We start from the raw sequence: 254,871 nt of genomic DNA, 5'->3' as shown, positions 1-254,871 counted from the left end.
ACGCGAAGCAGCCACAACTGTCAGTAAGAGTGTTCATGATTGAGTCTTTGAATGAAGAGATTGAGATAAAACTGTCCAGTTTGAGTGTTTGTTGCAGCTCGTTCCAGTCGCTAGCTGCAGCAACCGGAAAAGATGAGCAACCCACAGTTACACATAGTAATTGCATGGAATATATACTGAACAACAATATAAACGCAACATGCAATAATGTCAATGAGTTCACTGAGTTATAGTTTATATAAGAAAATCAGTCAATTGAAATAAATTCATTAGGCCCTAATCTATGGATTTCACATGACTGGGCCCAACCACTGGGGAGCTAGGCCCAGCCAATCAGATGAAGTTTTCCCCCACAAAAGTGCTTTATCACATACAGAAATACTCCTCAGGTTCATCATCTGTCCGGGTGGCTGGTCTCGGACGATCCCGCAAAGGAAGAAGCTGGTTGTGGAGGTCCTGGGCTGGCGAGGTTACACGTGGTTTGCGGTTGTGAGGCTGGTTGGATGTACTACCAAATTTTCTAAAACAACATTGGAGGTGGCTTATGGTCGAGAAATTAACATTAAATTCTCTGGCAAAAACTCTGGTGGACATTCCTGCAGTCAGCACGCCAATTACATGCTTTCTCAAAACTTGACACATCTGTGGCATTGTATTGTGTGACAAAACTGCACATTATAGAGTGGCCTTTTATTGTCCCCAGCACAAGGTGCACCTGTTTAATGATCATGCTGTTTAATCAACTTCTTTATACACTATACCTGTCAGTTGGATGGATTATCTTGGCAAAGGAGAAATGCTCACTTACATGAATATAAACATTTGGGCACAAAAAGTATGGAACATTTCTGGGATCTTTTATTTCAGCCCATGAAACATTGGACCAACACTTTTTGTGTTGTTTTTATATTTTGTTCAGTAAAGAAAATACTGTATAACTGTGTTCTTGTACATAGAGGAAACGAAACAGAGTGAACTCCCAGCGTATGTCAGTTAAGACCCTGTACCCATTTTCAGGTTCATGAGAAACACTTGCATGTGGGCTCACAGGAACTTTTCAACGCACAGGACGAGAGTTTCTCAAGAGGAGACTTTCCCCAGTGTGTAAAAGACAGTGTAAAGAAAGGGTCAGAGTCACCAAAGTGGGCCAGGAAACAACAGCACCACACCCTGTAGTGTCTCTCTGTCCCCAACACCAAACCAAGACACACCTCAAAGCTCTTGAAACTCACAAAAGTTGATTTTCTCAGGAAACTCCTGTTTGGTACATCTGTGTTTCAGAGAAGCCCACTTTCAGAATATGATGACGGCCCAACTATGATGTTGTTTATAACTAATAAACCGGCTACTCCATTTTTGATTGAACCAACCATGACCAAAACAATGATAAATGATCAGTGATGACATGTGTGAAATTAATTACCAAGGTGGAGCCAAATCAAATCAAATGGTATTTGTCACATGCTTCGCAAACAACAAGTATAGACTAAAAGTGAAATACTTACTTACGGGGGGCCATTCCCGACAATGCAGAATAAAATGAAATAAGATAATAATATAAAAATAGTAAAAACAGTAAAAAGAAAAATTAATAGAAAAATAATAACACAAGGAATAAATACTCAATGAGTAACGATAACTTAGCTATATACACAGGGTACCAGTATCGAGTCTATGTGCAGGTATACGAGGTAATTGAGGTAAATATGTACAGTTGAAGTCAGAAGTTTACATACACCTAAGCCAAATAAATTTAAACTAAGTTTTCAGTTTTCTCAGTTTTTTTAATCCTAGTAAAAATTCCCTGTTTCAGCTCAGTTAGGATCACCACTTTATTTTAAGAATGTGAAATGTCAGAATAATAGTAGAGAGAATAATTTATTTCAGCTTTTATTTCTTTCATCACATTCCCAGTGGGTCAGAAGTTTACATACACTCACTTAGTATTTGGTAGCATTGCCTTTAAACTGTTTAACTTGGCTCAAACGTTTCGGGTAGCCTTCCACAAGCTTCATACAATAAGTTGGGGGAATTTTGGCCCTTTCCTCCTGACAGAGCTGGTGTAACAGAGTCAGGTTTGTAAGCCTCCTTGCTCGCACACGCTTTTTCAGTTCGGCCTACACATTTTCTTTGGAATTGAGGCCAGGGCTTTGTGATGGCCACTCCAAAACCTTGACTTTGTTGTCCTTCAGCCATTTTGCCACAACTTTGGAAGTATGCTTGGCGTCATTGTCCATTTGGAAGACCCATTTGCGACCAAGCTTTAACTTCCTGTCTGATGTCTTGAGATGTTGCTTCAATATATCCACATCATTTTCCTCCCTCATGATGCCATCTATTTTGTGAAGTGCACCAGTCCCTCCTGCAGCAAAGCATCCCCACAACATGATGCTGCCACCCCCGTGCTTCACGGTTGGGATGGTGTTCTTCGGCTTGCAAGTGTCCCACTTTTTCCTCCAAACATAATGATGGTCATTATGGCCAATCAGTTCTATTTTTGTTTCATCAGACCATAGGACATTTCTCCAAACAGTTCGATCTTTGTCCCCATGTGCAGTCGCAAACTGTAGTCTGGCTTTTTTTATGGCGGTTATGAGGCAGTGGCTTCTTCCTTGCTGTGCTGCCTTTCAGGTTATGTCGATATAGGACTAGTTTTACTGTGGATATACAGTGCCTTGCGAAAGTATTCGCCCCCCTTGAACTTTGCGACCTTTTGCCACATTTCAGGCTTCAAACATAAAGATATAAAACTGTATTTTTTTGTGAAGAATCAACAACAAGTGGGACACAATCATGAAGTGGAACGACATTTATTGGATATTTCAAACTTTTTTAACAAATCAAAAACTGAAAAATTGGGCGTGCAAAATTATTCAGCCCCTTTACTTTCAGTGCAGCAAACTCTCTCCAGAAGTTCAGTGAGGATCTCTGAATTATCCAATGTTGACCAAAATGACTAATGATGATAAATACAATCCACCTGTGTGTAATCAAGTCTAATCACTCCAGGCCCTTGAGATGCTTCTTACGGAGCCACTCCTTAGTTGCCCTGGCTGTGTGTTTTGGGTCGTTGTCATGCTGGAAGACCCAGCCACAACCCATCTTCAATGCTCTTACTGAGGGAATGAGGTTGTTGGCCAAGATCTCGCGATACATGGCCCCATCCATCCTCCCCTCAATATGCTGCAGTAGTCCTGTCCCCTTTGCAGAAAAACATCCCCAAAGAATGATGTTAACACCTCCATGCTTCACGGTTGGGATAGTGTTCTTGGGGTTGTACTCATCCTTCTTCTTCCTCCAAACACGGCGAGTGGAGTTTAGACAAAAAAGCTCTATTTTTGTCTCATCAGACCACATGACCTTCTCTGCTACTAATACTTTTCTTTGAGACTGTGGTCCCAGGTCTCTTCAGGTCATTGACCAGGTCCTGCCATGTAGTTCTGGGCTGATCCCTCACCTTCCTCATCATCATTGATGCCCCACGAGGTGAGATCTTGCATGGAGCCCCAGACCGAGGGTGATTGACCGTCATCTTGAACTTCTTCCATTTTCTAATAATTGCGCCAACAGATAAATAATAAACATATCCAGGTGTTAGAATGGCCAAGTCAAAGTCCAGACCTGAATCCAATCGAGAATCTGTGGAAAGAACTGAAAACTGCTGTTCACAAATGCTCTCCATCCAACCTCACTGAGCTTGAGCTGTTTTGCAAGGAGGAATGGGAAAAAATGTCAGTCTCTCGATGTGCAAAACTGATAGAGACATACCCCAAGCGACTTACAGCTGTAATCGCAGCAAAAGGTGGCGCTACAAAGTATTAACTTAAGGGGGCTGAATAATTTTGCACGCCCAATTTTTCAGTTTTTGATTTGTTAAAAAAGTTTGAAATATCCAATAAATGTCGTTCCACTTCATGATTGTGTCCCACTTGTTGTTGATTCTTCACAAAAAAATACAGTTTTATATCTTTATGTTTGAAGCCTGAAATGTGGCAAAAGGTCGCAAAGTTCAAGGGGGCCGAATACTTTCGCAAGGCACTGTAGGTACTTTTGTACCTGTTTCCCCCAGTATCTTCACAGGGTCCTTTGCTGTTGTTCTGTGATTGAGTTGCACTTTTTGCACCAAGGTATGTTCATCTCTAGGAGACAGAACTTGTCTCCTTCCTGATCGGTATGACAGCTGCGTGGTCCCATGGTGTTTATACTTGCGTACTATTGTTTGTACAAATGAACGTGGTACCTTCAGGCATTTGGAAATTGCTCCCAAGGATGAACCAGACTTGTGGAGGTCTACAATTTTTTTCTGAGCTCTTGGCTGATTTCTTTTGATTTTCCCATGATGTCAAGCAAAGAGGCATTGAGTTTTAAGGTAAGCCTTGACATACATCCACAGGTACACCTCCAATTGACTCAAATGATGTCAATTAGCCTATTAGAAGCTTCTAAAGCCATGACATAATTTTCTGGAATTTTCCAAGCTGTTTAAAGGCACAGTCAACTTAGTATATGTAAACGTCTGATCCACTGGAATTGTGATACTATGAATTAGAAGTGAAATAATCTGTCTGTTAACAATTGTTGGAAAATACAAATATATACAAAGTAGATGTCCTGACTGACTTGCCAAAAATATAGTTTGTTAACAAGAAATTTGTGGAGTGGTTGAAAAACTAGTTTTAATGACTCCAACCTACGTGTATGTAAACTTCCGACTTCAACTGTACATATACAGTAGGTAGAGATAAAGTGACTAGGCAAAAGGATAGATAAACAGTAGCAGCAGTGTATGTGATGAGTGTGTAAGTGTGTGTGTGTTGGAGTGTCAGGGTAAGTATGTGTGAGTGTGTGGGTAGAGTCCAGTGTGTGTGCATGGAGTCAAAAAGAGTTAGTGCAAAAAGGGTCATTGCAGATAGTCCATGGCGCTATTTGGTTAACCATTTAGCAGTCTTATGGCTTGGGGGTAGAAGCTGTTCAGAGTCCTGCTGGTGCCAGACGTCGGTGCCGCTTGTTAGCAGAGAGAACAGTCAATGACTTGGGTGGCTGGAGTCTTTGACAATTTTTAGGGCCTGCCTCTGACACCGCCTGGTATGGAGGTCCTGGATGGCAGAGAGCTCAGCCCCAGTGATGTACTGGGCAGTACGGACTGGGCACCCTCGTAGCGGGCCCCGGACTGGAGACCGTCTCTGGAGGCTCCGGACTGAAGGACGTCTCTGGAGGCTCCGGACTGAAGGACGTCTCTGGAGGCTCCGGACTGAAGGACGTCTCTGGAGGCTCCGGACTGAAGGACGTCTCTGGAGGCTCCGGACTGAAGGACGTCTCTGGAGGCTCCGGACTGAAGGACGTCTCTGGAGGCTCCAGACTGGAGACCATCTCTGAAGGCTCCGGGCTGAAGGACATCTCTGGAGGCTCCGGGCTGAAGGACATCTCTGGAGGCTCCGGGCTGAAGGACATCTCTGGGGGCTCCGGGCTGAAGGACATCTCTGGAGGCTCCGGGCTGAAGGACGTCTCTGGAGGCTCCGGACTGAAGGACGTCACTGGAGGCTCCAGACTGGAGACCATCTCTGAAGGCTCTGGGCTGAAGGACATCTCTGGAGGCTCCGGGCTGAAGGACGTCTCTGGAGGCTCCGGGCTGAAGGATGTCTCTGGAGGCTCCGGGCTGAAGGACGTCTCTGGAGGCTCCGGGCTGAAGGACGTCTCTGGAGGCTCCGGGCTGAAGGACGTCTCTGGACGCTCCAGGCTGGACACCGTTTCTGGAGGCTCCGGGCTGGACACCGTTTCTGGGCTGGGGACCGTCGCTGGAGGCTTCGTGCCATGGATCACCACTGTAGGCTTCGTGCCATGGATCATCACTGGAGGCTTCTTGCCATGGATCATCACTGGAGGATTCTTGCCATGGATCATCACTGGAGGAAGGAGACGTATGGGCAGTCTGGTACGTTGAGCTGCCACAGGGCTCACCAGGCTGGGGAGACATACAGGAGGCCCTGTCCTTCTGGGGACAGGCACAGGATACACTGGACCGTGGAGGCGCACTGGAGGTCTTGAGCATAGAGCCTGCACAACCCGTCCTGGCTGGATGGTTATTTTCACCCTGCAGATCCAGGGAGCAGGCACAGGACGCACAGCCGGGGTAGGATATCCCGGGCTATAGAGACGTACTGGCGGCCAGATGCGCTGAGCCGGCATCCTCCGACCTGGCTGGATGCCCACTCTAGCCCGGCCGATTCGGGGAGCTGGAAGATAGCGCACCTGGCTGTGCACGCGCACTGGAGACACCGTGCACTCCACTGCATAACACGGTGCCTGACCAGTCACACTCCCCGTGTTCCCCCCAAAAATATGTTTTGGGAGCTGCCTCTCGGGTTTCCTTGCTAGCCGAGTCCCTTCGTAGCGCTGCCGCTCTGCTCTTCCCGTGGACGGCGATACTCCCCAGCCTGCCTCCAGGGTCCCTTACAGTCCAGGATCTCCTCCCAAGTCCATGAATCCTGGACACGCTGCTCCTCCTTACCACGCTGCTTGGTCCGTTGTTGGTGGGAAGTTCTGTCACGGCTGTTGAAGGAGGACCAAGGTGCAGCTTGGTGAGCGTACTTATTCTTTATTTAAGATGACGCCGAGCGAAACAATAAACACTACAAACTGTGAAGCTAAAGGCTATGTGCCCTAAACAAAGTCAACTTCCCACACAGGTGGGAGAAAGGGCAGCCTAAGTATGGTTCTCAATCAGAGACAACGATAGACAGCTGTCCCTGATTGAGAACCCTACCCGGCCAAAACATAGAACTACACAACATAGAACATAGAATACCCACCCCAACTCATGCCCTGACCAAACCAAAATAAAGACATAAAAATGATCTCTAAGGTCAGGGCATGACAGAAAGAGCTTTTCTGTCTTAAAGAGGCAGTGTTGTATTTTGAGACAGGCTTGAATAAGCTAAATTGACAATCGGCGGAGGGTAGCATAATTTGTTTAATTCTCTGTAATAATGGTATGGGAATAATAATGCATTTTATTTTGTGAAGTGGTTTCTTACATCAAACAACACAAAAACATTTTCAGTCACCTCCTTGTCTGAAGGACATGTGGTTAATGTCAAGCCCTGCATGTTTTTTTCAAAAGTCTCATGGAATGTAGGCCAACATTGAACACCACACATTCGCTGCTACTGGCTGAATGATAAAACAGCTATTTCCATGTTAAAATGTTATGGGATGCATTTTCCCCATTGTTTTTTATGTTTGGCCACTCTGGTAGGCCTAAATTATGATCAAATAGCCACAGTAGCCTACTTGACCACTGTCTGAAACTGTAACTTCAAGCGGGTACAGCCTCAGTGTTCACAGTAAACGCAAGCTGGAAGTTGAACAGACTTTTCACATCGTTGAAATTTGCGCTCATCAGACCCAAAAATGTCTTAGTGCTGAATTTTTAGGAAACTTAGGCGGTATGAGAATTGGAGTGGGTCCAGAATGTCTGGGATAATGGTGTTGATGTGAGCCATGATGAGCCATGATGAGCCATGATGAGCCTTTCAAAGCATTTCAGACATTTCAGACATTTTAGACAGGTTACCTTGGCATTCTTCGGTACAGGGACTATGGTGGTCTGCTTGAAACATGTAGGTATTACAGACTGGGTCAGGGAGAGGTTAAAAATTTCAGTCAAGACACTTGCCAGCTGGTTAGAGCATTCTCTCTGTACGTGTCCTGGTAATCTGTCTGGCACCGTGGCCTTGTGAATGTTAACCACATGAGGTTGGTGCCACCTTAATTGTGGAGAACGGGCTCGTGGTAATTACTGGAGCGGAATCAGTGGAATGGTATCAAATACATCAAACACATGGTTTCCTGGTGTTTGATGCCATTCCAATTGCGCCGTTCCAGCCATTATCATGAGCCGTTCTCTCCTCACCAGCCTCCACCGATGTTAACCGGTTTAAGGTCTTACATCACCTACGGAGAGTGAGATCACACAGTCGTCCGGAACAGCCAATACTGAAAAAAGTTATTTTTAACAGAAACATCTTGCCAACCTAAGACGTGATGTATAATTATGTATGTTGGTCCATTTCTGCTTGTCTCGGACTTTGATGTGTGGACTTACTCCCTTGACCTCCCTGTAGGTGTCATAATCACCTACACATCATTGCTTTACTCAATATGAATAACATGAATCCTGGTTAGGTTCCTGCCTAGTCATTGTGCTCTGTGATAATACAAGCACGTATATATAAAGAGTACACTCATTTCACTTTACATGATTATGACCCACATTTCCTCCTTTCAACTCAGAAGTGTTTCATGTCAGGGGGAACTCACTCGACCACATCCCTGTCAGCACAACTCAGGTGAGGGTAGACCACTCTTGCCACAACCCCTCTACCATATGAGAATGTCCTTACCCAACAGCCAGATCAAACAGATACACAGTCTGCATTGTAAGATGGTAGACCACAGGGCATCGAGGAAACAGGAAGCACTGCAGGGGTAACTTCCCTCACCACCGGTTCACACACACAGCACTGTGGGGAATATGGACTGTCACTTCTAGTGAATCTAATATGCTGTAACTATTTGTGTATTTCTTACATAATTGTCAGGGGGTATACTTTACGTAAGGCATGTATGGTAATAATACAGGAAATAAGAAAATAATTGCACATTCATTCATGGGAGCACTGACATTGGATGCAGGATGTTGATGCAGACCTCTTGTTTCAAGAGAATCTCTTTTATTTCATCTCTGTACCACACAGGAAACGCTGTGTGGCTTAGTTTAGGGAAGTCCCCTTTCTTGATAACATAAGTCCACATAAACAAGTTTGGTTCATAACAGGTTTGAACCAGTCTCAAGTTAAACCAACCCAAAGAAAATAGCATATGGATCTACACCATTCGTCAAGAAAACGCACATTCTCCAAAACCTTCCAACCTCAAAATATGCCCCATTCCATGGAGTCATTTACACCAAATAATTCCCAAACTGAAGACTACTGTATAACTTTGGCACTTGATGTCATGCCACAAGTCATGAGTCTGGAGGTATCAATAATGCCATACTTGGTTTCTTACATTGAAAGTATTAGTTGTTTATTGATGTATTTCGAAGTTCATAGTTTTGTTGCATTTATGTGTCAGATATTTTAACATTCTTAATCTCACTTGCCCAGCCCACCAACTAGGAAGAGCGTGATTTCCATCACTTAAATGATATCAATGTGTGAGGAACCGGACTAGGGAGTGGGTTTGGAGGCAACTGTCAAAATATCAGTGTTGCATTAAAGATCTCAACTTAAAACAATCTTTCAAAACTGTTAAACCTGGACATGTTGAAATAGTTGTAACATCCATAGACAGGCATTCAATCCGGTATTCTGTCTGTGTCAAAGGCTGATGGTGATATTAGAAATCAAGCACCAAACAATTTCCTTCCCAGTCACTGTAATGGACACATTTTGCAACCGTATGTGCAATAACAACAATGAACATTGCAAAACATTGTACATCTGGTTACTAAACAGCTACGACTTGAATGCAACCCAGAACAAAGCAACCACCCGCCTGGTTAACTATTACCAGACAGCTTTTTTTTTTTTTTATCGATGCATTTACAGTAATTCTGTGATACCATTTAACTGTGTTTTTTTTTATACAATCTGATAAAAGTCTTCAGTGATTTGAGTTTTCAGTATGTTTGACCTACCGCATTACCAAGGAAAAAAACATATTTCTAAGTATAATGTGAAGTTCCGTCATTAGTAATCGACCAATGCTTCTGTATCTCCTATTTATGTCCTCAAATACAAATATTTATATCAAAAGTTATACAGCACAATTCTCACCATTATCCTTGACAAGACCTTTGATTGGTGAACGTTAAATGATTCCCAAATTTGGATGGAACAATCAATGGTATTGGCCGTGCTAAACAAACATGAAAGAACAACAACGACAAATCAAAACCGCTTCATAGGCACAACTTAAATAAAGGCATTTGTGACATTTTCATATCAAATATGGCGCTTGTCAATGGGGATTAAAACAAAAAATGCAATGACCACTTTTATTTACAAACGGCTAAAATCTCTGGACAGAGTCATGCATCACTTCACAACCTGAATGTGTCTTTAAAGTGCATGCAATAATAACCAGTTTGACGGAGTTGAATCATTCTGATAAAATACACAGCTTGATCAAACTGATGCCAATAAATCCTAAATACTGAACAACAACAAATAAAGTACCGGAGTTGTTTAAAAAGTGAAGGACCATATGCTTTAGCACAATATGGAATGAAGTAAAATCTCTCTTTAAAACTAATTTACATATAAGATCTGACACTGTCCCAATACCTTCTTTAAGCTTACAGTATTCACATACAGTATCGTTCACATTCTGTGAGAAAAAAAAGAAAGAAGAAGCAGCTAAACACCATGGTGTAGTCCGCAGCTCACATTCCACAATCGCAATGCCCCTCCATGTGACATACGCATTAAGCATCATATGAACATGATGGGTTAATACTTAAACATATCAAAGTGCTAATTTTTACTAAAATTTCCTGAATTTCCTGAATTCATACCAAAAGGAGGATGATGGCATGGAGGAAAGAGTCAGTTCTTATTTTTTTATATAAGTATTCTATTCTTGTAATCTCCAACGCAAGACTTTTGAGTTACACACACTTGGTTTAACTTGTGTTGTGAATTAATCTTGTTTAATTTTCCCCTTTTTCTAAAGTTTAACAAAAGTAGTTCCCATGGCAAATGACCGCTCTATGCTGTGATGTGGTATCTAAAAGACTCTAGAGAGGAAGAGAGAAAGAGGGTTATCCAGTGTTATCACTGTAGAGATGGCCATGGTGAAGTTGACCGTGAGAATGCAGGCACATGCCTACACCATACACCAGAAGGAAAGAGTCTAGTCCTCCACAACCACATCCAATTTCATCTGTCGTCCTCCTTGGGGAAGTCCAGCGATCCTAAGCTCCCAAACCCCAGCCTAGCGCTTTCTGCATTGAAAGCGTCCATCTCCCTCTCCTGCCGTTCAAAAAGCTGCTTGATCCTTTCAGTGCGTTCCTTCTGAAGTGAGGCCAGCTCCTCTTCAATCTGAAACCACAATAGTGATAATCAAATAAGGGACGTGGTCAGTTTAAAGAGGTGAGACTGTGTTACCACATAACCAAAACATACCTTCTGTTCCAGGTGGGCCCTGCGTAAGGAGACCTTCTGCTCCAGCATCTGCAGCTCCCTCTCGTGTTGGGCTTCTGTCTGGGCCTTGGTCTTGCTCTGGTAGGCATCCAGGAGCTCCATCTCCTGCTGAAGCTGCTGCTTCAACGCCTGGCCCTCCCTTTCCTGCTCCTCCTCCAGACGCATCTGGGGGACCACAGAGACAAGCGAAAGAGAGAGAGGGTTAAAAAAGACATGTAGCAGTAAGCATTGTGTGCCTGTTTGGAGGTTAAGGGTGAGTAGTGCCCTTACCGCTTGTGAGGCCATCATCTCGTTGATGCTCTGCTCGTACTGCTCGGCCAGCACAGCGAGCTTTCGTGTCTGCTCCTCCTTCAGTGACTTTAGGATGGCCTTGTGCTCGCTCTTAGGAGAGACCTCAAGCTGATGGTTTCTCAGGGCTTTGTACTGCTTGTTCTGCACCTTACACGTGTCCTGGAACTGTTTCTTGATCTGCATCTCCAACATCTCCAAATAGAAAGAAAGAAACAATCGTAAGAAACATACAGTAAGAAACAATCATTTTGCCGGTTATTACTACCGGCTGAGCTTCAGTCTGATCAGGGGTGCGACTTTAATTCAAGGGTCTTTGCCTTGATGTGCAGACACACAATGATTTATCATTGGCTCTTACTAAACCAAATGTACAGTGCAACAGCTGTAGTATAGATTCTATGCACCTTGAGGTTCCGGGGCTGCTGCCGCTGCTCCAGGGCGTGCTTCCTGTGCAGCTCTCTCTGCCGCCGGCCATTGTACTCCTCCTGGTTCTCCAACTCGGTCTGGTGCTGCAGGAAGATCAGCTCAACACGGAGCCTCTGCAGTGTCTGCAGCTGCCTGCGCTCCAGCTCCTGAGTGGACTCGTCCTGTCGGATCATCAGGGCCTGCTCCATCTCCTTCTGGGTCTTCTTCTTATTCAGCTCCTGGGATGGGACATATTCCACATCTCCTCATTTCATTTTGAATATACAGTACTTCAGATTTCTACAATGCAAATTAGGACATTTAACAAAAGAGGTTGGGGTGACAATTCTAGAGGCAATTCTATCAGCATCATTGGCAAGCTAAATATCAGAGAGGAACTGTACCTCTCTCATTTGCTCCTGTTCGAACTCGTGCCTCTTGACCAGTGTCCTGCGTTTCAGAGCACGGCAGCTCCTGTCATAGACCAGCCTCTGCTGGTCCAGAAGGTGGGCCTCATCCTCAGCCTGTGAGCGCTGCACCGTCTCCTTGTGCCTGGAAAGACGCTCCTGCTTCTCCTCCTTGGGCGTACTGGGCTCCTCATTCATCTCCTGCAACATCCAGATAAGAACCAGGGCGTAATGGATATTGCATGGAATCCATGGAAAAATTAAACAGTGTAATCACAGACCAAGGGGAAAAAAAATTGCAAATGATTTATGCCTTTACCTCTTTGATCTTGTCTTTACAGAGCCTGTACTCTTTTTTCTGGTTGTCTACGAAGGTGGTCAGCTCCTTCTTTTGCTGGGCAATGATCTGTTGCTGGATCCTCTTCTCCTCTGCTGTAGCTGCCTTTATCTGTACGGGAACATTCGAAATGTCCAACATTTATTTTGTTGATTTCCTCCCTTCGATGTGCTTTTTAAAAGTCTTACATTATGCTGAAAGGACAAAATGCTACGGATGCAATCTAATCAAGGGGCTGGAACATCTTCAGTTTACATTTTCATTCACAGCAACCAAGACCTACTGTCCTACCATGCAACAACATTATTCACCTCTTTGTCTGTGTGAACGGTGTGCCGTTTAGCCAGTCTCTCCAGTTCAATGTAAGTGTTGTTGGCGTGGGTCTCTACTTCCTTCTGCAACCGGAGCCTATGCTCGTCCATCTCCGCCTTCAGCCTGTTCTCCAGGGCGATCAGCTGCTTCTGGTGCTGCCGCCGCATGCGCTTATACCCAGACATCTGCTCCCGCAGCTCAGAGTCCTGCTCATGCTCCTGGATCTACCTGGTGACCTGGACACAGGGTTCAGGGGGTCAGAGGGCACAGAGAGAACAGTCAGGTGTGAAAAGCAAGAGGGCCTGAGATACCTACTGTACAATTAAAATGTACTGAACTATATCGTTAAATATGGACTTACAAAGGGAGAAACACGAGTACCCTAGTCGCACTGAGTAATAGACTGTAAAATACAGTAGAACAATATCCTTCGTGAATCTGACACATAACTTGACATATTTTATTATCTTTGCAAGAATACCTTCAGTGAAATAGAGAAGAGAGACCTCACAAAGACTATATACTGTACACCTAAGGGTAACTGCAGTATTCATTTGGTTCTATGTAGTTGCGCGTACTCTAGATCACTGTCTCTGAATATCACCCTTGATGTAGTATAACTACAGTAAATTAATTCCAGAATTTACTAAATATATTCTCATTAGCCTTTTAGTCCAATGTGTAAAGTCCAATCAATTATAACTAAAGATGGCCTCTATGGCCACCTGTCACAAATTCTTTCATAACTTTCACACATACAAACATGCACACATACACACACACACAAACACACAAACACGCGCAGTTGTTAATTGGTGTACATTCTTGAGGATTATTAGGTACAGTATCTGTGGATAGTATTAGCCAGGGCAGGAAATAATGCACACTGCTCCTCTTCACTAAATTATCATGGCTGCTCAGCTCAGATTTCATGCTAGTAGCATAGCACATGCATCATCAATTATAAGAGCTACATACATGAACATAAGAAGGGTGTCTTGAATGTCAATGTGGTGTTCTTCATGCTAATACATCTGTCACGTCCATAGTGTATGTAGCCACAAATGGAGAGCTCAATAGGTATGAGCCTGTTTTGCAGGCCTACTATTCTGGGATGAAAATGCTAAAGGTACGTCCACACATAGCCTGTAAATCAATAACCAAAAACACATCACGATAAACGGATATAGAAAGAGATTTGATATCAATCCAAACAATTACACACACATGAAAGCAGAGGGGGGAACCTGAGGATGGAAAAAAACGACACTTATTAACGGGATCTGGTTGCCATGGCTACAGATGTGCTGCTGAGAGGATGGAGAGAGAGACCCTCCCAGCGGGAGAGGGAGCCTGCCTACCAAAGATGCTGATTTGATGGTGGCAAAGCGTTCACAGATCTTGCAGTCGAGGGCCCGGCTCTTGTGAGAAGAAGTAGGCCGCAGCTCTGGCCTGGCGTCCCTGTGCACAGCCTCATCCCTCACGCAAGCATGGTCCTGCAGGGGGGGAGGAAAAGGAGGAGAGAGAGGGGGTGGGCGCTTCCCAGGCCCTCCGTGCTCGCTGCTGCTGCTGCTATCGCTGCCGTGTCTCCCAGCATCCAGCACACATCCTGCTTTAAATGCATCCTTCCCCTGCGTGGTCTCTCGCTACTGCCTGCAGCTCCTCGCTAGAAATGAACAGGGCATCGCAGAGCGATCGCAGGCACCGTCAGAAAGGCAGCAGCTGAAGGCAGTCCTTGTCTCTGGCGTCTCCACTTCCTGAGGAGGAGGAACCAAATGGATCCGGTGGGAAGGGTGAATTATGCCATGCCTATCACAGACAATCAAGACAAGAAGAAGAGGAGGAAAATGTCAAAGATAGATGGTTGCACTCCTTCTCTCCTACCTCCAAATAAAATAAAATGATTAGGAGCGGTGTTCATTTTCCTATATTCCCATGAGGACATTACGAAAATATGCAAATCAATCACTGATCCATCCAAGGCATTGTTCTCCTATGACGATACTAATCAGCTAGATAATTTGTGTATATTCCAATTAATAGTTTCTGGTGTCTTCCATTAATCTCTCACACATTACAACGTTTCAAATACTGGATGGATGCTATACAATGATACCAATCCTGAACATTACATTCATTATCTGGTGTGGCCTCCTTAAATTAATCAATTTGCTCGAATCTTGTTGATTCTAGATACAGATTTGTAAAAATGTCTGAATAAACAACAAGGTCATTATAAAAGAGTCATAGAATAGTAGTATTGTAAAAACGATTCAAAATGAATACTGGTTCAGAAGACTGGCTAATAGGTAAACTACTGTAAAGATTACCTGATTACCCTTTACTATCATGTTCATGAATAAGCTTATACATGTTTTATAAATTATTACATGTGCCATAATTGCTTATGAATTGGGATTCTTATAATGTTTCTAAATTATTATGCATGTTTACAAATAATGACATTTTAGATACACAAAACAATTTATATGTATAATATGTATGAATGCTTTTTCATTAAACGATTATACAGTGTTACCAATTACTCTACATACTGCAATTTCATATTGTGTTTCTCACTGACTCCGTTTGTCTTATAAATGGCCAATTAAATTACTACCGGGAGCATGTAAAGGCCCCAAGTAACAAAACTTGTCTCAACAAACCACTGGATGGGTCAAAAGTGTAGGATAACAGTTTCGAAAAGGGGGTTTCAGTGACCCACAATCATGGCACTGATCAAAGAGAATACATTTCAAGTCAACATCCTCAGTCAACTGCAGTAGAGCTACGAACCAAGCAAACAGTCCTCTAATTCTCTATCTAAATGGGTAACCTATTACTATGTCAGAATAAGGTATGCTCCTGAAAAAGCCCATGATGGGAACTGCAGGGAGAACAGTATGCGGTCACCTAGCTATCGTAAGGTGAATGCACTAGTTAAATGTAAGTCACTCTGGAAAAGAGCATCTGCTAAATGACTGAAATGTCGAATGTCATCCTTACCTCAAACACTATTTATTTTTACTGTCATGTTCATGTTTGTGTTCCCTTACCAGATCATTAGATCTTCTTTAAGTCAGTAATTTCCTCTTCCATGCCAATAACTTGTTACCTGACATCAGGCTTGAGCTTATTCAACCACCTCTGATGAAGCTGCCACACTGCTGGTATTACTTTCTATGACCTATATTTTTAACAGAGTCCAATACTTTAATATTGTGAAACATTCTGTATATAACATTTGCATGAATAGGCTGAGCAAGCTTAGTCAAAAATGTAGTTTTTCTTCATTTTTACTATTTTCTACATTGTGGAATAGTAGTGAAGACATCAAAACTATGAAATAACACATATGGAATCATGTAGTAACCAAAAAAGTGTTAAACAAATCAAAATATATTTAATAGTTGAGATTCTTCAATGTAGCCACCATTTGCCTTGATGACAGCTTTGCACACTCTTTAGTGTTGTTTAAATGGTTCCAAACGGTCAGAAAATGTATATTGTAATCTGACAGCACCTGTTTGGCACACATAATGTGCACGCAGTGCTTGCTCCATAACTTATTTTTCTTGATCTCCAGTATTTTCCACAACTAGTCAAATGTATTCCACATATCTGACTTCCCCTTTACCTCCTAAGGAACCAGTAAACATTCCCCATTTGGTTTATTTGTCACGTCCTCTGCATCCATTTTGCTGTCACATGTGTTGTGGTGTTCAGAGTTTGTTATAACCAATTTGTTGATGTGATAATGATAGGCTATAGGTCAGGCCCTATTGGTCACGTGCATGTGATGCATACATGTTTCACCTAAAGAGAGCAAGGGTTGAGGGAATTGGGAATGTTTTTCCTAAACAGGGATAAGCAGGGATTTCGGTAAGAGAACTTTTCAGTCATAAATGGCTGTAATTATGTTGCATCTTCAGCAACACGAATCGCGCGATAAATACTGTTGATGTTCTGTGGTGGTCGCTGCAACAAAGAGAGGTGCTAGTCACACCGTCACTCGCTGTCAATTTTTTCAGCAAGTCGAACTCCCTCTAGTCATTTGTGTGTCTTAATTATTTAATCAAACAGTTGGCTTAAAGCATCAGACAAGCTCAGTGCATATAGTTTATTTGATTAAAACACATTTGAAAACACGTTTTCAAATTTCGACCAATCGATTGGTCGAAAGAACAGACGACTCTCAGTTGACCAATCATTTTTTGGGGGGGGGGGACAGCCCTAATACAAAGTATATGTTATGGCATGGGGTGCATTTTCTTGGGCATGGTGTAGGTCCACTTGTAGAATCTATGCCAAGGCGCATTGAAGCTGTTCTGGCAGGTTGTAGTGACCTTTCACCCTTTAATGACACTTTATGTTGGTGTTTCCTTTATTTGGCAGTTAACCTGTATGTGCTTGTGATAAAACTTAATCCACAGTTATTTTTTAGAAAATAACTGGATTAGCAGCTGGAGTAACAAAAGTTTATTACTAGCACAGGGGCAGGCAAAACGACAGGTCAAGGGCAGGCAGAGATCAGTAATCCAGATAGAAGGGCAGGGGTCAATAATCAAGTGTGGTGTGGCAAGGTACAGAACGGCAGAGAGGCTCAGGGTCAGGGCAGGCAGAATTGTCAAAACCGGGAAAAACTAGAAAACAGTAACGAGAACAGACAGGACTAAAGGGAAAACGCTGGTAGGTTTCTCAAAAAGAAAACGAACTGGCAACAGACAAACAGAGAACAGGTATAAATGCACTGGGGATAATGGGGAAGATTGGTGACACCTGGAGGGAGGTGGAGGCAAGCACAAAGACAGGTGAAACAGATCAGGGTGTGACATATATAATATATACTGTATATATTTCCTTAACATATGAAGTCAGAAGTTTACATACACTTAGGTTGGAGTCATTAAAACTTGTTTTTCAACCACTCCACAAATTTCTTGTTAACAAACTATAGTTTGGGCAAGTCTACAAACTATAGTTTAGGACATCTACTTTATGCATGACTGTAACGGTTTTCTTGAGTTGAAGGAGAGGCGGACCAAAATGCAGCATGGTTTCTATTCATGGTTCTTTAATAAAGACTCTACACATGAACAAACTAACAAAACAAGAACCGTGCAAACCCAAAACAGCCATATCTGGTGCAAACACAGAGACAGGAAAAATCACCCACAAAACACTCAAAGAATATGGCTGCCTAAATATGGTTCCCAATCAGAGACAACGATAAACACCTGCCTCTGATTGAGAACCACTCCAGACAGCCATAGACTATTCTAGATAACCCTACTAATTCACAATCCCAATACCTACAAAAAAAAAACAAGACAAAACACACCACATAATAAACCCATGTCACACCCTGGCCTGACCAAAATAATAAAGAAAACACAAAATACTAAGACCAGGGCGTGACAATGACACAAGTCATTTTTCCAACAGTTGTTTACAGACAGACTATTTCACTTATAATTCACTGCATCAGAATTCCAGTGGGTCAGAAGTTTACATACACTAAGTTGACTGTGCCTTTAAACAGCTTGGAAAATTCCAGAAAATGAAGCTTCTGATAGGCTATTTGACATAATTTGAGTCAATTGGAGGTGTACCTGTGTATGTATTTCAAGGCCTACCTTCAAACTCTGTGACTCTTTGCTTGACATCATGGGGAAATCAATAGAAATCAGCCAAGAACTCAGAAGAAAATTGTAGACCTCCACAAGTCTGATTCATCCATCGGAGCAATTTCCAAATTCTTGAAGGTACCATATTCATCTGTACAAACAATAGTACGCAAGTAAGTATAAACACCATGGGACCACGCAGTCGTCATACCGCTCAGGAAGGAGACGCATTCTGTCTCCTTGAGATGAACTTACTTTGGTGTGAAAAGTGCAAATCAATACCAGAACAACAGCAAATAACCTTCTGAAGATGCTGGAAGAAACAGGTACAAAATTATCCATATCCATAGTAAAACGAGTCCTATATCGACATAACCTGAAAGGCCGCTCAGCAAGGAAGAAGCCACTGCTCCAAAACCTCCATAAAAAAGCCAGACTACGGTTTGCAACTGCACATGGGGACAAAGATTCTACTTTTTGGAGAAATGTCCTCTGGTCTGATGAAACACAAATATAACTTTTTGGCCATACTGACCATCGTTATGTTTGGAGGAAAAAGAGGGATGCTTGCAAGCCAAAGAACACCATCCCAACCGTGAAGCAAGGGGTTGGCAGCATCATGTTGTGTGGGTGCTTACCTGCAGGAGGGACTGGTGCATTTCACAAAGTAGATGGCATCATGAAGATGGAAAAGTATTTGGATATATTGAAGCAACATCTCAAGACATCAGTCAAGTTAAAGCTTGGTCGCAAATGGGTCTTCCAAATGGACAATGATCCCAACGATACTTTCAAAGTTGTGGCAAAATAGCTTTAAGGACAACAAAGTCAAGGTATTGGAGTGGCCATCAAAAAGCCCTGACCTCAATCCTATAGAAGATTTGTGGGCAGAACTGAAAAGGCGTGTGTGAGCAAGGAGGCCTACAAACCTGACTCAGTTACACCAGCTCTGTCAGGAGGAATCGGCCAAAATTCACCCAACTTATTGTGGGAAGCTTGTGGAAGGCTACCCGAAACGTTTGACCCAAGTTAAACAATGTAAAGGCAATGCTACTACTAATTGAGTGTATGTAATCTTCTGACCCACTGGGAATGTGATACAATAAATCAAAGCTGAAATAAATCATTCTCTCTACTATTATCCTGACATTTCAAATTCTTAAAATAAAGTGGTGATCCTAACTGACCTAAGACAGGGATTTTTTACTAGGATTAAATGTCAGGAATTGTGGAGAACTGAGTTACATGTATTTGGCTAAGGTGTATGTAAACTTCTGACTTCACCTGTATATACTGTATATTTGTTTTACTTTGTTTTTTTGCTGCCTCTTGGGCCCCCCACGGGCCTGGCCCCAGGGCCTTCAGCCCCGGTAAGCCCCTGCATTAATCCGACCCTGACAATACTGATACAAGAAGCATAACTTCTTCATTTTTTTATATGATTGGCCCACCTAACATGTATTTGTAATAACTCTCACTTTATGAATGCATCCACATCGCCAATTCTCTTCATTTGGGGTGCATTTGTTTCGCTAATCTCATGCTATTTTACACCTTTTGCCATGAGGCTGAGAGAATTGTTGCTGTTTTAGAGTGTTGCTGTTTTAGAGGGAAATATTTAATTTTTATTTGTTTACTATTTCTTATTTAATTTGGAAATAGATTAGACCTGAGACATTTCAAATAATTGTAACTAGCATAAGTGTGTATTAGCATCAGTGTATACTTTAGTCTAATCATACAGCTATCAACATAAAATTATAGCCTAAAATCTAATCAAATCAAAGTTTATTTGTCAAATGCGCCGAATACAACAGGTGTAGGTAGACCTTACAGTGCAATGCTTACTTACAGGCTCTAACCAATAGTGCAAAAAATGTGTTAGGTTAACAATAGGTAAGTAAAGAAATAAAACAACAGCAAACAGAAAGGCTATATACAGTAGCGAGGCTTTAAAAGTAGCGAGGCTACATACTGACACCGGTTAGTCAGGCTGATTGAGGTAGTATGTACATGTAGATATGGTTAAAGTGACTATGCATATATGATGAACAGAGAGTAGCATTAACGTAAAAGAGGGGTTGGCGGGTGGTGGGTGGCGGGTGGCGGGACACAATGCAGATTGCCCGGTTAGCACTGGTTGGTCGGCCCAATTGAGGTAGAATGTACATGAATGTAAAGTTAAATTGACTATGCATATATGATAAACAGAGAGTAGCAGCAGCGTAAAAAGAGGGTTTTGGGGGGGGCACACAATGCAAATAGTCAGGGTAGCCATTTGATTACCTGTTCAGGAGTTTTATGGCTTGGGGGTAAAAACTGTTGAGAAGCCCTTTTGTTATGGTTGGGGTTATGTTTATGAGTTAGGTTAAATGGTTAAGGTTAGGGGAATGTTTAGCTAAAAGAGTTAGGGTTAGGGGAAGGGTTAGCCAAAAGGGTTAAGGTTAGGGTTAGGAGAAGGGTTAGCTAACATGCTAAGTAGTTGCAAAGTAGATCAAAAGTACTAAGTAGTTGAAATCTTTGGATTGCTAAACGTTCACTACGCTCATCCACCGTGACCAACCACCCTACTTCAGTTTTTGCCTAAGGTTACCATCTGTCTCATGTAACCATATGTTTACTATGTTACATCTAGTGTATGAGACCAGCCTGTATTTGCAGGTGACAATGTTGGATCTCTGTTGCCGTGTTCTTTGCCTTAAAAAAAAGCCATATAATAAGATGTAAATGCCTTTCAAATATAACTTTACTAAATAATTAATGGTTGTAGTAGTTCTTAGGTCTACGTAAGCTATGTAAAATATTGTAACCTGTAATATTGTCAATTTAACTAGAACTAATTCCGTAAGAAAAACAGTTTATTCTGCCTGGTCAAAGTGTGCTGTTAAATTAGTTGTCAACCCTTCCTTGCTTGCTGAGCTTTATCCTTATTATATACCCAACATCACTCATCTGCCACATTAGTCCTTTGTTTTTGGCAGCCCTCATTGTCCATGATGAAAATCCCTGTCAGGAACACTGGCCTGGGTATTTAAATTGTATAACTTCTCATTAAACAGTAATCAGCAAGCTTCTCTCATTTCAAATCCCAAACCAAGGAACACTATAACTCCCAGACCAGGAAAATAGGTCAAGGTCCATCTAATTTAAAAAATGTATGATACTGTATATCAAGCCTTGTGGCATTACATAAGTCATGTTAAAAAAATCAAGGAGTGACTGGAAATCTTACAGATTGTGGCTCGTACAGATGTATCCATTCAATTGAGGAAAGCATGCCTCACTGTCAACCATATTTGGCCTTTCCCATTTGAATATCATGCCACCACTTTTTGTCACATACTATGGATAGAAACGTATGATGGGTGGGGTAAATGACTAGCTTATTTAGTTCTATAACTAATAAGATCTTGACATTTCTACTGCAAGGGATCAGTTATATATCTGTGAGACATGAGGGTTAGAATTTAGAGCGGGTATGTCACGGTTTTCTGTATGTGAAGGAGAGTCGGACCAAAATGCGGCGTGTAGATTGCGATCCATGTTTATTTAAACTAACGTAAAACACGAATCGATACAAACACTACAAAACAATAAACGGAACGAAAACCGAAACAGCCTAATACTGGTGCACATACACACAGAACAAGGACATCAAGACACTAAGGACAATCACCCACAAACACACAGTGAAACCCAGGCTATCTAAATATGGTTCCCAATCAGAGACAATAACTAACACCTGCCTCTGATTGAGAACCATATCAGGCCAGACATAAACAAACAAGACATCCAACATAGAATGCCCACCCAGCTCACGTCCTGACCAACACTAAAACAAGGAAAACACACACGAACGATGGTCAGAACGTGACAGTACTCCCCCCCCCCCCCCCCCCCCCCCCCGTCCAAGGTGCGGACTCCGGACGCACAACCTAAACCTATAGGGGAGGGTGTGGGTGGGCATCTCTCCGCGGTGGCAGCTCTGGCGCTGGACGTGGACCCCACTCCATAATAGTCTTAGTCCACCTCCTTAGCGTCCCTAGATAGGTTACCCTCCTTAATGACAGCTCGGGACAGAGGGGCAGCTCGGGACAGAGGGGCAGCTCAGCACTGAGAGGAAGCTCAGCACTGAGAGGAAGCTCAGCACTGAGAGGAAGCCCAGGCAGGTAGTTGGATCCAGCAGATCCTGGCTGGCTGGCGGTTCTGGCAGATCCTGGCTGACTAGCGGATCTGGAAGAGTCTGGTTGACTGGCAGATCTGGAAGAGTCTGGTTGACTGGCAGATCTGGAAGAGTCTGGTTGACTGGCAGATCTGGAAGAGTCTGGTTGACTGGCAGATCTGGAAGAGTCTGGTTGACTGGCAGATCTGGAAGAGTCTGGTTGACTGGCAGATCTGGAAGAGTCTGGTTGACTGGCAGATCTGGAAGAGTCTGGTTGACTGGCAGATCTGGAAGAGTCTGGTTGACTGGCAGATCTGGAAGAGTCTGGCTGACTGGCAGATCTGGAAGAGTCTGGCTGACTGGCAGATCTGGAAGAGTCTGGCTGACTGGCAGATCTGGAAGAGTCTGGCTGACTGGCAGATCTGGAAGAGTCTGGCTGACTGGCAGATGTGGAAGAGTCTGGCTGACTGGCAGATGTGGAAGAGTCTGGCTGACTGGCAGATGTGGAAGAGTCTGGCTGACTGGCAGATGTGGAAGAGTCTGGCTGACTGGCAGATGTGGAAGAGTCTGGCTGACTGGCAGATGTGGAAGAGTCTGGCTGACTGGCAGATGTGGAAGAGTCTGGCTGACTGGCAGATGTGGAAGAGTCTGGCTGACTGGCAGATGTGGAAGAGTCTGGCTGACTGGCAGATGTGGAAGAGTCTGGCTGACTGGCAGATGTGGAAGAGTCTGGCTGACTGGCAGATGTGGAAGAGTCTGGCTGACTGGCAGTTCTGGCTGCTCCATGCTGACTGGCTGCTCTGGCTGCTCCATGCTGACTGGCTGCTCTGGCTGTGCCATGCAGACTGGCTGCTCCATGGCTGCTCCATACCGCACCGGGCTATGCACCCGCACTGGAGACACCGTGCGCACCACAGCATAACACGGTGCCTGCCCGGTCTCTCTAGCCCCCCGGTAAGCACAGGGAGTTTGCCCAGGTCTCCTACCTGGCGTAGCCATACTCCCTGTTAGCCCCCCCCCCCCCAATAAATTTTTGGGGCTGACTCTCGGGCTTCCATCCGCTTCGCCGTGCTGCCTCCTCATACCTGCGCCTCTCAGCTTTCGCCGCCTCCAGTTCTTCTTTGGGGCGACGATATTCTCCAGGCTGAGCCCAGGGTCCTTCACCGTCCAGTTCGTCCTCCCATGTCCATTCCCTCTCTTGCTGCACCTTGGGGGCGGCTACACTCCCCTGGTTTAGCCCAGGGTCCTCTCCAATTGAGGATTTCCTCCCAAGTCCAGAAATTCTTGTCACGCTGCTCCTGCTGCTGTTGTTGCCTGTTACCACGCCGCTTGGTCCTGTTGTGGTGGGTGATTCTGTCACGGTTTTCTGTATGTGAAGGAGAGTCAGACCAAAATGCGGCGAGTAGATTGCGATCCATGTTTATTTAAACTAACGTAAAACACGAATCAATACAAACACTACAAAACAATAAACGTAACGAAAACCGAAACAGCCTAATACTGGTGCACATACACACAGAACAAGGACACTAAGGACAATCACCCACAAACACACAGTGAACCCAGGCTATCTAAACATGGTTCCCAATCAGAGACAATGACTAACACCTGCCTCTGATTGAGAACCATATCAGGCCAGACATAGAAATAGACAAACAAGACATCCAACATAGAATGCCCACCCAGCTCACGTCCTGACCAACACTAAAACAAGGAAAACACACACGAACGATGGTCAGAACGTGACAGGGTAACACAAGGCAACCCATGCCTCTGATAATTACTGCTTTGCCAGTAATGCCGCACCAAATGCCAACACCATCAGCCCCACTTAAAACATCTCTCACACCACAACTCCAAAAGGATGCATGGACATTTAAACATTTGATATTAGTTTTATTGACTGGGATCACAGTAAGTAAAGTAATTGAAAGTTGGGTTACCCTGGCTTTAGGCCATTAAAAGAGGCCTGCATTTTTCTACTTACAGTAACTTGACACTGGGGAAATCATCTGGAAAATCAGCTGTCGAACATGTCCAAAAGGATATGTATTTTTCGTTAATAAAACATGTGCTTGCATATATATGTTTATAACAAATGTAGTAAGCCTAGTCTTGTCGAGCAGAGAGAATGTACGTATTTATTTTTCATTCATAATATAGGCCTAATGCAAGTGTTTTAAGATCTCTTTTAAAAATGTCATCAGTTTTGCTTTGGGATAGTTAAAGGCCAATGCCAGAATACCTGAGGGACCTACTGGGCACATAACTTTAAAAGCATGTCTGGCATCTATTGGGGTGCACAATCATGGATTGATTTACAACCAATAGAATCATCTGAAAATGAATTCTAAAACTCACAGGCAGAGATCTTAAAACTGGTGTAATGTGTGCTCTCCGTCTAGTCTTGGTCAGTACCCGTGCTGCACCATTCTGTATGTTTTGTAGTTGACCAATGGCTTTCTTAGGTAGACCAGACAGGAGAGCATTACAGTAGTCAAGCTTGCTTGTAATAAAAGCATGGATGAGTCTCTCTGTATCAGCCTGAGAGAGAAACGGCCACACCGTGGCAATGTTCCAAAGATCTTATGGATTCTTACACTGACAGAAATAGTCAGTCATATTTGGAAAGGATAACTAATGCGAACATGATATTCAGCTGACACAGACTGCACTCCTGGTGCTTCCAGTGGTTTATGGGTGTTAATCCCTATTTGTTGATTTCACTGCACATTCTATCAGTAGCAGAACACCTATGGAGCTGAAGGCACTATGAAGAGTTTCCTTTGATACAAACATAAGATTGTCTGGGTCAAGCCTCACTCCTCTTCTGCTCTTCTGGACACAAGTCTTGTAGCCATACATCATTTTCTTTCTTCCAGTACCTGAGGTAAATCGTCACATTTACATTAGGCCTAATGTATAGAACCACAATTAACATGTGACTTAACAGTGGGCCAGTGTCTATGATAACTGACATCAAAAGGCAGAAAAAGTATCTGTGTCACCTTGCTTTGGGTGAAGTCGTCACATTGCCTCAGTGTAAGTACTAAACCATTCATCTGCACTTCAGGTTCTTCTGAATTGCAGTGATATCAGACAACAGAACATTACCTGACAGGCCAATGACAGGTTGTGGCACCTAGTACAAGTACAGGACAGATTACATTGAAATATTTTGGCTTGCAGACCACTGTAAAACTGTCATGTCAAAATTCTGAGAGTAGATGACTTGCATTGTCTTTAACATGAATATATTAATACAATAGAAAAAAATAAAATGGTGTCATAATCAACACATTTAACGGCCTCAGCCGAAATCGGAGGTTTTACAGTACCATTAGATGTTTTCAGGCTGGAGGTATCCATCGATGTTGCTCACTGTCTCTACTGACCAAATGCTTTGTATGTGATTTGTCACAGTGTACCAGCTGAGAGAGTTTCAACTCCTGTTCGTGGACGACTGGACATTGTAGCCTCTGACATGGGTCAACACGCCCACACCAATGAATATAAGATTTTGGAGCACACATCAAGTATATCTCTAATGTATTTAAACAGGGTTCTTAGCATAAACCTGTCAAACTTCAAGACTTAAGGCAAATGCAGGGGAACAGTGCCACCATCAGGATCATTTGCCAAGTCCTTTAGGGTCAATTTGGGTCAAGTAGGCAAGAGTTTGAGGGAAATGAGAGAAGAGAATGGGGGGGGGGACCCACACCCTAGCATACTTACCTTTCTTGCACTAACACTTGTCTGCTTTATTGAGGAAGTTTGCTTACTTTGACTGATGTGGTTGTTGTACCTAGTGCATTCAGTTAGTGAATGCTATAACAGTAAGTTACTCTGGATAAGAGTGTCTGATAAATAACTCAAATGGAAATTACTTCACTTTATACTGTATTTACACAGTAGTTATTTTGGTTTGGACTCATTTAAAACGTTCTACTACTTCCAGGTCTAATTTAGAGTAAGTAATGTGTGTACACAGGCAGCAGTTCTAATACAAAGACAGACACCGCATACATAAGAGGCCCCCAGCCCTCCTCAATATGTGTCATTTTGCCATGGATTGTTTATTGCTTTGATTCAAAGGAGATTCAATTCATAGAAATAGATCACGTTGAAATGTATGCCTTGCAAAACTGTTTTATTAACAGTTATGAACATCTTTATTAAGAACTGCTTTATTAAGCATGGTCATGTTGACTCCCAGATGATCTATCATTTGACAAATGAGAAAGTACATTTCAACAGTCTTGATTTTTCACTTTATCTTGGTTTTGCTAGTCTTTGCGGGAAATGATTTAACATAATACATAGAAAAACATGCCACACGTGTAGTTAGAGTGAGAGTAAATAAAGTGATGGAGTTTCAATAGCAATAGAAGCCGCTATGTTTGTCATCATAAATGACCAAGGCTTAATTCAAAAGAATGTTGTCAAAAGTTGTCAACGCCGACATCAGCTTTAAAGCTCTACCCTGAGCTTTACATCTAGTTGTAATGGATCACTGGATTCACTCTTTCCCCTCACACTCGTGCTTGATCTGAATGGGGATGACCATGTCACTGGGGAGGATGGTGGTGGTTAAGCCTGGGAGGGGTGCTTCTACCAAGAGAATCCCTTCACCAGACAGAGATGAGCTGACGTGCTGCAAGTCCACACCAGGGGGCAGCCTTCAACAAACCCACAACAACAATCCGCTTACAACACAGACAGACAAGGACTTGTTTACTGTGATTCAATAGACTGCTTGTCATCTGTTTTTACAAATGTAATTAAACCGAGGGAAACCATTTAGAATGACTTCCTATAGCAATCAACAGCAAAGATGTTCAATTCTTTTGAATTCTTACTTTCATTACCGGTATGTCTTTGTCACAGCATTGTGAGGGACTTTATTTTCTATTAGAACTTACTTGTATTTTCTTGTAAAGCACCTTGAGACTGATCCATGTTCGTCCTCCCTTTCTTCGTGTTGACCTGAAAATATAAGTTGAGACAATAATTGAAGGAGCATGTGGACGTGAGACCTCTATAACAATTTTCATCAGTTAATTGTCCAACATTTTTAGTAACAATGAATGTTCAAACTGCCACCATATTCTGGTTTCTCAGATCAGAGAAATAATGTTAGTACCTGTAATCTCCAGGAAGCCCCCCTTGGTTTTGATTGATATCTCCTCTGGTGAAAAGTGATTGACATCCAGTGTGATCCTCCAGCTGTCCTGTCCTGTCCTGATCTCTGACACTCCTCCAGACAGTTGTCTCTGAAGTCTGGCTGCGGTCTGGGGTGCCACTGCAGCAGGGAGAGCAGTGCTGGGGGTGAAGAGGGGATGGCGTGTGTACCCTGGCCAGGAGGATGATGCCAGTCTCCTCCTAGCCCAGTCTATCCAGCTCACATCGCCTGGATCCAGGAAAGGAGGGAGGCCAAAGTCCTGCTCCATGATCATGCGGCTAGGCTGTGTCCACTCACGGAAAGGATCCCAGTTTACATCTCGGCGGAAAAGAGGACGCGGTAATACCTTGTTGTGGTCAGCCATGACTTCGGAATTGCCTGAGAGTGGTACTAGGAGGAAAAAACTGTTTCCTCTCTTGGTTTTCCCCTGGCTAGCTAATGTAATTTAATCTTTGACTAATTGCAATGACTAAGTCAGGTTTAATGACTTACTCAACACACAAAAGGGCAGCAATATTTTCCCCCAAACAGTTCAGGAAGGCTGGCTCATAGTGGGAAGGACTGCCCTGGACAATCAGACTTTGTTCAGCTGTGGAGCATCACTCACACCCTTTATATACCCAGTTGATCCATTCTAGAACGTATCAAAGAGTAAGTCTTATCCATGGCATGACGATGAGTTGATTGGCATGGTTGGGGCAGTGGTGTTGCTCCTCTGTTGCCCTGGGACCTGGAGAGAATAAATCTTAAGTATGTGTATTTATAGCTACAAGGCGTAAATGGCAAGTAGTTGGTGGATGACTCAGGTTGCAGCAACGATGGGGTTTCTTCAGCACTTGGCCTCTGCAGTCTTGTCACATACTGGTGCTCTTTGTCTTCTCCATAGTAATCACACCGTTCAGCTATGTACAGGGACAGCATGTCCATTCAGCGCAGAAGCTGCTAAGCAACTCGTCAGCTACTGTAGGAACGAGGGGCGAAACTGTTAGTTCCAGCCCCAAACTCCTAAACATGACTTCTCTGGTTAACCCACTGTCGGAACCATGGTTTACTGACACCTAATAGGTTATTTTGCAGTGACTTCAACTTCTACATCTATGGGCATGTAACATTCACTTACATGTTGACACTGTTGCTCCTGCATCTGAGGGGAGTGATGGAGTTCTAATGGAAAGACTGACGCAATAGAGAGGTAGTGAGGAATTTTGATATGAAGAGCCTGTAGGCCTTTCCTCTGGTTTGCCCTGCTTTACCCCTGGGTGCGACTCTCTGTCCCCTCACTCACTGTCAGAGGGGAATGGACCTAATAAGCCTGCACCAGTGTGTTTTAGGAGGGTCATGAAAGGGATTATCTACATAATGTCAACAACTCAGGCTCCCTCCATTCAACAACTCCCTTGGGTGAAGTCCCACTTAGTGTTCTCTCTCTCTCCCATACATAATTGATAACTCTCCTTGGTTAGCTTTAGAGTCCACAAACCAAGTTTTCAAGGCCACAATATGTCTATCAGGCAAGGATGGAAACTAGAATTGGTGTACCCTCTATTGCAACAACTGGGCCAGTTGCTGTTTGTAAGGGGTGCGTAACTGGTGGCAGGGAAGTCAAACGCAGGAGAGCAGAACTTGGTGAATAGCCGGAGCAGTTTAATATATAAAACTAACGGCATATAAAACAACAAACACATGGGGTACAAAACCCGTAGTGCACCAGTAACACATAGCACACGTACTTACAATAAACATTTCCTGACATGGAGGAAACAGAGGGAAAATATACAACATGTAATTATGGAATTGAAACCAGGTGAGTGTGAAAACAAGACGAGACAAATGGAACATGAAAAATGGATCGGCGATGGCTAGAAGACAGTTGACGTCGACCGCCGAACACCACCCGAACAAGGAGAGGAACCGACTTCGGTAGAAGTCGTGACACTGTTGGATAATTATTTTGTTGCTGCAGTTTCGTAGTGTTTATATATTTGTGTATTGTCTTTCAGATATTAGTAATACAACATAACAACAATTGTATTCTACACGTGGGGGATTAGAGGGGGTGGTGGTGTGACATAAATTCTCAAATAAAGGTGCTTTCAAACTGCAATATGCTATACACACGTTGGCCCTGTCCAAAATCTGTTTTGCCTACTACTTACTAAAACTACACACTGTGTACTAATCTTACTACATGCTATTTTGAATGTACTGTTCCGTAAAAACGAATGCAGTAAGCAACAGATCAACATACTAGACTCACCCATCCTAAAAATGAATAATCTAATGCGCAATTGCATTGATTCCCGCAATTCGTTCATTATCAGCGGTTGTGAAAAACACGTGAGCCTGGAATTCTTCAAAAGTGTGCAGTAAATTCTACTAAATGAAAAGGCGAAATTAGTATGACGTCCTGGCATTTAAAGCATACATGATTTTCGAAATTTCACATACTGTATAACGTTCTATTTTCGCAAACCTAAAATGCCTACTATTTAGAATGCAGGTATGAGTATTTGGACATTGATTGTACATTGGTTTTCAAAAACGAAATAATAGGAAATACAATAAATGAAACACAAATAAATTATGTATGTGTGGTCAAATACAAAGACATCCACACATATTCATCTCATACGTCAATATTGATCGCACTGGTCTCTCAAGAGGCCCCTCGGCTCTTCCCCCGGAGACACACTCCCACGGGCGCGCCCCCACCACCGCTCCCAACCCAGATGGTGAAGACGTCAATAAATATATTTTTGTTGTCAGTTGCACTAGGTGAAGGCTGGAAAGAGAGCCGCATAATGATACTTATTTTCCACCATAGAAGAAATTCAAAGAAATTCATTAAAAATCCTACAATGTGATTTTCTGGATTTTTTTTCCTCATTTTGTCCATCATAGTTGAAGTGTACCTATGATGAAAATTACAGGCCTCTCTCATCTTTTTAAGTGGTAGAACTTGCACAATTGGTGGGTGACTAAATACTTTTTTGCCCCACTGTACATCCACAGGTACACCTCCAATTGACTCAAATTACGTCAATTAGCCTATCAGAATCTTCTAAAGCTATGATGACATTTTGTGGAATTTTCCAAGCTGTTTAAAGGCACAGTCAACTTAGTGTATGTAAACTTCTGACCCACTGGAATTGTGAGACAGTGAATTATAAGTGAAATAATCTGTCTGCAAACAATTGTTTGAAAAATCACTTGTGTCATGCACAAAGTAGATATCCTAACCGACTTGCCAAAACTATAGTTTGTGAACCGGTAATTTGTGGAGTGGTTGAAAAACAAGTTTTAATGACTCCAACCTAAGTGTACGTATACTACCGACTTCCACTGTAGTATAAAATGTGTATTTTTCAGAGGAAGTGTGTAAAGGAAAAGGAACTGCATGAAGATCACTTTACCATACCTTTTTTTTCCCTGCTGTTGACTGAGTGTTACTATCATTAAGTTTAATAATATTGCTCCAATAACTGAACACATCACAATTTCCACGAGATTATCTGAAAAACAAAGGGCATGTACTGTAATGTCAGTGTGGTTTAAGAGGGGAAGATAAATCATTTTGTTCAAGGGAGTTGTGAATGCTTTGAAATCCTTCCCTTTTTGATTGAAGGACCCATTTGGCACACACTGGCTGAATCGTTGAATTGATGTCTGTGCCCAGTGGGATGAAACCATGGTGTAGTAACGCATTTGAAAGATTTGGGAAAATTAAGAGAAGACAGGACAGCCAGTACATAGTAAAGCAACTAATTTCAAACATAAGCAGGATAAAGTTGAAGTGACCCCACTGGCAATATGCCCATGATATCAATCCTCAGAGTTCATTTTGCAGTAACAACTGTCTGTCTCAAGGCTTAAATATCCTTCTTTAACCTGTCTCCTCTCCTTCATCTACACTGATGAAAGTGGATTTATTAACAATAAGGGATCATAGCTTTCACCTGAATTCACCTGTAAAGTCTATGTCATGAAAAGAGCGGTGTATACTCTGTATATACAGTACCAGTCAAAAGTTTGGACACACCTACTAATTCCATGATTTTTTAAAAATGTGTACTATTTTCTACATTGTAGAATAATATTGAAGGCATCAAAACTACGAAATAACACATATGGAATCATGTAGTAACCAAAAAAGAGTTAAACAAATCAAAATATATTTTTTATGATGACAGCTTTGCACACTCTTGGCATTCTCTCAACCAGATTCATGAGGTAGTCACCTGGAATGCATTTCAATTAACAGGTGTGCCTTGTTAAAAGTTCATTTGTGGAATTTCTTTCCTTCTTAATGCGTTTGAGCCAATCAGTTGTGTTGTGACAAGGTAGGGTATACAGAAGATAGCCCTATTTGGTAAAAGACCAAGCCATATTATGGCAAGAATAGCTCAAATAAGCAAAGAGAAACAACAGTCCATCCTTACTTTAAGAGATGAAGGTCAGTCAATACAGAGCATTTCAAGAACTTTGAAAGTTTCTTCAAGTGCAGTCGCAACAACCATCAAGCGTTATAATGAATCACCACAGGAAAAGAAGACCCAGGTACCTCTGCTGCAGAGGATAAGTTCATTTGAGTTACCAGCCTCAGAAATTGCAACCCAAATGCTTCACGGAGTTCAAGTAACAGCCACATCTCAACATCACAACTGTTCAGAGGAGACTTCATGGTCGAATTGCTTCAAAGAAGCCACTACTAAAGGACACCAATAAGAAGAAGAGACTTGCTTGGGCCAAGAAACATGAGCAATGGACATGAAAACCGGTGGAAATCTGTCCTTTGGTCTGATGAGTCCAAATTTGAGATTTTTAGATCCAACTGCCGTGTCTTTATGAGACGCAGAGTAGTTGAACGGATTATCTCCGCATGTGTGGTACCCACCATGAAGCATGGAGGAGGAGTTGTGATGGTGTGGGGGTACTTTGCTGGTGACACTGTCTGTGATTTATTTTGAATTCAAAGCACACTTAACCAGCATGGCTACCACAGCATTTAAGGAAAAGCAGCCAACAAGTGCTCAGCATATGTGGGAACTCCTTCAAGACTGTTGGAAAAGCATTCCAGGTGAAACTGGTTGAGAGAATGCCAAGAGTGTACAAAGCTGTCATCAAGGTAAAGGGTGGCTACTTTGAAGAATCTCAAAAATAAAATATATTTTGATTTGTTTAACACTTTTTTGGTTACTACATGATTACATATGTGTTACTTCATAGTTTGATGTCTTCACTAGTATTCTACAATGTAGAAAATTGTAAAAATAAAGGAAAAACCCTGAAATGAGTAATGTGTCCTAACTTTTGACAGGTAGTATAACTATAAGGGCAAATGTAATGTTTCATCACATATTTTTTTTTGGTGCTCAACAGTCCAATGTCCCATAACTTTTCGTTCACTAACATTACAGGCATCTCTGTTGAGTAATGGTAGCAAAAGTCATTGCGTTAACACATTTCTTTAAGCTTGTCCTCTGCTGACTAATTCACTCATCAGTGCTTGTTTATTTATTTGGACCCTATTTTTACCATTGAGGAATAAGACTGTAGTGTGAAAGCTTTGCCTGCAGATGGCTCTAACTGCCATACAGTGCCTTGCGAAAGTATTCGGCCCCCTTGAACTTTGTGACCTTTTGCCACATTTCAGGCTTCAAACATAAAGATATAAAACTGTGTTTTTTTGTGAAGAATCAACAACAAGTGGGACACAATCATGAAGTGGAACGACATTTATTGGATATTTCAAACTTTTTTAACAAATCAAAAACTGAAAAATTGGGCGTGCAAAATTATTCAGCCCCTTTACTTTCAGTGCAGCAAACTCTCTCCAGAAGTTCAGTGAGGATCTCTGAATGATCCAATGTTGACCTAAATGACTAATGATGATAAATACAATCCACCTGTGTGTAATCAAGTCTCCGTATAAATGCACCTGCACTGTGATAGTCTCAGAGGTCCGTTAAAAGCACAGAGAGCATCATGAAGAACAAGGAACACACCAGGTAGGTCCGAGATACTGTTGTGAAGAAGTTTAAAGACGGATTTGGATACAAAAAGATTTCCCAAGCTTTAAACATCCCAAGGAGCACTGTGCAAGCGATAATATTGAAATGGAAGGAGTATCAGACCACTGCAAATCTACCAAGACCTGGCCGTCCCTCTAAACTTTCAGCTCATACAAGGAGAAGACTGATCAGAGATGCAGCCAAGAGGCCCATGATCACTCTGGATGAACTGCAGAGATCTACAGCTGAGGTGGGAGACTCTGTCCATAGGACAACAATCAGTCGTATATTGCACAAATCTGGCCTTTATGGAAGAGTGGCAAGAAGAAAGCCATTTCTTAAAGATATCCATAAAAAGTGTCATTTAAAGTTTGCCACAAGCCACCTGGGAGACACACCAAACATGTGGAAGAAGGTGCTCTGGTCAGATGAAACCAAAATTGAACTTTTTGGCAACAATGCAAAACGTTATGTTTGGCGTAAAAGCAACACAGCTCATCACCCTGAACACACCATACCCACTGTCAAACATGGTGGTGGCAGCATCGTGGTTTTGGCCTGCTTTTCTTCAGCAGGGACAGGGAAGATGGTTAAAATTGATGGGAAGATGGATGGAGCCAAATACAGGACCATTCTGGAAGAAAACCTGATGGAGTCTGCAAAAGACCTGAGACTGGGACGGAGATTTGTCTTCCAACAAGACAATGATCCAAAACATAAAGCAAAATCTACAATGGAATGGTTCAAAAATAAACATATCCAGGTGTTAGAATGGCCAAGTCAAAGTCCAGACCTGAATCCAATCGAGAATCTGTGGAAAGAACTGAAAACTGCTGTTCACAAATGCTCTCCATCCAACCTCACTGAGCTCGAGCTGTTTTGCAAGGAGGAATGGGAAAAAATGTCAGTCTCTCGATATGCAAAACTGATAGAGACATACCCCAAGCGACTTACAGCTGTAATCGCAGCAAAAGGTGGCGCTACAAAGTATTAACTTAAGGGGGCTGAATAACTTTGCACGCCCAATTTTTCAGTTTTTGATTTGTTAAAAAAGTTTGAAATATCCAATAAATGTCGTTCCACTTCATGATTGTGTCCCACTTGTTGTTGATTCTTCACAAAAAAAAACAGTTTTATATCTTTATGTTTGAAGCCTGAAATGTGACAAAAGGTCGCAAAGTTCAAGGGGGCCGAATACTTTCGCAAGGCACTGTACATATGAAATACCTCACAAAACACTAGACCCTTCATCAACACCCTGAACTGTGAGTGAGCTGATAAGTAATATCATTACATTACGAGCCGTGTGTGATGCATTAACTACACACAACAGTGAGAATATAATACATTATTCTGTTGGCCTGTGCTACAACCCGTAAAATGTAACTCACGTTATTCAAATATTCTCATTTTAAATCCCTATGTTGTTGAGTCCTAACTGCTGTGCTATTAAGCCATCTGTCTCCTTTGTGATTGAAGGTTCCTCAATGAACCCCACCTCCTCTGGGGTTCTTGGAAGATCCTTTTGGGGGCCATTTTTAGTGCCATGAACCCTAAGGTTCTTCAAAGAACCCCATAGAAGGTGGGGTTCATCGAGGAACCTCCTTAGTTGGTGGGGGTTCTTGCAGGAACATAACTGCCCAACTGAAATATTTGATTTTGAAAGGGCAGCAGGTGCAGGCACTTAACTGACAAATGTAAAGATCTCCTTCATTTAAGGTAAGGTTGGTCCCTTGTGATGATCGAATTGATATAATTTTTTCATATGATTACACATCTTTCTAAAATGGACACAATTCAATGGATATCAATCAACAAAGAGGTAAGAATATATAGGCTATAAGAATATGTTGAAGGCTAGCTGTATTGGGTGCAGATGACTGAACTGCTCACTTTTGTGTCTGTGTCTGCAGGTATACAGACGAGGAGGCATACAAAGGTATGTCAATTGGTATTGGTATGTTATACAGATCACATTTACCATCCTCCTCTCTTACCTCTTCAATGAATATCCCATAGGCCTCTACATTATGGACAAGGTATGTGTATGAAAACCATTATCAAAACAGTTTTTTTCATTCACATTCACCTCAAATACCAAGGTATGAATTCTGTCATTTGCATTTGTTTAATTACTATTTTTGGGATTCACAGATTTCACCCTCCCTACAGCTCTGATGAATATAGCAGGAAACCTGTTAGATCACCATGCACTGCAAAATCATTCTAGCTATGGATACGGAGAACATTAACATTAACATCAACACAACCCACTATACTTGCGTCTCTGTTTTGAGTTGACATCATATTTGGACTTTTCTTTTCTGCTTTGACACTAAAATCATGATAAGCACTGAGAACTAAAATATTGTGTTACTGTTATGCCTATTATTATTCATAATAATAATAATGGTAGGACATGAGGGGTAGTTCAAAAACGTACCCCAAAAGGTTATTCAAAAGGTTCTTTGAGGATGCATTAAAAGGGGTTCTTTGAAGAACCATTTTAAAGGGTTCTTCAAAGAACTTATAGGGGTTCCCCCACACTTTCAATTTGAACAACCCCTAAAGGATACTCCAGGAACCTTTTCTTTTTAGAGTGTAGGTTACACACAAAATTGAATTATGCAGTGGTCTGTCTGATACGCGATCATGCCTCACATAAAACAAATCCTCCAACTCAAATATTTTGTAAACAGAAATAAGGAAAGCCTCATAATATGCACCATCAAACTATAGGGATGCCATTATATAAATACTAAGCTGTAGATCACAAATCCATTATTTTAGATACAACAGAAAATGCGCTTGTGAAACTTCACTGCCAGACTACATATTTCTGGCTTGCGCGGCAATGAAGCTGCATTTAAAATGTTGCGGATCCATTTGGGTCCAATACAGACCCGACCCAACTTGGATCCGGGTCTCTCTCATTTTGGACATGTTCCGGGAGGATCTGGTCCACCTAGGATCCAATTTGGGTCAGGTATTATTTTCAAAAATGACCAGGTCGGGTCAGTTGTGCATTTCGCAGGTACAGTTCGGTTCGGGTCTTATTTCCGGGACCCGAGAAGACCTCTAGTCCATAGCTGTATCTTTAAAAAAAATCTGAGTTAGCAAAGATGATCTATTCTGACCAGGGAAGGCCTCATTCTTTTATAGACAGAAGCCTGTGACATGACTGACCAATCAGGACTCATCTCTTGGCACATCCAGTCCCTTCATTATCTCAGCCAATCGTGGCAAACCAGAAAGGATCCTGTCTTTCTCCTTATATAGCGCAGTGCTCTCTCCTTGGCTAAACTAGGCTCATAATTAAATATTTTTATTCATATTTAGGCCTACAGATAACACACCCACTTGTTGTTTAAAACAAAAATTCAAACAGCCCTACTAAGTAGGAACTAGCATCAATTGCCCACCTTCCTGAATCCAGTCACATTTATTCTCTCAGCCCCTAGATTTATGTACAATATCCATTCTGATCATAACAATGCCAACTGGGAGTCAGTTAGTTGCCTTGGTAACCTCCGGAGGCAGAGAGCCCCCTTGAGACAGACCTGGTGCGAAGAATTGTTCTCAGACTCAAAAACCTGACTCTGAATTAAGACACAATGATGATATATGTAATTACCATTGAATAGCTAATGAACACCCACTTAGAAAATCTGAGAGACTTGAAGATATTTTTGCGTGATAATTATTGCTTGTATTAATCACTTTGAAAGTCTGATTTGAAAGATGCATGGCTGAAGATGCACAACAGCCAACTCCGTAAGTACGACCCTCCACTGCTCTAGTAAAGAGGGATTCAAAGTACAAAACACTTATGCCAAACTGCTCTGCACACTTACACAAATGAAAGAAGATGCAGTTACACCCCACTGGCAAATCACATTGAGTCATTGTGAGCTTTCCAAATGCAGCTGAAAATATTATGATATATTCAATCAGGTTTTGACGATTTAGACAAGATTTGCATGTGAATATGTCATTTATTCAATATCTTATCTAAGGAAATACAGAAAGATCATTGAGCACAGCTAATGCAATCAACTCTGCTACATTCCATTTTTTCCCGCAGACTTTATTATCAGATACCTCCACATTCGTAGAAACATGGCAACATTGCAGTGACACTAACAGTGACAGCCCATCCTTCAGATTATGAATTCCATCTATTCAAGGGGAACTGTTGCCTTCAGCAAGGAAATCTCATTAATACTGATCATGTGGAAATAAACATTATTTTGATATTGTAATGGAATAAGCACATTCACCAAGTGCAAGCTGTTTTGACAAGCTTGTCATTCAAATGAGTAAACACTATTCATAGCCTCCAGCAGTAATATAGAGCCGAGGCCATTCAATTTGATGAACAGCCCGAACCATAATACTGTGATTTACCATAGATGTAGGTACTCACTAACAGGGTGGAATAGGAGAAGATTTTCTCTCAAGAGCATAAGATGTGCTGAAACGCTTCAGAAATTGAACAGGTAACACACACCATCATAAAGATGGGAGCATCATTCCATCATAAAGATGGGAGCATCACTTCATCAGGGTAATGTGTGACATAGCTCCAGCCTAGTGTGTAAACCCATATATGATGCTATCCTAACATCAATCCAGCCCAGTAAGTGGCTGGCTGTCTTCTGTTGACTCATGCAGGAGCTGTGATGCTACTGGGTGACTGGCTGGAGGCTGATAAATGCCATGTTGAATCACACATACTGCAGTAGCCATGAAGTGTAATGCACAGCTCACTGCTCTGGAGAATGGGGATACATTTTTACATTTTAGTAATTTAGCAGATGCTTTTATCCAGAGCAACTGAGTTTGTGCATTCATCTTAAGGTAACAAAGTAAGACAACCACATGACAGGTTTAGGCAGTAGTTGTCATCTCCCGTCTGGACTACTGCAACTCTCTGTTGGCTGTGGAGGGAATCTTATCCAGAACGCTGCAACCCGCTTAGTGTTCAACCTTCCCAAGTTCTCCTATGTCACCGCACACTCCACTGCCTTCCTGGCTTCAAAGCATCCACTTCAACACCCTGGTGCTTGCCTATGAAGCAGCAAGGGGAACTGCCCCTCCCGACCTTCAGGCTTAAATCCTACACCCCAACCCACCTCTGGTCGCTTGGCCCTCCCACCTCTATGGTGGGTCAGCTCCCGCTCAGCTCAGTCAAACTCTTCTCTGTCCTACCACCCTAAACTGTGGAACGAGCTTTCCCCTGATGTTAGGACAGCAGGGTCCCTGCCCATCTTCCGAAAACTTCTGAAACCCTACCTCTTCAAAGAGTATCTTAAATAATCCCACCCTTGCCTTTCGTGAACTAACACTTGCACTTGACGTTTTCCCACTGGCACTGACTTTGCTGATAGCTGCTTTGAGGAAAAATGTACTTACTATGAGATATGTGTTGTCTCACCTGGGTATCTTAAGATGAACTCACTACTGTCAGTCGCTCTGGATAATAGCGTCTGCTAAATTACTAAAATGCATGTGTTATTTTTGGTAGCTCTACAGCTCACATGAATCTCTAAGGATGGCATGGCATTCTCCCTAAAAGACCTGGGAGAGACACCCTCCTTAGCCTTCAGCATTTCTATACTAGAGGCATTGTACATGTAAAAAGTGTTCTATTTACAATGTTATTTGCTGTGTTATGTTACTAGAGTCAGCTTTCCTGCAAGAGGATGATATTAAAGCCGATATCTCCACATATAGGGTACTAAACTTTCACCCTCTTGTATTGCACATACTGTGGCAACCTACTCAACAACGTAATTGCATTTGCATTGACGTAAATGTAAAATCCTTTGACACTGCCCATGTTTTATTGATGACGGGTGAGGTACACATGAAACAGGAATTGCATTGTATCTCAGGGAAGGTGTGCCATATTCAACTGAAATGGATGGATGAGTGCTTTGATGGTCGCTCCCTCCCTCTGCTCATGCCTTCAACCAAGATAATTATCAGACACTACAAAGAAAAAAGGAACAAACCAAACATCAAAAGAAGCTGAGCATGACATCTGTATTATTGTGAGACATAATTTCAAAGCATTTACAGTTTGACAAAGAGGCATTGATGTTTTAGGTAAGGTACATTCTTCAGCCTTCAGATATGTGGTAGTAGATACTATGTGGTCGTAGAATAGGGGCCTGAGGGCACACACTTAATATGCTGGGAAATCTGTTGTGAACGATTTGTAATGTTTTTAAAATTGTATAGCTGCCTTAATTTTGCTGGATCCCAGGAAGAGTAGCTGCTGTTTTGGCAATAGCTAACGGGGATCCATAATAAATACTAATAGAAATACTGTACTTAATGGGATTATTTTCAAGGAGACACCTATTTTGATTTATTCCCTACATTGTTGATTGCTTTTTTCATCCGATAGAGAACAAACAAGCATCAATCTTAGAGGATGGGAAATGCAATTTTAGGCAACGAGCATTTCTACCAAATATCTTTTGACAAAAACAATACTGTTGTGCTTTGTGAGTTTTGTTGCGCTCTTGATTTACACTGAACAAAAATATAAACTCAACATGTAAAGTGTTGGTCGCATGTTTCATGAGCTGAAATAAAAGATCCCAGAAATGTTCCATAAGCACGAAAAGATTATTCTCTCAAATTTTGAGCACAAATTTGTTTACATCCCTGTTTGTGAGCATTTCTCCTTTGCCAAGATAATCCATCACGTGTGGCATATCAAGAAGCTGATTAAACAGCATGATCCTTACACAGGTGCACCTTGTGCTGGGGGCAATAAAAGGCCAATAAATTGCGCAGTTTTGTCACACAACATGCAATTGGCATGTTGACTGCAGGAATGTTCACCAGAGCTGTTGCCAGATAATTTAATGTTAATTTATCTACCATATCTCCAATGGTTGTTTAAGAGAATTTGTACATCCAACCGGCCTCACAACCGCAGACCACGTATATGGCGTCATGTGGGCTAGAGGTTTGCTGATGTCAACGTTGTGAACAGAATGCCCCATGGTGGTGGTGGGGCTATGGTATGGGCAGGCATAAATTAAGGACAGCAAACGCAATTTCATTTTATCAATGGCAATTTTAATGCACAAAATTACCGTAACAGGATCCTGAGGCTCTTTGTGAGGCCCATTGTCTTTAAGGTATCTGTGACCAACAGATCTGTATTCCCAGTCGTGTGAAATCAATAGATTAGGTCCTAATGAATTCATTTCAATTGACTAATTTCATCATATGAACTGTAACTCAGTAAAATCAATGAAATTGTTGCATGTTGCGTTTATATTTTTGTTCAGTATAGATATGCTGTTGTATTAGATCTCCAGTAAATTCATACACTGTCACAGAAAAATACTGTATGTAATTGTTTTAAAAATTATTAAATTATTAAAACGGTATCAGACGTAATTTATGGAGATGCCAATTCTCTCTCTCTCACACACACACACACACACACACACACACACACACACACACACACACACACACACAGGCAGATTGGGCTCAGATGGCTGGAGTTTTTTTTAATGTGGCTCCAGGCTGTGCTGGCAGGCTGTAGCCAAGTGGAAGTGTGTCACAGTACTCTGAGTACTGTAACACTGTCTGCTGGGCTCTGATTAGCCTTCTCCAGCCTCCCAGCTGTTTCACCCAAGCTATGTCCCATGGAGAATGATTCTAGGGTTTGGACATCAATAACTCAGATCAGTGTGGGACTTACCTCAGAGGTGAAGAACTTTCCCAGGGTTATCTCCAACTGCTCCAACCAAACCACTTGTATCATTTATCACTTTTAACATTTCAGATAACATTTATCTCTTGTAGACTTTGGAGATCTAGAATTATTTCAAGTTCAAATCATATCTGGCATTTATGATGGGCACCTTAAGAAATTGAATATTTTTCCAAAGCTTTTAATACACATATTATATGCATGGGTCTACAACTTGACTATGAACATATCAATATTCATCCATTATGTTTCTGAATGAAATATATCGTTTCTGGGAAAAACCTGTCACAGCAGCAAAGCTTTAATAACAGTTATTGTCACGTTTAAAGCCTAGCAGGGAACTGTGCTGGCTTTCATCATAGTGTAAAGATATCCACCACCAATTTAATTAGACATTTTATATTCCAGCGGTCTCCTCCTGGAAGGGATATTGAGGTCCCTTCTGCATTCTGCCACCTACTTATCCTCTCTCCCCCTGAGCCAAAACTACTAATTTATTACGGAGGAGAAGTGGAGTTAGGCCCGTATCTTCTGGTGTAGCATGATGAGGGAACAAGCGATTCAGTCTGAGGTAGTCTCTACGCAAGATTAAAACAAGCACAACTATCACCCTCTGCATCTCATGATACTCATGCATTTTTCATCAACATATCATCTTCGCTCTACTTGTCTTGACCTTGAATTTAAATTGTTTTGCACAGGTTGCACATGCTCTATTTCAGTATCTCAAATATTGCAATGGTAGTGGATACCAAACAGCAAAAACTTGTCATAACTAGGTTCTACATAGGGAGGTACAGATACAGGAGACGCAGGTCCGGGTGCCTTGTTAGAATTCGTAGGCGAGTGAGTAACCCACCTCTACCATCCGTCCTATTGGCCAATGTGCAATCATTGGAGAATAAACTGGATGAGCTCCGTTCAAGACTAACCTTCCAAAGGGACATTAAAAACTGTAATATCTTATGTTTCACCGAGTTGTGGCTGACCGACGACATGGATAATATACAGTTGGCTGGTTTTTCCGTGCATCGGCAAGACAGAACAGCAGCCTCCGACAAGACAAGGGGTGGCGGTCTGTGTCTATTTGTCAATAACAGCTGGTGCGCGAAATCAAAACTAAGTCTCAAGGTTATGCTCTCCTGAGGTGGAGTATCTCATGATAAACCGTAGACCACACTATTTACCGAGAGTTTTCATCTTTTTTTTTTTTTTTGTAGCTGTCTATTTACCACCAAAAACCGATGCTGGCACTAAGACCATACTCATTGAGCTGTATAAAGCTATAAGCAAACAATAAAATGCTCATCCGTAGTCGGCGCTCCTAGTGGCCGAGGACTTTAATGCAGGGAAACTTAAATCCATTTTAACTCATTTCTACCAGCATTTTACATGTGCAACCAGAGCCAAAAAAAACTCAAGACCACCTTTACTCCACACACAGAGACGCGTGAAAAGCTCTATTTCGCCCTCCATTTGGTAAATCTGACGATAATTCTATCCCCCTGATTCCTGCTTACAAGCAAAAACTAAAGCAGGAAGTACCAGTGACTCGCTCAATACGGAAGTGGTCAGATGACGCAGATGCTAAGCTACAGGACTGTTTTGCTAGCACAGACTGGAATATGTTCCAGGACTCATCCGATGGCATTGAGGAGTATACCATATCCGTCCACGGCTTCATCAATAAGTGCATCGATGACGTTATCCCCACAGTGACCATACTCACATACTCCAACGAGAAGCCATGGATTACATCCGCATCCGCGCTGCTTTCAATGAGCAGGACTCTAACCGGGACGCAAGCAACACTGAAGCATGCATGAGAGCACCAGCTGTTCCGGACGACTGTGTGATCACGCTCGCCTTAGCCGATGTGAGTAAGACATTTAAACAGGTCAACATTCACAGACAAACTGGCAAGTTTCTTCAATGACATTTTCAACCTGTCCCTGGCCGAGTCTGCAATACATACATGTTTCAAGCAGACCACCATAGTCTAATCTGTCACCCTGATCCTCAACACTGATCCTCAACCCTCAAGGGTGCGTGCTTAGTCCTCTCCTGTACTCCGTGTTCACCCATGACTGTGTGGCCAAGCACGACTCCAACACCATCATTAAGTTCGCAGACGACACAACGGTGGTAGGCCTGATCACCGACAACAATGAGACAGCCTATAGGGAGGAGGTCAGAGACCTGGCAGTGTGATGCAAGGACAACAACCTCTCCCTCAACGTGATCAAGACAAAGGAGATGATCGTGGACTACAGGAAATGGAGGGCTGAAAACACCCCCATTCTAATCGATGGGACTGTAGTGGAGCAAGTTGAGGGCTTCAAGTTCCTTTGTGTCCACATCACCAACAAACTATCATGGTCCAAACACACCAGGACAGTCGTGATGAGGGCACAACAATGCCTACTCCCCCTCAGGAGACTGAAAAGATTTGGCATGGGTCCTCAGATCCTCAAAAAGTTATACAGTTGCACCATCGAGAGCATCCTGACAGGTTCCATCACCGCCTGGTATGGCAACAGCTTGGCCTCCGATTGCAAGGTGCTACAGAGGGTAGTGCGTATGGCCCAGTACATCACTGGGGCCAAGCTTCCTGCCATCCAGGACCTCTGTACCAGGCAGTGTCAGAGGAAGGCCTTACAAATTGCCAAAGACTCCAGGCACCCTAGTCACAGACTGTTCTCTCTGCTACCCCACAGCAAGCGGTACCAGAGGGCCAAGTCTAGGTCCAAAAGGCTTATTAACAGCTTCTACCAACAAGCCATAAGACTGTTGAAAAGCTAATCAAATGGCTACCTGGATGCCTCCCCTGTGCTTGATCACAGAGATTACAGTTCACATGTTGTCTGAGTGAAACACTTACATATAATTAGAGAGCCTGGATACTCAAGGTCAGCCCTTTGCATAAATGTATGTGGAACCAGCTGTAGAGGTGAGAAAACAATACTTTTCATGATTAAGAATAGTAAAAAATTCCGCTCTCATACAAAATCACTCGTCAAGAAGGAACACATATGTCATAATGTTTAATGTCATATTATCATTCGATTCAAGTTGTTGTGTACAATTTGTGTTGTTCTGTCCTATTGTCCATGAACGTGAGATAATGTAGCCCTCCAGATGACAGACATATGATTGAAGGAACATAATTGTGTTCAGGGATTATGGCGTGAAATCTGAAATCAGAAACAAAACACACTCAAAATGAACTGGTTCGTCAACATGTGCCAATTCGCTTGTATTACCTCCTTAAGTATCGCAGACTGCAACTATCATTGTCATAGACAACCTCTGTATGGTACATCCTCTGGTTCTTTGTAGGGATATGTATCCTCCATACTTTTTGATGACTTGTTGTTAAGATGCTTGAGTTGTGGAAGGTTGGTGTTGAGATGCTTTGAAATCCCTTGACCTTTCCAGGAGCAGACAAAGGAGTCTATAGCCTCAATCCAAAGGAACACAATATTTGTAAAGAGGAAGTCCAAGTGCTACAAGGTAAGAGTTCCATGTCTTTTTTGTAGACATCAGCTGGCCTGTATATTGTGCCCTCAGTGTCGTGGTGGTTTGATCCAGTTCCTGATAGTCCACCTCTGACCAGAGCACCTCTGGACCACCAGCCGTAGGCCGAAGCTGGCCTCTCTAGACATCTCCACCTCCAAACAACGACCAGTGCCTCTGCTGATTATTGGGCCGTTCTACAGAGGGAAGAGGAACAATCTGTGGTTATAATTGCAGTATTAAAAAGCAATACAGTTTTGGCAGGAGTCCTTTTTCCCCCACAAGTCATGACATTTTGAAGTTTTACCTGACTGAAGTCCCAAAGCCTTTGTGATGAGTGTGACGCTCCATCAAATTTTTTGAGACTTGGAGTCCGCCCTCGTCCCTCGTCCACCAGACACTTGGTGTTGGGCAAGAACGTAGTGGAACCCAGAGGACCAAGCTGCAAAAGCCCTTCTGAGGTGTAACGGGCCAGCTAAAAAAAACACGTCAATGCCAAGTAAACGTCAACTTCTGAAAAAATATGAACTGTTATACACAAATACTATCTTTACAGACACCTACATACAGTAGTCTTAGGACAATACAAAACGTTTTAAATACTCTGTACACATAGGAATGGTACATGTTATTGTGTAATCCTTGAGCTGTCTCATGAGAAAGATCTTTCTTGATACCTTGAGTACAAAAGGTCATAGTGCCTCTTGAGCTGAACAAGAGCTGTCAACCCAGTGCCTGCTCTTTCAACAGCTGAACCACAACTACCCAGTGGAAAGGCCATCTTGAAACGAAAGATCAATCAAATCCAATGCAAGGCCTGTCCTTAGTTACTGTTGAGATGTCCAACAAACATTTGCTGTGTAATTGACTGAAATACTAATGACAATGTAGACTTGATAGATACCACAGGGATACGTGCATTTATGTATGTTCCATGCTGATGAAAGCCAAATTGTTTATGAGCGTAATGGACCATACAGATCCCTTAGGTGAGTACATGTTGTTATAAATGAGACCCAGTGATCCTATCTGTTCATTATCATTTGACATTGTGAGCTTGATCTCTATTCCATTTCACACGCCAAACGCAGCTTCAAACCAGTGAATGTCACAAGTAAGGGCACAGACGATTACAAAATCCAGGGTTGAATTATTCCCGGTGAACAACACTCAGGAAACTAGATGCCAGAGAGGATGTTGGAGCCCATCACAGGTGCTGCTGCACTGTTCTGAGTAGAGGTAACCTTGTCAAATTGCCCTGTGCCAAGCAAATTCATTTGGAATTCACTGAATTACCATGCTAAAGCAAGCTAAATGAAAGCACAAACAACCACTGTAAAGATGAACAATGGAAGGGCTTCAACGCAAATGGGTGGGGATGCATAATATATTGTGGACGTCTGCAGGGGCCAGAGTGTATGGGATAGTTATACATGTCTTCCTGAACTAACATAAGAGCTTGTGTAAGAGGATTACATTTCTATGCATTCAAGCATATAAGGTTTTAAGAACTTTTCCTGACCTGTGATGTCATGCCATGACACGGGTAGAGAGTCACGCTGTTGTCCTCATTAGGTCCTTGGTCTAAGCAATAGCCACTGGCCTTGCTGTTTCGCACCTCACCATAGGTGATGGTGTCATTGTACACTCGCATCTCTGGATACACATTCTGCAAATACCACTGGAAACTATGACATTGCAATTTTTTCCTCAAGGCGATTCTCTCAGAAACATCTCCAAAATCAACTCCGGGGTTCTGTTGAGTTAGAAAACAATTCACAGCACCAAAATCAATGACCAGTTAACACGCAATTGAGCTGTAGAATATTGGGGAACTACACTCGACTCACGTTGATGGGGATATTCCAGGCCATGTAGACGTGCGATTTGTAGTCATCCATCCACACCTCGGCTGCCCTCAAGGCATTGCGCTTTGCATAGTAATCAATGTCGTTGTTGTAGGGTTTCTTGGTGCGTTCAATGTGTGCCACCCGAGCACACGGTAAAACCTCCATACTCCCCCCGCACTGCCATACCTGAGACATAACATAGACAGTTCAAGAAAGAGAAAGAGAGAAAGAAAGAAGCCTGACCACAATAGTAATAGTAACATTGTACTCTAAAAATACATCTTGTTGAGAGAGGTGCTGCCGAGGCAATTGCCCACAGACACATGGAAAGCTGTTAACACCTTGCAATTGCCCAGTTGCTAGGGCATTTTTCAGGCAAAGGGCCACCTCATTGTGTGTATGATTATACTGTACTGGTGGTGTTGCCAGAATTTTGTTTTAGAGTACCTCTTCATACTCCCGTGCATTGAGCACAGCACAGAGAGGTGTGGTAGGGTTAACAAAAATATCATTTGGCTTAGATCTCTTTTGATACAATCAGCTGTCTCTCATTGGGTTTCTGTTGTTGTGCTGTCTCCCTTTCCCACTGTCTCCATTACCTGGACCAAATGTTTTGTACTTTATTCCCCTCTCAGCGTAATAGGTGCAAACCTGGCCTCTTCTTCTCTTCCTGTCCCCACCCCTCTCTCTCTCTCTCTCCCTCCCCTTCCGTCTCTGTCCTGCTGTCCCCTGTCGCTTCCTGCACACTGCTGCTCACGTCATAACGATCATGTCGGAAGTGTGAAATAAGTCTGTGTGTCAGTGGGACGCTAGTAGGTGACTGCAGAGTTCTGGAACACATTCAGTTCTCATACTGGGACACAACTTCCACACCAACATCACTACAGACTTTTTTACAGTCAACTACGGTGGGGCAAAAAAGTATTTAGTCAGCCACCAATTGTGCAAGTTCTCCCACTTAAAAAGATGAGAGAGGCCTGTAATTTTCATCATAGGTACACTTCAACTATGACAGACAAAATGATGAAAAATCACATTGTAGCATTTTTAATGAATTTATTTGCAAATGGTGGAAAATAAGTATTTGGTCAATAACAAAAGTTTCTCAATACTTTGTTATATACCCTTTGTTGACAATGACAGAGGTCAAACGTTTTCTGTAAGTCTTCACAAGGTTTTCACACACTGTTGCTGGTATTTTGGCCCATTCCTCCATGCAGATCTCCTCTAGAGCAGTGACGTTTTGGGGCTGTTGCTGGGCAACACGGACTGTCAACTCCCTCCAAAGATTTTCTATGGGGTTGAGATCTGGAGACTGGCTAGGCCACTCCAGGACCTTGAAATGCTTCTTACGAAGCCACTCCTTCGTTGACCGGGCGGTGTGTTTGGGATCATTGTCATGCTGAAAGACCCAGCCACGATTCATCTTCAATGCCCTTGCTGATGGAAGGAGGTTTTCACTCAAAAACTCACGATGCATGGCCCCATTCATTCTTTCCTTTACACGGATCAGTCGTCCTGGTCCCTTTGCAGAAAAACAGCCCCAAAGCATGATGTTTCCACCCCCATGCTTCACAGTAGGTATGGTGTTCTTTGGATGGCACTCAGCATTCTTTGTCCTCCAAATATGACGAGTTGAGTTTTTACCAAAAAGTTCTGTTTTGGTTTCATCTGACCATATGACATTCTCCCAATCTTCTTCTGGATCATTCAAATGCTCTCTAGCAAACTTCAGACGGGCCTGGACATGTACTGGCTTAAACAGGGGGACACGTCTGGCACTGCAGGATTTGAGTCCCTGGCGGCGTAGTGTGTTACTGATGGTAGGCTTTGTTACTTTGGTCCCAGCTCTCTGCAGATCATTCACTAGGTCCCCCCGTGTGGTTCTGGGATTTTTGCTCACCGTTCTTGTAATCATTTTGACCCCACGGGGTGAGATCTTGCGTGGAGCCCCAGATCGAGGGAGATTATCAGTGGTCTTGTATGTCTTCCATTTCCTAATAATTGCTCCCACAGTTGATTTCTTCAAACCAAGCTGCTTGCCTATTGCAGATTCAGTCTTCCCAGCCTGGTGCAGGTCTACAATTTTGTTTCTTGTGTCCTTTGACAGCTCTTTGGTCTTGGCCATAGTGGAGTTTGGAGTGTGACTGTTTGAGATTGTGGACAGGTGTATTTTATACTGATAACAAGTTCAAACAGGTGCCATTAATACAGGTAACGAGTGGAGGACAGAGGAGCCTCTTAAAGAAGAAGTTACAGGTCTGTGAGAGCCAGAATTTTTTTTTCTCATTTTGTCTGTCATAGTTGAAGTCTACCTATGATGAAAATTACAGGCCTCTCTCATCTTTTTAAGTGGGAGAACTTGCACAATTGGTGGCTGACTAAATACTTTTTTGCCCCACTGTATCTCAGTTATAGTGTTAGAAAGAAACGGAATTCAAATGGGTCCAGGCTTTTGGGAAATAACTTACAATTTTTTGGTGCACTATAAAGGCATGGGTTTGTTATTCAGCAGTATACCAGGTGGTGTGGTGCAGGATAACTTCCATCCATATTCATGCAAACTGGTCTCCCTATATGCTTAGAGCCTAATGATTCCTTAATGATCTCAGCAGAGCCAAACAAAACATGCAGGGAATTTAGTCAGAACAGACCCATATGTTTTAATAACAAGCCATTGATGCCAAGTCACACATTTTTTTAGGACCTAAGTTAAATGATCGGATTGAATATTCCATTCTGTTTGATAGTAAAACTGACCCTGTATATAGTGTGCTTACTTTGTTGTGTTCTTCTTATTTCTTATTTGTATTACTTGTGTGTTTTTGTTCTGCCTTTTGTTATGTTTAGTACTACATTTATATAGATTACTGAATTGTTGGGTTTAAAGCTGGCAAGAAAGGCATTTCACTGTACTTGTGCACGAGACTTAAAACTTAAAACTAAACTTGTTTTGAATCATACTTCAGATAATGGCAGCCTATCCCTTTTTAAAAGATATTGAAATCTATTTGGATCAGGGCCAAAATATATAGACAGATTTGCTGCCGTTACATTCATATTAAATCCCACCCACATCCTTTTTACTGTGACAGAGCTTAATTGAACTTCATGCATCTCTTACAGCACACAAACACTTGAACTCTCCAGTCACAATTACATAATGATTTTCTTGCTTTATAATCACATTGTCACGCCCTGACCTTAGAGAGCTTTTTATGTCTCTATTTTGGTTTGGTCAGGGTGTGATTTGGGTGGGCATTCTATGTTCATTTTTCTATGTTTTGGTATTTCTTTGTTTTGGCCAGGTATGGTTCTCAATAAGGGACAGCTGTCTATCGTTGTCTCTGATTGGGATCCATACTTAGGTAGCATTTTCCCACCTGTGTTTTGTGGGTAGTTGCTTTCTGTTTAGTGTTCTGCACCTGACAGGACTGTTTCGGTTTCCTTTCTCACTTTGTTATTTTGTTCAGTGTTAATAAATATCATGAACACTTACCATGCTGCGCTTTGGTCCGATCCTTCATGCACCGACGACCGTTACACACATTGTAATGGCTAACACATAATGGACCACAGAACATACTGTATTGATTAGTTCTTAGAATAGGAGTGGTGCTGGGGGCTGCATGGCCTGGGTTAACCTCTACATCGCCAGAGGAACAGAGGAGGAGTAGGATAAGGGTACGGCTAAAGGCTATAAGAACTTGTCGTCTAGTGCGTTCAGAAAGGAGCATATTTCTGGGTGTGGAAGAATAGATTACAGGTATAATGTACAGACAAGGGTATGGTAGGATGTGAGTACAGTGGAGGTAAACTAAAGGCATTGACTGACGAAGAGAGAGGTTTTGTCTCTAGAGGCACCAGTTAAGCCAGGTGAGGTCACCGCATGTGTGGGGGGTGGGAAAAAAGGGCTATCTAAAGCATATTGGGCAGGGCTGGGGGCTCTACAGTGAAATAAGACAATAATCACTAATCAAAACAGCAATAGACAAAGGCATATTGACATTAGGGAGAGGCATGTGTAGCCAAGTGATCATACCGTCCAATGAGTAACATTAGGTGAATCAGGGAGCCGATTCAGTGGTCGCTACTATGCTAGGCGAGCTGGAGACTGCGATTCAGACAGGTAGTGGGCCGGGGCTAGCAGATGGGCCTTTGGCGATGTCAGAACGGAAGGGTCCAGTCCAATTGGCAAAAGAGGTCTTGTAGCCCAAGAATTAGCTGGTGGACCTCTTCGGCAAGCCGCGTAATGGGCCTAGCTCGAGGCTAGCTCAAGGCTAACTGGTGCTTGCTTCGGGACAGAGACGTTTGCCAGGGGTAGCCACTCGGATTGAAGCTAGCTAGCTGTGATGATCTGGTGTAAAGGTTCAGAGCATGCGGTAGGAATCCTGGTAGAGAAAAAGCAGTCCAATATGCTCTGGGTTGATATCGCACTGTGCAGACTGGCAGGTATTGACCGAGCTGAGGCTGGCTGGTGTCCGAGTTAACGGTGAAGAACGCTAGCAGTGGCTAACTGACTACTAGCTAGTAGCTAGTTAGCTGGCTAGCTTCTGATGGGGGTTCCGGTTCTAAAGTATAAAAATAGCAGATCCGTACCACATTGGGTGAGGCGGGTTGCAGGAGAGTATATTCAGTCCGTAGATGGAAAGTGAGATTAAAATGTATACGAATAAAAACAAGAAAAACAATATATAAAACGATATTTACACGGGACAAGACACAACACACGTCCGACTGCTACTCCATCCGTTACACACATTGTAATGGCTAACACATAATTGACCACAGAACATACTGTATTGATTAGTTCTTAGTTTAAGCATGTACCACTTAGAAACTTACCCTCATGCCAAATTCAATGTTCTCTCCTCCATACACCTCCATGCCTGGGTCTAGAAGGCCAATCTCTTCAAAGTATTCTCTGTTCACCACAAAGGAGCAGCCAATCATGGCAGGGGTTCTGAACGGAGAAAGAACAGATTAAGGCCTAGCGGCCTACCCTGTAGAAGCGAGTTGGAACATCTTGTATATTTTAAGAACATGTTTTTCAAGCCCACGTTTTCTGTTTATAGAAAACAATTTCTTCACTGTTTATTCTGTTGCAAAGTGGGATTCAAATGGATTTCATTGTAATTTCTTTGTCAACGATCAACACAAAATACTCTAATGTCAAAGTTGAAGATAAATTCTAACATTTTTTTTGAGTAATGAAAAATAAAACACTAATATACACTATTATATAAAACACTAACATGTTGGAAACACCTTTGGTAGTGATTGCAGCTTGAGTCTTCTTGGGTAAGTCTCATAAGAGCTTTGCACACCTGGATTGTGTCTGACCAAGTGGTATGTCGACACCTGCTCGTCGAACATCTCTTTCCAAAATCCCCCCTTTGCTGCTATAACAGCCATCACTCTTCTGGGAAGGATTTCCACTAGATGTTGGAACATTGCTGCGGGGATTTGGTTCCATTCATTTGGTTCCATTCAGCCACAAAAGCCTTATTGGGGTCGGTCACTGATGTTGGGTGATTAGGCCTGGCTCTTAGGTGGCGTTCCAATTCATCCCAAAGGTGTTTGATAGGGTTGAGGTCAGGACTCTGTGCAGGCCAGTCAAGTTATTCCACACCGATCTCGACAAACCAGTTCTGTATGGACCTCACTTTGTGCACGGGGGCATTGTAATGCTGAAACTATCATGACACAAGGCGAGACCCAGATGCAGACACAGGAGCCAGATGGTTGCAGTCTTACAGTATTTATTAATCCAATAGGTTAAGTCAAGAGAATGGTTGTGGACAGGCAAAAGGGTCAAAACCAGTTCAGAGTCCGAAAGGTACCGAAGGGCAGGCAGAGTCAAGGTCAGGGCAGGCAGGATGATCAGGCAGGCAGGAAAGTAGTCCAGAGACAGGCAGGGCTCAAAACCGGGCAGACTATCAAAAAGAGAATAGCAAAAGGAGTACGGGAAAAATCATGCTGGTTGACTTGAGCTTCAAGTTCCTTGGTGTCCACATCAACAACAAACTAGAATGGTCCAAACACACCAAGACAGTCGTGAAGAGGGCACGACCAAGCCTATTCCCCCTCAGGAAACTAAAAAGATTTGGCATGGGTCCTGAGATCCTCAAAAGCTTCTACAGCTGCAACATCGAGAGCACTGCCTGGTACAGCAATTGCTCGGTCTCTGAACGCAAGGCACTACAGAGGGTAGTGCGTACGGCCCAGTGCATCACTGGGGCTAAGCTGCCTGCCATCCAAAAACAACACAGAGGTACACATAAACAAACGTACAGTCAATAACACAATAGAAAAATCTATGTACAGTGTGTGCAAATGTAGAAGATTAGGGAGGTAAGGCAATAAATAAAATATATAATATTTAATAAAATAATTACAATTTAGCATTAACACTGTAGTGATAGATGTGCAGATGATGATGTGCAAGTAGAGATACTGGGGTGCAAAAGAACAAGAAGATAAATAACAATATGGGGATGAGGTAGTTGGGTGTGCTATTTACAGATTGGCTGTGTACAGGTAGAGTGATCGGATGTTGTAGTTGGGGATTGAAATGTCAGGATTTTTGGTGGCCTTCATAAGCCAGAATTCAGACATGGCTGGGACATCAGGGTTGGCGGAGTGTGCTAAAGCAGTGAATAAAACAAACTTAGATAGGAGGCTTCTGATGTTAACATGCATGAAACCAAGGCTTTTACGGTTACATAAGTCAACAAATGAGAGGGCCCGGGGAATAGGAGTGGTGCTGGGGGCTGCATGGCCTGGGTTAACCTCTACATCGCCAGAGGAACAGAGGAGGAGTAGGATAAGGGTACGGCTAAAGGCTATAAGAACTTGTCGTCTAGTGCGTTCAGAAAGGAGCATATTTCTGGGTGTGGAAGAATAGATTACAGGTATAATGTACAGACAAGGGTATGGTAGGATGTGAGTACAGTGGAGGTAAACTAAAGGCATTGACTGACGAAGAGAGAGGTTTTGTCTCTAGAGGCACCAGTTAAGCCAGGTGAGGTCACCGCATGTGTGGGGGGTGGGAAAAAAGGGCTATCTAAAGCATATTGGGCAGGGCTGGGGGCTCTACAGTGAAATAAGACAATAATCACTAATCAAAACAGCAATAGACAAAGGCATATTGACATTAGGGAGAGGCATGTGTAGCCAAGTGATCATACCGTCCAATGAGTAACATTAGGTGAATCAGGGAGCCGATTCAGTGGTCGCTACTATGCTAGGCGAGCTGGAGACACTGCGATTCAGACAGGTAGCGGGCCGGGGCTAGCAGATGGGCCTTTGGCGATGTCAGAACGGAAGGGCCTGTTGAAACCACCTCGGACGATTACGTCAGCAGACCAGTCATGATGGATTGGCGGGGCTCTGTGTCGGCAATAAAGGGTCCAGTCCAATTGGCAAAAGAGGTCTTGTAGCCCAAGAATTAGCTGGTGGACCTCTTCGGCAAGCCGCGTAATGGGCCTAGCTCGAGGCTAGCTCAAGGCTAACTGGTGCTTGCTTCGGGACAGAGACGTTTGCCAGGGGTAGCCACTCGGATTGAAGCTAGCTAGCTGTGATGATCTGGTGTAAAGGTTCAGAGCTTGCGGTAGGAATCCTGGTAGAAAAAAAGCAGTCCAATATGCTCTGGGTTGATATCGCACTGTGCAGACTGGCAGGTATTGACCGAGCTGAGGCTGGCTGGTGTCCGAGTTAACGGTGACGAACGCTAGCAGTGGCTAACTGACTACTAGCTAGTAGCTAGTTAGCTGGCTAGCTTCTGATGGGGGTTCCGGTTCTAAAGTATAAAAATAGCAGATCCGTACCACATTGGGTGAGGCGGGTTGCAGGAGAGTATATTCAGTCCGTAGATGGAAAGTGAGATTAAAATGTATACGAATAAAAAAAAAGGAAAACAATATATAAAACGATATTTACACGGGACAAGACAAAACACACGTCCGACTGCTACTCCATCTTGTAACTAGTACAATGGCGGCGAGCTTTACACCACTCCAGCCGACATTGTATATCATATCATATCGACAATATCGCAATATAATTTTGCGCTAGTTGGCTGTACCTGCACCAAAACTCCAGTATTTTTCCTTCATTGCTTGATCATCTTATTTTTAAATGGGGAGCCAATTTGTTTTCAGCACTTTTATTTCAGCAAACTCATTTTCTCATGGCTCTCTCTTGTGCTGTACCTTTACAGCAGACATATGGTGAGCAGAATAAAATCAAAGCAATAAAATCATAGTATGAAATCGCAATACATATAGAACCCTGAGAATCTCAACACATCATATCAGCACATAAGTTTCGTAGTATTATTGTGAGGTCCCTGGCTATTCCCAGCCTTAATCCCTAAGTATACCTTCCTGTGATAGAGCTCAATTCAGAAGGACGACTACATCTTTGTGTCTGGGTGCTTTAATACATCATCCAGAGCATAATTATTAACTTGGCCATGCTTAAAGAGATATTCAGTGTCTGATTTGTTATTGTTATCCATCTACTAATCATTGCCCTTCTTTATGTAGCTTTCGAAAAGCTTGTTGGTCTTTGTAGTTGAATCTGTGCTTGAAATGCAATACTTGACTGAGGGACGGACCTTACAGTTGTTGATGTATGGGGGACAGAGGAAGGGGTAGACATTCAAAAATCACATCAGCCCCTATTATTTCACACAGAGTGAGTCCATATAACTTATTATGTGATTTGTTGAGCCAAATTTGACTTCTGAATTCATTTAGGCTTGCCTAAAAAAATGGAGGGCGAATACTTATTTAATTTGTATTAATTTCAAAGAATGTGTTGAATTTTCTTTTCACTTTGATATTATGGAAGATTTTGTGCAGATCAATGACAAAAATTACAATTAAATCTATTTCAATCCAACTTTGTAATGCAAGAAAATGTGAATAGAAGTGGTGTAGATTATCGATAGGCAATGTATTGCAGAATATTACATCAGACAACTGCCCCAATAATGTCCTAGAAACATACTGTACTTTTCCCATACCTGATGGGGGCCGTCTCATCTCCTCTGTCCTGCCAGGCCTGGGGGGGTGTGATGTACATACACCAAAGGCCCCAGTTGTAGCCATGGGCCGCGTTGGCATACCGCTGCACCTCAAACGTGTTGTACTTGATGTTGTCGATCGACGGTAGAATAATACGTGTTCGATCCTCCCTGATTCTGGTTAGGATTGGCTCTGCCCTGTCAAAGGAGGAAGGGAAACGCATTTTAGTCAAATATTTTCTCTATAAATATTCTAAAGGTGCTTGAGATGTTTACTGGTAACTTCATGCTGTTCATGCTGACATGATAGGAAAAGCATGACAGTAAATCATGTTTCTGTCATCTCATCTGTTCCCAGGGGGAAAATGGGGCCACCACAGTCTGTTCAAGTGTTTAATCATCTTCATCAAAACATCCTGAATCCTCACTGCTAGCAGAGGAAGGTACTGTACAGTTCTCATCTTCCCTTACACTTGACAGCTTATTTTCCATTTCACATCCGTTCCAGAGAACAAAACCAAATAAATAGTCATTTATGTACGGTAGCTAGCAGTTCTATGTGTTACAACTGTAGTGAAACACTGATGGCCTCACATGTGAGTCGTTCCATCTCAAAAAGCACAAGAAAGAGGATTTCGAGACCCACCATCTCAAAATGCTCTGAAATTGTTTCTGTTTTTAGAAACAGATAAGATTAGCATTTCTGAAACATTATTTTGTTGAAATATAATTTGATCTCTGAGAAATTAAGCTAATTGATTGCATCCAAATTGTCCATTTTATACTTGTTTTTGGATTGGGATTGGCATGGGGTGTACAGGGGTGCGTGGGGGGCTTTTGCTCATGTCTTTGGATTCTTCATGTCTTACTCATTGTTTGAAAAAAGTTTGGACCAAATTGGATGTTAAGTACTATACTTAGATAATATTATATGAATCCTACAAATTAAAATGGACAATTTGTGTGCAATCAATTAGCTTAATTTCTCAGAGATCAGATTATATTTCAACAAAAGAATGTTGCAGGAATGCTAATCTTATCTGTTTCTAACTACAGAAACAATTTCAGATGGTGGGTGTCATGGCTTACTGAAATGACATGGAACGACCCATGGGCTGCGTGGTGTGTTCAATAGTTTTTCCGTGTAAAACTTGACTGATGCAATCAGATATCATTTCCATTGTGGATATAGCTTTTGCAATATGAGTGCAGTTAAGGAGTCGACCTTTCACCGCTGCAATATCATTTTTAGAACAAATAGGGTTCACTTCTGAGAGAGTGTCACCTTGCCTGAATGAATTCCTCTTAAAGTGGTGTGGTGAAGATGGATTGTGGTGACTACTGTACCTCCTTGTCTTTCCATCACTGAGAGAAAGGAATACCTCTGATTTGCAAATAAAAATGCTCTTCTTGTCAGATGCACAAACACTGTCAGCAGATCACAGTGTAATGCATTCCAGGTTTAAAATAGTACAGTATATAGCTAGATATTGGAGGACAAATGGCACCTCAGTGTTGGGAGGAATCTGCATCTGATTGATGATAATGCATGAGACTATTTTAAACTCCTTTTCAAGTGTCAATCTGAGGGGAAATAAGAAGCTGTTCCTCACCATGCTGTGTTGAACTCAACATGTGCGTCAAAGAAGCCAACAACTGGTGCAGTGGCAGCTTTCCAGCCAAGGATTCTGGCCCGTATAAGTCCCTCCCGTCTGCTATTTCTCACCATCTTCACTAGGCCTGGGTACTGCTTATTCACATACTGATCCAGATTCAGCTTTAGCTCCACTACAACAACAAGAATAATCAGGTGTTGCAGCTCAAACTAGAAAACCATAATTTCAAGTCTCTCTCTCTCTCTCTCTCTCTCACACACACACACACACACACACACACACACACACACACACTGTAAAAGCCCTTGTCTTACCACTGTCACTGTTGTCATCCACCAGGATGATCTCCTTGAGGATGTGTGCAGGTGTGTGATTGACCAGGCTGTGGACTGACCGTAGGATCACTGACAAAGCCTCGTTTACAAAGATGAACACCACCGTCATCTGAGGGAGGTCATCTGGGTAAGTCATCAGCTTGCACCTGTCAACACAACTTAGTGAGAAGCTGTCACATCAGTACCCTAAACTCATAATGCTTTATTATGTTACCTTCTGGTTTTCAAGCTGTGAGGGCAGGGTTTAGGACCTACTTTTTCGGCCTGTAGTCAGGAATGGATCTATCCAGTGGGATTTGATTGCTCAGCTGTGCGTTGTAGCCGTACTCTTCGTACTTTCCCCCATCTGGGTCGCGGACAGGGTTTCTCAGAGTTGCAGGGGTCCTGGCCTGCCCCTGTCCCTGGCCCACTCGTCCCTCCAGTACCCCCACCGTCTTTCCCAGACCTGTGGAAAGTCCGAGGAAAATGTCAGACTCATTTTGCAAACTGTCTGAGGTGCCTCTGGATCACAAAAGCAAGCAAGCTGTTACACTTTTCATCTCAATGTGTGTCATTTGAGCTGTCTCTTTTCCCTCGAGAACGTAAACAACAGTGAGCATCTAGATTCATTAGAGAGTTGGCAATTGAAGTTTAGACAAGATAAATAATTGACACGTCTACTGTCTGCAGCACCTTGTCTGTGAAGTTATAATAGGTCATCTTAATAAACTCCCAGTCTGACTGACAAACAGGATAGCCAGGGAGAAAGGAAACTGAAGGCTATTATTATTCACCTAGACTTTACTGGTGGGAAGTAATAGACAGGGGGACAGGGGACAGGATGATTGACTTGTAATGTGAGAAGAACGTCTTATGCTGTCAGTATTACAGCAGGACCTGGCATCTTGCTAATCCAACTTCTGAACTGATTATGCATTTAAACACTGAATTATGAGTGTCTTAGTCAAAACATTGGGAATGAGTTCAAACAATTATTGGTTGAATAAATTGATTGAATTAGCTTGTCCCTTGGGGGGGGGGGGGGGGGGGATTTTATAAAGCAAATGCATCAGACAACACCACATTGGATAAGGAAGAGGAATTAGTAAATGTGATATAACCATCAAACCTGCTGCAAAAATGTCCCCAACTGGCTTTTATTATATTACTGACCTCCTGATATATACAGTGCCTTGCGAAAGTATTCGGCCCCCTTGAACTTTGCGACCTTTTGCCACATTTCAGGCTTCAAACATAAAGATATAAAACTGTATTTTTTTGTGAAGAATCAACAACAAGTGGGACACAATCATGAAGTGGAACGACATTTATTGGATATTTCAAACTTTTTTAACAAATCAAAAACTGAAAAATTGGGCGTGCAAAATTATTCAGCCCCCTTAAGTTAATACTTTGTAGCGCCACCTTTTGCTGCGATTACAGCTGTAAGTCGCTTGGGGTATGTCTCTATCAGTTTTGCACATGGAGAGACTGACATTTTTTGCCATTCCTCCTTGCAAAACAGATCGAGCTCAGTGAGGTTGGATGGAGAGCATTTGTGAACAGCAGTTTTCAGTTCTTTCCACAGATTCTCGATTGGATTCAGGTCTGGACTTTGACTTGGCCATTCTAACACCTGGATATGTTTATTTTTGAACCATTCCATTGTAGATTTTGCTTTATGTTTTGGATCATTGTCTTGTTGGAAGACAAATCTCCGTCCCAGTCTCAGGTCTTTTGCAGACTCCATCAGGTTTTCTTCCAGAATGGTCCTGTATTTGGCTCCATCCATCTTCCCATCAATTTTAACCATCTTCCCTGTCCCTGCTGAAGAAAAGCAGGCCCAAGCCATGATGCTGCCACCACCATGTTTGACAGTGGTGATGGTGTGTTCAGGGTGATGAGCTGTGTTGCTTTTACGCCAAACATAACGTTTTGCATTGTTGCCAAAAAGTTCAATTTTTGTTTCATCTGACCAGAGCACCTTCTTCCATATGTTTGGTGTGTCTCCCAGGTGGCTTGTGGCAAACTTTAAACAACACTTTTTATGGATATCTTTAAGAAATGGCTTTCTTCTTGCCACTCTTCCATAAAGGCCAGATTTGTGCAATATACGACTGATTGTTGTCCTATGGACAGAGTCTCCCACCTCAGCTGTAGATCTCTGCAGTTCATCCAGAGTGATCATGGGCCTCTTGGCTGCATCTCTGATCAGTCTTCTCCTTGTATGAGCTGAAAGTTTAGAGGGACGGCCAGGTCTTGGTAGATTTGCAGTGGTCTGATACTCCTTCCATTTCAATATTATCGCTTGCACAGTGATCCTTGGGATGTTTAAAGCTTGGGAAATCTTTTTGTATCCAAATCCGGCTTTAAACTTCTTCACAACAGTATCTCGGACCCGCCTGGTGTGTTCCTTGTTCTTCATGATGCTCTCTGCGCTTTTAACGGACCTCTGAGACTATCACAGTGCAGGTGCATTTATACGGAGACTTGATTACACACAGGTGGATTGTATGTATCATCATTAGTCATTTAGGTCAACATTGGATCATTCAGAGATCCTCACTGAACTTCTGGAGAGAGTTTGCTGCACTGAAAGTAAAGGGGCTGAATAATTTTGCACGCCCAATTTTTCAGTTTTTGATTTGTTAAAAAAGTTTGAAATATCCAATAAATGTCGTTCCACTTCATGATTGTGTCCCACTTATTGTTGATTCTTCACAAAAAAATACAGTTTTATATCTTTATGTTTGAAGCCTGAAATGTGGCAAAAGTTCGCAAAGTTCAAGGGGGCCGAATACTTTCGCAAGGCACTGTAACCTGAGGATCATGGGGTATAGAGATTTCTTCTTGGGACTGCTTGTTTTGTGCAGCAAAAAAAAAAGAGGTGATATTTCAGGATAACTAGTTTGTCCTCTACACTTTTTTGCAGCAAATCAAATCAAATCAAATCAAATTTTATTTGTCACATACACATGGTTAGCAGATGTTAATGCGAGTGTAGCGAAATGCTTGTGCTTCTAGTTCCGACAATGCAGTAATAACAAGTAATCTAACTAACAATTCCAAAACTACTGTCTTGTACACAGTGTAAGGGGATAAAGAATATGTACATAAGGATATATGAATGAGTGATGGTACAGAGCAGCATAGGCAAGATACAGTAGATGGTATCGGGTACAGTATGTACAAATGAGATGAGTATGTAAACAAAGTGGCATAGTATAGTATAAAGTGGCTAGTGATACATGTATTACATAAGGATACCGTCGATGCTATAGAGTACAGTATATCCGTATGCGTATGAGATGAATAATGTAGGGTAAGTAACATTTATATAAGGTAGCATTGTTTAAAGTGGCTAGTGATATATTTACATCATTTCCCATCAATTCCCATTATTAAAGTGGCTGGAGTTGAGTCAGTGTCAGTGTGTTGGCAGCAGCCACTCAGTGTTAGTGGTGGCTGTTTAACAGTCTGATGGCCTTGAGATAGAAGCTGTTTTTCAGTCTCTCGGTCCCAGCTTTGATGCACCTGTACTGACCTCGCCTTCTGGATGATAGCGGGGTGAACAGGCAGTGGCTCGGGTGGTTGATGTCCTTGATGATCTTTATGGCCTTCCTGTGACATCGGGTGGTGTAGGTGTCCTGGAGGGCAGGTAGTTTGCCCCCGGTGATGCGTTGTGCAGACCTCACTACCCTCTGGAGAGCCTTACGGTTGAGGGCGGTGCAGTTGCCATACCAGGCGGTGATACAGCCCGCCAGGATGCTCTCGATTGTGCATCTGTAGAAGTTTGTGAGTGCTTTTGGTGACAAGCCGAATTTCTTCAGCCTCCTGAGGTTGAAGAGGCGCTGCTGCGCCTTCTTCACGATGCTGTCTGTGTGAGTGGACCAATTCAGTTTGTCTGTGATGTGTATGCCGAGGAACTTAAAACTTGCTACCCTCTCCACTACTGTTCCATCGATGTGGATAGGGGGGTGTTCCCTCTGCTGTTTCCTGAAGTCCACAATCATCTCCTTAGTTTTGTTGACGTTGAGTGTGAGGTTGTTTTCCTGACACCACACTCCGAGGGCCCTCACCTCCTCCCTGTAGGCCGTCTCATCGTTGTTGGTAATCAAGCCTACCACTGTTGTGTCGTCCGCAAACTTGATGATTGAGTTGGAGGCGTGCGTGGCCACGCAGTCGTGGGTGAACAGGGAGTACAGGAGAGGGCTCAGAACGCAACCTTGTGGGGCCCCAGTGTTGAGGATCAGCGGGGAGGAGATGTTGTTGCCTACCCTCACCACCTGGGGGCGGCCCGTCAGGAAGTCCAGTACCCAGTTGCACAGGGCGGGGTCGAGACCCAGGGTCTCGAGCTTGATGACGAGCTTGGAGGGTACTATGGTGTTGAATGCCGAGCTGTAGTCGATGAACAGCATTCTCACATAGGTATTCCTCTTGTCCAGATGGGTTAGGGCAGTGTGCAGTGTGGTTGAGATTGCATCGTCTGTGGACCTATTTGGGCGGTAAGCAAATTGGAGTGGGTCTAGGGTGTCAGGTAGGGTGGAGGTGATATGGTCCTTGACTAGTCTCTCAAAGCACTTCATGATGACGGATGTGAGTGCTACGGGGCGGTAGTCATTTAGCTCAGTTACCTTAGCTTTCTTGGGAACAGGAACAATGAGACCCATTAATTTGGCTGACAGCATCCATCCTCCTAAACTGCTTTGTGGTGGAGTCCAATTAAGCTCCTCAAAGAGAATGTTGTTAACTATTTTAGGTGCTAAAAAGATGGGCCATGGACCCTTCTCTTTAACCCTTCTCATGGAGAGCTGGATGTGCAGGCTTTTGTTCCATACAGTCCTCTAAAACAAATCTGATTCAGCACCTTATTAGTGTCTCTCCAGTAAGAGTGTTGGCCACCTCTATGTGAGAATGATGTTCATTGACTACAGCTTAGCGTTCGACACCATAGTGCGCTCCAAGCTCATCACTAAGCTAAGGACCCTGGGACTGAACACCTCCATCTGCAACTAGATCCTGGACTTCCTGATGGGCTGCCCACAGGTGATGAGGGTAGGCAACAACATATCCACAATGCTGACCCTCAACATGGGGGCCCTTCAGGGGTGCGTGCTTAGTCCCCTCCTGTACTCCCTGTTCACCCATGACAGTGTGGCCACACACGACTCCAACACCATCAAAAATTTGGCATGGGACCTCAGATCCTCAAGAAGTTCTACAGCTGCACCATCGGTTGGTTACATCACTGTTTGGTATGGCAACTGCTTCACATCCGATTGCAAGGCGCTATAGAGGGTAGTGTGTATGGCCCAGTACATCACTGGGGCCCGAGCTTCCTGCCACCTAGGACCTCTATGCCAGGCGGTGTCAGAGGAAGGCCTTAAAAATGTTCAAAGACTCCAGCCACCCAAGTCATAGACTGTTCTCTCTGCTACCGCAAGGCAAGCGGTACGGGACTGCCAAGTCTGGGACCAAAAGGTTCCTTAACAGCTTTAACCCCCAAGTCATGAGACTGCTGAAAAGTTAATTAAATGACTAACCTGACTATTTGAATTGACCCCCTTATTTTATTTGTCTTTTTTTTTCTTTTTTTTTTTTTTGCACTGACTCCCTTGCACTGGCTCTATGCACACTCACTGGACTCTAAACACACACTCACAAATACTACACTGACACTCAAGCACACAAAACAGACACACACATGCGTATTGATGTCACACACACACACATACGTTCACATTCCTTCACACTCTTCACATACTCTGCTGCTACTCTCTGTTTATTATCTATTCATTGTCACTTTATCCCTACCTGCATGCATATATTACCTAAATTACTTTGACTAACCCGTACCCCTGCACATTGACTTGGTACCGGTACCCCTTGCATATAGCCCCATTATTGTTATTCTATTGTGTTACTATTTTATCCTTTAGTTTATTTAGCAAATTTGCATTGTTGGCAAATAAGTATTTCACCGTAAGGTCTACTACACATGTTGTATTCGGATCATGTGACAAATAATATTTTATTTTATTTGATCTAGTAACAAACAAACAAATGTCTGGCCAATCACATATTGTATATACAGTAATAGTGTTAATTATCTGGAATGCAATTTTATATAAAACATAAAGTATAACTCTCCATATGGATTCGACTAGGGATCATCAACTCAATTTTTTTCTTGAGTGAATGGTCTGGGGGCCAGAAAATAATTACAAATCATTTATAGACTGCACATTGACCGCAAGAAGCCCAAACAAATGTCATATTTGACTAAAACAGAATCATTTCAGACCTTGCTTACGATCACATATCTCTCTCTGTATTATGCGTGGGAATTAGGGTTGCAATGGGTCGGAAACGTTCCGGTAAATTTCCATCGTTTTTCTGGACATTTTCCAAGGGAAGTTAAGCCCTGGAATTTGATGAATTTTGCTTAAATTCATCAAAAAAAGTTAGCTTATAACAGTGAACCTTTTTATGGGATACACATAAGGCAATTCTAGGTCTTTTGGCATATTTTGGTGAAACTATCCCCAACTCAATTGAATAGCGACCCTCTGCATGCACAGTACATTCTTCCGTCACATGTACAGCTGATTCTCAAGATCTTGCACACTAATGAGATGCTATTGAGCCCACACTACTACACTGTCTGAGCCAAGGACTACATGCTTTCTGGTAAGTTTTGATTACAATACTGGGTGGGGTGAATACAGTGCCTTGCGAAAGTATTCGGCCCCCTTGAACTTTTGCCACATTTCAGGCTTCAAACATAAAGATATAAAACTGTATTTTTTTGTGAAGAATCAACAATAAGTGGGACACAATCATGTAGTGGAACGACATTTATTGGATATTTCAAACTTTTTTAACAAATCAAAAACTGAAAAATTGGGCGTGCAAAATTATTCAGCCCCTTTACTTTCAGTGCAGCAAACTCTCTCCAGAAGTTCAGTGAGGATCTCTGAATGATCCAATGTTGACCTAAATGACTAATGATGATAAATACAATCCACCTGTGTGTAATCAAGTCTCCGTATAAATGCACCTGCACTGTGATAGTCTCAGAGGTCCGTTAAAAGCGCAGAGAGCATCATGAAGAACAAGGAACACACCAGGCAGGTCCGAGATACTGTTGTGAAGAAGTTTAAAGACGGATTTGGATACAAAAAGATTTCCCAAGCTTTAAACATCCCAAGGATCACTGTGCAAGCGATAATATTGAAATGGAAGGAGTATCAGACCACTGCAAATCTACCAAGACCTGGCCGTCCCTCTAAACTTTCAGCTCATACAAGGAGAAGACTGATCAGAGATGCAGCCAAGAGGCCCATGATCACTCTGGATGAACTGCAGAGATCTACAGCTGAGGTGGGAGACTCTGTCCATAGGACAACAATCAGTCGTATATTGCACAAATCTGGCCTTTATGGAAGAGTGGCAAGAAGAAAGCCATTTCTTAAAGATATCCATAAAAAGTGTTGTTTAAAGTTTGCCACAAGCCACCTGGGAGACACACCAAACATATGGAAGAAGGTGCTCTGGTCAGATGAAACAAAAATTGAAATTTTTGGCAACAATGCAAAACGTTATGTTTGGCGTAAAAGCAACACAGCTCATCACCCTGAACACACCATCCCCACTGTCAAACATGGTGGTGGCAGCATCATGGCTTGGGCCTGCTTTTCTTCAGCAGGGACAGGGAAGATGGTTAAAATTGATGGGAAGATGGATGGAGCCAAATACAGGACCATTCTGGAAGAAAACCTGATGGAGTCTGCAAAAGACCTGAGACTGGGACGGAGATTTGTCTTCCAACAAGACAATGATCCAAAACATAAAGCAAAATCTACAATGGAATGGTTCAAAAATAAACATATCCAGGTGTTAGAATGGCCAAGTCAAAGTCCAGACCTGAATCCAATCGAGAATCTGTGGAAAGAACTGAAAACTGCTGTTCACAAATGCTCTCCATCCAACCTCACTGAGCTCGATCTGTTTTGCAAGGATGAATGGGAAAACATTTCAGTCTCTCGATGTGCAAAACTGATAGAGACATACCCCAAGCGACTTACAGCTGTAATCGCAGCAAAAAGGGGCGCTACAAAGTATTAACTTAAGGGGGCTGAATAATTTTGCACGCCCAATTTTTCAGTTTTTGATTTGTTAAAAAAGTTTGAAATATCCAATAAATGTCGTTCCACTTCATGATTGTGTCCCACTTGTTGTTGATTCTTCACAAAAAAATACAGTTTTATATCTTTATGTTTGAAGCCTGAAATGTGGCAAAAGGTCGCAAAGTTCAAGGGGGCCGAATACTTTCGCAAGGCACTGTATATTTGATATGACATTCATTATTTTTTTGTTAACTAGTAAATAGTAGCCTACAGCAAAGTGTGTTTTTAAATAATTTCTAACTTGTTAACAATTTCTACTAATTAGTTTTTGCTACCATGTGGGTTTTAGATTGCTTGAGCCTGCTAACTGAGCCTGCTAACTGTGTTAAATCACCCTGTTTCCATACATGTTTCATTTTAAAACATTTATCTTACAAATGAGTTGTTTAATCTAACTGCTTAACTCTTATTTTATCTGTACATGAAATTATACTTGGATTTTTTTACTCATCTTTTTCCACGGGCACTTGGGAACATATTTCCAAAATGAAAATCACTTGGAGCTGATTTGCTGGTGTTTTTACAGTCGTTTATGTCAAACAATAAAACATTTGACAAATAAAATCACCCAAGGGCCAAGTTCGGCCTGAGGGCCGCCAGTTGGGGAACCCTGAATTAGACTTTTATAATGCTGTTCTTTTGGAGAAAAACAGAGCCCTTTGTCTGGGTTATTTTTTAATTATGTAAAAGCAGATTAGACATTTAAGCTGAAAGCGATGCTAGGAGTGGATCTATAATGGATGAGGTGGATGTGGGCCAGGTTGATCGGTTATTCCAATTTAAGAGAATGACAATACCCATGGGTTGTACAACAGCTGAGATGTGGCAAATCAAATAAATACTGTAACATGCATGATTTACTCAGTCGCGGCACTATAAAAGTAATTCATAAAGCACTGATGTGGAGTGAAATAAAGTTGCACCAAGCTGACTTGGTGTTCATGATCACATGGATCAATCATTTACCGTTCAATTTATGGTAGACCATGTCCTCAAGATGCTCAAGCCTCTGAAGAATAGCTTGCTTCTCCACAAAGTTATTAACTTTCCCATTTCTGCGGTTAGATCTTTGCATAGTGGTCCTGCCGTTCTTCAGGAGTTCATCTGAGCGATCCTGAATTCTGCAGTAAACCGAGAACAGTATAATACCCACAAACATGCAGATGTTTAAAGTCAACAAAGTTTTTATCTGCCGTGCGCCAGCCATGAAACCGAAGGGAAACCGACAACACCTACCCGTGATAGAAAAACATGCCCAATCCAAGTTTGGTGACCGATCTTTGCTTATGTGTATAAAGCACGTATCGTCATCATAGCCACCTCAGTGCTCCCGCGCAGAAAATTAGATATCCTGTCATCAGCACCAGTTTCGCCGCAAAGATTATAGTAGGCAAGAAGACTGTATATAATCAACCCAAATTGAATCTCATTGCCATTCCATTGCACAGGTTATCCTCTCCAAAGTGGTCCCCCCCTCCAACCAACTGCTTACACTTACACCCCCAACCAACTGCCAAATCGTTAGAAGACAGAATCTCTCCCTCAATTGAGCGAACGTGGGCTTGTTTTCCACTTGCCAGTAGTAGGCTAAAATTGATGACAAAAGAAGCGAGAGTAGGTATTATCCCTTCTGGTTTCACTCAGTCACCCTTCTTGACGATTTAAAAAAATTCACGAAACAAAAAAAATACCAAGGAGTTACTGATGAGACATGAATGTAATCCTTACTCGCAGTTTCTCATGGTCGCTTGATGAAGACTGTTTAGAAGCTATAGATAAAAGGGCCAAGGTATGTCCGATATCGCGCGGATGCTCTCTGCGTCTGTACAGAGAGATAAAAGCATTCCTGTTACTGGTCTCTCTCTCATATCGAATTGTATTAGTCACATGCGCCGAATACAACAGTTGTAGGTAGACTTTAGCGTGAAATGCTTACTTACAAGCCCCTAACCAACAATGTAGTTTCAAAAATACGAATAAGAATGTCCCTCTCTCTCTCTCTCTCTTTCTCTCTCTCATGGAGAGCCCTGTTACAGTCAGTGTTGAAAGCTGATCAATAGTTGTTTTAATCGTTTTAATCAGTTGAGGTAACAATTGGTTTAATAGTTTTAACCAGTTGAGGTAAAAAATAAATAATAATCTGGTACCAAATACTTTCAGCAGCTCTGACTTTATATAAAATTCCAATTGTATTTAAATGTTCATTAGTTTGTCATCTATTGTGAACTCTTGTGATCTAAACCTATTTCCCTTATTGATTAAGCAAGGTAACATGACTTGGCCTTCTTCCATCATCAAGAAACTAAGCCACCAAGGTCAGTCAAGGATGTTTGGTGTGCTTTCTAGGAAACACCATGAATAATGCCAGGAAGGTACACAATGTCATTCTGTGGAGTTTTGCTGATGTGGTTTTTCGCTGTACAGTTATTTCCCAGGGCACCCCACATAAAGCAGGCGGGTGCTGAATGTGCGTTGCTATAATTACACAATCCACCCCGGAGGCCCAAACTGTTCCTCAGGGCAACGGTCAACAGTCTAGACCAGGTGGGAGGGTTTGTGGGGCCTCAAATCATATAGAATAAATAAAGCTTGTCCCAGAACATCCAACGATAATAAACACCAATGGAGAGAGAATAATTATCCCCACCCACACATAATCATTATCACATGATGTGTACAATTGCATAATTCCTTGAATAATAAAATACATATCATCAAGACCTAAAGTATATTGCAGTAATAAAGGACTGACGCCAGCTGTTAAATAATGCTACAGTAGCATTATGCATTGAAGAAGCTGCAAAAGAAAATCAAGAATGAAGACATGCATGTTTTCCAGGGCCCAATACTTGCAACACTTCTATTTACTTGGTCAAAGTGATCCATGAACTGTCATGGTCTGAGCACATTCATTTCATCTTTTCAATCTGATATGTGGATCTGACAAATCCCTTATTTGCATCTAACAACATGAGCAAAACTGTTATTTGCTTGGTGAAATTGATTATGCAGACAAACCAAATCATCCATAGAGAATGTTAATGTACAGCTTTACATCCATCAGCATAAACCTGACTTCGTAAGATGTTTTATATTCGGGGTAAAAAGTGCTGAGGGCAGGTTAATGTTTCTAACAAAAGTTGATTTGTGACCAAAACAGTATTTCTTTTCAGCAAAGTGACAGGAATGAAAATGTCTGCACAGAACAGAATTGCCAACTGATAATATTTTCTTACTTGATCATGCGTTAAAGGGCACAGGACAATAGGTCAAATCAGGGATCATCAACTAGATTCAGCCATAATTATAAATGATTTGTAGACTGCAAATTAACCACAAGAAGCCCCAACAGATTGTTTTCCTGCCAGTTGGAGTACCCTTGGCTAAGGCCACTAATCTTCCATTAAACTTGTTATTGATTGAAAAACCCACTGACCTTTAGCCACATAAAGTGTTTGTTAAGATATATTTGACACTAGCAAAAGCCAGCCTGTCTGCACATTTTAAAGTTGGTTTTCCATTTCTACCTTAAACCATTCGAGAGCAATAGCCCAGCCCTTCCATCTAGTAGCTATTCTGTGAACCAACACCACATCATTGCTGAAGAATAACCCCATTGAAATCCACAACACCCAGAATATATTGCTTAAAAAGATACAGCAGAGGTGGCACTGGGGATGACTGCCTGATTCTCTCTCTCGCTCTATCTAATTGGCCTTCCCAGTGAATCAATCCAAACACATTTCCCAGGCAATCCTGCGTCTGTATTAGCAACTGTCTAAAGCCATCTCATCCAACTGAGAGCCTGAGGCTGCCTCCGTGTCAGACACCCTCTCTTAGCCAGATTAACCTCACAACTTCATGAGCGCCTGTGGTCACTGCTTCAGTAAACGGATTACACAGCACATCACAAGCAGAAGAAAGATGGTGAGAATAACAATAATAAAGATTCTTGCCTCATTGCAATATGTAGTCTACCTAACATGTTTCAATGGCATTTGTTTCTTTGAAATCTGAGATGGAGGGGAGAGACAAGACACCATAGAGATCCTACTAAATTACTGTTCTAATTTCTAATTCTATGCAAGAACCTTGATCAGAGTTTTGTAATTTTGTATTGTAAGTTTGCTTAGCTATTATGTCTACCATACTGTGACATTGAAAAGATTCAATATCATCATTAGCTAAAGATGACAAAATTATTTTACTGAGATTGTTTCTGTTAGGTATTTCTGTTAGATGATGTGCAATGTGCACACAGAGATTTTTTTTTACAAGTGAATGTAGAAGCTGTGGATAAACCATGCATCCGTTAGTAGAAGGTACAATGTAAATGTTGGAGAACTGGATCCAACAGCACAGTGAGTGACCTGGGATCCTAGAGATAGATAGAGGACTCATCTTTATATGTGTGCCATTATAGGATATGTGACAGCATGGGTAGAGCCATTGAGGCTACAACCTATAGGAATACCCACCCAGTTGACAACTTTGACAACTTTAAAATGGGGGAAGCATGGTGGAGGCCCTCAATGGCGCTGCCCATGCTAAAATAGCATTTTGTCAACTAGAGGCCTCTATCATTCTCTGTGCTTGAATAGACCTGTGCTGCCCTCTACTGACAGGCATGTTTCTGATTTCTCAAGGGGTTTTCAAAGAGCCAGGCATTACACCAGCAGAGGGCAGTGTAACACAAAATTAAATGGCTATGGTGACTGCCTGGGCCTATCTAGTATTGAATAACATTGAACAATTGCATTACACAATACTGATTAGTCTTGCAAATTTGCCCTGTGATCTCTCAGATCTGTGCGTGACTGAAATAATAGTGTATATTTAGTATTTTTGGTATTTTATTCAGATCCCCATTAGCTGTTGCTGAAGCAGCAGCTACTCTTCCTGGGGTCCACACAAAACATGAAACATGACATAATACAAAAGAACATCAATACACAAGAAGTGCTCAAGGACTAAACAACACACATTTAAAATAAGAACAATAGGACACATTGCTGACAGTTACCCACATGACTGACAGTTACCCACATGACTGACAGTTACCCACATTACTGACAGTTAAATGAGGGTTTCAGTGAGGATTTCCTACACTTGACAACTTGTTACAGCTGTTGATGTCGTTGATAACAATCTGCAATTTTCTTTCATGTCATTACATTGAGATAAAAGGGGGGGATCATAGCTATAATTCAATAAAAGTCACAAGTTGATTTAAACCTATGTTTAACCCTTTATTGTGGTGGGTGTCTTGATGGATTTGTCCAAAAAAGTGTGGCATAAAACCTTACTTTTCTGTCCTTGCATTTATGGCAGTGTAAGTTGTCATTATATACAGTGGGGCAAAAAAGTATTTAGTCAGCCACCAATTGTGCAAGTTCTCCCACTTAAAAAGATGAGAGAGGCCTGTAATTTTCATCATAGGTAGACTTCAACTATGACAGACAAAATTAGAAAAAAAATCCAGAAAATCACATTGTAGGATTTTTAATGAATTTACATGCAAATTATGGTGGAAAATAAGTATTTGGTCACCTACAAACAAATAAGATTTCTAGCTCTCACAGACCTGTAACTTCTTCTTTAAGAGGCTCCACTTTCATCCACTCGTTACCTGTATTAATGGCACCTGTTTGAACTTGTTATCAGTAAAACCTGTCCACAACCTCAAACAGTCACACTCCAAACTCCACTATGGCCAAGACCAAAGAGCTGTCAAAGGACACCAGAAACAAAATTGTAGACCTGCACCAGGCTGGGAAGACTGAATCTGCAATAAGTAAGCAGCTTGGTTTGAAGAAATCAACTGTGGGAGCAATTATTAGGAAATGGAAGACATACAAGACCACTGATAATCTCCCTCGATCTGGGACTCCAAGCAAGATCTCACCCCGTGGGGTCAAAATGATCACAAGAACGGTGAGCAAAAATCCCAGAACCACACACCTAGTGAATGGCCTGCAGAGAGCTGGGACCAAAGTAACAAAGCCTACCATCAGTAACACACTACGCCGCCAGGGACTCAAATCCTGCTGTGCCAGACGTGTCCCACTGCTTAAGCCAGTACATGTCCAGACCCGTCTGAAGTTTGCTAGAGAGCATTTGGATGATCCAGAAGAAGATTGGGAGAATGTCATATGGTCAGATGAAACCAAAATAGAACATTTTGGTAAAAACTCAACTCGTCGTGTTTGGAGGACAAAGAATGCTGAGTTGCATCCAAAGAACACCATACCTACTGTGAAGCATGGGGGTGGAAACATCACGCTTTGGGGCTGTTTTTCTGCAAAGGGACCAGGACGACTGATCCGTGTAAAGGAAAGAATGAATGGGGCCATGTATCGTGAGATTTTGAGTGAAAACCTACTTCCATCAGCAAGGGCATTGAAGATGAAACATGGCTGGGTCTTTCAGCATGACAATGATCCCAAACACACCGCCCGGGCAACGAAGGAGTGGCTTCTTAAGAAGCATTTCAAGGTCCTGGAGTGGCCTAGCCAGTCTCCAGATCTCACCCCCATAGAAAATCTTTGTAGGGAGTTGAAAGTCCGTGTTGCCCAGCAACAGCCCCAAAACATCACTGCTCTGGAGGAGATCTGTATGGAGGAAGGGGCCAAAATACCAGCAACAGTGTGTGAAAACCTTGTGAAGACCTACAGAAAAAGTTTGACCTCTGTCATTGCCAACAAAGGGTATATAACAAAGTATTGAGATAAACTTTTGTTATTGAACAAATACTTATTTTCCACCATAATTTGCAAATAAATTCATTAAAAATCCTACAATGTGATTTTCTGGATTTTTTTTCTCAATTTGTCTATCATAGTTGAAGTGTACCTATGATGTAAATTATAGTCCTCTCTCATCTTTTTAAGTGGGAGAACTTGCACAATTGGTGGCTGACTGAATGCTTTTTTGCCCCACTGTATATTAAGCATAAATCAGTTAAATTAGACATTGAACTTGAACCCTGTAAGAATCCTGGATCTAGCTGTCGGATAGTTTTTGGTTTAGAGATCTCAAAACTGCAGTGTATTTATGTAACATTTTGTGTCTTCTTCTGTCACGGGGTGAAAGCACATTTCATGGGCATACAAATCCCAAATGATGTATGCATTCCAAAATGTAATGCTTCTAACCGAAAGAGTCACCTTACCTTGATACTGAAAACCTAAATCGATACTGACATTAACGTGTTTTTTCAACAATTATGCATAATACTTGTTGGATGCGCATTTGGTGTCCAGCTGATTAGTTTCACCTTGATATTTTCATCGGATCCAGGAAGGTATTTTCCAAATGACGGTCAAGTTACGAACAACTGTCACGCCCTGACCTTAGAGAGCCTTTTATTCTCTTTTTATCCCTACAAAGCTGGACGTTTCGTTTGTTACTCTTTCTTGTTTTGTGCCGGTTATCATCAATAAAAATGATTAACCTACCCCACGCTGCATCTTGGTCCAACCATCCTTCCAACAACGATCGTTACAACAACTGTGGCGATAGAGCATGCCATGCAACAACAGCCCAAGTGCTGGAAAAAAGGTGTTCAAGAGGAATGTCCACAATATTTTGGTGTCTCATTCCTTACGCCGGTGAAGACAGCTGTGACTGGATCCATGGTGGATATAATATTGATCATCTGTTGTTGTCTGCTTGATTTACAGCAGGTCTCCTTAGATCTAACAGACAAAGCATCAAGTTAATAAGTTCCTTTTTTCATGTTTTTGTGCCTCGAATTGGATACCGAGTCTACTGTGCTCAACTGTTAGGATAGACTATTGTGCAACATCCAACGTTATTCCTATGAATTATTCTGGATATAATGACAACAGATTACATAATCTAGTGGGTTTATTCACAAAATGTTCAGGTAATGAAATAACATGACAAATATATATTCCCCCCCCATGTTACTGTTACGCAGAGTGGAACCCAAGAGCAGACTCAGACGAGGAGACTGGGATGAAATAACCAAGGTATTTTTATTAAAACACAGGGGAGAGATGGAGTGCAGGTCAGGGGAAGCTCAGGCGGATTGCTGGAAATCAGGTGCGGAGGCTGATGCTAGAGCAAGAGGGGGTAAGCAGGTCCGGAGGGGAATCCAAGGGAGTAGTAGAGTGGGGAATCCAGGACAGAGTACCAGGAATGCGATACGTGGGACTGGAGACAGGGACCAGAGTCAGAGTGGGCAGAACTGTAGCGGAGAGGAAAACAGTGTCAGGTAAGGAAAACAGTGGCAACAGGATCTGAATAGTAACAAACGGCTAGAAACGTAGACTGACAGAGCAGAGATTACAATCTGGCAGCGTGGAAGTGGCAGGGCTGAGTATTTGTAGAGGTCTTGTGCAACATGTTGCAGCTGATGGGGATCTGCTCTGACTCCAGCACACCTGTCTCCGCCCACACAATCACGCCCACACAGAGAGAGGGAGAGAGTACTGGGGGAGTGGCGGCAGGTCAAGGAGACACAGGATGAGCAGTAGAGGGCGTTGCAGGAGCAGATGTGACAGTTACACCTGCAATTAAAAGATATATAAGGGACTTGAAGTAGCCTACTTAAACTTGAATTTGGAGCTCAGAAATGCAAGTACTGGAATAGGCCTACCTTGAAGATCAGACATTTCCTCGATTTGGTGCTTGAAAATGTATTATTATTATTGGAACCAATTTATAAGTTCTACCTGCTCTTATAATTATCAGTGATTTAATTTGTATCCGTTTTGGGGGAGATGTGGCCACTTGTTTGTTTCCCACCGCCTCAATTGAAGGGACTGTGGTGAAAAAAATGCTGAGCATCTCTTTAGCACAGACAGACCCCTGCTCATCTTTACAATAATCAAATCAATATGCCTTGACCATGACAATTTAGAGTCTAAGGTGACACCAGCCAGTTTAGTATCCTCAACTTGCTCAACAGGCACATCATTCATTACCAGATTTAGCTGAGGTCTAGAACTTAGGGAATGATTAGTACCAAATGTACAGTGCCTTGCGAAAGTATTCGGCCCCCTTGAACTTTGCGACCTTTTGCCACATTTCAGGCTTCAAACATAGAGATATAAAACTGTATTTTTTTGTGAAGAATCAACAACAAGTGGGACACAATCATGAACATCATGACATTTATTGGATATTTCAAACTTTTTTAACAATTAAAAAACTGAAAAATTGGGCGTGCAAAATTATTCAGCCCCTTTACTTTCAGTGCAGCAAACTCTCTCCAGAAGTTCAGTGATGATCTCTGAATGATCCAATGTTGACCTAAATGACTAATGATGATAAATACAATCCACCTGTGTGTAATCAAGTCTCCGTATAAATGCACCTGCACTGTGATAGTCTCAGAGGTCCATTAAAAGCGCAGAGAGCATCATGAAGAACAAGGAACACACCAGGTAGGTCCGAGATACTGTTGTGAAGAAGTTTAAAGCCGGATTTGGATACAAAAAGATTTCCCAAGCTTTAAACATCCCAAGGAGCACTGTGCAAGCGATAATATTGAAATGGAAGGAGTATCAGACCACTGCAAATCTACCAAGACCTGGCCGTCCCTCTAAACTTTCAGCTCATACAAGGAGAAGACTGATCAGAGATGCAGCCAAGAGGCCCATGATCACTCTGGATGAACTGCAGAGATCTACAGCTGAGGTGGGAGACTCTGTCCATAGGACAACAATCAGTCGTATAATGCACAAATCTGGCCTTTATGGAAGAGTGGCAAGAAGAAAGCCATTTCTTAAAGATATCCATAAAAAGTGTTGTTTAAAGTTTGCCACAAGCCACCTGGGAGACACACCAAACATATGGAAGAAGGTGCTCTGGTCAGATGAAACCAAAATTGAACTTTTTGGCAACAATGCAAAACGTTATGTTTGGCGTAAAAGCAACACAGCTCATCACCCTGAACACACCATCCCCACTGTCAAACATGGTGGTGGCAGCATCATGGTTTGGGCCTGCTTTTCTTCAGCAGGGACAGGGAAGATGGTTAAAATTGATGGGAAGATGGATGGAGCCAAATACAGGACCATTCTGGAAGAAAACCTGATGGAGTCTGCAAAAGACCTGAGACTGGGATGGAGATTTGTCTTCCAACAAGACAATGATCCAAAACATAAAGCAAAATCTACAATGGAATGGTTCAAAAATAAACATATCCAGGTGTTAGAATGGCCAAGTCAAAGTCCAGACCTGAATCCAATCGAGAATCTGTGGAAAGAACTGAAAACTGCTGTTCACAAATGCTCTCCATCCAACCTCACTGAGCTCGAGCTGTTTTGCAAGGAGGAATGGGAAAAAATGTCAGTCTCTCGATGTGCAAAACTGATAGAGACATACCCCAAGCGACTTACAGCTGTAATCGCAGCAAAAGGTGGCACTACAAAGTATTAACTTAAGGGGGCTGAATAATTTTGCACGCCCAATTTTTCAGTTTTTGATTTGTTAAAAAAGTTTGAAATATCCAATAAATGTCATTCCACTTCATGATTGTGTCCCACTTGTTGTTGATTCTTCACAAAAAAATACAGTTTTATATCTTTATGTTTGAAGCCTGAAATGTGGCAAAAGGTCGCAAAGTTCAAGGGGGCCGAATACTTTCGCAAGGCACTGTAATGCTTTAACTTTTAGATATGTTCAGGACTAGTTTATTACAAGCCACCTATTCCAAAACTGCGATAAGTATGACATATGTTCCTGTTTCTCACAAAAGATGCGTTCAGTTCTGTCCCTCTGTTCTGTGTTTCATATAATTTCACTGCAACTCATCAGTCAGAATTAATTACAAAGTAAACCATTGCACTCATAACAAAGGTTCGTCTGAATGCTTTGGCATCTGGGAATGGCAACAAGAATAGAAGACACAGTCATAACCTTACTTTAAGTCAAGATTAATATTTGTTCTGCCAGCAAGCATCACCATTTGATCCAATGTAATAGGAGAGAAGTGGAAGCACAATGAAGCAAATGAACATGAATGAGTATTGAATGTTTCAGAGCATACATGTCCCATTTTTAAATGGTCCCCAGCAGCCTAGTGGAGCAATTCTGTACAAATTCAACCTACAGGACCTTTCTAAATGGAGCACTTAATTAGGGTAAACCCACAGTCTGTCAGTGCACCTCTAGAGACCTGAGGCACATGGGGAATGTGGTAACTACTGCAGCACAGCTCTCACTATGCAAGGATTCTAAATCAAAGAAGTTTAAAATCAACAGAGTTTGGAGACTGTTAAATGATAATAGAGCAAAATGTAGAACTGCAGTGATAAAGTCGTTATCAGATCAACTTTGTTCAGAAACCCAGAGGACAACAGAGAGGATGATATGAGCATCTTCATGCTTCATGCATATTTTAACATTCTACTAAGGTTCCTCTGGGAGAGACTCAAATCATGGGCAGGCTCAATAAAGGCTGGATGTTACTGGTAATGGCAACCTGTGCATTAAGGAAGCTTTTCTACTATTTCCTGTTCCTGAGGCAATTGTAGCAGGACACTTTGAGCATTAACGTGAATAAATGTAGGTCCTACAGTTATGGAGGTTTATTTGTTTTCTCGGCACAGGAATGCCGATGCCGAGCATGCCTGTGTATCAGGATTAGACCTACAACTTGAATAATTTTCTGGCCTAGGCGGCACCGGACCCTCCTTCCCGACAGCCAAAGGTCCCAAAGCTACTGTGCATGTGCCTGATTCCCTACTTTACGCACAGTCTTTGCTCTGCTCGTTCGGCTGCACAGAGAACACGACAGGCCTACACTGGCGAATGCTGCTAGTTTAATAAAGTTAGATCAAAGCTGAATCAATGTCTGCAAGATCACATTATGATCTGCATTATGTACACATTTCTGTGGCCTCCCTTCACATTTATCACTGCCAGTTTTTAATGGACAAAAATGAGCGTTTCTTTCAAAAACACGGGCATTTCTAAATGGTCCCAAACTGTTGAGCGGTAGTGTACCTGTGTTTTGTTTCAATCAAAGCACATATTTTGCCTTGTGCAACGCACTGTTGAGTTTTGGCCACATAAGAGAGAAAGATGTGACCATTCGCACAATCGTCCTAAAATCTCGTAAGAAATGATGTGGTGTTTTTTGTATTACAGTAACGTTGCTATGCTATTTTATTCCGTTCTGTTATTTAGAATACTATCATTATGTGATCTTGCAGACATTGACTCGGCTTTGATCTAACCATATAATGACAGCCATTTGCCAGAGTAGCCTGTTCTCTGAGTAGCCGAACGAGTAGAGCAGAGAATGTTGCGAAGAAGGGTCCGGAAAAGTCGGATCTGTGGCCACTCCGATTAATTTAACACTGCCTTAGTGTAACACATATATATCCAAAACACATCTTAGGCAACATTTTCCCATTAGTAATAGGTTATTATGCAAAAGAGAGAATCCATGTAGAAAAACTGTTTTGCTTGTAATTTATTCATGACTAATGGTGAAATAAATGAATCACATTCCCTCAAAACCCTTTATTTCACCATCACTAACTCTTTTTTGTTGTTGTTTGTTTAAAGGGTCAATAAGATCTGCCTATTCTCAGCCTAGGCTACTCAGTGTTGTAATAACTTCAAACCTATAATAATGCAGTATAAAGAACAGAACTAAAACCAACCCTTTCAAGCAGTACATAGGGTCATGAAAGGGTACATCTTTCACCTCCTCCCCTCAGCGTTAAATCGCTGATCATTTCAGGCACTTCCGTGCAGAAGTGGCGGAAATACGTCAGTTGTTCGCGGTACTGGGATTTACTGTACAACCAAAAATGCAATGTAGGGCGAAGTGGGGAAGTGGGCTTTAAATCTAACGTGTTTTTTTTTTTTTTTTACACAATTTACCCAACGTTTTACTCAAGATCAACCTGCCATTCGAACCAACCATATCAACCAAGGAAAGAAGAATTCGAGGCTGGATTTATTTAGAAACAATACCGACTCAGGAAAGGCAAATCGTTTTCTGGCTGGGGTTTGCTTACTTTGTCGTGAAGATTGACAAGCTTTGAACAAATAGCCTGAGAATGGATGATTCTACAAATCACGGAATTTGTTGAGTTGAGTGGATTATTCATGTGTCTCGCTTTTGCATATCTAAGGCCAGAGTAACAATCAATCAATCGGCCAAACACCATCAAAGTGAAGTGTTGTTTAGGCTATTTTACTTAAATAAACGGGTTCCCTCTAGCCAAGCACAATCGTTCATGACTATAGATTTGGCCGGGCGGTGATGGAAGAAGAACAGTCCGACATGATACAGCGTTGTAGCTTCGTCTGACAGCTCGCTCTGTCGCAGCCAGACAACAATTGCAAGCAAAAAAAAAGTTGCAAAGCAAGTTAATATTATTGTAAGAGTTACAATTTAGAGTTCTCCCACTCTCTAGGCGCAACAAAGTAACAATCTGCTGTTGTGGTGGTCCAACTAGAAAGGCAGCCACGGTTCGCATTCAAGTCGAAACCAACCTTCGAAAATGTTCTTGTCTTTTATTGTTGGATCAAGGATTCTCTCAGATTGTTTATTTAATTTGTAAAACAAAGCAAGTGCTGTTCTGCACACTTCTACTTCACATGGACAAAGAACGAATTGCGCTCTGTCGTGTGGCGATCGCTTCGACTCTGAGTTCTAAAATGGACGGGAAAATAAAGCGCAGCCGGAGGTCAAGATCTCAACGAGACCGCGTGCGAAGAAGGGATGCGATTGACAGGAATGACCAAAACCGGAGTCCATCATCTGGCTCCGACCTAGGGCAAAGCCCGGTCAGGAATAAGGCCCTTTGTAATTATGGAAAAATTACCAACTTGCATTATGTCCGGCCCCCGCGTCCCTCTCGGAAAAAGAGACGAGGGTCAGTGTCACAGGAGGAGGACATTATTGATGGATTTGCCATAGCCAGCTTTCTCAGTCTGGAATCTTTAGAGGTAAGAACGTTGGCCTATGTTGTTGTTGTTTTTGACAGATGATTGTATGTTTAGACATGATACACATAAGTCGACTACATCTTCCTGCGTGGCCCACATCGCTCAAGATCTCTGCCAGGGTCATGTGCAGTTGACGCAGTTATCTCTTGTGAGTGAATTAGCACATTTATTGTAAAAGTTATATAACAGCCTATACAGTGTTACATAAAATGGTTATCTACACTGTAATTACACTGTACCTGCCTTGTGACAAGGTTTTCAGGACCCAGGATATTGCTGTAAACACACACTGGTTGGTTTGCAGGGTCAATATGCCAAGAGGCTGATGGCTGAACATATGCTGTTAGGTTACTATTGATTTATCCCAACAACAACCATTATGATGCTTTGAGGTGTCACTCAGTCCATATGTTTCTATAGATCAGATTTACTTCCATTCCAGAATATGTGTTTCTGGAATACAGATTATTACTGATGCACTACTGCACACTGGCTGGTTTGGCCAATGTCATGATAATTCCTGGGGTTTGGCAGAGAGAACTGGTAGATGTCACACATTTTGAATATGTTCTGATTTGCTGATGGTCCAGAAATGGAAAATCAAAAGTTGTAAACTGTAGGCCTAGGCTTGAACCATTTTATAGAAAGCTCCTCTCTTGCGCTTAAATGCTTCCAGGTGCAGGGTTCATCAGCTGGAGTATTAGTGTATGTGATTTTTCCACCTTGCCGGCTCGGGGATTCAAACCAGCGACCTTTCGGGTTACTGACCCAGCGCTCTTAACCCGCAAGGTCACCACAGGGACATGTGTCAAAAGAGATACCAAATAGACAATAATAAAGGCATTGGAGACTTCTATGTGCCTGAAATGCTTGAAGAGGACATTTTTCTCTTAATGCTTCCCGCCAGATGGTGACTAACAGTAAACTTGATAAATGGTATCTAAGTGACACTATGTGAAAGACAACCCGGCAGTAAAAAGCCAGAGCCTACTCAGTGATTGGTGCATATGGCCCTGACAGAATACTCATCATCATTCTGATTCATTCTCTGTCTAGGAAGAGAAACTTATTGTTATACCAAATGTCAGGGGTGAAAAACAAGACAGGACTCAACACGATCTTCGGTCATCGATAATGACGGTCCTTCTCTATTCCTGTCAAACCTTGCTTCTCAGAGGTGTAGCTCATGGAATTGCTTTGCTATATGACTACGCACTATGTACCGGCTAACTGTACAGGAATCACTGTAGAAACAGCTGCTGCATACAGCTGTTGCATATTGTCAACATGATTTCCACTATATTCCGGACGAGGATGACTGTAGACTGATGAAGGCTCCAGCTCAAAATGACCCTGACCTGGATTCTAATACGAGGCCTCTGTAGTTGTGTAATGATTGTTGTAGTGAGTGCTGTAACCTAGACGGTGTAACTCACCAGGGCGTGACTCTGGGATGTTCTGGCCCACTGTATGTTTGTTTACACAGGGTTAGTTTCATGAGCTCTGTAACCAGCTAGTCTGGCTTTGGGACTAGTCTAGATGTGGATGTTTGGGTGACGCCTGCAGCAGCTCGACCCTTTAAACGGCAAAACGCTTCTCTGTCATACGGCCTGTTCTCTTCTCTAGCTCTGCTCTGGCAGAAGGGAGAATCTCTCCCTGCTCTCCCTCTTTTATGATGACTGAGCTCCTAGGATTTCACCAGATAGAATTTCATAAATACTAAATCTAGGATTAGTCATTTGTAAAGCGAGCTGTCAGACTGTTACAAGTGTTTAATATCCTACTGAAAGTAGGGCCCCCAAGCAGACATTTCAACACCCTATTTGCAGAAATAAATTGATATGTTTGATGTATTCTCGGAGTCCGTCCTCCCGGTCAGGTGTGTACTGTACTGTACACCCCAGAGGTGATGCCATGTAAGTAACTGGTTGATAAACACTACCAGTGTGTCAAAAGCGAAATGTTAATTTAATAGGCTGCTCTCGGTTTATTTTTGTGTTGCTATATTCAAGATAATTTCTGTGGTGGAACTTGTACAGGTAGTGGGTACAGTGGTCTTATTTGATCAAGAAGCATATCATTGAATTATTCCAGCTATTGATTGGTAAATCTTTCTAGAGGTTCTTTATTACAGCCAAGGCCCTGGTGCATAGTTAACGTGCACCAGCCCTCCGGACCTCTGGCCCATCTGTCCAGCTGAAAGCTCTCCAGGCAGTCAAGAGGGGGAAAGGCTGCTGCTCCACAGCTCCTTGTCTCTTTGTGGTGTTTGTCTGCCTGTTCGGATGACGCTCTTTACAAACCCCTTGTGTGGACAAGATTGAGGAAGTGCTTGGCTTTCAGGGGACCTGCAAGGGTTTTTAAACAAGCAGGTGTCACTTGTCTGTGTATGTAACAGTGTTCACTGACAGCTGATTATACGGTGTGCTTACAGGAAAGCCGTGCTTTTGCTTTCAGCCCCTTTTTTCAGTAGAATCAATCTTCTAGTTCTAGGAACACTGAAAATACCTCTCTGTGGCCTGTTCAGTGTGACTGAATGTAGTCCCACAACCAGGTTAGTGTGTTACTCCCTCAGGCACTCATCGATTTACCCTCCTCTATGTTATCTGTCCTTGCCATCCCCCTTAGTCTCCAGCTAGACTGCCATGTCCAAGGATTACATTCCCCTCTCTTCAGCATTGTGGAAGCACAATGACTTCACTCAGCCAAATAATGCTGAACGTTTCATGTTTTACCCTTGTTCGTCGCAGTTCCACATAATGGACAACTTGCAGGGCCGTAGGCCGCAGTTGTAAAAGTGTGTGTGTGTGTCCATCTCTCCCTGGGCCCACTGCCCAGCCAGGCTGTGAGACAGGAAACAGGCTGACTCTCCCTGCCATAAACCCCCTCTGTGATTTCCTATCCTTTGTTCTGCTGCTTGTCGGCTCATGCTGTAAATAAACCATCAGTCGTCCTGAACGGCCTGGAACTGACACGGAACACCATTATGTCTGTCTGTTGCAGTGACAGACTGACAGACAGAGAGAGACAGCGAGTTTTATTTAGAAAATTAATATGTAGAATGTGCTGCTACTGCATGACCTCAATCCACTGGCTTAATAATGACTGTTGGCCCCATTTAGCGGATAGGTACTATTTAGCCCTGATAAGTAGGGCTATCTGCCGAATATGGTACAGTTCCAAATTTAGAGTTCCAGGGCGCAGTGCAACCACTCTCTTGTTTAAAACTCGCTCTCTCGCTCTCATTAATGGTCTGCCTGTGTTGGGTTTTCAGTTAGGTCAGGGTTCCACTACAATGTCACTGTGAATAGGTTCTCTGAGGAAAAGTCCTCGTTAGGTACTGATGGTGTCATCTAATTGTCTCAGTACCTGGCAGAAGAGGAGAGGCATTCATCAAGCCACTATAAACAGCCGTCAAGGAGAGCACAGTCATGTTTTACTCTAGCCTATGTCTGTATTGCCTAAACATACACTGAGTGTACAAAACATTAAGAATACCTTCCTAATATTGAGTTGCAACCCCCCTTTTTTTTGCCCTCGGAACAGCCTCAGTTTGTCAGGGCATGGACTCCACACGGTGTTGAAAGCGTTCCACAGCAATGCTGGCCTTTGTTGACTCCAATACTTCCCACAGTTGTGTCAAGTTGGCTGGATGTCCTTTGGGTGGTGGACCATTCTTGATACACACGGGAAAATGTTGAGCATGAAAAACAGTTCATGAAACAAACTTGTGCGCCTGGCACCTACTTCCAAACCCCGTTCAAGGCACTGAAATAATTTGTCTTGCCCATTCACCCTCTGAATGGCACATATACACAATCCATGTCTCAATTGTATCAAGGCTTAAAACTCATTCTTTAACCTGTCTCCTCCCCTTCATCTACACTGATTGAAGTGGATTTAACAAGTGACATCAATAAGGGATCATATCTTTCATCTGGATTCACCTTGTCAGTCTACAGTTGAAGTCGGAAGTTTACATACACTTAGGTTGGATTCATTGAAACTTGTTTTTCAACCACTCCACAAATTTCCTGTTAACAAACTATAGTTTTGGCAAGTCGGTTAGGACATCTACTTTGTGCATGACACAAGTGATTTTTCCAACAATTGTTTACAGACAGATTATTTCACTTATAATTCACTGTATCACAATTCTAGTGGGTCAGAAGTTTACATACACTAAGTTGACTGTGCCTTTAAACAGCTTGGAAAATTCCAGGAAATGATGTCATGGCTTAAGAACCTTTAGAAGCTTCTGATAGGCTAATTGACATAATTTGAGTCAATTGGAGGTGTACATGTGGATGTATTTCAAGGCCTACCTTCAAAATCAGTGCCTCTTTGCTTGACATCATGGGAAAATCAAAAGAACCTCCACAGGTCTGGTTCATCCTTGGGAGCAATTTCCAAACGCCTGAAAGTACCACGTTCATCTGTACAAACAATAGTACACAAGTATAAACATCATGGGAACACCCAAGCAGCCGTCATACCGCTCAGTAAGGAGATGCGTTCTGTCTCCTAGAGATGAACGTACTTTGGTGCGAAAAGTGCAAATCAATCCCAGAACAACAGCAAAGGACCTTGTGAAGATGCAATGGGGGAAAAGGTACAAAAGTATCTATATTCACAGTAAAATGAGTCGTATATCGACCTATTCAGAAAGGCGGCTCAGCAAGGAAGAAGCCACTACTCAAAATTGCCATAAAAAAGCCAGACTACATTTTGCAACTGCACATGAGGACAAAGATTGTACTTTTTGGAGAAATGTCCTCTGGTCTGATGAAACAAAAATAGAACTGTTTGGCCATAATGACCATCGTTATGTTTGGAGGATAAAGGGGGGAGGATACCTTCCCAACCGTGAGGGCATGGGAGTGGCAGCATCATGTTGTGGGGGTGCTTTGTTGCATGATGGACTGGTGCACTTGAGGGAGGAAAATTATGTGGATATATTGAAGCAACATTTCAAGACATCAGTCAGGAAGTTAAAGCTTGGTCGCAAATGGGTCTTCCAAATGGACAATGACCCCAAGCATACTTCCAAAGTTGTGGCAAAATGGCTTAAGGACAACAAAGTCAAGGTATTGGAGTGGCCATCACAAAGCCCTGATCTCAATCCTATAGAAAATTTGTGGGCAGAACTGAAAAAGCGTGTGCAAGCAAGGAGGCCTCCAAACCTGACTCTGTTACACCAGCTCTGTCAGGAGGAATGAGCCAAAATTCGCCCAACTTATTGTGGGAAGCTTGTGGAAGGCTACCTGAAACGTTTGACCCAAGTTAAACAATTTAAAAGCAATGCTACCAAATACTAATTGGTGTGTATGTAAACTTCTGAGGAATGTGATGAAAGAAATAAATGCTGAAATAAATCCTTTTTCTCTACTATTATTCTGAGATTTCACATTCTTAAAATAAAGTGGTGATCTAACTGACCTAAGACAGGGAATTTTTACTCAGAGTAAATGTCAGGAATTGTGAAAAACTGAGTTTAACCTCTCAGGGGTATGTGGGACGCTGGCCAACATCCAGTGAGATTGCAGAGCGCCAAAATCAAACACAGAAATACTCTTTATAAAATTTCAGAAAAGATACAACTATTTTACATAGGTTTAAAGATTAACTTCTTGTGAATCCAACCACGGTGTAAAAAATACTTTACTGCGAAAGCATACCTTACAAATATTTGAGAACGTAGCCCAGCAGACAAATCATTACAAACAGTAACCAGCCAAGTAGAAGAGTTACACAAGTCAGAAATAGAGATAAAATTAATCACTTACCTTTTGATGATCTTCATATGTTTGCACTCGGAAGACATTCATTTATTCAATAAATGTTCCTTTTGTTCGATAAAGTCTCTCTTTATATCCGAAAACCTTCGTTTTGTTTGCGCCTTTTCTTCAGTAATCCACAGGCTCAAACACAAGTCACAACAGGCAGACAAATCAATCCAAATTGTATCCGTAAAGTTTATAGAAACATGTCAAACGATGTTTATATTCAATCCTCAGGTTGTTTTTAGCCTAAATAATCGATATTATTTCAACCGGACAATAACGTCGTCAATATAAAAGGTAAACAAGAAAGGCACTCTCTCAGTCACGCGCATGAAAAAGCTCTGTGACACGGCAGGGTCCACTCATTCAGACTGCTCTTACTCCCTCATTTTTCAGAATACAAGCCTGAAACAATTTCTAAAGACCTTTGACATCTAGTGGAAGGCATAGGAACTGCAATTTGAGTCCTAAGTCAATGGATACTGTAATGGCATTGAATAGAAAACTACAACAACAACAAATAAATCCTACTTCCAGGATGGATTTTTCTCAGGTTTTCGCCTGCCAAATCAGTTATGTTATAGTCACAGACATTATTTTAACAGTTTGGAAACTTGAGTGTGTTTTCTATCCAAATCTACCAATTATATGCATATCCTATCTTCTGGGCCTGAGTATAAGGCAGTTTAATTTGGGCATGCTTTTCATCCAAAATTCCAAATGCTGCCCCCTACCCTAGAGAAGTTAAATGTATTTGGCTAAGGTGTATGTAAACTTCTGACTTCAACTGTATGTCATGTGTGTTTTGCACACTCAGTGTATATTGTGGGGTCATGATCTAACCTTTTACACAGTAACTTGTGATCACTACTTAAGCAATAAGGCCAGAGGGGGTGTGGTAAATGGCCAGTATACCACGGCTAAGCGCTGTTCTTATGAATGACGCAACGCGGAGTGCCTCGATACAGCCCTTAGCCGTGGTATATTGGTCATATACCACAAACCCCCAATGGTGCCTTATTGCTATTATAAACTGGTTACCAACGTAATTAGAGCAGTAAAAATAAATGTTTTGTCATACCCGTGGTATATGGTCTGATATTCCACAGCTGTCAGCCAATCAGCATTCAGGGCTTGAACCATCCCATCATAATTTGAGATAAATTCCTCTAAATAATCTCGATGTAAAAAGAGTGAGTGTAGTAATGTGGGTCTTGAGGAGTGAACATGTTTGTTGTCTGTATGCTTTTGTCAGCAGTTCAAAGTTCTGATTAGGATCACTTGTCAGTGTCTGTATTTTATCTGATTCACCTGAGCTGACAGTGCAGATAATGTATTGAGTCGATGAACCGTAAATCAGACAGGATTCTGTATGATACTGACATCGCTCTTATGCATGACAAGATCTGTCTATAAAAGCACGGAATGTCCTTGATCGGATCTGTACTGGGCAGAAGAAACAATCACTCATTGTTTCACACAGTTATGATAAAAAATGTATTTTATTTAACCTTTATTTAACTAGGCAAGTCAGTTAAGAACAAATTATTATTTACAATGACGGCCTAGCCCGGCCAAACCCTAACGACACTGGGCCAATTGTGTGCTGCCCTATGGGGCTCCAATCACGGCCGGTTGTGGTACAGCCTGGAATCAAACCAGGGTCTGCAGCCTCTAGCACTGAGATGCAGTGCCTTAGACCACTGAGCCACTCGGGTTTCTCCACCTTCCTGGACTGTTACCAAGCACTTCTGATCAAAACAATCACTGCTAGCTTGGCTCTGAATAGCATCAGGCACACACATCTGTTGAGAGGCAGAGGGAGAGAAACTACTCCAACCCAAAGACCAAACAAGGGCTGAATGAGAGAGAGTGGGTGAAAATAATCTGGGGTAGATTTCCAGCTACACTGAATACAATAGGCATGTAACCTCTAAGAATGAAGACAACAGGGACTGTAGATAGTCTATATTCTGTGATATATGGACAGAATATACAGTCGTGGTTGCATATGGATCTAGGTGATAATAAACTGGCTTCATTTTCCGCCCTCGTGTTTATCATTACTGTAGGTTTTGACACAAGAAAGTGACATTATGTTCTATTGCAATTTCATAATGTTTCTTTTTTGGCCACCATTACCTCCTTTAAATATGTTTGACAGTTATGTGACAAAGTAGCCTACACATTTAGACTTGTAAGGCAAAGCCATGGCAGTGTCAGAATATTTATGACTCGTCTTCAGTCCATTACTGGTGCATAAATTGCTCGACTGATTGCCCAGTCAGTGCAGGTCCAGTAATTCAGTGGCAGGACCCGTGACCTCAGGCTGCTGGACGTGTCATGGGAAATAGAGAGTGTTATGCTGACCACACAGCTCGCGTTGCAAAATAAATTTACACATGCATGTTATTAAATCTTGTGAGTAAACGAGCATCTGCGTTGGCAGGCGTTAAAATAGAACTTGGTTCTATTTGTGATGCTTGACACACTGCAAGTCCCGCCTCTCCCATCTCCTTGTTGGTTTTTAGGAGCAAATACCCACATGGGTGATTGAAAGATGACCTGAGGTCCACGCTCCAGTCCAGTTGGTGGTGGTAATGCACCTTAAAGTTGGTTGCCAACTGGCATATAAAGTCCAAAGAAGAAGAAGCCTGAAGGAGGAGAGATTACGAGAAATTAACTCTGTTTACCCATTTTTCTGTGGATGAATTGTCGGAGTAGAGGACCTTGTGCATTTCAGATAAAATAACAACCCAATGTTTATTTCCCAGGACAAATTAGCTAGCAACAGCAAGCTAGCTAGCTAAATTGCCATAAATGTTCAATGGTTTTTGACCTGTCCCCAAATTAAAATAGTTGGTTCAGAGTTGGTTTTGATATTTCAACCTGTGTGTCCTGATCGCGTCTGGTGTGGGTGGACAAAATCAACATGTCTGGTCAGCATGTTAAGTGTCTAATTACCACTTATTTATGTGTCACAAGTACTGTGGGAAATGACACACAAACTCCATTTCAGCATTCAAATAAAGTGATTATTAACCTAGTATATCTATAGCCACTCTCAGTGGTGTAAAGTACTTAAGTAAAAATACTTTTAAGTACTACTTAAGTTGTTTTTGGGGGAATCTGTACTTTGCTATTTATTTTTTTGACTACTTTTACTTTTACTTCATCACTACATTCCTAAAGAAAATAATGTACTTTTGACTCCATACATTTTCTCTGACACCCAAAAGTACTCGTTACATTTTGAAAGCTTAGCAGGACAGGGCATTGTCTAATTCACACACTTATCAAGAGAACATCCCTGGTCATCCCTACTGCCTCTGACCTGGTGAACTCATGAAACACATGCTTCATTAGTAAATGATGTCTGAGCGTTAGCTCATGGCCCTGGCTATCCGTACATTTAAAAAACAAGAAAATGGTTCCATCTTGTTTGCTTTATATAAGGAATTTGAAAAGATTTATACATTTAAGTGTATTTAAAACCAAATACTTATCAAGTAGGATTTTACTGGGCAACTTTTTACTCAAGTCATTTTCTATTAAGGTATCTTTACTTTTATTCAATAATGACAATTGGGTACTTTTTCCACCACTTGCCACTCTACAGATGGCATCTGTAAAAGTCAGGGGCATTTAAAGTGAACCTTGTACCAGAAGATGTTGGCCTATAGTGCCATGTGATTGAACAGTTCCTAATGACAGAAAGCGGTCTAACTGGGGATGTATGGATAAATGGAGTGCTTGACCTATGGACAGGCTGTTGCCAGTATTATCTCTGTCGTGGTCAGGAGGATAAAGACAAATCATCTGTAGACCTGTAGCTTTACACACAGTTTAGGAATCCATCATGAATCGAATGCCCAGGAACATCAAGATCTGCTGGGTCTTCTCTCCTACAGTGCAGTGCTTGAATCAATGAACATAGGAAGGCACAACTGTAGGCATATATTTCACTGTAACAGATCTCTCTGGATCTCTAGAAGGAACTGTGCGCCACTGTCTTGTACGATATCTTGTCATGGGAAAATAGCTCTCTGAAATTAGCCATCTATTACTCTGATAAAAAGGCATGTTAGCGGATGCTATTAGCTTTATACAATTAACTGACCGACTCTCTGTTGTACCCCTGCTTGCGTTGCGTCTTTGAAATCTATGTCACATCAATAGAGTTAATGATTTACAGAGCAGTTAATGGAGGCTGAAGCAGCGCTTCCTGTGCCATTGGATGCAAATTGGATTTGAACAGCCTACTGTAACAAGCCACCTTGTTTCCCTGGCCTCTTGTATCCCATGTCCTTTGTGGAACATTTGCAGGCCAGGTTATGTTCAGCTACCTGGTGAGAGCTGATATGTGAGGTCTGATTGCAGAAGCTGTGGCACATGAGCTGTTAATAGCTTGATGTCCATGTCTTCTGTCCACCGGGGAGAGACCATGTTAGAACATGGATGTTACTGCCATTCACTTTTGGCTTCATGGGTGGTGAGAGTGACTGGATAGAGGTACGAATGTGATAGTGGAACTTGATGAGAGCCCATCCACTGAATCCTTTGTAAGCCGCTGGGCTTTACCTGGGATTTAGGGCCAATGTTCATTTTCAAAGCCATTCTCACTGCAAACCCTAACCTGGATTTAGCTGGTTTCACCCTATTGTATTCAGTGTAGCTGGCAAAACGGATCTACTACCCAAGGTTATTTTCACCCACTCTCTCTCACTCAGCCCTTGTTTGGTTTTTGGGTTAGTTTAGTTACTCCCCCCTGCGTCTCCACAGCTGTGTGTGCCTGATGCTATTCAGAGCCAAGCTCAGTGATTGTTTTTATCAGACATGCTTGGTAACTGTCCAGGGAGGTGGAGAAACACAGTGACACATCATTTACCACACGCCGCTAGTCTTTTAGCAGTGCCATGAATATTCATATCACTATGGCAATGGTTCTGGAGATTACACTTGTGCCATTAGGTCACTTGTTTTCGTGGATAGCTGAAGCTGTAGGCAGGGGGGACGCTGAGCTGGGAATGCTCACAGTTCACACTCGTTGGCTAAGTGAGATTAGTTGTGCTTGCATTGAACAATACCCCAAAAGCCATCGGGGGAGGGGAGCATGTATTAAATTGCTCCTTTCCAAGTTCTCACAGACTTCTGTGTTTTAGATGACCTGTAACTGATTCTTGTTCATGTCCATTGCTCCACTGTGCTTGGTAGTATGTATATCAACACCACTGACAACCCACTCACAGGCCACTGGCATGGTTAGTCCAGGCGCATTTAGCTCAGACTGCCAAACGCCACAGCCTGACAATGGGTAGCAGCTGGCCGCCAATATTCTAGTCTCACAGGCCTGCCTCATAGGATATGACCTCAATACACAACCATGCCCAGAAGCATCATGAGCTTTGGCTCTTCTTCAATTCCCTATTTCTTTATGATGGGTTTTTATTTATGTACTAGAGGTTTTGGAAGGATTTCCTTGCCGCCTTGTCATATTGACTCAGTGTAAGCATTATCATCATTCATACTGAGGTGGCTCTCCTGTGCTGTACATATTAAGCCTCTTTTGTGTTTGCTCTTTCGTAGGTGGCTCTGAGGAAGAGCACAAAGAGCCTGAGGTCGCAGGGGGGCAAGGAGAAGTGGGAGAGCCAGGTGCTGAAGAAACGGAAGACTGAACAGACTGCTGAGGGGGATGTGATTCCTGTGAATGGATTCACTGACAATCGAGCTGACTTTGATCATGAGCAGGATGGAGAGAAGGAGCAAGGGAAGGTGAAAAACAGATCGAAGAAGACCAAGCAGGTAGTCTATGGATCAATTAACCTTCCTTCTATTTGAATGACTATGCTCTCCTACAAACTAAAAACCTGTCTACCTCGTAATGTGTGTGGGCATTTTGCCCAGTGAGGTAAAAGAGATCGTACAGTTTGTTTTCGTTTTTGGTTGTTTACCTAGCTAAGCGGCTATATGTTTATCTGGAGTTCTTCCTTAGCTGTTTTCAAGCCATCCACTTTAAATCCCACAGTTTTCTTTCTCTAATGGTGATACGGCTTTGGTCCTGTAAAAAAAAAAATGGCTCCATCGTGAGGTGTTAATTGTCAGCACCAGCCAGTCAATGAACTGTGTTATCAGGTTCATTTCCGAATCTTCCCATCCTGATCTAGTAATTGCTTCACACAAGCGTGTCTGCTTTGCAGGAAGTTAGGAGAGTGCCACACAGGAAACAAGGGCCAGTAAAGAGACGAGATAAGGTGCTTTGTGAAGAGCTTCCTCCTCAGCGCAGGATGTGTCTGGGTTTGTAGCAGAGAGCACACCAGGCACTCACAAACTTATGCCCACTTCCATATCAGTCCCTGACCTAGCCAATTCCCTCACGCTAATCTGTATGTGTCAACCAGATACTACTTGTTTTAAGGTATCGCCTAGATTACCCCTTGTGGATCTCTCTTGTTCTGAACAGTATGCAAAACAGTACGTTGGGTGGTAGCCTCCTATGCAAAACAGGACAGAGCTATTATCAGGTTTCTTTTGGTGTATTTTGTTCCTTGAATTTACTGTTTATCTTAGCACACTGTAGGTAAATGGGATCTACTCTACGAAATGGATGACACCTACTCACACTTGATCAATCGAGCAGTTTAATTGTGTCACTGAGGCAACATCCGGAGTGCTGTAGGAAGTAGAAGGACCTCAGATAACATCCTTTCTCAGATAACATGTACTTTGCTAAAGCGCATTGCCACAGGACATTCACCTTGTCAAATCAAGTCATGAGACTAGCTGGAAGATGGCTGGATGACATGTTCACTGCCACTGTTAAATCCCACCTATACTATTTAAGTAAATCATTTTTACACGAACACACACACTCACTCACGCTCACACACAGAAATAGACATACAGTGTTCTGGGCCTGCCTGTCAAAGCAGTGAAGTGTAGCAGCCAAATGAACACTGCAGCATGGGCTGAACATTATGGAATGGTAGCTTTAAACCATGAAACCCCAGATCAACACCACATTATTGTACTGTTCCTGTTGAATGCTGAGTTTCCAGTCAATATGATTTCTCTGTTTTGTCCTGAAACAACTTGTGATCTCCTGAATCAATATCTGTATAAAATCTGCATTATGCTGCATGGATCATTCAAGGTCTCCATTCCAACCCAATGTTGGTATGTGTGTGTGCCCATTTATGCATGCACTGCATTCATCTTGCCTTTAAAGAAAAGCCAGCTCTGGCTCGGAGTTGAGCCAGGGCCAGGGCTAATTGCCCATCACGGTCAGTGAATGAGTCTGGACATGAACTCTGCTTATTTTAAATCGGGTTAACTGTGTCATTGAAATGGATGTCCTCACTGATGTGTAATCACTCATTCCTGTAATACACCAGTGCCCTCTGGTGGGCCAGATTCTCATCTGGGCAGAGGGGCTATGGGCTGGCAAATTCACTGTCTACCAACTCAATGTTATGTAGATAACCCTGGACTCAAAGACATGGTGATACTTAGTTACATTGGAAGCCTTTGAGTGTGTGATTGATCTGTCCTCTGGATCTGTCCTGTCCCTCAGGTGAAGCGGCTTCTGGGAAGGCAAAGCGGAGCTGAGGTCACCAGAACGCAGGGCACACCTCAGAGAAGCAACTCTAAAGAACACCACAGTGGGGTATGAACAGTATTGTCTGGATAAAGGGATTTTTTTGTGTGTGCCAACAACAACCTATTGACTGATTACAGAAGGCATTTATCAGAATATGTTATAAGCCTTTGCTCATGAACATTATAATATCTTTCCACAGAGTTCATTCTCTGGTCGGGGCTATTCGGTGAGTGACTTCAATCCTTTCTGACAGAATGAATGTCGCCTATGTTACCTATGGTACTGCTCAGAGTATGAGGACAAAAGTGGGTCAGTGATTAGCTCATGCATACTGAGAAGAACAGTCCGTAACTAAAATGTCCTCAGAAGCTGGAACAAAATGTCCTCAGAAGCTAACAGGCTGATATTTAGTAACGTAGCTAAACAGGTGTCATGTCAACACGGATTAGTGATTTGTATATCTGAGTGACACTTTGACAGTGAGCAGGACTTGAGGGAGGGACTGACACATGATTTATCAGTGGTTTCAGTAGAAATTGACCGGCTGATATAGTAGCTCACAACTGTGTTGCTCCGTCGCCTGGCATGATGATTCCTTTAGAGCAAACTGTTCAGTACACACAGCAGTTAAACACACGTCGATGACTTGGAACGAGGTAACAGACCTAATGCATAATAATGTCCCCTTTCTCCCGCTCGGTTTCACTCCCGCTCGCACACTCTCTCTCTCTCTGACTTGATATGTAAACAGACTCTTACTTCTAGGCATAAACACATTTCTTACTAATCTAACAATAATACGTTTCTCAATGGATCTCCATGTTTTTTTTTTATATGCATTATTTACAGTTACATTTCTAGAGTTTCAGTTTGAGTGTTGGTGATGGATGAAGCCGTTCTCGTGAATTAATGCAGCGCTTCGCATCCTTTCTCCCGCAGTGTGACAGTGAGAGTGACATCGATGACAAGGTCAGATAAACATTCCCACTTCTCAGAACTATTAACTTATCAGTCCTCTACATGTTATGTATTGGTGTATTCCCATCGGGGCTGTCAGCTGGCCAGGCTGTATTGTAGAGGGGGGGGGGGGGGGGGGGGGTCCTCCAAATGGCAGACAGGGTTGTGATGGGGTCAGGTTTTCTGGCGGACCTTTTTATTTAATAGGTCAGGGCAGCGTAAACAGTGTGTGGGGTGTCTTTGGTCTCAGTGGTGGTCCTCCTCCATCCTGAGCAGACTATTTTTGGGACATAGTTGACGTCAAGGAGGGTAAATGGCCACAAACTCTAACTTGTGTTTTGGTACTGGTTTGTGAGTGTGAGGTTCAGTCTGTGTACCTTACGGACATTATACTCATTTAACTCTTTAAAAAAAAAATGTCTACATGTTAATAATGCCAGCTCTCTTTGATTGCATTATTGGATTTTGATCTAAGGAATGCGCTGAAGCTAACTTGATTACACTGTGAATATCATTAGGGCTACTTATGAAAGTAAGGACTTTCTGATTATCATAACAAGTCTCTGTTATTTCCTCTATATGATCTATTTATTTTTGTCAGCAACCTCCTATTAAATATGGAGGCTCCAAAACTGAAATTAAACTCATGACAGAGGTCATATGAACCAGATTACGGTAATGTAGCATTTTGCAAGGTTGTTAATCAACTGATGGATTCCAGGAATATCTGGAAATAAGGTACTTACATTTGCAACACGAAAGGAACCTCATGATAGTTTACCACAGCTGAATTTCCGCCGAGTTCAACAATTTGATTTAGCAATTGAATCTGGTCAGTTTGATGTCTTTTTGATGTCATTAGTGTATAACCATGCGCTTTCCCAGCATCTGTATGATTGACACTTTACAAAGGACAGAATGCTTAAAGATGAGGAATACACAGGAGCACATCAAATATAATATCACTACATAGCTTATTTAAGTGAAAATGGTTGAGTGCTTTAGGCTGTGTGCGTGCGTGTGTGCGTGTGTGCGTGTGTGTGTGTGGACTCTGCTGCCTGGTATGACAATCTGGCCAATATTCAGCAATGTAATTAGAAACATACTGTTTTAAATGTAATTTATGGATTAGAATAAGATACTTAGCTACTAAGTTAATTTGTGTCATCCACTTTCTAATTTGTTTTTCACAAGGTAAATGTCATGGGCATTTACGTAGTGCTCTTACATGAAAGAAATGACTGATTACATTAATTGCCTCTTAATGTGTAATCTATGTTGTGATGCTTTTTATTATACTGTCAAAAAGATGCATTCATTGAGCTGTCACATACTACATGAAGTTAGAATGGTTTCGATTTAATCTCATTCAGTTTCATTTAGAAAACGTTCCCTCTCATGTCATTGGACAAGGTTAAGAGTTATGTCTCACCTTTTGTTCCTCTGATCTCATTTTCATTCATTTTACATTTCCATTTTTAGTCATTTAGCAAACGCTCTCATCCAGAGCGATTTACACTGGTAGTGAGTGGATACTTTTTCACACTGGTCCCCCATGGGAATAGAATCCACAAATCTGGCATTGCAAGTGCCATGCTCTACCAACTGAGCCCCACGGGACCATACATTCATTGGGAACTTGAACACACCCCCCTGAGTGTGGCGCTGACGTCGAGTCTGGGAGTGGAGCAAGAGCCAGCATACCGGATGGTCCTGTTGATCGAGTGCTGTTAAAGATTACCGTGGAAAAGCAATCACTTTTGGCGACAGTTCCAGCACCAGACTCAAAATCCTAACCTTTTTATTTTCTCATCTTTACTCAGGTTTCAGGGATTGAGTCTGAAAAGCTCTTCACACTAAGGACAACTAATGGTAAGAATATTTTCACTCTCAATTTTTTTTGCACTTGACTCTCTGTCCTTGCTTAGCTGTTGCTAAACAGAATAGATATATTTGTCTCAGTGACATGCTCTTATATGCTTTTTCTGACATTCCATTTCTGTTCACTTGAATAAGGGCAACACCCTTATTCAAACCACACAATTATCAAGAATGACCTAATTGTTGTCAAGGTGTTGTGGCCATTGTAGTTTAAGGATACCCACACACTCTTAATTGCACAACGTGGTTTGACACTGAATGTCACTCTACCCTGTGGAAAGTCTCTGAGCTAGAGGGATTTATGTTGAAGTAAAACAGAATAATGACGCAAGTGTTTTGACAGAGATGTGTGTGCATTTGAATGTGTTGAGTTGTGTGAAATAGTTGATAAATGCCTTCTACACAATCTTTTAGCTATGAATTGGATTGAACCTCCACTTTCAGTGGCTTAGCTGCTTCATTGGGGCTAGGAAGAAGTGATGTTTGGAGTCACACGTCATTCTCAATGAGACTACTGGCTCAAGCAAGTTTGTAATCCACTGCAATATTCCCTATTATCATCCTTAGCATCTCTTAGCAATTCCATATTGTGATCTAACTATAGCTTAAATTCAACAATTAAGTGCAATTTTCACCCAAGAGAATGCCTCTCAAAGCAACATCACTGAATGGTATTTTTCCCATTCAGTATTCTTTACCTGACTGAGTTGTTGTTGCCTTATATGGGCAGCTTGATTGATTGTGTTCTTTTCACAACCCACGATTTCTCAAACTCAAAGCTCATTAGAACTAACGTGGTCACATTTCGCCTCATTTGGCCTGAAAGAGCCAAGCGGAGACTCGCACCCAGGGCCAGGCAGCATAAAGCATGCTCTAATCCCACTGGCTGGCTGGCGGTGAGAACCTTTTAGAGCTGAGCCCAGGGGTTTTATATGCCTTGTGAAAGCGATTAGAAGGTCTCTATTTAACTCTCCCTACCTCCAAGCTGCTTGTGGTGGGCTTTGGAGAGGGCATTTGTTGTTAGCTTTGGAGGTCTCTCATTGAGTCTTCCAATGAGCTGTCTGGACTTCAGCCTATTGAATGTTATGATTACAAAGAATGCTTAACACACCACTAGTCTCTCCCCAGGGCCCTCGGTTTTTGTCAGAGCTCAAAGACTGCAGGGAGTAGAGACTAGTGTTGTTTGGTGCTGGGAAAATAGGCTTTGTTGAATTATTTAATGATCATTACACTGTCTGTCTGGCTGTGAATGGAAAATATAATGGTGCAACTAACAAATTGTGAGCACTTTGTAATATGAACATGCTCATTTGCCCAAGACATGAACCCACTGGCTGTTATGAAGCTGCTCGTTAGTAGCCTCATTGTTGTTTCTAGATGTAGGCCTAGTATTCAGTAATGGAGGCCACAGGACTAAGGCTTTTATCACCAGACAACAGCGATTAGGAGCTATTCACCACAATGAATGAAGGTTGTTTTAGCTAAGCATGAACACATACACCACATGACCAAAAGTATGTGGACACCTGCTCATCGAACATCTCATTCCAAAATCATGGGCATTATGGAGTTGGTTCCCTCTTTGCTACTATAACAGCCTCCACACTTCTGGGAAGGCGTTTCACTAGATGTTGGAACATTGCTGCAGGGACTTGCCTCCATTCAGCCACAAGAGAATTAGTGAGGACGGGGGCATTGTCATGCTGAAACAGGAAAGGGCCTTCCCCAAACTGTTGCCACAAAGTTGGAAGCACAGAAAAGTCTAGAATGCCTTTGTATGCTGTAGCGTTAAGATTTCCCATCACTGGAACTAAGGGATTTAGCCCAAACCATGAAAAATCTAATGTTATTTGTCACATGCACCAAATACAACAGGTGTAGACCTTAGAGTGAAATGCTTACTTACAAGCCCTAACCGACAATGCAGTTTAAAAAAAATAATTATATATATATATATAAGAAATAAAAATAACAAATAATTAAAGAGCAGCAGTAAAATAACCATATCGAGGCTATATACAGGGGGTACCAGTACAGAGTCAATGTGCGGGGGCACTGGTTAGTCAATGTAATTAAGGTAATATTTACATGTAGGTAGAGTTATTAAGGTGACTATGCATAGATAATAACAGAGTAGCAGCAGTGTAAAAGTGGGGGGCAGGCAATGCAAATAGTCTGGGTAGCCATTTGATTAGATGTTCAGGAGTCTTATGGCTTTGGGGTAGAAGCTGTTTAGAAGCCTCTTAGACCTAGACTTGGCGCTCCTGTACCACTTGCCATGCGGTAACAGAGAGAACAGTCTATGACTAGGGTGGCTGGAGTCTTAGACAATTTTTAGGGCCTTCTTCTGACACCGCCTGGTATAGAGGCCCTAGATGGCAGGAAGCTTGGCCCCAGTGATGTACTGGGCCGTACGCACTACCATCTGTAGTGCCCTGCGGTCGAAGGCCGAGCAGTTGCCATACCAGGCAGGGATGCAACCCGGATGTTGAACCTTCTGAGGACCCATGCCAAATATTTTCAGTCTCCTGAGGGGGAATAGGTTTTGTCGTGCCCTCTTCACGACTGTCTTGGTGTGCTTGGACCATGTTAGTTTGTTGGTAATGTGGACATCAAGGAACTTGACGCTCTCAACCTAGCCCACTACAGCCCCGTCGATGAGAATGGGGGCATGCTCTGTCATCCTTTTCCTGTAGTCCACAATCATCTCCTTTGTCTTGATCACGTTGTCGTGGAACCACATGGCCAGGTCACTGACCTCCTCCCTATAGGCTGTGTCGTCGTTGTCAGTGATCAGGCCTACCACTGTTGTGTCATCGGCAAACTTAATGATGGCCTTATTGATGAAGCCAGTGACTGATGTGGTGTACTCCTCAATGCCATCGGAAGAATCCCGGAACATATTCCAGTCTGTGCTAGCAAAACAGTCCTGTAGCTTAGCATCTGCTACATCTGACCACTTTTATATTGACCGAGTCACTGGGGCTTCCTGCTTGACTTTTTGCTGGATGAGCAATTTCATGTTTGCTTGTACAGCTCATTGAGTGTGGTATTAGTGCCAGCGTCGGTCTGTGGTGGTATGTAGACAGCTATGAAAAATACAGATGAAAACTCTCTAGGTAAATAGTGTAGTGTTGCTATCTACAGCCCCAGATCATTATTCCACCTCCACCAAACTTTACAGTTGGCACTATGCATTGGGGCAGGTAGCGTTCTCCTGGCATCTGCCAAACCCAGATTTGTCCGTCGGACTGCCAGATGGTGAAGCGTGATTCATCACTCCTGAGAACGCGTTTCCACTGCTCCAGAGTCCAATGACGGCAAGCTTTACGCCACTCCAGCCGACGCTTGGCATTGCACATGGTGATCTCAGGCTTGTGTGCGGCTGCTCGGCCATGAAAACCCATTTCATGAAGCTGCCGACGAACAGTTCTTGTGATGACAATGCTTCAAGAGGCCGTTTGGAACTTGGTAGTCAGTGTTGCAACCGAGGACAGAAGATTTTTACGCACTTCAGCATTTGGCGGTCCCGTTCTGTGAGCTTGTGTGACCTACCACTTTGCGGCGGAGCCATTGTTGCTTCTAGACGTTTCCACTTAACAGTTGACTGGGACAGCAACAGGTCAGCAACAGGTGTGGCTGAAATAGCCAAATCCACTAAGCTGAAGGGGTGTCCACATACTTTTGTAAATATAGTGTATAATAAGTTTCAGTATTTATCTGATGTGGGAAAGAATATTAAAGTCAGTCTGCCAAATCAGTCTGCCATTTCCTGGTTTCTAACATTTTTATAGTTTGCCTAATTTCAGTTTATGTGACAAAACAAACAAGCAAGTATATAACCAAAAATATTGTATTTTCAGCTGTTTGAAGAAGAAAAAACTACTACCAGAGTACAAAACCGAATGTAAAAGACACAAAAAATGAAACTTAAGAACCGGAAGCATAGAAATAGCGCACATAGACTTTCTTTCGATGAGAATGACAGATCTATAACAACATTTCTATGTGAATTTGGTCGTTTCGCCCCAAAAAGTTACATATTGCAGCTTTAAATGATTCCGTCAGCTCTGTCAAACTGTGGTTGGTAACAAAGGTTCTCTGGTTGCTCATAGACATAGGCGTTGATGAGAGGGACGAGACGAAGGTGTGCAGCTCTGCCACAGTGTCAGGTCTACAACGCAGCCAGGAGCAGAGCAGCGACACACCCCTCGATCTGCCTGCTGCCAGTCCCGCCCCTGGCTCTCAGCCTGCTGGCAGCCCTGCCCCTGCAGCCCCTCTCACCAGCACCCGTACCACCAGCCCACTTCCTGCTGTGTGTGTGAAGAAGGAGAGGACGTCCCCTCGCAACACGACCACCCCAACTCTGCCAGGGTCAGGCCTATCCCAGGTCAAGAGAGAACCATTGTCACATCACCAGGGTCATCCCCTGTACATTGGTCTCCACAACAGGTAGGACATGGCATTGACTGTACTTGTTCAAACCATTTCATAATACTGATATCCTAGATGAGGTGATATTTATTTACAACCTTGCCTTTCTCCTCCCTACAGCAGCAGCATAGAGAGATCCCGTAAGCGAACCCTCCCGCCATCCCCCCACCTCGGGCGCCATTCTTCTCCCTTGCCGGTCCTCCCCCTGTCCGTCTCGGAGTTGCCCGCACCCCACTTCTTCCTGCCAGTTCACGGGCATCGCCGCCCGGCCATGTTCACAAGCCCTCTGGGATTACCAACCAATGGCATCGTAGGACACTCCACTGAAGCAGGCTACTCAGGTAAGAGGCTTGAACAGTAAAGGAGATGGATATTGAAGGAGCCGTATAGGAGATAGATTGGTGTTTAGTGTACAACAGGTGTTGCTGGGGATACGGATTGTGGGTGAGAAAGAGCAGTTTTTGTCATAGAGTATGACCTTTAACCTCTCACCCACAACAGAGCACGACCTGCTTCGCCAAGAACTGAACAACCGTTTCCTGGCGCAGACTGCAGAGAGAGGGACTGCCTCGGGGCCACCTCTGCTGAGGACAGAGTTTCACCAGCACACACACCAGCACCAACATCAACACCAGCACCAACTCACCTTCTTATCCTACCCGAATGGTTTGCCTCCTCCACCAGGCATCCTCTCTACAACCCCAAATATGGGTCGCACAGCTGACCTAAATGTAAGTCCAGTACATGGCCACCACAAACGGCTTCATGTGAGGTTAAAGGGTAACTCTCAACCCCAATTTCAGCTTTTGCCCAAACCCTTCAAATAAAAAAATATGCATTCAGGTGAGAAGTTGTGGGTGGGGGGAATTGCTCATAATTATTCATTTTGGGGGTGGGTGAACATAGTTGTACCTGATCCCAACACTTTTTCACTAAAGCATACTTACCAGAAGTCCGCTGGCACGCTCTGATAATAAAATGATGTGCATCATGAGCAAATACGACTCTGGACAGTTGGCTCACAGTGGTAAGGCGCCAAGCTCCTGACATCTATTGCCACTTTCCGTGTAAATTCTAATCCCCCATGGGGCGCAAAAAAATATAGTTGAAATGTAGACTGACATTTATTGCGTTATTCTGTTGGGAAGAATTGTTCAATCATCACCTTGAAATTGAAGATTAGGTGCTCAATTCAAACCAACCTGCATTGCGGTGTTTACGCAGTAGCTCTTTTTCCAATGGTCAAATTAACTCAGATTGGTCTTGGGTACTGTATAAAAACCTACAACTACTACCAGGGGGACCCCTCTCACAGGTATGCTTTCACTTTTTGGAATTAGAAGTGTGTGGGCACGGGATGAAAATAGTAAATACAAAATTTGATTCTTGTGGGATAAGAAATCGCAGTAATTGAGTCTACTGTCTTAGTGGACTGCGCCACCAATCATTCATAGCAGCTGGGGAAAAACACAACGAGTTGACATGACCACCATTGTCATCTATTTCTTGTTATAATGGATGTAGCTATGAATATAAACATATAATACTCATAGCCTACTTGTGTTTTTTTCCTTTGTAAAAGGAGGAATGGAACTGTGAAGCACAAAACTTTGAATTTGGTCAAATGCGGAAAAGTGCCTTACTGCCTTTTGAATTTTGTATAACGTCAGTAGTCCTAGCATCTTGCTTTTACAGTAAACCTTGAGGTGGTACCACCCAACACATCTAGAAGGGAGTGTATTTCATACCGAACCCCTCCCTTGAGATGACGTAGAGGAACCTTCTCGAGGTGCTTCTACATCACCGTTTGAATGGTGGAGTTGAACCTCTAGTGGAAAAAAATTGCTATATTTACTACAACGAACTGTCAAAATGAAGACCAGAATTGACGTGTTTCACTATAACTAAGCCTAAAACATCTGGTATGTTTTTCACCAACAGTTTTACTCTTTAATGTTATCAAAACCCACATTCATTGTGAGGAACATTTTAGGTCACCCAGAAATGAGAGAGAGATAACGCTGTGCTTTGTTTTTGCTGTTTTCTGAACTCAATCTCCTTAATAGTGTAGCCTCAGGCTCAGCAGCCGCCTCCTTTACTCTGGGGAAAACCTTGTGTTAGTTTCACATCTCAAATATCAAACTCTTTATTACAGTATCTCAACATAACAGAAATATCAGATACAGTCCCTGAGAGACACATTTTAGCTTTCAGCCGTTTAAAACTTTTTTCCGCCCACCAGGGAACATTTTGAAATATTTCATCATACTGGAAAAAAATGTATGAGCCCTGAAATGGCTGGCTGTTCCACTGACAGCTCAGTAAAGCCAGTGGAAATGGATCTCATGGCTGTTTTGACACACTCAAAGCCCTGCTGTCAGGATAAATGACTGTGCCGCAGAAGAAGGAATGAGGTCATTAGAGTGCTTTTGATCGTGGGTAATTGCTCATGGACGCTTTTGCCAGCATTGGCAGGGCTTCAGTTGGGTTTAAGCAGCCGAGATATGGAAACTCCGAACATAGCCATCCGAAGTGTGTACATGCATATGTTAAACAGTCAATGATCTGGTTTAGCTGCGTAGATGTCAGCACTAGATCAGGACTTGAAGATGAAAAAATGCTCAAAAACAATCATTTGTAGCGTTTTTCCATTGATGTTTCTTCTTTGTCTAATATTGTCTAATATTGTTAATGTTACTTACAACATTTTTTTGTCTTTCAGTTGGAAAAGTACCCAGCTAAACTGGAAAACCCCTACATAAGACATAAAAATGTAAGTGAAAGTACTGCTTTCAGAAAGATGGGGATATGTTCCTTTGGATTACTTTTCAAATTAATTATTTTTTATTATAATATGATTCTCAATGATTCTCAGTTATTTGATGATTTACTCCATACTACCTCAGCAGTACAGTCACAGATCTTCTCTGAGCGTACAAAGTTATTTTGTTTACCCTAAAGTCATACTTCATTTATTCTTACCTTAACCTATGTGTGGTCTTGCCCAGTTCTTCCCCCCCTACCCCCCAGCGATGCCTGGCATGCCAGCCCTGCACCCCCACTCAGGACCCCCAGGGCCCTTCAGCTCTCTGCAAGGAGCCTTCCAGCCCAAGGTCCATAACACATCACTGACTCCCTCAGTCTGTCTGTCTCTCTTTCATTACCCAGTGTTAACCCCCCCCCCCCCCCCCCCCACACATGCTGTTCTCAGTCTAAACACGTGACTTCCCATCTCTCCCTAGTCTAATCCTATGGATGTGGCGACACGGCCAGGAGAAGTTCCTCACAATCTCCTACCAAAGGGCCTACGGGTATATGCCATTCGCCAGCCTTATGTAAGCTTGTTGACAGAATTCTAGCCCTCAGGTTTAAGACTAATCAAATTAATTTCCTTCTATTTATTCTAGCAGAAGGCTGGCAAATGGTGTGCAATGCATGCCCAGATCGCCTGGCAGATTCAACACCACCAGCAGAGGATGAAGGTACTTCAGATGTGTTCCTTTATTTCACTCAATGTAGCGAAAGTTTCAAATAGCGGTAAAAATCAAATCCAAATCAGATCAAACTTTATTTGTGACATGCACCGGAGGCAACAAGTGGAGACCTTGCCGTGAAATTCTAACTTACAATAATCTGTGAAGTTATGCTTTCTGTATCCTCCTCGGTCTCCACAACTCACTTCTCAATCTCTATTGAGATTTTAATCTTCTCTCTCTCACCTCCTCTGTCAATCTCTCTCCTCCCCATTTTATCTGTCTATCTTTAACAGCACATGCGCTTTGATCCACATAAGCTGAATATGAGCGGGGTGAAGCTGGACCTGTTTAGTCGGCCAGCTGCTCCGGGTCTTCCTCCTGGACTGTCCTATGGCCATGACCTGGCCCGACCTCTCCTGTCCTCCTCAGGTTAGCCAGCCCATTCCATTTTCATATTCATTATTGTGGGTGTTAAATGAGGATCTATGTGCAGTTATGATGATTTTGTACGGCCTTGGGAGCAACTGTGTTGGTTGCTTGCTGTAGAGATGACATGTTTACTTTATATCCCTTTATGTCAATGTGAGTGTGGTTGATTCGTAGAAAAACAAATTGCATTGCAACTCAAGTCTATAGACTAACAGAAAGTCTTCGGTGCTGAGTAAAAAAAATGCATAGTGAAAAGAAGGAAAACAGCTATTTTTTTTTGCAGTTTTACTGTATTTTAGCAGCAGCAGAGGTCAACAAAAAGACACGTTTTGGCAACAGCCTTCGTCAGTGTGGTTGATTCACTCACTACTGTACCTTCACCCCCTACAGGTCATTTGTCTGCATCACCATTCAGCGCCGCCACTCATCACGTCCACTATTTACCTGCTAGCCACCTCACTGGTAAGTGCCATAGGCTGCTGGTGCAACGTCTAAATAATGATGTTTAAAGTCCAAGACATTTAAGCAATAAGGCACAAGAGGCAGTGCTGTATTATGAATATAGTCACAGGTAAACGGCATTGTTCGGCCCGACGTGATAGCATCAGCATCCAGGATCCAAACAACCAGTTTAAGAATAGACATTAAGAGGTGCCATTCTTGTGATGTTCCTCAGATCCATTTGGACGAGCCAGTCACTATGGAAACCTTGGACAACTGGCAACTAATGCATTTGGCGGCCTGGGTGCCTCTTCTATTGGTAAGTTTTCGCTCTCAAATAATTGACCTCAACCAAAGACAACCTACTGTTTTAACTAAATTAGTAAATTGATTGATTTGATTGAAAATACATCAACCCTTCCTCTCACAGGCCCAGGCAGCCTGTTTGGTGGAAGGCAGAGCCATGGGTTATCAGGTTTTGTCAGCCCCCCTCAGGAAGCCTGTAACCGCCTGCACCGAACGCCCCCCTCCTTCCCCACACCTCCAGCACTGTCCAGGCCTGCTGATGTGGACCGCAAGCCCACGGTCCATAGCAGCGAGAGGGAAAGGGAAGCTAAGAAAAGGGATCACTCTGCTACCAAGGAGGAGTCGGAGAGAGACGGGTCAGTGACAGCCTTACTGTGGAAATGGCATTTCCAATCCATAAAGGCCTTGTTGTGATATAATAATATTCTGTCCTCTCTATAGGAATACTCTGGAAAGAAGCCATCAGTCCACCCACACATCCTCAGGCTTTCAGATTAGTAACCTGATTGGCAGCAGCAGCCCAGGGAGGAAGAGGAGCAGCCCAGATCAGGGACCCCAGGCTGAGAGGGAGGGCAGCTCTCTTGGGAGAGTCCAGGTGAAACAGAGCTCCTCTCCAGCGCTGGAGGTGCAGGATAGGGGATCTTCAACCCCATACACCACAGTGAAGAACCACCAATCCAACGAGAACACACAAACTCTGAAGGGACCTTTAAAGATAAAGCAGGAGCGCAGAGATGAGCCAGAGGTTATGGCTGGGCCACCGGAGTGTACCCTCTTACTCCCACCAGGCCATTCTCAGGCTCCATACCCGTCAAGGCACAACCACTTCCCCACCGCAGGCATGCTTCAGAGCAGTCATCTACCTCACTCTCTACCCCTCTCCATGAGCCCCGTGCACCCAGTGAGTAGCCTCAGTGCAATGGAGCGAGCCCGTATCCAGCCCTTCATGGGGGTCAGTACACTAGCCGCAGGTCGAAACCACCATGTGTCCCCTCACCTTTCAGGCCACTGGGACCCACTTCGAGACCCCTACAGAGGGCTGTACCTGCAGAGCCAGCAGGTACATTTGACCTATGACCCTGAGAGAGGCCACAGACAGCGGGAGCAACACCCCCACCCACAGCAGTACTTACAGGACAGGCACCGGCAGGCAGAGGAGAGGGCAAGGCTGCACCAGCTCCAGGGCTCTCCCATGGAGGGCCACCTAGCCCACACACCCACCTTTGTGTCCTCTCTGGGTGGGGTGATGTACCCTAGGCTCAGCCCCTCAGCTCCACACAGTGGCCATCTGAACAGGACTCCACAGACTGTCACTCTTAGTGCCCCACCCCCTCTGGTGCCCACCTCCACCACCACCACAACCCCTGGCAGACCTGCCACTCCTCGAAAGACCACGCCCACTAGTGTCCCACCCTCTGGGGACCCCACCCCATCCTGCAAAGCCAAAGAGGTAGAGGTGGAGGCACAGTAGCATGGAAGTCTCTTAGAAAAAAGCGACAAGACTGGCATCCTTTTAAATACACATTACACACTCAACTTGATGAAATGTCTCGCTTTTTAAAATGAAAAAGCGATAAGTCAAAATTGTGTATTGTAGATTATTTGTTAATAAATCAGAAGTTTAAGTAGTGAGTCTGCACAGAAACTGTTGAAGAAGTTGAATAACTGATGTTGGATAATGTTATTTGATAGTAATATATTATGTTTTTTCATGTTTGTAAGATTTCCGTGTACAGACGTAGATTTTATGAATTTGTATATTTTTTATGTTGTGTAATGCATTACATTGTTCTTTATTACACATTTATCAACAGGTAAAACAGAAAATAGATGTTCTCCTTTTGATAGTTCGTCTTAGATGTAACCATGTTTCCTACCTGAAAATGTTATTGACTTTTACCTTCTGTAAATATTCACCTAACCTGTCATTTGTTTCTATAAAGAATGTCTATTTAAACAAAAAACGTAATTACTTGATAATTCATTCTTATTTTCACTTGCATCAGCAGTGCTCCCTCTTGTGGCAGACTTGGTACAAAATACAGAATGCTGTCCACTTGGAATTGATGGCACAGGGTTCAATAGTTCAACTAAATGCTGAATCTAAACACGGATTTGATTTAATTCCTTTTAGATTATCAAGTGTCTTAGGTCACCAGATGTGTGTAGCTTTCAGTAAACAAATAGCCTACATGACCATAAAGCTACCTTTTATGAAATCCTCATGTTGTATCAGACAAGCACATACAACCGGTGCACCAAAGAGGAGAGTATATTTATCAAATTCCATTGTCTGAGGAAAAGACAGCAGCATGTTCATGTTTATTTTTGTGTTGTGGATATTTTTGGGCTCATTTGCTCCAAGCCTTACAGTGTGCTTTTCGACTAATCTATTTGTGTTTAAAAGTAATAAATAGTCATTGAAAGTATGTGTACAGTATATGTTGCCGGATGTAACATGTTTATGTATTTTACATTTTCAAATCAAATCTAAGTAAAACGGGTTAGGGTTAAAAGTAAAATGTTCCTCAATAAAGCAGAAATTATTAGCCTACAAATAAGTATTCACCCTCTTGGATTTAAAAAATAAATAAATAATTCCCCTCGGACCATCGGGGTGGCACGAGTAATAATGGCACGGAACCCGAATTTAGAATAATCTTCAATCACATCCACGTTCATGTTTTATTTTAGAAATTAAAAAAGAGCATTTCATGAATGAGGTAGCGCGTACCTCATTCTTTTCCATGGACGTCATCTGCTAAACCGGAAGTCTTTGTGCATAACAAAATCTAGCTTGTGGTTTGGTGCCATAGACATAGATAGAGGACTCACAGACGTGCCATTTCCACGTTTGTGACAGCATGGGCAGCGCCATTGAGCTATCTCCATTTTGAAGTAGAGCATGTTCTTCTTCACGATTGGCTGATCTCTCCTGATGACCCGATTGGACATGACTCTAACAGGGTCACCAGGAGAGATCCGCCAATTAAGTTGGAAGTCCACCAAATGGTCGAAGCTGGCCATGCTTATTCAGCCTTTTGGCCACTAGAGGCCTCTATCATTCTCTATGTTGGTGCTAACTTTGTTCTTCAAGGCTGACTGAACAAGGATTCTATGGTAAAAAAATAAATATATATATGTTATCTAGCTAGGAACTAATCCAGTAGACAATGTAGCTAATGTTATAGTACACATACTACTAGATATGTAACGTTATATCGACAGGATGCCAGCTAGCGGAATGCATGCCAACCTGTAACTATGGTTCTTATAGTGCCACAATAACGACGTAGCTAGCTAGCTAGTATCTCTCTTAAACAATGGCTTTGCTAACGGTAGCTGAGGTTCTTTAGCATGTTAGCGTTTGTGGCTACAGTAGCATTCATATGAAGCCCGTTAGCTAGCCAGATCAGAGTTAGAAAGTTCCATAACTACGGTAACGTTAAATTGCTATTAAGTAGCTACTACAGCTAGAAAGTTACCATTATTATAGCTAAGAAATGATTTAATTGCAGGATCGACATATTTTAAGGTGGTAGCGTTACGCATACGATTTTTTTGCACTGTTTCAGAAAATGTCCACAATATATCTGGCACTAATAGTGGAATGATAGTGTTTCACAGTATTACCAAAGTTGTGGTATACTAGCTACTGTGATATTCGACTATTGGTTTCTCCCGACGTAGCGGCATCTGATGTCAGAATATGAAAGCTTTTCTGACTTTGTGTCGGTGTTGTCTAGTGGAAATCTCTCTGTCATTTCCTGGTTGCTAAAATTCTACACTATCATTCATCCTTGTGGAACGATTCGACACCTTGCGGAGTCTATGCCCCCGAAGAATTGAGGCTGTTCTGAGGGCAAAAGGGGGTGCGACTCAATATTAGGAAGGTTCTCCTAATGTTTTGCACAGTCTATATGTGATTAGCTAGCTAATGAAATGTTGATGACTAACGTTAGCTAGTACAGACTTGTGACATTGGCCCCATTCTGAGAACCCAGTATAGCGAACTATTTAGCATAGTTTAAGAACAGGTTCTGTTCTATGTGCTTTTCTGCTAGTTATAAACAATGATATAAACAACAAACTAGCTCGATAGTTATTATGCTATTTATTTGGGGTGCCTGATTGATATCAGCTGTGAACACCATTGCATTGTCACGACTTCCATATGGACTGTTTGGACCCACAGGAAGAGATGTCAGGAATAAGTGCGGTGAGCTCGGCGTTGCCAGCGGCTACAACCCGTACCACCTCCTTCAAGGGCTCCTGCCCCAGCTCGAAGTATGTGAAGCTGAATGTGGGCGGGGTGCTCTACTACACCACCATGCAGACCCTTACCAAGCAGGACACCATGCTCAAGGCCATGTTCAGTGGCAGGATGGAGGTCCTCACAGACAGTGAAGGCAAAGATATTTATAACTAAACCAAGATAGTTTCTGTGTCCTTTTCAATGGGAGCAAATTAAGCATAATGGGCAAAACAAGCAAGCAGGTGGGCACAGCCAAGCGTGAGATCATAGTGGCACATTCTAGCATGTATTTGCATATTTCCATTAGGGAACACCTTCTCTAAAGTGCGCATGTGCAGTAATTAAATTCGGCCTTGCACTTCTTGTAAACAACGCAATTTGAAAATGTAAGCTTTGGCAAAGGGTCACTCCTAAAACACTAAGTGCACTCTGTTTGTAACAGATTCTAGTTTTGGGAACTGAAAACTGTATTGAGATCAGGCTTTTTTTAGATGAGAAAATAAGCAGAATGTCGGCCCAGTTCCATCTCGCTCCATACTCTCCCACTGCTGGCCACTGGGCTTCCTCCTTGCCATATTTGATGGGTAGTGGAAATTCCAACTGGATGCTTCAGATTTATACAGTTCCTTGTTCTATCTGTGGAGAAGGCATTGGTGATGACATGGGTTGACTGCAGCCAGGGTTTCCCAAACCTTATGTCCACTGCAAAGTCTTTAGTCCTGCAAAGTACATGCTCCTTGATGCTGCATAGTATATGATTCTATTTTACAGAATAGCTCTTTGCATGCCTTCCATCTGATATGGCTCTAAATGAAGATACACACACACACACACACACACACACAGTCAACTATCTCCACTATGTTGTCTCTGCCACTTCTCAATGTAATGAGTCCTGTCCTCTCCTGCAGGCTGGATCCTTATTGACAGGTGTGGGAAGCACTTTGGGACCATTCTGAACTACCTGCGTGATGGTGCTGTACCTCTGCCTGAGATCCGGAGAGAGGTCGAAGAGCTCCTGGCAGAGGCCAAGTACTACCTGGTGCAGGGGCTAGCTGATGAGTGCCACGCTGCCTTGGAGGTATTGTATCAGTGGAGGTTGGTGGGAAGAGCTATAGGAGGACAGGCTCATTGTAATGGCTGGAATGGAATAAATGGACGGCATCAAACAAATGGAAACCGCATGTTTGACTCCGTTCCATTTATTCAATTCCATCCATTACAATGAGCCTGTCCTATAGCTCCTCCCACCAGTCTCCAGTGTATTGTGTACTACCTTAACATACTGTAAACACTTACCTGTAATCAGTCTCTATATTGGTATCTCTCTTTCTCTGCATGCTGGTGTAGCCACAGTCCCCATTTAATTATTTGGGTCCTGTTTCCTCCATGCTTTCAGAACAAAGATATGTATGAGCCCTTCTGTAAAGTGCCTTTGGTCACATCCTCAAAGGAAGAACAGAGACTCATCTCTACCTCCAAGGTAAAAAATATTTAAAAAATCACAATTGACATGTATGATTAGACAGACGGCATGGAGTTGTATTCTATTTGTTTCTCAACACTGACTACCTATGTTCCTTTTAATTTTGGATTACAGCCCACAGTCAAGCTGTTATACAACAGGAGCAACAACAAGTACTCTTACACCAGGTAGGCTAAACATTACATATGATTGTGGTAAAATACTTAATGAGCTTATACTGTATTTCTTACATGTACGTGTGAAGTGGATTGCATCATGGATAAGGCTGTGGCGGTCACGAAATTTCGTCAGCCAGTGATTGTCAAGCAAATAACTGCCGGTCTCGCTGTAATTGACCGTTGATTAACATAAACACATTTAGCATCTCCTGGCTCCCACACATAGCCTAGAAGGCACTGGTGCAGACCTTTGGAACCTCTACATTTTAAAAAGTATAGTAAATCCATGTAATATAGCCTACACCTTCACAATAAATCCATTATTTATTTTAGACAGGTCTAAGAAGCATGATACAGTGGGGCAAAAAAGTATTTAGTCAGCCACCAATTGTGCAAGTTCTCCCACTTAAAAAGATGAGGCCTGTAATTTTCATCATAGGTACACTTCAACTATGACAGACAAAATGAGAAAGAAACATCCAGAAAATCACATTGTAGGATTTTTAATGAATTTATTTGCATATTATGGTGGAAAATAAGTATTTGGTCACCTACAAACAAACAAAGAGGACAGAGCACGTCTCTATTCTCATCGGCGGGGGTGCAGTGGAGTAGGTTGAGAGCTTCAAGTTCCTTGGTGTCCACATCACCAACAAACTAACATGGTCCAAGCACACCAAGACAGTTGTGAAGAGGGCACGACAAAACCTATTCCCCCTCAGGAGACTGAAAAAATTTGGCATGGGTCCTCAGACCCTCAAAAGGTTCTACAGCTGCACTATCGAGAGCATCCTGACTAGTTGCATCACTGCCTGGTATGGCAACTGCTCTGCCTCCGACCACAAGGCACTACAGAGGGTAGTGCAAATGGCCCAGTACATCACTGGAGCCAAGCTCCCTGCCATCCAGAAACTCTATACCAGGCAGTGTGTCAAATGGCTACCCAGACAATTTGCATTTCCTTAACCCCCCACCCCCACCCTTTACACCGCTGCTACTCTCTGTTGTTATTATCTATGCACAGTCACTTTAATAACTCTACCCACATGTACATATTACCTCAACTAACCAGTGCAGCACATTGACTCTGTACCAGTACCCCCGGTATATAATCTCGCTATTGTTATTTTACTGCTGCTCTATAATTACTTTTTACTTTTATTTATCTTTTTCCTGTAGTCCACAATCATCACCACACGGTCAGGTCTCTGACCTCCTCCCTATAGGCTGTCTCGCTGTTGTCGTTGATCAGGCCTACCACTGTTGTGTCATCGGCAAACTTAACGATGGTGTTGGAGTCGTGCCTAGCCGTGCAGTCATGAGTGAACAGGGAGTACAGGAGGGGACTGAGCACGCACCCCTGAGGGGCCCCTGTGTTGAGGATCAGTGTGACGGATGTGTTGTTACCTACCCTTACCACCTGGGGGCAGCCTGTCAGGAAGTCCAGGATCCAGTTGCAGAGGGTGGTGTTTACTCCCAGGGTCCTTAGCTTACTGATGAGCTTTGAGGGCACTATGGTGTTGAAGGCAGAGCTTTAGTCAATGAATAGCATTCTCACGTAGGTGTTCCTTTTGTCCAGGTGGGAAAGGGCAGTGTGAAGTGCAATAGAGATTTCATGATCTGTTGGGGTGGTATGCAAATTGGAGTCAGTCTAGGGTTTCTGGGATAATGGTGTTAATGTGAACCATGACCATTCTTTCAAAGCGCTTCATGGCTACAGATGTGAGTGCTGCGGGTCGGTAGTCATTTAGGCAGGTTACCTTAGTGTTCTTGGGCACAGGCACTATGTTGGTATTACAGACTCGGACAGGGAGAAGTTGAAAATGTCAGTGAATACACTTGCCAGTTTGTCAGCGCATGCTCGGAGTACACGTCCTGAAACTCCGTCTGGCCCTGCGGCCTTGTGAATGTTGACCTGTTTTAAAGGTTTTACTCACATTGGCAGAGGAGAGCGTGATCGCACAGTCTTCCGGAACAGCGTGTGCTCTCATGCATGTTTCAGTGCCATTTGCCTCGAAGCGGGCATAGAAGTAGTTTAGCTCGACTGGTAGGCTCGTGTCACTGGGCAGCTCTCGGCTGTGCTTCCCTTTGTAGTCTGTAATGGTTTGCAAACCCTGCCACATCCGACGAGCGTCAGAGCCGGTGTAGTACGATTCTATCTTAGTCCTGTATTGACGCTTTGCCTGTTTGATGGTTCGTTGGAGGGCATAGCAGGATTTCTTATGAGCTTCCGGGTTAGAGTCCTGCTTCTAGAAAGCGGCAGCTCTAGCCTTTAGCTCTGTGCGGATGTTGCCTGTAATCCATGGCTTCTGGTTGGGGTATGTATGTACAGTCACTGTGGGACGACGTTATCGATGCACTTATTGATGAAGCCAATGACTGATGTGGTGTGCTCCTCAATGCCATCGGAGGAATCCCGGAACAGATTCCAGTCTGTGCTAGCAAAACACTACCAGAGTGCTGCGCGCTCCATCACATGATCAGGTCTTTCTCACAGGCTACAAGTGAAGACAGACATATCGGGGATGCAACTGCTCACGTCCTTATCCAATTCTGAGGTGCATATTGAAGAACTGTCCATATTTACTTTTCGTCAGCCAACAAGATGAGTTGGCCTAACAAACAGCAAAAGCACTAGCCTATGTCAATCTACTGTCACCCATAGTACAAAGATCAACCTATTCTGTGTGAGAAATAAGTATTCCAAACATAGTCTGGGACAGTTGTGAGATGGGATAGATCTCAAAGTAATACAACCACTATCATCAAAAAAACATTTTATGCAATATGACTGACGCAACAGATCAGAGCGTTTAGCTTAAAATGTTGATAAACTATTAGGCTATTTCTTCACATTGTAAGTGCATCAATGCGCACATGGTAGTACGCTATAAGTGCAATTGTTCCATTTGCAAAAAACATGTAGGTCTATGGGCTAGGCTACATGAGGTGTGCGACTATGATTCTAAAACGTTGCACAAAAAAAGGCGTTGTTTCTTATGCTGGGCATCATTCACAAGTGAAAGGCTAATATTGTCACCTATCAGACTATTCTTGATTTAATCTTGTCTTTACATATACTAAATAATATATGTGTGAAATTTGTTTTGATTTAGTATGGACCATTATCATGCACCTATATTGAAACTGGTTTATTTTCATGCCAGCCAGGTAGGCTGTTGTAATTAATGTCAGAGTGATTAGGGGGACAATAGAGTGCTGAGTACCAGGCAGTTATCAAGTTTGCTAGGCTAATGACCATCAGCAGCATCAGAGCTTGGAGAAGCCTAATTACCTTGACTGGTCACGTGGAATTTGACTGCCTTCATGACTTGTGACCTCTGTGTGGCGGTAATACTGTCACCGCAACAGCCCTAATCATGGGTAGACTGATGTACATGTGTATGGCGATTTGAACAGATTGACAACTAGACATTAACATCTGGTGCCTTTTCACAGCAACTCCGATGACAACATGCTGAAGAACATTGAGCTGTTTGACAAGCTCTCTCTGCGGTTCAACGGCCGTGTGCTCTTCATCAAGGACGTGATCGGGGATGAGATCTGCTGCTGGTCGTTCTATGGGCAGGGCCGTAAGATCGCTGAGGTGTGCTGCACCTCCATAGTCTACGCCACAGAGAAGAAACAAACCAAGGTATGCAGTTTCCCACAGCACGACCACAGAAAAGGAAGGTATGAATGTTTCTTGCTTTGACCAAATCATAGACTAGCCTGGTTGTCAGTGAGTAGTCTTGTCTTTGTACCTAGGGGCAGTGGTCTAAGTAGCAGTATTCTCTTTCCTCAGGTGGAGTTCCCAGAGGCTCGTATCTATGAGGAGACCCTTAACATCCTGCTTTATGAGTCTCAGGATGGGCGTGGTCCAGACAACGCTCTACTGGAGGCTACAGGAGGCGCTGCAGGCCGATCCCATCATCTCGACGAGGACGAGGAACGGGAACGCATCGAGAGGGTGCGCCGCATCCACATCAAACGTCCCGATGACCGCACCCACCACCACCAGTAACTATACCAGCCAACCAGCATTATCAGGATCCGCAGACCTCACCAGTGACCATTACCTATCACTGAGATCACACTACCGGTATACCCACAGGTAATCTCACATCCTTGACCACAAGCGACTTCTGTGCTTCTGCACCACAGCCACTAATGAACTGTTGCTTGTCTGATATCATTCTAAGTAGAACATGATTTTAATGTTCTGTCCCAAATGGCCATTTCAGTATTTTCTAAACCGTCATCTTTTTTTCAGTGGTCAGAATGTATTTTACCGCCTTTATTTCCATATATTTTGTCTTTGTATGTAGACATATTACTTGTGCCCAGTAGAGATATTGTGCCTTAAGTCTGTGGGTGTACGTGCTGCTTACAATCTTTATCATGATTTACTTTATCACGTCACTACAACATTGCTTTGAAGTTCAGGTATGTGTCACAGTATAGCTAGTTCAGGTCAATTGCATTTAAAGGATTCTATACATTATGTACAATGTGGAACAATACATTTTCCTACCACAGCAGTTTTAGATTAAAAAAAAAAATATATATATATATATTCATTAGTTTGAATAAGTGATATGTAAACTGTATAACAGCATTTTATCTTGTGTTTAGAAATTGGGTGCTTCTATTTTCTGTATGTACTCGTTTCGTCCAGCAGAGGGTGTTGTGTACAAAAACACTGAAAGGTGTGATATATTAATTAGGTTGACTTTACCTCTAGATGGTGATCTTCGGTCAGTTTTGTAGTTCCCCCACTAATGATTAAGGATTTTTGGAGGGGAAGCTGATCCTAGATGTTTGCCTACGGGAACTTAACCCTGAAGCGAGAAGTTACAACCCACCTCTTAATTGTAAGTGGTATGAATAAAGCCGTTTCTACCGTAGTCAAGGATTAATGATCTTTTGACATCATGTATGAAATCTGGTTTTCTTCTGTGTGATAAAATGGATGTCATTGCTGCCTGTTACAAAAATTATTGGAGGGTGACATGGTTACAAGACGCAACTTGTTTGGAAGATGGATCAAAGCTGAAGAGACAAAGCAACTCCAGACATTGCGTAAAATTGTGACATTCTTTGCGGTCATTTCACATGTATAAGTGTCTTTTGCACTGTATTTAACACATTTTTCTTACAATAAAGATGTTTATGAATACTTAGTTGGTTTTAATGTAAATATGGTACAGCATCTTTGTGAGAAAGTATAAAAAGTATGGCTTCAAAATCACAATGTTTGAATGATTTAACCATGTGTCTTATATCTCTATAAAATGGGACATCTAGGGAAAATATACCTAAAGCAAAACCATATTTTACAAGTGAGCCCTATTATAATGACCGCTTTGCTTGATAAGTCACAACTGAGCCCATGCATGTGATGTATAGCTTAATAACCGGTGAAGTTTTCATCAGAGTAGAGCATCAGTAGTCATTCCTTTGGAGTTTCCTCCACAGTACAAACCGTTTGTAGAGATTTCAATTCATTTCATTATGTCCAACCCTTATTGAGAAGATGCAGGTTCTCATTCATGATTTAAGTCCCAAGATGCCTAAAATCTTGTAGAATCTGATTATTGGATCCAGTTCAATTTTGTATCATTGCCCGGGACTTTGTTCGAGTTGATTCCTGGGTAAATATAAGAGAAGTGTTTATGGCCTAGCCTACTGTTTAATAATAGTTTAGAAAATGTATTTGTTCATTTTGAGAATTGAATGGCCACACAGTCTTTAGTTTCATACTCACCACCATCAGATGGCCATTCTTTGCTCTGTAAATCATGGTCTCCTGGCCACTCTTGAAGTCAACAAACCCCTCTCTGCCAGGCTGGATGTCAAACTTTACACTGCAAATGAGCACAGACATAATATATAACATTACGTTAATACTTTTGGTGACAGTTGTTTTTTTTTTAAGACAAGTTGAACACAGGTCTTACCTGCCCTGGACTACTTTGATAAAATTGTGCTTGTTGGCCACCAGACACAACTTGGTCAAGGCCTCAAACAGGTAGTCACACTGCAGCACCAGGTCCCCCTGAGCAAATAGAAAATGCAACAATGGAAATGCACATTTTATAGTTCTATATACCATTCAGAAAATAACTGGTGCAAAGCATAATAAAACATTTTAAAAATACATTTGTGCACATCAATGAAAATACTTTTGGGCAGCCAACCTTTTGCTTGATATCCTCACATTGGACATGGAGGATCAGGAAGTTGTCACTCAGGGTGCTGACTGACACACCTAGAAGAACACACACCACCCAGATACTTTAGAACAGTTGTTGAATTAACACAGTATACACACGTGGACTATTCCATTGAGAGAGAAAAAACTTGACACTTGCACACACATCTAGTCAGCTTTATTCCACTCCGTGGTGCTAACCTTTGAGGTTGTTGAACTCCACCCGCTGTTTGATCTTGGCCTCCTCCACCAGGTAGGCTGCACTTCCAGTGTAGATCAGCTGTCTGAAACGTGGCCTGAAGCCATTCCTGTCGTACTTCACCACAGGAACACTGTACTGTGGGAAGGTATGGGGCTTACTTTCATTTGAACATTAAAGTTGATTTTAACTCTGACGTAGCTTATTTCGCTCCGTGTGTTTACCTTGATGCGTTCTTGCCTAATCATCTGGTAGACTTTAATGTGGATGTCTTCCTCACCTGACCAGATAACAATGCAACTGGTCAAATGACATAAATCATTTTCATTATCACTGTTGCTTTGTAAGAGGTGCACAATTGGGGCACATAATTCACCAGCACAAGGCCTATGCCTTACTTATCCTGGTGTCCACGAATGGTATTCCCACACTGTGAGGGTAGTTCTCTTTTGTTCCTTTGAATATGGAACTGGTCAATCCTTTGATTTGCAACTGTACATGGGGTAAGCAAACACAGTAGAGATATATTAAGTGATCAGTGAGGCTATCCCTATAGTCAAATGCAGTTCAAATATGCATTAAAGCACCCTGGCTTGTAGGGTAGGCCTACCTGTGCTTTCCGCTCTGTCATGATTCCTTGTACATACCTCCGTACCATGTGCCGGGTGTAAAGTTTCCTCAACATCTGTGAGGCCTACAAGTACAAATGTATGTAATAAGTGTACCGCATACTCATACCATGACACGCAGGCGTGCAGAACGAGGTTAGCGCAAGTATTCAAGTAAAGTCAATTCCCTACTGCGACTCACCTCCTGCATAATGGGAGGTGGGGTTAGCCAGGTGTTCTTGTCCACAACTGTTTTGGGTAGATTCTCCTTGAGCCGTGTGAGGTAGTTTTGCCTGACAAATGCCAGGTACTCTGTGTTGTCAACACAGGCTGGCTGATTTCTAGTCATGAAGCCCTTGATGAACCTACAAAATATTTTACAAGAGATTTGATTAGTGAGCGTTATGTCGTTTCATTGTGCGTGGTAGATGTTGGACCTTTGTCTTTGGAGATATCTTCAGATGTTTGTCTCTTACCTCTTAATGACCTTAACAGCCCAGGCTCTCTTCTCCCTCTCTCTCCTGGCCTTCATGCCTCTCCAGCATGTCTCAATCTTTGTAGCTAACAAGACAACACAAGCTGAAAGACTTATCGGCTTATACGTCATATTTGTTATACGAGTTCCAAGGAAGTCAAAATTAGAGGCCTGTTGTGTCTCGTTCAGCAGTTACCTGCTTGTCTCTGTCTCATGTAGTCTCCCTTCACTCTGTAGCCTTTGTACTTTGCTTGGATCCTTGTAGCTGTAACATAAAGAGACACACGTAGAACCTAACTTCATAGGCAAATAGGTTCATTTTCTTTGAAATAATCCCAACACCATATAACAATCCAATTCCTGAATTTTTTTAGTGGTCTGTGATCCGTTGTTTGAAAGACTTAAGCTAGAGCCAGGACCCACCCAGCTCATGCTTGCAGACCTCAAAGGCGTCTTCGGTGGCAAACAGAGTCCTGGGATGGCGGATGAAGATCTTGGTCCTTTTTTGTATCATGAAAGACAAGCTAGTGAGAAACAGCCAGACTGTGTGTCGTCAGGTGAACCCAAATGTATAATCCTGGAGAGCACCTCACCTTCCCATCTTGTACTCATCAGGCTTGTAGCCCAGGTGCTTGACCAGGCACTCCACCCCCTCTGCGGCTGTACCTTTCCAGTTAGGCCAGGTGTCTGGACACAGGGGCTTGTACCTGGCAGGGACAACAGGAAACACCCGTGTTAAATATATTGTTTAGAGAGCATCAGATCTACATACTGTAAGGCAGCCATGTATCAGAGCAGGGTGTGCTGGACAGAGCAATTGCACACTATCTACAGAACTTTGAAGTGCAGGTTGTATTTACCTCTGCAGGAAGATCTCATATCTCCGGCGGTAAGCGAAGCCGGCCCGTCTGACCCTCAGGTGCTCCATCAGCCCCAGGTACTTCACCTGGTGTCTCACCAACACATCGTCAAAGAGCCCTGCGCGAGATCACAAGGCTACAGGCATCAGGTCATGCACTGTGAATGAATGCGCCAAGTAATACTTTGTAGGGCATGCATAGGTCAAGTCCATTAGGGAAGGTTCCTTTTGGCGTAATGGCTATACTGAGTATACAGGTGTGTGGTGCTTAGTCAAATAGACTACCATAGATGTACGTTACGGTTTATAGACGAGGCCTCACCTGGCTGCTTGCCTTCATTAGGCTTCATACAGCGGACGTACCAGGGCTCTTTAGACATGAGGATCTCAGTCAGGCCTACCAGACTGCTCTTAAACTGAGTGGCCACCTGAGAAGACAGGGGATTAACATGCAAGCTTATGGCAAGGTCAGAACACCATGCACACAACAGTAAAGGATGGGTATGTTTCTAATTCACTTTGGTGGATCACGTGTCAACAGAAAGTCTCTTTACTGTTTCAGGTCTCTTCTTGCTGTCCGGCTCAGTGCTGGGAAAGCAGTGTTTAACAATGGCATTCTTAGACTGGCGCATAACCTGAAGGTGGAAAATCTCTCCGTTAAATCTCTCAGGATGAAAGATAAAGAACCGGCTTCTTTTCAAAACCAAGAGGCAGTCAAACAAACACTCCCACAGTTCTCCCTCTTAACAGTCCTGTCAGTCTATCCCAAAGCAATGCTTAACAATCATCTCCTCTATAATTCACAGGTGTGCTTAACAATGAATAATACAGCACTTGGCAGGATGTAAATTCCGGACCACAACAGTGCCAGCGAGAGCCCTGGGCACACTTACCTCTTTAATGTTCCTGTACAGGAGATCATTATTTTTGTCCAGGAATCCTGGAAAACAGAAAGGTATAGTTGAGAGTAAATAACAGATAAAGACTGGTAACACTTTCTGTCAGTGAGACAGAAAGTGAGGAGAACTGGGGGGCGACTCTTGGAGCATATTCGGCTTACTGAAACCATATCAAAGAGACACATTAGAGAGACAAATATGGAGAGCGGTGTACAGAAACAGTGAGAGGAAGGGCAGAGTGCTTGGGTATATTACGTTGTGGAACTCATCTCTCACCGACCACACTGTATGTGACTTCCCCTGCGTAGTGTAAGAGGCGGAAGTCTCCTCGTTCCAGAGTCTTCCGGGTCTTCTGGTCAGCCAGCTTGTGTCTGCAGGATGTGGACAGAGAGAGAAGAGGATGTTCTAGTCAGGTGTTACAGAGGCAGACCATGACCCCTCCATCCTCAGCTGTCAGTTGGGGGAGCTCAGCTTTATCTAATAGTTCTTGTTAGAAATGTATTACTGTGCTGCAGTATCCCAACGCTGCCTCACTCACGTGACGAAATGGGCGTGACCTCCCATCTTCTCCTCCAGCTTCTCCAGGAAGGTCATGTCTGTGGCCTCTCCCGGACGTAGACACTCCTCGTCCTAGTGGAAAGGAGACAGAACATGAGCACAAAACCAATCCAAAGCTATCGTGTCTGTCTGACGACATTTCAGTTTGACTGCGAGTCGGTCAGTCAGCCAGTCAAGTCTACAGTATCTACATACTAGCACTGAAATGATGCCTTTGAATTTCGCCTCCACCAGGTCACAGATGATCTTGTTGTTGAAGTATGGCACTGACTCCCACTGAAAAACAACAATACAAAACATGAAGCTGTGTAGCCCATTACATCAATTTTGTAGCTAAGTCCAAACATAGATTTGAGTAGAGGAGGAGCGTTTACTTCAATCCCCTCCATCTCATACTCCTCCTGCTCTGACTTCAGGGTCAGCTGGATGAATAGCTGCTGCAGTTTCTCATTACAGTAGTTGATGCAGAACTGCTCAAAGCTTAAACATATAGAGAGACAAGTCATTAGGCTCATCCTTTCACACTCAAATTCACTGTCGGGTCAAATTGCTTTTGTCACATGCGCCGAATACAACAGGTGCTGACCGACTGTGTCTTCCCTCACCTGTTCACACTGAAGACCTCAAACCCATAGATGTCAAGCAGACCAATCACGGTCTTCCTGGAGGAATCCTACATGGATGCACAATACCAGTCAGCCTTCTATATTACTGTCTTACTACTTACTGTATATCCTATACTTGTTAGCAGTGTCATGATTGGTTAGATGTCGTTTTGGACTGGGACGACATCACTCTTATTGGTGGACCACTGAAAAAGGTCACTCACCTTGTTTGCTAAAGACTCATTGAGCTCGTTGACCAGCCAGGTGAAGGTGCGGCCATAGATGGCTTTGGCTAGAGCGTCCTTGGCATATACTGCCTGGTCAACGGTGAAGGGACTGAGCACCTGACCAGCACAACAGACAAACCACAGAGATTGATTATCAAGAGACACGTTGCACATTTACTGTGATGGCATGAAGTTCTATGAATGAGCCCAAAACAGTAGCATCCTCCTCACCTCTTCTGATCGGGCCTCAATCTTCCTGTGTGTCAAACCCACCTGTATCACCTGTGCAGGAATGCCCAGCAACTACACAGCAGAGAAACAACCAATCACACATCACCAAATGCTCTAATTGAAAAGGGATTTCAATTCATCTGAAAAGTTGCAATAATGTCTGAAAAGGGAGAGTACTTCGATAGTTTTCTGTGGTATGAGTACTGCTAAATAGAGTGACTGTCCATTAGTTTGTAGTTTGCCGTCAGACGTGTCTCACCTTGGACAGCCAATGTATCTCCGGACTGTTGTTGAGAGTGGCATATCCCTGTGAGTCAGCCACAAACGTAACATTTCCCAGGTGAAGTACGCTAGCAATGATTGCAAACAGGCTCTACATCATGGGCAAGAGAAGACACTGGTCATAAGTGATATGTTTTTTTTATGACAAATGATATGTTCTGTTCACTTTTCAGTATCTGATGGTAGTGTTTTGGTAATGTAGAGAGATTAGGACTCACCTCTATATTGCTCTCACTGAACTCTATGACACTGAGGGCTTTCCGTACCGTCTTCCAGTCACTCTTGTCGTTGACTGAGCTGACTTTGGCACATTCCCCCTGGGTGAGACAGGAGATAATATCCAGATGATGATAGACCACTCCATGGAATCACTGATTCTTTGTCTCTTTAATACCTGTAGTGTTGATAGGTTACCTCTCCCACCTGTACCAGGTAACTGTAGTGTTGATAGGTTACCTCTCCCACCTGTACCAGGTAACTGTAGTGTTGATAGGTTACCTCTCCCACCTGTACCAGGTAACTGTAGCGCTGACAGTTCCTCTCCAGACCCAGCCAGCGTAGCAGGTCCTCCTCTCCTCCCTCCACCAGCTGGTAGAAGATGTGGAAGCTTCTCTCTCCATGGTTCTGATGCACCACCCGGGACTTCTCCAGTAGATAACTGAGGATGTGGCCACCAACAGCTCCCCCCTAGATTATTAAAGATATAACAGTGATTGACGTGCTGATGTTTGATGTTCCTCTGATGTTTTAATATGGGAATACTGTGCTCAACGTCTTGACTCTTACCATGTGATCAAACTGAATATCCATGTACTTCCCAAAGCGGCTTGAGTTGTCATTCTTCAGGGTTTTGGCATTTCCGAAAGCCTTAGAGAGGTATAGACTGTATTATCAGTCATTGTATTTGTAAATGGCAGTGTGCAAACAATGTTAATTTCTCATGTCATATTTGCTTCACTGTGGTATTCACCTCGAGCACAGGGTTGGACAGCAGCAGTCGGTCTCGGACGTTGTCCAGCAGTTTGGTACTGGGGCAGCTCACAGCGTAGAACTGCAGGATCTTCTTGGAGGCCTCCGTCTTTCCTGCTCCACTCTCCCCTGAGATCAAGATGAAGTGGTTGTTGGTCTCTGTTAACATGGTGCGGTAGACATTGTCTGCCAGGGCGTAGCTGAAAGGGAGGGCAATGTAGAGGTTCAGTAATACTGCTGAAGGATATAGATGGGCAGCACTCTATTTCATATCGTGTGGTTCACACATGCAAGCACACAGTTACACACGTACACAAATGCAACTTACATGTGGGGTGGAAGCTCAAAAAAGTTGACGCCCATGTAAATATCCATCTGCTTCTTGGTGTAGATTCCCAGCTCTTTGTAGGGGTTCACTGACACTAAGAGCGTACCAATGTAGGTCTGTGGGAAATGTATTAGAATTGAAAGAGAGATGGATGCCTCACTGCATGGTTGCAACGAGAATGTGCTGTGCTTGTTATCCGCAGTATGAGTAATTATCAGACCTGACCTTACAGAAAGTAAGGTAGCTCACCCTGTGGCTGTAGTTACAGCACGGTAGCTGCTGTTTCAGCAGAGCAAAGTGACAGTTCAATTAGAGGAGGAACACTGTGTTCTCCCTGGCATCTTGAGGTAGGGTGGCTTTCTGGCTGAAAGGAAGGCTATGTGATACCTCTGGACTGTGTAGGTGATAGACTCACGTAAATGAGGTTCTCGTTGAAGCGTTTCCTCAAGTTGTCCAGGACGGCACTCTCACTTGTGTAGGCGTCCAGCAAAACGAAATCCTGGATGCCCACCCGATCCCGGGCCGTAAGGGAGCCCTCCATGTCCCGGAGGATCCGGTTACAGCGCTCCTCCAGGCTCTGACCAATCAGAGAAAGGGTCCAGGATGGTTACATTGATATCTTATAGCTGTGCAAATGCCCGGAAGCACAACCCAACAACACTGTCACAAATCTCATCAAGACATGACAGCTGTAAATGTTTATTTACGACAAACCAGTTGAGATGTTCCACATCTTACAACATAATGTATCGGCTGTATTATTTTCAGATATACATCACATGTTTAAGGGTTTTCATGTGTCCTGTTCCACTGTGTCCTGTTTTCCTTGTAGTTATCTGCATCCGTCAGGTATGACGCCGTGCCATGCGGTGCTCACTGTCACACACAGACAATCTCGCCCTACACCAGTTATTTTACTGTCAATCTGTCCTCATCTCTGGCCCTCCATCCACTTCCACTCAGTGTGTGGTGGCCTTGACCACATCCTCTCAGCACAGATAGCAGGTCAGTTTAGGGATCCCTATCTAATCTACTTCCATGTTCCTCAAGGAGCAATCAGTCTCTTGTCACTGTTTAAGAGGATACACACGTCCCCCTCCCCACACAACTATAGGGCAGACTCCGCCCTGTAATTTACCCCAACAGCAGGATCCAAACACACATACCAACTCCAATAATGTTGCACTGTAATAGCAAATAATGCTATCCCAATGCCAGCTTAGAACATGAGTGTGTCATGTACAATGCTATTGTGCTTCCATAATGTATATACTAAACAGAAGGCAAAGGTTTACCGGCATGGAATGCAATTGTTGCTGAAGTTTTGTATCCCAAACAAATGAGCTCTAGGGCCGCAATATGCATCAGGTAACATTATCAGTCAGATCTGTGCTCCTTAATTACAGCGCTATGAAAGTACTGTCCAGAATATTTCAACGCTCCACCGGTTTGGCATACAACAGTGCCAAGTTAACCTGGTCCCATGGTATCGTAAGTGATACCCACAACAATCCACCCTCATGGTGACGCCAATTTTTAAATGTACAACTCAAACACTGCCATACACAAAATGTAGCTTAATATATATTTTTCTTTGCAAAGATTTTCAAAGTAAGTCCCTACCTTGAGTGAAAGAAAGTCTTCTGTATCAGACTGCTGTGAGCTTCAATCCCTTTTTATACTGAACATCTGGGTTTATTTAGGGAAAGAACAGTATGGCAGGAAACATTGACATATTGCCCCCTCCATTTCCACCAATAGGAAGCCATCAATAATGGCTAAAAGTGAGCGAGAAAGGAAGCAGAAGTGTGTGTGTGTGTGTGTGTGTGTGTGTGTGTGTGTGTGTGTGTGTGTGTGTGTGTGGGGGTGTGTGTGTGTGTGTGTGGAGTCACATGTATACCTTTATTACTTACTAAGTCTTGAATAAAACTGTTAACTTACTTATTTATGACATAAAGGTGGGAAAGACAGCTATATGTACAGTGATGCCTGAACTGTTCTAAAGCTACTCTCTCTCTCCAAATCCCTTTCCACCAAATGACCCCCTTGTCCTGCTCAGCAAAGCAATCTCCCCCCGGACTCTTATTTATAGGGGAAACAGGGCTATTTTCAGCCCGTCTTACAGGAAAGCAACACTACCAATCCCAGTTACAAGGTGGAAGATGGGCCAAGGGCACCAACACATAAGGCGATTCATCACTTTTTTAATTGTTTTCATTGTGGTTTCCTGATGCCATTTCCCTAGGGAAGGCCTTCTCAGTCTACGGAATGGAACCCCATTGAAAACCTGTGGTGTGAATTGAAAAGGGCAGTCCATAAGCACAGACGAAGGATATCAAGGATCTGATATGAAGGAATGGTCTAAGATCACTCCCAATGTGTTTTCCAATCTCATAAAATAATTTAGAAAAAGGCTCAGTGCCGTTATCCTCACAAGGGGAAGGTGCAGGAGTATTGAAAACACGGGTGCCAATCATTCTGACCCCTATCTTTTTGAGAGAAACAAATATTACTAGTTAAACACAATCTCTTTGAGCAATTGTATTAGTATAAAATAGTATAATTTTCTCTTTTTTTAGCATACAACATAGCTCAGTGTTTGTATGATTTCCTTTATACCGTGTTTTTTTTTGCTCATCTTTATCAAGAGTGCCAATCATTTCGGAGGTGTCTGTACTTCATGCCTATCTTCTAATCTTCAGTGAGCTACAGTGAATCGTTTACTAGGAGCCGTTTGGTAAATGTCCGGGCATGAGTTAAAAGTTCATTTGAGATCCAGAGGCTCACACCCAGGCCCATACCATGCTACCTGAAGACATATCCCACCGTCTAGTTTTGATTTACATTTGGTTGACAACAACGAACGTGAATTCAACGTGAAATCAACCAAAAATGTCACCATGCCATTGGATTTAGGTTAAAAGGTGGGTGAAGAAAAGACGAAATTCCCTTTACACTGATTACTTTTTGAAAATCCAGTCAGTTTTCCACATTTATTCAACATCATCACATTTATTTATTTTGTTGAAATGACGTGGAAACAACGTTGATTCAACCAGTTTATGCCCAGTGGGATATCGCTAAAGCTGCCTAAAACTAGGCACAGGAGTGCTAAAAACATCTTCAATCCACTCCTCTGAATACCCTCCTCTTCCAACCCCCATTCTCCCACCCTGTCCCAGCCTGGCAGAGCAATCCGGCACAGCAAGCGGCCACAGCTTACATGGTTGCCAGCCCTGCAACACTGAAAACCTATAGTACTTTTTCCCTGAACTGCAAAAAAAAAAAGGCTTTTTCAATTTTCTGTGAAGTTGAGAAAACATCCATAAAAAGATAAGAATTTGTATAAAATTATCACACAATGCCCCTCCTCTCTCTTGCATGTGAAAAGCATTTTTGGTCGTGTGAATAAAAAGTTGGTGGAAAATGTTTTAAAGAGCAGCCCATTACAATCCATTACACACATTCAGCCAGTATATCTACTCAGTAATTATTCATTAGAACACATTCAACGTCATAGTCAATTTCACACTCGGCAGTCAAAACACAAAAGGGATTTGGCCTATTTAATGCAAAGGGGGGCAATGCTGGGGGCAACGATTGAGCAATAGAGAGAGCAACAGGGGACGTGGGTGAGGGTTGGTGGAGGGGGAGGTGTATTTGTCTAATCTGTGAACCCCAAAAACAAGTCCTTCATAAGACAAGGAACAGACTTTAAGGAGAAGTAAGGTCTCAGACTTGTGTTGGACTATGACACCTATAGTTATCATGAGGGGGGAAAAAACATGGAAACTCATTTTAAGTCTGATTTCATTACTATTGAATTGTTATTCAGATCCTCAAGGAAAGAGGATAACTGGGTAATGGATGTGGACAGGGTGGGGGCTTGATTTCTCCCACCTCCACTCTCTTCCACTCCACCATCCCTCCCTCCAATCTCCTCCCAGCCCATCATCAAGTTAAACCAATGAGACAAGTGAACAATATCATTGAAGGCGCCCTATTTGAGATGTCAGAATCAATCTGACAATACAGAAGGGGGCGATGAGGATCAACCCTCCCTTTCTCCCCTTCTTAGCACCAACATGGGAACTGGAGCCTTCTTATCCACACTGAAAGGGAAAATGTCTTGACATTCCATTCTGTGCGTGAGCGAGAAAGAGTTTCTCTAGGCATTTGTGTTTGACACACTCTAAATCACTGACAACGGAAAAAACATCAAATTATAAGCATTAAATTCACTATTTCGTATTATTTCCTCTAATGCCAAGGTTCCTTCCAATGTGACATCAAGGTTGCACATTGCCTGCTACACCTGACCACCCTGTACCAGGCCTAAAATACTGAACAGAGACAATGGCTCAGAGTGGTCAGGTTGCATGCCAGGCCTGATTCTGGCACTCTGCCCATTGTTGATGCTCTGTTGGCATCAGGCTGGGCAGGCCGGTGGTACGCCTCAGAGAGCAAGGCAGAGATTACAGCCATTCAGGGGGAATCTGAGCTGAAAAACAGAGAACACTCGGCAGATGAGAAGATAACACCAGGTTGTCATGAGATGGCCAACCAGCATGGCCCAAGGACACAATCCATGTAAATTCATACATAAGAATACACACACACACACACACACACACACACACACACACACACACACACACAGATAGATACACTTGCACAACACAGTTCTACTGTAATCTAGGAAATAGTGGCATCTCGTGGTAATGGTACATAGGACTCTTTTTAAAGGAGAGGTTGATGGGAGTAGAAAGGAGACTGAAACAGGTGATAATACACACAAAGAATGCAAAAGGATGTGGAGAGAAAAGGATGACACTTGCAAAAGCGGAAAATGAGCAACAAGATACCTAAATTTGATGGCAGGCTAAAACGGAACAGGAAAGCCTATCTGACCCAGCGGCCATCACCCGAGAGGCCGGCCCATTGTCCCAGGCTCTCCACTATGGCACAGGATCCTGTTACTCTGTCACAAAGTGGCCGTTAGGCTCCTGAAACAGATAGCACTGCTCGTGCGTGGGCCACTGACTGACACCACACATCACATCACTCAGGGAAACAAACACACGTTTAGGGGGCTCCAGGTGTCTAGAGAAACCCGAGTGTCACGGTTCTGTATCTCTTCATACAATGCTGCCTTTATATAGCTTCAATTATAGATATTGGATAAAACAATATGAATACTGTATATGTATTGCTATTATAAATCTCTTTCAAAGTCTGGCAAAGGTAGAAGCTTTAGGTGTTGGTCTTCATAGCATTGGGGAAAAATCTATTTTGCATATAAGACCTTATCAATATGTTGTTCTAAACAGAGGATAAACAAAAGCCTCGTTTATACCTTGTGCTAACATGGGTCCTTTTTCCTGATCTTGTCTACATTCCGACTGTGCCACATTTCCAGAAATGTGTCTACACTATGTTTGCATTGATACCAGAATTCCTGGTCCCTTTCCTTTATACAAATTATTTCACAGCTATTCTTTCAAAATAATACTTCTTTGTTTATTGTCGATGATTTTCGAAGGTGGAAAAATTATGATTTAAATGGTTTCTCTGTCCAGATCTGTCTACACTTATAAGATATCCAGTGTGTCTGACTACCTCTGGAGGTGGGCAGGATGATCTGATCACAATGTGTCTTTAGATTGTCTACACCTGCCAAGCAAATGTGGGCACAATCAGAATGTGGACAAGATCAGGACAAAGGACGCAAGTTAGAACCAGGGCTCCACAGACACACAAAGAAAAACACACCGCAGTATTACCTCACTCATCTCCAAAGCCATGTGAGTCATGGTTGAATCGGTCTTGTAATGGATCAGATAGAATCCAAATCAAGTACGCAGTAGAGGTGGACTCTCGTCCTGGGGCTAGCAACCGAGAAGCACTCACATTCTAGAGTCACTTTTAGCCTCTGACGACTCAGATGCAGGTATGTCCCTTTGACTGTATCACTTCACCGTCACACTGATCTACCTCCGCTTTCCACTGTCCCTCTGACAGAACTAGCCAGGTTCTGGGGACCAAGGGAGGGGTTCAGTTGGGAGTGCTTCTGTGTGGACTAGTACTTTCTGCTAAAGCGTCATTCCTGTCCGGTCCATAATGATCTAGTTGGCTCTGAGAGCTCTAAGATAGTTAATCATTCATTAAGCCTAGGGAGGTCTCATTCAGCACTTCACCTGAGTGTCCAAAGACCCAGTGTGTGTGTGTGTGTGTGTGTGTGTGTGTGTGTGTGTGTGTGTGTGTGTGTGTGTGTGTGTGTGTGTGTGTGTGTGTGTGTGTGTGTGTGTGTGTGTGTGTGTGTGTGTGTGTGTGTGTGTGTGTGTGTGTGTGTGCGTGCCTGCACGTGTAACACAATGATGCGGAAACTATCTGCTTCAAGCTCCTCATCCTCCTCCTCGCGCAAAATTACAGCACAGGTATTGTGTTACTGATCTTTGATTAGGCAGATACAATTCTGACTAATTACAAACCACTCATCACTGCCATGGTGAAGCAACAGTATCGGGCCTGTTGGGATGAGACTATTGTCCTTTCAGTGCATCTTACTGCTGCTGTCAACACCAGCCTGTGCTGCAGTAAGAGGGACATACCATACTATGATGGCTTTCCTGCTTAACCTTCATGTGTCAGAGAGACTCCTATTATGTATTCTAGTGGCTCTTATGTCATCTAAAAATATATATTTAAAGTTATGTTTGAATGAAAAAGAGAACAATCATACATGATTGACCTTACCATAAATGAGTCATTGATCGACATTGCTATCCAGAATGATTATTTAAGAAAAAACAAAGTAGAGATGTATGTCCCACCTTCTCTATTGGCTCAGTACTAAGTGATGTGTTGGATTGTGACAGATTTGTAGGAAGCGTAACATTGCCCTCTCATTCCAACTGTTTAAAATTTAAAGTCGAGCATCCTGTAAACACTAACGAAGGCATCTTGCATTACAGCCACACTGATTAAACAGAGAGGAGACATTCACAGCAAAGAAGTTATATTTTAAAGCCACATAGCTTTTTAAAAGCAACCACTGCTACAAATCAGAACAGAAGGGATTATTACCTTTCCAGTCAACGTTACAGACGCTTACATTCCCAGAGACTACTGAACAGTTTATTTTCTCTTTGTTGCAGCCCCCTACCAAACACACCCACCCATATACTTGCAATCACACCACATGTCCTATCACCACACATCCTGCCCTTTTAGCCTGCGGTATGGCTTGTCTAGCCCAAGCAAGCTTTGTGCTACCTACCCACAGCTCTCTGAATTAGCACGAGTCCCTGTAAAATCCAATTACACCAGAGTCAGCAGGTTGATTTTCCCATTACAGATTTCATGCTGAGTTTGAGGACTACGATTTTTAAACCCACACATCAGTCCCTGTGCCCCTCTCTCACACATAAACACTCCTTTTCTCTTCCCCCTGACACTTCATGTCTCTGTAATGCGAGGAACAAGAGGTATCCCTTAGTCATCAAAGTCCACTCCAGTCATGCGGTAAGGTCATCATCCTCATCCAACCTCTCTGACCTTACTCTCATTCTATCATTCAATGAAATGGGATATCCGATCCCATACACAGCAATTTCACTGTTCTACCTTAACACCATCAATAGTGGTGGCAGTAGTCTCAAGGTTAGAGAAGCTGGCCTATAACCAAAGGGTTGCCAGTTTAATTACCAGGGCTGTATGGCATTGTTCCCTTGAGCAAGGCACTTAACCACCAACTTTCTCCAAACAATACAAACACACAAAACCAGCTAGACCAGCCTATTAGGTAACATGTGCCTGGGATGAAAACAGTGACCCCTTAACCTCCCAGAACATCATGGGTAAACAATCTGACCAATTACAGCACAACTCTGCCTCCAGAGGGCATCACAGGATAGACAAATAAATACGCACAGGCTCAATTTGTCTTACACAACTCAACATTCAATGAATGCTTTATTTATAGGAGCAAATAGATAACTGAGGACGGAGCTGGACACTGAAGGTCAACACTAGCCAGGTTGCTGTAGTAGCCTTCTGTATCTCTGCCATGTTCTTTGAGCGAGAGACGTTCTGCTAGGACACCATGACCAAATGCATGCGATAGCAATAAAATAAAAGTATTCTAAAACGCAATCCCTTAGGTTAACAGAAATTTGACTGACCTACCATATGATAATGCTGATAGAGCTGGTAACACTTAAATGTACAGATAGTGGAGGTTATTTTTGTAGATATGGAAAAATAGTTTAGCATGCTCTACTGAAAATCTAATGACCAATCAAATGACAAAAATCTTACCTTTGAGAACATGTACATGGTGTAATGTGCATAAAAAGGAGGATTCTTCTGGTCGGGCCGTTCTGACAAGTCCAGTCCAGGTCAATAGACGCTGAATCTGATCTGGATAGGACAGAGAAGGAGGAACCCAGCTCATCTGTGTGTTGAGGAATGCTTGCTGAGAAGTGGGACATTGATACAAGGGTAAGAGCAGCTCTATAAACATGATCTATAGCACCTGGATTTATGGACAACCCACAATGCAACAGCCCCTGCAAACTTGCTGTCATGGTGTCCTAATTTCCTTCTTCTGTTTTTTAGGTTGGCCTCATTCCCTGTTCAGTTCAACAGAGACCACTAGACACAATGCCACTAGACCTAGACAAATGCCAATGTGAGAAAATATTATTGCAATATACAGAGAATCATACTCTGTGTCGTAAAATGGCACAGATCACTGTAATGTCAACACTTTTCTGTCTGGAACTCTTGATAGCAACTAGCTGACTAAACTCAATGCAACAATTCTAACTAATTACAAACCACTCATCACTGCCATGGTGAATCTACAGTATCGGGCATGTTGGGATGAAACTATTGTCCTTTCAGTGCATCTTACTGCTGCTGTCAACACCAGCCTGTGCTGCAGTAAGAGGGACATACCATACAAAGATGGCTTTCCTGCTTAACCTTCATGTGTCAGAGAGACTCCTATTATGTATTCTAGTGGCTCTTATGTCATCTACAAATATATATTTAAAGTTATGTTTGAATGAAAATGAGAACAATCATACATGATTTACCTAACCATAAATTAGTCATTGATCGACATTGCTATCCAGAATGATTATTTAAGAAACAACTAAGTAGAGATGTTTGTCCCACTTTCTCTGTTTCTTGCGGCTCAGTGTTGGATTGTGACAGATTTGCGGGAAGTGTAACATTGCCCTCTCATTCCGACTGTTTAACATGAACTCAACTCAGAAACGTCCTTCACCACGGCGTTAAGTTTAGTCAGCTAGATATAAACTAGTATAGCCTACAACATACTGATTATGATCCAAACAATATATAGTAATAATTTTCTGCTTGCTGCTGTTGATAACATACCATACCTTCCAACTCTATAGGCAGAGTGTGTTCGGATGATTCAATTCTGGGAACGAGGCTATGTGTAACAGTTCTGATGATTGCGGGGGAAATACATTTCAAGAGCAACTAGGACGATAAATTTGCGCACTCCATTGGGACGGCTAAAAACTATTCAAAAAGTATACATTAATTTGGGAGGTTGGCCTAGCCCTGGGCTACCCAAGTCATTGTTTAGCAGGGTCATTAGTCCTATTTGAGCAAAATATACGCTAACCATGTTTTATACAAGCAATATCAATATTTGCACACTTTTGAATTCCCTCCCCTTTCAAATAGCATCACCCCAACCTGTCAATGTTGTTTGCTACTTTCACTGGTGTTTATTCCACTGCTGTTATTGAGCCTGAAAACAGACGCTACTGCCCCTCCTCTCCGCGCCTCATTGACCACCTCCCCCCGCCGCAGCCCAAACGGCGCGGGCAAGCGAGCGGGGTCGGAATTCGAACCAGACCAGTGGTGCTGATGAACAGCTCCTCGACAGAGAGGAGTCGACACAGGACAGTCGGTGACAGAAGAGGGAGTTTTAAAAACAGTTTGAAAGGTGAATGAATGGACTCAAACTTAAAAGTTGAAAAGAACACCTATGGATTCGTTCAGAAACAGGTTAGCAAGGTGTTGTTTACACAGTTGTTTGCATTTCATGTAACGCAGCTAGCTATCTCTGATATCTAGCTAGCAGTGACGTAACGTTAACTACATGTCCCACACTAGTGTTGTTGTGGCGTTGGGAGCTAGCTTGCAACGTTAACTTATCGAACTAACTAGACAGTCAGGTATGGGTCAGGTAACTACCCGGGATAGCTAAATGTAAAGCTAGCTGTGTCTCTGTAGTTAGCTAGCTAGCTGTAAGTATGCCATGTTTATCAACTAACCACAAATAGAACAATGAAAATCTTTGAACTAACGTTAGCTAGCTACAGTAACGGTGCCTATTTATCTTTCAGGAGATGATACCACCCCCAGAATGACAGCGATTCTCAGAAATTCTGGGAGTAACGTTAACGTTAATCATCACACCTCATCACATGATTTCAGGTACAGACAGCTAATCACATCATCGGGCTGTCACTTGTCTGAACTAGCTAACTCTGAAAAGCTTGGCAGGCAAACCTGATGGTTCATGTTAACGTTATGGTTTGCTAAGAGCCCCCTCTCTCTCTCTCTCTCTCTCTCTCTCTCGCACACCCCGTGTGTGTGACAATATGCACACAAAAAAAACATTACAATGAATACATCAGCTCTGTTTTCAGTCCTGCTGTTTGGGGCAATGGAGGAGAGGGGGAGATATATCCCTGGGTGTCTGGTTGTGGGGACTTTAAAGGGCTGGCATCAAAAATAGAAAACAAGGGGACACTGCTTGTAGTTACCCCTGGGGGGGACTTGCTTCACTGCCTTTCTAATTTGTACTGGTAATCGAAGGGGGTAGACACATCGAACACCCCGTTTTACAAGTTCGAGTACAAGCTTTTTTCCTGGTCAATCAGAGCTCACTTCAACTAGGTTATTGTTCAGTGCACTGGACCTGCTTGTCTCTAGCCTTCACATTGTGTTTGTTTGGAGTTCCCCTAGCGACATTGTTGTTGAGTGAAGGGAGTTTAACCTCAGAAGGAATCATTATTTTGTGCTAAGCTAAATTGAGCGGTATTATTTGTGGCACATGGATGTTTCCCTCAAAAAGGTTGGTGTTTTTTCTGATTTTATGTTTAGTGACTTTTCAAGCAATCAAGTTTGGAGATTGTTTGCAGTCAAATTGTCATTGAATGAACTACAGTCACTTTTATCATGCTGGATATTCTGTTCCCACATTAATGTGACTTTATTGTAATGTTCTCACTGTAGTCTAATTTCTTATGCTTATTACCTAGTTTCTTAACTCATAGCCTATGGCCCATTGATTGAAACCCAGATCAGCTCTTTTATAATTAGCCTACTTTCAATGGAGTTAATTCAACACATTGACCAAACCCTAACTGTCAAATTAACCACAATCAAACTTCAATGGCCAGTTTGTAGACAGGGTTTTCACATTATATTACTTACAGTTATTAACCATTCCCTAATTGGCTTGTTGGTATGAAACGACCCACACAGTCTCCAAGCAACAGGTTGTTTTTATCATGTGACTAAAAATAAGTTTACCTACTGATAGCAGTATGTGGGTGGAGCTTTAAAGCCAGACTGATGTCATTTTGTATGCAACATGCATGTTATTGTAATGTCTGTTTAGAAGAGTCAACAGCATTAAGCCTGCCTTCCAGGCTATTGCTCCCCTCAGGGAGTCCCCTTCACTAGAGAGTGGTTGGTTGTAGTGCAGAGGGTCTGGTGGTGACAGAGAGGCAGATGGCTCTCCTTTAACTCGCTTGTCAATTAGCTGTCACTCAACCAGATGAATGCAGGCTTTGGTCATCATGGGGGTGGAGTGGGTTGGGACAATCCGGGAACAGCCCTCTGGAAACAATAGAGGCACGTGCCGCTGGGCTGGGGACTGTCGTCCAATCATTATTCAATGGCCAGACCAACTGTTGCAGACCATGTGCACACAGTGTACCCGACCCTACTCCACATTTTCAATACCGTGGGTGTGCCCCTGTGTATTGTGATTCAGCCAATGGACCACTAGGATCAGTGGTCATCAGATGTTACATCACCTTGTTTTTCAGTGTCAGGAAATGGAAAGTAACATGCTCATTAAAATAAAGAAAATGTACTTTATGCAAATTAGTTTACAAAAATTATTCTGAACAAAAATATAAATGCAACATGTGAAGTGTTGGTCCAATGTTTCATAAGGTGAAATACAATATCCCAGAAATGTTCCATATGCACAAAATGCTTATTCCTGTTAGTGAGCATTTCTCCTTTGCCAAGATAATCCATCCACCTGACAGATGTGGCATATCAAGAAGCTGATGATCATTACACAGGTGCACATTTTGCTGGGGGCAATAAAAGGCCACTCTAAAATGTGCAGTTTTATCATATGACACAGATGTCTCAACTTTTTAAGGAGCCTGCAATTGGCATGCTGACTGCAGGAATGCCCACCAGAGCTGTTCCCAGAGAATTGAATGTTCATTTCTCTACCATAATTTGCCTCCGTCATTTTAGAGAATTTGGGAGTACGTCCAGCCAGCCTCACAACCGCAGACCACGTGTATTGCATTGTTTGGGCGAGCGGGTTACTGGTGTCAACGTTGTGAACAGAGTAGAAGTCGACCGATTGTGATTTTTCAACGCCGATACCGATTATTGGAGGACCAAAAAAGCCGATACCGATTAATCGGCCAATTTTTTTTCTATTTATTTGTAATAATGACAATTACAACAATACTGAATGAACACTTATTTTAACTTATTATAATACATCAATAAAAATCTATTTAGCCTCAAATGAATAATGAAACATGTTCAATTTGGTTTAAATAATGCAAAAACAAAGTGTTGGAGAAGAAAGTAAAAGTGCAATATGTGCTATGTAAGAAAGCTAACGTTTAAGTTCCTTGCTCAGAACATGAGAACATATGAAAGCTGGTGGTTCCTTTGAACATGAGTCTTCAATATTCCCAGGTAAGAAGTTTTAGGTTGTAGTTATTATAGGAATTATAGGACTATTTCTCTCTATACCATTTGTATTTCATTAACCTTTGACTATTGGATGTTCTTATAGGCACTTTAGTATTGCCAGTGTAACAGTATAGCTTCCATCCCTTTCCTCGCTCCTACCTGGGCTCGAAGCAGCGTTACCCATGCAGAGCAAGGGGAACAACCACTCCAAGTCTCAGAGCGAGTGACGTTTGAAACGCTATTAGCGCGCAACCTGCTAACTAGCTAGCCATTTCACATCGGTTACACCAACCTAATCTCAGGAGTTGATAGGCTTGAAGTCATAAACAGGTGCTGGCAAACGCACGAAAGTGCTGTTTGAATGAATGCTTACGAGCCTGCTGGTGCCTACCATCGCTCAGTCAGACTACTCTATCAAATCATAGACTTAGTTATAACATGATAACACACAGAAATACGAGCCATAGGTCATTAATATGGTCGGATCCGGAAACTATCATCTCGAAAACAAGACATTTATTCTTTCAGTGAAATACGGAACCATTCCGTATTTTATCTAACGGGTGGCATCCATAAGTCTAAATATTGCTGTTACATTGCACAACCTTCAATGTTATGTCATAATTACGTAAAATTCTGGCAAATTAGGCAGCCCAAACTGTTGCATATACACTGACTCTGTGTGCAATGAACGCAAGAGAAGTGACACAATTTCACCTGGTTAATATTGCCTGCTAACCTGGATTTATTTTAGCTAAATATGCCGGTTTAAAAATATATACTTCTGTGTATTGATTTTAAGAAAGGCATTGATGTTTATGGTTAGGTACACATTGGAGCAACAATACGCACCGCATCGATTATATGCAACACAGGACACGCTAGATAAACTAGTAATATCATTAACCATGTGTAGTTAACTAGTGATTATGATTGATTGATTGTTTTTCATAAGTTTAATGCTAGCTAGCAACTTACCTTGGCTTACTGCATTTGCGTAACAGGCAGGCTCCTCGTGGAGTGCAATGAGAGGCAGGTGGTTAGAGCGTTGGAATAGTTAACTGGTTACAAGATTGAATCCCTGTGCTGACAAGGTAAAAATCTGTCGTTCTGCCCCTGAACAAGGCAGTTAACCCACCGTTCCTAGGCCGTCATTGAAAATAAGACTGCGTTCTTTACCGACTTGCCTAGTTAAATAAAGGTTAAATAAAGGTGTAACAAAACAATAAATAACAAAAAATTGGCCAAATGGGTGTCCACAAATACCGATTTCTGATTGTTATGAAAACTTGAAATCGGCCCTAATTAATCGGCCATTCCGATTAATCGGTCGACCTCTAGAACAGAGTGCCCCGTGATGGCGGTGGGGTTACTTTATGGGCAGGCATAATGAAGAGATATACCGTTGTTGTGCCATATGCAGGCCCATTGTCGTGCCATTCATCCGCCGCCATCACCTCATATGCATGGCACCATGATCTTTAAACAATTCCTGGAAGCTTGAAAAATGTCCCAGTTCTTCAATGGCCTGCATACTCACCAGGCATGTCACCCATTGAGCATGTTTGGGATGCTCTGGATCAACGTGTACGACAGCGTGTCCAGTTCCCGCCAATGTCCAGCAACTTTGCACAACCATTGAAGAGGTGTGGGACAACATTCCAAAGGACACAGTCAACAGCCTGATCAACTCTATGCGAAGGAGATGTGTCCCGCTGCATGAGGCAAATGGTGGTCATATCAGATACTGACTGGTTTTCTGATCCACGCCCCTACTTTGTTTTTAATGTATCTGTGACCAACAGATCCATATCTGTATTCCCAGTCATGTGAAATCAATAGATTAGGGCCTAATGAATTTATTTTAAATGACTGATTCCCTTAAATGAACTGTAACTCGGTCAAATCTTTCAAATTGTTGCATGTTTCGTTTATAGTTTTGTTCAGTTTATTTTACATTTCAACTCAATACAAGCGAAAAAAAAGAAGAATAGCACGTTAGCAAAAGTTTCAGTGACCTCTTGTCTCGATAAGCTGAGGGCAGTGGCAATATACATTATAAGGAATATGTTTATCCTGTAGCTCCCTTACAGTAGATGTAACCAGCTCATTGTGTGTGTCTGTCAGGCTACTGACCACTGAGCCGCCCCAACAGAGTGAGGAGCTGGGGGACCTGCAGTCTCTGTCCTGGCTAACCACCGTGGATGTACCCAGGCTGCAGCAGATGGCCACAGGCAGACTGGCCTTCAACAACGCAGGACCCCAGAGCAGCATACTGGAACTACACACAGGTGAGACACAATACAGACACACACACACACACAAGCCAAAAAACACGTATACACACCTGGCCTGAAACAAACTCTTTTTTTCAGACCAGCAAAGCAACATGAGTTCAGCACTAGGACATAACACCATGGCCCCTCCACATAGCAATATGCTCAACACTTATATTGGAATGAACTACCTCAACAATCAAAATGGAAATGTAAGTATTTCTTGGGGTCTTATTATTGTAGTTCTTTTTTAAATCAACACTGTTCTTCCCCTCCTACTGTGTGTCTTTGTCTTTCAGATGGCAGGATTGCCAGGAAGTGCTGTGCCTGCCTCAGAATACCAGTCCTCCCCAGCCCACTACTTCCACTCCCCCCAGCAGGCCTACAGCCCAGCTCAGACTGTGCAACAGGTAACACATCCACTGACTGTTTCAGAAGTGTTTCTGAACTCTTATGAACGTAAGACTGTATGTCAGAGAGATGCAGAGGATTTCTAGCACTTGTAATTGATTCAAAGACAGCCTAATAGGTCTCTTGTTTGGCTTTTTCCCAGCGTTCCCCCAGCAGCCTGTACAACAGCACCTCCTACCATAACCAGAACCTGTATGATCAGCAAGCAGCAGTCACGAGCATCACCAACCCCCACAGCAACCAGGATCTGCTACAACAACCCAAGGCCTTCCCTAAACCTATCTACTCCTACAGGTAGGATACACTAACACACTGACCCCTCCTTTTTCCATTGACATTTAATCGGTGCAGTTTTAATACAGTGTGTAAAGCAGACTAGTGGTCAGAACAATTGGAAGTGAGCGAAAATGCATAATATTTGACGTTTTTTGCCAGCTGCCTGATTGCTATGGCCTTGAAGAACAGCCGGACAGGCAGCCTTCCTGTCAGTGAGATCTACGGCTTCATGAAGGAGCACTTCCCTTACTTCAAGGTGAGGAGCGGGGAGATACTGCTTTACACACCTGAGATTTTCAGGGCTCGTGGAAGTTTAGGAACATCAGCAACATTGTATATGATCAGTATAATGTGTCTTACTGATGTATGGTTCTCCACCCTACAGACGGCGCCTGATGGCTGGAAGAACTCTGTGAGACACAACCTGTCTCTGAACAAGTGCTTTGAGAAGGAGGAGAACAAGCAGGAAGGCTCCACCTCTACCTCTCGTAAGGGCTGTCTGTGGGCCCTCAACCCAGCCAAGATCAACAAGATGGAGGAGGAGATGCAGAAGTGGAAACGCAAGGACCTGACTGCCATCCGCCACAGCATGGCCAACCCAGGTGAGACCTGGCAGGGGATGATGGGAGTGGAAACATGACAATAATTGCAACATTCTGATTCATTATATAATATTGCTTGATGAGTGTTTATAGCTAATGCTCTTGTATTGGCTCTCAGATGAGCTGGATAGGCTGATCACAGACCGACCGGACGGCTGCCGGAGAAAGGCCTGTGATCCCAGGAAGACATGTGTCCTGTCCATGCCCTGTGGTCCCCCGCTGTCTGGACATCTGCAGTCCTCCCTCCCCTTCCACCTCCAGGCCCAGAATCACACCCTCCTAGGAGAACCCAGCTCCCCTGTACACGCCCGGACCCCTCCCCTCCATGCTGTCCCAGACTACTCCCACAGCCCCTTCCCCCAGCAGCAGCCCTACAGACACCCCTTTAGCCACAGCTTGTACAGCCTCCACCCAGATGTCACAGCCGAGGTGGACGCTCTGGACTCCAGTGTCATGGAGTTTGCCGGTGGGTTCTGATGAGGATAGGAGGGATGTTACCGTATGTTTAAAATCAAAATGCCATATTTGTTGATCACGTTTATCAAAACAGATAGTTTAAAACAGACAGTTATGGTGAAGACTATGGTGATAATGTGTTTGTTTCTGTCTTTCAGGGAGCCTATGGGAGGAGATGAGGGAGGAGGGCTTAAGCCTGGAGTCTCTGGGTACCTTTAACCACTCTGACTGTGAGCTGACTGGCCCCAGCACTGGACAGACCCTGGTGGACCGACAGATGTCCCCTCCCAGTACATCACAACCACAGAGGCCATCACCCAGCTCTGACTTTGACTATGAAACACTGATATACAGTGTATTAAACACTGAAATACACCAGGACAGACTATGGGAAGATCATTACTGTTGAATCTGAAAGTCCCCGCACCAACTGTATGAGAATCCTGAACTTTTCTGCACCTGACAGGATGTCTCGCCCCTTTTATGTCTGTTTTTTTTGTGTGTTCTTTTCCTGATTCCTGTTTAAACACCAAAGCACGTAAGAAGCAGCCAAAATCAACAAGCATGGGCATGTTTGATTGCGTCTGTCAGCTTTTTGGAGTGATGAGGATGAAGTGTTTTTGTGTGTGTGGATCTTCGGCGGTAAAATGCAATGCCACTTTATTTCTACAAGAGCCGGAGTCAATGTTTGTTTCTGTGAAGATATGTAGACGTTGTCGGGGAAACTAATCTGTTATCTAGGCTATTCCTTATGGAGGAAAAGTCTTACTGATTTACTAGCTTGTGCAAACAATACTTTTTATTTTACGGGATTTCACTGTGGTACTGTAGCTTGATAGGTTATGTTTGTAGTACTATAGTACTACTAGGTAGGCATTATCTCTGCATTTTCTGTGTATTTATTTAGGTTCATTTGTATTTACTTACTATGCTCTGAGTAAATGCTCCAAATGACTCTTGATGCCATGCCTTACAATTATTTTATATTGTAATATAGAGGACTTTTACATGTTATTTCAGAAATACTAAAAACATTTAACTAAAGATTGTTAACGTAACGATATTAAAGCCTTAGCATATTCACCGGCTTTAACCTGACAATAGACTCCTGTGCCTACTATGGATTTGCCTAAACGTAAATATTTACCGATGCCATTTGCTATTGTTACTAAAGACTTCAATCTTGAGATGAATCTGACAGACCGCTATACCCCTCTGATGTCCGTGACCCCGCTCCGATGGTGTCTCAGGGAAAGTGGGATATGCACACAAAAAAAATCGTACCTCACACTTGTACATGTTACACAGTTGTGTGAAGCTGGACAAATATAAGCGCCCCCTAATTGACCTTTGACCTTGGTTTTTCAGCTGGTTCACTTGAATGTCAATCGTGCACTTTGGTAGGCACTAGTGTGATGCAAGAGCACCGTCTACTGTCAGTCTAGAGTATTGCGACAAAGTGGTTATTTTCATATCCATACTGTATATATCCCAAGTACCATTTGTAAAAGTGGTTGTATAACCCTTATGTATACGTAATACATAGTAGTGACAATGGTACAATTAGGCAGTATGAGGCCAATGGTTTAAAGTTCATTGTCTTTTACATTCTTCTTCCTTCCTCTCCCAAAAGGTTGTTTACAGTAGATTCAACTCCTCCCTCTCCCTTCCCTGAGGGCTTAATTCCTATTGGATGACTGACTGTAATTTGAGATAGAAGATGCCCCAGCAGGTTTAACCAACTCAACAACACCTGAAACCAGGTGGTCTCAGTCCCTGTCCTTCAGCATAATCGACATGAGCAACTGGGGGGAAACATCCAACATAAGTTACCAGCAATGGAGGGATCCTGAAATCAGGTACAGTAAATATCTAAATCTCATAAATTCTAGCTTACCGGAGTTTTGTATTGATGGAATCACACTTAACGATAAGTTGAAGTGCAAGGTGACTGACCTAGTGTTCCGTAAGATAATACCTGTAGGGGAATCATAGGGGGAAGAAAACTGGATACTTTGCATAGCTGGGTCGTTCCATAAAATGAGTGCCCTGTTATATTGTAAGTAGAAATTGTGCACCAATATTGAATTTTAAAATCCTGTTATACACTGGACAAAAGCGTAAACGCAACATGTAAAGTGCTGGTCCCATGTTTCATGAGCTGAAATAAAAGATCCCAGAAATGTTCCATATAAACAAAAGGCTTATTTCTCTAAAATGTTGTGCACAAATTTGTTTCCATCCCTGTTAGTGAGTATTTATCATTTGCCAAGATAATCTATGCACCTGAAAGCCATATCAAGAGGCGTATTAAAGAGCATGATCATTACAAAGGTGCACCTTGTGCTGGGCACAAAAAAGGCCACTAAAATGTGCACTTTTGTCACACATCACAGTGCCACAGGTGTCTCAAGTTTTGAGGGTGCGTGCAATTGGCAAGCTGACTGCAGGAATGTCCACCAGAGCAGTTGCCAGAGAATTGTTAATTTCATTTAATTTTAATTTCTTTTAATTTTAATTTACCAATGTCGTTTTAGAGAATTTGGCAGTACGTCCAACCGACCTCACAACCGCAGACCATGTGTATGGCTTTGTGTGGGCAAGTGGTTTGCTGATGTCAACATTGTGAACAGCGTGCCCAATGGTGGCATTGGCGTTATGGTATGGACAGGCATAAATTATGGACAACAAACACAATTGCATTTTATCGATTGGCAATTGGAATGCACAAACATACTGCGACGAGTTCTTAAAGGCCCACTGTGAGGCCCATTTGTTAAAAAGGTATCTGTAACCAACAGATGCATATCTGTATTTGGAGTCAGGACAGGCGGGGGTCAAAACCAGGAGGGTGAGAAAAGCGAGACTGGGGAAAAGCAGGCGCTGAGACACAAAGCACTGGTAGGCTTGAACAAACCAGACAAACTGGCACAGACAGACAGAAAACACAGGTATAAATACCATGGGATAAGTGGTGAAGGTGTGTGACACCTGGAGAGGGGTGGAGACAAGGACAAGTCCAGGTGAAGCAGATCAAGGCGTGACAGCTAACTTCACCAAATTCTGCGTTAAGATTTAACCCACTTAAACCCGAAATGTCTCCCAAGTTTTCACCACTATTGTAAAGCCCTATTTATTAAGTTGGTTTGACAAAGTCATTTCTAAATAAGTATTATTTATTTCATGTGTGATTCATTAGTGATTCATGTACATCTGTCCCACATTGTAAGGTCAACCCTGTTACTTGAACTCTTGTTTTAATGTGGTGAAACTAGTCCTTTAAAAAAAAAGAATACATTTAAATATCTATTTTAATCAAACCACAGTGTAAAAGCAGGTGAGCTGGTTCTACTGTTTTTGGCCATGTTCTGCTATTTTGTGGTGGAAAAGTGAGTGGGTCGGAGATAACATGTCAACCGTGTTACCAATAGATAGGCTAGAAATGTTGAATTATTTATTTATTTAAATTGTGAAGCTTACTTTCAATTGCGCTTCCGTGTTGCACACAATAAACGTCTCGTCACATGGGGATTTGTGGCTGTTGTCAGATGAAATATTCAACCTGTTATAGTCAACCCTGTTACTTTATTTGGCACTTAATAGGCACTTACCTCATGAGATGGGAAAACATTTTTTTCTATTTCGTTGAACATGTGCTCTTTATGACAGAATGTTAAAATGAGGTGAAATCAAATGGTTTTTTTTAACCAAATTACACTACTCAAAAGGCACCCAATTGCTGGAATGACCCAGGTACTCTGAGCTTGCCATGTTATCAGTAGATTGGTTCCAGTTGCTGTTGTGGAATAGAGTTCCATGTAGCCATGGTTTTACGTAGTACTGTGCGCCTCCCATAGTCTGTTCTTGACTTGGGGATTGCGAAGAGCCCTCTGGTGTCATGTCTTGTGGGGTATGCATGGGTGTCTGAGCTGTGTGCTAGTAGTTTAAACAGACACCTCGGTCCATTCAACAATTCTTACAAAAACAAGTAGTGAAGAAGTCAATCTCTCCTCCACTTTGAGCCATGAGACATTTACATGCATATTATTAATGTTAGCTCTCCATGTACATTTAAGTGCCAGCCGTGCTGCCCTGTTCAGAGCCAATTGTAATTTTCAGAGGTCCCTCTGTGGTACCTGACCACACGACTGGTACGAACAAACTAGAACCTGTAGGATCTGCCCTGTTGATAGTGTTGTTAAAAAGGCAGAGCAGCGCTTTATTATGGACATACTTCTCCCCATCTTAGCTACTGTTGTATCAATATGTTTTGACCATGACAGTTTACAATCCAGAGTTAGTCCAAGCAGTTTAGTAACCTCAGCTTGCTCAATTTCCACATTATTTATTACAAGATTTAGTTGAGGTTTAGAGTATAGTGAATGATTTGTCCCAAATCATAGTTTTTGAAATATGTAGGACTAACTTATTCCTTGCCACCCATTCTGAAACTAACCGCAGCTCTTTGTTAAGTCTTGCAGTGATTTGACTCTCTGTCGTAGCTGACGTGTATAGTGTTGAGTCATTCGTATACATAGACACGGGCTTTACTCAAAGCCAGTGGCATGTCATTAGTAAAGATTGAAAAACGTAATGGGCCTAGACAGCTGCCCTGGGGAATTCCTAGTTCTACCTGGATCATGTTGGAGAGACTTCCATTAAAGAACACCCTCTGTGTTCTGTTATAGCAGGGGTGTAAAGCCATAACACATACGTTTTTCCAGCAGCAGACTGTGATCAATAATGTCAAAAGCTGCACTAAAGTCTAACAAAACCGCTCCCACAATCTTTTTATCATCAATTTCTCTCAGCCAATGATCAGTCATTTACAGTGGTGTAAAGTACTTAAGTAAAAATACTTTTTGAGTACTTTTAAGTAGTTTTTGGGGGTATCTCTACTTTACTATTTATATTTTTGACAACTTTTACTTTTACTCCACTACATTCCTAAAGAAAATAATGTAATCCTTACATTTTCGATGACACCCAAAGCACTCGTTGCATTTTGAATGCTTAGCAGGACAGGAAAATTGTCTAATTCACACACTTATCAAGAGAACATCTGGTGGACTCACTCAACACAAATGCTTCATTTGTAAATTATGTCTGTGTGTTGAGCTGTGCCCCTGGCTAACCGTAAATTTAAAAAACAAGAAAATCATGTTGTCTGGTAAGACATTTTAAATGATTTATACTTTTACTTTGATACTTAAGTACATTTAAAACCCAATACTTTTAGACTTTTACTCAAATAGTATTTTACTTGGGTGACTTTCACTTTTACTCAAGTATGAAGATTGGGTACTTTTTCCACCACTGGTAATTTGTGTAAGTGCCGTGCTTGTTGAATGTCCTTCCCTATAAGCGTGCTGAGAGTATGTTGTCAATTTGTTTACAGTAAAATGGCATTGTATCTGGTCAAACACCATTATTTCCAAAAGTTTACTAAGGGTTGGCAACAGGCTGATTGATTGGCTGTTTGAGCCAGTAAAGTTGGCTTTACTATTCTTGTGTAGTGTAATTACTTTTGCTTCCCTCGGGCCTGAGGGCACAAACGTTCTAGTAGGCTTAGATTGAAGATGTGGCAATGTCGTCCGCTATTATTCTCAGTAATTTTCTATCAAAGTGGTCAGACCCCGGTGGCTTGTCACTTCTTCCACACTCACTTTACAGAATTCAAAATTGCAATGCTTGTCTTTCATAATTTGATCAGTTATACTTGGATGTGTAGTGTCAGTGTTTGTTGCTGGCATGTCATGCCTAAGTTTGCTTATCTTGCCAATGAAAAGAATCATCAAAGTATTTGCCAATATCAGTGGGTTCTGTGATGAATGAGCCATCTAATTCAATGAATGATGGAGCTGAGTTGACCTTTTTGCCCAACATTTCATTTAAGGTGCACCAAATCTTTTTATTTTCAGTCTTTATTTGTTTCATAGTAGTGTTTCGTCTTCTTTTTATTCAGTTTAGTCACATCTTTTCTCAATTTGCAGTAGTTTGAGTAGCCTATTGAATAGTCATCACGGACAATACAGTAGATTCAGTATGAAATAAACCAATGGCATTCAGGAAGTCACATCAGGATGTTGTCATTCTTTAGATCTATTGCTTTCTCTGTATTGTTTAAGATTTGGTTTGGTTTCAGTGTGGTGACGTTTCGAGGCACAGCGGGAGACAGTCTGCGTCACAATGAGGAGGAGCAGTGTGGAGACTATGAGGTGTACACCACGGGGATGCAGACTGTGGACCTCGGGGAGCGCAGGACAGGACAGGACCCTACTGAAGGTTTCACATACTGATTTATATTTTGTTTCCACATCTATTTGCGGCTCATTTGTCGTTTAGAATTACCCAATGCTCTTGAACCCATGGATTTATGAAAATATGCTATTCAAACTAAATACTGAACCATACAAAGTCTCCCAAAGCTTGAGCTTGACTAAACCACTGTCCACTCAATTCATCAACACTATTTCTCAGTTTACCATTACTGATGTAGAAAAAGCAGCATGTATGGGAAAGTTTGTGAACGATAGAACATGTAATATGTTGTTTTGGGATTTTATTATAACTTGACCACATCTTTCTCTCTGCCCTGTCAGATACCTTTACAGTGGAGGATGCAGTGGAGGCCATTGGCTTTGGAAAGTTTCAGTGGAAGCTTTCTATCCTCACTGGACTGTCGTGGGTGAGAGAGTGGGATTGATTCCAAATGACCGACATGACCTTAAATCTTTTTCATTTGTGGAACAACAACCCCTTCTAATCATGAGCTGCTCTCACTGACCCTCATGTTGTGTTTACTGTAGATGGCGGACGCCATGGAGATGATGATCCTGAGCGTCATATCCCCTCAGTTGCACTGTGAGTGGATGCTGCCCAGCTGGAAGGTGGCTATGCTAACATCGGTCAGTCTCATTCTGTCACCAAAACATTATCTCTCAGGCATCGAGACTGGGGTTATTCTCTCATAAACTTTATCGCATGGGTTTGATTACGCCATGTAGTCATCATCACATTAGACCTAATCATATAGGCTTGTGAGGGTAGCCACCAGCTAGAGAGGAAATGCTGAAGGCATACAGCCAACATTTTAATAGGATAGTATTTGTAGTAATCATTCATTGGGTGTCAATGTTCCAGTGATGTCATCAGGTCACTTCTTCTCTCTCAGGTGGTGTTCATTGGGATGATGTTCAGCTCGACTCTATGGGGAAATATATCTGACAAGTACGGCAGAAAAGTAGTAAGTTTCAGTCTGCAATTGTTTAACATGTATACAAGGTTGAGATCTTACGGCTATGATTTGGTCATGTTGATGGTGAAATACACTGAGTGTATAAAACATTAGGAACACCTGCTCTTTCCATGACATAGACTGACCAGGTGAAAGCTATGATCCCACCTGTTAAATACACTTCAATTTTATTTAACTAGGCAAGTCAGTTAAGAACAAATTTGTATTTTCAATGACGGCCTAGGAACAGTGGGTTAACTGCCTTGTTCAGGGGCAGAACAACAGATTTGTACCTTGTCATCTCGAGGATTCGATCTTGCAACCTTTCAGTTACTAGTCCAACACTCTAACCACTAGGCTACCTGCTGCCCTTGTTGAGTGTGAAAAACCCAGCAGTGTTGCAGTCCTTGACCCAAACTGGTGCGCCAGGCACCTACTACCATACCCTGTTCAAAGACAATTAAAATATTTTGCCTTGCCCATTCACCTTCTGAATGGCACACCTATGCAATTCATATCTTCTTCTTCTGAGTTTAATGACAGACTGTAAGTATAGATGGAAGGGAGGAGTCAGGTTAAATAAGGATTTTTAAGTCTTGAAACAATTGAGACATGGCTTGTGAGTGTAGGGTTAGTTTGAAGGATGTTATTTTATTTTGTATTACGAAGTATAATGGATTTATTTTTATGGTTCAGTTGGGGGCAGTAATGCAACGTATTGGATGCCAACTGCCATTAAACTCAGAAGAAGAAGAAGATATGAATTGCATAGGTGTGCCATTCAGAGGGTGAATGGGCAAGACAAAAGATTTTAAGTGCATTTGAACAGGGTATGGTAGTAGGTGCCTGGCACACAAGTTTGGGTCAAGGACTGCAACACTGCTGGGTTTTTCACGCTCAACAGTTTTCCATGGGTATCAAGAATGGTCCACCACCCAAAGGACATCCAGCCAACTTGACACAACTGTGGGAAGCATTGGAGTCAACATGAGCCAGCATCCCTGTGGAACGCGTTTAACACCTTGTAGAGTCCATGCCCCTAGGAATTGAGGCTGTTCTGAGGACAAAATGTCAGTATTAGGAAGGTGTTTCTAATGTCTTGTACACTGTGTATTTGTGTGGTGAACAGGGCCTGACGATGTGCATGATGTGGGTCCTATACTACGGCTTCCTTAGTGCCTTTTCCCCGGCGTATGGCTGGGTCATGGTGCTGCGCGGCCTGGTGGGCTTTGGCATTGGAGGAGCCCCACAGTCGTGAGTGATGTACTCCATAAGGCACATACAGCACACCTGGCTTCCTCAGTGCCGCACTCTGTTGCAATAAAGTGGAATAGAACACATCAGACTTTGTTGTACAACAACGTCACTGTCCAGATTTCCAAGATGATAACAGTCGTACATGAAAGACGATCATCATAAATTCACCCGAAATGCCACTTTAACAGTATCATGGAGATGCACTGTAAAGTACTGTTGAAATGACTGATGTCTTTGAAATGACTGCGTTAGTCTCTCAATCCGAGTTGAACCTTTCCTAAATGTGGTTTATCTGCAGTGGAGCTGATCAGGCTGAATTAACAGAACACTGTTATTGTAGCACACTGACATTCTCTCTTGGGACAGTTAGACCTGTGAAGATGGCAGAGCAACAATAACGCTCCAACCAGGAACAAAACAAATGTATTTTTAGCCCTGAGTCTGATTGATAGAACTGGTTCCAGACTCAATGATTCAGGACCAGAAAATATTGCCTTTTGTTAATAAAATGCTGACTGTTAGTAGTTTATTTTGTACTGAATGTAACTGATGCTGTGGAACCTTCTATTTTATAGCCAAGGTAACGGTTTAATTTTCTGACCAATACCGGGCTAACCTATTACCTGTAGAAGTTAATGTTGTGTGCCGTGCTTATTTGAATTCCCCATAGTTGTGTTCTGCATCAGGTAGAAAAGTCATTTTTAGATTAATTAATGGACATCTTCTTTCAGGGTGACGTTGTACTCCGAGTTCCTCCCAAGGAAGTCAAGGGCCACCTGCATTATGCTGATTCAGGTACTTTCTATCCACTGGCCTTTAATCATATTTGTTCTATTGCATTAGTTTTTATCTCATAAGAAAATAAACAATTTCTGGAGTGGTGTTCCATCCTACAGTGCTTAATCCTCTTGTCTTGGCGGCCATCAGATATTCTGGGCCCTAGGCGCTGTGTTTGAGGTCCTTCTGGCCATCTGGATCATGCCTACCATGGGCTGGCGGTGGCTGCTTGGCCTGTCTACTGCACCCCTGGTGGTCTTTGTTATCTTCTGTTTTGTAAGTATTACGACTGAACTGAGCCCTGCAATATCTATGGTTCTGAGACAATGGTTGACATGCAGCACAAAGGTGGTTGATACTGAACACATAGGTAGTGGATGAAGTGTGTCATATGCACGTGTCTGCGTCTGATACAGTGGCTGCCTGAGAGTCCCCGCTTTGATGTGCTTTCGGGAAACAGGGAAAATGCTATGAAAACGTTAAGACTCATCGCTGCTGACAATGGGAAGACCATGCCTCTTGGGAGGCTTATTGCCAATAAACAGGTGAAACCGTATAATTGGTGTGGTGTGTGCATTCATGTGGTATATGTTTATCTGAGACCATCTTAGCTGACAACTTTTTGTGTATTCACGACAATCGCTCGGGTGTGCTTTTTATGTATTTGTAAAGCAGGAGGAGCGTGGTAGGATCCGAGCTCTCTTAACTCCTCAATATCGCAGAACCACCCTTCTCCTGTGGTTTATATGGTAGGTTGATTTTGCTCTCATTATACTGGCATCTCATTAGCTCAACCAGTGCACCCCATCCTCCAAGTTCATAGAACCTCAGAAACCCAGAGTTGGGCCCTTTGTGTGATCTGTGTTTGTATGGTTTCTGTCTCAGGTTTGCCAATGCCTTCTCCTACTATGGCCTGGTCCTCCTGACCACTGAGTTATTCCAGGCAGGAGATGCATGTGGTGGTGAGTGACAGCTGGTCTGCATGTTACTCTGAAAGGTCGAAACTTCCCTTTTTGATAGTCTTAAGGAGAAACTCCTGCACCGCCCAAACGATCAAACATGGTAAACAGTCCTGCAAGCCTGCCCTTCTAGTTGCTCTTTTAGAACCTTTGACTTACAAAATATGTACCTCCAGTCATCACCCAAGGTGCAAAGACTGAGCCAAAGTGCAACCTGGAATGCAAATACTTGACGTTAGATGACTACAAAGACCTACTCTGGACCACCTTAGCTGAATTTCCAGGTGAATGATATTTAAGGCATTTATATACCATAGATACTGTTCAGCAGTAATTTAACAGAACTGAATCTTGTGTTTTGTTGATGTGCTGAGTGGGACATTCGGTATGTCCATTTCTTTTTTCTCCTGTCTCTGCAGGTCTTTTTGTGACATTGTTTTTGATCGATCGGATTGGCAGGAAGAAAAGCATGGCAATGTGTTTCCTGATGTTCTCTGTGTGCATTCTGCCCCTGTACGCTTGTGTTGGAAGGTAAGTGCACTCTTCACCTTGACCAGGTCCAAGATTGGCGAACCTTGGTAATCAAGGGCCTTCAATCTGAACTGGCGCAGTTAGTCACTGATTTGGCTTCACCCATTCTCTTAACGCTGTGTGGGGGTGACAGCTGTGTTCATGCTCTGCTGATGTCTCATACACTTGGTCTACAGGGTAGCTCTGACAGTCTTCATCTTCATCGCCAGAGCATTCATCACTGGGGGGTTCCAAGTTGCTTATGTCTACACGCCTGAGGTAAGCATTTTTTTCTCCATCAGTAGGTACTTGACATCCAAAACCACAGCTTCTGCTGTTGAGGACTTTTTGTATAAATGTTTTTTTCTGTAGGTATATCCCACAGCCACCAGAGCTCTGGGCATTGGGACCTGCAGTGGGATGGCCAGGGGGGGTGCCCTTCTAACTCCCTTTGTGTCACAGGTAATCATGACCTTGTTTTACTTCATTCGAATCGAAGACACGCTGCCCTCTCAGAGGACTCCCGGCCCTCTGGCTCCCCAGCACTGCTAACCTCCAGCTATTTTGGCCCATACAGGTGCTGCTCAAGAAGTCTGTGTACCTCACACTGTCTGTGTACTGCATATTTTGCCTGCTGGCCACAGGAGCGTCCATGCTGTTGCCCATTGAGACCACAGGCCTGGGCCTGCAGGAGTCTAGTCGAATCACAGCCGGTCAGGAGGAGATGAAAACAGGCCAGATGTCAAATGGCTCTGAGGCTTCACCAACGCACACCAGCTATGGATCATCCTATAACAGCTGATGAGGACAATAGGGAGTAAGGCGTTGAGAGAAATAAAGGGCACTTGATTATTCCCACGTTAGTCTTATCAAGTTATTTCTCACGGATGCCACACAAAAGGATATTAAAGATGGGACAGTTTACAAGCTGGAACCCCATGCAGACATTATTGGATGGGGAGAGAACTCAAGTTACAGCACATTAGCAAGACTACACTTCAGTTTGCACACCAGCATTTTTAACAGGACTTTGATGACTAAGTATTTATGGATATTGTGTAACCTGAGAGGCTCAGATCATTTTTCTATGAATTTTGCTAAAACTATTTTGATAATTTAAGAGTGTTCATATTCATTATTGCAATACATGGGTGCATATCTGTGCATGAGTTCTGAAATGTGTGTACTATTGTTCCTTGCTTGAATTTCCCACTTAAAATGTGCAAATATGGAAACCTGGCGTGGCGTATAAGGCACCACATCGCAGTGCTAGAGGAGTTACTACAGACCCAGGTTTGGCCGTTGGGGCTTTACCTGGCTCATCGTACTCTAGCGACTGCTTGTGGCGGGCCGGGTGCCTGCAAACTGACTCCGATCACCAGCTGAACAGCGTTTCCTCTGACACATTGATGCGGCTTGCGGGTGTTAAAGAGCACAGTTAGGCGGGTTATATTTCGGAGGATGCATGACTCGATCTTCGTCTCTCCCGAGCTCGTTGGGGAGTTTCAGCAATGAGACAAGATCGAACAGGGGGGTAAAATACAGAAAAGAAATACGTTTGCAAATATTCAAATCAAGACATTTCATGATAAATAGCATTTTGTTTCTGGGTGGGGAGTATGATAGTCTGTAGTTACCTAACGTAGCAGGCGTAAAAGAAACGCCTGAAACTAGGTCCCTTATGTAACAGTATAACTTTAGACCGTCCCCTCGTCCACAAAAGCCGCGGCCCTTGCAGAGCAAGGGGAACTACTACTTCAAGGTCTCAGAGCAAGTGACGTCACCGATTGAAACACTATTTAGCGTGCACCACCGCTAACTAAGCTAGCGTTTCACATCCGTTACACTTACATACTGGTCTTGAGGAAAGTAAATGTGGAAGAGGAGTTAAGATGGAGTTTCGCATTGTTAAGGTCTGGTTAGCATGTGATGATGAAAGCACTTTATGTAAGAATTCTGGGTTTGACCAAAGCACTGCCTTAGATCCATATTCTGCTAAAGTGAGGCATGAAGGATAGGTAGAAAAAGCATGCAATTCTCCAACACTCTTGGCTGAAACAATAGTCAATAAAAAGCAGTCTGACAGAGAGCTCACATAGCTCAAGTGACGACAGGGGCTCAAATGGTGGACTTATAAGTGATCGTAGGACAACAATCTAATTCCAATGAGGGTACTGAAGGGGCCTTGGGTGGCCGTAGCCTGCGGGCACCTTTCATGAATTTCGAAACTAAAGGGTGTGTCCCTGGTTATGAGCTATAGAGGTGGCTGCCCTATATATACCCTTTCAATGTAAACTCAGCAAAAAAAGAAATGTCCTCTCACTGTCGACTTTGTTTATTGTTTGCAAACTTGTCATGTGTAAATATTTGTATGAACATAAGACTCAACAACTGAGACATAAACTGAACAAGTTCCACAGACATGTGACTAACAGAAATGGAATAATGTGTCCCTGAACAAAGGGGGAGTCAAAATCAAAAGTAACAGTCAGTATTCTGGGGGGAATGGCCCTAGCCCTCACCCTCACCGATCCAACAGGTCCCAGACATGCTCAATGGGATTGAGATCCGGGCTCTTCGCTGGCCGTGGCAGAACACTGACATTCCTGTCTTGCAGGAAGTCACACACAAAACGAGCAGTATGGCTGGTGGCATTGTCATGCTGAAGGGTCATGTCAGGATGAGCCTGCAGGAAGGGTACTACATGAGGAAGGAGGATGTCTTCCCTGTAATGCACAGCTTTGAAATTGCCTGCAATGACAACAAGCTCAGTCCGATGATGCTGTGACACACTGCCCCAGACCATGACGGACCCAGCTGTCCATCCTGTCTCCCTGTAGCTCTGTCTTAGGCGTCTCACAGTACGGACATTGCAATTTATTGCCCTGGTCACATCTGCAGTCCGCATGCCTCCTTGCAGCATGCCTAAGGCACGTTCACGCAGATGAGCAGGGCCCCTGGGCATCTTTCTTTTGCTGTTTTTCAGAGTCAGTAGAAAGACCTCTTTAGTGTCCTAAGTTTTCATAACTGTGACCTTAATTGCCTACCTTCTGTAAGCTGTTAGTGTCTTAACGACCGTTCCACAGGTGCATGTTCATTAATTGTTTATGGTTCATTGAACAAGCAAGGGAAACAGTGTTTAAACCCTTTACAATGTAGATCTGTGAAGTTATTTGGAGTTTTACAAATTATCTTTGAAAGACAGGGTCCTGAAAAGGGGACATTTCTTTTTTTGCTGAGTTTAGATGGGGACTTCCCTGCAGCCAGAAGCTCCTGGAGGAAAGTCAAAATGACAGAAATTGGACAGGAAAAGGCAATTCTGCATGGTCGACATCTTTTCCTGAGCACATTCCACTTAATACAGGGTTCAGATAGAGGATTCCCTGGTTGCCTGAATTTGATCAATTACCAAGAAAGACAACACTGCAGCTATAAGGAGGTCATGTTCAGGGACCACACCAACAACTTCAGTATGCTGGGTTTGGGGAGCCAAAGCTTGTCTTTTGCTTGTGAAAGGAGGTCTGCCCGGAGAGGGAGTTCCCATGGTTGCTGTGGCCAAAGTGGAGCAACAAGTAGAAAAGATGCGCTCTCGAGACTGATCGTCCTCCCTACCTGAGGGGGAAAGGGAATTGGTGGAAATGCATACAGCAGCCCCCTTAGCCATCTGTGTGATAGGGGATCGACCCTGAGTGGGCCTGATGAACCCTTTATGGAAAGCCAACAACGGGACAATGGGTTGAGTCTGGCGATGCAAACAGATCGTCGATGGCCATTCTGAATCGCACCAGATCAAGCGGGACTGGCACAACACTGTGGGTCAACAAGCGCCAACAACGGGTACAAGAAGCTAAATAGTTACAGTAGCTATCAGTGGTGGAAAAGTGCAAAATGGTCATACTTGACCTTAATATAGAGATACCTTGATAGATGACTCAAGTAAAAGTGAAAGTCACCCAGTAAAATACATCTTGAGTAAAAGTCATAGTATTTGGTTTTTAATATACTTAAGTATCAAAAGTAAATGTCATTGCTAAAATATACTTAAGTATCAAAATGTCAAATTCCTTATATTAAGCAAACCAGATTTACAGATAGCCAGTGGCACACTCCAGCACTTTGACATAATTTACAAACTAAGCATGTGTGTTAGTGAGCACGCCAGATAAGAGACAGTAGGGATGACCAGGGATGTTCTCACCGTTTTCCTGTCCTGCTAATCATTCAAAATGTAACGAGTACTTTTGGGTGTCAGGGAAAATGTATGGAGTAAAAAGTACATTATTTTCTTTAGGGATGTAGAAAAGTAAAAGTTGTCCAAAATATAAATAGTAAATTAAAGTACACATTAAAAAAAACTACTTCAGTAGTACTTTAAGGTATTTATACTTTACTTTACACCACTGGTAGCTACACTACATGACCAAAGGTATGTGTGGTCACCTGCTCGTCGAACATCTCATTCTAAAATCATGGGCATTAATATGGAGTTGGTCCCCCCTTTGCTTCTATAACAGCCTCCACTCTTCTGGGAAAGCTTTCCACTAGATGTTCCACTAGATGGAACATTGCTGCGGGGACTTGCTTCCATTCAGCCACGAGCATTAGTGAGGTTGGGCACTGATGTTAGGCAATTAGGCCTGGCTCGCAGACGCCGTTCCAAATCATCCTAAAAGTGTTCGATGGGGTTGAGGTCAGGGCTCTGTGCAGGCCAGTCAAGTTCTTCCACACCGATCTCGACAAACCATTTCTGTATGGACCTCGCTTAGTGCATGGGGGCATTGTCATGCTGAAACAGGAAAGGGCCTTCCCCAAACTGTTGCCACAAAGTTGGAGGAAAAGAATCGTCTAGAATGTCATTGTATGCTGTAGTGTTAAGATTTCCCTTCACTGTATCTAAGTGGCCTAACCCGAACCATAAAAAACAGCCCCAGACCATTATTCCTCCTCCATCAAACTTTACAGTTGGCACTATGCATTGGGGCAGGTAGCGTTTTCCTGGCATCCGCCAAACCCAGATTCATCCATTGGACTGCCAGATGGTGAAGCGTGATTCATCACTCAGAGGATGCTTTTCCACTGCTCCAGAGTCCAATGGCGGCAGACGCTTGACACTCCAGCCGATGCTTGGCAATGCGCATGTTGATCTTAGACTTGTGTGCGGCTGCTAAGCCATGGAAACCCATTTCATGAAGCTCCCGAAGAACAGTTATTGTGCTAGAGTTGCTTCCAGAGGCAGTTTGGAACTTGGTAGAGACTGAAAACAGCTTATATCTCAAGGCCTTCAGACTGTTAAACAGCCACCACTAACATTGAGTGGCTGCTGCCAACATACTGACTCAACTCCAGCCACTTTAATAATGGAAATTCATGGAAATTCATGTAAAACATGTATCACTAGCCACTTTAAACAATGCCACTTTATGTTTATATACCCTACATTACTCATCTCATATGTATGTGTATATACTGTACTCTATATCATCTACTGCATCTTGCCATCTTTATGTAATACATGTATCACTAGCCACTTTAAACTATGCCACTTTATGTTTATATACCCTACATTACCCATCTTATATGTATATACTGTACTCTATACCATCTACTGCATCTTGCCTATGCCGTTCTGTACCATCACTCATTCATATATCTTTATGTACATATTCTGTATCCCATTACACTTGTGTGTATGAGGTAGTAGTTGTGGAATTGTTAGGTTAGATTACTCATTGGTTATTACTGCATTGTCGGAACTAGAAGCACAAGCATTTCGCTACACTTGCATTAACATCTGCTAACTATGTGTATGTGACAAATAAAATTTTATTTGATTTAACTAGATCCCAACTATCTCGGCCATATACGATTTGAGGTCTCGCAGAGAAAAGCACAGACTTGGAAGATAACAAGGGGGTTATCTTCCTTAAAATAAGCGTGGATCACATGAGGCCTCATATAGAGGAGACTCGTCGGATCCCTCATAAAATACAATCAGCAGCCTCCACAGCCACCACACCAGCAGGTGCAGCCTCCACAGCCACCACACCAGCAGGTGCAGCCTCCACCTCCACCACACCAGCAGGTGCAGCCTCCCAAATTTCAGATTGGTTGTAACTGCTGCCCACGATGGTTCCACCAGTCCTATATGAAAACCATGTCTGCGCTGCCTGTCAGGACGAGGTTAGGCTTGAGTTCCAGGCGACGCTATCACCTGGAAAACTTTCCATTAAAAGTGGACTAAATGTCCAGTCGAGCTGTTGCAGCTTTCCAATTTGTTTGTTATTTATTGTCTTTTTATATTTGATTTGTCATTTTACATCTTATTATGCAAAGATTATAATGTGTATTTCCTATTTAATGTTTGTTAACAAACTTAACCTTCCGTGATATTTTTGTGTTATTGTGTGATAATACACAAATATGATCTTTATTTTCTTAAACATTACAAGATGTTTCTAAAACAAATGTTTATGTTTCTTTACACTCTAATACACTCTAATTTTGCTTTCAGCAATTTCCTAATTTCCTTAATTTTGTGGCTGGAGTCAAATACTTTCTGTGGAACACAGTAATGGTCAACATGAGCTACATAAAATTATTCAGAAGTGTGCCAGGCCTTGCAGTCCCAAAATAGAAGGGGGGGGGGGGGGATTTCGGCAGGCAAGAAAATAGCCTTGCCGAAATCGTTAGTGCCTCACCGCGATCAAACCGATATAAAACAAATTAAATGAAACAGCCTAACATGATCAGAAATCTCAATTTTCAAGCAAGTCGCAGCAATGGAGAATTGAGTGCGTGCGCGTTCAAGCAAATCCCAGCAATGAAGAATTGAGTGCGTGCGCATTCACGCGAAGGGGGGAAGAATTCTGGCAGGGGGGAGCTTTTCTGCACAACACCGGAACATCCGCCTGTTGGGGACTCCGCAGAGAATAGTCTGTGGTCTATAGTCTCAAAAATATAGTCTGTCCAGAATCACCTTGACGACATTTGCCCAATGACAGCGCGTACGCAAATTGGTTTGGCCAATCCTAGTATCCGGCAGTAAAACAGAAGCGCATGTCATTTCTGCTCCTCATGCAATCTACGATGTTTTGTTTGTCTGCGTGATAAAATGGCATATAACTCAGATGGACGAAATGTTATACTTGCCTTTACAACTATTTACAGATGACTATTCTAAAGCGAACTGTGGAGGATGAGCGAGGCGGAAGCCGGTGATGGGTGTATCATGGTGAAATCAGAGGCAAAAAATATTTAATGCGATCCTGAGCTTTTTCTCCTGTGCTGGACAGGGACAATTTCGGCGTATCTTGTCCCAGAGCAACGCGCCTTTCTTTCTCCCATTCAAAGGACTCCCCTCCTCCGTAACAGCAGCCCACCATGGCCCTGGTAACCCTGCAGCGCTCTCCCACCCCCAGCGCGGCATCCACCGCCAGTACCGCAACCACCAACGCGGGGGAGGTAAGTGGAAACTGTCTAGCGCGGGGGCTGTTCGCTATAGGCAGCGCCGTGGAGGAAACGCCGGGGATGCGCCCGATACCCACGTCCCTCACCCACTAGGCCCAGCATAGCAGAGAACGCTTTCAGCTGTCAATAGAATTTTAGAAATGTTGTGACTTTTTATTTAACACGGCAAAACAGTTTTGTATGGACATTGTTTAATAGTTGACTTCCTGGAATCCATGGCGTTTAGAATGGTTAACTAGTCCAGCCCCGCGACGTTAGCTTGTAAACAAAATCTGAGCTGGGGATTAGTTACCAGAACAATGCATTCATTGCGTGTGGCAACATTTTATTTCTGCCTTCAGCTTGTGTGGTTTAAAGACACATTTGCGTTAATACAGTAGGTACTTTGATTAAAATATGAACTCAGGCTTTTGCACATTTTGTAAGTAATTTGTTTAAATTAATTTGCTTAGACTGGCATATGGAATAGAGTGAGATTGATCAGAATAGTACAACTAGCTACTTGCCTATAAATATGCACGGTTACATCACTAGTGAGTCGGGGATGCTGCGGTTGGTACCCGCTCGTTTTAATGGTTCAACTCACTGTCAAAATACTACGGTGGCAGGTGTGAGCTAATATTTCAAAACATATGAGATCATAGATAGTGACCTGGTACGGCCAGTAGAGAGCGCTGATACACTGTATTCAATGCAAGTGTATTGAACGTTTAAAACCTAAGTTCAGTTAAAACATACACTGTAGTACATCTCTCCGGCTTCTGATCTCCCTAATAAAGCATATGATGCATTTTTTTTTTAGACCATAACTTTCAAAGGCCAATGAACCCATTATGGCTTGAATTCCCATCGTGGCAGTCAATTGCGCACACAAACACACACATGGCTGACTGCTGCAGAAATGATGTCATACTAATTACATCATTAAAGATACTGCTGCAGAAAGGATTTCATACTGAGTTGGTGACCTACAGTATAATCCTGTGTATTCCTCTCTTGTATACCTGAAAGTGTCTAGAGTATGTTGCTACAAGTGATTGGATTAGTTTGAGCTGTTGGATTAGGTAACCTCTTCGACATCGCCACGGGTCAAGCACAGAGTTTAGGTCTATGTCAGTGCTCTTTTGGGCACCATAACCTCTGTAACCTTTCATGGAACACAGAGAGAGTTTTATGCACAGACCTTACTTAATGCAACAAACAACCACAATTACTCTGCCCTCTGTCTTCAGGAGTTACAGCATTGCTCTAACCATTACTTTAACGTAGGCCTTAGGTCTTTATTGAGTTACTAGTTCACATAAATCAAAAACACCATAGTAATGGCCTATATACCCAAATCTTTAAAGGGAAGGATTCTCTCTGATGTCCCCACCAGTCGATGGGAATCCTCTGAGACATTGTACTGTGACATTGTGATGAGCTATTATAGCAAGGTCAATGAAGGGAGCATAGGACATAGCAGGTCATAATATAGTCATGTGCTGCTGTTGCGCAATCCATGCTGCTGTACTGTCTGCACAGCCATGATGGAAGGGTTACTGGTTCGTGTTTCTAGTGGGCCTACACTATATGTAAAATTTCTCTTTGTATTTGTCTTGCAGGATTTTGGGAGTGATGATGACCGGAGAGCAAATCAGAGGTAAGCCCCCCACCCCATATTTCCCTGAGAAGCTGTGCATGCATCTGGTGAAATTGCAGAGCGTAAAATTCAAACTACAGAATTATAAATATTTAACTTTCATAAAATCACAAGTGTAACACATAAAAATAAATCTTCACTTCTTGTTAATCCAGCCGCTGTGTCAGATTTCAAAAAGGCTTTATGGCGAAAGCACACCATGCGATTATCTGAGGACAGCGCCCCGCATACAAAAGCATGAAAAACATATTTCAACCAGGCAGGTGCACCACGAAAGTCAGAAACAGCGATATAATAAATGCCTTACCTTTGATCTTCTTCTGTTGGCACTCCAAAAGGTTCCAGTTACATCACAAATGGTCCTTTTGTTCGATAATGTCCTTCTTTATATCCATAAAAACTCAGTTTAGCTGGCACGCTTCAGTCAATAATCCACCCAGTTTCCCGCCATCAAAATGCATACAAAATGAATCCCAAACGTTACTAATAAACTTTTCCAAACAAGTCAAACATTTCTAATCAAACCTTAGGTACTCTAACAGATAAATAAACAATAACATTTAAGATGGAGGAACATTGTCTTTACCGGAGAAAAATACCAAAGAACGCGCTCTCTTCCCCACACTTGGAAACACTACAGCCAAAATGGGAGCCACTTAGAAAAACTACCATTTCTAGCTCATTTTTCCAAAAACCAGCATGAAACTCTTTCTAAAGACTGTTGACATCTAGTGGAAACCCTAGGAACTGCAATCTTGGAGGATTTTGTCCTATAATAAAAGTGACAGCCATTGAAAACAGTGGTAGGCTGAATGTTTCTTTTTTTGGGATGGTTTGTCCTTGGGGTTTCGCCTGCCATATCAGTTTTAGAAACTTGAGAGTGTTTTCTATCCAAATCTACCAATTGTATGCATATCCTAGCTTCTGGGCCTTAGTAACAGGCAGTTTACTTTGGGCACACTTTTCATCCGGATGTGAAAATACTGCCCCCTACCCAAGAGAGGTTTAGGATGCATTGGAAGGATATGTTGTGCTCCAGTAGGGGGAGGGGTGGTATACATTGGCCAGGAGATCGGTGAGTATGTTTCCCAAAGCCTATGGACATTGACCCCTGACCCTGGTCCTGGTGTCAGTGGGAATTCCAGGGTTAGGTCGAAGCAGGAGGCACACAGAAATGTCCTGGTGAAATAACATGGACGCTGGTGCTGAATTACACATATTGTAGGTCTACGTTGGTCTGGAGGAAGAATTTATTGTTCTTGCGTTAATGTTATATCCATTAAAAAACAAACTTGGCTAATAAAGAAACGTCCCATTTTCAGGACCCTGTCTTTCAAAGATAATTCGTAATAAATCCAAATAACTTCACAGATCTTAATTGTAAAGAGTTTAAACACTGTTTTCTATGCTTGTTCAATGAACCAACCACCTGTGGAACAGTCGTTAAGACACTAACAGCTTACAGACGGTAGGCAATTAAGGTCACAGTTATGAAAACTTAGGACACTAAAGAGGTCTTTCTACTGACTCTGAAAAACAGCAAAAGAAAGATGCCCATGGTCCCTGCTCAATTGCGTGAACGTGCCTTAGGCATGCTGCAAGGAGGCACGAGGACTGCAGATGTGGCCAGGGCAATTAATTGCAATGCCCGTACTGTGAGATGCCTAAGACAGCGCTACAGGGAGACAGGATGGACAGCTGATCGTCCTTGCAGTGGCAGACCACGTGTAACAACACCTGCACAGGATTGATGCATCCGAACATCACACCTGCGGGACAGGTACAGGATGACAACAACAACTGCCCGAGTTACACCAGGAACACACAATGCCTCCATCAGTGCTCAGACTGTCCGCAATAGGCTGAAAGAGGCTGGACTGAGAGCTTGTAGGCCTGTTGTAAGGAAGGTCCTCAACAGACATCTCCGGCAACAACGTCGCCTATGGGCACAAACCCACCGTCGCTGTACCAGACAGGACTGGCAAAAAGTGCTCTTCACTAACGAGTCGCGGTTTTGTTTCACCAGGGGTGATGGTCGGATTCGTGTTTATCGTCTAAGGAATGAGCGTTACACTGAGGCCTGTACTCTGGAGCGGGGTCGACTTGGAGGTGGAGGATCCGTCATGGTCTGTGATGGTGTGTCACAGCATCATCAGACTGAGCTTGTTGTTATTGCAGGCAATCTCAACACTGTGCGTTACAAGGAAGACATCCTCCTCCCTCGTATGGTACCCTTCCTGCAGGCTCATCCTGACATGACCCTCCAGCATGACCCTCCAGCAATGCAACCAGCCATACTGCTCGTTCTGTGTGTGATATCCTGCAAGACAGGAATGTCAGTGTTCTGCCATGGCCAGCGAAGAGCCCGGATCTCAATCCCACCTGTTGGATCGGAGGGTGAGGGCTAGGGCCATTCCCCCCCAGATGTGTCCGGGAACTTGCTGGTGCCTTGATGGATGAGTGGGGTTACATCTCATAGCAAGAACTGGCAAATCTGGTGTTGTCCATGAAGAGAAGATGCACTTCAGTACTTAATGCAGCTGGTGGCCACACCAGATACTGACTGATACTTTTGTACCTTTGTTCAGGGACACATTATTAAATTTCTGTTAGTCACATGTCGGTGGAACTTGTTCAGTTTATGTCTCAGTTGTTGAATATTTTTATGTTCATACAAATATTTACAAATGTTAAGTTTGCTGACGCAGTTGACAGTGAGAGGACGTTTCTTTTTTTGCTGAGTTTAGTATAATTATCATCCAATCAGTTGACCCACACCATGATCGCTTGCAAAAGGGATGGAACATCACACACCATTGCAGCCCAGTACAGTAGTACATTAAATGTCCCTATCAGAGGACCCTTCTACACCTAGATGTAGGCCTAGTTGTATCCACTGTAACAGTGTTAATGGTTCAACCCAGAGTTAACATTCCCATCAACCGCTATCATACATTCCATCAAACCAGAAACACTATCCAGCTGTATTTCAGAGCTGTGGGTGAGTAGCACAGATGGAATCCTCTGCTCGGCTACAGCAGGATGTGATGTAAGGGTCTTGTTTTGTTCTAGATTAGACTGTCAGAGTTTCTTGGTAAGAGAGGTGATAAGACCTATTTGGCCATTGTAGTAGGCCCAGTGTTGGCTGCACACTCTGTTCTCTAGTCCAACCTGGCTGGGCAAGGGAGGTTTCAGCCTTACACAACATATTCCCTCATCTGGTAGACATGATACATACAGGGTGTGTTGAGATTCTAACATTGACAAGGTAGACTACATTCTTGGTGGCACCAGGCAGATAGAGGAACGTTTGAAAGGTGGGATGGAAAGACATTTTGATGATGTAAAATCTTTTCTGCCGAGCTGCTTCTGCCTGCTCTCTTGGCAGAAGAAGCATGGAGGATGAGAGAAGTAAAAAAACAACACAAAAAAAACACACAGAAACTAAACCAAATGATTGATATGAGGGGTTTTGAATCCAGCATCATTACATGTTATTTTTTAGTTAAAAGGCTAAACCAGGTGCTGCAGGGGATCAGCGGCCAGATCAAAAATATAAATTTGTATTTTTATTACTAACAGTTTAAACCAATTTTGTTCAAAGGGTCTGGAATATGTTTTTAGAGGGTGTAGGATTGCAGGATATCAGCTTTAAAGCTGAAACAACAAAAAATCTGCCCCATGATGACGTGTAGAATTGCAGGGCATTTGTTTGAAAACTGCAACATTTTCTCTCCGATGCCAAGAGGCGGGCCTTTAAAATGTTCCTTCCCAGGGCCCGAGACTTGGTTAGTCCGGTCATTCCCTGCTGAAGTCCTAGTAAAACCTTTTATCGAACTCAAGTTGTGTTCTGATTATGAGGGGATCCCTGATGAATTTGCTATTACAAAAAGAGTCCCCAAAAAGTTTGGACCCCTGGGCTGAAACAAAGACTTTTGTGTTGATAATGATAAAGAGTCACCAACCCAGATACACACTGTAGGGCGGAATAGTCACACCATTGATTATTGAAGAGTCTGTTTTGGAAGCGGCCCAGCCTAATCCACGTTAGACCTGCTCATCTCATCCTCTCTCAGTCCTGTGGACCCAGTGAGTCTGCCTCTCTGAGCAGGTTAGCGTTTTTAACCATGAATCTTGTTCTTTAGGCAGCTCTACAGTTGTCACTAGCTAGCACAGCCACAGTCATACATCTGACTTTAAACCTAACCTTAACCACATTGCTATCCCTAATATCTAACCTTAAATGTTTTTGTTTTTTTGTTTTAAAGAATTTTTACAAAATAGCCCATTTTGACTTTGCAGCTGGCATATCTAATGGGAAATGGCTCAGTTCTGCCTCCAGAACAATACTCGTGACAATAAACTTCAACCTGCCCCCTCTGAAGGCCATACTGTATCACAGGCAGAAACCTGATCCACATTCAACTCTCCAGCAGCCCTTGGTTCTCACAGCACCCTGCTTGCCTCAGCCAGAAACCCCAAGTACCAGACAGTTATGCAACAGCCAAGGAGAGTGCTCACCGTGTGTGTGTGTGTGTGTGTGTGTGTTACATGCAGGGACTTAGAAAGGGGAGATCTCCTTGGTATGTGTGTTGTCTAACTAGTAGCTTTCTTAAATTGCTTCAACCTCTATGTCTGGAATATTATGGACTTGGATGTGTTCTGTGAACGAGTTGTGGTTCATACAAAGTTGAATATGTCACTCAATGAGTAGTATGTTTCCTTTGGCTCAGTGTCTCATCAGGGATCCTTCATGTCAAACAGCCTCCACTCTACAGACGCGTGCTTTGTAGACTGAAGCTGAGCCGAGCTAGATTCCCTGCCACCCAACCCAGCCAACGCGAAATATGCTTGAATAGAGCTTTTGTGGAGGAGTGTTGCGGAGGGAGTGCTGATTGCTCAAGCGCGCGCTGTGAGGAAGAGATAAGCAGCAGAGCTGAGCAGACACAGCAGAAGTCTGAAGACTAATCCTCACAACTCAGACGGACAGGAGGGAGAGACACACACCAGACCAAGACAGGATACATGAAACCCAAGGCAATCTTGGCTATTGTGCTTCAGAAGCCAAATGTCATTTTTGAGGCATAAAATGGTTGTGAATGCTATGAAGCTATGATTTGTGAGGAAGCCAGTAGACCAGAGAGCTACTGAGGGAGAGATCCAGTAACCAGCATCAGGATGCATCTTGTGGTGGAGCCCTCACAGGAAGCCATGCTCACCATGCTGCCTCACTTTGTGGAGAACGCAGTCCGGACTCAGAGCGAGATCTACCGAATGTAAGTCTTCAGCACACTCACTCCAGGAGAGGCAATCCTAAGTGTTTCTGTCACTGGCATTATTACCTTGATAAGTGGTAGCAAAGATGGTTTGAATGGTAGTAACTTGGAAGTGCATGTATTGTGTGACCTGCATTTTCTGTTTATTAGTCATTGGTAAAAAAAAAAAAAAAAAGGTGTAACATCCATTTTTATAGCTCTGCATTTTATTGACAACTTATTTTTCTTCGACATAAATTCAAAGTGTACTTTTAATTATGCATTTGACCGTACTGTTAGAATTGCTTACGGGTATTGTTTTAATTGCTGTCTCGATTTTTGTGTTCCTTTTTTAGATGTGTTCTGTTCCCAGCTGTCTTAGAGACATGGGTATTAGCTCTGATTTGTTCTCAGTAAAAGTGTAATGGACGGATTAGCAGTAGCTGGAGAATATTCCATAAACCGTTATGGACATCTATACATCCATCTGTTACTCTTGTTTTTGGATTGTGATTATTGATGCAGTACATCCCGATTTAGAGTACTTTGGACATTTTGAAAGATGAGCTACATATTATGTACCCAACTGATTTCCTATCGTACCCCACTCTCTGACCTCTTGACCGAGGCCATCGTCATCGTCTTTTCAGGACATTCTGAAAAGAAACAATGCGACGTAACAGCTGAACAGAAACAAAAGCTCTTGTGACGGACCCACTCTGTCATACCGGTCTTTGTGTGGTGGCAGAGCGAGAGGGCAGCCTGCCTGTTAACAAAGCCCAGCTCTGTTCCTTTTGGTCAATGTTATGGCCAGTGAACACTTAGCTCTGTTTCTCCTGGACATTGTGGAGTCCAAGGAAAACCTAGCTTTTATCCGGGGGTGGTCAGTGCCTCCAGCACAGGGCAGTCAGGAGAGCCCATCCCTGGCCAGACAAGGGAGGGATGGTGCTGGCCAGATAGGGGACATATTACAGTGGTGGGCACAATTATCTCCCCCGCCCCCCTCCCCGAAAGGTCAGGGGACCTAATCACGTTCTGTCAGTTCATTATCTGAGGGGAATATTTCATCAAGGAAAGGTCTCTAAAGTCTGCTGACATTCACTTACTGATGAGCTCGGAATGTCCTTTTCTGCTGGTCACTGAACCTTTGAAAAGCAATTAACAGCCATCCCACCGTATCTTTCTCTCACTAGCTCTGCTCCCTGATTCTGCCCTCGGTACATTTCGACATTTCCAGGTCATTGTCTCCATTCCTGGCTCTAGAGAAAAACAGCCTCACTTATTGATAAGTGAGAAGAATACTGTGGGTTGGACAGTTAATTGAACCACATCAACCTTATGATATTCTACAGTAGAGCTTCCACATAACTTTCTATGGCTGTTTTTACTTCACTGAAGTGAACTCACTGGTGTCTGTCACAGACATGGGAAGTAAAGTAAGGCTATGGCTGAGTAGTTTTGCGAGAACAGACATTCTGTTCATCTGTAGACCTACGTAAATGGAGCACAACAAAACGGGGAAGGGAGAACGAACAGGTGTAGAATGGAGTGAATGTTTCTAATGTCCTCTGAGTAGAACGCCGTAGAAGTACAGTGTGCCACAGACACTGCTTAAGCTGTTCAAGCAGTATAATGATTTGCCCAAACCTAAATAGAGTGTTTTCTGATGATCTGTTGCCTACTTACAGTACAGTATGTGCTCTTTCTTTCACTTCTCAAATGAATGCTTCCCCATTCTCTGTGTTACATCATCAAACCACTAGATACTGATGCAGTCTGAGACGTCTAAACCCTGTTTCCCTGTCTGCCTGTGTGTGTTTCCCTGTCTGTCTGTCTGTGTTACAGCCTCAGCGAGAGCTTCTTCATGGTCAAAGGAGCTGCCCTTTTCCTGCAGCAGGGCACCAATGCACAGGGACCCAAGACACCCACACACCACAAACTCGCAGGTAACTACAAACACTCTTGACACACACTGAGCCTGTTGTTCAGTGAACCGTGACAATGCCACTGCTAAAGCTCCATGCAAAGAAAAGGTCATATTTGCTGAGGTTGGGTTGGCTTTTGTGGTTGAGCCTGTGTTTAACCCATGTTCACTGAATGATTACCTGGCCTTTGATTGAGTGCCCTCAAGGCAGGTATTGCTTTTAGCAGTAAAGGGGCTTTGTAGATCTGGTTTTCTAGATCCTGCTTGTTTGATTTTCCCATCAAGATGTTACATAAACTCACCTAGCTGGACTAACCAACCCGCAGTGCAGCTGATGTTACCTCGGTGGTGTGTATGCACCCGTAGGCATATGTGTGCCTGATACAGCATGTCTCATAGCAGGGTTGTTGTTGACATTTGTTCGATTGGGGAGTGCTAGCCCTTCATTTTGGAGTCCAAACACACCCCTCCCCTCTCCTCCCCTATGATACGCAGGTTAAACACAAGATCAATGTGAGGAGCATTCCAGATTCCTTGATTACATCACCAGGCGTTCAAGTCCATGCTTAGCTCTGATAAACCTTGGGTTTGTCTGTGTGTTTACGCATATGACTGACTGTTTCTGCATGTTTGTATCAGTTTAGCCAAGGGTTGTACTTGAGATTAGATGTTCTGGTACACCGTTCCCAATTATTTTCATGTCCCGTCATGCGATGTTCAGGCTTTGCCGTGTGTAACTTCTGTACAGACGTGTGTTGCTGTGGTTGGAATTGGATCAACCTGCAGGAGGCCATCTAAATAGGAGCCTGGATAGCTGAGCTGGAAATAGTTCTACAAGATATGGCTGATGGGTTGATCGGTTTGATTGATCGGGACACACCACCTGAAGCAGTTGGATGATGGTATGTGGTTCTCTTCTCTCCTAGGTGACTTACCGCAACACCTGCAGGTCATGATTAACACCCTCCGCTCTGAGGACCGCATTAAACTGGTGAGTCAAACCCTAACAAATGTACTTACCATCCATATTGATTGACGCACAGATGCTACACAGTGCAACCTATTCCTCCTGCTGTAACCCAGGCTGTACGGTTAGAGAGCGGTTGGTCTGACCGCGTGCGGTACATGGTTGTTGTCTACACCAGTGGTCGCCAGGACACCGAGGAGAATATCCTGCTAGGGATGGACTTCACCGATAAGGACAGGTACCCACCTGTCTTTCCTCCTCAGCCAGCAGTGATAGACTACAATGTGGTTTGTTGTTGTCTTAGAGAAATGGTTGATTCTGTTGTATTATTCCCAGTAAAAGCTGCTCTATCGGGATGGTGCTACCGCTCTGGAGCGATACGAAGATCCATTTGGATGGAGATGGGTAAGTGCTGCTATTTTACATTTTAGTCATTTAGCAGCCGCTCTTATCCAGAGAGACTTACATCTTCAGATATCTAGGTGGGGCAACCACATCACAGGCATAGAAAGGACATTTTTCCTCTATAACGTGGCTGTCAGTAGAGTTGCCCCCCACATGGAACTTTCCACAAAGGTACGGTATGTGTCACACGCAGTACATCCCACAGACAACCAAGCTGGATTCACACAGTCAACCATGAAGTATCTCTGCTCGTTAAGCCCGTTCAAACGGCTCAGCCCTGTAAGGGACGCAGAATGAGTTACTTTGCCCTCCAGTGGGCAGTACAGTGAACTACAGCCGTTTTCATCCCTCCATGTGGCAGATGAGCTCTTGCTGAGCTGTTAAAGTCATCCCTCTCTCTATGCTGGAGGAATGTTCCATTGGTTTGTTTCCTGAATAGCACCCCGAGCCACTATAGCTCAGCCCCTGTTTGTGTTTTCAAACCACTCTATCTCCCTCTCTCTGTCCATGAACCCAACCTAATCCTTCATCTTCTCTCTCCTCAGAGGATTTAGTGTGAACACAGGAGGACGATCGCATGTCTTCAAGCCTGTTTCTGTGCAGGCCATGTGGTAAGTATCTGTTTTGTGTTTTTAATTTCTACTGTGTTTAGGTACTTCAGAATATCATTGTCTGGTGACCTTATATTCCCTGGTGACCTTATATTCCCTGAAACCATAGTGACTGTCTGTGGACTGTACTTTACCACCTTGGGCTTGTGGTGTTGGTTTCATTTTAATATCAACAATCAATGGAATGAAAATCATAAACTACTAGTGGAATTATTCAGGCTGGTAACACTGTGATGCTGAAAAAAAACCGCTGACAGTGTCCATGCAGCATCTACTGGTAAATAGACGTTACAATTTGCTTTCATTCTTAACAGATTCATATTTTGCTATGGATCTGACAAGCAGCCTTAATAATGTGCTCTGAATTTCCTGCCGTCATTAAAAATTAATGATCCAAAGGCTGACTCTCCATGTCATTAGATCAGTGGAATAGCTACTGACCAGTTGCTGTTGTGAGCCTGTATTATGACTGAGAGCTTCTGCTACCGGCGTGTCTTCAGGTCTGCCCTGCAGATCCTCCATAAGGCATGCGAGGTGTCTCGCAGGTACAACTACTTCCCCGGGGGCATGGCCCTCACCTGGATGGGCTTCTATGAGAGCTGTATCACCTCCGAGCAGAGCTGCATCAACGAGTGGAACGCTATGACCGACCTGGAGACCACGCGGCCCGACTCACCTGCCATGTTCGTCGACCGGTAAGACCTCACTCATCCGATTTAGCAAAGTTCACTTCAGTTGACTTTAGTATGATTTATTTCCAGTTCATTACCAATCTCAGAAGGTACTGTATGTCCATTATGGTGTTAACCGGGCCTTTTCTGTTGAAATGAAATGTGCTGGTTACATTCATAATTGTCTTAATGTATTGACGCATGTTGAACAGGCCAACGGAGAGCGAGAGAACCGAGTGTGCAATCAAAGCCAAACTACGCACCATCATGATGTTCCGTGACCTGGAGAATGTCACTTCCAAGGAGGTATTGTGAGCCCCAAACGTATTGGGGTGGTGACACATGTTGTTGTTTTAGGCTCTGAAATGATACAATAACTGAGGTTAAAGTGCAGACTGTCATCTTTCATTTGAGGGTATTTTCATCCATGTCGGGTGAACCGTTAAGAAATTATAGCACTTTTTGTACATAGTTCCTCCCAACTTCACTTATGTGTATGGTATAGTACCATGGTGCAACCTAATACCTGATATGTCCCCACCAGATCCGTGTGGAGCTGGAGCAGCATATGAGCTGTAACCTGAAGGAGTACAAAGAGTTCATCGACAACGAGATGCTGCTGATCCTGGGTCAGATGGACAAAGCCACACTCATCTTCGACCACCTCTACTTGGTAAGAACCTTTCTTGACATCCTAATGGTCTCTTTGTATCCATGAAGGAAAAAAAGGAAACCGCACACGGCTCTTGATAGTATCACTGATCTTTAATAAGCTTTACGTATTGGCCTCACGGCCTTCGTCAGAGCTTTTGAGGGTTTAAGAAAAAAAATAGCACCCTTATGTAGACCTAGCCACACCCACATCAGTTCCACGCACGGAAAGGGAGTTGGAGGCGAAGGAAAAAACAAATAAGAGCTACCAAATATAACAATATGTATGCATTTCATAAATATTCAAATAAAGTGTGTAAATAAGACATATTAAACACGTCTGTAAAACCACAATGAGGACATAGACCTACCGAGCAAGTTTTCATTAATCATTGGGTACATTGTACGAAAAACATCAGAGTAATCTTAAATAGGGGCATAATTCATGTTCAAATTCACAACATAACATTCATAGGCATTTCATCATTAAGTCCTTTAGGAAATAATGTCTGGAGGGTGAAAATCCCAAAACATTTTCATTTATTCAGAGTATTATTAATATCACCTCCCCTGTCTGATATCTTAACTTTCTCTATGCCACAAAATCTAAAGGTAGAAATGTCCTGCTTTAGGTCATTCAAATGTACTGCGACTGGATAATTCCTGTCCTTTCTCCTGATCGAACTTTTATGTTCAGTGATTCTCTGTTTGAGAGAACAAGAGGTTTTACCGACATAGCAGAGCCCACATGGACATTTAATAATGTAAATAACATGGGTGGTGGAACACGTAATAATGTCATTTATTTTGAACCGTTTTCCTGTATGTGGGTGGCAGAAATATTCACACTTCATCATTATTGTTGCACTGTGCGCATCCTCTGCATTTATTTGGAAGAGGGCGTAAAAGAGCCTGGCTGATTTTCTTTTGTGGCTGACAGTTGGCATGAACCAATTTAGCGTGTAAATTGCGACCTCACCTATAGACAATAAGTGGTGGATATTTTGAAATTCAGCCGGCCTAGCTGGGTCCGATGATTAAAATATGCCAGTGTTTCTTGACCGCATCTCCCACTTTTCGCGAGTTCAAAGTATATGTGGTTGTGAACATTACAGAGTGTTCTTTAGCTTTCCCGGGTCTTTTTTGTCGCAGTTCATCTCGTGTTTTTCCCAATGCCAAATGAAGAGCTTCATCCACACATTGTGGCGAATAGCCTGTTCTTAGAAACCTCATGCGCATCTCTGCTGCTTTTCCTAGATAATCTTCTGTGGAGTGGCATATACGACGCAGTATGAAAAACTGGCTTCTTGGAAGTCCTCTTTTTAACGGCTCAGGATGGAACCTGTCCCGCTGTAATAAGAGTATTTCTGTCCGTTTCTTTTCTATACAGAGTAGTAAACAGGGTTCCATTTGATTTCTCAATCCACATATCGAGCTAATGAACACGCCGAGTATCATATTCAATAGTGAATTTGAGATTGGGGTCAATGTCATTGAGGAGTGCCATTTAAAATCTGACAGCTCTTTTTCAGTTCCTTCCCATATGCAAAAAATGTGGTCAATATATCGATACCACTTCAGGACTTTATTCAAAAATGGATTTTCATTTTCTTTATTAACAAAACGTTCTTCAAGAAGACCCACATAGAGGTTAGCATAGCTCGGTGCGAATGTGGAGCCCATCGATGTTCCATTCGTTTGGAGGTAGTATTCACCATCAAACCTGAAATAGTTATACGTCAAAACATATTCAGCTCTAAAATACATTTAGTTGGTGGATATTCGAGAGTATCTCTGTCTCCCAAATAGCGAACTAGGGCTGCCCGCCACCCCACATGGGGAATGGTGGTATATAGACTCTCGACATCTTTTCCATATAATGGCAATGCTTGCACATGAGTTTTAATAAAAATGTCTACAAAGTTCGACAACGGCTCTAGCATTGAGCCTATTCCTGCAACCACTGGTCTGCCTGGATAGTTGCCTTGATGTGTTTTAGGTTTGTGTAATTTCGGTAAAATGTACAAGCATGGACGTATGGCACATTTGCAGCAAAGATATTCAGGTTTTGAGATGAGGTGGTTTAATAGGGCTCCAGATTAGAGCATATATCCTGTGTGGGATCAACACTCAGTTTTCTATAGAAACGTTCATTGATCAGTTGTCCCTGAATTTTTCTCTTTCTATTTTTCATAGTCTAAAACAACCACAGCACCCCCCTTATCCGCAGGTTTAATAACCAAAGAGGAATCTTTCATTAATTAAGTGCCTGTGTGGTTTGTTTGTCTCCTATATACTGGCATGGCTTCTTGTTCGACTAACCAACAATAGGTATTAATCGAGGAGTTGTTAATCATAGGACAGAATTTGCTATTGGGCTTAAAATGGGTACCAGTTCTTTGATGTGTTTCTAGGCCTGAAACAGTGCTTTGTGAAAACACATGCTTAAGTTTAATCTTAAGAAAGAATTTAAACAGATCTATCTATATTTGTATCGAATGGTTTATCTGTACATGTAGGTACAAAAGTGAGGCCCTTAGATAACACAGGGCAGCAGGTAGCCTAGCGGTTAAGAGCGTTGGGCCAGTAACCGAAAGATCGCTGGTTCGAATCCCGAGCAGACTGTGAAAAATCTGCTTATGTGCCGTTGAGCAAGGCACTAAACCCTAATTTCTCCTGTAAGTCACTCTGGATGACTTTGCTAAATGACTCAAATGTAACTACTGTCCTCCTCGCTAACCTCTGAACTCCTGAACTCTATACCTCTCACTTAACCCTGGTGTAGTTACAGTTCATTTCACCCCTGTAACCTGACTAAGTTGTCTTGATGTGCATTCCTTTGTTTGTTTCTTCTCTAGGGCTCTGAGTGGAATGCCTCCAATCTAGAGGAACTACGGGACTGTGGGTGAGTGGGCGTCTCACAAACACTAAAGCTATGTCTAGAACTGCTCCCTAACCACCAGCCCTGGCTCACAAACATAGCGTTGTATTATTCTGTATTCTCAAGGACAATACATGTCTGTCAGGTCATTGTTGAATCTCTCTTCAAAAGACCTACCAATACAAAAAGGTCTGTTGTTAGAACATCGCTAGCACCACTGAACTAAAGACTGACATGTTTTTTCTTCTTGATGCAGTGTGGGCCACATCCTCAACGTGACCAGGGAGATAGACAACTTCTTCCCGGGCATGTTCACCTACCACAACATCCGGGTGTACGACGAGGAGGCCACAGACCTGCTGGCCCACTGGAACGAGACCTACAACTTCATTGTCCGAGCCAAGTGAGTGCCTACTTCTCAAAACAAACTGAACCCTACTCCTTGAACGGCTAACATGTGAAGTATTCACCACAGAACATCAATAAAGGCAATATAGTCTATTAAATAGTGGCTAGTGCCTCTGTCTTGGCCGAAGTTATTCTATAAGCTATGTGGACGGCCTAGTAACTATGGATAAGACATCTTCTAAATGAGCAGGGTTTTAATGTAAAACATATTATTTCCCCACAGGAAGAACCAGTCTAAGTGTCTAGTCCACTGTAAGATGGGTGTGAGTCGGTCAGCCTCCACGGTCATAGCGTATGCCATGAAGGAGTATGGCTGGACTCTGGAGAAGGCTTACAACTTTGTGAAGCAGAAGAGGAGCATCGCTCGGCCCAACGCTGGTTTCATGAGGCAGCTGGCCGAGTACGAGGGCATCCTGGACGCTAGGTGAGTCAGTCAGGGTAGACTGGGGCACTATACAGGTATACTGTAAAAGTTAAATTAATAGCCCAGGTGTTTATTTGCTTCAATCACACACAACCACCGCTTATTAGAGACAGGCTTCTATTTGAGCCAGGTGTGTATTTCCTTAATGCACACAGCTTTTGCTCAGGAACATGTTGAAAAGACTACCACATTTGTTTGTGACAAAATATGACCAGTATAAACCTTATAATAACAGATCCATCGCAGATCAGACTTGAGAAGACTAGGCTGCATGTCATCATAGTTATTATATGTAAATAGTAAATACAATATATTTCCTATGGATTTATGCTGAATTTACATGAATAACTATACACACATTAAGAATAAATACATACAACCTAATTTCGTACTTTAGCACCATTCTCACTCGTTGAGCCGACCATGTCAAATCACACTGCTGTCTCATCCATGGCAATGATGTTGGTCTCCTTTATCGTGTTTCGCGCAATCTTTACGGTACGGAAGTTTACTAGTAAACAATTCACTTAGACCCAGCGTTTATTTGAAATAGCCGTTTATTTGCTGAAATGTGTGCAGAGGCCCGGCTATTTATTTTTTTATTTTTTTATTTCACCTTTATTTAACCAGGTAGGCAAGTTGAGAACAAGTTCTCATTTACAATTGCGACCTGGCCAAGATAAAGCAAAGCAGTTCGACACATACAACGACACAGAGTTACACATGGAGTAAAACAAACATACAGTCAATAATACAGTATAAACAAGTCTATATGCGATGTGAGCAAATGAGGTGAGATAAGGGAGGTAAAGGCAAAACGGCCATGGTGGCAAAGTAAATACAATATAGCAAGTAAAACACTGGAATGGTAGATTTGCAATGGGAGAATGTGCAAAGTAGAAATAAAAATAATGGGGTGCAAAGGAGCAAAATAAATACATAAATAAAATACAGTAGGGAAAGAGGTAGTTGTTTGGGCTAAATTATAGGTGGGCTATGTACAGGTGCAGTAATCTGTGAGCTGCTCTGACAGTTGGTGCTTAAAGCTAGTGAGGGAGATAAGTGTTTCCAGTTTCAGAGATTTTTGTAGTTCGTTCCAGTCATTGGCAGCAGAGAACTGGAAGGAGAGGCGGCCAAAGAAAGAATTGGTTTTGGGGGTGACTAGAGAGATATACCTGCTGGAGCGTGTGCTACAGGTGGGAGATGCAATGGTGACCAGCGAGCTGAGATAAGGGGGGACTTTACCTAGCAGGGTCTTGTAGATGACATGGAGCCAGTGGGTTTGGCGACGAGTATGAAGCGAGGGCCAGCCAACGAGAGCGTACAGGTCGCAATGGTGGGTAGTATATGGGGCTTTGGTGACAAAACGGATTGCACTGTGATAGACTGCATCCAATTTGTTGAGTAGGGTATTGGAGGCTATTTTGTAAATGACATCGCCAAAGTCGAGGATTGGCAGGATGGTCAGTTTTACAAGGGTATGTTTGGCAGCATGAGTGAAGGATGCTTTGTTGCGAAATAGGAAGCCAATTCTAGATTTAACTTTGGATTGGAGATGTTTGATATGGGTCTGGAAGGAGAGTTTACAGTCTAACCAGACACCTAAGTATTTGTAGTTGTCCACGTATTCTAAGTCAGAGCCGTCCAGAGTAGTAGTGTTGGACAGGCGGGTAGGTACAGGTAGCGATCGGTTGAAGAGCATGCATTTAGTTTTACTTGTATTTAAGAGCAATTGGAGGCCACGGAAGGAGAGTTGTATGGCATTGAAGCTTGCCTGGAGGGTTGTTAACAGTGTCCAAAGAAGGGCCAGAAGTATACAGAATGATGTCGTCTGCGTAGAGGTGGATCAGAGACTCACCAGCAGCAAGAGCGACTTCATTGATGTATACAGAGAAGAGAGTCGGTCCAAGAATTGAACCCTGTGGCACCCCCATAGACTGCCAGAGGTCCGGACAGCAGACCCTCCGATTTGACACACTGAACTCTATCAGAGAAGTAGTTGGTGAACCAGGCGAGGCAATCATTTGAGAAACCAAGGCTGTCGAGTCTGCCGATGAGGATGTGGTGATTGACAGAGTCGAAAGCCTTGGCCAGATCAATGAATACGGCTGCACAGTAATGTTTCTTATCGATGGCGGTTAAGATATCATTTAGGACCTTGAGCATGGCTGAGGTGCACCCATGACCAGCTCTGAAACCAGATTGCATAGCAGAGAAGGTATGGTGAGATTCGAAATGGTCGGTAATCTGTTTGTTGACTTGGCTTTCGAAGACCTTAGAAAGGCATGGTAGGATAGATATAGGTCTGTAGCAGTTTGGGTCAAGAGTGTCACCCCCTTTGAAGAGGGGGATGACCGCAGCTGCTTTCCAATCTTTGGGAATCTCAGACGACACGAAAGAGAGGTTGAACAGGCTAGTAATAGGGGTGGCAACAATTTTGGCAGATAATTTTAGAAAGAAAGGGTCCAGATTGTCTGATTTGTAGGGGTCCAGATTTTGCAGCTCATTCAGAACATCAGCTGAGCAGATTTGGGAGAAGGAGAAATGGGGAAGGCTTGGGCGAGTTGTTGTGGGGGGTGCAGTGCTGTTGACCGGGGTAGGAGTAGCCAGGTGGAAAGCATGGCCAGCCGTAGAAAAATGCTTATTGAAATTCTCAATTATGGTGGATTTATCAGTGGTGACAGTGTTTCCTATCTTCAGTGCAGTGGGCAGCTGGGAGGAGGTGTTCTTATTCTCCATGAACTTTACAGTGTCCCAGAACTTTTTTGAGTTAGTGTTGCAGGAAGCAAATTTCTGCTTGAAAAAGCTAGCCTTGGCTTTTCTAACTGCCTGTGTATAATGGTTTCTAGCTTCCCTGAACAGCTGCATATCACGGGGGCTGTTCGATGCTAATGCAGAACGCCATAGGATGTTTTTGTGTTGGTTAAGGGCAGTCAGGTCTGGGGAGAACCAAGGGCTATATCTGTTCCTGGTTCTAAATTTCTTGAATGGGGCATGTTTATTTAAGATGGTTAGGAAGGCATTTTAAAAAATTATCCAGGCATCCTCTACTGACGGGATGAGATCAATATCCTTCCAGGATACCCCGGCCAGGTCGATTAGAAAGGCCTGCTCGCTGAAGTGTTTCAGGGAGCGTTTTACAGTGATGAGTGGAGGTCGTTTGACCGCTGACCCATTACGGATGCAGGCAATGAGGCAGTGATCGCTGAGATCTTGGTTGAAAACAGCAGAGGTGTATTTAGAGGGCAAGTTGGTTAGGATGATATCTATGAGGGTGCCCGTGTTTAAGGCTTTGGGGAGGTACCTGGTAGGTTCATTGATAATTTGTGTGAGGTTGAGGGCATCAAGTTTAGATTGTAGGATGGCTGGGGTGTTAAGCATGTTCCAGTTTAGGTCGCCTAGCAGCACAAGCTCTGAAGATAGATGGGGGGCAATCAGTTCACATATGGTGTCCAGAGCACAGCTGGGGGCAGAGGGTGGTCTATAGCAGGCGGCAACGGTGAGAGACTTGTTTTTAGAGAGGTGGATTTTTAAAAGTAGAAGTTCAAATTGTTTGGGTACAGACCTGGATAGTAGGACAGAACTCTGCAGGCTATCTTTGCAGTAGATTGCAACACCGCCCCCTTTGGCAGTTCTATCTTGTCTGAAAATGTTGTAGTTTGGAATTAAAATGTCTGAATTTTTGGTGGTCTTCCTAAGCCAGGATTCAGACACAGCTAGAACATCCGGGTTGGCAGAGTGTGCTAAAGCAGTGAATAGAACAAACTTAGGGAGGAGGCTTCTAATGTTAACATGCATGAAACCAAGGCTATTACGGTTACAGAAGTCGTCAAAAGAGAGCGCCTGGGGAATAGGAGTGGAGCTAGGCACTGCAGGGCCTGGATTCACCTCTACATCGCCAGAGGAACAGAGTAGGAGTAGAATAAGGGTGCGGCTAAAAGCAATAAGAATTGGTCGTTTAGAACGTCTGGAACAGAGAGTAAAAGGAGGTTTCTGGGGGCGATAAAATAGCATCAAGGTATAATGTACAGACAAAGGTAAGGTAGGATGTGAATACAGTGGAGGTAAACCTAGGTATTGAGTGATGAAGAGAGAGATATTGTCTCTAGAAACATCATTGAAACCAGGAGATGTCATTGCATGTGTGGGTGGTGGAAGTAATAGGTTGGATAAGGTATAATGAGCAGGACTAGAGGCTCTACAGTGAACTAAGCCAATAAACACTAACCAGAACAGCAATGGACAAGGCATATTGACATTAAGGAGAGGCACGCTCAGTCGAGTGATCAAAAGGGTCCAGTGAGTGGAGAGGTTGGTTGGGGGTCACGGCGATTTAGACAGCTAAATCGGTAGCAAGCTAGCATAGGAGCAAGCTAGCATAGAATGGAGGTCTGTTATTAGCCAACTCTTGCGTTCCGTCAGTAGATTAGTGGGTTTCCGTGTAGTAGAGGGGATTAATCCAAATCACACAACAACAACAAAAATAAAAACAATAGATATAGTTATAGAGGCCCAAGAAGAAAAATAAATATAATAAATAAAATATATAAAATAAATAAATATTAAAAGGGACAGACGGCTATTTGCAACTCAGCGTTTTAATTTAAGTTTTACGGTATGTAGGTCTGTTCAGGTATACGGGTCCTTCAGAAAGTACCCCTTGACTTTTCCCACATTTTGTTGTGTTACAGGCTGAAATTAAAATGTATTTAATTGAGATTGCATGTTTAACAAGTCACACAATAATTTGCATGGACTCTGTGCAAAAAGTGTTAAACGTGATTTTTTTGAATGACTACCTCATCTCTGTACACCACAAATACAATTATCTGTACGGTCCGGTCCGTCAGTCGAGCGGTGAATTTCAAGCGCAGATTCAACCACAAAGACCAGCGAGGTTTTCCAATGCCTCGCAAAGAAGGGCACCTATTGGTAGATGGGTATAAAAAAAGCAGACCTTGAATATCCCTTTGAGCATGGTGAAGTTATTAGTTACATTTTGGATGGTTTATCAGTACACCAAGTCACTACAAAGATACAGGCCTCCTTCCTAACTCAGTTGCCGGATAGGAGGAAACCACTCAGGGATTTCATCACGATGCCGATGTTGACATTAAAACCGTTACATGGTTGTGATGGGAGAAAATTGTGGATGGATCCACAACATTGTAGTTATTCCACAATACTAACCTAAATGACAGAGTTAAATGAAGGAAGCCTGTGCAGAATCCATCCGGTTTGCAACAAGGCACTAAAGTAATACTGCAACTAACTTTTTGTCTTGAATACAAAGTGTTATGTTTGGGGTCAATCCAATACAACACATTACTGAGTACCACTCTCCATATTTTCAATCATAATGGTGGCTGCATCATGTTATTGTATTCACCTTTCAGTAGGAGAATAACCTAAAACACAAGGCCAAATCTAAGCTGGAGTTGCTTACCAAGGCTACATTGAATGTTCCTGAGTGGCGGAGTTTTGACTTAAATCGGCTTGTAAATCTATGGCAAGATTTGAAAATGGCTGTCTAGCGATGACAACCAAATTGACAGAGCTTGAATGATTTAAAAAAAATAATGTGCAAATATTGTACAATCCAGGTGTGCAAAGCTCTTCGAGACTTACCCAGAAAGACAGCTGTAATCGCTGCCAAAGGTGACACTAACATGTATTGACTCAGGGGTGTGAATACTTGTGTAAATGAGATATTTCCGTATTTCATTTTCAATACATTTGAAAAGATATCTAAACATGTTTTCACTGTCATGAGGAATTGTGCGTAAATGGGCGAGGGGGGAAATCTATTTGGAATTCAGGCTGTAACACAAAATGTGTAAAAAGTCAAGGGGTATGAATACTTCCCGAAGGCGCTGTGTAACCAGCTGTGCCTTGTCTCTACCATTAATTTACATTCTCACTCCACTGCAGTCATGAGGTATTCTACCTAACTCGCTGCATAGAGATCAGATCAAATGTGACCGTTAAATTACCACCGTAGCTGTTTAGACGGGGTCAGCTAAGTTAAGCAATCTGTAAGGTTATTCGTGTATTATTAGCTTGGTAGAGAGACTGCAGATAATGGCCACAAAGTTTATTAGTGGCTAAGCATCTCATTATGTCTATGATGTCTGTCTGTATACAATACATATGCTCTGTACACATGGTCACTCTAACCCCCCGTCCGTCCGTCCCCCCTGTCCCCCCCTGTCCCCCAGTAAGCAGCGCCACAACAAGCTGTGGAGGCCCGAGGGAGGGGAGGACATCCCAGATGAGGCGTCTGGCCAGTGCTGTGGTGGAGAGGAGACTCCTGTGGAGGGTGAGGCCTGGGGAGGAGAGGGCTGCGGAGCCTCCCCCTGCCGGAGCTTGGGCCTGGAGGTGGAGCCCTTGGACCCCCTCAACTACAACTACTACTTCAGACGGCTGTCGGACACGGCCCTAGACAGCGAGCCCTCCACCCCAGTGCGTGGTCCTCCCCTGCTGGGCATGGAGAGGGTGTTTATTGAGATCGAGGATGTGGAGAGGGATGCCCTTCTGGAGGACGAGGGCTTCCCCATGGCCCAGCTGGCTCTGCCCGGGGAAGGCACCGCCGCCCAGACCTGTGGGGGCCGCCTGGAGCCCCTGGAGGACATGAGGCTGAGGCTGGAGTTCAGCACGGTGGAGGAGGAGGACGAGGAGGAGGCGCAGAAGGAGGAGGCAGAGATGGCTGCCCTGGCTTGGACTGCTGCAGGAGGAGAGGGAGCGAGAGAGGACGAAGAGAGGAAGGAGCAGGTCAACATGAACCGCTTTAACAACGAGAACGCCAACAACAGTAACCGCCTGGCTGCCAAGCGCAGCTGCCCCGCTACCTTCGACGTGAGTGGGGCAGTCAATAGCTACCTGTATCTATACAAATGGGGGTGTAAAGGTTGGGTTAATTTTGACTTGAACTTGTTTGGGGTTAAGGTTAAAATATTAAACTTACATGAGGGTAATTGTAATGCCTAATTTGTCTGTCATTATTCGATCCCATTCATTTCAGGGACCAACATCTTATAGGTGTCATAATATCGGGTGTTTTATTAGCTTCGAGACCTCTGTCTGACCATGCATTCCCTCCCTCTCTCTCTTTCTTCTGTTTAGGACAGTGCTAGCACAGGAAACCCTTACAAAGTCAAGCCCTCCTACCAGTCGTGTAAAGACTGCCTGCGTCTGCCACCAGGGCGGCGCTGTGAGCGCCCAGCAGGAGGCCGCACCCACCGCCTTAACCCCACACGTCACTGCGGAGTGGTCCCCACCATCTCCATAGACCCCCCTGGCACCCACTTCACCAACACCCCTGCCCCCCACTCCCCCTGCACCCTACCTGCCACCATTGCCCGCCTGGAGGCCTACCGCCAGCGGCTGGTGTCGCCCATGAGCTGCGAGGAGCTGCCCCGAGACCGACACTGCTCCTTGGAGACGGAGGACATGGACGAGCTGCAGGAGGATGAGGAGGAGGAGGAAGAACAGGAGCCAAGGCCAGGCAGGGAGGTTGGGACCGGAGCCATCACGGAGCTCACGTTTATGAAGCTCAGCCTGGACGGGGAGAGGCCAGCAGGTCAGTCTCCTAGTGGAGGGGTGGAGTTGCAGCCTGCTGGGGTGGAGTTGCAGCCTCCTGGTGGTGGAGTGGAGCTACAGAGGACAGGGCCTGAGCTGGGGATGGGGCTGGTGAGGCAGAGGGCAGAACAGCTGGAAAGGCTTTCAGGCCTGGCCATGGAGGGTCTACTCTCAGGAGCTGGGCTTGCTGAGCAGATGGACCTGCACTTGGCGGTGGAGGAAATGGAGGGGGATGTAGGGATGCATTCTGAAACCCCCATTCCAACTACCAGCTGCATGGTCACAGCCGCAGACCCCCAGATGAACACCACCCCGGTGTCGTACCCCCAGGGTTCCGCCCAGACCTGGACCCCCGTGTCCTCCCCCCACGGCTCCACCCTCACCCGGAGCTCCAGCAGCGACAGCCTCCACAGCAACCGCGGGGGACACCAAGGCCTGGTCCGGCAGCGCACCCAGGAGATAGAAACCCGCATGAGGCTGGCCGGCCTGACCTTCCCCTCCCTGCTCAAACGCTCTAGCTCCCTGGCCAAGCTGGGAGGCCTCACCTTCTCCACCGAGGACCTCTCAGACCTAGCTGACGATCAGGCCCAGCTGTTCTCCACCGAGCCACCAGCCTGCCCCTCCACACCAGGGGGAGAGGAACCCTCTGAGCCCCCATCCACCCCCAGGAGCTGACTGTGTTTCCAGTGTGTCTCCTCCAGACAGATTCCGCAGTCAGAACTTAGGGAGCAGGTTTGAAGGAGGATGAAGTTTGCCAGGTTTGCTAGAGGTGTCCTGGAGACATGCCTGGAGATTCCTCTGTCTCTCGAGACATTAACAGCATGTTGGCTGGAAGAAAGAAAAATAACAACACAATTCCTATTATACATACATGTACTGTCTGTTTATCAATCCAAATAAGAGATACTGTTGGAGAAGGTACTCTCAATGGAGCTCAATGAATGTGTGCAACTGAGCCTCTGCTTCGATTCGTTCAACATCTCCTCATGTGCCCCTGAACAGACTGACGGTTGAATATTGAATCCTCACTGTATTTTCCTCTTGCGTTTTTGTGTCACCGAATAACGACTTCATCATATGAGCATCTTCCTGCCTCTTCAAGCGACGCAGTGTACCTCAGTCGGAACACAAGCATCTCAAGAATATTTTAGTCCATGACTGTCTTTGTTGACTTGCCTCTCTTCTCAATGACTGGCTCAGCCAGCCCTCCTCCATTTGAGGTACTTCATGAAATAATGTCTTGAAAAGTGGTCAATATGCTATTCATGGCCGTACAGTGTTACACAACGTGTCCTCGTCGTCACGGCTACAGCCTCTTCTTGAGCAATGCTATGGATGATGGGAAGAAACGCAGAAAGAGAAGTAATATTGACTAAGTCCCGTTTTCCATTCTCTCCTGGATTCGTTTGTTTCTTTGAAGTAGTTTAGAGGGAGCATATAAACGTTGGATTTGTTTAGTTTTTGCCACAGCTGGCATTTCACCACTGCTGTGCAAAGGCAATAGGTACAGTAGTTCAACGATCTGATTGAGAACTCATCATCATCCTTGTATGGTTTGAGAGGATTTGTGGGCAACTGAAAGAGTTCAAATTGTTTTGGGATTGGATTTCACAATGCTGTATTACTCTACTTTACCACTGATTAGTGCTCTGTCCCCTCTTCTCCAGACCAGCTGTAGTCAGACATACTGTGTCTGACACCATATCTTTCTTCCATCATCTCTGCATCACTCTCAAAAGGCAATCAAATACATTAGGTTCAAGTTTTTTCTGACGGCATTCCTCTTCTATTTATTCTCCTCCCTATTGACACACATTTGTGGTATTGCACAGTAGGTGTAGGAGCTTTGTGAAACCGGCTTTATTCAACTGTCATTGTGCCAGAGCAACATTGGACTCCCTTTATTTGTACTGTAACAAAAAAAAAAAAATGGAATCGTTGCCATACATTGAAGCAGAACTACTGTATACGTCACATTTGTTTGAACAGCTTGTTTTTGCTTTCACAGACCTGGGAGTTCCAAATGTGTCTGTGATGTTAGCAGCACAGCGTAATGGGCTTTAGCTGGATCTGTTTGGGAAAGAAGCAGCTTTTCTCAGCCTTTTGCATTCGCACGGCAACACTAACAGCCAAACAAGGAAGTTGGGACAAAAAAAACAAGTTGAGGCATTGGAAGGAACAGACGATTATCTACCGTCATAGTTTCTCAGAAAGGGGTTACAGTTCTGCTTTCTGTTGCAGTCTGTAGAATATCAGTAGCTAGCTACTACAATTTTTTGTTTATTTACAGCAGACATGAGAAACTTCCGAAGCTGTGTGTAGAGCAGCAGCACAGTATGACAGGCCAAGTCTGACTGGAGACTCTGCCCTCCCGCATGCTGTTTGACCAATGTTCCCTTAACTTAACCCCTATATTTATCAGTTAGAGTATTTATTTAGTACAGGTTCTAATTTGATAAACTGGCACATAATATGCAGGTAGTTGACTTCTTTGTGGCCAGCCTAAACTTACTTTGCCCCAAAGGGTATTATGCTTTTGAAAGTTGTTTGGCTGTTTATAAACTAATGCATTTGGCATGTTGAGTGTGCAAGGATAATATGTGTGATGGTGGCAGTGTGTGTGTTTGTGCAGGCGCATGCATACATCAGGAGTTTATTACCATGGTTGTGACAGGAGTGCTATGTGACGATGGGAAAGCTGTCTGTGTATGAGTGCAAAACATCTGTAGCTCTTTTAAAGTAGGGGATCAATTGACTTTTTTTCAATTGAGCTGTACATATGTCGTTGCCACTGACGCAATGGCCTATACTATATGTAGACAAGATTGCTTTTTATTTGTGATACCTGAACAAAGAAAAATGACAATTACTCGTTCACCCAAATTACAAAATGACACATTGTTTTCCTTACCCTGTAAGCAGTCTATGGACAAAGTATGACAGGAATCCATGCTATGGTGTAGTTTCCCTAGCACTGTTTCCAAGTCATGGGCCCCATTTTTATTCGATTTTCTTGCGCATCATGTTTAAAACATCTATAAGTGTCTGAGTTTCTCAATCAATTTTGGATACTTTCGGATGATTTGGACATGATACGCAGAAAATTCTAATATCGGTCCCCTGACTTGAATGGGATTTGTGCCACAAATGCTAAGATGTTAGCATGTAGAAACGGTGCCAGAGTAACTAAACCAAAGAATGGATTGCTGTCATACCTTGTGCATAGACTGCTTACAGGGTAAGGAAACCATTGTGTAATTTGGGTGAGCTATCCCTTTAATCATATGAGTGGCTCTGCATTTTTTATATTAGCAACTATCGTCAGTGTTTGTTACTCCGAGGTACTGGTCAAAGCAAATTTGCATTTAATTTGGGTACAAGCCACATTAATGGGTTGGGTTCTGTGGTCAGTGAACACTTTGTGGTGTTTGCACTTAAGGTTACTGCACTTAAGGCACTGGGTGAATTTGCCTGTGTTCACTGGTAGGTATTCAATTTTAAAGAGGTTGCCTCACAGGAAATACAGTTATTAGAATGGAATAGGAAGTAGTAGTGTTTTAAATTGAGATTTGTTTACAAAACTGCCCCCTGTCCCTTTTTAAAAAATTTAAAAAAATGTTTTATTGAATATAGTTCAGCCAATCTGATGTCTAGCACTTGAGGTCACCATATATCATTTGGGTTTGCGCTTTATTCCAACCCACTGTTATAATGCCTTCATGTAGCTGTTATAAGCATGATGTGACTTCTGACATAGCAGGTTATTAAAAGGGTTAAAGAATACCCTATAATATTATAAAGAGTGGAATTAGATCCCGAAGGTTCAAATATTTATTTCACAACACTGGTGTGGTGATGACATTATTGTAGAATCTGTTTGGTCAGTGGTGCGTCATGCTCATAGCAGTGAACAGTAGGCCATATGACGGAGGATTTAAGTGCAGTCAAAAGGAGTGTCTTGAACTAGTCCATCACAACTGATGCTATGCTTAAAGCTACTGCACTGTTTTTTTTATTTAAAAAGAAATCTATTTCTACTTAAGTGCCTTAACCCTGGCCTTAGTTCTGTCTGTCCTAACCTCGTCACAGGCATTGCAGAGTCATTGTGAATGAGTGTATCCATGGAAACGCCACTTGCCCTCTGCCCCCCCCCCCCCCCCAAAAGGAATTATCCCGATGCCCCTCGAAAGCTACATCTTGATACACACGGAGCACACAAGCTCTCACTCCCACACGTGTATTTGCTTGACAGGCTCATCAATTGCTATTATTTTGTTTTCTATTATTGAGACCAAAGTCTGAGGGGTTTATTTGTGCAAATGGGCACAGAACAAAGTTTTCTACATACATTCCCAGGCATCTTAGGGTTCACCTGCCCTTACTTGACAATCCTTAAACTGGTCAATGCTTTGAGAGTGTGAGACAGAAAGCTGGGTATAGAGACCCTGAGACATAGGAAGAGGGGGAACTTATAGTAGTTCATGTCAAGAGTACAAGTTGCCATCTTTCCCTGATATTCAATTCCTTCCATAAACAAGTGTTAGAATGTTTTTCCATATAAGGCATAAATGAATGAAAACTCATAAAACATACATCATCATATTGAGAGTAAGTTTTTTTTTTTACATTGATTGTTTTTGTTATATTTTCTTTTTTCCATTTTAAGCTGTAACTTATTGTTTGCACTATGTTAATGTGTAATGCACTTTTTTAAACATTTATTTTACATTTTGTTAAAAGGATGTCCAGTGGATGTGAATCATGGAAATAAACAATTTCCTCTACATAACCTATCTGCTGGCCTACAGTGGATCATACTTAATGGGGAGGAGACAGTCCCTCTTCTGACACTTGCATTGCAACTACATGCACATAGACCGTTGGTTCCCAATCTTTTCTGAATCACACCACACAAGAAAACAAATTACAAGCCTCACTTTAATCTGACTTTCCTGCATCAAACAAAATGATGCCTCGAAGAAAAGCAACTCTAATAGGCTATATTATACAGCCAGTTTGAAGTTCCATGTTCCCTCCGTTTCCTCCTCCACACTGCGTGAAGCAAACGTTTTCTCAAATGCGAGACATTTATTTATAGTTTTAAATATGGTTCACTGGAATCTTAATGTTATGGTACCCATATAATGACTGATAAGTGTTGACCCCTTATAGACCTTGCAGAGTTTCAGCTTTATATTAACTAGAAGAAAGGACTGATGGTCTACTGCGGTGTGTCAAATAAAGGGGATGTTATTGAGATCTGCTTTTGTTTTGCAGGGATGCGCAAGGAGGGTTTTTGTCTCTTGTGAACAGCAGTATCTGTTTGCGTTAGAGCTTTTGCATGGGCTTGGTTAAATCCACAAGGCAGAGAATTCTTATTGAGTTAGTCAAATTAAGTCATTCTGACATCACGGGATGGACAGGGATGTGCAAGGAAGCAAAGGAGACTGACAGTGGAAGAAGGAGTACCTCCAACAAAACGACTTTATAGTCCTTCAGGGAAACAGGCTAGACAGACAGGCAGGCCGGCCTGCGGATTCCACAACTCGGACTGGGGTGAGTGCCTCCCTACCTCCATTCTGAATCTCTAGCCTCAGATGACATTAAGAAAATGCTCTTACCATGACGACAGAGATGCAGACTTTATGGATAGGTTACATCAATTCCGATTGAGTTATATTTGTCGACGTGTGGGTTAGAGCAATGTTATAGTCCTAATTCTCTGGGGAATCAACTAGAGCAGCATATTATTTGATGTTATTCTGAGTGACATATTTTTGCATTCACGTGTCAGTCAACATGGTGCATGTGCCTCAGTTGTTTATGTCATGATATAACTCCCAGGTAAAGGAATCGACACTCAACCATCCCACTCCATCCATGGCCATGATGATTCAGAGCCAACTCCATGTTTGCACCTCTCAATAGGCTGTTCTGAAATTGGCCAAAAAAGTAAGCAGAGGTATTTGTGTAGTTATCCGTTTCTGGCCTACCGAATAATTACATATCAGGCTTATTGTCACACTAGGCTCTGCATAGCTGTTACCTATTTGACTCTTCTATTAGTTGTTTAAATGTGTGTCCTATGTGGCACTACTTTCACCTTTTTGTTTCAAAACAGCCTATGTTGGGACTTCGGGAGTTGCTAAGAGTTTGTTCAATCTGAGTCACATGTCTCTCATTGATGCTCAGTGTCCTCGCATGATAGGAGAGAAATGGAAAGAGCGGGAGGGAGGGGATATTTGGGTGAGGTCGTTGTCACAGATGCCTCCCACAGCTGCCAGCTGCTGCCATTTATAAGACTCTGTACACATCTATCTCAAAATAACCCCTTCGATACAAGACGGAAGGAACTCTGAGATGAGCATACCACTGTGATTTTTTTATTTTGTTGCTACAACATAACAACATTGTGAGAATAGAATAAATTAATTGGACCACTCTTAAGTGTATGTGATATGTGTATATGATCATGACTCATTTCTCGTCAGGTGAAGGTTACAAAGTCAGACCTGTTTATATCTCTTATTCAATTCAACAACTGAGCCACAAAATTAAGGCTGTGTGGAATAAATTTAGACTTTTTTTTTTTTTTTTTTTTTTTCCATTCAGCATCACTCAGTCAAGGGAAGTATACTATTCTTTCTAACAAAGATATCTGCATATGTTTCCGGATGTTGTGTATCCCTGGAAATAGTCTGAATTCATGTCAACATTACAGTTTTGAAAATAGAGCTTGTCCAAAAAATCCCACAACTTACTTATTGGGTAAGTTTAATCACGGGGCAGGGTAAGTTAAGCCTCCTACAAATGTCTGTACTGAATTAAATATTACCACTACCTTTTAAAAACCGTATCTTTATTTACCCCAACACAATCGCTTGTTGTATTTTAATATTTTTTTCTGACACAGGCTTAACACCTAACAAACACTTCGTAATTTTTTAACACTTAACATAGGCCAGGCCCTGTTGTTACCTCATATCCCAGTGATGACTTGTATTACACCTTGGAAGAAAACACTTCCATTTGCTCAACTTGACATTGGATCAACCATTGGCTCAACTTACCCCATGGTCATTGGCTTACCCCAAGGCAAACATTTTTACTATATTAGCCCACACAGCTACAAGGATGCACTTTAATGCTAGGTTTAGGACCTCATATTGACGCTTATGGAGACTCCAACTGATGTCTAGAACAATCTTAAAATGATCTACTTTGGTTTAGATACAAGCATCATGAAAACTCTTAACACAAATTAATTTGACTTTTTGTGAATCTGTTTTTTGGACCTAACTTGCTTACCACTTTTTCCATGTGGTTTCTTCCTTCAGACTCCATGAAATGATGACCTCTTCCTAAAAAGGTGGTCAAATTATGAGTTTTGTGTATCGTTTCCTATAAACAAGGGTGGCTCTGCTTACCCCTTTGGCTCAACTTACACACTCTTCCCTACTGTATTGACCTGTCAGAATTGAAAGTAAAATATATATATATATATATATATATATACATATACATACATATGTTATCATATTCAATGATTATTAAAACATTGATCACTGCGGGGCTGGGTTTAATGCAGTATAATTGCCTGGGTAGCTTACTGAAAATGTTTCATATACGAGTAGCCCTGGACAAGGGCGTTCTCTAGGCCTACATGGATAAGCCTAAAAAAATCAGTGAGTGGCTCTCAGCACCACTTAAGCCTGAAATAGCTAGAGAGGCAGCGGGCAGGATTAGTGATGCAGGGTCAAGAGGTTGTCACCTGTTTGTCCTCAATCACGTCACCCTGCGGAATCAAACAGATACTGGAACATGGACATGAAATTAAAGGCTACAGGATGTCTTCATTTGGTTTTTATCCATAGGATATATGTTTAGTCACTCCATTTTGTAGTCTACTAAATCAACACCCTATGAACATTGAACATGTATTGCTACAGTGTCTTCAGGAAGTATTCACACCCCTTTACTTTTTTACTTCACATTTTGTTGTTTTACAAAGTTTAATTAAAATTGATTTGTCTTTTTTTTCAACAATCTACACAAAATACTCTGTCAAAGTGGAAGACAAATTCTAACATTTGTAAAACAAAATCATGAAAAATACAAAATACCTTGATAAGTATTCAACACCTTGAGTTGATACACGTTAGAATCATCTTTGTCAGCGATTACAGCTGTGAGTCTTTATTGGTAAGTCTCTAAGAGCTTTCCACACCTGGATTGTGCAGCAGATCATTGCTAGACAACCATTTTTAGGTATTGCCATAGATTTTCAAACCGTTTTAAGTCAAAACTGTAACTTGGCCACAGGAACATTCACTGTCTTCTTGGTAAGCAACTCCAATGTAGATTTGGCCTTGTGTTTTAGGTTTTTGTCCTGCTGAAAGATGAATTCATCTCCCAGTGTTTGGGATTTTGCCTGTGCTTAGCTCCATTCTGTTTCTTTTTTATCCTGAAAAACTCCCCGGTCCTTAACAATTACAATTATATGCATAACAAGATGTACCCACCACTATGTTTGAAAATATGGAGAGTGGTACTCAGTAATGTGTTGTATTGGATTTGTCCCAAACATAACACTTTGTATTCAGGACAAAAAAAGTAAATGACTTTGCCAAATGTGTTGCTTACTTAAGTGCCTTGTGGATGGATGCTTTGAAATATTTTTATTCTGCACAGTCTTCTTTTCACTCTGTCAATTAGATTAGTATTGTGGAGTAACTACAATGTTGTTGATCCATCCTCAGTTTTCTATCACAGCCATTCAATTCTGTAACTGTTTTAAAGTCACCATTGGTGTCTTGGTGAAATCCCTGAGCAGTTTCCTTCCACTCCAGCAACTGAGATAGGAAGGACGCGTGTATCTTTGTAGTGACTGGGTGTATTGATACACAATCCAAAGTGCAACGAATAGGTTGACCATGCTCAAAGGAATATTCCATGTCTGCTTAAAAAATTGTATTTTTTAAAACATCTACCCATATGTGCCCTTCATTGGAAAACCTCCCTGGTCTTTGTGGTTGAATCTGTGTTTGAAATTTACTGCTCGACTGAGGGACCTTGCAGATTAAAGACCGAGTATGTGCTGGGTACAGCGATGAGATAGTCATGTTAAACACTATTATTGTCCATGCATCTTGTTATGCGAGTTGTTAAGCAAATTTTTACTCCTGAACTTATTTAGGCTTGCCATAACAAACGGGTTGAATACTTATTGACTCGAGATTTCAGCTTTTCATTTAAAAAATAAATAATTCTACAAACATAATTCCACTTTCACATTCTGGTGTATTGTGTGTAGGCCAGTGACAGAACTCAATTAAATCCATTTTAAATTCAGGCTGTAACACAATAAAATGTGGAAAAAGTCAAGGGGTGTGAATATTTTCTGAAGGCATGTGCTGTTAAGGACATGGTATCACATTTCTGTGTCATAGCGCTAGTTACTGTGATGACACACAGGCCCATTGGACGTAAATGCTCACTATGTGCATTTCAGAAGGTTTTGGCAATGTAAATGAAGTTTTTACTTCAGATAATAAACTGACCTTGGTGTGATGGTCAGTTGAGGTCCTAATACTTTGTATATTTGTTTGCAGCCTAGAACGACTAAGAAACATCATGCTATTTTTAAGCCTGTTGAGCTTTGTTCCTCTTGAATAATCTCCCCTCGGCCGTCCATTACGTCAGTCGTAAAACTCTGTCCTGACCAGTTCCCATACAGACAACCCAGTTCAAAAGTCAAAGCCCTTGTGACTCTTATGTTATTCCAGCCGATTTTTCCATGGTCCTCGTTGTCATAACAATCATAAACAATTAATGGATTTGAAGGAGGACACAGGAGAGCACTCTGTTGTTGCTGAGCTATTAATCCCTGTTTCCACCGGCATTTAAAATTAGGGACAAATTCGAGGTGGCTCGAATGGAATTCTCTAAAACCCTGTTTCCAATGGCACTTAAAATTACGGCCAAATTTTGAGGTGGCTCGAATGGAATTATCAAAAGCTCCGTTTCCACTGGCACTTAAAATTAGGGACAAATTCGAGTTGGCTCGAATGTAATTCTCAAATTCGAGCTGGCTCGAGGGAATCCCGGGCCAGCGCAGCCCAGTTTCGCAATTAGAGTTCGAGCTGGTGACGCCGTTACTATGCAACCACCAAGCTGATCCCTGCTGAATGCTGATACAACGTTTAGCTAGCTTGTCGCTGTTACCTAGCACACGGACAAGCAGTACTGTAGTAGTCAGACATGACACAAGTTACCGTCATAGCTGGATCCTTCATTCATTTTTGCACTACACAATACACTTTTATGAGAACAGTCAGCCCTTGAATGTTAGTTACCTAATGTTAGCAAGCAAATCAGAGTTGAAACAAGCTAGCTAGTTAACGTGAGCTAGCAGGAATTTTAGCTGGCCAGGTCGTATTGAAAGGTAGCTACACGGCTCTGAGTCTGGTTGGCACTGGCAGGAGTATGGGGTAACGTTAGTTACAGCATGGTGAGGGTGAATTAAATTCTTCATCTTGTTAGCTAGCTAGCTAGCAACATTAGCGAAGCCAGCTGCAGTCACATATTGGCTACCTAGCAATATGACACTTTCACATTTCTGGAGGCAGTGGAAACGCAATTTGAGCTAGCCCAACCTGGGTTGACTTCAAAGTGCCAGTGGAAACAGCTGAACTCAGATTGCATGATGCTACTGATGGGACATGATCTGATTGGTTTAATTCTGTCGTGTGCCTTACTGTACTATTCTAAGAGTGTGCTTAGATCATGCTCTTACTGTAGATATATGTCAATATGCTTAATATATTTATTTTCAATGGGAAATGGACATTGGTTTTGTTCGGTTCACGTTCCAAACAGCCCTCAGTCTTTGACCTTGGCACCTGGCTGCAGACTGATTCTATTATCCCAGTTGTCCGGTTTCCCTTTTTGCCCTGTGACTCACTGGCGGCAGTGAGAGACACTTTAATTATAGCACCACAACATTCCAGCAGGACAGAATGCGGACAGAGTGAGTCCACTGGAGAGAGTGGTGGGATTTCAGAGGGAAAGAGAGAGTAATATATTTATTTTTTAATTTCCTATTCTCTATATATAGAAATCTAGAAAGGTAGAGGTAGGGGGTGAGATTGTGAGAGATTAAGAGAGCGAGAGGCTTGGCCCCAGGCCTTATGTCAAATTAAGAGATGGGCAAGCAGAATGCTACTGTACACTGAGTCATTCCTTGACCACTGCTGTGTCTTGACATGTATCTCTCTCTTCCTTTTACAGAGAAAACAACTACAACAACCAATGGGTCAGAAACTGAACAAAGTGTCGGAAAAGGAGGGAGTTTCAACAAATGCCTCCAATGGAGGACAGCAGTCGGAGCCCGGTGAACAGGGCAGTGGTAGCGGTGGGACTGGGAGCTATGGGAAAACCGAGGGACTGAGTGTCAGCAGCAGCCTGGCCAGTGAGCAGGGAGGCGATGAGCTCACTGCCAACCTGGCCTTGACAGACACCCTCAGTGAGGGGCCAATGAGCACCTCTCTAGGTGAGGAACAGAGCCCCTTGACCGCGGGGGGAGGGAACGAGGGAGGGGACAGAGAAGGCAGGGCTGTCACATATGATATAGAGAAGCCAGAAAGTGTCCTGAACTCGGAGAGGAGCACACAGCACTCAGAGCCCAAATCACAGAATAAAGCTGCGGGTAGTAAGAAAAGGGCAAAAACTATGGAAGGACAAGTGAGGAGTAAATCCCTGGCTGGCGGTTGGCACAGCGACTCAGATACAGAGGATACGACAGATATGTCTAACACAGAGGACTTGGTGATCTCAGAGGCTACCGAGGAGGACTTCGTACTTCTGGAGAAGGATGAATCGTGGTTATCGTCTGATGTGAGGAGCGCGATCTCTAAAATCAGGGACAAAGAGAAGCCACTCTCTGTAAATAGAATAGTGAAGGAGGATACGACTTCTGCCGCTGTTGTGGATAAACCTCAAGACCCTACAACGTCGCCTACTGATCCAAAGAGGAACGTTTCTTCTGCTGTGGATGATCAGAGGCTCAGTGAGGACAGACTTCAGAGGTCTTCAGGAAAAAAACACCAGGAATCCAGTAAGAAGACCTCACAAAAAGCCTCATCTTTGGGTGATGAAACAAGCAAAACACAGTTTGCAACAAGTTTGCAACAAGTAACACGGGATGAGGTTACGAGCAGCACTGTAAACACTTATTTTGTTCTTTCCGGTAATGGTAGCAGTGGTTGCAATGCACATACCCAATGTTCACACACAGAATGTTCAGAAAGAGCGGATCCACATTTGGCTGAACCTGCAGGCATCGTGTGTCGCCCGAAGAAGGCTGAACGAACTGAAGCTGTCAAAGCTATGACAGAGAATGAGGCGGGAAAGACTGCGACTTGTGAGCTCAAAACGGGCATTCAAGGCAAGAAACCAGCTCTCTTGAGTATTAAATCAACCCATGCCGATTCCAAGCCAAATGATATATATATTAAATCCCCTGAAGAAAAAGACTGCACTCATGAGGATTTGGTCCTTTGGAATATAGAGGAAGAACTTGATGAGAAAACAGAAGCATTAACCACGCTCAACACAAAAACGAAGCCGGCCAAAGGCTCGGAGACGACAGATCCTGTTAAGAGTGGTTCACAAACTGAAAAAGAGAGGAAGGCCACAGCCACAGATGAGGATCCACAGGTGAAAGACATGCAGAGGAGGGAGGTAAAGAGAGACTGTGTCACAGACCACAGGATTGAGGCTTGTGAGTCAAATCGGTGCGAACCTGAAGTACTCAGGGCATCTTCCGCATGTGTCCCAGGACATCTTGACACACCACATCCTCCTCAGCCTCCACCAAGGCCTAAGGCCAAAGGTACAGACAAAAGTGGGAAATCCATTCAACAGTTTGATAATGTAGAGAGCCATTGTGGTAATGTCTCCTTACAACAGCAAACTGAAACTTCTACTGGAAAAGCAAATGAAGTATCCCCATCCACGGATACATGCATCTCCATCACCAAATATCAACATTTAGCTGCTGAACAGTCTCAGAGTAAGACTGAGGCTGTTTTACATGATGCTAAGGAAGAACTTGCTGGTAGTTGTTCTTCTGTCAAGGTAGAGAAAGAGCTAGTACTTCAGAATGCAGTCATATCTCCCTCACCAATTCAGATTCTGAGTGTTACTGAGAGAGCCAAAACATCCCTTTCTGATGAGACTGTTAATTTAACGACTGGTAGAGGAACAAACATCCTATCAGCTGCCTCTATGTCTAAAAAACAGGTCAAAGTTAATGTCCTCTCCTGCTCTGTGCCCAAGATGCCACAACTCATAACTGCCTTGTCCTCATGCTCATTAGAACAATGCAATGTGATTCCCTTACCTTCTCTGTCTGTGCCAACTTTAGAGGACAGTGATGGGCAGAGGCAGGTTGTTAGCATGCAGATGGAGAGCCAGCCTGTCTGTTACATTGCTGTCATCACCCCACCACCCATCATTCACATTCTGCCTGAGAGGGAAATGGAGAGCACATTGCCAACACAACAAAACAACAGTATGGATTTCACCCAGACAGAGGACAAAGCGACCTCAGGTGCCTCTATAGATCCTTATTTTGCAGGGGAGAGGCTTAAACCAAAGGGGCCTCCTCCACCTGTCCCCAAAAAGCCCCAAAATCCCTTCGTTAAGATTCCAGCTGCAAAAACCTGCTGCTTGGATGAGCAGAAGATATGTGATGATGATTACCACAAGGAGGAGGAGAAGAAGAGGAAGAAGAGGAGGAGACATTCACATCAAGTCAACAAAGAAAATGCTTGTGCCACAGCTCCTCAGGACATGTGTGTGTTATGGGACAACACAGGTGCTGCTTATACTGTACCATCCAACATGTACACGCCAGATAATTTTGATTTTTCACAACAACAAATGACACCAACTAGAGAGGAAAAGTATAGAAATATCATAGATTTTGATGCTTGGGCACAAATGGTCAAACGTGCTGCAGAAGAGGAAGAACCAAAACAACTTGACATGTTGGATGGACAGCCTTTTTTGGAAAAGCAGGCTAAATTCAAAGGTCCACCGCCTCCTGTACCAAAAAAGCCCCAAAAGCCATTTGTTCTATTAGAAACGGTTGCAATCTCAGAAGACATAACTTGTCCTTCAGATGACGAGGAGATACGAGAACTAGAGCAGGCCTTGTGTAAGAGAATGAAATGTGATGATGATGATGACCCTGAACCCCCTGCTGACACTGTCAGCACAGATGTCCGTTGGAAGAACTTTGACCACAGTGACCGTATAGATATCCATAGTGGTCTTGTTGAGCAGCGTTATCGTGATACTGTGTCTGAGCATGAAACTGAGACATACAGGCCTGTGGCTGAGCTCATAAAGGAGACTAACCGGATGCACCAGAGAATCAGGCATGCAGACTGGACAAAACCCCTTGCAGCCAAGTCCATGATCAGACATGCAGACCGGGCAAAACCGCTCACGGCCATGTCCATTGCCGGGGCTGTGGGCCAGGGCCAGAGCCTGAAAGTATCACAGATGAAGAAGGCCTTTGATGTCACTAAGAAGCCTGCTGAAAAACCACCAGAGCCTGAACTCAAAAAAGGTAAGACGGTGCTTTGGATCAATGTTCTCTCTGTCTATATGTCTCCCTCATATCAAATGTAATTTGTAACATGCTTTGTAAACAACAGGTATAGACTAACAGTGAAATTCTTAATTGCGGGCCCTTCCCAGAAATGCAGAGAGAAAAAAAGAGAATAAATAGAAAAATAATAACACAAGGAATAGATACACAATGAGCAATGATAACTTGGCTATATGCATGGGGTAACCAGTACCGAGTCGATGTGCAGGGGTACGAGGTAATCGAGGTAGATTCAATATGTACGTACACAGTAGGTAAAGTGACTAGGAAACAGGATAGATAAACAGTAGTAGCAGTGTTAGTGTATGTGATGAGTCAAAAGGGTCAATGCTATAGCTATTGGTTAACTATTTAATGCTTGGGGGTTAAAGCTGTTCACCGTCCTGTTGGTTCCAGACTTGATGCATCGGTACTGCTTCTATGACTTGGATGGCTGGAGTCTGACAATTTTTAGGGCCTTCCTCTGACACGTCCTGGTATAGAAGTCCTGGATGGCAGGGAGTTCAGCCCCAGTGATGTACTCTCTCTTCCTCCCTCCCTCTTGCTCGCACACTCTTTGGTGTGTGTCTCTCTCTCTCTCACCCACACACACACAGCCACACACACACACGTGGGGAACCTGAGTTGTAAAGAAGCCATTTTGGCCAGATTGCAGTCTGCCTTTGAGTCAAAGACACACACTAGCCCATTGAAACTATGTGCTGTTAGAATGTGTTAGTCATGCCGTTTGGTTCAGCCACACTGTACATAGAACCACATGTTTGAGGGTTGGCAATAGTGCCTAATAAGTAGCTGACTCTTACAATGAAAATAAATAAGGTACAGGTTGACTTGGAGCAAACATCTGAGAGATGTGATAAGCAGGATAGCAGGAATGGAGACATTTGGAACTGCCTGCCCTGCAGTTCTCAGAATCACCACCTGCAGGCGCACTAAACATAAGAAAGCTGTACATAATGTGTTGGCACATTATTGTACACATTATTTTGCTGTTGGTTTTGACTGTGCCTTGAAGTTTAACTGTAGGCTATGTCCAATCTAGCAGGGTTATGCAGTTGCATGGGCGTGTCAATTAAAAAGTAAATTAGGCTGAGTGTGTGACATTTCATGCTGGTTGCATGTACAGGTTGTCTACAGCAAATACTCAATCATTTCTGAGACCATTGGCATTGTTCCTCCAAAACGACCATGATCTAGGCCTTGTTGTCTTTTTATTATAGGCCTACTTGTAACAGTGTTGTTGATGCTTTCATAGACCCATTAATAATTTTCAGTGGAGAAAAAAAAACATTTTTTTATTAAAAGAGTATCTTTATCATATAAATAAGACAATTGATATCTCTCCGATATGGGATTCCTATAATGCCTCATATGGAAGAGGCGGGGATGAAACAGGGCGTTGCTTCCGGTTCATGGAATTGCAGTCTGGAGGGAAAGAATACTCGAACGGCTGAACGAGTGTAACAAGGGAAAAATCTTAACGGACGAGGGCTAAACTACCATATTCATGTTTTCAGATTGATTACCTCGTGTTCACGGAAAATTTCGCATAGATTTAGGAGGTAAGGAAAATGGACTGTCCTGTCTTTGCAGTAAACATCTTGCTGCTAGCTAGCCTACCCGGCTGTGCACCGTTTTGAATGGGAACAGCCAGAGCCATGAATAAAATCTGCACTTGCGTCATAATAGCTCACTGACGGTGGTCTATGCTCCAAATTCTAGACGGTAGCATCTTAATGTAAATTCCTAAACATCTTTGTCATTCATTTACTAGACACCGCTGTAGCAAGTCATTATTAACCGCAAAATGTTCCTCCCGGGTGGGCAGCTGCCTTTGGAAATTATTGCTAATGAATTGCACATAAGGAAGTAGCTAGCATTTTTGCTTGCCACACAATGCATGGCTATTGTCCCCCTTTAGATTATAGAATGAAGAGTAGCCTGCTATGTAATGACTATGATCAAATGTGTTGGTTTATTAATACACTGTACTTACATGTCTACTCTGATCAATCATCAATAACCTGTATTAATCAGAGACATGCATGGAGATGACGGCAGCCTACAGGACCCAGCCATCTAGCTAATAGCTAGCTACATTGCTGAGCTACCTAGCTGCATACTCTGGCAGACAATGATGTGTCCAATGATAGGCATCAATGATGCCCAGTCTAATAGCTAGCTAGGCCATAAACGTTTTATAGATGCCACTGGTGGGGTTGTCACATTTCAAAGACTATAGTTATCAGTCTGTCTACTGCACCTCAACTGTTCTTAACCGGAAAATAAGCATGTGGCATACCTTAGTCTGACCAACATTTTAATCATTTTGAACACGAATGCAATATTTTCGTTATAATGTGTCCTGAAGTCGACCTCACAATACCTAGCACCTACAATAGCAAATGGTTTGCATTATTGGTCATGTCACTTTTGCTTGCTCTAGTGGAGTAGTTATTTTCCCGAGAAGGCAGGGAATTTAAGCTACAGGGTTATTGCATGTTGATGGATCAGTTTATATGGGTGAAGTTGGACAGTCATTCATCTATCAGGGGTGAGAAGATAATATATAGTATATGCCATGTAGCAGATGCTTTTAGCCAAAGCGATTTAGTCATCCATGCATTTATTTTTGTAAGGGTGATCCATGGCCACCATGCTCTACCAACTGAGCCACACAGGACCGATATATATGATTGACTTCTGTTTAGCAGCAGAGTATGTATGAGTCTAAAAGTTGCTGACATAACTGTCAATGCTGTATGTTGTGTATAGTAAGGATTTATGTATGACCCTTCCATTCCAGTTACAGCTGCAACTAACTCTGTAAGAAGAAGACTGGGTGATTCCATATCTCTAATTGAACTACAGTGAAAGATGCCGCACACTCAGTAAAAGGAGTACGTAGACCAAAGGTTCATTATGGGTATGATCTTTAAGTTGGAGTGGTGCTACCCCAGACTCAGTCCTTTTTGTGCCATGCTGCTCTCTGTAAAGTAGGTCATTGTGTTGAGAGAAATTAGGCATGCGAGGCATGGAGCACATCTTGTTGAATGGTTCATGTGTGTGAGAGGAGAGCCTATCCAGAATGAATCATTAGGGCTGAAACTAGTAATGGAACGAAATGTTCTGTTTGTCAAACCCTGCATGTCCTTCTCTGGCTGCATCGTGCGGTTGTAGTGATGCAAGCTGTGGTCATATAGCGTATGTCCTGTACCCAAGGCTTCGACCCAGGAGAGTATTTGTCCCAGGAGAGATGGCCTTGCTGTGCTAATGCCTGTTCCCGCTTCAAAAGAGATCGATGTGTGACTAGGAGAGTCCATTCAGGACAAATTAAGGATAGCCTATGTGTAGGCTAATATGATTTATAGGAAATATAGTGTTGCTATACAGTGGGCTCCAAAATTACTGGCACCCCTGACTAGAGGTCGACCGATTTATGATTTTTCAACTCCGATTATTGGAGGACCATAAAAGCCGATACCGATTAATCGGACGATTTTTATTTATTTATTTGTAATAATGACAATTACAACAAGACTGAATGAACACTTATTTTAACTTAATATAATACATCAATAAAATCAATTTAGCCTCAAGTAAATAATGAAACATGTTCAATTTGGTTTAAATAATGCAAAAACAAAGTGTTGGAGAAGAAAGTAAAAGTGCAATATGTTCCATGTTCCTTGCGCAGAACATGAGAACATATGAAAAATGGTGGTTCCTTTTAACATAAGTCTTCAATATTCCCAGGTAAGAAGTTTTAGGTTGTAGTTATTATAGGACTATTTCCCTCTATACCATTTGTATTTCATTAACCTTTGACTATTGGATGTTCTTATAGGCACTTTAGTATTGCCAGTGTAACAGTATACAGTGCCTTGCGAAAGTATTCGGCCCCCTTGAACTTTGCGACCTTTTGCCACATTTCAGGCTTCAAACATAAAGATATAAAACTGTATTTTTTTGTGAAGAATCAACAACAAGTGGGACACAATCATGAAGTGGAACGACATTTATTGGATATTTCAAACTTTTTTAACAAATCAAAAACTGAAAAATTGGGCGTGCAAAATTATTCATCCCCCTTAAGTTAATACTTTGTAGCGCCACCTTTTGCTGCGATTACAGCTGTAAGTCGCTTGGGGTATGTCTATCAGTTTTGCACATCGAGAGACTGACATTTTTTCCCATTCCTCCATGCAAAACAGCTCGAGCTCAGTGAGGTTGGATGGAGAGCATTTGTGAACAGCAGTTTTCAGTTCTTTCCACAGATTCTCGATTGGATTCAGGTCTGGACTTTGACTTGGCCATTCTAACAGCTGGATATGTTTATTATTGAACCATTCCATTGTAGATTTTGCTTTATGTTTTGGATCATTGTCTTGTTGGAAGACAAATCTCCGTCCCAGTCTCAGGTCTTTTGCAGACTCCATCAGGTTTTCTTCCAGAATGGTCCTGTATTTGGCTCCATCCATCTTCCCATCAATTTTAACCATCTTCCCTGTCCCTGCTGAAGAAAAGCAGGCCCAAACCATGATGCTGCCACCACCATGTTTGACAGTGGGGATGGTGTGTTCAGGGTGATGAGCTGTGTTGCTTTTACGCCAAACATAACGTTTTGCATTGTTGCCAAAAAGTTCAATTTTGGTTTCATCTGACCAGAGCACCTTCTTCCACATGTTTGGTGTGTCTCCCAGGTGGCTTGTGGCAAACTTTAAACAACACTTTTTATGGATATCTTTAAGAAATGGCTTTCTTCTTGCCACTCTTCCATAAAGGCCAGATTTGTGCAATATACGACTGATTGTTGTCCTATGGACAGAGTCTCCCACCTCAGCTGTAGATCTCTGCAGTTCATCCAGAGTGATCATGGGCCTCTTGGCTGCATCTCTGATCAGTCTTCTCCTTGTATGAGCTGAAAGTTTAGAGGGACGGCCAGGTCTTGGTAGATTTGCAGTGGTCTGATACTCCTTCCATTTCAATAATATTGCTTGCGCAGTGCTCCTTGGGATGTTTAAAGCTTGGGAAATCTTTTTGTATCCAAATCCGGCTTTAAACTTCTTCACAACAGTATCTCCGACCTGCCTGGTGTGTTCCTTGTTCTTCATGATGCTCTCTGCGATTTTGACGGACCTCTGAGACTATCACAGTGCAGGTGCATTTATACGGAGACTTGATTAAACACAGGTGGATTGTATTTATCATCATTAGTCATTTAGGTCAACATTGGATCATTCAGAGATCCTCACTGAACTTCTGGAGAGAGTTTGCTGCACTGAAAGTAAAGGGGCTGAATACTTTTGCACGCCCAATTTTTCAGTTTTTGATTTGTTAAAAAAGTTTGAAATATCCAATAAATGTCGTTCCACTTCATGATTGTGTCCCACTTGTTGTTGATTCTTCACAAAAAAATACAGTTTTATATCTTTATGTTTGAAGCCTGAAATGTGGCAAAAGGTTGCAAAGTTCAAGGGGGCCGAATACTTTCGCACGGCACTGTAGCTTCCGTCCCTCTCCTCGCTCCTCCCTGGGCTCAAACCAGCAACACAACGACAATTAGCGCGCGCTAACTAGCTAGCCATTTCACTTCGGTTACACCAGCCTCATCTCGGGAGTTGATAGGCTTGAAGTCATAAACAGCGCAATGCTTGACGCACCACGAAGAGCTGCTGACAAAACGCACGAAAGTGCTGTTTGAATTAATGTTTACGCGCCTGCTTCTGCCTACCACCGCTCAGTCAGATACTTGTATGCTCAGTCCGATTATATGCAACGCAGGACACACTAGATAATATCTAGTAATATAATCAACCATGTGTAGTTAACTAGTGATTATGATTGATTGTTTTTTATAAGATGAGTTTAATGCTAGGTAGTAACTTACCTTGGCTTACTGCATTCGCGTAACAGGCAGCCTCCTTGTGGAGTGCAACGAGAGAGAGGCAGGTCGTTATTGTGTTGGACTAGTTAATGTTGCAAGATTGGATCCCCCGAGCTGACAAGGTGAAAATCTGTCATCTGCCCCTGAACAAGGCAGTTAACCCACTGTTCCTAGGCCGTCATTGAAAATAAGAATGTGTTCTTAACTGACTTTCCTAGTTAAATAAAGGTGTAAAAAAAAAAAAAAAATGATTGGAAAATCGATTTCCGATTATGAAAACTTTTCGATTGGATTGAGGTCCGGCGACTGAGATGGCCATGGCAGAACTTTAATTTTGTTGTCACAGAACCATTTTTGTGTGGATGTTGAGGTATGTTTCAGGTCATTGTCTTGTTGGAAAGTCCACCTTACGGCCAAGTCCCAGCCTTCTGGCAGAGACAACCAGATTGTCAGCCAAAATTGCCTGATACTTGGTGGAATTCATTATGCCTGTCTTAACCAGTGCCCCTGGACCTCTGGAATTAAAACAGCCCCAAAACATCACTGACCCCCCTCCATATTTCACCGTGGGTATGAGGTGCCTCCCCTTGTATGCATCTCTGTTTCGACGCCAAACATGCTGATGCTGTATCTGACCAAAACGTTCAGTTTTGGTCTCATCTGACCGGAGCACCTTCTTCCAGTCATAATTTAAATGACGTTTGTCAAACTCCAAGCGCTTGCGTCTGTGTCTTGGGGTCAGAAAGGGCTTTCTTCTGGCAACCCTTCCACAGAGCCTGTGAGGTGGTGTCTGATGGTGCTTTTTGAAACCTGGTGACCCCAAGACGCCACCAGGGCCTGCAATTCTTTCACAGTGATTCTTGGGGATTTTGTTGCTTCTCTCACTATCCTCCTCCCTATCCTGGGGGGCAAAATGCATTTGCGTCCTCTACCCGTGAGGTTTTCAACTGTTCCATATCTTTTTAATTTTTTAATAATTGCCCTGACAGTGCTCAGTGGTATATTCAATCATTTGTGGATCTTCTTGTAGCCATTACCAGATTTATGAAGGTCTATGACCATCGGTCTCTTTTTGAACTGCTAGTTCTTTTGTTTTCTTCATGTTGTTGGATGACAGCGTTATATTGCATGTGTGTTACCTCTTTTTTATACCCTAGTGAAACAGGAAGTGATGTAATGGCTCAATATAGTTCCTTAAAACTTAGATAAACTTAAGTAAGTGGAATTTAATTAGTGGTTTAATTTTGGTAGATGTTATTTACAAAAATCTTTAAGGTTGCCATTAATTGTGAAACCTTGATTTGGAGGACATTGATTTTTAATTAAATCAATAAATTATTTTGGTTGGTTCCATTGAAACATTAATAAAGTACAGTATTTCTCACATGTTGGTATTTAGAGTTTATCTCTATAATTATATTGTTTATATTTGTTTAAGCATTGTTTGTGCATTGCCAGTCAGGGGTGCCAGTAATTTTGGAGCCCACTGTAGATGCAGATGTTTCTGTCACTGGCCCCATTTCATCAAAAAGATGCAAACCCATTGACCTGAGACAGGCTTGGTTGATCTCAGTCAGAAGAAGAATGTAAACGCCGTAGCTCTAGCTGTCATTCACACGTGTGTGAGAGCGGACGGCCCAGCGACACATGTACCAGCTCCTTGTATAATGAAAATTACCTTGACTGAAAGGCCATCTCTTCCCTCAGCATGTAGTTTACTGACTTTCATCCGTCTCTTTCACCACAGGGACGACTTCTGTGTTATTAAGATCAGGACTGTTTCTGTCTGTCCTACCATTCAAAATACGGAGCTCAGAGCTCCTAACAACAATCTATGAGATTATGTCAGGTCAAATGATAGGCTATTTACTACATTCTGGCAGTCCTTGCGAGATTGCAAGGTCATCAGTGAACATTCTGAATAGATATTGAAGGTAGCAGAACGTGAGTTAATAGTGCAAGTACATAGAATGACTGACTGGCATGCCTATTCTTATAGCCTGGTCTATTATCACTGTCTACCATGCACATTGTGACCACTATATGGGCTAAAGGAAAGATACAACTTCTGCATCCACTTCCTGTGAAGGAAACTAAGCAGGAAACCATCAGTCATCAAAAAACAACATCCCATATGAAGGATGGTGGGAGGATCAAAATTCATTGAATGCCAATTGCCAGCAATAGTGAGTTTCGGCCTAGGTGGCATGTTGGCAAGAATGCCAACTGCACACAGTATCTCCTCAAGATTATCCACCAGGTCAAGGGGGTGTCAAGTACAAAGTTTTAGTGCACACTGCTTGTGATACTTGATGACGTGAAAGGTCTCTGAGTCTGAGCTAAAGGCCCTGAGTGGAACATAGCCCATAAGCATCAGTTCTATTACTGCCTGTCCTGGCTCAGCCCTGGCTGATTTCACAGTACTGTACTGTGGCTATGCACCGCATTCTGTTGGTGGCTATGGGAGACACAAGGAAGCCTTTGATGCTAACCCGTAATTGATTAAGCTCTTCCTGCAACAGGGGCAGTCAGCTCTTCTGATGGGAGCCTGCTCCCTGTGAGGCGTGATGGGAATCTATCATTGTTGTTATGGAAACAGAGCTATACGCTAGCTAGACAGAGCTCTCGTGGGACTTTGTTTGTGGCCAGCTTACACCAACATGAGCTTGCCAAAGTGAACATTGGGCAATGTGAATAAAGGCTGCCTAAGTAGGCTAATAAGAAGGGCGGTGGATGAGATGCAAAGTTTTCTCAAAATACATATTAGGCTAATGCTTTCTAGGTTCATGGTTCATACACACAAACTCAGCCATCACCTCATTTGATCAGATGCACAGAAAAGTAGACATCTAAAAGTCTGCCTCTATTCTGACTGGGAGCCAGCTCTGCCATTTAGGCTTGATCCAGTTTAGATAAGCTGTGTTCTTCCATTTAAGGCAGAGATGGGGATATAACTAACTTTATGTCCGAGTCAATGACCATGTCCTGGAGTGGCTTCACATCAACTGAGCCTTTGTTTGGGCAGTGACCACACCAATATTTGTTTTCAGTGTAGAGTGTGTCTAAAGAGAGTGTGAAGTTTTATATTTGTATATACACTACATTACCAAAAGCATGCGGACACCTGTTCGTCGAACATCTCATTCCAAAATCATGGGCATTAATATGGAGTTGGTCCCCACTTTGCTGCCCCAATGACATTCTAGATGAAACTAATCATCTAGAATGTCATTTTATCTTGTAGTGTTAAGATTTCCCGTCACTGGAACTAAGGGGCCGACAGTAGCCTGAACCATGAACAACAGCCCCAGCCCATTATTCCTCCTTCACCAAACTTTACAGTTGGCACTAAGTATTCGGAAAGGTAGCGTTCTCCTGGCATCCGCCAAACTCCGATTCGTTCATCGGACTGCCAGATGGTGAAGCGTGATTCGTCACTCCAGAACACGTTTCCACTGCTCCAGAGTCCAAAGGCAGAGCTTTGCACCACTCCAGCCAAAGCTTGGCATTACGTGCGGCTTGTGTGCGGCTGCTCGTACATGGAACCCCATTTCATGAAGCTCCCAACAAACGGTTAATGTGCCAATGTTGCTTCCAGAGACCGTTTGGAATTCGGGAGTGAGTGTTGCCACCGAGAACATTATTTTTTACGTGCTATGTGCTTCAGCACTCGGTGGTCCCGTTCTGTGAGCTTGTGTGGCCTACCACTTCGCGGCTGAGCTGTTGTTGCTTCTAGACGTTTCCACTTCACAATAACCGCACTTGTAGCTTTAGCAGGGCAGATATTTGACAAACTGACTTGTTGGAAAGGTGGCATCCTATGACGGTGCCATGTTGAAAGTCACTGAGCTCTTCAGTAAGGCCATTCTACTGCCAATGTTTGTCTATGGAGATTTTATACACCTGTCAGCAACGGGTGTGGCTGAAATAGCCGAATTCACTAATTGGAAGGGGTGTCCACATTCACTATATATACAAAAGTATCTTGATTAAGTTCTGGGGGAGATTTGAGGAAAGATACTAACGAGACTAGCAAAGTCTCCACCCCCCTCCTAAACAGAAGCCAAATTTCAGTCATGTCAATGGGCCAAATTTCCCGTCCGGAACAAAGTTCATTGTTCATCATCGCATCCCACAGTCTGACAGACGCTATGATACCATTTATGTAACGTGCATCTGTCCATAAGAGATTAGTAACCCCATTCTAGCATCTGTCTGACATCTCTCCCTCTCTCCCTGTCTCTCCTCCTGATGACAGATATGTTCAGGCGAGTGGTGCGAGCGAGTAAGTTCCGTCATGTCTTTGGCCAGGCAGTGAAGAACGACCAGTGCTATGACGACATCCGCGTCTCCCGGGTCACATGGGACAGCTCCTTCTGTGCCGTCAACCCCAAATTTGTCGCCATCATCATCGAGGCCAGTGGGGGCGGAGCCTTCCTCGTCCTCCCTCTGCTTAAGGTGAGTGTGTCACTGTCGGCCAACCAGGCAGCGTCGTGGCTCCTCCTGTCTCATTGCTCTTGGAACACTTCCTCTCACTGTTGGCCTATATCTCAGTATTAGTTACATTCAGTCGCTCCGTTCTGTTTCAGTATGATTTTGATTATTTGTTATTTCCTAAGGATTTGATTGCAGAGGTCTTTCTTGAAATGGCTCATTCCTATCACTTCAACTAAATTAGATTACAATGATATTTTACTATTCCGGATATGTATATGCCAATCGAATTTTGTTGGTCCAACAATGTATACAGAACGTGAGGGTGTGCTGTAGTATCTTACTGCAAAAAGGCTCGCCCACCTCTTTCAGGTTTTCTGACCCTATGGAAGACCAACAACTTCTGGACAGTAGTGCTACACGCTGAATGGATTTTAGGTCAAATGTCTAGGTGGTTTAAATTTGGTGAAAGAAAATTGAATTTGAAAGAAGCTTCCTATGCCCGGGATTGATCAGTGTGACAAGAGAGCCGGTGTATGTGTATAGGGGAGTTGTGTGAACAGCCAACAGCAATTGTCTGTCTCCACTCTCCTTTCTCTCTCCCCTCCCTCTATTCAGTACCCAAGAGCTTGCTGCTGCTGCTGTCAGCAGATTTGACCATATATGGAAGTCCAGCACTTTGCATGTCAGGCTGCCTACAGGACCATTTCCTGTCTCTCTCCCGATTGGCTGACGGAAATGTGTGTTGCCTAGAGGATTCTGGGACATGGGTGTTAAAAATGTAGGGGCAAACTCTACATTCAAATATATAAAGCAGAATCACTTATATTGAAGAGTGTCATATTGATGTTGTAATCAAATATCGATTTGCATCATTTGTTCAGGAAAACATGTTTGAGTTTAAAGGGATAGTTCACCCAAATTACAAAATGACATTTAGTTTCCTTGCCCTGTTTAAACAGTCTATGGACAAGGTATGACGGGGGGGGTGAAATAGTCTAACATGCGCACTACTGCAGCGCACAACTCAAACAGCGCTGTGTTGCCTACTGTAGCTGCTGGCAAAGTAATTCAAAGCCTATACTTTATCACTTTCCAGTGTTTCTATTTTTGCCATGTAATGTTATTAAAACTAAATCAGACGGCCTCATAGTAGAATTGTTTACCTAGTCGACTTGTTGTTGTGTGTTCTATGCGACATCTGGTCTAATATGTTTTAATAATTTATACACAATTTTTACCAACATTTTTTTGGGGCTCTTTTCTGGTGGTGGAAATTATATTTTTGATCAGCGCCATTTTATTTTCATACATTTTGGAGTAGAATGTCCTTCTTAAAAAGTCACCAGAACTGACCTTCACCAGAACTCAGTCCTTCTACATAAAAATGATCCCCGGGAGCACCCCGCACCCCCTGAGCAGGGGACTGGAATTGGTCAACTCCCAGTTTAATACATGTACAAAATTATCCTCTTCCCCAAAATGCATAATGGTCATAACTTTCTTACGTTAAAGGGGAGGTTAACTTGGCCCCAGACAATCGATCTGAGATCGACTTAAGTTTCAGTCATGGGATTTTTTTTACCCCTGGTTTTAGCATTTGTGGCACAAATCCCATTCATGGGACCAATATTCACATTTTTCGCGCATCATGTTCAAAAAATTAGAAAGTATCTCAAGTTGATTGTGACGCTCACAAAAGTCACCTGTGCTACATATACACAAGCAGCCCAATTCTGATATTTTCCCCCAATAATTAGTCGTTTGACCGATCACCTCAGATCTTTTTCAGAGCTGATCTGATTTATCAAAAGACCAATTTAGTGAAAAAAAAGATCAGAATTCAGCTGCCTGTGTAACGCATGATTAAACATGATTGGCTAAAAATGCTAATATCGGTCCCATGACTTGAATGGGATTTGTGCCACAAATGCTAAAACGTTAGCATTTGGAAACCGTGCCAGCCACTTATAGTAACAAACACCATAGACAAGCAATCAATCACATTTATTTTAATCAGTATGGTTGTTGTAAAGGCATTTGCATTACATGCATTCACGCCCTCTTGTTACACTTGCCTCACTGACCCTAGAGTACTGGATGGGATGCAATTACTCTAGTCCACTTGGTTAATTAGCTTACATGATCATATATTTCCTTCATCCCCCTTAAAGAGACTGGTAACTGCTTCATTGCTTAAAGGGGCACTACGAGATTCTGACATTTCAGCCATTTTAATCTTTTTAAGTGGTGAGCCAACATGTTTTCAGCCATTTTTATGTCCATGTGGTCAAAACTCATTTTACTCATGGCTCTCTTGTCCCTCTGCAGTAGACATGGTGAGCAATATCTTTGGAGCATCAAATTGCAATAAAATTGCAGTATTGAATCAAAATACATATAGAATCGCAATACACATCATATCGGGATGTCCCTGGACATTCCCAGCCCTACTGGAAACGTGATTGTTACCGATGTCTTGTTCTGGAAATGATCTGCATTTCCCCTGAGAGAGAGGCCTGTGTATGGGGAGTCTAATTAGTGAAGATACTCAGTCAACAAACCCAAACTATCCCTCCCTCCTTGATCTGTATGATAGGCTATGTTGTGAATATGAACTTGCTGTTCCCACTCCTCCTGGCAAGTTGTTACCGTGACAACAGCAGTAATGGCAGACAGGGAGTGCCAGTTAGGCCCCAGGGGGTCAAACCAGTGATTAGATTGCTTCTCAATTCCAGCATCTCATAATTAGGAGTTTTGAGAGCCTGATATTTCTATTTAGTATTAATGGCTCATTGAGAGAAACACTGAAAAAATATCAACATAGCTGCAGACTTAATGAATCATTAACGAGAATGCAGACCTCTCTAGCCCTATACCTTGCCATAGCGATTACTCTTGGTGGGGGTGGGGACAAATTTCTTTATCACTGTGGTATTTTTTTTAAATGCTGAGGTTAGTTACAGCCGTAGTCCGGGACCAGGCTAGTTGTAAATAGGAGAACCAGTTTCTCACACAGCCCTTTCGTGACGTCACTGAGGCCTCAGTCCTGCCATGCACAGAGTCTGTGTCAGCCTGGATTAACCCAAAGACAGAGGAGCTGAGCGAAATAAGTGGGGGGTCCTCTCCTCATCACTCATTGATCCAGTTGACGGCAGAGGTCACACGCTGACCCCCAGGTTGCTCATGTCATCTAGAGGCCCTCTGATTGGATGAATGGTATTTTCTTTAGGAACGTTAGCCCGCGGAGTTTGTAAACGACCACGTATAATCCAGCCTTGGGGATTTGATGATAGTAAAGATGATGAATGGTGCTGAAAGTAATAGTTTAGAAATGCCAGACATACAGTAACAACAATAAATGGTCTGTCTCCCAGGGAGAGTAGTATGTCCTTAAGCCTGACGCTGTATTTCTGTCTCCTTCACAAGTCAACCCTTGGTCTTTGCCAGTAGGATTGGGGGGTTCAGTTTCTCCCCGTCCTTTGTTACTGATCTCCAGCAATCATACCAAACCTCCTCCTTTCTCTCCAGACGGGTCGCATAGACAAGGCCTACCCAACAGTATGTGGTCATACGGGACCTGTCCTGGACATCGACTGGTGCCCTCACAATGACCATGTCATCGCCAGCGGCTCCGAGGACTGCACGGTCATGGTACGTACATCTAGTTTTCACTGCTGACATCGTCCGAATGGTGTCGCTGTGACACTATGTTCAATATGCTGTCTTACCTACCTACTGCACGCTTGGACGCCTTGTGTGCATCTTGTAAAGTCAAGCTTGTCAACCCCTGTAGATTATTTTGCAGGGAACTCGGTGACATCTCTGCGAAAGACCTGAGATTCATATGGGATCAATAACCCTGTCTGTCTGTGCTGCAACGTTAACCTCCATGGTGTGCTCTATACACAAAGCATGTGTCATAGCGTAATCAGAACCCCAGCCATATGGATATGGTGGGGCGGTGAGGTCATCCTGTCAGTATGTCTCGCGTCCTTATTTGGTCTCGCCTGTAGCAAGAGACTGAGAAGTCCACTGAGTGGTCCGTACAATATTTGATCTAATTGAATGTATTTTATATGATACGATAGACCTTAAAGATGGAAAACAAGAACATTGTAGAAAGGTCTGCTCTCTGAAACATGAAGTGTTACGCAGGCCTTATTCCTCTCCCTTCCTTGTTTCTGAACAAAGGGTGTGTTGTCCCCACCAGCTCTCTGCTGCCACCTTTAGACTAAACACTGTGAGCACATCCTGGTAACATTAGACAAGCACATCAAAGATTGTATGAAGATGCCTAGAAACTGATTCTCCAATAGAAATTGCTGATCGGAGGCTCCCGAGTGGCGCAGTGGTCTGAGGCACTGTATCACAGTGCTAGAGGCGTCACTACAGACCCGTGTTTGATCCCGGGATGGATCACAACAGGCCGTGATTGGGAGTCCCGTAGAGTGACGCACAATTGGCCCAGCGTCTTCTGGGTTAGGGGAGGGTTTGGGTGGGGTCTTTTCTTGGCTCATTGCGCTCTAGGGACTCCTTGTGGTGGGCCGGGCGCCTGCAGGCTGACCTCGTCGTCAGGTGAATGGTGTTTACTCCAACACGTTAGTGCAGCTGGCTTCCCGGGTTAGGCGAGTGGGTGTTAAGGTTTGGCGGGTTTTGGAGGACACATTACTCGACCTTCGCCTCCCAAGCCCATTGGGGAGTTGCAGCAATGAGACAAGATTGAAATTGGGGAGAAAAATTTGGTAACAAAAACAGATCACGATGTCATGGCCAAACTGCGTTCAAGTTCATGTGCAGAAACTTGCTTCCATTCAGCCACAAAATCATTAGTGAGGTCGGGCACTGATGTTGTGTGATTAGGCCTGGCTCGCAGTCGATGTTCCAATTCATCCCAAAGGTGTTTGATGGGGTTGAGGTCAGGACTCTGTGCAGGCCAATTAAATTCATCCACACTGATCTCGACAAACCATTTCTGTATGAACCTCGCTTTGTGCCCAGGGGCATTGTCACATTAAAACAGGAAAGGTCCTTCCCCAAGCTGTTACCACAAAGTTAATAGCACAGAATCATCTCGAATGTCAATGTATGCTGTAGAGTTAAGATTTCCCTTCTCTGAAATTAAGGGGCTGAGCCCAAACCACGAACAGCCCAAGGCCATTCTTCCTCCTCCACCAAACTTTACAGTTGGCACAGTGCATTCGGGCAGGTAGCGTTCTCCTGGCATCTGCCAAGCCGGACTGCCAGATGGTGAAGCATGATGAATCACTCTAGAGTATGCGTTTCCACTGCTCCAGAGTTCAATGGAGGTGAGTTTTACATCACTCCAGCTGACGCTTGGCATTGGACATGGTGATCTTATGCTTCTGTGTGGCTGCTCGGCCATGGAAACCCATTTCATGAAGCTCCCGACGAGCAGTTCTTGTGCTGACGTTGCTTCCAGTGGTAGTTCGCAATACTGTAGTGAGTGTTGCAACCGAGGATAGACAGCACTCGCTGGTCCCGTTCTGTGAACTTGTGTGGCCTACCACTTTGCGCCTGAGCCGTTGTTGCTCCTAGAAGTTTCCACTTCACAATAACAGCACTTACAGTTGGCCAGGGCAGAAATTTGATGAACTAACTTTATTGGAAAAGTGGCATCCTATGACGATTTCACGTTGAAAGGCACTGAACTCTTTAGTACGGGCCATTCTACTGCCAATGTTTGTTTATGGAGATTGATTGCATGGCTGTGTCCTCGATTTTATATACCCGTCAGGTTGTGGCTGAAATAGCCGAATACACTAATTTGAAAGGGTGTCCACATACTTTTGGCTGTGGAGTATACCTTTTAGTCTGTTCGTCTCCATAGTTAAAAATGAGAAAATCGCTAAAGACAAGTAGAAGCTAATGGCATCATGACTAACTTAATCTCTGTGTCTCCAGGTGTGGCAGATCCCAGAGAATGGGCTGGTCACCCCGCTGGCTGAGCCTGTGGTGGTGTTGGAGGGACACTCCAAGAGGGTGGGCATCGTCACCTGGCACCCCACGGCCCGGAACGTCCTCATGAGTGCAGGTAGAGACAGCTTTGACACTCTGCTCTCACACAAGGAGTGTGGCATGTTCAGCATGGAGTACATTTGTCACATCAGCTCTGAGAATACAAGGCCTCTTCTATATTTTCCACTCTACTGTAGGACTGCACTCTGCTCTGAGACAGAGACATGTGGATTCTGACTGTAGTTTGTGTCTGTCCTTCCAGGCTGTGACAACCTGATCATCATCTGGAACGTGGGGACGGGCGAGGCCATGATCCAGCTGGAGGACATGCACCCTGACGTCATCTTCAGCGCCTGCTGGAGCCGCAACGGAGCCCTCATCTGCACCGCCTGCAAGGACAAGAAGATCCGCGTAATCGATCCCCGCAAGGAGAAGATTGTGGCGGTGTGTGGGCTGGGGACTCTGGGGGTTGGCTTGATATGCGCTCTTCTCTTTCATACTCATTCACAAACACATACACACCCTCCTACCGAGACGTGTTATTGGTGCTCAAACATACGATCCTCTCTGACAGATGTGCTGTGTCTTTTCAGGAGAAGGACAAGGCCCACGATGGAGCACGGCCTATGAGAGCCATCTTCCTGGCTGACGGAAACATCTTCACCACCGGCTTCAGCCGCATGAGCGAGCGGCAGCTAGCCCTCTGGAACCCTGTACGTCACCTCCCAACCAGACATGCGCACACACACACACATAGACGTTCATGCGCTCATAGATGCGCATATCCTTATCTAACCACTTATCTATCTAAGCACATAAAATGTATTTATTGTGTTAACAGAAAAGCATGGAGGAACCAATATCAGTCCATGAACTGGACACCAGTAATGGAGTGTTGCTGCCTTTTTACGACGCAGACACCAACGTGGTGTACCTGTGTGGGAAGGTGAGGATGATATGCTTGTTAGAGATGTCATGTATTTCCTAAATCCCTGTCTTATCCCCCAGACCCGATAGCACCAATAGTTTCCCATCTGGATGGCGGATTAGTGTGACGTCCGTCTTTCTGGGAGGATTTGTCGTTTTCTATGAACCTGACACTGTTAAAGTGCAGCGGCAGAGTATCGCTCGGGTTTTCTCAGTAAGCTCTCGTCTCTGTTCAGGGTGACAGTAGCATCCGGTACTTTGAGATCACAGACGAGGCTCCGTTCGTGCACTACCTCAACACCTTTTCCAGCAAGGAGCCCCAGAGGGGTATGGGGTACATGCCCAAACGTGGACTGGACGTCAATAAGTGCGAGATTGCCAGGTAACAACCATACACTTAGAAAGATGGCTTGGAGACCTTCTCCTTTCGTCCACTAGAGGGAGGGCATGTTGCGCTATTTGAGAGAACAGTCCCAATGCCTTTGATTCCCACAGCTGTACATCCTCATCATATTTTATCTATTTCCCTTGCAGGTTTTATAAACTACATGAGAGAAAGTGTGAACCAATCATCATGACAGTCCCCCGAAAGGTTTGTCTCCTTTTACTTTTTGACTAATTATTTTTAAAGTTGAAAGATATTGATGCTATAAAAAATAGTGCAATTGTCTTTCAGATGTGGGCAATATTAAGAATGGATTACAGTCCACCACTGACTAGAGTACAATCCTAACTGATACCATTACGTCTCTCTCGCCATCCCACACACACACGTACAGTCGGACCTGTTCCAGGATGACCTTTACCCGGACACAGCGGGACCAGACTGTGCCATCGAGGCAGAGGACTGGTTTGATGGGAAGAACGGTGAGCCTATCCTGATCTCCCTGAAAAACGGCTATGTCCCCGGAAAGAACCGTGACCTCAAGGTGGTCAAGAAGTCCAATGTCCTGGAGGGCAAGCTAGCCAAGAAAGCAGAGAACACCTCACCTGCCCAGAGCAAGGCCTCTCCACATCCCTGTACAGTGAGTAGGACTGGACAGTTACCGTAACAACAACATAGTGAATAAAACTGTACTGTAACACTGGCAACAGTCAAGATGTATTAAGGTAAACAAACTAAATAAATCAGTGACTAGATTTGGATCTCAAAGATCGATATTAAATTGTTTTAGCCATTAGATGGTTTGTGACGACGTCTCTTGTCATTTTTTTACTTGTTGTTCTTTCTCTTATTTATCACAGCAAAATGAAGGGAAACTGGAGGAGCTACTGCGAGAAGTCAAGTCGCTCAGAGACCTTGTCACCCTACAGGACCGCCGAATTGCCAAACTGGAGGACCAGATCTCCAAGGTTGCCATCTAAGACTCGACCCCCGCTCAGGACCATTCATTGGTTGGGAGAGAATCAAGTGTGCGGGGCCAGCCACTGGCAAAATTGTAGAATTCGGCTTCATCAATTCCGCTTGGCATCTTCCCAGCGACGATCCCAAGCACGCATTCCAAGATGAACTTTTTTTTTTTCTCATCATGCCTACCCTCACACTTTCCTCTAAAAAACTTAGAGAAAAAACTGTTGCAATTCATAGTCCACTTTTTACTGGGGATGAAACGCATTTAAATATCTGCTATTTTTTTGTTGAATGGAGTTGAAAGTCTTACCATTTTGTTATTGTTTTAAATTGTGGTCAAGAACATTCTGATGTGAAGTTTTTACTCAATGCCATACTCTCAACAGTTGTATGTAACCATCAGTATTGCCATATTCCCTTGATTTTTGTGCTGCCAAATTGAAATGGTGTGTGTGTGTGTGTGTGTGGTTCATGCACCACTTTTACATTTTTAGATTTTTGTGTCTTCTTTCCTGTTGTGCATTCCAGTTACAGACTATACTATCATAGAATTATTTAGTCAAAGATAATAATTATTTTCAAACCAACTATAGCTGTTACTGTTGCAAAAGAAAGACAAAAAATAAGTCTGCATTTCTTTTTTCTTATTTTTGCCAAGCCAACTGCTTGTATTAAGCATCAGGTCACTGAATGTGAAGGAAGTGCTTCTGATCATACTTTTAGCTTCTGCTCTTCTGGGTATAGATTTGAACTGTGGCGGTGTCTGGAGGCAGTGAGGTAAACTGCAGCTCTCGCTGGTGTAAATGTTGTGTAAGTGTAGTGGTGCCTCCGTCACTGTGGCTGGTATTAGGGGTCAATCTGAGGTCCCCTCTCCGGTGCATGCTGTGGCATTTGGAAAGGACCACTCTCAGCACTTGTTTCACTCAAACCTTTGACATATAGTTCTGTGCATGCAATAAAGATTTTACTCATGCACATGTCTTCTCCACAATAAATCCCTTAAATTCTTTCTTTGCACTAACTTCTCCTTCTGTCCTTTCTCCTCTGTTTTGTTTTCCTGGCCTGCAATGAAATGATCCACACACTGAAAACAGGCAGAGCAGTGCGGAGTCTGATGCAAGACAGATCAAGTGGGATTTTAGAAACCATTATGCTAATATCATACATCCAAGACATGCTAACCTCTCACCATTTCAATAATGTGAGGTTAGCATTTTTCACTTATAGCCGATTCATTTCGGGCTATCCGTAACTATGGTAGCTTCTACATTAATGTAGAAGTGTTGAAACATTATATTCTTACAGTAAGAGTGACTCCAAAATCACACAATACATTATTTACCATTCATTTCAATTGGACACAGAATGATCTGAAACGCAACCAAAACAAACAAATGAATCTAACAAATGTGTAAAGTCACAAACTTGATGTAATCATTGTGTTAGGAATATGGGACCGAATACTAGACTTTTGCCTACTTTAATAGACATAGAAGTGAATTTGTCTCAATACTTTTGGTCCCCTAAAATGGGGGGGGACTATGTACAAAAAATGTTGTAATTTCTAAACAATTCACCCAGTAAGGATGAAAATACCCTCAAATTAAAGGTGACGGTCGTCACTTTAACATAGTCATTGTATCATTTCAATCCAAAGTGTTGGAGTACAGAGCCTAAATTACAGAGGGCACTGAAATGATACAATGGTCTTATCAAACATTTGTTTGATAATGACATAGAAACTGAAATTATCATTAAACAAGACATCCAGAATTCAAGATCCAATAACTAGTCTCAGTGCAATCATAAGATCCTTTGTTCCGACAACAGAGAGAATGTAAAAACATCAAAAGCGTAGAGTAGGGGTTCTCCTGGCTTCCTGTCCAGACAGAGGCTGCATCTCCTGTGGTTCTGGTTGGGGCTGTTCTTATCAGACAGAATGGGAAGGGAATGGGGTCAGAGGGGCTGTGTCTGGCAGCCAGACAGACAGAGAGAACCAGTGTGTGGATGAGGGGATGAAGGTGGACTAAGGGGACTTTGTAGGTTAGATGAAAGGATAAAAGTGTAAGGATGAGAGTTCAAGGAGGACGAAGTGGATTTGGGTAGTCTGATGGGAACTTGTTTTTTGGGGGACATGTTACCTACCACATACATTTGTATACTATATATACAAAAGTATGTGGATGCCCCTTCAAATTACTGGATTCGTCTTTTTTAGCCACACCTGTTGCTGACAGGTGTATAAAATTGAGCACATGGTCTTGCAATCTCCATTGACCAGTTGTGGAAAAAGTACCCAATTGTCATACTGGAGTAAAAGTAAAGATACCTTATTAGAAAATTACTCCAGTAAAAGTGAAAGTCATCCAGTAAAATACTAAATGTCTAAAAGTATTTGGTTTAAAATATACTTCATTATCAAAAGTAAAAGCATAAATAATTTCAAATTAATAAACAAACCAGATAGCACCATTTTCTTGTTTAATGTATGTATAGCCAGGGGCACACTCAAACACTCATAAACACACATCATTTACAAAGGAAGCAGATCAGAGGCAGTAGAGATGACCAAGGATGTTCTCTTGATAAGTGTGTGAGTGAATTGGACCCTTTTGAGCATTCAGGGAAAATGGATGGAGTAAAAAGTACATTATTTTCTTTAGGAATGTAGTGAAGTAGAAGTAAAAGTTGTCAAAAATATGAATAGCAATGTAAAGTACAGATACCCCAAAAAACGACTTATGTAGTACATTAAAGTATTTTTACTTAAGTACTTTACACCACTGCCATTGACAAACATTGGCAGTAGAATGGCCTTACCGAAGAGCTCAGTGACTTTCAACGTGGCACCGTCATAGGATGCCACTTTTCCAACAAGTCAGTTTGTAACATTTCTGCCCTGCTAGAGCTGCGCCGGTCAACTGTAAGTGCTGTTATTGTGAAGTGGAAACATCTAGGAGCAATAACGGCTCAGCCACAAATTGGTAGGCCACACAAGCTTACAGAACGGGACGTGCTGTAGTGCGTAACACGTTAAAAAAAATCTGTCCTCGATTGTAACACTCACTACAGAGTTCCAAACTTTCTCTTGGAACAACGTCAGCACAAGAACTGTTCGTTGGGAGCTTCATGAAATGAGTCAGCCGCACACAAGCCTAAGATCACCATGCGCAATGCCAAGTGCCTGCTGGAGTGGTGTAAAGCTCACTGCCATTGGACTCTGAAGCAGTGGAAATCATTTTTTATTGGCTTATACTCCCCCATCATATCGATGACCTCACCGCAGTTACAGGGTCAGCGAGTTAGACAGCTACTTCTTAGGGAGAGATTTATATTCAAGCAAGACAGAAACAGAACAAACAAAACAAACAAACTTCTGAATATATCCTAATGCACTGCTTCCTTTTACAGGTAGGCATATGAATAAATCAATTTGCATATTTAACCAAAAAGCTTCTGGGCACTGGCAATCCCCCCTTTTGACACATGACTCACATTGTGATAAATGTGTAAAAAAAAACAACAACAACAACGCTGCTGGTTAAATACAAATCCTAAATCCTGAATTAGAAGCACTACCCGTAATAACTATAAAGAAATAATTGTATCCCAAAATGTAATAGTAAAATAGACCAGAGACAGCCTTCCCTCACTCAAGGGCAGCTCTCTACATATTACCTTTAAATCAGTATTACATATGACATTCAAATCATCACCTGATGTCTCTCGCCTGTCCAGTGAGGGTGATCAAACCACACTAGAAAGTCAGGACAGAGGTCATTCAACCTCTTTTAATGAGTATTTATTTCCCTTTCCTTTCCCTGTACCTCAGACCAAGTATTCAAAAATAGTTCAAACATTTCATACATTTTGTATACGAGGTCTACATTGTTTGTCTTTTTCAGTACATTTCTTATCAAAAGAATTCACGTGTTCAATTAAAACTCAGAAAATAAAAACTGCCCCTTAAGGTACATCCTCCCTTGAAACCCCCACTAAAACCAAATGAAAAGTCCCCACACAATACATATAAATTCGCATAGTTCCTACATTCTTCATAAAACATAAAGGCAATAATTCATTGGATCGGTTCCTGCACGTTACTGGTCGTCATCGCAGACGCTCAGCCTCCCAAGAAACTGAGCACTGTCTCCTCCAAAACATAATCTGGGCGTTTTGCCAATTTGCCTGAGAAGGAGGAGGTCATGACCACCTGCAGTAACTAAGGATGCATACAGTCCCTACGATTGAATGATATCTCTTCATAGACATCAACAAGAAAACATTTCATGCATAAAGCAGCGCATGTAAGCAATAGTTCATAATGTAAACCAATTATGTCATAATCTATGCAGAATTTCAACCAAGCAAAATATGAAATGTGGGAGAGGGCTTTCTTACACTAGTACATTATCTTTGTAAATGGCTTCTGTTGTCCCACTGAGTTTAAAACCTTTAACCTTATACACATAGCATATACAGTTCTAACCTGCCTGTGTCAAAGAAAGCCAAGTGGATCCTTTCACAGCAAAGCGCTTGCTCCCAGTATAGGAGAGAACACCTGGCAATCACAGAGTCTGGGCGTTCAGCCAATATTCCACTCCCACTGAGCAGACCTTGTAAAAGCAAACCTCTGTCTACAACAAGCGCATTTCTACGTACGGAACAGGTCAAACATCACTGTCTTCATCAGTAAAGGGTAGCTGTCCTTGTCATGGTCCGAATCACGCATAGGACTAATGCTAAATTATAAACCTTTTCCTAATCATTAGTGTTTACCCCAAACTCTAAAATGAAGTATTAATTATTGAACATTGTCAAAAAAACGTCTCTTGCAGCCCGCTCTAGCTCAGTGTGCACCATACGCTTTCACCTGCGGCTTATCTATTTGTCAGTCTAAGTATAGCCTCTTACTGCCCACAACTTCAATTCATTGCTGTTGTAACCTTGTTTAATCATGCCATAATTAATACCCATGTTTAGTTATCAATTATGATCATGGTCACAGCTCTATCGCAATTGCTGATCAGCTATTATTAGAATGCATTAGATTTAGGTACAAGTAATAAAACAAACACTTTCTGTTGTTGACAAGTTATATTCAGTTCATATTCAGATTCAGTGATTTAAATTACGACCCCATTCTCAGTAGGTTACTCCAGCAGACCATTGGGCAACACAAAAAGTTATTACCTCAAAATCGCCCTGCTAAATTGTTCAGTTTACATCTTAAAACAAATACTGGCTGCTGTATCTAGCTAAGAAAACCATGGCAATAGTTAAATTACAATCAGAAACCCAGATTTTAGTCAGTAACATAGAACCAACGCTATTGAAATGGCAAGTAAATCCCGCAAATAACCCAATTATAATGGTTTGTCGTATTAACATCTGGCACATAATAACGACACAATTACCAGAAAATAGCCTTAAAGTTTGTCCAAGTGTCTCTTTGCAAAGATTTCACATGCTCAAAGGGGATTCAGCAGTTAACGAGTTGAATCGTCATTCCTTGATTTAGAACAGATCTGGCGGGTTTAATAAAAGCAGATGATCTTTTCTCTTGGGACATAATGAAATATCTTTATTACGTCACATTAGCTCCGCAGTTATTATTATTTCGATAGAAAACCTCATTTGGCTTCTTACGTCGTTCTAAGTTACGTCTATATTCCATGGTAATTGGCTCTAACTTTGCGGGAAAAGGGTTTATTCGATAAACATAGCAACTCCTCTCTTGCTGCGTGACAGTTTCGTGGACAGTTTTCTCATTTTTAAAAATGTATTGCCAGGACAGAGAAAATCCCATAAGCATTTATACTTTTATTGGTTAGCGGTAAGTCTAGTCCAGTACCTTTACCCGCACCTTTACCAAAAGTTGATATACGTCAATCTTTTTCTGAGCATATTTCCCAGACCTGTTTAGACAGTCATACAATGCAAAACCTTATTTTTATCGAATGATCCATAAAGGGACCACACTACACCTTTCAGAATACTTTCACATCCTTTACGTAGGTCTAAGTATGGATGTGAAGTTCTATATTATTAGACTTTTTCCCATTGTTACTTTATTAAATCTCTAGTAATCGGTTATACCCACATACAATTTTTCATGTTTTCATATCTTCACAGAATCCCCATATAACATTATAAATCGAAACTTATCTAAATTTCAATCAACTTATTGTACAAATGTATATGTCTTATTATCCACATTTTAAATGATCCAAAATTCCATCACTTAATACCCAAACTTCAGCTTAACACTTATTTTCACCCTCACACAACTCTCACATCACATTGACACAATACCGTTCCCAAACATACTTAATCCATATTTTTATAACCTGCAGGAATATTTTCTTACTTCTACGCATTTCTACTTCAGGACTACTTCCTGGAATTACATAATTTGCACATTTGCATCTTGCTATACCAACCCAGGGCATTATAATGCATTTCACACCTCTCCTTACAACGGTAGTACGTTCACAACTCTGTGTTTTCTCCTCTTAGGACAGTATCATCCAAACTTTCTTTCTATTATGAGGATTGCTTCAAAATCTTAGAATCTGAAGTACAGCAGTAGGGTCACGTCTCTGTCTTTTACTCTATGGTAGTACGGTCACGACTTTGTCTTTATTATGACGATAGCATCAGGATCTCATAATCTCTAAAACAACAATATATTCACAACTGTTTTTTTATTAATTGTTTCCAATAAATGCTAGTCTTACCCTATTCAATTTGTCTTTGTTAGAGATCCTGTATCCATTCGCCGGCCCCCTCTGGATGACCCTGGGCAGGTCCCTTTCTGCTCCCTTAGTGAAGTGCGGGTTGCCTTGAATCAAATCTAGAGTGATTCCCGTGCACGGTTGACCCTTGTCCTCAAGAGAGGTCAGCAGACAGAGACAAGGATCCCATCCTCGTCGCCATGAATGTCGTGGAAAATTCTAATCAAGTGAGAGAGACATTGTAATTTCTTCAAACAATAAATCTTTATTATCGATTAAGGATTGCAATAATGGAGCTGGTCAATGAACCACCTGTAGGTGATTCGTTGAGAGCCCAATGAGGAATCATGGGTCTTATATAGCTGACACTAAAAATGCTTAGTCATGGCTGGTTTCACCCCTCCCCGGGCAGATCAGGGCATCATAAGTTACCTTGTCTTCTTCTTGTGGCTGTGTGTATTGGGTCATAGCGCACAAACAAGTGATAACATTAGTTCCTTTCTGCTGAGAGAATTGTCAACAGTGCTCAAGCCAGCCTCTGTTCACCTCATATCTCCACAGTTGTGCCCTTGAAAGGTTATGAAAAGAACAGGATAGACAGAAGAACTGTGGTCACTCAGAGGCTCTTTATCTTATGTGCAGCGTGACCTCGGAGACAGAAGATGATTTTGTAACAATACAGGTCTATTTTGTTCCTCAAGTTTATCTCTGTCCTAAGCCGCCCCATGTTCTTGACTATACGTCTAAACCAGCTGCGGGGAGCTAGAGTGGAACCATCCCCTTACAAAAACACAACATTAGTAGAATAGAAATGTCTTACTATTGTTAAGCATAAAATTGTTAACTATTAATATTCAACAAATCAGGTAAATGCGTAATTGTTCTCCCACAATAGTGCCAACTGTAAAGTTTGGTGGAGGAGGAATAATGGTCTGGGGTTGTTTTTCATGGTTCAGGCTAGGCCCCTTAGTTCCAGGGAAGGGAAATCTTAACATTACAGCATACAATAGCATTCTAGATGATTCTGTGTTTTCAACTTTGTGGCAACAGTTTGGGGAAATCCCTTTCCTGTTTTAACATGACTATGCCCCCATGCACAAAGCGAGGTCCATACAGAAATGGTTTGTTGAGATTGTGTGGAAGAACTTGACTGTCCTGCAGAAAGCCTTGACCTCAACTGCGAGCCAGGCCTAATCGCCCAACATCATTGCCCGACCTCACTAATGCTCTTGTGTCTGAATGGAAGCAAGTCATGGCAGCAATGTCCCAACATCTAGTGGAAAGCCTTCCCAGATGAGTCGAGGCTGTTATAGCAGCAAAGGGGGGGTCAACTCCATATTAATGCCCATGATTTTGGAATGAGATGTTCAACAAGCAGGTGTCCACATGCTTTTGGTCATCTAGTGCATGTTGTAAGCTACTTTAGTTTCATGTCCTGCTGGTATAGCACTTAGATTAGTTATTGGATGATTACTAAAAGGCTCACTAGGAGACATTTCACTCCTGTTCTCATTCTTGTTCCCCTTCCCCTATCATCCTGAATCCAAGGCACTCGCTTCTTGACCACCCACCTCTTAAAATAATTTGCTGGGAAAACAGCCAGTTTGAAGGTCACTATGTGGTAATGATGTCCTCTTTTCTAGCTATGTGTGTGGCTACTTCATGTGTTAACATTCTGATGTCAGTATTTTCAAGTTCCCATGCAGTCTTTGCCAAGTAACATTTTTAACAGTTTAGGTCCTTTAGGGGAAATATAATTTGTTGTTGTTTTGAATGGATCAAATGTCATGTTTGTTATGTCTGTCTGCCAATTTAGTCAATATAGTGCTAAAACTTCCTGCAGACAAGAACGTTTCGCTTTGCGTATTATGTATTGTGTGTAGTTTGATAAAGTAAGTCTACACCAAGAAAAGGTGTCAGCCTGCAACAAAACTAGTGGTTATGATGAATATATTAGCTCTGAGACAACTACCTCTGTGAAGGGTGTTAGAAAGAGTGCCCAGAGCAACATAAGAGCACTGAGAGGAGCTGGTTCATCAATGACTCACAAGAACAGGAAGGGGTGGTTTCCATAGAGGCAGGTTTCAATACTTGCTGCCACATTTCCATTCTCTCACTACACAGCAATGAGCCTGGTTACAGGAGGTCTGTAGTTTATACTGTATCTCTCCTGAGCACCAGATGCTCTCCATCATCAGACCCCAGACAACTAGCATCTACCATAGAGGGAAATATCTGAGGGTAACCACATGTCCCGCATTTTGGGCCTTTGTCCTGCAACCAGAAAATGTATGCACTGTCCCGAAAAATCATCCCTTTATCCCACATTTGGATATTTTAAAATGTGGTCACCTTAGGCACCACCATTCCACCTAAATACTGCTCCTCAAGCGCTTTATGTTTCTGTGTTACCCATAGTGGTATAGTGGTGCCTGGAGACGTGGGTATACTCTAATCCCATTTACCTTTCTATGAGAGACAGTGGCATACGCTGAATGACCTAAAAATGATAAATCCCATATTGGCCTTTCACAGTCAGGCCAACCCAAGCTGCACTGTGCAAGTAAGCCTATAGTAGGCCTACAATTGAAACAGATGAGTCCGTCAACTGAGTCAGAAATCCACAGGTTTCAGATTCTTTCAGGTTTTCGCTCTCTAAGTCAAACTTTTTAAATATGAAAACAACAAAATGGGATGTTCTAAGACCACAACAACATTTAAAGGTGCAATAAAAAGGCTTACCCTGGAAGCCTGTGTTTCAGACATAAGGAAGTGGATGGCGGCAAATGTTTTACTTTTAAACAGAGATGCTAGTTCTAGGTCCCAAGAAACAAAGAGTTCTGCTGGTGGATCTGACAATTCATCTTGATGGTCGTACAGTCATCTCAAGGATCTCAGCGTTACTCTGGACACTGATCTCTCTTTCGACAAGAATATTTCAAGGGAAGCTTTTTTCCGTCTTGATAACATTGCAAAAAATCTGAAACCTTTTTTCCAGAAACTTTGCAGAAAAGATCATCCATGCTTCTGCCACTTCTACATTAGACTACCGCAATGCTCTACTCTCTGGCTACCTGGATAAAGTACTAAATACGGCTGCTAGAATCTTGACTAGAACCAACAAAAAAAATCATATTACTCCAGTGCTAGCCTCTCTACACTGGCTTCCTGTCAAGTCTAGGGTTGATTTGAAGGTTGTACTGCTAACCTACAAAGCATTACATGGACTTGCTTCTACCTATCTCTCCAATTTGGTCGTGCCGTACATACCTACACGTACTCTACGGTAACAAGACGCAGGCCTCCTTATTGTCCCTAGAATTTCTAAGCAAACAGCTGGAGGCAAGACTTTCTCTTAGAGAGAGAGAGCGAGAGAGAGGGAGGGAGAGGGAGGTGGAGAGAGAGAGAGAGATAATTAGATGGAGCATACTTAAATTCACACAGGACACCAGATAAGACAGGAGAAATACGGCGTTGAGTGTCAACGTGGCAGAGGTGTTATTGCTTACCCTCACCACCTGGGGGCGGCCCATCAGGAATTCCAGGATCCAGTTGCAGAGGAAAGTGTTCAGTCCCAGGCACCTTAGCTTAGTGATAAGCTTGGAGGGCACTATGGTGTTGAACGCTAAGCTATATTCAATGAACAGCGTTCTCACATAGATGTTCCTTTTATCCAGGTGGGAAAGGGCAGTGTGGAGTGCAATAGAGATTGTGCAATCTGTGGATCTGTTGGGGCGGTATGCGAATTGGAGTGGGTCTAGGGATCTGGGATGATGGTGTTGATGTGAGCCATGACCAGCCTTTCAAAGCATTTCAAGGCTGCAGATGTGTGCACTACGGGGCAGTAGTCATTTAGACAGGTTATTCTTGGTGTTCTTGGGCACAGGGAATATGGTGGTTTGCTTGAAACATATAGGTATTACAGACTGGTTCAGGGAAAGGTTGAAAATGTCAGTGAAGACACTTGCTCTGAGTATGCGTCCTGGTAATCCGTCTGTGAATGTTAACCTGTTCTAAGGTCTGACGCACATCAGCTATGGAGAGTGTGATCATACAGTCATCCGGAATTGCTGGTGCTCTCACATATGGTTCAGTGTTGCTTGCCTCAAAGAGAGCATCGAAGGCTTACTAAGGCATTTAGCTTGTCTGGTAAGCTCGTGTCAGTAGGCAGCTCTCGGCTGGGTTTCCCATTGTAATCAGTGACAATTTGCAAGCCCTGCCACATCCGATAAGCGTCAGAGCCGGTGTAGTATGATTCAATATTAGTCCTGTAGACGCTTTGCCTGTTTGATGGTTCGTCGGAAAGAATATCAGGATTTTTTATATGCGTCCAGATTATTGTCCCACTCCTTGAAGGGGGCAGCTCCAGCCTTTAGCTCAGTACGGATGTTGCCTGCAATCCATGGCTTCTGGTTGGGATATATACATATGGTCACTGGGATATTACGTACGGTCACTGTGGGAACGACGTCATTGATGCACTTGATGCCGGTGACTAATGTGGTAAATGTTCTCAATGCCAACGGATGAATCGCGTAACACATTCCAGTCTGTGCTAGCGAAACAGTCCTGTAGCTCAGCATCTGCTTCATCAGACTTCCATACTGAGCATGTCACTGGTACTTCCTGTTTGAGTTTTTGCTTGTAAGCAGGAATCAGGAGGATAGGGTCGTGGTCAGGCGAGGGAGAGCTTTGTATGCGTGTCTTTGTGTGGAGTGAAGTTGATCTAGAGTTATTTTCCCTCCAGTTGCGCAGGTGACATGCTGGTAGAAATGAGGTTAAACGGATTTCAGTTTTTCTGCATTAAAATCACCGGCCACCAGGAGCGCCACCTAAGATAAGCATTTTCTTGTTTGCTTATGGCCCTATGCAGCACGTCAAATGCTGTGACGGCGTCTGACTGTATTACACTGTGTGAGGTGCTATATGGTCCAATTTACACAAGGTACACAACTCCTCCAAGCCTGATGGCTGATGGTCTTGTTCAGTTTATCCAAGCCGTCATAAAGTTTATCAAGGGAAAGGATTAAAAACAGAGACTATGGGAGTGAATAAAACCTTTGTTGTTTTACTCCTTACTCTGGGTTAGAGGAGGACTTTTTTCGTTTGATTAGACTTTGAATTGCACATCTGACTGGTCGACTGCTGTGAATATGTATACTGTTGCTCTTAGAATAGATTCCATCTTCCTCTTTAAAGTTGTTGGTTGGGCCTCGCTGCACATCTGTCTCACACAGGTAGTAGACCCAGTCCTGGGGCCTCCAAGGGGTGCACGTTTTTTTTTTTTTTGCCCTAGCACTACACAGCTGACTCAAATAATCAACTAATCATCAAGCTTTGATCATTTGAATCGGCTGTGGTGGGTTAGGGCAAAAACCAAAACGTGCACCCCAGGCCCGAGTTTGGGAATCACTGCAGTAGAGGAAGAGACATAGAAACCACAAATGGAGAACCAATGATATGTTATTTTATCGTGACATGTTTACCACAAACAGTGACCAAGTTCGGAGAAGTCAGGTGGTCAATCGTTCTCAAACGTAATGCAACCCAATGCAGCCTCTGAGTAGTTATGAGTGAGATTGAGTACAAACAAATGCATCGTTGTACACAAACATGAATCTGTAAGACAGTTGATAGTGAAGTTCTCATAGAACAGGATGAGTGATGGTAAAAGGGTTTGCTTGTCTTTGGAAACCTTCCCGAACCAAACCCTGATGGTATTTCACTTAACAACAGGAGACAGAGAGGCATGTTTTCACAAGGGCTCTTCATTTTACATGGACAGTTTACTGGAGAGATTTAAGATCTACAATGGATTTCTAGAGTTATTTTTTAGGAGAATAATTCCCGCACATACACACTTCCAGAGCTTGAAGAAAACCTGGACTTGGATTATGATCGCTTATGACGAATGTTTGTTTTGTCACTGGGCTGTTTAGGGTTTTATGTGGTTAGAATGTTACAGACTTCAATATTATTTCTTTATTTGTTTTCACCCGAAAAGCTTGATCTTCTGAGGTCTTGATAACTAAACAATCTACCTTGATGTACAATGACCCAACTGTATGAAGAATATCTAAATTCAGTCAGTGTCAGGAGAATTCAAGGAAATATATGTGATGAAATGTCCTTTACAAGGTGTTAGATACAGTGAATTCGGAAAAGATTCAGACCCCTTAACTTTTTTCCATATTTTGTCACGTTACAGCCTTATTCTAAAATGGATTAAATAAAATACCCCATCATGACAAAGCGAAAATATGTTTTAAGAATATTTAGCAAATGTATAAAAAATGTAAAACAATAGTAATACCTTAATTACATAAGAATTCATGAGACTTAAGAATTTACTAAGAATTTACTATGTGACTCGAAATTGAGCTCAGGTGCATCCTGTTTCCATGAATCATCCTTGAGATGTTTCTACAACTTGATTGAAGTCCAGCTGTGGTAAATTAAATTGATTGGACATGATTTGAAAAGGCACACACCTGTCTATATAAGGTCCCATAGTTCGCTGTGCATGTCAGGGCAAAAACCAAGCCATGTCGAAGGAATTGTGTTGATTGTGTCGAGGTACAGATCTGGGGAAGGGTACCAAAACATTTCTGCAGCATTGAAGGTCCCCAAGAACACAGTAGCCTCCATCATTCTTAAATGGAAGAAGTCTGGGACCACCAAGACTTTTCCTAGAGCTGGCCGCCCAGTCAAACTAGAGGAGAAGGGCCTTGGTAAGGGAGCTGACCAAGAACCCGATAGTCACTTTGACAGAGCTCTAGAGTCTCTCTGTGGAGCTAGAACCTTCCAGAAGGACAACAATCTCTGTAGCACTCCACCAATCAGGCCTTTATGGTAGGGTGGCCAGACGGAAGCCACTCCTCAGAAAAAGGCACATGACAGCCCGCTTAGTTTGCCAAAAGGCACCTAAAGGACTCTCAGACCATAAGAAACAAGATTGTATGGTCTGATGAAACCAAGATTGAACTCTTTAGCCTGATTGCCAAGCTGGAGCAAGTCTGGAGGAAATCTGGCACCATCCCTATGGGGAAGCATGGTGGTGACAGCATCATGCTGTGTGGATGTTTTTCAGCGGCAGGGACTGGGAGACTAGTCAGAATCGAGGGAAAGATGACCGGAGAAAAGGACAGATCTTTGATGAAAACCTGCTCCAGAGTGCTCAGGACCTCAGACTCAAAGGTTCACCTTCCAACAGGACAACAACCCTAAGCACACAGCCAAGACAATGCAGAAGTGGCTTCGCGACAAGTCTCTGAATGTCTTTAAGTGGCCCAGCCAGAGCCCGGACTTAAACCCGATCGAACATCCCTGAAGAGACCTGAAAATAGCTGTGCAGCAACTCTCCCAATCCAACCTGACAGAGCTTGAGAGGATCTGCAGAGAAGAATGGGAGAAACTCCCCAAATACAGGTATGCCAAACTTGTAGCATCATACCTAAGAAGACTCGAGGCTGTAATCGCTGCCAAAGGTGCTTCAACAAAGTACTGAGTAAAGGGTTGAATACTTATCTAAATGTGATGTTTTAATTGTTTAAAATATAAATCTGCACAAATTTATAAAACCTGTTTTTGCATTATTACGGGGTATTGTGTGTAGATGAGAAAAAAAATGATTTAATAAATTTAGAATAAGGCTGTAACGTAACAAAATGTGGAAAAGGTCAAGGGGTCTTCTGTAGAGTGTCTGTGTAGAATGTCACAGACGTTCGGCATATGTTTCTTGTGTCCTTGTATTTCCATTAAAAAGTCATAATACAAAGATCTCATTGCTAAACCTAATCCCCTTTAAACCTCTCAAGCCCTCAGATGTTTGTCCGTTTATTAAATGCTTAAAAAGATATCATTTCCCTCCATGTGAAAGAAAGGACAGGTTTCCTAGAGACGCCAAAGGTCTGTTTGTCTCCGAGTCCAGTCAAATAGTGTATAGGAAATCCACCGGGCAAAAACTGATTCAATCAACATCATTTCAATGTTATTTGTCACCGTATTGTGATGTGGAATCTGTTTTTAAAATACATTGTATTAGCAAAAAGTAATCAACTGTTTTGAGATTGAAATTTCAACCACAGGATTATGTCACCATGGTAACCCGTTTTTTGACACCCAAACACAATTCAATATCACTTTTGCGATACAGTAAATAACCTATTAACTTGTCGACAAGTTAACAATACTCTAGGTTGGATTCACGTCTCTAACTAATCCAAAAATAAAAGATAAAGAATAGGATTAAGCCAGTGCCTCAGATGAAATTATTCAAGCATTAAATTATTTACATATTGATATTTGGTTGCGTTGTTAACCAAACACAATTCAATAAACTTTTTGTAATACAACAAATAGCCTAAAGTCACAAACTAATGTAATAGTAGTTGTTCAACCTTAAATGGTAACACATCCATGGCCACATTTTGAGGTTAGCCTACTGTAACTATAAACATCTGATGCAATCATAGAAAGCATGTATGTTCAAGATAGCAAAGGTCACAGGTCAGTGGAGAACTTTACGATTGCTGTAGTAATCTTGACAAAATCTTGAACAGCATTGATCACTTGCACTATGTACTTTTAATGTATTGTCAACTGCAATCCAGGTCAATTGGTTGTGATATTAGATGATAACACTAAGTTATTTATTGTATCAATCCAAAATATCTGACTATATTGTATCCCCATTTGAACTTTGTTGTGCTTTTAAATGGTAGAAAGTGCAGTGATAACACATTTAGATGTTAACTCACCAACATATCCGACATTGTTTTTCCATTGGAATGTGGTTGTGCTTTTAGATGGTTGAAAGCATAGTGATAACACATTGTCTTTTTGAGTGGGTGAATAAAGGATGAAATCTCATTGATCCACGTCTCAACCAAGTAATACCCAAATTGAAATGACGTGGTGTGCCCACTGGAAGGTGATCACAAAGGACTGGAACAGATGAATAAATCATAACAAAACTGTAAATAAATGACAAAGTGCTATTAAACAAAGGGCAGATGGCTAATGACTGTGTCTGTGGTGATTGAAGCCAGGCGTTACTTCAGTTTTCCAAATATGGACCCTCTAGACTTGTCACTATAAAACTATGCCCTGTGGTTTGTAATATGCACTGATACTTCCTTTTGTTGTACTATGTACTCATAATAAATAACACAAACATGTATTTTTCACATGCATTCAAGGTCCCTTTTCTGGCGTCAATATCAAAGTTCTTTCTTTGCAGAAGCTGAGATTGACATCTCAGTCCACATGCTTCATACACATCAACACTATATTATGAAACCGGAATCAAAGTCAGAATTTTCATGCCAGGGAAAGCTGACGCTGAGGGATGTAGACAGAGCTTATAAGACAAATTGACTAGACACTACTCATAGACTAGACACTACTAGGGCATGCACTCTGTAACCACCTCACTGTCATGATGACCAAAGAACGGTTGGCCAGTCTGGATGAATCTCAAACATAGTCAACCAGCTGGCCGGCCAAACATACACACATTCTGACCTATAGCTGTGTTTACACTATACACATTCATATGTGCATACATACACATGCCCACATGCATGCGTGCACACACACATTCTGGCTTGCTGGTTCTTTTTCTCTCTTAATTGTGGCTACACATTGTGCATGTTTAACTATACTCCATAGAACACCCTGCTCATTGTTTCTGGCAAGGCCCTCAGCACATGACCCAACCCCCTACTTATATCCACACCAACCTGGACTCATTGGTAGACGTAACATATTAAAAATACATCCGGGACACTCCAATTAGTATGGTATGTATTAATTTGTCGATGTCCATCATCCATTTCATATGGTACGTTACAAATTGCAATTCATACAAATTGCAATTTTTTACAGTATGTTACGAATTCCAATTTGTTGTGGCTAATACTAATGTTAGCTAGGTGGCTGGGTTAAGGTTAGGGTTAAGATTAAGGGTTAAGGTTAAGGGAAGGGTTAGCTAACATGCTAAGTAGTTGCATAGACGTTTGTGTTATACGCCCACCCATCCACCCCGACCAACCACCCTCGTTTTTGCCTTAAGTAAACTTCTGTTTTAATTAACCATACCAAACGTAACACACTAGATTTCACTTCACTGGAACTAAGGGGTTTTACGTGCTACGCGCTTCAGTACTCTACGGTCCCGTTCTGTGAGCTTGTGTGACCTCCCACTTCGCGGGCTGAGCCGTTGTTGCTCCTAGGCATTTCCACTTCACAATAACAGCACTTACAGTTGACCGGGACAGCTCTATCAGGGATGATGAACTGACTTGTTGGATAGGTTGCATCCAATGACGGTGCCACGTTGAGTCACTGAGCTCTTCAGTAGGGCCATTCTACTGATATTGTTTGTCTATGGAGATTGCATGGCTGTGTGCTCGATTTTACACACCTGTCAGCAACGGGCGTGGCTAAAATAGCCAAATCCACTAATTTGACGGGGTGTCCACATACTTTTGTATATATAATGTATCATACTAATTGCAGCGTCCTGGATTTACATTTACTATGTTACGTCAAGTCTATGAGACCAGGCTGTCCACACAAGAAACATGAACCCTTTCCTGTGAGAGACGATCCAACTGTGGCGCTGCATGTCTGTTAACGTGGCTGGTCTGCTGTAAGTCACCAGGGTGTCAGAGGGACAGTGTGGGGCCAAAAAACCCTTTAGCCATAACTATAACCTTGTGAGACTTCCACTCTAGCTAGTGTGGGAGATGTGTGTATCTGGCAGAGTGAGGAAAGTAAGTGAGAGGGTAAGTGCAAGGGAATTCAGCAATCCAAAAGGCCTTGATAGTTTTTGTTTAGGAGGCCCAAAATGCTTTAAGATTGCTAAGTGCATGTAAGAAGACAGAGGGAGTAAGCCAAGCGACAAACAATTCATCCAATAAAATGTCTGCAGTTAGTTGAGTCTCTGTCTATTCCCCAGTTAAAACCCTGAACGCTTATTTTTTTTTCCCACTCACTCTGAGCTCCAGCCAGTTTGCAGCAGTGTTGTTGACTCTGGCCTTGAGCATCTAGATCTGGGACAGGAGAGCCGAGCCCCCTGCCCCCACATCACATTAGACTACTGCCTAACAAGAACAATCTGTGTAGAGCCCATGAGCCCAGTCATTTTCTGGGAAGCAAGGCAGCCAGAGAGGGAGGAGGGGAGGGAAGGAGAAAAGCGGGAGGAGGGGAGGGAAGGAGAAGAGAGGGAGGGGAGGAAAGGAGAAGAAAGGGGGAAGGAGGGATGTGTCCTAATGGCAAAAAACTTTTTTTTCCTTCTGTGCCGGTCAGAGAAACCTCCAGTCTAAAATCTGAAACTGTAGAAGTTACTGGAGGAGGTGAGGCAGGCACGTTTTCCCTCTTGTTCTCAGTCCATTTTCCTCTCTCAAGCATCCATAATTCCAGAGGAGCATTTTCTGTGTGACCACTTCTGTAGGAGGTGAGTAGAGCCACTTCTATTCATTTACTTTCACTGTACATTTTACCACATAGGGAAACAGATGAAATACTAGCTGATAACATTCTTATCAAATATGAGTTAACTTTAGTGGACAGGTATGACCTCACATGACCATTGCAGTGCAGTTCAGCTGCAGTGACAGCATCATGACATGTCTCCAGGGAAGCAGCCCACCAGCAGGGAATCAGGCTAGTTCAATAGAGTTCCCCAACAGGATGTTCTCTGAGACCAATGGGTTTCCCATATTTGCATGAGACATTGTGCAGATAAACGTGCGGTGAATAGAGCTTTTATTTTTTTAATTATTCAATCGTATTAAAATGTTTGTATGTCATTATTTCCCACACAAAGGCAGTGCTAAATGTATGACTGTTGAAAAATGTCTGATCATCTCCATCTAATGGTATCTTGAACACTTCAATAGAGACTAATGCATCTGTATCCTTTGTGTGTGTTCGCATATCTGCATGTGTGTGAAAGTATACATTGAGGGGGAATGGGCGATAAACTGTAGATGCGCTCCCATCCCCCCTTCCCTGATAAGTGCAATGCCTCATGTGGCCCAGCTTGCACACAGATGGAGTGGGAAAAGGGGATAAAGGAGGGAGGGGGTTGGTTGGTTTATATGGACCAGGCCAGCATTCTAGTCCAGGGCTACATTCAGCAGAGCACAACTGTGGAACATTCAGATAGAAATATATTGTGTAGAAAATACATGCTTCTGACATGTTGAGTAAGGAATCATGACAACTCTATTAATTACATTTCTATCGGCAATGATCAGTTGGTTTTTCTCAGTCATTGTGAAAGTAAGAGTTAGTTCTTCTTGTTATTGCTAGGGTAACGTGGGGTAACCAGCCCCCTCTAAGAACAATGTCCAACTGCTGACACAAAAATGCAAAGTTTGGTAAAAATGTGGTATGTGGATGATGGTCATGCTAGGCAAACAAACTATGAAGGGAAATAAGTGGCTACAGTTTACACTTTAGTTATTTAATCATTTTTTTGTTGTAAAGGGGCATTTTTCCCAAATACCGGGGTAACATCTTTAGTTGAGCAAGAGTAGTGGCAGCCAGGGAAAATAGGTGACAGTGGTTTATGTGAGAATTACCCGAGGGAGCTAGTTAACCCACGTTACCATAGAAAATTGTTTTAAGCCAAATTCAATTTCAGGGAAATGAGCAGTCCATGATTTATTTCTGTGAAGCAGCATGAAAAGGAGCTGTTTAAATAAATGTCCAAAATAGTTATTAAAAGATCGGGACAGGAAGCAATGACATTAACATCAGATGACGTGACTCTCACATTGACCAAAAGCAGATTGACAAAATGGGATTAACGTTTTAGTCATGTAACCAAATATCATTGACTGGTCAGGAGTTTGGCCTAGATTCGATCAGTTCCGCTTTAACCCACGGAGGTGTAACTGCATTGAAGCTGTCATATCAGCAAGCGACTCGCGGCGTTATACCTATCGCAGACATTTCCACCAAGTCTCATTAGTAGAAATCCCATGCAGCCTTGTTACAAGTTTAACATTGGAATGTGTGTTGTAATCTACAACTCGATTAGGCTCATATGAATTTGTATTATTTAGTCTAATGATGTCATTATTTCTATACTTTTTCATTCTGAACTTTGAACGTGGGTAGGATGTGTGTGGCTTCGTGACAATGACCACAAGAGCAGCCGATCCCCAATTTGACAGCTCCAATGCAGTTAATTTACACCTCCGTCATCGACTCAACAATGATCTGCTGTGCAGTTTTCAGTTATTGTGGGTTAAGGCCAATCTGATTGAATCTAGGCATTTGTGTACATCTACTGTATCTGTCTGTGTGCATTGTCATTGTGTGTGTCTGCATGTGAGATGCTATGATTTGAATCCAGACTTTAAATCCTGCCTGCCTCTCATCAGTCCTCAGCTGCTGTCTTAGTCTTAAAATTACATTTAGGGCTCTACAGCTATAGACATTCTATCAAGAATAGAAATTACAATGTTTTGTGAAACACACACAAAGCTGTAGATGTTAGCTGTCACTGTTAGACACAAGAACAGCTACATTAATTGCAAACACCTCTGTTGATCAAAATCTGTTTAATTCAATAAGTGGAAATGCAAATTGACAACAGTTACTGCAGCAGCACTGACACTGTTCTTGTTGTTTTCTGCAGGTCCTACAGGAGATGACGTTCCTCATGGCACTTCATCTGATTAGTCTTTCTGTGATGCTCTGGTCCAGCAGTCCCAGTCTGGCCACACCCCTCCCTTTCAACATTTCCTTGGAGGGCAGTGCAGAGGGGGAGGAGCTGGGCAGCCTCATCCCCACCCCTTACTCACCTACCACCAGTGGCCCAGCCTCAGAGTCCCCAACCACCTCAGATGGCTCCACTCACATAGAGCACTTCCTGCTCAGCCAGATGGTTCACTTCCTGCAGGAGAACATGCTCCTCATCCTTGTTGCCTCAATCCTCTTCATCACCATCTTCCTCATCCTCTGCTGTGCTTGCATCATGAGCCGCAAGCGGAAGGTCAATGCCTACTACCCCTCGTCCTTCCCCTCTAAGATGTACGTGGACCAGAGGGACAAGACCGGAGGTACCAAGCTCTTCAACGAGGTGCCAGAGAAACCCTCCAACGGGCAGCAGGCTGAACCAGTTGACTCAAGCAAGCAGCTCCAACAAGACATCATGAGGGCAGCCAAGAACCTCCGCACTCCCTCCAAACCTCCCCTGGGTGAGCGAGAGGGAAACAACCCCACACAGATAGCAGCAGCTGCAGAGAAAAGTCCTGATGTGAATGTTCAGGCTGAGGGAGAAATCATAGAGAAAGACAACGAGCCATCAAATGCACCTGAGCAGAGCGAGGAGGTATGCCAGCTCTCAGACAGTGAGGCCCAACACCGCAGCTGCCCCAAGCAGCCAGAGATCCTTCCAGGACAGATAGGCCTAACAGAGGATGATGAGTCACTCACAAGAGCTGAGCTTCCATCTGGCCAAGGGCACTCACAAGCCAAGCAGGAAGGGGATAGGCAGGAGAACGCCACTGTCATGCAGTCTATTCCGTTGATCACTGGGGAGAAAACAGCATTTTAACTATGTTGGACAGTGGACCCTCCTTCTCCCACCAGCCTTCTCTGCATTGGACAATATGTTTGAGCTCAATGGTTTGGACGCTTTTGCATGAGTGACATCTTTAAGGCAAAGCCATACCAAATGTCATCTATTCAGTTGTATGTAATCATATACTTTTGTTTCCCAGTAGCCATCTTTCCATGTCGCTCCCTAAAGGGTATATGATGTAACCTGAGCATACAACTCATGGACGCTGTAGTCTAATGTTGTTTGTATTTGTACAATGGCCAAAGTAATGGTACTGCCTTTTATTTCTCTCTTCCACTCATTGGTAGAGATCATTTTTTAGGGCAACATGAGATTGCTTTCCCTTTTTATTCAACTAGGCAAGTCAGTTAAGAACAAATTCTTATTTACAATGACGGCCTAGTGGGTTAACTGCCTTGCTCAGGGGCAGAACGACAGATTTTTACCTTGTCAGGTCAGGGATTCGACCTAGCAACCTTTCAGTTACTGGCCCAACGCTCTAACCACTAGGCTACCTGCCGCTCCTTGAACAAATATGGATAAGTAGAGGGGAAGTTCACCATGAGCACATCATGGTGCAGCATCTGCAACAACTTCAACTTAGCATGTTTCCTACATTAAGGGAAGTATTTTTGCATTATAAAACCTGTTTATCGTTTGGTTAGTCAAATGTTTATCCCTTCGCGTTAAACATTTCCATTAAAGGGTCAAGCCGGAGTTCCAACAATAACAAAGCAGGCACCCAGCCACTTGTTTCAGTAAACAGCTGAGGGATGGGGCTTAAGAAACATAACGACTCTCAAAGTCATAGAGCTATGGATGCAAGGACTGAGCATCCATGAGATCAAACTGATTGTGACCATGTTTTGAAGCTATAGTGTTTGATTACACTTTGTACAAACATTGAAGTAAAAAAAACATAGTTGGGGTTCTGAATGGGTACGACAGATTAAGCTCATGAAGCATTTAAGGTACAGTCGTCAAGAATCAATGATTTCATAAGTATTTTAGTATTTTAGTATATTATTCATAAGTATTTTAACAGTCAAAGAAATGTGAAGCAACTGCAGATTGTTGTCCCTTAAAGGGCCAGTTGCTCAGCTGCAGACCTAGGTCAGAAGTTGGGAAAGCATCCAAGTGTCTGTTCTACTTGTACAATACAGGCTGGTTAGTCCGGTGTGGTTGAAAATATGCACACTCCAAAATGTTTGTAGAGGTGCCGACTTTCCTTCCATAATTGTACTTTGGTTGAATAAAGTAGATTTTATGAAGACAGGAAGAAACAGCAGCATTCTAAAATGGGTTGTGTATTTGGGTAGGTAACAAAAGCAGAACCATTTAGCTGAATGTATGAAGTCACATATTTAACATGGCTGTATGCTGCCATCTAGTGGAGAAATACAGCACTTCAATTTATCTGGTAGTATTCACTACATCTGACAAATACCAGGTAATACCGAAAAGCTGGTTGACTAAATGACTAAAACAGACATGCAATACTACTTACGCATTACTTTATTACTTTCAATTAAAACCAGGAATTATGTCTGAAATGTCACTAAACAATCAAAATAGATACCTTGATAGTTTGCTACCATTTTACATCTTCCGCATTACATTTCATCATTGCCATCAAGCCATTAGTACAGGAGTGTTGATGGAATACTAAGACAAACTTCTAAGGCTTATTCAATACTTCCACCACTGCATCCATAATCACTTCCCAATGGAACACACCCATACCATGACAAAATACTCAAGCACAAAGCAAGCAAACTCCTGTACACTCGACTCACTTCACATTTTTCACTCCTGAAAATAAGGCTTACTTTGTACCAATCCCCCGATCAGTGCCCTTAAAAATGTCCGTTAATGTGACAGGCTGGAGTAAAGATCAAAAAAACATAATGCCACAGGGGCTTGGTGTGTACACTGTGCCATCTATGTACGTTGTATGGGTGGACATAACATGAACTAATTTAAGGTGCCTCATATATAGAAGAATGGTGGAGTGGGAATCCAGGACTATACTTTGAGTGTCCCCTTGGTAGTAGGGTGCAGGACACTGGTGTTCAGACATTGGCAAAGACCTCAGTTGCTGGCTTTGACCTCCTCAATCTTGCCATCCTTTTGTTTGAGACGGTAGTCATGGAGGGCAGCTTTGATGGCATCCTCAGCCAGCACTGGAGAAAAGGGCACAGTCAGGAATATCAAATGGTTTAAAAAAAAATTAGGTTTAAAAAAATGGTTTAGAATTTCACAACTTGTTAAACAGTTTGGAAAGAACAGCCTTAGATATTAGACTGAAATAAGAGCTTACTAGAGCAGTGAAGTTTGACCGGTGGAAGACAGAGCTCTTTGGCAATATCCGTGTTCTGTATGGTCAGTGCTTCGTCAATCTGGAAGCCAAGCGAGCAACATTCCATCAACCAAGAAATAAACTCCACCCAACCATGATATGTAACAAAAGGAACAAGCAGCGTGGCAGAAAAGACTGAAATGCAACATTCAGACAGAACAGTGAAAGAGGAAGCAGAGGAAGTGTCATGGGTGCAGAACGTTCACTCACAGATTTGCCCTTCACCCACTCTGTTACCAGGGAGCTGGAGGCGATAGCTGAGCCGCAGCCAAACGTCTTGAACCTGGCGTCCACAATCTTCCCATGATCGTCTACCTCAATCTGCAGAAAGGAGTCACTTTATTCAATGGTGACTTTTGTCCACAAATGAATTCATAAACAATGTAGTCACGTTACTAAACACAAGCTTGGTAACTAAATAGAACATGTCGCTTCTCTGCAAATCCTCCAGGGGACCAACGTACCTGCAGTTTCATCACATCTCCACAAGCTGGGGCACCCACCAAGCCTGTACCCACATTCTTGGAGGTCTTGTCCAGGGACCCAACGTTCCTTGGGTTCTCATAGTGGTCCACTACCTAAAAATTGGAAAAAGAAAGGAAATGTCATGGTTAGTCATCATATTGTTGATTCCACTTAATTAACAATTATGATTACCCTCTCTAAGGAACATGCCCTGCTGCTGTCACAAACATTCACATAACAGCATCCGTAATCACATTCCAACTGTCTCCCAAAAAAGCAGGCTCAAGGCTGAGGCCTCTTGCATTGCTGTTATGTAACAAGTTGACGTTATGTAAGGCAAATTAAAATAAACAGATTAGGACAGGGCTCCACTGCACACAACAGTAATTCCTGTTGCAACCTCCCTCCCCCCAGATGTAATAGCCATGATGCGGAGTCATTCTCTACACTATTAAACAATGCTGGGAACAAAGCTTTTGATGAGATCATCATTACGAGGATTGTCTGAATATCCTAAAATATCAGGGCCTCGTTTCCCAGAGCCTGAGTAGCATTAAGATCATTGTTAGAACCATCTTAAGATGCATCTTTAGTAGCCGAGCCGTTTCTCATAGTTACTGAAGTTGCACTTGAAAACACTTATTTACCTCAGACCACTCATAGAATAGCTAAGTGTGTCATTAGATGCTTGTTTTTGCCATTCCGTCACTTTATACACAGAAGAGCACCGCTAAACAAAGACTCAACTCTGATGGGTCTCTGGAACTGCCCATAACTTCAGAATGAAGTTCACTACAAATATGTCTTTGCAACTGTAACAAATAAGCGAAGAATAAGACAATGCTTCAAATGAAATCCATGGCTGAAAAAGAACATAACATTTATTTGAGAAATGCAGGCCTATGTTCATTCAATTTAACAATATAATATTCTAGGCTACTGTCAAATTTTGCTTCATGTGCTCAAATTTTAATTTAGTGGGTAAGCATTTAGAATGAGCCACCTCAATTTGCATCCATAGGTGGCAAACAAAAAAAGATACATCCCTTTTTCAGGACCCTGTCTTTCAAAGAGTTATTTTGATTTTTACAAATTAACTTCACAGATCTTCATTGTAAAGGGAATAAATGGCAATGTCCGTACTGTGAGACGCCTAAGACAGCGCTACAGGGAGACAGGATGGACAGCTAATCGTCCTCGCAGTGGCAGACCACATGTAACACCTGCACAGGATTGGTACATGCAAATATCACACCTGGCAATGTCCGTACTGGCAATGTCCAACAGGTACAGGATGGCAACAACAACTGCCCGAGTTGCACCAGGAACGCACAATCCCTCCATCAGTGCTCAGACTGTCCGGAATAGGCTGAGAGAGGCTGGACTGAGGGCTTGTAGGCCTGTTGTAAGGCAGGTCCTCACCAGACATCGCCGGCAATAACGCCACCTATGTGCACAAATCCACCGTCGCTGGACCAGACAGGACTGGCAAAAAGTGCTCTTCACTGAAGAGTTGCAATTTTGTCTCACCAGGGGTGATGGTCAGTTTTGCATTTATCGTCGAAGGAATGAGCGTTACCGAGGCCTGTACTCTGGAGCGGGATCGATTTGGAGGTGGAGGGTCAGCCATGGTCTGGGGCGGTGCGTCACAGCAGCGTCGAACTGAATTTATTGCAGGCAATCTCAATGCTGTGCGTTACAGGGAAGACATCCTCATCCCTCATGTGATACCCTTCCTGCATGACAATGCCACCAGCCACTCGAGTCCACAACTCTGCCCCTCGTTTTATTGCTACAAAAACACTTGAATTATGTCACAAATCCATATGTAACAATGCACAAAGTCTATTTTCTGCCAATTTACCCGCTCACTTTCGCGTAGACGCGAGAAAAATAGACTTCGTTTCTAATTTGAAGCGCATACACGCTCATAAAAATAAAAAATAAAACACTAATTTGGGTTTCAATGTTCAGACCGAGCGCTTAAAACTCCACCACACAGAAGAGACCTTCGTCCAATAACTTGTGTAATGGAACTGAATAATGATCAAGGGACACACATCTATTGTTGGTTCAACAGAAACCGAGTTACTGTGTAAACGTTATTTCCGAGTCTAATAAAGAGCCAAAATCAATTAAACTACGTATTGCCAGGGCTACCACTATAGATGCCGCGTCACTGCATGTCACCTAACTAGCTAATTTGTTTACGCTAGGTACCTGTTACCAAAATAGCTGTGGAATTAAATAACAACTCAGGACGGAACAGATTAACCGTCAAGTAGCACTTGTCTCACTCGACATGCTGCTGTACATGAAAATTGCATTGTCAGGAAAAAAAGTGAACATAAAAAACGAACATGTTAAATTACAGTTAACTAGCTACCTTTAGAGTACTCTAAATTAATACTAGGCAAGACATTTGACGCATGTTACCTAAGCTACCGCTTTCTTTAATGAATATATTTCAACTAGCTAACATCACTGTATGACAAATACATAACAGTTCATCAATGCTACCTTTGCTTCTGGGCAAGTTCAGTTACCTAATATAGGTAGTTAACCTACTAAATGAGTTGCCTAACGTTACTGCGCCAAGCCATTCATGTTGTTGGAAGAGTTTACGACCGCAACAGTGAAACATGGTTGAATTTATCAGCTATCAAACTCAGCTAGTTATGTTTTACCTTCTTGTGGTAGGCAGCTTGGGCTTTATATTCCGGGGAAGAAAGCCTTTTGATCACAACAAGAGGGGTGATGCACTTCTTTGCTGCTACTAGACCCGCCATGTTCACGGTTTGTCTGAAATGACGCAGTCTGAAACCATGCGAGCGCCTACCTTTATGGTGCTTTCAAGACAACTGTGACACTGTGAAAATACGAGGTCAAATCATGACGTCTTTTGGTTTTATTTGTATTATTAATTTAACTAGGCACATCCGTTAAGAAAAAACTCCTATTTACCAGAAGTCAAAAGAGCTCCTGCGGGAACGGGGGCTGGGGCTGGGATTAAAAATAAAATACGAATATAGGACAAAACACACATCAGGACAAGAGACACCACAACACTAGGTGAAGAGAGACCTAAAAACGACAACATAGTATGGCAGCAACACATGAAAACATAGCATGGTAGCATCACAACATGACAACAACATGGTAGCAGCACAAAACATGGTACAAACATTATTGGGCACAGTTAACCACACAAAGGGCATTGAATGTAGAGATGGAGACAAAACGGTCCAGTTTGAGTGTTTTTTGCAGCTATCTAGCTTTGTGTGTGCTTTGGGGACGTTAACAGAATGTGACTGGCAGAACGGGTATTGTATGTGGAGGATGAGGGCTGCAGTAGGTATCTCAGATAGGGGGGAGTGAGGCCTAAGAGGGTTTTGTAAATAAGCATCAACCAGTGGGTCTTGCAAAGGGTAAACAGAGATGACTAGTTTACAGAGATTATAGAGTGCAGTGATGTGTCATATAAGGAGCATTGGTGGCAAATCTGATGGCCAAATGGTAATGAACATCTAGCCATTTGAGAGCACCCTTACCTGCCGATCTATAAATGACGCCTCCCTAATCTAGCATTGTTCGGATGGTCATCTGAATCAGGGTTAGTTTGGCAGCTGTGGTGAACGAGGATCGATTACAATAGAGGAAACCAAGTCTAGATTTAACCTTAGCCTGCAGCTTTGATATCTGCTGAGAGAAGGACAGTCTACCATCTAGCCATACTCACAAGTACTTGTATGAGCTCTAAACCCTCAAAGGTAGTAATCACACTGGTGGGAGAGGGGGATTCTTCTTACCAAACCCCATTACCCTTGTTTTGGAGGTGTTCAAGACAAGGTTATGGGCAGAGAAAGCTTGTTGGACACTAAGAAAGCTTTGTTGTAGAGCGTTTAACACAAAATCCAGGGAGGGGCCAGCTGAGTATAAGACTGTATCATCTGCATATAAATGAATGAGAGAGCTTCCTACTGCTTCTTCAACTATGTTGTTGATGTAAATTGAGAAGAACGTGGGGCCTAGGATCGAGCCTTGGGGACCTCCCTTGGTGACAGGCAGTGGCTGAGACAGCAGATGTTCTGACTTGACACTGCACTCTTTGAGAAAGATGGTTAGCAAACCAGGCCAAAGACCCATCAGAAACACCAATAATCCTTAGCTGGCCCACAATAATGGAATGGTCTACCGTATCAAAAGCTTTGGCCAAGTCAATAAAAATAGCAGCACAACATTGGTTAGAATCAAGTGAAATGGTGACATCATTTAGGACCTTTAAGGTTGCAGTGACACACCCATAACCTGAGTGGAAACCAGATTGCATACCCAAGAGAATACTATAGACATCAAGAAAGCCAGTCAGTTGATTATTGACAAGTTTTTCCAACACTTTTGATAAACAGGGCAAAATAGAAATTGGCCTATAACAGTTAGGATCAGCTTGATTTCGCCCTTTAAATAAAGGATGCACCATGGCTACCTTCTAAGCAATGGGAACCTCCCCAGAGAGGAGAGACAGGTTAAACAGGTCAGAGATAGGATTGGCGATGTTAGGTGCAGCAACCTTAAAGAAGAAAGGGTCTAAACCATCTGACCCAGATGTTTTTTTGTGGTCAAGTTTAAGGCGCTCCTTTAGCACCTCGGACTCAGTGACCCCATGCAGCAGTAGGAGCATCGGGGATAGTCACATTAGAAGGGGTAGGAGATGAGGAAATGTTGGAAGGGCAAGGAGGCATGGCAGAGTAAAATAATAATCCTGACTTAATGAACTGGTGATTAAAGAGCTCAGCCATTTGCTCCTTGTCAGTAACAACCACATCCTCAACATTAAGGGACATGGGCAGCTGTGAGGAGGAGGGTTTATTCTCCAGGTCTTTAACCATTTTCCAGAACTTCTTGGGGTTAGACCCACAGAGAGAGAACTGCTCCTTAAAGTAACTAACTTTGACCTTCCGGATAGCCTGAGTGCACTTATTTCTCATTTGCATGACTGAGAGCCAGTCAGCCTGAGTATGTGTGTGCCAAGCCATTTGCCAAATGGAATTCTTGAGGTGGAGTAACTCTGCCAGATCACGGTCGAACCAGGGGCTGAACCTGTTTTTTATTCTCATTTTCTTTATGGGTGCATATTTGTTAAGGATACCACTGAAAATATCTTCAACAGGGGGGATCAAGCTGATTCTATACCAATTTAGAGAAGCCAGATCAAGAAGGAAGGCTTGCTTATTAAAGTTTTTTAGCAAGTGTCTATGATAAGTTAGGACAGTTTTTTTCACTGAGCAGAAAACACCAGACTGATACCTATCAGGATTATTTGTAAGGATAACACCAAGGAGAGTAGCCTTTTCTGGGTGTTTGGAGTCATACCTTGTGGGATTGGTAATAATCTAAGAAAGATTTAGGGAGTCCAATTGCTTTAGGACTTGGTCAGATGGTTTAAGCATGTCCCAGTTTAGGTCACCTAACAGGACAAATTCAGATTTAGTGTAAGGCGCCAGGAGAGAGCCTAGGGCATTTAGGGTACAGGCAGGTGCTTATGGTGGCCGATAACACCCTGCAACATTCAACAAAGAGTTATTTGAAAGTTTAATGCGTAAAACCAGCAAATCAAATTGTTTGGGGACAGACTTGGTGGAGACAACCAAGCACTGAAGTGTTCTTTGGTAAAGATTGCCACTCCACCACCTTTGGAAGATCTGTCTTGCCGAAAAAGGTTATAACCAGAAAGGTTAACGTCAGTGTTCAGTGTTCAAAACACATTCTTAACCACTTCTCAGTAATGACCAACACATCTAGATTGGAGCTGTGAAACCACACTTTCAATTGATACATTTTAGGCAGTAAGCTTCTAGGCAGGTAGTCTAGTGGTTAGAGCTTTGGGCCAGTAACTGAAAGGTTGCTAGATCAAATCTCCAAGCTGACAAGGTTGTTCTGCCCCTGGACAAGGCAGTTAACCCACTGTTCCTAGGCTGTCATTGTAAATAAGAAATTGTTCTTAACTGACTTGCCTAGTTAAATAAAGTTGTGTTAATGTGCAGAAAACCCAGGCTTTCACGAGAGCAAAACGTCTGTGATCTTCAGGTTGAAAAGTCGGAGCTCTAGAAGTTGGACTTCCGAGTTGAATGACCGTCCAAAATTATTTTTCCCAGTCCGGGATGTTTTTCCCAGTTGTCTTGAACTTACTGAAATCAGAAGTCGGGAGATGAACGTAGCATTATCATGTGCGTGACAGTGTAGGAGGAGCTTTTAGACTAGTGAATGACAGGAAAGTGCATGGCTTTCCTTTGATATAACTTTTTATTCTAGCAATATTCAGCCAATATTTCCAAACGTTTGGAATGACGCCCTGAAGACAAACACAGGGTAGTATAATTCCTGCCTGATCACTTAACCTGAATGTAATTAAGCTGCTCTATCATCACTGAATACATTTAGTCTGAAACTTCCTTCCTAGAAGTCGTTTGTGTGACTTCAAAATGAGGGGTGTTGTGAAAAAAACGAATTCATCAGCAATTTGTCTCTAACAAATCTAACCAATAACACAGTTGTAACAACTGTTACATATATAGGCCTTTCTAAATTAGCCTAACGTGAAAAACATACATGGTCATCTAACTAAAGGTTAAAAGGGTAGACCAGGAATTGTATGTAAAGAATTTTTCATTTCTGCAAGTCTCAACTCAAGTTCCTTGGACATGTAGTTGTCAAGGTTCCACCTGTCACCAGAGGGTGGCAGAGACCGTCCTAGAGACATTAATGACACTCAAGTGTGTCCTATTACTCATTATTATTTCCCTGTTAAAAGAGGTGTGTTTTCTGGTTTCCAGGCTGCGGGTCAAACTCATAAAAGACACACCCTCGTCCACTTATGCCCTTGGGGGAATCCCTGTCACCATCTTGGAAGGCGGTCCAAATGATTAGCCAAGAAAGGAAAGTTTGCAACGTAAGCCGCTCAGCCATGGTTTTTAGTCGAGTTTGTGAGTGTACAATTATTTCGCTCCAGGTTCCTGAAACTCCCCATAATTAAATTTGCGACAATTGTACATCTGCTAAGATTAGTCCGCCAAAACTAAAAAACAACATCAATGGAGATGTCAACATGCAAGTGTAAGTAAAAACAAATGTGAATAAGTTAGAAATTGTGCTACTAATGCATGTGACGGCACAAACATGTCTCATAAAAAGTAAATATGCTTTTGTTTGGTTATTTTTTGGAAATTGTAGAAATAAAACATTTTCCTTCTTCAGAAGTTCCAGCTAGGCAGGCTAACGTTAGCAAATTAATTTGCTAGCTATCATACAGTAGGTGTACATTAATAATTAATATAAGTAGACATGTAATCATAATTGACTGTAGAGCATATTTAATTGTTTTAATTACAAATTCTTATTTACAATGACGGCCTACCCAGGCCAAACCCGGACAACGCTGGGTCAATTGTGCGCCGCCCTATGGGACTCACAATCACGGCCGGATGTGATGCAGCCTGGATTCGAACCAGGGACTGCAGTGATGCCTCTTGCACTGAGATGCAGTGCCTTAGACTGCTGTGCCACTCGGCTGTGTTAAGAAGCAGTGCGGCTGGTTGGGTTGTGTATCGGAGGACGCATGACATTCAACCTTTGTCTGAGCCCGTACGGGAGTTGTAGCGATGAGACAAGATAGCAGCTACTACAACAATTGGATACCACGAAATTGGGGTGAAAAAAAAAAAATAATGTAATTTCCTATTTTTCATGAGTTGTGGCTGAATAAGGAAATGTGTTTTCTGTGAATCGGCAATACAGAACAGCAGCCTCCGGTAAAATCGGGGAGGTGGGGCAGGGGTCTTTGTCTCTGGTGCCCGATCTCTAATAGTAAGGAAGTCTCGAAGGTTTTGCTCTCCTGAGTTAGAGTACCTCATGATGACCACACTATTTACCGAGAGAGTTTTCATCTATATTCTTCGTAGCTGTCTATATACCACCACAAACCGATGCTAGCACTAAGGCCGCACTCAACAAGCTGTATATAAGGTCATAAGCGAACAAGAAAATGCTCATCCAAAGGCAACGCTCATAATTGCCGGGAACTTTAATGCAAGAAAACTGAAATCCGTTTTACCAAATTTTTGTCACGTGCAACTAGAGGAAAAAAACTCTAGATCACCTTTACTCCACACACAGAGACGCATACAAAGCTCGCCCTCCATTTGGCAAATCCGACCATAAACTAAATTCTCCTGATTCCTGATTACAAGCAAAAACTCTAAAAGGAAGTACCAGTGACGTGCTCAATACGGAAGTGGTCCGAGGAAGCCAGGACGCGTACTCAGAGAATGCTCTAACCAGCTGGCAAATGTCTTCAACTGACATTTTCAACCTCTCCCTGGCCCAGTCTGTAATACCTACATGTTTCAAGCAGACCACCATAGTCCCTGTGCCCAAGAACGCCAAGGTAAGCTGCCTAAATGCCTACCACCTGTAGTACTCACATCGTCAACACCATCATCTCAGAAACACTGGACCCACTCCAATTCACATACTGCCCCAACAGATCCACTGATGATGCAATCTTTATTGCACTCCACACTGCCCTTTTCCCACATGGGCAAAAGGAACACCTACTTGAGAATGCTGTTCATTGAATACACCATAGTGCCCTCCAAGCTCATCACTAAGCTAAGAACCCTGGGACTGAACACCTCCCTCTGCAACTGGATCCTAGAATTCCTGATGGGCCGCCCCCAGGTGGTGAGGGAAGGTAACAACACATCAGCCACATTGACCCTCAACACGGGGGTCCCTCTGGGGTGCGTGCTTAGTCTCCTCCTGTACTCCCTGTTCACCCACAACTGTGTGGCCACGCACAACTCCAACACCATCATTAAGTTTGCCAACAACACAACGCTGGTAGGCCTGATCACAAAAGACGAGGAGAGCATATAGGGAGGAAGTCAGAGACTTGGCAGTGTTGTGCCAGGAAAACAACCTCTCCCTCAACGTGAGCAAGACACATGAGCTGATCATTAATGGTTTTTGCGACTGCACTTGAAGAAACTTTCGAAGTTCTTGAAATTTGCCAGATTGACTGACCTTCATGTCGTAAAGTAATGATGGACTGTCATTTGCTTATTTGAGCTGTTCTTGCTATAATATGGACTTGATCTTTTGCCAAATAGGGCTATCTTGTTGGTATACCACCATTACATTTTCACAACACAACTGATTGGCTCAAATGCATTAAGAAGGAAAGAAATTCCACAAATGTACTTTTAACAAGCCACACCTGTTAATTGAAAAGCATTCCAGGTGATTACCTCATTAAGCTGGTTGAGAGAATGCCAAGAGTGTGCAAATATGTCAGCAAGGTGGCTACTTTGAAGAATCTCAAATATACCATTTATTTTGATTTGTTAAACATGTTTTTGGTTACTACATGACTCCATTTGTGTTATTTCATGGTTTGTCTTCACTATTATTCAACAATGTAGAAAATAGTAAAAATAAAGAAAAACCCTGGAATGAGTAGGTGTGTCCAAACTTTTGACTTGTTATGTACATATTAACTCAATTACCTCGACTACCCTGTACCCCTGCACATTGACCCGGTACCGGTACCCCTTGTATATAGCGGGGTTGTTATTTTTAATGTGTTACTATTTTTTTCTTTAGCACATTTTTCTTACTTACTTTTTTAAAACTCTGCATTTTTAGTTGAAAGGGCTCGTAAGTAAGCATTTCACAGTAATGTTGTATTCGGAGCACATGACAAATAACATTTGATTTGTATGTAAGGAATATGTATTTTCACACTTACGTAACAAGAGTGTGCATGGTCGTTGTGAAGAGAGGTATCCTTGACCTTTCCTCTCAGCAATCTAAAAAAAAAAAAAAATCAAACCAAACGTTCAGATTTATTTAATTTCCTAAATTTAACACAAGAAGGCGATATTGGTCAACTTTTAACTATAGCTCCCCAGCTGTCTGAAAATAGTGATAGAAATAGTGCTCTCCGTGGTGCTGAACAAGCCAAGTTTGTGATGCAGAGCACGTGGGCTGAGTTGAGTGGTTGAAAATCCAGCTACAATGACATACTTAGTTATCTAACCACCTCATTCCTTTATTTAAGCACCTAGTAAGTACATCATCATGCTTTTGGGATAAGTGTTTTTTCAGATTACACAATGATTGTTTAGTTGCCGCAACTCCCTCTTTTGCGCTTGGTCCTCATCATTGTAAGTGACCTTGACTTAACACCTGTGAGTTTTATCAGCTTCTTTATGAAAATATTTTGCGAACTTCATGACAGTAGTTAACGCAAGGGGCTACAGTCGTGGTCAAAAGTTTTGAGAATGACACAAATATTAATTTTCACAAAGTTTGCTGCTTCAGTGTCTTTAGATATTTTTGTCAGATGTTACTATGGAATGCTGAAGTATAGTTACAAGCATTTCATAAGTGTCAAAAGATTTTATTGACAATTAAATGAAGTTGATGCAAAGAGTCAATATTTTCAGTGTTGACCCTTCTTTTTCAAGACCTGCAATCCGCCCTGGCATGCTGTCAATTAACTTCTGGGCCACATCCTGACTGATGGCAGCCCATTCTTGCATAATCAATGCTTGGAGTTTGTCAGAATTTGTGGGTTTTTGTTTGTCCACCTGCCTCTTGAGGATTGACCACAAGTTCTAAATGGGATTAAGGTCTGGGGACTTTCCTGGGCATGGACTCAAAATATCGATGTTTTGTACCCCGAGCCACTTAGTTATGACTTTCGCCTTATGGCTGGAAAAGACATTGTTTGTCACCAAACTGTTCCTGGATGGTTGGGAGAAGTTGCTCTCGGAGGATGTGTTGGCACCATTCTTTATTCATGGCTGTGTTCTTAGGCAAAATTGTGAGTGAGCCCACTCCCTTGGTTGAGAAGGAACCCCACACATTAATGGTCTCAGGATGCCTTACTGTTGGCATGACAAAGGACTGATGGTAGCGCTCACCTTGTCTTCTCCGGACAAGCTTTTTTCCGGATGCCCCAAACAATCGGAAAGGGGATTCATCAGAGAACATGACTTTACCCCAGTCCTCAGCAGTCCAATCCCTGTACCTTTTGCAGAATATCAGTCTGTCCCTGATGTTTTTCCTTGAGAGAAGTGGCTTCTTTGCTGCCCTTCTTTGACACCAGGCCATCCTCCAAAAGTCTTCACCTCACTGTGCGTGCAGATGCACTCACACCTGCCTGCTGCCATTCCTGAGCAAGCTCTGTACTGGTGGTGCCCCGATCCCGCAGCTGAATCAACTTTAGGAGACAGTCCTGGCGCTTGCTGGACTTTCTTGGGCGCCCTGAAGCCTTCTTCACAACAATTGAACCGCTCTCCTTGAAGGTCTTGATGATCCGATAAATGGTTGATTTAGGTGCAATCTTACTGGCAGCAATATCATTGCCTGTGAAGCCCTTTTTGTGCAAAGCAATGATGACGGCACGTGTTTCCTTGCAGGTAACCATGGTTGACAGAGGAAGAACAATGATACCAAGCACCACCCTCCTTTTGAAGCTTCCAGTCTGTTATTTGAACTCAATCAGCATGACAGAGTGATCTCCAGCCTTGTCCTCGTCAACACACACCTGTGTTAATGAGAGAATCCCTGACATGATGTCAGCTGGTCCTTTTGTGGCAGGGCTGAAATGCAGTGGAAATGTTTTTGGGGGGATTCAGTACATTTGCATGGCAAAGAGGGACTTTGCAATTAATTGCAATTCATCTGATCACTCTTCATAACATTCTGGAGTATATGCAAATTTCCATCATACAAACTTGAGGCAGCAGACTTTTTGAAAATGAATATTTGTGTCATTCTCAACTTTTGGCCACGACTGTATAGCTGAAAACAAGATTACTACAAACGCGTGCTGAGGCGGGCATGCCCTGAGCTCGTGAAGTGAATGCTACTTGGAACACTACTGAAGCGAAATTGGAGCTGGGGAGCAGGCCGACGCTCCAGCCTTTGGGAATCTCGATCCACGCTCCAGTCAAATTGGGCACGCTCTGCTCCTCGCTCTGCTCCGCTCCGCTCACATACTCTGGTGTGATGTGGAACTTCAAACTCAGAACCCATCTAGGTTCCTCATTCCTTTATGTTGTTGTGACTTAAAATGAAAGAAGAAGTGAGCCATTGCTCCAGCCGCTGGGGTATTTAAACTCAGAGAACACTCTCAGTAGGCTGTAATAGCTGTTGTCATTTCACACTGACACAAGGTGAGTCTTTTACTTTACACCTTTTTATGTCATAGTGCTCAGTTCTGAAGTTTGACAAAAGGCACATAATGAGAAGTTATTTGAGCACATGACTAGCTGTAATTGTATGCTTTCAATGTGTTGGCTGATCATTTGTGTGTACATCAACAGGACGTTTTAGGAGTCTTTGACTAGAAAAGTCTTACAGTAACATGGAGGATTTTGACTATACAGAATATGGAGAAGATTATACTGCCTACAATGAAACATATGAAAACACCTCTGTGAGTGGCTCAGTGACTTTCAACCATCCCAGGTCCTTTTCAGTGGAAACTGTAATCAATATCCTTATATCACTACTGGGTCTCAGTGGAAATGCTATAGTAATTTGGATCTCTGGCTTCAAGATGAGGACATCGGTCAACACCACTTGGTACCTCAGTCTGGCCATCTCAGACTTTCTGTTCTGTGTCTGTCTGCCCTTTAACATTGTATACATGGTCACCTCACACTGGCCCTTTGGGCTGGTCATGTGTAAGCTGACCTCCTCCGCTATGTTCCTCAACATGTTCAGCAGCGTCTTCCTGCTGGTTCTGATCAGTGTTGACCGCTGTGTGTCAATCACGTTTCCTGTCTGGGCTCAGAACAACCGGACCATACCCAGAGCATCCGGAGTGGTCGTCCTCGTGTGGGCCCTCTCTGCTGCCCTGACTGTACCCTCACTGGTCTACCGCCAGACCAAAACACACGGGGCTGATACACTGTGCTATACTGATTATCAGTCTGGGCACAAGGCAGTGGCTCTGAGTCGATTTGTCTGTGGCTTTGTGATTCCTCTTTTGATTATAGTCTTCTGCTACTCAGTTATCTTTGTACAGCTCAGGAGTCGCCCCATGAAATCCACTAAACCTGTCAAGGTAATGACTGTCCTCATTGTGTCCTTCTTCGTTTGCTGGGTGCCCTATCACACTTTTGTCCTGTTGGAGTGGAACTTGGGGAATCACAGCCTTGAGATGCTCTACACTTGGCTGAAGGTGGGCAGCACAATGGCTGCAGTAAACAGTTTCCTTAACCCCATACTGTATGTGTTAATGGGTCATGACTTTCGGCAAACCCTAAAGAGGTCTGTTCTGTGGAAGATAGAAAATGCAATGGCAGAAGATGGGCGTATCGGTGGACGTAACCTCTCAAAGTCTGGGTCTTTTGAGAGTAAAGCTTTCACACACGTCTGAGGTTTAAGATTGTGTCATTTTATTGAGGTTGTTTGTAAGTTTGTAACGATGGTACCTTTTTTGCACTGCTTATATAGATGTTATTTGATTTGTAATGTATTCATTCAAAGTGTTACTGTGTAAATATGAGTTTCAATGGATATCAAAAGGCGTGTCTGATTAAAATCTGTTACACTAGTTCTATACAATTAGTTGTTAAAGTTATGGACTCTTATGTTTTCTTAAAGTATCTACTGAACAAGAAATATAAATGCAACATGTAAAGTGTTGGACCCATGTTTCATGAGCTGAAATAAAAGATTCCAGAAATGTTCCATTAGCATAAAAAGCTTATTTCTCTCAAATGTTGTGCACAAATTTGTTTACAACCATGTTAGTAAGCATTGCTCCTTTGCTAAGATAATCCATCCACCTGAAAGGTGTGGCATATCAAGAAGCTGATTATACAGTATGATCATTACACAGGTACACCTTGTGCTGGGGATAATAAAATGACACTTTAAAATGTTTAGTTTTGTCACATAACACCATGCCACAGATTCCTTACATTTAGAGGGAGCGTACAATTGACATGCTGACTACAGGAATGTCCACCAGAGCTGTTGCCAGAAAATGTCATGTTAATTTCTCTACCATAAGCTGCCTCCAACATTGTTTTAGAGAATTTTTCCAGTATGTCCAACCGGCGTCAAAACCGCAGACCACGTGTAACCACGCCAGCCTAGGACCTCCACATCCGGCTTCTTCACCTGTGGGATCGTCTGAGACCAGCCACTTGGCCAGCTGATGAAACTGAGGAGTATTTCTGTCTTTAATAAAGCCCTTTTGTGGGGAAAAACTCATTCTGAATGGCTGGGCCTGGCTCTCCAGTGGGTGTATCTATGCCCTTCTAGGCCCACCCTTGGCTGTGCCCCTGCCCAGTCATGTGAAATCAATAGATTATGGAGGGCCTCATTTATTTATTTCAATTGACTGATTTCCTTATATGAACTGTAACTCAGTAAAATCATTGAAATTGTTGCATGTTGCGTTTATAGTTATGTTCAGTATCTTTGGGTAACAAAAGAAAGAACCATTCCACAATTAAGCAACTGTGTGCTACAACACGTGATAGTTCAAGAACTGGGGTTGTGCAATGACTGAAAATAATGTCATGATTCTTAGGAAAAGGTTGAGGTTAAAAACGTTCAAATAGATTTATCCTAGGCATCCTTTTCACCTTTTCCTCTCCACAAAGCGAGGGGGTTAAATCCAACATGGCCTCCATACCTGCGATAGAACTCAAGCATCAGGGCTTTGTAGGGGTTGCGGATCATTAGAACGCTGGAGTCAAGGCATGAATCGCCTCCCTGCCACTCATGGGTCTTTATGCAGATAGTTCTGCCATTGCACCAATAATCTCTCTCTCATTTGAAACATGTTAAAGGGGACCTTTCTGTATTTTACAACTTAAAAGTTAGTCACAAAATGGACAGTCCGCCATTGACTCAACTGGTGTGGTTTGGTGTTCATAGGTCAATTTAAATAAGCCTGCTCGTTGGGTTTTTACTTTTG

At 42.8% G+C, this 254,871-nt stretch overlaps 14 protein-coding genes across 36 annotated transcripts; 8 read left to right on the top strand and 6 right to left on the bottom strand.

Annotated features, from left to right (window-relative positions):
* Positions 1 to 366: 366 nt before the first annotated feature.
* LOC149983261 (uncharacterized) lies at positions 367 to 7,581 on the bottom strand. The gene is made up of 5 exons (XM_090236670.1): positions 7,574 to 7,581; positions 5,666 to 5,962; positions 5,536 to 5,570; positions 5,131 to 5,397; positions 367 to 461 (listed from the first exon to the last, which is right to left on the bottom strand). Exons 1-5 carry the CDS (start codon positions 7,579 to 7,581, stop codon positions 367 to 369), a joined length of 702 nt encoding a protein of 233 aa, XP_090092796.1.
* Positions 7,582 to 9,064: 1,483 nt separating this feature from the next.
* Positions 9,065 to 14,773, bottom strand: LOC110523739 (serine/threonine-protein kinase TAO3-like). The gene is made up of 8 exons (XM_021602704.3): positions 14,324 to 14,773; positions 12,962 to 13,198; positions 12,633 to 12,761; positions 12,311 to 12,514; positions 11,906 to 12,145; positions 11,481 to 11,693; positions 11,193 to 11,375; positions 9,065 to 11,108 (listed from the first exon to the last, which is right to left on the bottom strand). The coding sequence occupies exons 2-8, from the start codon at positions 13,145 to 13,147 to the stop codon at positions 10,947 to 10,949; spliced, it is 1,317 nt and encodes a 438-aa protein (XP_021458379.2). The 5' UTR covers positions 13,148 to 13,198; positions 14,324 to 14,773; the 3' UTR covers positions 9,065 to 10,946.
* Positions 14,774 to 26,811: 12,038 nt separating this feature from the next.
* LOC110523745 (heat shock protein beta-1) lies at positions 26,812 to 29,012 on the bottom strand. The gene is made up of 3 exons (XM_021602709.3): positions 27,895 to 29,012; positions 27,674 to 27,737; positions 26,812 to 27,430 (listed from the first exon to the last, which is right to left on the bottom strand). The coding sequence occupies exons 1-3, from the start codon at positions 28,295 to 28,297 to the stop codon at positions 27,271 to 27,273; spliced, it is 627 nt and encodes a 208-aa protein (XP_021458384.1). The 5' UTR covers positions 28,298 to 29,012; the 3' UTR covers positions 26,812 to 27,270.
* Positions 29,013 to 44,718: 15,706 nt separating this feature from the next.
* On the bottom strand, positions 44,719 to 68,162 carry LOC110523733 (polypeptide N-acetylgalactosaminyltransferase 9). 2 transcript variants are annotated; one of them, XM_021602693.3, is made up of 11 exons: positions 67,444 to 68,162; positions 67,174 to 67,328; positions 58,295 to 58,484; positions 58,019 to 58,185; positions 57,702 to 57,876; positions 56,089 to 56,286; positions 51,903 to 52,020; positions 47,058 to 47,243; positions 46,730 to 46,963; positions 45,515 to 45,682; positions 44,719 to 45,404 (listed from the first exon to the last, which is right to left on the bottom strand). In XM_021602693.3, exons 1-11 carry the CDS (start codon positions 67,458 to 67,460, stop codon positions 45,258 to 45,260), a joined length of 1,755 nt encoding a protein of 584 aa, XP_021458368.3. In that variant the 5' UTR covers positions 67,461 to 68,162; the 3' UTR covers positions 44,719 to 45,257. The 2 variants fall into 2 exon arrangements, with proteins under 2 accessions (XP_021458368.3, XP_021458367.3); XM_021602692.3 differs by having other exon boundaries at positions 67,174 to 67,532.
* A 10,758-nt stretch (positions 68,163 to 78,920) lies between these two features.
* LOC110523734 (autism susceptibility gene 2 protein homolog) lies at positions 78,921 to 107,875 on the top strand. Of its 7 annotated transcripts, none has more exons than XM_036977413.2 (18): positions 78,921 to 80,148; positions 91,515 to 91,730; positions 93,499 to 93,591; positions 93,725 to 93,751; positions 94,465 to 94,494; positions 96,306 to 96,354; positions 100,479 to 100,815; positions 100,918 to 101,138; positions 101,299 to 101,528; positions 103,520 to 103,570; positions 103,806 to 103,910; positions 104,040 to 104,108; positions 104,205 to 104,279; positions 104,567 to 104,702; positions 105,093 to 105,164; positions 105,379 to 105,462; positions 105,574 to 105,805; positions 105,891 to 107,875. In XM_036977413.2, exons 1-18 carry the CDS (start codon positions 79,798 to 79,800, stop codon positions 106,918 to 106,920), a joined length of 3,408 nt encoding a protein of 1,135 aa, XP_036833308.2. In that variant the 5' UTR covers positions 78,921 to 79,797; the 3' UTR covers positions 106,921 to 107,875. The 7 variants fall into 7 exon arrangements, with proteins under 7 accessions (XP_036833308.2, XP_036833310.2, XP_036833312.2 ...); XM_036977415.2 differs by having other exon boundaries at positions 78,930 to 80,148; positions 104,208 to 104,279; XM_090234748.1 differs by having other exon boundaries at positions 78,940 to 80,148; positions 100,921 to 101,138; positions 104,208 to 104,279.
* A 373-nt stretch (positions 107,876 to 108,248) lies between these two features.
* On the top strand, positions 108,249 to 116,527 carry LOC110523742 (BTB/POZ domain-containing adapter for CUL3-mediated RhoA degradation protein 3). Of its 10 annotated transcripts, none has more exons than XM_036977426.2 (7): positions 108,249 to 108,569; positions 109,645 to 109,858; positions 110,616 to 110,785; positions 111,104 to 111,187; positions 111,305 to 111,357; positions 114,808 to 115,003; positions 115,154 to 116,527. In XM_036977426.2, exons 1-7 carry the CDS (start codon positions 108,567 to 108,569, stop codon positions 115,370 to 115,372), a joined length of 939 nt encoding a protein of 312 aa, XP_036833321.1. In that variant the 5' UTR covers positions 108,249 to 108,566; the 3' UTR covers positions 115,373 to 116,527. The 10 variants fall into 10 exon arrangements, with proteins under 10 accessions (XP_036833321.1, XP_090090880.1, XP_090090889.1 ...); XM_090234754.1 differs by having other exon boundaries at positions 108,262 to 108,569; positions 114,808 to 115,041; XM_090234758.1 differs by having other exon boundaries at positions 108,567 to 108,707.
* On the bottom strand, positions 116,518 to 125,876 carry myo1hb (myosin IHb). Of its 2 annotated transcripts, none has more exons than XM_090234750.1 (32): positions 125,426 to 125,876; positions 124,218 to 124,379; positions 123,803 to 123,918; positions 123,476 to 123,674; positions 123,292 to 123,372; positions 122,920 to 123,192; positions 122,724 to 122,822; positions 122,483 to 122,596; positions 122,224 to 122,295; positions 121,990 to 122,109; positions 121,766 to 121,833; positions 121,535 to 121,640; positions 121,356 to 121,436; positions 121,141 to 121,232; positions 120,879 to 120,973; positions 120,597 to 120,643; positions 120,258 to 120,338; positions 120,026 to 120,131; positions 119,705 to 119,822; positions 119,438 to 119,551; positions 119,268 to 119,344; positions 119,041 to 119,109; positions 118,846 to 118,930; positions 118,572 to 118,734; positions 118,372 to 118,455; positions 118,160 to 118,253; positions 117,986 to 118,041; positions 117,764 to 117,899; positions 117,549 to 117,619; positions 117,309 to 117,406; positions 117,116 to 117,215; positions 116,518 to 116,998 (listed from the first exon to the last, which is right to left on the bottom strand). In XM_090234750.1, exons 2-32 carry the CDS (start codon positions 124,341 to 124,343, stop codon positions 116,957 to 116,959), a joined length of 3,183 nt encoding a protein of 1,060 aa, XP_090090876.1. In that variant the 5' UTR covers positions 124,344 to 124,379; positions 125,426 to 125,876; the 3' UTR covers positions 116,518 to 116,956. The 2 variants fall into 2 exon arrangements, with proteins under 2 accessions (XP_090090876.1, XP_036833305.2); XM_036977410.2 differs by having other exon boundaries at positions 123,004 to 123,192.
* Positions 125,877 to 133,490: 7,614 nt separating this feature from the next.
* LOC110523737 (forkhead box protein N4) lies at positions 133,491 to 141,934 on the top strand. Of its 2 annotated transcripts, none has more exons than XM_021602700.3 (10): positions 133,491 to 133,793; positions 134,197 to 134,287; positions 138,944 to 139,107; positions 139,192 to 139,304; positions 139,392 to 139,502; positions 139,646 to 139,797; positions 139,939 to 140,035; positions 140,165 to 140,381; positions 140,500 to 140,847; positions 140,996 to 141,934. In XM_021602700.3, the coding sequence occupies exons 1-10, from the start codon at positions 133,547 to 133,549 to the stop codon at positions 141,244 to 141,246; spliced, it is 1,791 nt and encodes a 596-aa protein (XP_021458375.3). In that variant the 5' UTR covers positions 133,491 to 133,546; the 3' UTR covers positions 141,247 to 141,934. The 2 variants fall into 2 exon arrangements, with proteins under 2 accessions (XP_021458375.3, XP_021458376.3); XM_021602701.3 differs by having other exon boundaries at positions 133,637 to 133,855.
* Positions 141,935 to 142,530: 596 nt separating this feature from the next.
* Positions 142,531 to 152,435, top strand: LOC110523736 (synaptic vesicle 2-related protein). 2 transcript variants are annotated; one of them, XM_021602697.3, is made up of 16 exons: positions 142,531 to 142,696; positions 146,983 to 147,122; positions 147,440 to 147,525; positions 147,647 to 147,745; positions 148,012 to 148,083; positions 149,204 to 149,328; positions 150,063 to 150,126; positions 150,259 to 150,384; positions 150,525 to 150,653; positions 150,781 to 150,857; positions 150,994 to 151,070; positions 151,244 to 151,351; positions 151,487 to 151,598; positions 151,775 to 151,856; positions 151,950 to 152,039; positions 152,155 to 152,435. In XM_021602697.3, exons 1-16 carry the CDS (start codon positions 142,635 to 142,637, stop codon positions 152,377 to 152,379), a joined length of 1,674 nt encoding a protein of 557 aa, XP_021458372.3. In that variant the 5' UTR covers positions 142,531 to 142,634; the 3' UTR covers positions 152,380 to 152,435. The 2 variants fall into 2 exon arrangements, with proteins under 2 accessions (XP_021458372.3, XP_021458373.3); XM_021602698.3 differs by having other exon boundaries at positions 142,541 to 142,696; positions 150,784 to 150,857.
* A 5,982-nt stretch (positions 152,436 to 158,417) lies between these two features.
* On the top strand, positions 158,418 to 187,254 carry LOC110523732 (protein phosphatase Slingshot homolog 1). 4 transcript variants are annotated; one of them, XM_090234751.1, is made up of 15 exons: positions 158,418 to 159,038; positions 160,649 to 160,686; positions 167,787 to 167,887; positions 168,792 to 168,856; positions 168,949 to 169,070; positions 169,169 to 169,237; positions 169,783 to 169,848; positions 170,349 to 170,543; positions 170,732 to 170,825; positions 171,064 to 171,192; positions 174,029 to 174,075; positions 174,308 to 174,454; positions 174,683 to 174,883; positions 181,102 to 181,738; positions 182,011 to 187,254. In XM_090234751.1, the coding sequence occupies exons 1-15, from the start codon at positions 158,958 to 158,960 to the stop codon at positions 182,014 to 182,016; spliced, it is 1,998 nt and encodes a 665-aa protein (XP_090090877.1). In that variant the 5' UTR covers positions 158,418 to 158,957; the 3' UTR covers positions 182,017 to 187,254. The 4 variants fall into 4 exon arrangements, with proteins under 4 accessions (XP_090090877.1, XP_021458364.3, XP_090090878.1 ...); XM_021602689.3 differs by having other exon boundaries at positions 158,426 to 159,038; positions 182,006 to 187,254; XM_090234752.1 differs by lacking the exons at positions 158,418 to 159,038; positions 160,649 to 160,686 and adding an exon at positions 165,440 to 165,962.
* An 11,325-nt stretch (positions 187,255 to 198,579) lies between these two features.
* cor1c (Coronin-1C) lies at positions 198,580 to 208,606 on the top strand. The gene is given in 3 exon segments (NM_001165181.1): positions 198,580 to 198,703; positions 207,287 to 207,486; positions 208,081 to 208,606. Coding segments are annotated over 2 exon segments (237 nt in total). The 5' UTR covers positions 198,580 to 198,703; positions 207,287 to 207,288; the 3' UTR covers positions 208,120 to 208,606.
* A 24,487-nt stretch (positions 208,607 to 233,093) lies between these two features.
* On the top strand, positions 233,094 to 238,323 carry tmem119b (transmembrane protein 119b). Its single transcript, XM_021602708.3, has 2 exons — positions 233,094 to 233,917; positions 236,114 to 238,323. The coding sequence occupies exon 2, from the start codon at positions 236,126 to 236,128 to the stop codon at positions 237,032 to 237,034; it is 909 nt and encodes a 302-aa protein (XP_021458383.2). The 5' UTR covers positions 233,094 to 233,917; positions 236,114 to 236,125; the 3' UTR covers positions 237,035 to 238,323.
* A 217-nt stretch (positions 238,324 to 238,540) lies between these two features.
* On the bottom strand, positions 238,541 to 242,678 carry iscub (iron-sulfur cluster scaffold protein b). The gene is given in 5 exon segments (NM_001256846.1): positions 238,541 to 239,223; positions 239,361 to 239,439; positions 239,610 to 239,720; positions 239,864 to 239,977; positions 242,552 to 242,678. Coding segments are annotated over 5 exon segments (498 nt in total). The 5' UTR covers positions 242,654 to 242,678; the 3' UTR covers positions 238,541 to 239,131.
* A 9,396-nt stretch (positions 242,679 to 252,074) lies between these two features.
* Positions 252,075 to 253,629, top strand: LOC100136107 (chemokine receptor-like protein 1). Its single transcript, NM_001124406.1, is given in 2 exon segments — positions 252,075 to 252,106; positions 252,257 to 253,629. A coding segment is annotated over 1 exon segment (1,020 nt). The 5' UTR covers positions 252,075 to 252,106; positions 252,257 to 252,297; the 3' UTR covers positions 253,318 to 253,629.
* Positions 253,630 to 254,871: the final 1,242 nt, after the last annotated feature.

Source organism: Oncorhynchus mykiss, chromosome 5 (assembly GCF_057628025.1).
Source record: "Oncorhynchus mykiss isolate SJ-2025 chromosome 5, ASM5762802v1, whole genome shotgun sequence".
NCBI lineage: Eukaryota > Metazoa > Chordata > Actinopteri > Salmoniformes > Salmonidae > Oncorhynchus > Oncorhynchus mykiss.
This window is presented reverse-complemented; position numbering and strand designations above follow the sequence as displayed.

Bases quoted from the DNA above. Each gene is read 5' to 3' on its own strand.
- LOC149983261 (XM_090236670.1), bottom strand. The intron at 5,398-5,535 runs GTGACGTCCTTC...GAGCCTCCAGAG, and splicing joins TCTCCAGTCTGGAGCCTCCA to ATGTCCTTCAGCCCGGAGCC. The intron at 462-5,130 runs GTACATCACTGG...TAACCTCGCCAG, and splicing joins TGCCCAGTCCGTACTGCCCA to CCCAGGACCTCCACAACCAG.
- LOC110523739 (XM_021602704.3), bottom strand. From the start codon at position 13,147: ATGTCTGGGTATAAGCGCATGCGGCGGCAGCACCAGAAGCAGCTGATC. The intron at 12,762-12,961 runs GTGAATAATGTT...GTTCCCGTACAG, and splicing joins CCGTTCACACAGACAAAGAG to ATAAAGGCAGCTACAGCAGA. The intron at 12,515-12,632 runs GTAAAGGCATAA...TGGATGTTGCAG, and splicing joins GTAAAGACAAGATCAAAGAG to GAGATGAATGAGGAGCCCAG.
- LOC110523745 (XM_021602709.3), bottom strand. From the start codon at position 28,297: ATGGCTGACCACAACAAGGTATTACCGCGTCCTCTTTTCCGCCGAGAT. The intron at 27,738-27,894 runs GTACTAACATTA...TTATATTTTCAG, and splicing joins GGGCTTCCTGGAGATTACAG to GTCAACACGAAGAAAGGGAG. The intron at 27,431-27,673 runs GTAAGTTCTAAT...GGTTTGTTGAAG, and splicing joins TGCTTTACAAGAAAATACAA to GCTGCCCCCTGGTGTGGACT.
- LOC110523733 (XM_021602692.3), bottom strand. From the start codon at position 67,414: ATGGCTGGCGCACGGCAGATAAAAACTTTGTTGACTTTAAACATCTGC. The intron at 56,287-57,701 runs GTGAGGAACAGC...CTCCTTTGACAG, and splicing joins GTTGAGTTCAACACAGCATG to GGCAGAGCCAATCCTAACCA. The intron at 46,964-47,057 runs GTGAGTCGAGTG...CTAACTCAACAG, and splicing joins CCTGGAATATCCCCATCAAC to AACCCCGGAGTTGATTTTGG.
- LOC110523734 (XM_036977413.2), top strand. From the start codon at position 79,798: ATGGACAAAGAACGAATTGCGCTCTGTCGTGTGGCGATCGCTTCGACT. The intron at 91,731-93,498 runs GTAGTCTATGGA...CCTGTCCCTCAG, and splicing joins GATCGAAGAAGACCAAGCAG to GTGAAGCGGCTTCTGGGAAG. The intron at 105,165-105,378 runs GTAAGTGCCATA...GATGTTCCTCAG, and splicing joins ACCTGCTAGCCACCTCACTG to ATCCATTTGGACGAGCCAGT.
- LOC110523742 (XM_090234754.1), top strand. The intron at 109,859-110,615 runs GCAAAGATATTT...CCTCTCCTGCAG, and splicing joins GGTCCTCACAGACAGTGAAG to GCTGGATCCTTATTGACAGG. The intron at 110,786-111,103 runs GTATTGTATCAG...CCATGCTTTCAG, and splicing joins AGTGCCACGCTGCCTTGGAG to AACAAAGATATGTATGAGCC.
- myo1hb (XM_090234750.1), bottom strand. From the start codon at position 124,343: ATGGAGGGCTCCCTTACGGCCCGGGATCGGGTGGGCATCCAGGATTTC. The intron at 122,296-122,482 runs GTGAGACACGTC...TCTGCTGTGTAG, and splicing joins AGATACATTGGCTGTCCAAG to TTGCTGGGCATTCCTGCACA. The intron at 121,641-121,765 runs GTGAGGGAAGAC...TATATGTTTAAG, and splicing joins GAGGTCTTCAGTGTGAACAG to CTTTGAGCAGTTCTGCATCA.
- LOC110523737 (XM_021602700.3), top strand. From the start codon at position 133,547: ATGTTGTTTGCTACTTTCACTGGTGTTTATTCCACTGCTGTTATTGAG. The intron at 139,108-139,191 runs GTGAGACACAAT...TCTTTTTTTCAG, and splicing joins CATACTGGAACTACACACAG to ACCAGCAAAGCAACATGAGT. The intron at 139,305-139,391 runs GTAAGTATTTCT...TTTGTCTTTCAG, and splicing joins TCAACAATCAAAATGGAAAT to ATGGCAGGATTGCCAGGAAG.
- LOC110523736 (XM_021602697.3), top strand. From the start codon at position 142,635: ATGAGCAACTGGGGGGAAACATCCAACATAAGTTACCAGCAATGGAGG. The intron at 142,697-146,982 runs GTACAGTAAATA...GTTTGGTTTCAG, and splicing joins TGGAGGGATCCTGAAATCAG to TGTGGTGACGTTTCGAGGCA. The intron at 151,352-151,486 runs GTGAATGATATT...CTGTCTCTGCAG, and splicing joins CACCTTAGCTGAATTTCCAG to GTCTTTTTGTGACATTGTTT.
- LOC110523732 (XM_021602689.3), top strand. From the start codon at position 158,958: ATGGCCCTGGTAACCCTGCAGCGCTCTCCCACCCCCAGCGCGGCATCC. The intron at 168,857-168,948 runs GTGAGTCAAACC...GCTGTAACCCAG, and splicing joins CTGAGGACCGCATTAAACTG to GCTGTACGGTTAGAGAGCGG. The intron at 170,544-170,731 runs GTAAGACCTCAC...CATGTTGAACAG, and splicing joins CCTGCCATGTTCGTCGACCG to GCCAACGGAGAGCGAGAGAA.
- tmem119b (XM_021602708.3), top strand. From the start codon at position 236,126: ATGACGTTCCTCATGGCACTTCATCTGATTAGTCTTTCTGTGATGCTC.